The sequence below is a fragment of the Dipodomys spectabilis genome, unplaced genomic scaffold, assembly GCF_019054845.1.
Source record: "Dipodomys spectabilis isolate Male_0828 unplaced genomic scaffold, ASM1905484v1 ptg000234l, whole genome shotgun sequence".
NCBI classification, from domain to species: Eukaryota; Metazoa; Chordata; class Mammalia; order Rodentia; family Heteromyidae; genus Dipodomys; species Dipodomys spectabilis.
This window is the reverse complement of record NW_024870911.1, coordinates 13,281,165-13,569,522: the sequence shown is the minus strand read 5'-3', so window position 1 is coordinate 13,569,522 and position 288,358 is coordinate 13,281,165. Positions and strand designations below refer to the sequence as shown.

The 288,358-nt window shown below is 37.2% G+C and overlaps 2 protein-coding genes across 7 annotated transcripts; both read left to right on the top strand.

Annotated features, from left to right (window-relative positions):
• Positions 1-51,563: 51,563 nt before the first annotated feature.
• Usp15 (ubiquitin specific peptidase 15) lies at positions 51,564-154,250 on the top strand. Of its 5 annotated transcripts, XM_042698609.1 has the most exons (22): positions 51,564-51,729; positions 75,636-75,763; positions 81,353-81,483; positions 85,246-85,372; positions 87,948-88,093; positions 93,310-93,371; positions 105,080-105,166; positions 112,040-112,184; positions 134,250-134,423; positions 137,629-137,787; positions 137,868-138,092; positions 141,415-141,498; positions 141,589-141,683; positions 141,764-141,955; positions 143,613-143,728; positions 143,843-144,115; positions 145,152-145,222; positions 145,587-145,702; positions 146,306-146,455; positions 148,814-148,917; positions 149,803-149,891; positions 153,803-154,250. In XM_042698609.1, exons 1-22 carry the CDS (start codon positions 51,641-51,643, stop codon positions 153,983-153,985), a joined length of 2,946 nt encoding a protein of 981 aa, XP_042554543.1. In that variant the 5' UTR covers positions 51,564-51,640; the 3' UTR covers positions 153,986-154,250. The 5 variants fall into 5 exon arrangements, 4 of the variants coding, with proteins under 4 accessions (XP_042554543.1, XP_042554544.1, XP_042554546.1 ...); XM_042698610.1 differs by lacking the exon at positions 105,080-105,166 and having other exon boundaries at positions 51,589-51,729; XM_042698611.1 differs by lacking the exons at positions 51,564-51,729; positions 75,636-75,763; positions 81,353-81,483; ... (3 more) ...; positions 105,080-105,166; positions 112,040-112,184 and adding an exon at positions 125,809-125,909.
• A 14,099-nt stretch (positions 154,251-168,349) lies between these two features.
• On the top strand, positions 168,350-260,779 carry Mon2 (MON2 homolog, regulator of endosome-to-Golgi trafficking). Of its 2 annotated transcripts, XM_042698663.1 has the most exons (35): positions 168,350-168,851; positions 181,277-181,340; positions 193,717-193,844; positions 194,727-194,858; positions 197,480-197,609; positions 198,459-198,556; positions 200,175-200,300; positions 202,855-203,049; positions 204,584-204,708; positions 205,218-205,354; positions 206,251-206,404; positions 209,474-209,706; positions 211,943-212,024; positions 212,672-212,856; positions 214,390-214,502; positions 214,879-214,983; positions 215,292-215,372; positions 215,450-215,523; positions 215,613-215,703; positions 219,307-219,408; positions 220,631-220,741; positions 223,263-223,438; positions 226,909-227,071; positions 229,927-230,220; positions 234,331-234,529; positions 236,906-237,540; positions 240,854-240,997; positions 241,621-241,638; positions 241,925-242,053; positions 243,914-244,104; positions 245,590-245,650; positions 247,655-247,778; positions 250,077-250,284; positions 254,262-254,344; positions 260,140-260,779. In XM_042698663.1, the coding sequence occupies exons 1-35, from the start codon at positions 168,741-168,743 to the stop codon at positions 260,301-260,303; spliced, it is 5,166 nt and encodes a 1,721-aa protein (XP_042554597.1). In that variant the 5' UTR covers positions 168,350-168,740; the 3' UTR covers positions 260,304-260,779. The 2 variants fall into 2 exon arrangements, with proteins under 2 accessions (XP_042554597.1, XP_042554598.1); XM_042698664.1 differs by lacking the exon at positions 241,621-241,638.
• The last annotated feature ends 27,579 nt before the right edge of the window (positions 260,780-288,358 follow it).

Genomic DNA, 288,358 nt, shown 5'->3' with positions numbered 1-288,358 from the left:
CTCTCATTCTCAGTTGTCTCAGAAACCCTAGTGAAGAACTCTGTTGCTGAGAAATTGAGGCTCACCAGAATAGAGTGACTCGCTTGTGGTTCCTTAGCTATTTATTGAGAGCTCCATAAACAGTCTCCAGAGTTCCTGTCCCTACTTCACACTGGTTTTTTTTTTTTTCGTAATAGTCCTTTTCAAAGCTTATATGCTAACCAAACTAGAAAGCTATGAAATTTGACCATTCACTAATGTCATGGGTAAAATATATGCTCAAATAACCAAGTCTAAATTTCAACCCATATATTTTAGATGTATATTTTGTGACACTTTCACTAGCACTCTAAAAGGGTTTGTGCATTGTGTTGATAAACAGATGTGGAATTGAAACCCCTTTGTACAACTATTAAAAGATAATTTTAGAGTATATGAATACACAAGTAAGTAAAATAAAAATGAAATGGGGTTCTAATAATTATAGTTATTTTATCAGGAAATTACTATTGTGTAACATTTCAAGAAATAACACTGGGAAAAAAATGCTGAGGTTAAATGTTTTCCTTGAACTGAAAGCTTCCGCAAACGGTGCCTCTGTTTTATGAAGTATGAGATCTCCATGCCCTATGTCTCTCCTATTGGCTTTGGGATCACTGCTCTGAAATGTAGACCATCTATTTTCTATCTTCTTGTACAACATAAAAGAGAAAATCTAAAGTTAAAGCTATTTCATTCAATTCAACTTCCCAAAGAAAACTACAAACAAAACCACATCTAGATTACTGGTATTATGTCTGCTATACATTTACTATCTTGAATATTCAGATGCATTCTTACTAGGATCTCTAAGAAGGACGTGGTTAAAAGAGAGAGAGAGAGAGAGAATTCAAGTTTCTTAAAAGCTGAATTTGTATATATAGGTAATAATGTCAAATTATAGGTTATCTTTTGCTTCAGAAAGAATGTCTTGTCTCCTCATGGCCCACACCATTCTGATTGGAAACTTAAATTCCAAGTAAAAACCTTTCCAAAACTCTTCTGTCGAGTATCTACTAAGGATATTTTCATAGACTTGTTTATAGAGAGCTACCTAATGCACATAAGAAAGGCAAAGTGTTCTGTATTATTAAGCTCAATAGAAAGCTCCATAGGTAGCTATAGGAGGCCATAGACAATTAACACTGCAAATTGGAAGGTTTAGAGTCTTTGCATGACCTTTAAAGGGCAACACAGTGGCCCATTCACATGTATGCAATTACACAGTGACTAGTTCATAGCAGAAACAAACACAGCTAAATATAAAAATATTTAGTAAAAACAAACCTGGCCTTCATCAAAAGCTACTTTGAACTCTCTGGGCTTCAGGGAGTTAGCTTGATATAGCCTAAGGAGATTGGAGCACAAAGGAGACTTGTTTGGCTTGTTGTGTCCATTTTGTCCAAGTATTAAATCCCACCTGTCATTGTAGTTGCTACAATACAACATTATCACATTATTGAATCTCATTGTAAGAAGTTTCCAAAATCTACTGCACAAAAGAAACAATATAAATATAAATTTAAGTGAATGACTGTTTTTGTGATTGCTAGAGGAAAAGGAAATGTACCTTTGCTAACTGGCCATTCAGGGGAAATCATAAAGCAATTATAGCCACTGTGGAGTAATTTGGGAGACTGGAGGAAGTGAATAACAATGAATTAGCAAATATGTTCTGACTCCCTAGTTATACCCCGAACCACATATGAACCATTGTGAACCAAATGGGATAGTCTTCTTACAGCTCATATATTCATTTTTAATAAGTGTTTTATTGTGAGAATACTGTACAGAAGAGGGGTTACAAATTACATAAGTAAGGTAATGAGTACATTTCTTATCAAGCATTCTTGTCCCCTCCTTTGTTTTTCCCCTACCATCCCTGCCCTCCATAAGAAGTCTTATCATTTCCAATGACAATACAAATCAGTTGTCTAATTAGGCCAAATTTAGAGATTTCAGCCACTAGCCTATCATTACAGCTCCTGAAAAAAATCCAGCATATATACATATGTATGTATGTATATATATATGTGTGTGTGTGTATGTGTATATATATATATATATGTATATATATATATATGTATATATATGCACATTGGAACTAGGTGGGTTTTGGAAACCTAGCATAAACAGAAAATTTTGTAGACAATATTTGCAAACCACAATAGTAAGTTCCAAGGTCATGTGCGGCTTGTGTTTTGATGGTGTAAGGCAATATATAAATATATTCAGTATTTTAAGTGTGCTATAACTCCCACCTGTACTGTCAAGGAACACATCCCAAAATGTCCCTACAGACAGAGCAAAATTCATACGTTCTTTTTTGCATTTGTAGCCTAACCAATGAAAGTATCTCAGAAAGAAAACTGAAGGAAAAAATTGCAATGTCTGAAACAGTGGCTCAAAGAATAAAACTCAATTATAAATGACCTTGTTAAACCGGATGCTGTCATGATGTAGGTCAAATCATATAAAATAGTGCGAAACTTATTCCCTAAAAATATAGTCTTTCTAAAGCTTTACTTGCTATCTTTAAGACAAAATCAGTACTTTACATGGGTCCCATTAAAAACATTTGTGTGGGGCCATAAACAGGTATAGATATAGGGATTATGTAGATATTTCAGAGAAATGTATTTAAATTCTGCTTTCTTCACATTCTAGTGAGTCTAATCATTCTGCTTAAAACTTGTATAAGAAGAAGTTTTATTAGTTTATTGATAGAGGCAAGTGAATCACTACATTGAATGAATAGAATCAGCCCTTTGGAAAAATACCCGAGAAGTCCGTGGCCAATGATAACTAAAACAATGAAATTAACTGGCAAGTTTCAGTTTTTTAGGCCTATCTGTCACCCATTCCAGACTGTGCTCCAAATCTATAGTGAAACTGTTTTCTAAACAGACTCATGGTGAGTCATTGTAAAATGACTCCCTTTCTAATGAAATAGTTAATAGTTCAATATGCTCCAAGCAGCTCACAATCTGATTAACCAAAGAATTTTCAAGTAAGACAGCAATTCATCATATTACATAGCATTACCAAATCAATGACTCCAAAGTAAGTTATATCATATGAAATACTGTGCAAGTGTATGGGTCAGACAGGAGGTTGGTTCAGCTGACTTGGCCTTCATAATTTAGCAGCAGTCCATATTAATGCTTTTCTTCTCTTTGTTTTGATGGAAGTCTGCTAATAACAGATTGATGAATTGTGTTCCAAAATGGCAGGCATAGAGCAAAGGGGACTAATATTGAATGCATATTTTACTTCAGCCTATGAGTTTTCACCAAGAAAACAAAACTGCAGTGCATGGTAAAGTTCCTTTTTTTTTTTTTTTACTTGAAGTTTCCATGAACGAAGCAGCTGCAGAATAATGTGACTTAATGAGGCATCCCTAATAAAATACTGCAGAATTAAAAGCAGGGGCTCTGAACTGTTTGCACTCTGGTGTTTCATCTCCTCAAATACGGTAGAGATGACTACTGACACTTTGGATCATGGGACACGCATTACAGAGCCATCAGTAAATGCCCATCAGTTTTCAGTTAACAGCTGAACTTGGAAACAATCTGATACCCTTTTTTTTTTTTGGAGGCCAAAATAATAAATGCCTGGGAAATACTAGAGAGAGATATGACTTATCCTTCCTGTACAGGGTAACTCATAAAATGTAATCCATGATAAATCAAATAAATCAACCTGTACATTTCAATATAGGAAAATACACTGGGAGATGAGCATCGAAATACTATATTGCAAATACTAGATTCAACACTATGAAATTCTTTTGATAGGACAAAACAATTTCTCTAAAAATTTTTCTATCAACCCTTAAGTTTCATCATTATATAAATTTTTAAAAGGGGAAAATGGCCATGTCTAAAAGCAGATCTCTTTACAGCCATGTCATCATATTTTGTAACTTGGTGGTTAGTAAACATTGTAATGCAATCTCTAAGCAATACATATGCATTTGACACAGATCCATGAGCAGTTCAAGGAATCTTTATTCTCCCATCTGTCATTGTTAAGTAGCTAATACTTTTCCAATTCAAAACCACACATACTCAGAAACCTTAGCTTTCCCCTCTAGCTTAACTTGGAGCCTTAGATAGGTATTTATTCTCATGTTAAGGGATTTGACTCTCTCTTAAGAAGCACGTATCATAGCACTATATATAAATATGAGACCCAGAATCCTAAAAAACTAAATGGTTTTAAAGGCAAGAAATAATCAAATGTTAATCTCTAAAAACATCTGCTTTGAAGAAAAACACTCTAAACAGTTTTTCCCTCTTGAAAAGACTCCTTTTGTCTAAGTGCCCAATGAGCAGTGATATTGTTCTCAAAGTCTTATATCTACAAATACAACAACCCACTTGCTTTCATTGAAAATTAGGAAAATGAAAGTAAAAGAGGCTTCAGTGTGGTTTTGTTGGTCCTTCAAGGGCTACTGATGGCTTTAAAAATTAGGATTCCAATAATGTCAAGATCCAATCAACTGAATCAGGATGAGACCCAAAACAAAATAGAGGAAAGAGACAAACATTTCTTATCTTTCCTTTTAAATATAAGATGCCAATTTTGGAACTGTGAGTGATTCACCAGTATAAGAATACTTGTGCAAACATGGAAAGAGTACTGTAAATACAAATAACCCAAAAGCTGACCATTAAAAGTATTTGTCATCTCCTTTGCAACTAATTTCAGCATATGACTTTATGTAGAATTCTTAATTATTCATTTTTCTTAACTTGTATTACCTAATAGAATAGTGTTAGAGTATTAATTGGTAACAGTCTGAACGTTGATGTCTACAACAATCCAGTAGGGATGACAGGAACCAATCTGTCAATACTCTTTGAAATTCACCCTGTCTCAGGGCAAGACCCTCACAACCCTGAATGTTTTAGGGATACACAGAGTAAAGGAAAGGTTTGGAAGTTGGGTAAGGTTACACACACACACACACACACACACACACACACAGATGGTTTTGTAAAATCCAAGAGCTTTCACACTCACAAAATGAAGGTGTTTCTTTTCTGTCTCATGCCACAAGGCACACTCACCCAGCACAAGGTGAGCCGAGGCCAGCTGCTGCCCTAACTATACATTTGATTGCAAATGCTCCACGGGAAATAGGGAATAGGAAAGCAGCCTCTAGCCAAGGGCTCTTAGAGAGAGCCGGGGTTGTCCTATTCAAGTAGAGACTAGATAGTTCCACCTGCAGTTCTAAGAGAAATAGGGCAATGGCTCTCAAACTTTCCCTGGCTGAAGCAGCTTCTGGCAATCCCATGTTCCTGGCTGATCAGTAAATAACAGAAGCCTTAAGAAAAATCGCTCCTGGTAGACACCCCGCGTTTTAGAAGGGGGAAGGAACCACGAAGCAACGGGGCGGGAACAACCGTGTACTATGGGCAAGATTCTGGAAATACAAATCTAGGAAGAAATGGAAAGGCATTTACTCTGAGCGGAAAGCGGTGCCTTTTTCTGCACACTACTTTAAAAAAAAGTCCTTCGCTGATGCTCTCTCGTCGTAGCCTTTGCAAAAGCTAGCGTTCATTCTGGAATAAAGTATCGCTCGGGGTGGTGTGTGTTTGTTTGTTTTTAAACAAATCTTCAGATAGGCGAGATTCAGGAACTTAGCCGCGTGGTTCTTCCTGACAATCGTTAAAGGTGGAAATCGCCATCGCCTTCCTGAAACGCCCACCCCACCGCAGGCAGACCCCAGAATGAACTAATCAGAAGTGGACGGAAAAGTAGGGGCTGTCAGAAAGGCGAGCTGACACAATCCATTGATCATGAATGCCCTCTTGAGCGCGACCCCCCCCCCCACACACACACACACCCCTCAACTCCAAATTAGGACTCCAAAATGGTTACGGGCCGGGATGAGCGACGGATGGACTGCGATCCCCTATTCCATCCTCAACCCGGCCGGCCGCTCGGCCGCGGGAGGAGAAATGGGGCTGAGAAGAGGAGGGCGCCTACCCCCTCTCCTCGCCACCCTGTGCCCACTCCTTGGCCCTTGCCAGCTGCCTAGGAGAGACCCAGCGGCCAGGCTAGCCCCTGGCCCTCGCCTCTCGCCTCTCGGGGCGAGCCCCCCCCTCCTCCTCCCCTTCTCCCCACGCCCAAGTTGTCCCGGACCCAAGGGAAAGCCGAGGACGGTCCGGGTGCCCAGCGCGGGGGTTCGGGTTGGCACCGGGATCCCCGGAGCGGACCGGGGATGGAGCTGTGGGTCCGGGCGTGGAGGGGGGGGGGGGGATGGCCGGCGGGACTCGCACCTACCTGCAGCCCGGCTCCCCGGTGACGGCAACACCTAGCGATGTCCCTGCAGCTCCCTCGGGCCGGCGCCAGCCTCACCGCTCTCGCATCGCTTCCGAGATGCCAATCCGCCGTCAGCATCCAGGGGCATCGGGAAGCCACGTCTGGTGGGGCGAGCTGGTGGAGGGCGTGCGTGTGCCTTCGGAGCGGGTGTGTGAGTGTGTGTGTGTGCGTGCGTGTGCGCGCGGGGGAGGGGGGCGCGATGGCACGGAGGGTCCCGCAGTCTCCCAACCTGGAAATACCCCGCACCCCGGACAGCGAGTGGCCTGGCGCGAGGCGGGTCTCGCTCGCTCTCTGTCTCTCTCTCTCTCTCTCAGCGTCAAAGTAATCCAAAGGTGTGTTCACAGGGTGAGGAAGCGAGTGTGGCGAGTCCGCGCCCAGCCCCGCAGCCCTCGGCGGCACGCACGCAGCCCGCCCGCCCCGCAGTCGGCCCCGCCGGTCCCCGCCCGAGGCGCTGCGCCCGCGCTCCCAGTGCAGGCCGCCGGCCGCGATCACCGCCCGCCTTCCATCCCCGCGGCCGCAGCGCCGAGCGCCGGCCCCAGACTTGTCCTCTCGCCTGCCCGTCGGCTCTGCCTCGCACACCCGCGCGCGCCCGCACTCCCTCTCCCTCCTCCCTCCGCCCTCCCTCCTCTCTCCCGCCCGCCCTCGGCTCCTGGGGAGGGGGGGGAGCGCGGGGTGGGGGGGGGAGGCAATTGGACCGACTGATTCACCTTCAGGAAGGCAGGCTCGGCCACGCACTTCTGGGGGGTCCCGGGTCCTCGCAGATCGCGGGGCTCCGGAAGACTATATCCTAGTGAGAGTTCAGCCGGGGCTCTCCCCGCCCCACACCCTCCTCCCCCTCCCCTTCCGACCCCAGTCACCCCTTCCCCACGCCGCCCCGGGACCAACCTCCACCCGGGGGTCGCTATCCCCGCGGGGTCCCCTGCGGGTCGCCCCGCTCCGAGGTCCCGCCGCGTCCGCCAACGCCCAGACTTCGCGCCGCCCCGCCGTTACACTCCCCCGGCCACTTAGCAACCCCAACTCGCGGCCAGCCGCGTTCCCTCCATCCCGCCGCCCCGCTAACGCCAGGCGGGCTCGGAAGGAAGGGAGACCCAGACACCCCCCCCCCGGGACCCCCTTCCCACCCGCTCTCCCCTCCGCCGCCCCCCCCCACCCCGTCCCCTGCGCGCTGTCACCAGCGCGAACACGGGCGGGCAAGGTATCGCCGGTGTGCCCCCCCCCCCCCCCACCTTTCACTAAAGGCGGGAGGTGGTGGAGAAAAGCCGGGAGATGGAGGGGCGGGGAGGGAGGGGGGCGAAGAAACGAATCCAGATCGTCAGAGGAAAAAAGAAGGGAGCGAAAGGCCACCAAAGCCAGCCTGGTCTCCCAGCGCCCACCCCCCCGCCCCCCGCGCGCGCGGGCTTGGTTGCACTTTGTCCAAATTCACTCGTGGCAATCTTTTAGAAAGTCACCCTAAAAGGGCCGGGCCCCGGGCTCCACCCTCCCACCCTGCACCCCTGCTCCACGCAGCCTGCCTGCCCACGGCACCGTGCAGAGGCGCGGCCCCGACACCCCAAGTTGACTTAAGCAGTGGGGGGGAATAATAGGTGGTGGCGAGACCAGCCGGCGTGGCCTCCCTCCCTCCGCCCGCCTTCCAGCAACCAGTTCTCCCAGCAGCCGCAGCTGTCAGTGCCCGCCGAGAGGGTCCGGCGGACCGGAGTAGAGGAGATGGAGATCCGTATAACTGATGGGCTGTGTCTCCCTCTAGAGGCAAAACCGGATTACGACGCTTTGCTGATTGTAACTAGGAATCCCAATTTCTCCAGATCAAAAGGGAAGGAGGAGAAGGCGGGAGGGGGAAGGAAGGAAGGAGGAAGGAAGGAAGGAAGGAAGGAAGGAAGGAAGGAAGGAAGGAAGGAAGGAAGGAAGGAAGGAAGGAAGGAAGGAAGGAAGGAAGGAAGGATCTGGTTTTAGACAAATTCCAGCCTCTGAAGGATTTAGTCGGGTTTTCTCTCAGTAAGCATATGCAAAGGAACTTAGTGATGTTTACAGAAATTAAATAGCTCGTTCTTGGAAGGCGAGATCTTTATATGTTTGAACAATTGGGGTGTCAGTTTAAGCAGTGGGTATATGAGCTCCGTGAAAGTTGTAATTAGGCTCAGTTTACCTCAATCGTGTTTGGTAGTGAGTAAAACATTAGCCCAGTGATTAGAATATTATGCCAAATGAGTATATAAGAATAAACTAAGGGAGAGGTCGCACGGAGGGGAATAAACAAAGGAAGACAGGAAGTGCGGGGAGAATGCAATCTAGGAAAACAGGTGAGGAGTTGGGTTGGGAGGGATGATGGAAGGGGTGATACTGATCAAGATGCTTTGTACTTAGAAGCTGATTTGTGCAAATGACAACCCCTTTGTAACTACTTAAAGATAACCTGAGTATAATTTAAATAATAGTAATAATAGATTGGAAAAAGACAAGATAATCTGGAACAAAATAAGAATGCTGACACACGACATATAAGACACAGGATAACTGACTCAAGGATCTGGTTCTGGGACAAATATTCATAACCCCTTGCTACACTAACCCAGTAACTGTCAAAGACAAGTAATTCCTACCAGCTGTAAAGTTTTGTGCTTTTATATCTCTGAATTGTGAAACTATTGCTAAAGTAGATATCATATGCTTCTCTGCCAGCTATAAAAGTAATTTAGTTACCCTATGTACAAAGAATCATGATATAAATATATATATATCACTTAGTGATATTATAGAAACATGTTTTGTAAGTCAACTGTATTTTCTATCTAAATGATGTCAAATAACTAGATTAGGTTGGTTGAATGTTTTCGTAGATGTTCTACTGATTTTATACAGAGGTTTTGCTACTTCAGCTAAGTTCTAGGCTAGGTCCAATGTTACTTTAATACTTACATTTTTATGAATAATTTGAATGGAGAGCTTTGCCTCAAAATGTTTCTGTGTCTTTAAAATTATAGAATATGTCAAAAAGGTTGGAGGAGGGTGGATTGACTCGAGTGGTAGGGATTTTTGCCTACCAAACACCAGGCCTCCAGTTCACACTCCAGCACCACACAAAAATTTAAAAATTATGACTAACTACATGTTTGTTCCTTCAATCTTCAGAGCCATTCTATTTTAACTTGATAATCAAACTTCGCATAGTCTTAATTTATTTGTTAATTTTTTTATTGTTATTATGAATGTGATGTACAGAGGGATTATAATTACGTAAGTCAGGTAAAGAGTACATTCTTTTTGAACAAGATCACCCCTCCTCTCACTTTCCCCCAGTTCTTCCTTCCCATCCCCATCCACGAGTTGTATAGTTAATTTTCAATAGATCTAATGAGTATCACTGCTGCATTTGTTTACCCTTTATACCTCCATTGAAGTTTAGTGTAAAAAATAGCCAGGCACCAGTGGCTCACACTTGTAATCCTAGCTAATCAGGAGGCTAAGATCTGAGTGAGGATCATGGTTCAAAGCCAACTCTGGCAGGAAAGTCCACAAGACCCTTATCTCCAAAAAAGTACTCAGAAAAAGCTGGACGTAGCTTTATGGTTCAAATGGTAGAGTACTAGCCTTGAGCAAAGCTCAGTGACAGCATCCAGGCCCTGAGTTCAAGCTTCAGGATGGTAAAGAAAGAAAGAAAAGGAAGGAAGGGAGGAAGGAAGGAAGGAAAAAAGGAGGGAGAGAGAGAGAGGGAGGAAAGAAGGAGTAATTAAAGGCATTTCAAACAAGCAACAAAAACTAAATCGGTTTACTCTTTTAACAGTGATACTTTCAATTAATAATACGCTAACTGATTTAGGGTGATCTAGCACATAAGTCATTTGTTTCTGTAGCACCCTCAAATGGCCTATTTCAATAGATTCATGTCTGAGCGATTAAAGATCTTTACTTCATTCTACTTGCATAGTAACATATTTCCACAGAAAACAAAGTTTACATTTAAAACACCTGGCATTTTTTCATTGCAAATGTTGCAGTAATTTCATGTCTATTGTCTTATGGAACTAAAAATGGCAGTGAAAACCCAAACTCTACTAGAAGGAAAAGTCGTTTACAACATCACATTAGAACATCGGGCTTCTTTTTCCTATAAGAAACACAGGTTGCCGTGAGCTGGTGGCTCACACCTGTAATCCTAGCTACCCAAAAAGCTGAGATCTTGTGGACTGTGATTCAAAGCCAGAGCAGACAGGATAGTCCATGAGACTCTCATTTCCAATAAATTACTCAGAAAAAACCAGAAGTGGCACTGAGGCTCAAGTGGCAGAGCACTCGCCTTGAGAAGAAGAGCTCAGGGACAGTGCCCAGGCCCAGAGTTCAACCCAGATGACCAACAACAACAACAAAAAAGGTATTATTCTTCTAGTTATTAATTCCTTAGGTTGTTCATGGTTACTAAACCTTTATTCCCAACTGATATATTAAATTGAAACTCCTTTGCCCAACTAAAAAATAATTTTTTAATTTAATTAAAAAACTTTATTCCCAAGGGAGAGTGACAGAGGAAGAGACACCATAAACGTGTGGAAATGTAACAATAAAATCTCCCCATATATAATTAATGCATGAAAATTTTTTAAAAAGCAACTTTGTTTCCAGGATTCAATGGAGGAGGATTTGTCCTTTATCCTTATTGTCCGAACTAAATCCACCATACTTTTACAAACTCGTGAAAAAGTTAGTAAGAAGAATAAATGCGTAATTACAAACACAATAGAAGAGTCTCACAGACTTTTCTGCCTGGGCTGGCTTTGAACCGTGATCCTCAGATCTCCACTTCCTGAGTAGGTAGGGTTACAGGCGTGAACCACCGGCACCTGGCTAGATTTTTTTCCTTTTCAAGTAGATTCTTAAATTTCTCTTTTTTATTTATTTATTTTTTTTAATTTTATTTTATTTTATTTGAGAACATACTGTACAGAGGGGTTACAATTACATGGGCAGGATAATGCATACATTTCTCACCAGGCATTGCAGCCTCCTCCTTTGTTTACCCTTCACCTCCCTTCCCAGCCTCCCTCTTCCCCCCCACCCAATCCTTCCTCCCCTCCCCCCCACACCGACATTGTAAAGCTCGTTTTTGGCATGACATTTTGTACTTCTCATTTTACAAAATTTGGAAAATAGTATCTGCATTTAAATGTTCTTTCTCACCTATTATGGTTAAAATTTTTCCTAAAGTCATTAAATATTATTTAAAACTAAACACACACACACACACACACACACACACACACACACACACACACACACGAACATTTTTGTATCCAAGGTTTTGCCATGTTAAAGTTCTGTAATCCCCTTGCCTTTGTTTCTTTCTGTGAATCTCCACAAAAAATATTTCTAATAATTTTTACATCAAGTTTCTCTTGTCAGAGCTTCCTAGACTTTAAAACAAAATCTTTTTCATTCCCTCCAAAAGGAATGAAATGACAAATTATCCCCTGAGTTTAATGGACACCTTCAGTTGACATTTTTAGCATTTATTTATTTAAACTGCTACCATCTCTAATATAAGCAGTAAAACATAATTTCTTTAAATTTCCTTAAACTTAGGATTGTGACTCCATCATAGCTCTCTATATATTTAGAACCGGCTAACACATCACCATGATGCCCTATGAACTTTTTTTTCTCCTTAAAACTACGTTTTAAGCCACACACTAATGGCTTACACCTGTGATCCTAGCTACTCAGGAGGATGAGATCTGAGGATCGAGATTCAAAGCCAGATTAGGCAGGAAGCCCATGAGATTCTTACCTCTAATTAATTACCAGAAAATCAGAAGTAGCATTGTAGCTCAAAGTGGTAGAGAACTAGCACTGAGCAAAAGAGTTCAGGCCCTGAGTTCAAGCTCCACAACTGAAAGGGAAAAAAAAACTACTTTATTTAAGTACAATTGGCAGGCAATTACCTGAATATCTTTGAAGTCTACAATCTGATAAGTGCTGAAATCTGGGCTTTTCATGAAACTATCAACACAATTGAAAAACATTTCTGTTCCTCACACTATGTTACCAGCTTCTTTCCTCATTCCAACATCGCCTGGTCTAGTTCTATTCCTACAAATTAGTTGGCATTTTCTAGAATTTGTACAAATTGAATTATGTATCATATGCTTTCTTTCCACCATGATAATTGCACTGAGATTTACTCAACGTGCTCTTTCTATTGATAAGTCATTCCTTCTTAAATCTCTAAGTAGTATTTCCCATACCTGTGTATATACCACAAGTGATTTACATCTTGGGTTATTTTTTTCTTATTTAGAGAGATACATATAAAACCATAATGAATGTTGATTTAAAAAAAAAACTTTCAGTAGACATATGTTTATATTGCTCTTAAGTAAATATCTAGGAATTGAATGACTGGATCAAATGGTAGTGTATAATTAAAGAATTAAAATGTTTTTCAGAGAGTTTATACTACCTTCCCTTCCCACAAGTTTGGGAAGGGAGCTTGGGGGAAGGGCATCTCAAGCTTTCTAATAGGAGCTTTAGGAGTTATCTCACTTCCTTCCCTCAAATCCTAACAACATTCCATAAAGTAGATTATATAAAGCTTCCCAGATTCAAGGGGTGCAGCTTCCATATCTTCACAGGAAAAATAGCAAACACCTGGCACAGGTAATGGAAGAAAGCATCACCCATGCCTGTTATCTAGTACAATAGCTATCCAGAGGCTAATATTTTGCACCATAGATTAGATTGGGTATCTTAGGTGCTGATGTGGAGAATACAGAATATTCTCATGGCAGTCAACAGGACACCACAGGACACCTATCCTGGGAAAGAGCAAAACATTTGTCCAGAATATTAACTCTGTGGATTTGCCTCTATTATCAGCTTAAGTAACAGTTGCAACACAGTTTTCACCATACAATGAAACATGACTCCACAATTTGTTGTCTCTCTAGAAAACACAATTTTTGAAGATGTAATATACATTTCAAACTTTATATAGATATATCCAAAAACTTTAATTTAAAATTCAAATTTATCTACTATCTGTCTTGTTAACTAGAAATCAGTTACATCTTTGATATGTAAAAGTGCATGGATCTAATATCTACCTGGATGGGTCAGATTCATATTTATCTCTTCTTGTGAGAGTTATATTAGACAGATATTGTCTCATGACAATAAACCAAAAGCTCACAGATTAAGCAATTTATCCAAGAAATTCAGTTAGAAAGTAGGGCATCCAGAATTATAGTTAGGTTTTGTTTTTTTTAACTCAAGAACATGAATAAGAATTCAAATGTCCTCATTTCCAGGCCAGTGTTCTTTTCAGTAAAGTTATCACTATGATTTTATTTCCAGAAAATGCAAGCACAAAATCTGAAATTTCCCCTTGCAGATTCTCTTTAATCTCCTCTACAAAATTTCCTCCCATTTCTAGTATGATATAAGATCATTCCTGTCAGGCAACATGATCAAAACTTTGCCTGCAAAACCTTGGCGTTCAAATATCTATCCGGGCTGGCCACCCAGCGTCAAAACAGAGCAATTGCAGGCAGAGAATAATGTTTCCACAGGTGGGCGTGATAGCGCACAGTGCTGTTTGATGGCAGAAAAAATAAATTACGTTAGAGGGTGAGCAATGCCAAAATACACTACATCTGTGAATGAAGATAACAAACAGAACTCACTGAATAAATAATAGGGGGTTGTAAGGATGGAGAGGTGTGAGTAAGCAAAAGGGTGTATCTGCTTAAAGTCGTGTAAACACATGTGTGAAATACCATGCTGAAACCCCTTTGAACAATTAAAAGACTTTTTTTAAATGAATGACCAGACATTAAAATGGGTTCTGACTTGGATATTAGTGGTAATAGGAGGCGGGAACAAAGGGTAGAGGTTGCATATGGTTAAACGTGTGAAAATGGGACAATGAAGCTAGTGGAGAACAGTTTGGGATGAGTCTGACCAAGATACATTGTATATGTTTGGAGATATGTCAAGATGAAACCCATCTACAAGTACTAGAAAGAATAACCAAGTGCTGGTGGTTCATGCCTGTAAACCTATCTACTCAGAGGCTGTGATCTGAGGATTAAAGCCAGGCTAAGCAGAAACCTCCATAAGACTCTTACCTGCAATTAAACAGTATAAAGCCAGAGTTGACATTTGGGTCAAGTGGTAGAGCACCAGCCTAGAATGAAAAGCCAATGAGAGTACAAAGCTCTGAATTCAAGCCCCAGTGCCGAACCCAAAATAATAATAATAGGAAGAAAGGGAGGGAGGGGGAGAGAGAAAGAAAGAAAGAAAGAAAGAAAGAAAGAAAGAAAGAAAGAAAGAAAGAAAGAAAGAAAGAAAGAAAGAAAGAAAGAAAGAAAGAAAGAAAGAAAGAAAGAGGTTGGGAAGGTGGCTCAGTGGTAGAGCGCATGCATGAGGCCCTGGGTTCGATTCCTCAGCACCACATAAGCAAAAAGAAAAAAGCCAGAAGTGGCGCTGTGGCTCAAGCGGTAGAGCGCTAGCCTTGAGCTGAAGAGCTGAGGGACAGCACCCAGGCCCAGAGTTCAGGCTCCACGACTGGACCCAAAAAAAAAAAAAGAAAGAAAGAAAGAGAAAAGAAAGGAGGGAGTGAGGGAGGGAGGAAGGAAAGAAGGAAATGTGGTTTATACTTACTAACAACTAATAGAAATAGTTTCAAAATGTATTCAGTATTCACCTTTTTTTTTTTTTTGGATCCGGTCTTGGGCCTGAACTCTGGGCCTGGGCGCTGTCCCTCAGCTCTTTAGCTCAAGGCTAGCACTCTACCACTTGAGCCACAGCGCCACTTCCGGCTTGTTTTTTTTTTAATTTTTTCTGCTTATGTGGTGCTGAGGAATCGAACCCAGGGCCTCATGCATGCAAGGCAAGCGCTCTACCACTGAGCCACCTTCCCAGCCCTCACCTTTTCTTTACTTCCATAAGTTTATCTTCAAACTATCCCACCCAAAACCAAAGCTAAGGGATATGTATTTTATTACATATAATTTTATTATATGTACTTTTATTGTATGTAATTTTAGTATATACAATTTTATTACATATAATTTTATTATTGATTGCATTACATGTATACAAAGTAAAATAAATCATGGCAGAAGTTCTGAAGTCTGAATATATACATTATACATATTGAACATACTATCACAAAAGAAACTATCAAAATGAACTAATGAAAAATTTAATCACAAAAGTGAAGAGGAGGTACCCATTGCAAATTTCTAGGCAAATACAGAAGAGTAAAAAAGAACTAGGGAGTAAAAAATGATATAAAATTTAATAGTTTATGAGGAAGCAGCCAAAACATGAAGGGAGTTATATTTAGTATTTTAATGTGGAGGCTAATTAGATGGTGTAATGAGCCACAAAAAGAATTAGTGGAATTGCCAATATTAATGGTATTCAGAGAAATATCTAGGTAGACAGCTGATGGGAAACCTATAGGAATCAAGTTCTACTAAGTATTGACAAACGCAAGTGAACCACATACAGCAAGACACCCCTTGCACTAATGCCAGGACACTGTCATCTATGTGGATTTACTACACACTTGGCTGTTCATAGATAACATGTTCCCTTTGCGAAACACAAGCTAGTTGAACAAAAAATGACAGAAGCAAAAATGAAGCTATTAACTTCATTTAGCTAGTTATGTGAGTGACAGAGAAGTATATTTTAGAGATGGGTTCAGAGTAGGTGTTTATTTTGAATTGAAAGGTAGAAAGAAAAATAGCTGTAGAACTCTCAATATGATGAAGAAAGGGCCTTTTATTTTTGGTAGTACTGTACAGGATCTCAAGCTTGCTAAGGTTGGTGCTCTACAATTGTACCATTCCTCCAGCCCAGCCTTTTGCAAAAGATTTTGGAGATGCAGTCTAGTGAACTCTTCTGCCAGAGTTGGCCTAGAATCCTGATCCTCTAGATCTCAGCTTCCTAAGTAGCTACCATGATAGGAACAAGCCTGTGGTGCCTGGCTAGGAAAGGATATTTTTTAATAGTCAGGTGCCTTCTTTCCTAATTATTTGGAGTTTGCGCAAGATTCTCTGGGTCAACTTCTGTGATAAAATCTCCCTCTGCATGGACTGGGAAGGTGGCTCAGTGGTAGAGTGCTTGCCTTGTATGCATGAGGCCCTGGGTTCGATTCCCCAGCACCACATAAGCAAGAAGAAAAAAAATCTCTCTCTGCAAAAATCCAGTAAACTAGTGCATACAGGATGTAGGCCAAAACAAGTCATTCAGTTTATTTGTTTTTATATGTGGGATAGATAGCCTTCTCATAAGTGTTCAGTGTCATTCAAAACTCCTAGCTCTTTCCAAGTAAGACCTTTCTCTCCCAATAAGAAAGCACAATTAATGAATTTGTATTAAAGAACTATAGCTGTGCTAAGTTTATACCGCAAAGTAAAAAATTCATAAATTTTAGTACTTTACTGTAAACCTACCTACTCAGGAGGCTGAGATCTGAGGATTGCAATTTGAAGCTAGCCCAAGCAGGAAACTCCATGAGACTCTTGAATTAACGCCCAAAAGTGGAGCTGTGGCTCAAGTGATAGAGTACACTAGCTTTGTACAAAAAAAAAAAAATCCGTACTTTATTAGCCCATAATCACATAATAGTGTTAAGTACTTTATTTTAATTATCCGTTGTAATTCAAGTCATATGATAAGCTATTGAAATTTGGAGTCAGTGGCGCCTGCTATAATTCTAGCTACTCAGAAGACTGAGATCTGACGATTACAGTTCGAAGCCAGCCCCCGCAGGAAAGTCTTTAAGACTCTTATCTCCAATTAACTAGCAAAAGGCTGGAGGTATGGTTCAAGTGGTAGAGTACCAGCTTTGAGCAAAACCACCAAGGAAAGCACAATGCCCAGAGTTCAACCTGAACCAAAAAGAAAATATGGTCTATAATTACCATCAACTAATAGAAATAGCTTCAAAGTATATTCCATTTTCCTTTAGTTCCATAAGTTTGTTTTCAAACTACCCCACCAAAATCTCACTGACCCTTTAAAAATACTTAGCTATGGAAACTCAACAACTTCTCCAAGAAGCCACCTGTAAGGAGGCCATGTGTTGAGATTTTTATCTCATAATCAGGCTACTTGGTCAGATGATGTTCTTTATGGACTTTGAACGACCTATACAGTCTCCTAATTATCATACTTGCTATTCTCCAATTATATCCTTTAGGAATAACTCCTCTCTGTCACCATTCAATACATTGTAAGTTCGCAAATAATTATAGTGTTGCCTTCCAATGGCCTCTGGCATTCTCAAATACCAGTCCTCTGTCATTGTCAAAGAAACTTGTTTTCCTTTAAGTTTGTTAAGGTTGTTGAGATTGCCATATGCTCTACCAAAACATGTGAGTAAAAACAGGATATTTGAAAATACTTTCTTTTTTGTTCAGTTGACATTCAAAATTATCTAAAATTGATAATCCAATTCTTAAGAGAAAAAATAGTGTGTCTATCAATAAAGCAGATTTATTTACTATTACATTATTTTTAACAACAAGAAATATACAACTAATACATGATTCCAAGAAATACAAATTTCAGGGTAGAAATTATTTGCAAAAGATTAGAATAACTAAAACTGCCTGAAAAAAAAAAAAAGAGCCCAAACTATTTCTCTTCCAAGGCTTTTTTCCCCTATATTCTACTCCTAATTTTAAAGCAAAAAAAAAGGAAATTATACAAAATACTGGCTACATAGCCAAGAAATGTGGTTTGTTCTTCTTAGTGGAAGTGATAATATTAAAGAGTATGAACTAACTACATTGGCAGCACTTATAGCAGCAGTTTAGGAAGCTCAGAGGCTACAAATTTTGGTCCATCTTTGAATGACTTCAGATCCAGGATCCTCTACAAAAGCTGGTATTTTCTTCTGGATTCAGACCAGGTAGCTTCTCCTCGAGCCCTCTTACTTATGTGGGGGGCACAGTCAGAAATGTAGTAAGAAGGAATGAAATTTGCTAAAGCCGGTTTAAGAATTCATGCTTTAGAAATCCTTAGCTGTACAAGCTATCCAGTTTTCAGGATGATTATTTGAACCGCTTAAATAAGCTCCATTTGTTTCATAATTACCATAAAATACAAATTGCTATTAGGTATCCCTGCATATATTATTGTGCTAGTAAACATTCATAGTCTTCTAGAAATTATCATCCAAGCTAAGGAATAAAATTGCTTATTAGCTACTGAAATCCACAAAATACTATTCTTTATTCCAACAGTAGTTAGCTTAAGTTTAAGAATGGGATGTCTTTCAAAAGATTTTCTATGCCATTTAGAACTCAAATGTTATCATCCTGTTAAAATAGAGATTAGGATCCTAGACTGATATCATAAAAAGAATCTATACATGAAAATGCTAAATCAAGCTCCCAGTTTATAATTACCAGTATGTAAATATCATTGGGACTTTTCACTAGTTGGGGGGAAATGGAAAAGCTGACGAATGCACATACTTCTAAAATTTCATTTACTGTCCCAAGGAATCCAGAGGTTTCTTAAGCTACCCAGACACACCAAATTCAAATGGGCTGATTTGATGCATTGTTAACAACCAAGGTAAGACACAATCCTGATGATTAAAGACTGAATTGTGCCACCATACCTCCCTCTGAAAATTTCATATGTTGAACTCCTAACCTCAATATCTCAGAGTATAACCACATTTTAAAATATGGTCTTTCCAAAAAGTAGCTAAGTTAAAATGAGGTTTGAGAGTGGATTCTAATTTAATATAACTGGTACTTTTGTAAGAAAAGCAATGTGGGGTTATTGAAGCACTGTTCACAATAGCCAAATGATAAACTCAGATGGGGTACTCAACAACAAATTAATAAAGAAGATGTGATTATATATGGATATAGAGAGCTAGGTATATACTGTAAACTACTACACAGCCATAAATGAAAATAAAATCATATAACCTTCAGGAAAATGGATGCAATTAGAAGATAGCATATTAAACGAGACAAGTTCAAAAACTAAAATATCATGTTTTCACTCATATGTGAGAGCTAGACCTAAAATACATTCATATTCATGGTAATGCATAAATTAACTTACATAATTATATATACAAGTAAACATAGAACATAAATTTAACTGAGGGACTGCCTCAAAGGAGATGGGGGAAGGGAAATGGAAAAAGAGATTGCGTAATTTGGAAATGCATTTTTAAAGAGGATGAATATGGTCTAAATAGATTGTTTGCAACTATAAAAAGCAGAACAAAAAACACAGCTGAACTTGTTCTGGAAATGGAGGAAAGGGAGAGTGATAGAAGGGATGAGATTGCTTGGAGCATATTTAAACATATGTGGAAATGTAAAAATGAAATCTGTGTGTATGTAACTAATGGAGCTAATTTTAAAATGCTAAATAAAAGAAACTTTGACATAGATATATGCATATACAGAAGACCATAGGAAGACATCCATCTACATGCCACAGAAAGGGGCCTTAGAAGAACATCAACCTTGCCCATACCTTGATCTCAGAGTTCCAGGCTCCAGAACTATAAGAAAGTACTGTTTCTGTTGTTCAAATTTGTTATGGCATGCCCCACAAACTAATATATGCCTATCAGCACCATACTCTAATAATAATATAATATGTATCAAAGCAGAGACCAGAAAGACTATTCAAAAAATGCTACCTTAAAAATCTCCATATATGGGGTTGGGAAGGTGACTCAGTGGTAGAGTGCTTGCTTTGCATGCATGAGGCCCTGGATTCAATTCTTCAGCACCACATAAGCAGAAAAAGCCAGAAGTGGCGCTATGGCTCAAGTGGTGGAGCGCTAGCCTTGAGCTGAAGAGCTGAGGAACAGCACCCAGGCCCAGAGTTCAGGCCTCATGACCGACAAAAAAAAATCTCCATTTATGTTGTTGATAATCAACCCTATGCACACCCCTGCATCAGACCCTCTCTCCTGACTCAAAGTGAAAGGAACTATATATAGAAAGAGGGGGGGAGGGAAGTTATGGGATGTTCAGCATGGGGCTACTTTTACTTAAGATGTCTTTGTATATCCAAATCAGGCATCAAAACTTAAGGTTGGATATGTAGTGTCTCCCAAAAGGACTCAAGTATTTATAGACCTGATCTCTCATGCAAGCAGTGTTCAGTGATGGATTTTTTTGGGGGGAGTGATTGGATCCTGTGGCTTTGTCTTCATCAATGGATTAATCAGTGATGGATTCCACATCTGAATTGGAAGCTGGTGGAACTGTAGAAGGTGGGATCTAGCTGGAGGAAGTAGGTGGCTGGGAGTGTATCACTGTGGCTGGGTCTTCTCCCAGTCCCATCTACTCTGCATTCCCACTTCCTGACCACCATGAGGTGAACTCCTCCATGATTTCTACTTTACCACATGGAGAGGGCTAGTGGAGTAGAGATGCTCACCTCATGGGAGCTAGGATGTAGAAAGAGCTGAAGAGAAAGTTTCAAAGATTAAGAATCCTGCTCACAGGCCTCCTTCCTAACACTCAGCCTTCAAATGAGTCTGACCTCCTAACAGTCCATTCAATAGCGGGTTAATCCCACTGATGAGGTGAGCAACTCCTCTTGCTCCAATCACTTGTCAATAACAACCGCAGCTGGGAATCAAGCACTCAACACAAGAATCATTTGGGAGAGCACTTCATAACTAAAGCATGATAATATCTCTAGACCTCCAGCCTTCTGAACTTGAGCATCAAACACTGTTTCTACTTGTTCACATTTGGGTTATCAATATGAGAGAAATGTTTCTACATAAACTATGACTTACATTCAGTTGTACAGTCATCAAAAGCTGCCTTTGAGTCCTATATATAGATGATTTAGGTTTTCCTTTCTCAGTAGTTTCACTAACCATGTGAATAACTTGAAATGGAAAAAGCCCAAATAACAGATGATAAGAACAAGATATTTTCTAGAACATCCCACAAGTCTAGGAAAGCACTGACATTTTCACTTTTTTGCCATTCATCTCTGTCTTTCAGATACAAACAGTTATCTGAACATAACCTTACTCAGGGCAAATTTCTGCAGCTGCAGTCTCTCCAGGATAATATTTAACTTGAGAAGAAACATTGTTTCTCAATACATACATATATGTATATAGATATACATATAAAACTATATATACACAAACATATATATAGCTGCAAATGTAGGTTTTTCAACTTACTTTTTACATAACATAAACTCCTTACCTTGGTTTATGATCTATGGAGGAAGGGTATTTATGTGATAATAGCTATTCTAAATATAAGAGTTATGGTGAGCATCAAACAATATAATATAAGAAGTGTTACTTGTAAAGACCAGTGGGTTTCACCCATTGAAAGGAGGGCCCAACATAGCAAGTTAAATAAGGAAACAATTTCCATCGTTACAAAAATCCTTTCTAAAGCTGTTCTCTGAACCAAGTATCTCAAAGACTTTGAGGCAAGAATACTCAGGACCCTGTGCATCACCATGTTTCCTCTGTTATATGGGCGTGAGATAAACAATGTAACTAGTGCTGGGATCCCTCCCATCCATAACAGTGATCACAACTCATGTCCCTGAATGTATAATTGTAATCAAAATATTTTGCAATTAGCAGAACCCACTACCTATATTTGTTCTTTGGACTGTAATATGAAACTTAATGCAAAAGCTAATTTAAAACCTCTGAAACCACATCTTCCCCAAGATAGTACGTTTTTTTAAAAACAACTATTTTATTCCTGACTGTAATGGTGATAGAGATTAACATCACCCTTAAAGACTTAGAAGATGCACTGTTACTACTTCTCATCACATCTCCTTGTATTTGTCTAGCCTGGACCCTATAACAAAAACGTGTCCTGAAGATAGACTGACAGTAAGGAAAGCACCCTCCATCAGAAAGCTAGTCCCTACTGCAACTACTGTGACAGATGTGGTTTCTTGCTAGAGCAAATCCTCATGGCCTTGGGTAGACAGTATGCTATCATTCTAAACAGTTTATTTTCCATCTCTATGAAAACGGCCAAAAATAGTTTGAATTAACTTTAAGCAGATAACTCCTCAACAGAACTAGGTTAATTTTGACCTCTAATATTATATAGCTCAAAAAAATAAAAAGATCTAGACTGGTTATTTAGCAAAACTACATGAATTCACGTTTTGACAGTAGCATGCTAATTGAACTCTAGGAGCAAGATGTAGCATACACATTACAAGGATTGCTATAGCATATGCTTTCCAGAAGTGGGAGTCAAACCCTATAAATATGTAAGACAATATCATTTAAGTAGCATGTAGTACAGTAGTTGGTGACAAGACACAACATCCTTTCTAAACAAAAGAACAAATTATTCCCTTGTATCTTTCTTGTATACAATCCATAGTATTCTTGTTTAGCTTCTGGAAGCAGCATATTACACATTAGCAAATCATACTCCGAGCTGCTTACCAGAGAGCATGAAAGTCTGTAAGTTTTAAGTGGGCTCTGAAGCAGAGAAGAGCTCTGTAAAGAACCAGGTATCCATATATGGACTTGTGATGGGCAGACCCTTGGTATTAAAGGATTCAGTGGTGGAAAATTTCACCATAGTGGGGACTCCTAGGGGTATATCCCAGTCCTGTGCCATAGATTATCTCACCCTCATACAAAAGGGGGGCAGATTACATCACTAATGAATGGAAACTGTTATGCAGTAAACTCTATAAAATCCACAGAAGTTAGCTAAAAAGAGCCCGGTACCAGATTAAACCCCATTCCTTGGTGCAATCAACCTGTGGTGACTAATCCAAGTATGAGGGGTTAGCCTTTCCTTCAGAGTAGAACAGTTCTATAAGTCCATGCCATTTCCAGGCTCCTCTGGAAATAATGGAGTTATTTTTATAGCTATAAGACAGTTTTACTTCCAGCCACTCTTACTTGCTGTTCCCACAAAGATCTAAGGGTTTGTTTTTTTTTAATGAATTTCTCACAAGCAAATCTGCATCCTGGAGCTTCTTTTCCACACAAACCTACCTAAGATAAATACATACCCAAAACTCTATTAAGCTTAATAAGTGCAATTGGGAGTAAGCAGCTTCAGTTGTGAATTTTTCATAATAAATCCTAATAAAATTGATTTTCAATGTAAAAAAAATGAAAGAAAGGAAGAGAGGGAAGGAAACAAAAACAGGAAACTAGGGACCTCTCTTGTATTGTTCTGTAACTAGCTGGGCTGGCTTTGAAACCTAAGCACAGAGAAACATCATTTCCTACTCAACAAAGATGCTAATCATTTGAACCCAACTCTATTCTTCTTTAATTCCTTTGAAAATTCTACATGTCTTTTAAGATACTGTTTTTTCATACCTAGAAATGCATCTGCATGTTGTAATACAATACCTACTATATGCGTTCTCTTAAATCCATGAATAAAGTATATGTCTCGAATATTCTTGGATATACAGTTCGACATTTATTTTCTTTCTCTTTTACATTTTACTGCTTCCTCATTGCAAGTCACAAAGTCAATAAAGCAATGATAATCAGAGTAGATATCAAAAGGACATTTAAATTGGAATCGCTTTCTATTTACCAAAGATACTCTGAAGGACATTTTTTTCCGGCAGTAACACATTTACATAGGAGATTTAATAATATCATACTTGCAAAATAGCTAGGCATTTTGGCATTTGAGATTTTAGATGATAGGATTAATAAAAATTGTGATATATAGTAAATGAGAAAAGGTTAAGGACAAAATATGCTTTTAATTACCAACAATGAGTATGTCAAGGTGAATATTGGAAAAGGGAAAGCTTTAAGTGGGAAAATTTTTTTGAAAAAATGGACAAATCCATTTAAAGATTCCTCTCATTAATCCTCTACCTTTGCAACCTGAAAATAAAATGGTGTCCCAACTCTAAAAATAAATGCCTAGGTAAACTTGTAATAAGAATTCAGAACTAAATGAAACTAATTTGGTTATTTAAGTAGATGCGAATGCAAAGCTAGCTTGGTTAAATTTATAACTAAAACCAGGGGTCACAATTTATATTTAATAGAAAACTTGAAATGATGAGGCCACTCACCCAAATGCTTTTGGGAATACAAAACATTGGCAGGTACTGGAGAAGGTTAGAGACTATTTACATACAGCAGCCACAAAACTTAAATCTACACACAGTCAAGATCAATATAAGCCTGAATTTCTGCATGTCAAGGACAAAGAATTGTTCTGAAATATTCAAAAGTTAATTTCTATAGCAAAATTACAAGAGCTATTGACCTGAGGCATTGCGATTATATGTTCATTTTGATAGATATTTATTTGCTAAAGGAACTTTGTTCATTTAATGTTATAAGCAAATATTTGAATGTTCCCACTAAAGTATACCTTAACCACTGATTATAACCTAACTGTTCCTATTATAAATGATTTGTCTAACACCCAGAAGTTGTGCCTCCTATTAGTTAGGACTAAAAATGCTCATCCCTGAACAGTTGATTACAATAAACAGATGAGTCTCAAACATTACATTTAACATACAACATGCAATCTTCTTCACAAGGAGTATTTAACAGACTAAGCGATAGACCTGGAATTTTTCATTTAAGCCTAGTAGGCAAACAGATAAGACACAATATGAAGAAAAAATTGAAAGTACTTAGTAAAACTTAGAAAGTAGGAAAATCTAAATTATGGCACATTTTTAATCAACTAAATGGCTGAAATGTCACCAAAAAGAAAACAACTGTTCATTATTTTCGTAAAGGCAAAGCCTTACTATAAGCCGAAAACAACTACCAGAAATTTAAAAAAGAAAACCTGAAGAACTTGAAAATAGAACGAAGTAAAAGTCAAATGTAAAAACTGGAAACAACAAACTTACAAGTAAACACAATTTTTTTTTTCCTGTGCCAGTCCAGGGGCTTGGACGCAGGGCCTGTGTGCTGTCCCTGAGCTTCTTTTACTTGCGGCTAGGACTCTACCACTTGAGCCACAGTGCCACTTTCAGTTTTGTTTTGTTCTGTTCTGTTTTTTGACAGTCCTAGGGCTTGAACTCAGTGCCTGGGCACTGTCCCTGAGCTTCTTTTGCTCAAGGCCAGCACTCTACCACTTGAGCCACAGTGCTATTTCCAGCTTTTTCTGTTTACGTGGTACTAAGGAATCAAACCCAAGGTTTCACGTGTGCTAGGCAAGCACTGTACCATTTAGCCATATTCCCAGCCCATATTATTTTCAGGGTTTTTTTTTTTTGGTCAGTTGTGGGGCTCGAACTAAGGGCCTGGGCACTGTCCCTGCGCCTCTTTGTGCTCAAGGTTAGCGCTCTACCACTTGAGCCAGAATGCCACTTCCCGTTTTCAGCTTTTTCTGAGTAGTTTATTGAAGATAAGAATCTCATGGACTTTCCTGCTGGGAGGCTTTGAACTGTGATCCTCAGAGCTCAGCCTCTTGAGTAGCTAGAATTATAGGCATGAGCCACCAGTGCCCAGCCCAACACAATTTTTAAGAACTAACCTTTGGAAATACATCCACAATCTTAAGCCCACTCACTAAAAAGAAATGACACAAATTAGCAAAATAAAAGAAATGAGCCAATATAAAAGAGTTTTTTCAATCTAATTAAAAAGAATAATGCAATTTCACCATATATACTAGAATGGCCAAACTAAAACTTTTATAACACCATGAGGTTACAAAACACCAGGAACCCTTGCTGGTGATAAGCAAATTGGCACAGCCATTTTGGAAGAAAGTTCTATAATTTCTTACAAAATTAAATAATCTCTTACCAGAGAATTCCACAATTATACTGCTCAGTATTTATTCAAAAAATATTGGAAACTCTTGCCCATGCAAAACCTGTACTCTAATGTTTATAGCATTTTTGCTCAAAACTGCCAAAACTTGTGGGGCAGCCAAGACATCCTTTCAGTAAGTGAACGGGTAAACTGTGGCACATCCAGACAGTAGAATATTATAACAGATAAATAAGCCATTAAGACATGAAAAAAAACATGGAGGAAACAAATGTAAGTTGGGCTGGGAAGGTAGCTCAGTGGTAGAATGCTTGCCTTTTATGCATGAGGCCCTGGGTTCGATTCCTCAGCACCATATAAGCAGAAAAGACAGGAAGTGGTGCTGTGGCTCAAGTGGTAGAGCGCTAGCCTTGAGCTGAAGAGCTCAGGGACAGTGTCCAGGCCCAGAGTTCAGGTCACATGACTGGCAAAAAATAAAAAGTGTACATTAATGAGGGAAAGAAGTCAATCTGAAAAGGCTAGGCACTGTATACTCTAATCACATATTATTCTAGAGAAGACAAAATGATGCAGATGGCGCAAAAACCAAGGATTGCTAAATATTACAGGGAAGAAAGGATGGGCAGGTAAAAATACAAAGAAATTTTCATGCAGTGAACGTATAACAACAGTAACATGTTGTTATAAATGTGTCAGTACCCATAGAATATAGAGCACCAGGAATGAACCCTAATATGAACTCTGTACTTTGAGTGATAATGATATGACAGTTTTAATACATGTACCTCTGCAAGGAGGAGGGTGTGGAAGAAGGAGGCTGTAAATGTGTCAGGTTAGGAGAATATGTGAACTCTCCATTCTTTCCACTCCATTTATACTAAGAGCTGCTCTAGAAGAGAAAGCCTACAGAGGAAGGAGGAAGAGATTATAGAAGGGGAGGGAGAAGGGAAAAGGAAGAGAGAAAGGGAAGGAAGGAGAGATGGAAGGAGGAAGGAAGGAAGGAAGGAAGCAAGGAAGGAAGGAAGGAAGGAAGCAAGGAAGGAAGGAAGGAAGGAAGGAAGAAGGGAAGGAAAAGAAATTAATACATACTCAAATATATCACAGTAACTATCTTTAAATAGCTGGAACATAGGTATTCTGTGTATTAGACTTTATTTTAAAATTTTTTAACTAGGTATCAATGGCTCATGCCTGTAATCCTAGCTACTCAGGAAGCTGAGATCTGAGGATCATGATTCAAAGCCAGACCAGGCAGGAAAGTCTGTTAACTCTTTTTTTTTTATTTTATTTTATTGTAAAGATGCTGTACAGTGGGGTTACAGTTACATGAGTAAGGTAATGAGTACATTTCTTGTCAAACATTGTTACTCCTTCCTATGTTTGGAAAGTCTGTTAACTCTTATCTCCAATTAATCACAGAGAAAGCTGTAAGTGTCACTGTGGCTCAAGTGGTAGAGCACTAAGCCTTGCACAAAAAAAGCCCAGAGTAGCCGGGCGCTGGTGGCTCACGCCTGTAATCCTAGCTACTCAGGAGGCTGAGATCTGAGGATCACGGTTCAAAGCCAGCCCAGGCAGGAGAGACCGTGAGACTCCTATCTCCAATAAACCACCAGAAAACCGGAAGTGGCGCTGTAGCTCAAGTGGTAGAGCGCTCGCCTTGAGCTAAAGAGCTGAAGGACAGCGCCTAGGCCCAGAGTTAAAGCCCCACGACCAACAAAAAAAAAAAAAGCCCAGAGTTTGAGCCCCAGGACCAGCAAAAAAATAAAAGCAAAAACAAAGTCACTTATAATAGTAATAAAACACAAAACAACTGAAAAAGTATGTGACACCTATGTAAAGGCAATTTTTAAATGGTACTAAAAGATACAAAAGAAAAATTGATCAAATGGAGAAACATTATGCTCTTAATTAGAAAGACATTATTAAGATATAAATTCTTTAAAAATTAGTCTATAAATTTCATACATTCTCAATAAAAGAACTAATGGTATTTTTTAATTAGGCAAGCTGGTTTGAAACTTTTTATACAAAAAAATTAAGTAATGAATGTAGTCAAATACTTTCAATAGTGTTTCCAAGACCATTCAATCAGTACAGTCTTTCCAACAAATAATGTTGGGAAAACTGTATATTCACAAGCAAAATAATTAAGTTAGACCCTTATCTTACTCTACATGCAAAAATTAACATAGACTAATACTAAAACACAAGAGCTAAACTACAAAACACTTAGAAGAAAAGAGGGGAACAAAACGTTTGTGATATTGGATTTGACAATGGTTTCTTGGATATGACATTTTTTAAAAAGCCAACACAAGAAATAATAAATTGAGCTTTGTAAAATTAAAAATCTATGTGCATTAAAGGACACAACAACAGAGTAAAAAGGAAATGCAAAAAGGTACATCTGTTGAGAGGATAATATAAAAATGTGAACATACACCTGGTGCATAGTACCTAGCTGAACTTTTACTACTCAAGAGTCAGAGGCAGGCCAGGCGCTAGTGGCTCATGGTGGTAATCCTAGCTACTCAGGAGGCTGAGATCAGAGGATCATGGTTCAAAGCCAGCCCAGGCACAAAAGGCCATATAACAACTATCTCCAATTAATCACAGAAAAAGCTGGAAGTGTGGCTCAAGAGGTAGAGCGTTCACCTTGAGCAAAAGTTTCTCAGGGACAGCACCCAGGCCCAGAGTTCAAACCCCAGGACCAGCAAAAAAAAAAAAAAAAAAAGAGTCAGAGGCAGAATTTTGAGTTTGAGTTTGACACTTGACTCAGTCTCAAAACAAAACAAAAATAGAATTAACATGTGATTCATTATTCACACACACACACACACAAATACACAAAATTATGTAAAAGAAGTTACAGATTTGAACAGACAGCTGTGTCCACAGCAGAATTGTTCACCATTGTCAAAAGATGAAAGCAACCCAAGTGTTCACCAGCAAATGAATGGATAAAACAAAATATGGAATGCCGCATAAAGAAAGGAAATTCTGACAAGCAATGCAACATGGATCCATCTGATGGCATTATGCTAGGTGAAATAAGCCAGTCACCAATAGACAAATGCCACTATGAGAAGTACCTTGGTGTTTTGGTATAACAAAATATCATCAACTGGATGGCTTATAAATAACAAAAAACATATTTCTTACAGTTCTGAAAATCTGATGAATGCCTTGCTTTCTGTTTTTTATAAGACCACCTTTTCCTTATGCACTCATATAACCAATGGGACCAATGATATCCTCTGGGATTACCATAATACAGACTTATGAATATCAGGGCAGAGCCCCAAAGTTCCCACCTCATAATATCACCAGACTAGGCCATAGGACATATATGCCTGTACTTGGCTTAATACTTGAAGCCATAGTAAATTTTCCCCAAACCCCCATTTCTCACGTATGTAAGGATTAGCTAGGCCCTTTAAGTGCCCATAGAATCTTGTGTAGCTTTATGTTTTTTTATGCTTACCTTTTTTTTTTGTCAGTCATGGGGCTTGAACTCTGGGCTTGGGCACTGTCCCTGTGCTATTCAGCTCAAGGCGAGCACTCTACGGCTTAAGCCATAGAACCAGTTCCGGTTTTCTAGTGGCTTATTGGAGATAAGAGTCTCACAGAGGACTTTCCTGCCTGGACTGGCTTTGAACCATGATATTCAGCTCTCAGCCTCCTATATAGGATTACAGGCGTGAGCCACCAGCACTCAGCTTTATGCTTACCATTTATACTGCATTTATATATGACAACCGTTCATTTTGTAACCACTTTCCAGCTTCAGGGGACTGTGCTAAGTATTTTATTTACATTACCTCATTTATCACCCTGTAACTCTCTGAGATGGGAATTATAAATGATAAGGTTGAGGCTTAGAGATATAAGTAACTTTTCCACAGTTAAACATTTTGACTTCACAATCCAAAGCCTTCGGTCCCAGATATTTTAATCAAAATTCCTAATTTATAAATCTGGCTATCCTGCTACATTAGAGAAGGAATTACGGTTTACTTATCCAGCACTTAATGTTACCAGCATCACCAAACAAAACCACTCTAAGAACCTAGTAAGTGCTTGTTGAACTAAAGTTTATCTTGTATAATGGGAGTCCCTGAGTAGAACAATATTTGGATATTTTGGTTATTTTTATACCTATCCTAAATGTGACTGGGTAACCCTTGGCCAATTTGCTCTATTCCTGAAACTTCCTTTAGACAATTAGAAAGTCCCATCTCAGAGGCACTGTTCAAGTTGTAGACTGTTTAAAAAAAAAAACAAAAAACAGAAAAGCAGAAATTCCCTTTGAAGATCTCATGTCTTTCCTTGGGTGTTCACTTTCCACAGCAGCCCGACTCCTCCAATTGCAGCCGTCTCACCCCTAGGGTCCTCCCCTAATCCACAGTGAAGGTGTTTCCACTTACATCCTCACTGTAGCAGATTTTCCAGAGATGGCCATCATAATATGTCCCACCTCACCAGCCTGTCACTTAAGTGCTGTTCTGTTTTTAGGATCTCGTTCTTGGTTCATTGATGCATTCTAAGAAACCCCATTTTTCTCTGGGTGCTAACCACTATCAGTATATTAATGATTCTCATATCTTTGGCACAGATCACAATCCTCAGACGTTAATGCAAATGGAAGTAAAAATGTTACTGCAGAATGATAGTGGCAGTCCTCTTCTGAAATGATAGCTCTTCTCTTTAATTGGAATGTCAGTTATAATTGCTTCAACCAGTGCAATATGAAGACTAGCTCTTGGAAATGTCATGTGCTTCCACTTTGCTCTTTTGGGTAACTCTTGAACCCACCAGCATGCTAGGAGGAAGCCAAGAAGCCATGTGAACAGGACATGTGTAAATGAGCTACCCAGTCAAGGGGCCCAGTTTAGCTCCCAGAAAACAGTGTTAATTACCAGTTGGGTATGTGAGTATGTCTCGAAATGTTTCCAGTTAACCTGCCAGCCCACCTGATGACACATGAAGCAAAAATGACCTGTCCTCATTGACTTCTGCCCAAATTGCAGGGTTGTGAGTAAAGTAAATAATTGCAGTTGGCTTAAACCATTAAATTTGGGTAAGCTGTAAAACAGAAAGGATAACTCAATAGTTATTCAATGTTTCCCTCAACAACACTAAAGCTCTACTCCCCACAGAAGATTTTTTCCAGTGATAGTTATGTTAGACAAACATATTTCTTTTTTTTGGGGGGGGGGGTCCGGTTGTGGGGCCTGAACTCTGGGCTTGGGTGCTGTCCCTCAGCTCTTCAGCTCAAGGCTAGCACTCTACCACTTGAGCCACAGCACCACTTCCGGCTTTTTTTCTTTTTGCTTATGTGGTGCTGAGGAATCGAACCCAGGGCCTCATGCTTGCAAGGCAAGCACTCTACCACTGAGTCACCTTCCCAGCCCCTAGACAAACATTTCATATGTTATAAAGTGATAATGTTAATAAAAATTACATTACTAGCTCAGTACCAATAGTTCCTGCCTCTAATCCTAGTTACTCAGGAGGATCAAGATCTGAGGATCCTAGTTCAAAGCCAGCTGGAAACTCTTAACTGCAATTAACCATTAAAAAGCCGGAAGTGGAGGTGTGGCTCAGTGGTAGAGCACTAGTGTTGAGCATAAAAGCTCAAGGAAATGACCAGGAGTTCAAGCCCCACAACTGGCACCAAAAGAAAAAATTATATTACTAAATGTAAAACAGTATACTTACCCCTTAGTAAATTTAATATTGTTTACTCTGTCATTCACAAAATGCTATAAAATTATTAAAATGAGGAGATAGCTCAGTGCCAGCATACCTTCTCAGCCGTATAAGATCACAGGTCCAATCCTCAGTACTGGAAAAAAAAAAATATATATATATATATATATATATATATATATAATTGCAATACTGTTGGTGGTTATATTTGTATTATGTTATCTTTTTGTTGGTGGTGGTGGTTGGATGCTGCTGTCCCTCAGCTCAAGGCTAGTGCTTTACCATTTGAGCCACAGCACCACTTCCAGTTTTGTGGTGGTTAATTGGAGATAAGAGTCTCATGGACTTTCCTGCCCGGGCTGGCTTTGAACCCCAATCCTCAGATGTCAGCTCCTGAGTAGCTAGGCTTACAGGCGTGAGCCACCGGTGCTCCGTGTTACTTTTTTTTTTTTTTTTGAATTTTTCTTTTTCAGTACTGGTGATCAAACCCAGGAACTTGCTAGGCAAGTGTTTTGTAACTAAGCTACATCCCAGCCCTATATGTTATCTTTAATTCCAAAGGTAAAATATGATAAATTACTGAGCACTAGTGGCTCACTTATCTAATCCTAGCTACTCCCGATCAAGGTACAACGCTATCCTAGGCAGGAAAACCATGAGACTAATTAACCAGAAAAAAGGGTGAAAGTGGAGCTGTAGCTCAAATGATAGATCTCTAACCTGGAGCACAAAAACTAAAGGACAGAATCCAGGCCCTGAGTCAAGACAGACAGACAGACACACACACACACACACACACACAGAGACACACACACATACACCACAGACAAATAGTAAGGGATATGGATAGAGCTTATTTGAACTTTTTTCTTTTTCAAATTTAAACAGTTCAGAAAGAAAAGTACTCATTGCCTGACTTGGTAACTATAACACCTCTGTACACCACTTTTACAATAAAATTTAAATTAAAAATATATAAATATATATAACCTTTGAAGAGAAATAAATGAAATTGATCTAAAAACTTTGGGGGGTATCCTAGAATAGTGGACCACAAAATCAATATCCATTACAAAATTTCCCTATAAATACTTACTCTGTCTGCCTACAAAACACGTTCATAAACTCCAGAAAGAAATATGTCTAATCTGGGTTTTGATCTTTTCTAGAACCAAGCAGTCTACAGTAGAATTGACTCATTTCTAATTGCCTCTCTTCTCTTTTTCCCTGTCTCTCTCTTTCTGTCTCTGTCTGTGTCTCTCTCCATCTCTCTTTCTCTGACTCTCTGTCTCTCTCTCTCTCCCTCACTCCCTACCCCTCTCTTTTTCTGTGAAGCATATGATGATTGGATATTTAAGGCCCAGAACCAATAGTGTTTAAGCAGTAGGAGAACATGCTGGTACTTGTTATTTAGACTGTAATTGTCCCTTTTTTTCTTCTGTATTATGAAACTGATTTTTCTTGGCTGATAATCAAAGAGAAATATGACTCTTATAGCAGCCAAATATTTCTCCAGTGGAGCCAAACATAATTCTCATGTTTAGAAAGTTTTAGCTCAACCCCAATCTAAGTGGACTCACCCTGCAAAGACTGACTAAATTAATGTTTGAATTTATAAGCACTGTTGATTTTATTCAATATATTATAATTTCTTTTATTGTGAAAATTTTTTAGCCAGCAAACTCATTTACTAATTATCAGGTATAGGGAGCTATAATCATTAGAATTGACTCTCATATCAGAATTGTTTTTTAAATTTTTTATTGAGATTAGGTGATTACATAAATTTCACATATTTCACAGTATTGTGGAATAGTGATACTTAATGTCACAAACACATTAAAGTTTGAGAATTCTGTGAGCTTTGATAATAAAACTATTTCTTCCACATCAGGTGGTGTTTACATTTCTTTCCTTTTGCTTAGTGTAAGCTGTTCCTTCTTTCCCTCTCATTCTCTCCCTCCCATAGCCGCCTTTGAATTGCTTAGTTCATTTTCATCTATGTCCAGTGCAGCTGATGGACCCCTCTGTTGTATGTTTTTCCGTTTCCCTCTGATTCTGTGTCCTCCTCCTAGCTTCCCTCAGATGTGCGCATATATATACCATATATGTGGTCAAGAACATGGAGTCATTTAGCAATGATACGACAAAATGAGTGGAAGTCCTTTGTTTCTCGAGTCCTGTTTACTTTGTCATATCTCCTTGCCTTTTGGCTTTAGCATCCACATATCAGGGAGAATATATGCCATTTATCTCTTTGCTCTTGGCTTACCTCACTCAAAATTATTTTCTGTAGTTCCATCCATTTCCCTGCAAATGCCATTATTTTGTCCTTTCTAATGGCTGCATACTATTCCATTGTATAAAGGTACCACAATTTTTTGATCCACTCATCAGAGGTGGAGCATATATCTTGTGTTTCCATATCTTGGCTATTGTGAACAGTGCTGCGATGAACATGGAGGTGCATGTGTCTTTGTATACTGGTTACTGTTGTTCAGGGTAGATGCCTAGGAGTGGTATGGCTGGGTCATAGGAGAGGTCTATATTTAGCTTTCTGAAGACCATCCAGACTGCTTTCCAAAGTGGTTGTATTAGTATACATGCCCACCAGCAATGCAGTAGGGTTCCTCTTTCTCTGCATCCCCTCCAGTAATTGTCGTTAGTTGACTTGAGGATCTGAGCCATTCTGACTGGGGTAAGGTGGTATTTCAGGGTTGTTTTTATTTGTATTTCATTTACAGCCAGGGATGATGAACATTTCCTCACGTGTTTCTTTCCCATTTTTATCTCTTCTTCTGAGAAGTCTCTCTTTAGCTCCCTTGCCCATTTAATGATTGGTTTGTTAGATTTGGAAGGGGTTAATTTCTTGAGTTTCCTGTATATAATGGATATCAGGCCCTTGTCTGATCTATTGATGATAAATATTTCTTCCCAATTAGTTGGCTGTCTTTCTAGTTTGGTTGGTAGTTCTTTAGCTGTGTGGAAACTTTTTATTTTAAGGTAGTCCTATTTATCGAGTCTCTCTCCAATTTGTTGTGACCCTGGGACTCTCATATCAGAGTTGTTTTATAATGTAGAAAATTACAGATTATAGGCATGTGTAAACAATTTAAGAAAGTATGTTATTTATCTTTGGAATATTATAGCTATTATGGGTTTAATGTCTTAAACTAGGCAATCAAATATGGGAAAAAATCAATAATCCTGACTTACCACTGAATGAGCTGGTATCTTCAAATCTTAGACTTCAAATCAGTTTATCAGTCGATAACAACTCATTAAAGGAACTTACTTAAACAACTCATTAAAAGAACTTATTGAATATCCACTTGTAGAAGTATCTTGATAGATGCTAGCTCAGCTGATGCTGTGTCACTTGAGTCACTTCTCCAGCCCAACTTTTTGCTGGAGTCTCACAGACTTTTCTGCCAGGACTAGCTTTAAACATCAATCCACTAGTCTCAACCTACAGGATCAGTCTGAGTAGCTAGAATGACCCACAGGCCCTCAACTTCTTTTTTCCCCCCACTGCTTTTCTCCATTCATCTCCAGAAAGAAGACAGAAAAAAAGCAATGGATCTCTAAGAATGCTAGAAAGGGCAAGTTTCATGATAATAGCAAGTATCAAGGCAAAGAAAAAAAAAAGGTAACCAATTCAAAACAGAAAAATATAGAGACAGGTGTAGTGTTCACATTCCCACAGGAGAAAACAGAACTAAGGTAGAGCGCTTGCCTACAACCGGACCAAAAAAAAAAAAAAAAAAAGAAATTACCTTAAGTTCTTTTTTTTTTTGGGGGGGGGGGGGGGGTAGAGGGTCCAGTCGTGGGGCCTGAACTCTGGGCCTGGGCGCTGTCCCTCAGCTCTTTAGCTCAAGGCTAGCCTTCTACCACTTGAGCCACAGCGCCACTTCCAGCTTTTTTCTTTTTGCTTATGTGGTGCTGAGGAATCGAACCCAGGGCCTCATGCATGCAAGGCAAGCGCTCTAACACTGAGCCACCTTCCCAGCCCGAGAAATTACCTTAAGTTCTAAGCCTAATGAAAATTGCATTGAGATATATTTTATAGAACTTGTAGAGTCACAGAATCATTTCTGCCAATTTTTGAATAAAATCTTAAATGAAAAATTTTAAACAAATGAAAATTTAAAAATAAAATATTATCTTAGAAAGAAAGGAATAATATAGGAAGTAAAATCATGCACACATCATATAACTCATATTTGTGCTACTTGACACATAAAAATAAGCGCCTATCTAGAAAAACTCACATTAATGTCTGTTGCTGTTTGTAGGACCAATATATTCACCAAAATTAAAATGTCCATCAAGAGTAAAATAAATACATTCTGGTGTGTTTAAATGACATACAGCAGATAAAAGGGAATCCACAGTAGTATAGACATCAACATAGGTATAAATAGTGATGCTAGTAAACACCAAAAAAATCACATCATTTGTGCAAAATGAATTCAGCTAAAGTTTAAAACACAATACTGAAATTTATTTAATTTTCAGGAGTTTTTTCCTACTCAACATTGTTCATAATGCAATATGAACATAATGAACATAATGCAATAGAATCTTTCTCCACCAAATGAAGAACCATATGAAGATTTCTGGAAACTTCTGCTTGCCTGATTGCTGCTGAAAAACAGTACCTATCAGTGATGAGTTCCTCGTAAGAGAGGTGGATAAAATAATAGCAAATGAATCGGAAAAGGAACTAAGGCTGTAAACTCACTTACTTTCCAGCAAGTATAAAGTCTGGGTGTTTACTAGGAATGGTTGTGATCTGCATGCGTCAAAGCTTTCCATGAAAAGGAGAGGAAACACCTCTCTTTTCTTCCCTAATTTGGACATGGTTGGATCTGTGTGTGTGTGTGTGTGTGTGTGTGTGTGTGTGTGTGTGTGTGTGTGTGTGTGATCATCACACTGAAATTATAAGCTCAAAGTTGCCTGGAATGTCAACCCAGTGTCCAGGCCTGAAGGAGCCAGTCAGTCCACCCCACCCCCACCCCATAATTGTGCTAGCAGCTGGGTGCTAGCAGCTGGGAACATGTACTTATCAGCATGCAGACTTTAACTTTGGCCAGCAAGCAACAGAGCTGGCAGTACAAGAGGCTATCAGTAATTTCAGGGTTCATCCCTGAAATTCAGCAATGCTGTGAACTTTGTCTGCATGTATATTTAACGGTGTAAAGGGATATAATTTGAGTGGAAGATAGACCACATATTAAATTTAGGGGGAGGGGAAGGAAAAAAAGAGGACTAGGTGGAGAGCACAAAGATGCCAACTCATCTTTAATATTTTATTTCACTGCATGTCAGAAAAATAAAAGAAATATGATCAAAACTTAATCGATGAGGGCTCTTGGGGCTTTTTCATAAGTATGTGTTTTATTACTTGATGTAATTTTATTTTTTAATATATTTTAATCTTTTTCAGATTGTAAAATTTAATAGCACACAGTTTTGTGATCATATGCACAATGTGCTCAAGGATTAAAAGCAAAGCATTGTAGTTTGAGAAAGTCTAGTACTTAGAGTATAATTAACATAAGTTAAAATGTACATTATCGTTAAGAACATAATCCATAAGTAAAAGGAACTAACTCATAAAATTGTCATTTAAAAAAAACATTTAAAAATAAGTACCTATCTAAAAAGGACAGCGAGGGTCCTTTTAAATGAGCCCTTACCTGAGAAGTGGGAAACAATGTCTCACATAATTGTGTTGAAAACCGTAGACAAAATTATTAATATTTTAAGCTCTTTATGATTTCTATATAATGTAAGGTACTAAGAAAATGAAAAATCCTTCAAGTCTGAAACATTTCATAATAACAAAGGCCATATGCTAGCCTGTTTTCTATTATATCTTTTCATATAGAGACCATGCTTGAATACCATGCCTGCCCCACTTAATAGCCTCACTAACATAGGAAAGATGATAGGAGAACATTTTGGTACTTAGGATGCTGAGGCTGCAATGTCACCTTAGCAAAAATGGCCTTAAGAACAGCCTAATTACATATTTATAAATGTGTATCATGTATCTTGTAGTCTGGAATGAAGTCTTATGGCCATTTCAGTTTATCAAGTAAAGGAAGTCATTTTTTAAAATGCAGTCAGTTAAACCAAGCAATAGTATGTACTCATGATTATTTTTGTAAAGGCTACCATTTATGGACTTCTTTTTCTATTTTATTGTATGCTTAAATGCCAGGGACTTGAGCCAGCAGAAACTATACTGTGTGAATCCAAAAGACTAAGAGGATGGCCCTGTAAAAATGTCTTCTTATCATGCAGTATTTAACATTCATTGCACATTGCTAGCATTCTCATTGTTTGATATAACATCCCTGCCTGGTAGATTTACCTAGTTAACCCACAAAAGTAAGACATTAAATATCAGTCAACCATCAGAATATATGCTTTTTATTTCCTTTCCAAATACCTCAACATTCTCATTTTTCCCATTAGGAAGTGTATTACAAGTTCACTAGGAAAACAGTGTGCGTGCACAAGAAAGGGGGGGGGAGGGAAGGAAGGAAGGAAGGAAGGAAGGAAGGCAGGAAGGCAGGAAGGCAGGCAGGCAAACCAAAAAACCTAAAAAGACAAAAAAAAAATGTGTATAGTATACTTAAAGCCAACCACCATTCTTTAGGGATTCCTCATCTTTTTTCTCCTCTTTCTCTTCTACCTCCTCCTCCTCCTCTTTTTCTATTTTCTCCTATGGATAAAGTCATATTGGGGAGATGGGGATAATTAAAAATATAAATAGATATATAATCATGCTGCATATTTCACACACATATAAGGATTTAGACGGGCAGATAGATAGATCGATTTTCTAAAATCTTTTTCTATCCAATTGTTACTAAAGCTAATTCAAAGGCCTGGTTCTAGGGGTCCAACAAGCATGAGCTGGCCATCCCCAAATTCCAGTCAAAGTGACCATAAGGAGAAAGCAGGAAAGGCATTTATTCTCAATGTATCTGCACTGGGAAGATGAGAGCAGAATTGACCTCGATGTAACAGTTTGGGGAGTGTACAGGAAAGGAACAAGGACAAAGGTCATGGGTTTGCATAACTGGCAATCTTGGTCAAGCCTGGTCTGACCGGTCATTACCTCATGATAGGTCATGTGGAGCCTTGTCGTTGATAAGCAAGAAAGCCGTTGCTGCTGGGGGATAGTTTTGACTCCTCTTACACAATGTTTATCGAGCAGATCTGTTCCTCCTACAATCCCAATGATGGCAGGAAAGAATGATTCAGAAAAATAACTGGAGAGGAAAAGTAGAAACAATGTTTGAGCTCATTTTCAAAATGTATCAAGGATTTTCCCATTCATGATATGTTCTTCCTGACATAAGTTTTGGGGAGAGGGGGGTTGTTTTGTTTTTTTTTTGTCGGTTATAGGGCTTGAATTCTAGGTCTGAGCGCTGTCCCTCAGCTCTTCAGCTCAAGGCTAGCGCTCTTAGCACTTGAGCCACAGCACCACTTCCAGCTTTTTCTCTTCATGTGGTGCTGAGGAATCAAACACTGGGCTTCATGCATGCGAGGCAAGCACTTAGCACTGAGCCACATTCTCAGCCCCATGACATAACTTTTTTAATGTGACAATTTGTTGACTGGATATAATTGTTTTGTTAAGTATCGGTTGTGGTGTATTTGGGTTTTTAATTCATTTTTTATAATAAATACTATAAATATATTTGGAGGATATGTTTCCCTGTCCATACTTAAAGATGTTCCACTAAGATACCAAGATGTAAAATTTCTAAGGCATAGGGTATCAATATCTACTAATTATTGGTATTTCTCATCCTCCTTAACACTTGATATTGTCAAACTTTTGACAAGTTTTCCAAACTAATGAACTCCATTGTGCTCTATTTAGTTTTAATGCTGTAATGGTTAATAATTTTGTGTGTGTGTCAGCACTGAGGCTTGAAATAAGGGCCCAGGTGCTATCCCTTAGTTTTTTTCACTCAAGAGTAGCACTCAACCAATTAAGCCACAGCTTCATTTTTGGTGATTAATTGGAGATTAGGGCCCCAAGGATTTTCCTGCTAGGGCTGGCTTTGAACCAAGATCCTCAGATCACAGCTTCCTGAGGAACAAGGATTACACGTATGAGCCACTCAAGCCCAGCAATAATTTTATGTCAAGTGTTTATTATTTCTTGAATCAAAAGAATTTTCAAATGATTTGGCAAGTCAAAACTTTGGAATAACATATAATAGGCAGTGCTAGATATTAAGCTCATACAAATTTATCATTCACTTTGGAACATGCTTGAGTTTATTACTTAGAAATACCAAAATACATTTATCTTTAACATAAATTAAGTGCTGGCACATTTTTATAATACTCAATTAGAAAGACATTATTCTTTATCTTTGCCCTAGGCAAATGAAGTTGAGAAATAATATAAGTAAAATTTGTTGAAGAAAATTACCAGTGTGGTGTATCACATTCTTACTATCAATTTTTGTTCGACAAGATTTAGTTCTCTGTATGGGAAAGTAACCAACAGAGATGTATAGAAGATAATTAGGGTCGTAAGAAACAGAAAATTTTATTTGCTATTCACTATTCTCCATCGCAATAAGCATTACTTCTCTCACATAAACTCAAGTAAACAGGGCTAGATTATTATAATACAAATAAACAACTGCACCATTGCAGTGGTATCTAAGTCTCCCTCTTGCCAGTCTATGCTTGCTGGGCATGACATTGAAGTTCAAGGGCCCTAGCTGCCTGAACTGTTAAATAAAGATAAACACAGTTTGTTCTCCATGCATCAGAAAGCAGACATTTAGTATCTTTTTTTGGGGTGGAGAGGGGTCCTGAACTCTGGTCTGGGTGCTGTCCCTCAGCTCTTCAGCTCAAGACTAGCGCTCTACCACATGAGCCACAGCGCCACTTCCAGCTTTTTTCTTTTTGCTTATGTGGTGCTGAGGAATCAAACCCAGGGCCTCAGGCATCTAGGCAAGCGCTCTACCACTGAGCCACCTTCCCAGCCCAAGTTAGTATCTTTGAACTTATTTTGGGACGAATAAAATACAAGTAGCATGGACTATAAAAGTCACTTCACTACCTGAAACTTTGAGTCACTGGCACCTAGCTCCCTCTTACTTCAAATGTGGGTATTTTACATCTCATAACAAACTTTTCCCTATCCAGAGTTCATAAATATAGTGTTTTAGCTTCTAATATTTTTAAGTTCTGTTTCTCACATCTGGAGTTGAATTGGCTTTTGATGGGAGATCAAAATCTTACTTATTTTCCCAATGGATATCTAGTTGTCCCTTGTAGCACACAATGCAACATTTTTTTCCCCATAATGTAACATCAATCATATATCAAATAGCTATGCATGTGTTTGATTCCCAGATCTCAGTTTTTTTTCCTTGTTTACCTGTGTTAGGTTTTTAAAAAGAGGTAGCCGAGTAAGAACAGCACCAGCACGCACGTGGTATTCAGGTAAGGGGTAGGTATTCAGGTAAGGGGTTTATTCAGTAGACCTGCTGGGACCAGGCAAGGTTGGCATTCCACGTGGCTGGGAAAGGCCTGGGAATGAGAGAGAGCTGGGAAAGAGAGGAAAGAGCTAGAAAAGAGCAGAGAGAGGGGTAAGAACAGTAGCACTCACGTGGTATTCAGGTAAGGGGTAGGTTTATTCAGTAGACTTGCTGGGACCAGGCAAGGTTGGCTGGGAAAGGCCTGGGAATGAGAGAGAGCTGGGAAAGAGAGGAAAGAGTTAGAAAAGAGCAGAGAGAGGGGTGAGAACAGTAGCACTCACGTGGTATTCAGGTAAGGGGTAGGTTTATTCAGTAGACCTGCTGGGACCAGGCAAGGTTGGCACTCCACGTGGCTGGGAAAGAGAGAGGAAAGAGCTAGAGCAGAGAGAGAGCTAGAAAAGAAGAGCAAGAGCAAGAGCTAGAAAAGAAGAGCAAGAGCTAGAAACGAACAGAGAGAGAAAAGAGAGAGTCTGAGCCTGGGCTAGGCCTTATCTAGGGTATGGGTGGGGAAAGGTGTGGCCACATCAAATTCAGATGTGACCTCAGCGGATGCAGATGTGACCTCTTCCAGGTGTCCCAGTTGCCTAGGTAATGCAGGTACTGGGTGGAGACTTTGCTGCAAGGAGGGTGGAGTCTGCTAGCCATCCAGGAGTGGACCTAACAACCTGCATATCTGCAATACCACTATACTTTATTTAGTAGATAATAAGTTTTGATGCAATGTAACACAATCCTCCCCTGCTTTTTTATTCCTTTTTTTCCCCTATTTTTACTTGGCAATTTTTCAACAAATACTCTTTGGTTTGCAGATCATTTCATGAAATTGTATGGAAGACAGTAAAAGAGAATTACACTAAAAATTTTAATTTAATTTGTTGAAATTATAGAGTGCAATCTGTAGTAATTATAGAGTGCTTGGTATACCAATTGTTCTATCCAGAACTGATGACCTAGTTTTGAAGCTACGATACAATGAGGCCGTTGCTGTGTCTGGTATTTCCTCCCACTTCTCTGCCTGCCAATTTCAAATGATGGGATTTACGGTCTGATGTGGTAAGAGGAGGTAGGACCTTTGAGAAGCGGTTAAGTCATGAGGTCTCTTCCCTCACAAATGGAGTTAGAGCCTCCACACAAGAGGCTAAAGGATCTTCTGTGCCTCTTTTGCCATGTAATGGTATAGAAAGAAGGTTCCAGCTCTGAAGCACAGATTGAGTCTTTGTTTGACACTAAATCTTCTGGCAACTTGATTTTCCCTTTTTCACCCTCCAGAAACGTAAGTATATTTCTGCTGTTTATAAATCACAATCTACTTTGTTATAGAAGTCCCTGACAGACTAAGGCATCCTTTATCACTGGGTCTAGGATTATTGTCTCAATCTGGGGATGACACAGTTGAAAAAGTTGACCAATACTTCCCAAACTTCAGAGAGCATAAGACTCACTATGAGTTTTTGAAAATGATATATCTTAAACAGTACATAGGTTGGGCCTAATATTTTGAAATGTACAATGCATATGATATAGATAAAACACAGACTACATTTTTTAGAAAGGTTCATTGGGCTCATTGGTTTCCTTTTTAAGCTACAAGTTATTAACAGTTCTTTGGATAAGTAATATACCTACAGGAGACTAAAAGGAAGAGCAAATTACAAATGCACTTCATCATCTTCATATGAAGTTCTTTAAAAAAAATTACATTCTCAGGGCTGGGAATGTGGCTTAGTGGTAGAGTACTTGCCTGGCATGCATGAAGCCCTGGGTTCAATTCTTCAGTAACATATACAGAAAAAGCTGGAAGTGGCACTATGGCTCAAGTGGTAGAGTGCTAGCCTTGAGCAAAAGAAGCACAGGGACAGTGCCCAGGCCCAGAGTTCAAGCCCAGGACTGGCCAAAAAAAAAGAAAAAGTACATTCTTTGCTAGGATATCTTGCTGTCTGACTTAACAATGCTTTAGGAGAGAGAAGAACTTCAATGTTTAGATTATAGTATATACATGTATTCATAGAGAACAATGTTCCTGTAACTTTTAAAAGAAATACTTAAAGTAACCTGATTATTTTCTCATAAATTTTCTTCCATGCCATCCATACCAAATATATTTTTAATCAATATTGGTAAAGATTTCCTTTCTAGCAAATTGTCAGTTCCCTTGGTGACTCTTTCTACATTTAACAAAAATATATAAATAAATAAAATTTTAAAAAACTTATTTATGAAGTGGACACTGAGATGGGGTCCAAGCTGGTATGATTCCATTTTGAGCTTTGCCTTTGTTTTAGGGATTTTAGACTTGGTGGGCCAAGTTCCTGGAATGAAAAAAAAATACATCTGGTTCCCCTCCCCTTAACAACCTAACTCACCCTTGATTGCTGAGTTAAAGACTGACCCATAAAACAGATAGGTTGTAATCTGGCTCCAACTGGCTTACAATAAACCCTAATTTTTGCACATGCTTACTGTAAACTCCACCTTTGCCCACCAAAAGGTAGATCTCTCCTTACCCACTAAATTTGCGTGCCATTTTAAACCAAGGTGATAAGCTGGTTTAAACAGCCATTACAAACTGTAACCTCATTGGCCACCTGTGTGTGGTCAGGTATGGCTGTACAATGCTTTGTGTGTGTTATGATCCCATCAGTCACCTGCACGTGACCAAGCTCGACCTCATGGATTTTTTCTTTAAAAACCAAAGAATGGGGGTGCTCGGGGTCGCAGTATCGGCTCCCAAGCCTGTGCTGCAGCCCTGACTGGTCAGTGTAGGAAACTTTCTCAATAAACTTGCTTCTTTGTTAACAACTTTGTTGTGATGGGCTCTGTCACTCCAGACAACTAGGTGGGCTTGCCTGCCTGAGCAAGGGTCTTCCTATTACAATTTGTACTAGTAGAGTTTTAATTTTCTTCCAGACTTGAAAAACCTATTCACATATTTACCAGATGATTTTTTTTTCTTTTCTGGATTAGTTTAACAATATAAAAATAGAGTTTGCAAATGCAACTCTTGACAACAGTAGAATAAGCTTTGGAAAACTTTATGTTGAAAGTCTGACTGTTCCAAACTGACTTAATTTTATAGTTCCTTTTCCCCTGAGGAAAAAACTTTCAAATTCATTTTTCTTCTGAAAGAGTTAAAGGAAATTTACTATACTTCACGCCACTTAGACAAGCCATTCAAAAGCAGTTAGAGCCCTGCAGAGTCCAAAGGGCATTACTTAACCACTCCACCCTCGCCTGGTAATAGCATAGGTTTCTTTCCCCCCTCTTACCTCAATCCACTTCCCATTAACCATTCTAAGTAGTCAGTAGACTTGTTTTATTTTCAGTTTTAACTTCCCTGAAAAATCATTTCATTCAGTTACTATCAAGAAACCAAAGCCTGCATTGAAGTTGAACTAAATGCATTTTGAATATAAAAGGAGGGAGAGAAAAGAAGGAAAGGAACTTTTCCTGGATTTATAATCCATTTTTTTCTAACAGTGATGGGGTACTATCCATGTCTCTACATGTTTATGGCTTTTCCTCTCATATGCCACTCTGACCATAATACATGAGTGCAATGGTTGATTTTTTTTTTTTTTTGGTCTTAATTGACTGGATTAATGAATCCATGAATAGCTACTAAAATGTTATTTCTAGGTAAAGATACTTTCAGAGGAAGTTAGCATTTTAATCTATTTACTGAGTAGAGAAGATTCCCCCTCACCAACACAAGTGCACAGCTTCCAATACTTAAAGGGCTCTGTCAAAAGTAAAGTGTAAACTCACTGTCTCTCTTGGTCTCTGTCTCTGTATCTTTCCCTCTCCCTCTCCCTCTCCCTATCTCTTTCTCCCTCTCCCTCCCTCCCTCTCCCTCTCTCATTTCCTTTATCTTGGCCTGAGGTAGAACATCTAGCTCTTTTTTGTCCTCAGACATTAGTACTCTTAGGTTTTGAGTCTTGAGTTTCAGAGTGGGCCTTATTGGCCCCTCTGGTTCTCAGGCATTCAGGTTTGGTTAGAACTACACCACGGTCTTTACTGAAGACAGCAAAGATGGACTTGGTAGCCTCTACAATTATAGCAACCAATCTCCCATACTAAATATCTATATATCTCTATTTACAGTGAGGTCTTAAGTTCAGTGGCTGTTCCTACTTCCCTGCAGCCTCTGTATCAGCAATCTTGATAGTGTTTCTTCTACTTGGTGGGACTATTATTCTTATCCAACTTGTCAAGAAGCAATATAGCTTTCTACTGTCACATATTCTTAGGTTATATCCGGGCCAGGGGAGTGAAATATACATACTTTATAAGCTTCACATCCTCACTGTTGATGGATATTCAATGTAATGTCTTTTGATAGTACTAGAATTTTGAACTCAAGGACCCTGGATTGCTAGGCAGGTAGTGTATCCCTTGAGTCACACCTCCAGCTCATATTCCATATAATTTGATGTTAAGAATTTGGTGACTTTACCAAAAAGGTTTCATTTTTTTAAATCTCATAACCATTGAAGACAGATTTCTCATAGAGCTCTTTGCCAAAAATTTCCATACTTCTGCCAAATAGTAGTTCACAAATATTATCTTATTTCTTATTATTGTTACCCATGAATATTTCTTGCTTTGTCTTAATTTCCTTAAGACAGACTGTTCTAGTTTGCTATTGCTAGGCTGTTCTACTACTTGTCTGTATCAACTATTATACCATATTAAATTACCAGAAACCTATAGTAAGAACTCTGATGTAAAATCTTATTGGGCTGAAATCAAGGGGCTCAGCAAGGCAGCTCCTTGTTGGAGGTTTTAGAAAATTCATTTCCTTGAAATTCAATTCATTGGCTTATGACCTATTATCCCATTTTCAATGCTATTATCCCATACTCATACACCACCTTCTATAGAAAGCCAGGAAAGTTTCTTGTATCGTTAAAGGATTCATGTGATTATACTGGACCCAACAGGAGCATGTCATCTCAAGATCTCTTACCTAAATAACATTGACAGGTTTTGGTATTACAACATGGAGGTCTTTGGAAAGCCATTATTCTGCTTTCCATACTATCAGTATACAGGTAAGACAACTCCAAATGATGTCTTTGACCTGTTATATACTGTGTTCACAGTTACATAAATTTATAAGCATATAAAATGTCTTTCTTCTATCATATTCTTCTAAGTAAGCTTCTAAGTACTTTATTCTATCCCTAAAAACCCTTCTGACAAAAGACTTTGAGAAAAGGTAGGCTTTTAATTTACTAGTAGTACTTGAGTTGGTTTTTGTTGTGGTGGTGGTGGCTGTTGTTTTGAGCTGGAGACCTACTAATTTTTAACTAAACTGATGACTATTGCACAACAACTTGTGATCTTAATATATTTACTTAAAATTTCAAATTTAGTGCTGTCTCAGGCTACAATGTTTTGTTAACAATATTTGTACTTTATGCTGAGCTCCATTATTACTTTCATAGTCATTGTTTGTTTCACTTTTGAGTGAATTTTAAGAAATAAGCCTATTATCCTCTCCATTTTACAGATGAGGAAACTAAAACTTTCGTATCACAGAACTAGTAATTAGGATAATAGGGACATTTATCTTAAGCATGTCAAGATGTGTTATTATTTCCTGCATATCTCAGAAACCCCTCATGTTATAGCACTGGTGTTCAATGTTTACAGAGTAAGCCTCTTGACAGTTTTAGAAATGTGCAATCCACATAATTCAAGAAGTCATAAAATAGGAGCATACTAGCTAACATCAAAGAGCAGTGGTAAATATTTTATTAAATCACTAAACTTGTTTTTCTTCATTGTTACTGTCTCATGACTTGACCTAAACCTAGTAGGTGATCTGCAGTGTCCTGTTGCATAGATACTGGAAGATGATATTATGAAGAATGCCCTATCCAATGTTTTCATCAGCCCTGGAGCATAGATATTCTGTAAGACCTGATATTATATTTTTTCTAAAATCTTTGTAAGCAGTTTAAGTTTTTTTGCTCTTTTAGGCAAAGTGAAGAGCATTGTCCAACTCCCCACCCATAAAAAATCTAAATAATTCAGTCCTTCCTTGGGAGAAATAAATGTTAATCTCTTAGAATTACATAGTTACAGAATCAGTGGATTATTATACAAGTCCCTTATTCATATTGCAGGTACACATGTGTGAGACTCATTGGCATAAAATATGGAAATACAAATAATCAAACGTATAAGGCTGATTAAAATTTTGGTTAATTTGTCTATTTAATAAAAAAGATCAATATTTTTTAAATGACTTCTCTTTCCAAAGCCTAGCAATTATTATGAACTTGGGAAAGGACACAGGGTCCTGCTTAAACATTTCTATTATTTTTTCAAGAAGTAGTTCATCAACCTGAAGTCTGTCAATAAAAGTAAATACCAAAAATATATGAAATAGGTTTTTCCTAATATTACCTTGGTTTGATCTATATCACTCTTGGCTGGATAAGATAAGTCAACTCTCCTTGGTACAGTTTCCTTCCATACACAAATAGTGATTTTAATATATGTAGTATCCATACAATATACTTTCTAAGAAGGTGTATTTTTTTGTTGTTGAGACTTATTAGACTAGGTCTAATTTGTTTATTGATTTAAATCATTTTAGTTCTTAGTGAGAACTGACTGTTCCTGGGATGATGAGTCTCATGCTTCAAGGTATTGTCAATTTTCATCTGTTTGTATGTGTTTTTTTAAAAAGAGAATATAAATAGCATCCCAGATGAATCAATTTGTAGATTTCATTCCCATATATAAATTAAACTTGCCAGATCCTATAGGGCAGGAGAAAAAAAATATTTGTTTCCTTTCATTTAAATACCTTCAGTTTAGTACCACCAATTCAAAGCAGTTCCCTAAATGCTTTAGTATTTGAAAGCAGATTTGCTTCACCCATTTACATAAGTTATATCTAAGCCTTGCAAGCATTTGAGTTTTAGCCCGTGAAGTTTAATCACCTTATTTTTTGAAATGAGAAAATGAATGCTCACAGAGATTAAACAACTTGGCCAAGGTTACCCAGGAAGTTAGTGGCACTGAGCCAAAGTCAAAATCCAAATATACTGGTTCTTTGTAAAAGGTACTGTATTCGTTTCACTACTTTTTCATTCCCTTTATCCGAGCCTCATATTTGTCTGAGGAGACTCTGTACTTTTTAAGCTTTAAACGCTGCATTGAGGCACTTGCAATTTTTATTCACACTCCAAGTTTCAAAATACCATTAACAGATTAAGCATTTTACTACATGCTATTTTGGTGTTTGCATTACTCCTCCGTCTTTCCACTGCCTTTGAGCTGTTCAGAGCTGGTAAAGGGAGAAGGGAATTCTAATATTACATAAGAGGAAAAAAGGGTTTTGAGTGGTGAATAAAAATAGTGGGTGGTGGGGTTACCAGAGGCAACAATTATGGAGGGATGGGGAGAAGGGGAAAAAAAGTGAGACAGTACTGTTTCCTAAAGATCAAAGATAGAGTTGAGAAATAAAGCCAGTCAGAACATCAAACACTGACCTTTTAGGGGCTGTACTCATTCTGTACATGCATGGGATTTGCAAAATTAACTCAATACTTGGGTTCATGAAGTCAGCACCATTTAAATTGTGAAATCATACTTTCTTCCATTCAATTTTATTATGGAACACAATGTCTTTTCTTCTTTCTCTAATTCATATATGCTGAAAACCAGCACTTGCTTGACCTTAGTTTAAGCCTTTCTCTCTCCCAGTATTACATCATGAAGTCATATCTCCTAATTGTTGAATACAGAAACCTCTCCAGGCTAAATAAAGAATTATTCAAACATCAGTGAGCAGGATGGCCAATTATTAGAAGATCAAAGAATCCCTATTAAAGTGTCTGTAACTTCATAATCAAACCTGATTCTGCATGAGGTCCACCTCACTCATATCAAACTTTTCTTCTAAAGTACTCAGTATTCTATATTCCTGTCCCATATTCAAGTCCCTAGGTTCTTTTCATAGATAAGCAAAAAAAAAAAAAAAAGAGGAGCTGAGAATGTAATACTATTCAGATAGTAAAACTGCAACAAGTTAACTTATGGAACCATCAGACTCTTCTTCTAAAATCAGTTTTAACCCCTAGCTTTATATCCAATTATTTGTGTGATTCAAGGTAATGTAGCTTTTCATATAATCTATTTAACTAATAATAGGGATGTGGATCTTCACCACTTTAATATTTATAAATAACTTATTTCTATTTATAATTTAAAGGATCAGTAAAGAAGCAAATGTTACTGAGAAGTGGGTTGCTATTAAAAAAAAAAAGTCCACAAAGGCTGATAGAAAAATAAAAAATTTCCCAACTCTTCTAGATTTTTGGAGCCAGACAGTTTGATTTTAAATTTGAGTTCAGTCATCCTTTTACATCAACTCCTCATCAATTGAAATAAGAATAATGTTGCTATGGGAATGGTTAGTACTTCAAAGAATCAAATGAGGCACTTTACAAATGTTTGTTACATTATAACCTTTCTTTCCTTACTCTATAACTAGTTAGGTCTACAAAATGATCTTTTATATCTCATGCGTAACTTAAATGGCATTGAATTCACTGCCTTCCACATTAATACAAATGAAGAAAAGAGTATTTTCTTGCAGGACTATATTGGGTGAGAGTAATTAATAAGGCTCTTCTTGGTTATGTTTATGAGAGAAAGCATGATTTTGAATTTCAAGTCTCCAACGCTTGAAAAAAAAATTACTGATATAATTTCACATACCGTACAATTTATCCTACTATCAGTCCAAGTGTGTATTGATTGGCTTGTAAGTCTTAGGCAAAAAAAACCATACTGTGTCATTTAATCTTCAGGCAGAAACAAGCAGTTGCCATGATGATATACAAAAAGCATTGACACCAAAATATATAACTTTCACCTGGAAGGGGTAAGCGCTTTACTTTCATTTACTAAATCCACCCTTACGCATTCCTCCTGAGTTTCCATAGGCATTAACATGGAAAGAAGGGAGAAGGATTCTTACCCATCTCTTTGCTTCTTTCGTCATCATATTAAGTTAAAAAGTCAAATCTCTGGGTATCTTCAGTTTTAGAAATGCTAAATAAGTTTTGCCACAATTGTTTTTGAAACTACTTGTGATTTTTTTACATGTCACTCATTGTGCTGTGTAAGACACCAGAAGTTACAGAAATTAAAAATTAAGCAAACAAACAAAAAAACCCAAAAATCAGATCCAGTTGTTGTGGAGTTAACATTTTAGCTCAAGCTTTCTTAAGAATGGTACTTGGGCTCCGGAACCTGGGTTATTCACTTTCATCTCCAACCACTTGCTTTGAGACCTTGTTTGATTTTCGAAGGACTCAATTTTCCCACTTCTCAAATAATCGTTGGTTCCAAATAAGCCTGGTATGATCTCGTTTTATTTCAAATGTACCTACTACCAGATGAGCCCAAGGAAATGTTACTTTAACACAGAGGAAGGAGGTTTCTCACACCTTTTCTTCCCCCCTCCAGTACCTGTCCTTATTTGGTACATATTTTACTCCTGGCTCACTGAGGAACTGGGACATACTTTTCCTTGCAGCTCACTGGCCAGGGTGTGCCTGGAGGGGAGCGTCTCATTAAGCCTGTTAAAAGGTCTCTACCTACTGCAAGAGTAGGAGGGCCCTGGAGGAGCCTGGGAACGACGCTACACACAAACGTTCGGTTTCAGATTGTTCTTTGAGCTGGGGTTCTGCGGCCCGCGAACGAAAAGCCCAAAGTCACGCACCGAGTCCAACCCTTCCATATCTGATACCATCCCCTTACTTCCCCGCCGCACCCCAGCCCTCCAGAGGGACTGAATGCGCAAATAAGGGTTCTCTGCAGGAAAAATAGGCGGGGTAGCAAGTCAGGATGGGCAAAATCAGGATGGACCAGCTGTGGCTTGGCTCAAGCATGAGAGCGAGGAGAGTTAAAACCTGGAGGTCCGAGGAGAGGCCGGGGGAGGGGGCGAGGAGGTCAAACTGAGATGCTGGGACGAGCGCAGGCCGATGCGGGGGGGGGGGGGGGCAGCAGTCCGCAGCCCGGGCACCTGGTCCGCCCAGGAGGCCCTGTTGTGGTCCCAAGCATTTCCTTCTAACCCCCCCCCCCCCCCCCCCCCCGCCCTCATGACTCTTTTGGTTTCGACCAGCCGATTGGGCGGGGCCGAGGAGGAGGAAGCGGGGCGGGGGGGGGGGGGGAGGGTGGGGAGTGGAGAGGAGGACGCCATTTCCCACAATGCTCTGGGGCGTGCCGCCGCCGTCGCCGCCGCCGCCTCCGCTACGGCTAGTGGAAGAAGATGGCGGAAGGCGGAGCGGCGGATCTGGACACTCAGCGTTCTGACATCGCGACGCTGCTCAAGACCTCGCTGCGGAAAGGGGACACTTGGTAGGGAGATGAGGGTCGTGGCGAGGGGGGTGTGTGTGCGCGGGGGGAGGGAGAGCGGTGACCCGACACGGGTGTGGAGGCCGGGGCGGGAACTGCGGGGTGGGTGTCTCGGGCTGGTGACAGGTGCGGGCAGGTCCGGCTGCGGCGGCCGCTCGGCGGGGCTCTGAGGGCCAAGGTTGGGCCGGGAGAGGACGAGGGGCCGGGGCCGCGGGGCGGGCTGGGGGCGTGCGCGGCGCGGCGCGGGGCGCGGGCGGCGGCGGGCCGGCTTCCCGGCTTCCCGCGGTCCTCCTCCCCTCCGGGAGAGCCGCTCCCACCTCGGAGGCCTTTTCTCCCCGCCGGAGGATCTGGGTTACCCGCACCCGGGAGCGCTTGACACTTGGTGCGGACGCGTCCTGCCCGTCCCACCTCCCCACCCCCCCCACCGGCCGCTTCGCTTTGTTTGGACATTATTTTGATTTTTCCCACCCTGGGTCTCCATTCGCTTGCCTCCTCCCCATCATCGCCGGATTCCCTCGGGCATGGTCGAACCTCCCAAGTTCCCGGCTTCCTACCGCTTTGGTGTCACCCCTCCTGGGCTGTCGGATTTATTGTGTGTGTGTGGACCCGTGGGGGGGCGGGCTTGGGCGATGCGGTTCGAACACGGGGCGGGGGGGCCCGTGTCAGGGCTCCACGGAAGGGCAGAGAACCCCACCACGTTCTCCGGTTCCTTGTCGGAAGGAAGGGGGAGAAGTAGTGGAGAATCTTGGGCTGCTGAGAGGTACCACGTGGTCTCGTGCTGTTTAAGGGGAGGCTGGAGGCCAGCCGGGCTGCGCCGCTGCTCCGAAGTGGCCGCCCTGCCCTCCCGCTGGTGGGAGGGCACGGAGGCCTGCAAAAAGTAGATAAGTCCACCGGAGGCCCAGCGAGTGTTGGGAGCAAACTTGTGCGCGCGACCCAAAGGGCGGACGACGCACTCAGAATCCTAAAGGAAGTAGTAGATGGAGGTGTGAATTCGTCGGTCAGCCACGGCAAGCGCTCTCCAAGAGTAACTTAAAACCGGCGAATCTACGACGCCCGGAGGAAGCACTTGTCGGAGGATAAGGTTGATGAGTCTTGAGTGGAATACAACGTGGTGTCTCACCCACCACCGTCATCCTCACAGTGTCGTTCCTCCCCACCCCACGTCCTCCAGTAGGGCTCGGGGAAGGGAGGGTAAGAGTTAACCGCCGAGTTAACCACACAGGTTGATCACTTCCACTTGCAAGGTGGCAAGTCCATTTAAATACTGCACCCCAGTGTCTTCGTAAAACGGTCAGCTGTCTTCTTTTAGAGGTTTCACCTTGATTCAGTTAGCTAATTCTAATGTGTTGGATACTTACACTAGATTTTTATTTATTTAATTAATTTTAGTTTTTACTTTCTGCCAGATACAGTGGTGTGTTGTTGGAATGATTTTTAAGTAAGCTGGTAGGTGGCTTGGACTCGAATTAAGTACTTTGGTCTAAGCTTTGGTACTTTGTTCCCTATTTCATTAGTTGTTTCTGTAAGTCCGTAAATACGTACTTTATTGCATTATAGCAAGCAATAAAACGTTAGAAACTGACTAAATATTCTCATTTCTCCTCAGCTGTTTATTACTGAGGAGAAATTTGAGCATTTCTTAGGACACCTGTGCTTATCATGGCTTGTAAAACTTTTAATATGATTTAATGTCAAATTTAGTATCAAGATTTGCTCTTTATATTTAACTATTTATATATACTTAATCTTTATATGATTTTTTAAAATTTACTCAGCCTAGTACTGCCACATGGAAATATTAATGTGGATATCCATGAAGTAGAACTCTGAATTTCAGTACGAAAATTGTTTCTTTTTAGTGTTGTCATGTTTTGGTATATTGATTAATACTTAGTATAGACCCTGCAGTATGATAGAAATATGTGCATATTAGACATTTTAAATTTTGGTATTTTACAGATTATATTTTTGTTTCTTAGCAAGGTTACTGTAAATCATGCTAAAGAGTAGTATAAAATAGAACAATAAATCCTCTAGAAATTGTACCAGGAAGGGTTTTGGAGGGGAAAACATGATGGGAGAATTGATTGGAATGTGTTGTGTACATGTGTGAAAACATGTTGAAATTCCCCTTGTGTAACTAATGTGTACTAATGAAAAATAAATAGGAAGTGAATGTGCATTACTTCAGTGCTTTCATTTCTAAGAAAAGGAAACTCAGTATCAGATATTTAGGCAACAGTGGGGAATGACACGTTTCTTTGCATTAATTTTCTCTAAAGTAAAAAACTTAAGACACAAAATAGTACTGAGCAGTTGCATAAAAATACTTCAGATGTGCAAACTGGCAGGACTAACCTTTCCTTTCCCCTCCCCCCCACAAATGTTGTAGAACAAGGCTTTGATTCAGAGTTTTAAGGAGAATAAATTAGTAAGTATAGATGTAATAAAGAATTTATGAGTTCAGATTTGGTCGATATATTGATGATGATAATTCAGTTGTCAAACTCCTTTTTGAGACTCAGTTAAAAGTTTTTAGTATTTCAAATATCTGATTTAGCCTTTTGTGGGTACTTGGGAAAATACTGTTATTTTGTAGCTAAAATTGGTCATACCCAAATGAAAAAGTGTCTTGCATATTCTTCATTATTACCATTTCAGAAAGACAAGTTGAGCTACTGAGAAAAAGATGGTAGATTTTCCTTAAGTTCATTATTTTTAATTTATTTTATTTTATATTTTTATGTTATTGTAAAGGTGATGTGCAGAGAGGTTACAATTATTTAAGTTAGATAAAGAGTACATTTCTTTTTGAACAATGTCACCTTTTCCCTCAGTGTCTTCTAGTTTTTCCCTCCCATCTCAACCAAAAGTTGTATGGTTCATTTTTAACCTAGTATCTAGTATCACTTCTGCGTTTATTCATCCTTTGTCCCACCCTTTCTATGCCCTTGCTTACCCTCTCAAACACAGATTAAAAAAAAAAATAAACCAGCAGCAAAACTCTTGTTTCCACTTCCTGGAGTTAATTTTGATAAATATTATTTTATATGATCAGATGCATATAATATGGTAATACATCTTTGTATTCCTTTCCTAAGAATATTCTCCTTTGGTTTCACTGTGTGTGCATACCTAGAGAGTTGTATAATTTATCATGTCGCAATGTTTATTTTTTTTTTAACTATTTAGTGTGTTTACTTGTAGATTATAGAGGCACATTCTAGCTACCACAAATGAGGGGAACCATGCAACTTACTCAGTGAAGTAGAGAAAGCAACCTCAGAATTCATATGGAAAAACCAAAGACCCTGAATAGCAGGAACAATCCTTAGCAGGAAGAACAGTGCTGGAGAAATATCAATATCAAACTTCAAACTCTATTACAAAGCCATAATAATCAAAACAGCTTGGTACTGGCAGAAGAATAGGCCTGAGGACCAATGGAACAAAATAGGAGACCCAGAAATGAACCCACACATCACCTAATATTTGTTAAAGGAGTCTTAAGTTCATTCTTGAAAGCCTAAGTCTTTGAATTTATATAAAATGCATAAGAGTACTTTGTAGACAAGGATTTTCTCATAATATGCCGGTAAATGACTCATACCTAGGCAAGTATAAATTTTACTTGTATTCTAGGTGAATACTGCAATTATCATCTGTACCTAGATTCATAGAATAACCTGAATACTAACATACTATTTGTAAGCAATGACTGATTTTTATCTACAAGGTGATTTTCTAGAGATGAAGATAAGTTACAAAGTCTTAGACAGAACAGAACATACTTTGTACTAGATTTTATAGTGAAAAGTAAATCAAAGTTAATTCAACAGTTATACTTCTTAGAAAGATGAGATAGGAAAGTAACCCTAATCTGCATTAGGAATAAAGAATAGCACTTGTTGATCTGTATTTCCATTCTGACTAAAGACTCAGAACTATAAGTTGTTAGCATTTAGGAAGTATAGAAAAAGAATTAAGAGACTGAAGATATTTACAATTTAAAGACACCTTTTGACACATGATTTTTTCTCCTGATGAGACAAAAAGAAAATTTGCTTGATTTTCATGCTTTATTGCATGTGTTTTAGGACTTTAATGAATGATAGTTAAATGAATGAAAAGAAAGTTGTATGGGTTGTAGATTGTTTACTTTGGAAACTTTTTTTTTATTGTGAAAATACTGTATAGAGGGGTTACAAGTACATGGGCAAGATAATGAGTACATTTCTTATCAAGCATTGTAGCCTCCTTTGTTTCTCCTTCCCATCCTCCCTTTGGAAACTTTTTTTGGGGTACCCATCCTGGGGCTTGAATTCAGGGCATGGGTGCTGTCCCTGAACTGTCCCTGAGCTTTTGTGCTCAAGGCTACTGCCTTACCACTTTAAGTCACAGCTCCATTTCTGGCTATTGTGAATAAATATGTGACTATAAACCATCAAATTAACTATTTTCTCCATTTTTTTTTTTTTTGGTCCAGTCATGGGGCCTGAACTCTGGGCCTGGGTGCTGTCCCTCAGCTCTTCAGCTCAAGGCTAGCGCTCTACCACTTGAGCCACAGTGCCACTTCCGGCTTTTTTCATTTTGCTTATGTGGTGCTGAGGAATCGAACCCAGGGCCTCAGGCATGCAAGGCAAGCGCTCTACCACGAGCCATCTTCCCAGCCCTATTTTCTCCATTTTTATTATTATTCCACTCCCAATCATTTTCCTAATTTTTCTGTGTCATGGTAAGTGATGTGAGCTACCTTTACAGAATAGCTGAATATTGAATGTCAACAACCTTAATAACTCTAGTAGGCTGATGGTAACTTGGAAGTGCAACCTTAATTTATGTTTAGAGATGTTTAAAATGTCAATATCTTCATTTCAGTAAGTTTACAAATGATCATGATTGATTTCAGGTTTTAGATCTTGCTCTTCAGTACTACTGTTTAACTTAGAAATCTGTGAGGCTTTTTTTGACCCCTTACATTTGTGCAACTTTGAGTAACACTAACAAAATAAACATAATCACAAATAGTTAATAATGTGAATTGACTCTATTCACATCATTTTCAAGTCATTTAGTATACATTTTCTGGAAAAAATTACTGAGAATTTTAGTTGTGCCAGGGTAGTGATTACCAAATAAGGTGTGTATTGTACCATTTACAGGAAATGAAACCAAAAGTAAACTCTTAAGACTAGAAATAATAACATTAAAGTGTATGTTTTTGGGTGGAAGTAGGGATGAGGGTGGGACATGTAGTTGAGTGATAGAGTGCCTACCTAGTAGGCTGTAGATTTCAGTATCAATGCGAGAGAACCACTTATTTGTCACCTTTTAGTTGCTTAAAAGTCTACAAAAGCAACTTTTCTTATTTTAAGCCTTTTTGTAAATGTGTTAGTGATTCTAGGATTAATGTACCCTAATTGGCCAAGAAAATCCAGACCTACTCAGTGTCATTTATCTATTTCATAACATTAAGGCTTTAGTTTTTCCAAATTACACCATTTTTGTAGTATACATGAGATTTTAAGTGATTTTTTTTTTTTACAAAATGGTTTTGTGGCTTTTTTTTTTTTTTGGTCGGTTGTGGGGCTTGAACTCTGGGCCTGGGCGCTGTACCTCAGCTCAAGGCTAGTGCTCTCCCACTTGAGCCACAGCAACACTTCCAGCTTTTTCTCTTTATGTGGCACTGAGGCATTGAACCCAGGGCCTCATGAATGTGAGGTAAGCACTCTACCACTGAGCCACTTTCCCAGCCCATTGTGGCAATTCTTAATTCTTGCTTGCATATAAGTATACTTTAAAAATTAGTGTTTCAGACCATTGCCTATAGCATTACATTTTTTTAAATGTGTCAGATATTGTTGTAAGGACATATTAACTTACTTCAGGGACAGGTAGAATTCACATCTGACAGAGTAGGAATTCTAGGCTCAAAGAGGTATTCACACAGTGGTAGGGCTAGAATTTGACCATTAAGCTATCTGGTTCTGTAGTTCATGCCTTTAATTCATTTTACTAAATGACCTCTTATTTTAAAGATTCATTTAAAATAGTTCCACTTGAAAAAGGAAAGGACTTCTTTTCCTCTTTAAATGGAGTCTATTTTATATTTAGCTGCAGATTTTACCATTTTATCCCACACTTGTCTCTTGTGACTGTTCAGTTTAGATATGATGGAATATGAAAAATCTTATTAAAACCTCTGGAAAATAAACCATGGTTAAAGATGGGTAGATGAGTAACTGAATATATAGAATAAATGTCATTTTGATCCAAAATCGCATTCCATATGTGGGATCTCTTTCTTGTGAGCTTTTGAGTTTTAATTGTGCATAGTAATTGTAAAAAAGTTGTTTTTGGTTGTGGGGCCTGAACTCGGCCTGGGCACTGTCCCTCAGCTCTTCAGCTCAAGGCTAGTGCTCTACCACTTGAGCCACAGTGCCACTTCTAGCTTTTTCTGCTTATGTGCTGCTGAGGAATCGAACCTAGGGCCTCATGCATGCAAGGCAAGCACTCTACCACTGAGCCACCTTCCCAGCCCCTGTAAACTTTTATTAAAGACAATATTGCCCATCCTCATATTATGTTAAAGGTAGTAAGATCTTGTGAGGTATATTATTGTAGTATTTTGTTCATATTTGAAAGTATTTGGTTTATTGTATGCCACAGTTACATAAAGCTCTTTTTGGATTATGAAGCCATAGGAAAAGGCCAGCTTAAAACACGCAAAGGCTGGGGCTGGGAAGTTGGCTTAGTGGTAGAGCGCTTGCCTTGCATGCCCGAGGCCCTGGGTTCGATTCCTCAGCACCACATAAGCAAAAAGAAAAAAGCCAGAAGTGGCGCTGTGGCTCAAGTGGTAGAGCGCTAGCCTTGAGCTGAAGAGCTGAGGGACAGCGCCCAGGCCAGAGTTCAGGCCCCATGACCGGACCCAAAAAAAAAAAAAAAACACATGCACAGGCTCACGCCTGTAATCCTAGCTACTCAGGAGGCTGAGATCTGAGGATCGCAGTTCAAAGCCAGGCGGGCAGAAAAGTCCGTGAGACTCTTATCTCCAAACCACTAGAAAACTGGAAGTGATTGTGTGGCTCAAGTGGTAGAGCACTCACCTTGAGCTGAAGAGCATAAAGATAGTGCCCAAGCCTAAAGTTCAAGCCCCACGACCGACCAAACACACACACACACACACACACACAACACACAACACACCTGTTACTATGTTTAAATGTAGTTCATTTAGCTACATATATGATTGAAATAGTGAATATTTACGTTTCCATGTTTATCCAGAGATTTTTTTTCGGAAGTAATACCTTCAATGGTATTTTTTAAGGTCAAAGACAGGAAGGTCAGCCAGGTAGCGTGGTGCATCATACCTAAAATTCTAGCACTCTGGAAACTCGAGCAGGTTTGTGAGTTCAAGGTGAGTCTGGACTAAATAGTGAGACCTTATTAAAAAAAAAAAAAGACAAGAAAACAGTAGAAGGCACAGGTATAATCATTGATGTATCTACCGTCCGCCTAGAAACCTGACATTCCTTATAACATCACTTTGGTAGGACAGTTGTCTTAATTATTGTATCTGCCATTTAATTGTGCCAGTTAAAAGTAATTCTTCTTATCTTCACCATCAGATAATGTTTTATTAAACATCTTTACCTTGAGATAATTTTATTAAGCATTATCATAATTATTGATTTTGAATTTTGAAGCCTGGGTGTTTTGGCAAAGAAATGAGAGGAAGATTGTCAACAACTGAAAAAGGTTCATTAGACACTTCTGATTTGATCCTAAAGATCAAAATATATTACTTATATTTATTTCTTATAGATGAGGAGTCTAAAAGAAATCAGTAGGCTTAACTGTGATGCACACGTGTTTGTATCACTACCAGTGAGCATTTACTGAATGTTACTCTGTATTAGTCACAATGCTAAATGCTTTATCCTTATTTCTGTTGTTTGGGGGTTGTTTTTGTGTGTGTGTGCTGTATTGGGGTTTGAACTGATTTTGTTTGTTTTATGCTGTATTGGGGCTTGAACTAAGAGTTTGATTACTGTCTCTTTGCTTTTTTTGCTCAAAGTTAGCCCTCTACCATTTGAGCTCCACTTCTGGCTTTTTGATGATTAATTGAGGATAACAATCTCATGGACTTTATTGCCCAGGCTGGTTTCAAACCTTAGTTCTCCCATCTGATTCTCCTGAGTATCCAGGATTACAGATGTGAACTACTGGTGCTGGTTTATACTTATGTATTATATAAAGCATATTTCATTTTGTACTTGATCATTTCAGAGCTGGTTTAAATGCCTAGCTATTAATTTTCATATAATAGACAATATATCTCCTTGATATTAAAACGATTTTATGCTCAAATGCAATTCAATACATTTCATTAAAACATGGAGCTGCCTTTGCTTCTTAGTCTCCAGTACTTTTATAGTTAGTAGTTTATTCTTCCTTGAGTAATGTCATTTGAGTTTGTGCTCTTTATTTTCATGTCCTTAGTTACCATTATAACATTCTTCCCCCCCCCTTTTATTGTTGTTATAAAGGTGGTATATAGAGAGGTTACATAAGTCAGGTAATGAGAGTACATTTCTTTTTGGACAACGTCACTTCTTCCCTCCCTCCCAGTTTTTCTTCCCGCCCCACATACAAGTTGTACAGTTCATTTTCAACAGTATCTAATGAGAACCTCTGCTGCATTTGTCCACCTTTTGTTCCTCTGTTTCTGTGGCTACCCTACCCTCCCAAAGACAGATAAAGGAACAACAAGGCAAAAAGAAAAGAAAACAAAAATGTAGCATTCTTTATCTTGTTTGTTCCCCCAAAGTCATTCCTCCCAATCTTTCCCATGTACTTTTTAAATATTTTTCATCCGTTTTAAACGAGTTACTGTTAGAGAAATCTAGAATAATACTGACAGTAGGTGTTCTCAATTTTGACTACAGATTAAAATTACATGTTCAAAAAAAGATGAATGCTTTAAAAAAGGAGGAAAAAAATCAGGTTGTGATATAAGGTGGAAAATCCCCCTAGGGTTTAACCTGTATTTGGTTTTGTGGAGACTGTTTTTACTTAAAAGAAAGGAAAGTACTGCCTACTTTTTTTTTCTCTTGAAGAGTTAAAAAATGCTGTTCTATTTAGTTCTGAGAAGACCCAGATAGTAGTGTGAAAATCCTTTTTTTTTTTTTTTTTTTGGTCGGTTGTGGGGCCTGAACTCTGGGCCTAGGCTCTGTCCCTAAGCTCTTCGGCTCAAGGCTAACGCTTTACCACTTGAGCCATAGCACCATTTCCAGCTTTTTCTGCTTATGTGGTGCTGAGGAATCAAACCCAGGGCCTCATGCATGCAAGGCAAGCACTCTACCACTGAGCCACCTTCCAGCCCTAGTGTAAACATTCTTTACTGTTAGAGAAATTTCTTTCCCAAAAGTAGCCCAGAATGGACCCGATGAGAAAGAAGTCAAAGGAGCTTACAAAAATGAGTGTTCTGAAGCCTTGCCATTCTCAGTTCTATAGAGCCAGTTAAAACCTGAGAGCAGTACAGACAAACTTATTTGCATGGAACGAGCATCAAGTTCATAATGGCCAAAGATAGTTTGATAATTTTGTTTTCTATTATTTAACTGTGTTTTTACAGCTTGATAAAGTAACAGCTTAGTTAAGAGATTTATCCTTGATAAAATGGAAAGATTTATATTTATAGATTTGAATGTGCTTCATGCCAGAGTACTTTTTTATTCTGAGGAGGTATAGATAAGCATATATTACACATTATATATTATATATCATATATATCATACAACTATACTTAAAGTTCACAAACCATGCATTTACTGTATTAGAAAGTATTTTTTTTTTACGTATATGAAATAGGTGACAGTATTCTTAGTTTACAGATACAGAAACAGGTTACAGAGCTAAAGGTAGATGGTAGGAATGCAAAGATTCCAACACAGACATTCTAACCCCTTAAAGTCTGCATTTTATAGTAAATTCTAATTCTATTCTCTGACTGTAGTGATAGAGCCATATGCAGATTATGGAGGCAGTTCTGAGAGATCAATCCTTAAAAGTATTAAAATCATGAAACAGTAGCCATGTCATACCACTTAATCATTGTTTTAATCAATTATCCATATGAAAATGCTATAGAATCTTTTGGCTCCAGTCTTAGCAGTCTTTTGACCTCTGTATCTCTATCTTCATATTGGTGGGATTCTCATGTAACCATCAGTTTTAGTATGTTTTCAAAAAAAGAAACCATGGGCTGGGAAGGTGGCTCAGTGGTAGAGTGCTTGCCTCACATGCATGAGACCTTGGGTTTGATTCCTCAGCACCACATGAACAACAACAACAAAAAAGAAACCACATGTTCATTAGCAGTGACCTCCCATTTCTGCCCAAACTCCCCTGCTCTTGATACCCTGTTGTAGATTTTTTTTGCGGGGGAGAGGGGGTCAGTTGTGGCGCCTGAACTCTGGGCCTGGGCGCTGTCCCTCAGCTCTTCAGCTCAAGGCTAGAGCTCTACCACTTGGGCCATAGTGCCACTTCCAGCTTTTTCTGCTTATGTGGTGCTGAGGAATCGAACCCAGGGCCTCATGCATGTGAGGCAAGCACTCTACCACTGAGCCAACTTCCCAGCCCTAGATATTTTGTATAAATGAAATCATACATGTGATGTCTAGAATCTTTCACTTAGCATAATGTTTTCTAGGTTCATCCCCTTGTGATGTGTGTATATACTTCATTTCTTTGTATTGCTGATCACTAATTATAAAGCTATAACACTATCTATTATGAATAGCTATAAATGTTCATATGTAAGTTTTCATTTCCCTGGGTCTGTATTGAAATGGAATTTCTAGATGTCTTACCTTTTGGAAGAACTACTAAACTATTCTTCAGACTGTTGTACTGTTCTACATTGCCATTGGTAATGCATGAAGGCTCCACTTTTTCCATATCCTTGTTAGCACTTGTTACTGTCTATCCCTTGTATGGTCCTGGTGGATATGAAGTAGTATCTCACGATAGTTTGATTTACATTTGTCTAATTTTTATTCCAGTTGATAAGTGTTTTCACTACCTATTGGCCATTTGTATATCTTCTTCTTTGTGTATCTGACCAGATCCTTTGCCTGTTTTTCAAATTTGGTTATCTATCTTTTCATTAGTGAACTATAAGAATTGTTTATATATTGTGAAATACAAGTCAAATAGGTGATTTGTAAAATTACTTCTTTTCACTTTCTTGCAAGTATTGAAGTATACAAGTTTTTATTTTAATAGAAACCAAGTTTCAATCTGTTTTTTCTTTTGTCACTTTTGCTCTGTTTAGTATAAATAAGAAAGCTTTGCTTAACTCAAGGTCATGAAAATTTACTCCTGTATATTCTTTATAAGTGTTATAATTGTAACTCATATTTAGGCCTGTGATCAACTGATGTAACTTTTGGGGGGGGGGGGTATGGTATAAGGAAGCAGTCCTGCTTCATTCTTTTGCATATGGATATCCATTTGTCCTAGCTTTAGTTATCAAAAACTATTCTTTCATGCAGCATTGTCCTGGCACCATGCTCTAGAACCTATTGTCTGTAAAGCAAAAGTTTATTTCTAGACTTTCAAGTTTCATTAATATGTATGTCTGTCCTTATAAGTGTGTAATTAAACTCTGCAGTCTTAATTACTGAAGTTGTATAGTAAATTTTGAAATCTGATTAGAATTCTTCCAATGTCTTCATGTTTGCTTTCGCTTCCTTTTTATTAATTTATGTTAACATTGAAATGTTATTTTGTATATTCTTCAGTTCTTTTTACATTAGTCCTGTTTATGATACACTCTTCTTTCTAGTAGATTCGTTTAAATCACTTCCCACTTTCCTATTTAGAGGTACTTGCTACAGTAGTATTCACATAGTGAATGTTGTGTCACATTTGACTAAAAGACCTCTTTCCTCCAAAGTACTCCAAACAGTTATGTGTGCTAAAAGCATTGATTAGCAAAAAGACATTAACAGTATTTCTATGGATGGAGGTTGGACAGCAGAAGCTGGAAAATAGATTAACCTCTTTATAAGGGTACTAAACCCACCTTAACTCTTTAATGAAAAAGAAGACATACCATTTCATTTTTTAAGCATGCAAAACAATATTTACTGCAATTGGAAATGCAGTTAGTAAGAAATACATAAAATTCACAAAATACTAAATGATAAGGTGCACAAAAAGGGATTTGTAAGGGGACTATATTTATGTTATTCTCTGTAGTTATGTGGTTTGATTTGCTTGACTGTGCTCTTCTCAAAACTAATACATGCTTTTGTGTGGTTTTTTTTTTTTTTTGGAGTAAGGTTGGACCTCTTAGTTTTGAGCAATTTTTCCTTTCTTCTCACTCCCCTCCTCCTTTTCTTTCTTTTACCAGATCTTCCACTATAGAAAAGTTATATAAACTTAGCCAAGGCATTTGATAACAGTAATAGTCAACATTATTAATTTCTATTTTCTTCTTGATTCATACTTGTATTCCAAATGATTTTAAAACCATCATATTTGACTTCTTTTTTAATACAGTGATACTGTACTTTCCACTTTTTATGCCAGGTGCTCATTCTACTTGAGCCATTCCTTCAGTCCTTTTTGCACTTTTTCTTTTCTTTAGTGGTTTATTTTGTTAGAATAAGCTCCTGCTATCCACCCTAACTGACTTGGACTACCATCTTTTTATTTACACTTTCTGCCATACCTAGGATGATAAGTACACATGCTACTGTCTCCAGCTTTTTCTTTTGAGATGGAATCTCATGAACATTTTTGCATGGGCTGGCCTTGAACCATGATCCTTCCAACCTCATACTTCCAAGTAGGTAGGAATATAGGCATAATCCACTCTATCTTACTTACTTGACCTTCTTGAATTTCTTACCTTTGTTTAGACCTAAAAGAAAGTCATAAAAATTGGTTCTTGTTAACTGATGGAGTTAATGTACAGAGCAGAAAATAGGTTGGCAATGCTTACAATCTGAACATTAAAATAAAGAGAAAGTAAACCAGGCTATAGGTTTATCTGAAACTTTGTAGTTCTCTTCGGTTAATTTTTACTAAATAATAAAATTCTGAATTTTAATGTTACTTTTAAACCTCAGTGAAATATCTGATTTATAATAATATAAAAACTGGATAGTGTCAAATATTTCCTTTATGTGAAAATAGCTTATATTATCACTACTGCAATGTAATTTAGACATTTCAATAAGTTCTTATTAATTAGAAGAATGAATTTGTTTCCAGAATTGTTCATGCTTTTGATTCATCACAAAATAGTTACAGATATTTTCTGATGTTGTATGCTATACTGAATTAGGCTGAGATTTTTAAATATATTTTAAAAAAGTATTGTTTGCCTACTCTACAGAAATATGATTTTTTAAAATACATATTTATATACATGTGTATTTGTATCAGGAAATGTACTATTATATAAATATATACATGTGATTATACATTCAGTGCTTTTCTGATTTCTTAAATTCTGAATTTCCTCATAATTCTCTTTTTTTTTTCTTTATTGTTGTCAGAGGCTTGAACTTAGGGCTTGAGCATTGTCCCTGAGCTCTTTCACTCAAGGCCACCAGTGTACTACTTTGAGCTATAGCTCCACTTCCTGTTTTCAACTACTGTTAGTCACAGTACCACTTCCAGGTTTCTGGGGTTAATTGGAGATAAGAGTCTTACAGACTTTACTGTACCAACTAGCTTTGAATCACGATTCTCAGATTTCAGGCTTCTGAGTAGCTAGGATTTTAAGTGTGAGCCATTAGCTCCTAGCTTCTTCATAATTCTTTTAAACTGTTGTATCTCGGGCTATTTCTAAACCATTTATTGACCATTATATATTATTCTTTAAAGAATTGCTTTTAGTGTGTATAAAAACATGAAATGACTTGAAATTCAGTCTTATCCTCCCTACACACACACACACACACAAAATCTAGCAGTTTTGTTCTTTAGTAGCTTTAATGCAGTTTAAGATGCTCTTTTTCTATTTTTCATTTTCTTTTTCCTTTTATTTATTTATTTATTTTTTGGTATTGCTGTAACTCAAACTCAGGCTTTCAAAGTTGCTCAGAGATTTCTTGATTATGGCTGGCCTTCTACCACTTGAGCCAATGAAGACCACTTCCAGACCTTGAAGACCATGTTAATGTTGACTCTGAAGCCCCCAGCTTATTCAGAGCCATTGAAAATTATTCAATACAGGTCTCAATACAAATTATATATATTTTTTTTTACAAATTGTATTCTTGAGGCTTCTAAAATGTATATAACATCTTAAAATTTAGATTTTTTTAAAGTATTCTTAATAACAATACAAAATTTTGATTTAGCATTTTATATGTTTGATCTTCCTGTTAATCTTGCAGTATGTTTTTAGTAGTCTTCATGAAATTCAAATCAAATCATGTCATTCTATTAAAAATATTGTAGTTCTTTTTATTGTACTTGTGATTAAATCTTCATCCCTGTGTTAAATTTATTTAAAGACTATGTAGTTTGGTTCCATTCTATCTCTTAAGTTTAATGTAGTGTTTTACTTCCCCTTCCTATAAACTCTTAACTTCATTCAGTTCCTCTAACACACAGAATTCCCCTAAATCCTCTGACCTTAGTACATGGTGTATTTCCAGTTTAGATAGTTGCTCTTTTCTTTTTTTCCCTGGAGTAATTTCTGTTCATATGCTAAAATACTAGTTTTTAAAGACATTCCTCTTTATTATAAAGCGCTTTCCCTTATGACATGTTTTCCTAGTCCTTATTTTCCTTCATATCACTTAGCACAATATTTTTCTATGTATCTTGATTATCTCTGTCCCCACCTAGACTGGTTTCCATGAGCAGAGGGAGCAACTATGGCCATTTTGCTACCCATATTATGAACAATAGCACAAACATAGTAGACCTCCAAGTCTTCTTCAGTAAGCAAGTTCACATGTACAGTAGAAGGCCTTTAATTGTTAAGTAACTTTCCTCCTCCTCCTCCTCCTCCTCCTCCTCCTCCTCTTCCTCCTCCTCCTCCCAGTAGTAGTAATAGTAGTAGTGGTAGTGGTAGTAGTGATAGTTGTTGTTGTACTGCAGCTTGAACTCAGGGCCTGTGCAGTCTCTGAGCTTCCTTTCCTTAAGGCTAGCCCTCTGCCACTTGAGCTACAGCACCACCTCCGGCTTTTTCTGTTTATGTAGTACTGAGGAATCAAACCCAGGGCTTCATCTGTGCTAGGCAAGCACTGTACTACTAAGCCATATTCTCAGCCCTGCTAAGTAACTCTTCTACAACTTCATAGTAATTAATGTCAAGATCTATTTAAGTCCTTTTTTTGAGAGATAAAATATATAAACAAAAACCATTGAATGGAGATAGTTTGAAAAGTTTATTCACAATTTAATGTTTATCACATTCTGAAAAACCCTTTGAAAGGAAGATAGTGCTTTTATGTATGTGAACTTACTTGATGTGAAAGCTTGACTCCTACATAGGGATAGAATTGAACTGAGGCTTTTTCTAAGTTCCTAATAGATAAAGATACAATATTTTGCCCTAAAAAAGTTGCCCTACTTTGACAATACAGTACTTTCTTTTGGATAGAATTTATCTTTTAAGTGTTTGTTTTTTAATTTATAGCTTGGCAGCAGTTTCATTTCTTCTACTATCTACTATCTTTTAAAAAAGAACCTGAATTGTTTCATAAAGAGGGAAAATGATATGTGATATTATCCAGTATTTATTATATGTTTAGGTCTTTATTAAATTACTGAGATTTAAAATAGAGCTCAGTGTAGTAGAAAAAAAACTGAACTGTAAAGTCTCAAAACTAATTGCTAGGCGTTCCTTATATACTTAGTGGTGCTGTATGATTTTCTTTTCTTTTTTTTTTTTTTTGTAGGTCATTGGGCTTGAACTCTGGGCCTGAGTGCTGTCCCTCAGCTCTTCAGCTCAAGGCTAGCGCTCTACCACTTGAGCTACAGCGCCACTTCCGGTTTTCTGGTGGTTTATTGGAGATAAGAGTTTCATAGACTTTCCTGCCCGAGCTGGCTTTGAACTGTGATCCTCAGATCTCAGCCTTCTGAGTAGCTAGGATTACAGGTGTGAGCTGCCAGCAAGTTATATAACTTTTCTATAATAATTTTCTCCTCAATTAGATTATAAAAAGCAAGAGGAAAAGTGATTACTCTTAACAATTAAATTGAAACAATAGCCAAACCTTATTTAACAAATAAAGCATTTTAAATGACTTTAAGACTTTAAAATGAGTGATAAGATCCTATTTATGCTTTTTAAATCTTTATAGCCAGCAGAATAGAGAACATATTGGAAGTGAGTGAAACTTGAAGCAAATTGAAAAGTTGAGCAGCTATTTCAGTAATTAATGCCATCAAAAATGATGTGGCTGGGAAGTATACACTAAGATACGTTTCTGAGAATAAAGACAGACTCAGAAATGTGTTGACAGTACTTGGTTCTTGGATGATATGGAGGTGTGGGTTTCTGGCTTAGAAAATTAAGTTACTAATGAAAAGGTTCATTAAAAGAGTACTATATAGTTGAGTACTGATGGCTTGTGCCTGTAATCCTATTTACTTACAAAGCTAAGATCTGAGCATCACGGTTCGCCAGCTCAGCAAGAGAAGTCTGTGTGATTGTTGTCTACAATTAAACAGTAAAAAGTCAGAAATGTAGGTGTGGTAATGTACCCCTCTTAAGCAAAAAAGCCAAGTGAGAGTTCAAAGCCCTAAGTTCAAGCCCAAGTACCAGAACAAAAAAGAAAAAAAGCAATGTTAGAAAATGAGTAAAAATAGAGGTAAAGTATTTGGAGACCAGAGGTTCAATTATCTGTGGAAAACCTAATTGACACAGACAGAGAGAATTGGAAATGTAAATAACTGGATAGCTAGTCCTGTGATCTATTTTGGCATCATGTGTATGAATTATATTATAGATAAGTATGAACAGTGAGAGAAGAAGTCTGCAAGCAGTTCTTTATAATACTACTATTTAAGCCAAGAAGAGGCTTTTGGAAAAAAAAACTATTTCCGTTTTCCCACAAAATAAGTAGAATGACAGAGTTGTTTAAAAAAAAAAAAACAGCATTGACAGTTACATGCAATTATGAGTCCATGGAATTTCCTTAAAGGTGATTCTTGATGATTATAACAGGGTTAATTGAGATAAAGGCCAGGTAGTACTCAGTTGGAAAATAAATGACTTTGGGGGGGAAGCAGAGATCAAAGAAAAGATTGAAAACCAAGAACTGAGAAGTGGAGTAGGAGGAAGGGGAAAAAAAAAAAAAGAGGTGAAGATTTTATATATGCTAATTGGCAAAGGCCAGAAGAGAGAGAAAGAGTAGGAACTATGTGTGAAAGTCTTCCAGGAGGCAGAAGGAAATTGCATGCAGAGCATAGGAGCAAGAACAACTGATCTAGTATTTAAGAAGAGTTAGTCTACTGGCAGATAATGATAGCAGGGAAGATTAAGTTGTAATACAGTGAATTTGGACCATCAAGGCTTCTAACTTCCTCATCCAGAAGGTAATAAAGTACCAAAGTTGTCTATTCAACCTAATGACTTAGAAACTGACAAAGAGCAGAATTAATTACTGGAAATACAGAAAGTCATGCTAAGCACAGCAGAAGGATTTTAGTTAAGTGTAAAATACTTGAGGTTTGAAGACCTTCTTTAATATCCATGAAATTTTCTTTAGTAATTTTGTTTCATACTATTAAACAAATTTCTTATTATTGTTGGTAGTAAAATTGAACTCAAGGACTTGCTCTACAGATGCTCTATACTCTTTACTACTAGAGCCTCCTCAATCCCCCCCCCCCCCCCCCCCCCCCCGGCTTTTTGCTTTGCTGTTTTTGAGATAAGGTCTCAAATTTTTGCCTAGGCCAGACTGGACTGTGATCCTTCTACCTATGTGCAGCCTCTCACATAGCTGAGATGACAAGTGCATTATATCCAGCTTTTTTAAGGTTGAGATTGGAATCTTTCTTAGCTTGGTGGAGATGCTTCTGGTCTCCTCCTTCTGCATAGATGGAATTCCAGGCATGAAGCACAGTGCCTGGCTATGGTAAACAAATTTTTTTTCCAAATTATCTATGAATTATAAACTCAAGAAATCTAAATTAGTCTGTTACTCTATAGTTTGGCCTATTCTAGATGTTTGATTCTTAATATTTGGATTTATTTTAGATACTTGTAAGGAGTATATTGTAATATAATATTTGGCACTAAGGTTTTGATCACCTTAAAGCCATTAACAAATATGTCAACTATGATTTTTTAAAAATTATTTTGTTTCTATAATAAGATATCTAGGGTAGTAATCTATGTTTTTTCATATGAGATGTTATTACATCATTTAAAAAAATTTTTCTGTCTTATTTATTGGCTAATCCAGTTACCAAAAAGAGATACAGTTTATGAAACTAAATAATTATTGTACATCAGAGTCACATTTAGAAATGTAATTTACAAATAATTCTAGTGAGTTATGATTATCAAAAAGATCCTCAAGGTTTATTTTGACTTTTTTGTGATAGTCTAATTTGAACTATTTGGAAAAAATTTAAAAATATATGATCTAATATAAAATTCTTAATTAGGCTATAATGATATCCACTTATGAATTTTGCTATATTTTTATCTTAACTAAAAAGAACTAAATTATATTTATGGTTTTTCATATTTTTCTGCTTTAATTTCATTTAACTGAACTTGTCAGTTTTCCTGGCTTCAAAATATGCATTCTATACGTTTAACTGTAGTTTATTTTATATGTGTAAATATGAAGATGTGTGTCTATCTACTTATATACATGTGTGCTATATATATTTACATTAGTCTTTTACAGTTTACAAAGTTTTACTGAGAATGTGTGCATCTATGTTTATAAAAGAAATTATGGTCTTGTTGGTGTTCTATCTTTGTCCAGTTTTAGGTTGAGTGAAATACTGGCTTCATAGAATGTTTGGTAGTATTCCTTCCATTTTAATCTCATGTTTGACAAAGAAAGGTTTATGGAATTAGTGAATCCTTTGTTTATCACAAAGCAATAACAAGAACAACAAAAACTAATAAAAATGGTAGCATAATTTTTGTGTATCATGCTGCTATTGATTCTTAAACTCAGCCTCTTGCTCTTGCTTGGCTTTTTCTCTCAAGACTGGCACTCTACCACTTTTGCCATACCTCTACTTCTGACCTTTTGCTGTTTAATTTGAGAGAAAAGTCTCTTGGATTTGTCTGCCTGGGCTGAATTTGAGCCGAGATCTTTGCATCTCAGCCTCTTGAGTAGGTAGGATTACAGACATGAGCCATTAGTTCCTGCTTTGTAGTATACTGTTACATTAATGTTAAATGATTGAGAAATACATAAATACCACAGTAAATACTACCTTTTATCCTGAAAAATGAAGTTTGCCTGTGGGAAGAATTTAGAAAGTAGGCCGATAAATGAAAATTTATAGAAATTAATTAGATGCTTTAGTCAGTTCAGCTATTACAAAGAACTAAACTAATAGATGGCTTCAAAAACAACAAAGTTACTTCTCACAGTTCTGGTGGCTGGGGAATCTAAGCTGGCAAGAAGCTGACAGATTTGGGATATGGTAAGGGCTCACTTGGCTGATTCAAAGATGGCATCTTCTACTATGTTCTTCCTGGACAGAAAGGATAAAGGGTCTCTTTGGGACCTCTTTTATAAAGGCAAGAGTCACAGCTTCATTATCTAATCACTTTCCTGATGCCATGAGCTTGAGGGTTAAGACTTTGACTTCTAGATTTTGACTTGCAACTTTGATTTTTGAGGCAATATTAAGAATTTTTGTTTGATCCTAAAGTCAAAAGCTAAGTTGGACTCATCTATACCCAAGTAGTATATTAAGTATTAAAGGTTTTGTTTACTTATTGTAATTTGCCTACTTGTAATTTGTTTATTGATTCAGTTCTGGGTTTTTATCAGTGTATATTGGGGAATATTGGGATTGTGGCAGATTTCATAGATTTAGGAATAGAGTTTATTGTATAATGAGTTTAGGTAAAGATTTTGAAATGAAATCTGTGTAAATGCATTCCTATTCCTATTAATTCTACGTTATTCCTAGAATAGATGCTTATATTATGTCTGTTTCCCTGAGGTTTCATTGCTACAAAGTCCTATGTCTAAGACATATGTGCCTGTAACAGAAATGTGAAATATTTTCAAATAGGAAAGGCTCCTATCTATAAAACTATCATAAGATGTTGATCTAGAAATGTTATAGAAATGTTGGGGCTGGGAAGGTGGCTCAGTGGTAGAGCGCTTGCCTTGCATGCTCGAGGCCCTGGGTTTGATTCCTCAGCACCACACAAGCAAAAAGAAAAAAGCCGGAAGTGGTGCTGTGGCTCAAGTGGTAGAGCGCTAGCCTTGAGCTGAAGAGCTGAGGGACAGCGCCCAGGCCCAGAGTTCAGGCCCCACGACCGGACCCAAAAAAAAAAAAAAAAAGAAATGTTATAGTGGTAAAAGCTCATTTTTAGTTAAATAGGTAAATAAAAGTTTTAGGTAAATAAAAGTTGAATTTTGATACTTTTCTACAAGTAGTTTTATAAATGATATTTTATAAATGCTCATTTTAGTGTTATCTCAAGTTTGTATTTTATTTTAATGGATACAACATTAGCTATTTAAGAAAACTAATTGGAAAATATGTTTCCATTTTAAGGATAAATGCTAGTAACTATTTGAGAAAATAAATTGGAAACCAAAAAATGCACCCTCCCATACAATATCAGAATTAACATCTATTTATATAAGTACTATCAAATCATTAAGGAACAGATAATTCCTGCCTGTAAAACTATATTTTAGGTATTAAACAGGGAAAGTTGTCTTAATTTAATTTGGAAAAGTTAAGGAAAAAATCTTTATTAAGAGCACAAATTTTCATACATTCAGCACTTAAATGTAATAAACTAAATGTTTTAGAGAGAACAAATAATGTTTATCACAAACCTGTAACAGATTGTCTTACTTAATGGTAAAACTTTAGATACTCCTGTTAAAGACAAAGATACCTGTCTCTTAGTAATTAGGTAAGAAAAGTAAGAATGGAATTTAAAAAGAGGTAAAACATGTTATTTTCAACAGTAATATGAACTTTTTATGTAAAAAACTTAAGAGAATCTCCAACAAAAGAGAAATGTTAAGAGTTTAAGAAGTTGATGGATATGAGATTATTCACTTAATAAGTAACTATTTCAGCTGGGTACCAGGGGCTCACACCTGTAATCATCACTACTCAGGAGGCTGAGATCTGAGGATTACAGTTGAAAAGCATCTGCGGCAGGAAAGCCCATGAGAGTCTTTATCTCTAGTTAACCCCCAGAAAACTGGAGTGGCGCTGTAGCTCAAAGTGGTAGTGCTCTAGCCTTGAGCTCAAAAGGCTCAAAAGCTCTGGATAGAGTCCAGGCCCTGAGTTCAGCCCTTCCCTCCTCTCCCTCCCCCCTCCCCCCCACACACAAAAAATAGGTAACTCTTTCCTAGACATAACCTCAGTATTCATCAACTGGTGAATGAATTAAAGAAAATATGGGGGCTGGGAAGGTGGCTCAGTAGTAGAGCGCTTGCCTTGCATGCCTGAGGCCCTGGGTTTGATTCCTCAGTACCACATAAGCAAAAAGAAAAAAGCCGGAAGTGGCACTGTGGCTCAAGTGGTAGAGCGCTAGCCCTGAGCTGAAGAGCTGAGGGACAGCGCCCAGACCCAGAGTTCAGGCCCCACGACCGGACCCCCCCCCCCCCAAAAAAAGAAAGAAAATATGGACATAACATGATGAAATACTCTTATCCATCAAAAAGTGACAAAGTACAACATGGATGGAACCAGAGGTCGTTAAGTGAAATAAGCCGGATACATAAAGACAAATAGAACATGATCTCATTGATGATTTCCAAAAACTAGAAAGGGCTTTGAATATTTCTATTGTAATGAAATGATGCTTGAGGAAGTAAATTTGCCTTGCCTTAAACATTTTACAATTGGATATGTGTCCAAAATGTGTGTGTGTGTTTATGTATCAGTTGAAAAATAAATTTAAAGCCAGGTACCAGTGGCTTACACTGTAACACTGAGTAACTAATCCTATTTACTCAGGATTCTGAGAGCCAAACATTGTAGTTCGAAACCCAGCTTGGGCAGAAAAATCTGTGAGACTCACTGAATCCAATTAACCACCAAAAAAACCAAGGGTGGAGCTATGGTAGTACAGTGCTAGTTGTGAGCAAAAAAAGCTCAGGGACAGTGCCCAATCCCTGAGGTCAAGCCTCAAGACCAAACCCAATCCCTGAGGTCAAGTCTCAAGACCAACACAAAAGAAATTAAAGTTTTATATGTATCACTTATATGCATTTATAAAATGTAGCTGACTGGAAAAGTAAAAATCATATAGAAAAACTGAGATTTCTAAGACTAAAACCAACAAATTAAGTGAGATCATTATGGGAAAATATATCTATTGAAAGACATTAGTAGTACCTGAATAATAGAGAAATATGTTTTTACTGTGGACCAGTAAACTCAGTTTTATAAAGGTGGCAGTTCCCCCAAACTTACCTATAAGTTTAATGTAATCTAAAACCTTTAGATCAATTTGTGGAATACAGTATACTTATTCTAAAATTTATATGAAAAAGCAAATGGCAATAAATAGTAAAGTAATAAATACTAAGTCAACTAGTAAGAACAAGCTGAGGAGCTTGCCCTCAACAATATCAAGATAAAAGTAATTTGTACAATGGTATCGCTATGAGCACAATGATAGCTACCTGGTGAATGAAATAGGGGAAATACCTGTTTGACATTTGTTTGCAAAGAAAGCAAATCAAATGTCTATGTTCTTACTTAAATTAGGAGGAAGGAGTCTAAATTTCTTAGTGATTTTTTTTCAACCAAGTATAATTTTAGCAAATGAGTTTCTTTAAATGTACTGCCTCAGTTCTAGATTTCTTCCATCTTCAATTCCACAATGTGAAGGCTTTCAGTTATATAACTCAAACAGTGGGTTTAAAATACTGCTACATGATAATTCTGAATACCTACTTTTAGAGAATTAAATCACACATGAATATTCTTGAAGAATTGTGAGGGTAATTACATGAGTGCCTTTGCTGTATTTTCAGACACAACTGTGGATTTTTATTTCCCAGTCCTATATGTGGTAAGCCCTGAAAACATTAGACTGGTGGTCTCCTGAGAAATCTATATTATACACACATATCCTTAACCTTTACTTTGGATTTTACTTACAATTCAACTTTGTTTAAATATGCCCCAGTCCATTTTACTACCAGATGAGGAATGATCAGTGACAAATTATTGTTAAGAACTTTTGGTGATATAGGAACAATAATTAAGAATTTTTAAGTCAATTATAATTGTCATAACTGTTGCAAATCTTTAATAACAACCTTTTTAATTCAAAACCAAATTGCACTAAAACATGAAATAAAAAACATACAATGTAAGTTTTTAGTAAAGATACTTTTTATATTGTATTTTCCCATGTTGCAAAACTTAAAACGTTTTGGTTGATTCTTGTAATTATTTGAATTTTTGTTCTATTGACATATTACTATGCTTTGTAAAGCGCTACAAGGTATTATGGTTTTTTTTTTTTTAAATTTATATCAATGCTTGTGCTCAAGTAGTAGACACTATGGGACAATAAAAATAATGCTTTATATTATTTATACTCTTACTTATTCTCAGTAACCTTTTTAGTTAGACATGCTCTTTAGACAAAATGGAATTATCAAAATATCAAAAATTACTGTTTTTGTATTTCCTGCTAATTTTCTTAATCAATTTCTTTTCTTTTTTAGGTATCTGGTAGATAGTCGTTGGTTTAAACAGTGGAAAAAATATGTTGGCTTTGACAGTTGGGACAAATACCAGATGGGAGAGCAAAATGTATATCCTGGACCCATTGATAACTCTGGACTTCTCAAAGGTCATTATTTTCTTACTTTACTAACATTGTAAATTTATTAAATTTCAATGTGTAAATATCAGTGAATGTACGATGGAAAAGGTTAATGTGAATAAATATATAGATCAAAAATTTCTTTAGGTGCCTGGTATGGTGAAACAACTATAATCTCAGCCTATGGGAGGCTGAGACAGGAGAATTGAGAGAGAGAGGAAAGGAGAGAAGAGGGAAAGGGAAAAGGAATGGGAAAGAAAAAGCTAAGTGCCAGTGGCTTTACCTGTAATCCTACCTATTTAGAAGGCTTAACACTAGAGAATTTTCATTTGAACCCAATCCTAGGCAGAGAGGTCACAAAACTGTCTCTAAAATAAACAATAAAATATCAAGCTGGAGCCATGGCTCCAGTGGCAGAACATAACCAGTCAAGTAGGCCTAGAAAATGTGAGGCCCTGAGTCCAAACCCAATAACAGCAAAGCAAACCAAAAACATTTACATGATAGATTTGACCTGATTAATCCAGATTATTCCATTCTGATTATACACTGTTATATATTATGACGAATTTTCTTTTTATTTATGGTGTAATGGATTATTTAAATCTGGAGGTAAAGAATGTAAGTTACAAAGCACTGTATTAATATTTGGAAAAAATGCTGTGTTACCTGTTTTTTTCCCTTATTAGACATATGGTATGGTTAAAAGTTGTGGAATACCAACATATGCTTGTAGTTTTCTATTTTTGCATTATTCTTACAAAACTCTCAGTGCTCGCCAACTTCACTTTACCACTGATTATATCCAAAGAGAATAAAATGTAAATACTTCGTTCTCAATTTCTGGCTAAGATGGAATAAGAAGGATCACGTTTACCCTTGTACCCGAAATAGCTTGAATTCTAACAAAATAGATGAAATAATGGTTATCAAGAGCACTGGATATCAAGCAGCATAAAGCAGTAGTCCCTGAGAGATGAGGAAAAAATGAAGCGAGTTCTAATTGTTTTCAGCTTACTGTAATAGAATTTCCCATATACAACACAGGAAGGAGAAGTCCCTGTAGACTCTGGCAGGGTTGAGGAAACAAACTTTGAAGTCCAGGAAGACCAGGTATCAGTGAATAGCTAAAAGAGACTTTGAGCTCTGCAGAGAAGAGTTTCTCTCAAGTCTTTAAGTCTGTTCTTTCTTTTTTTTCTTTCCTTTTCTTTCCGTGTGTGTGTGTGTGTGTGTGTGTGTGTGTGTGTGTGTGTACACTAGAGATTGAACTCAAGACCTTGTGTTCACTAGGCAAGTGCTCTACTGCTTGAGCTATATATACATTCAGTATCTCCTTGTATTGGATATTTTTGATAGAAAGCTTTACTTTATTCCTAAACCCAGCCTGAGCTGTGGTCTTCCTTCTTGTGCTACCCTTTTTCACTGGCAGTGACAAACATGTGCCACTATACCCAGCCACTGTGCTTTCCTTATAGCTGGAGTAACAGTAGAGCTCCATCATACCCACCCATTGCTTGAGATGCAACCTCATGAACTTTTATGCTGTGACTGGCTTTGAGCTGCAATCCTCCAGTTGGTACCTTTGAAGTAGCTTGACCCAGTTTCTCTTGAATCTTTAACTGATCAGCAAATACATGTGAGGATGCTGCCTAAGAGCTGGGAAAGAACTGCCTACAAAATCTTGATGGATGGACGCTCAAATGACAGAATGCTTGCCTAATATATGCAAGGCCCTGGATATAGTTTTTGTGAGATTCATGTAAGAATGGCAATAATTAATATTCCCAGTAGCCAGATTGGAAAACTTAATAAAGTTAAAAGATTTCAAATTATATATTGTATGTTCTGTTACTATACTACAATAAAACCTACTTTGAAGAAAAAAAAGTCTAGTGAAAAATGTAGGCAAAAGTTTGATCAAACACTATCAGAAAAGAGAATACTTATTTAAAAGCATATAGGGGCTAGGAAGATGGTTTAGTGGTAGAGTGCTTGCTTTGCATGCATGAGGTCCTGGGTTTGATTCCTCAGTACCACATAAACAGAAAAAGCTGGAAGTGCTGCTGTGGCTCAAGTGGTAGAGTGCTAACCTTGAGCTGAAGAGCTGAGGAATGGTGCCCAGGGCCAGAGCTCAAGCCCTATGACCAAAAAAAAAGCACATGTAAAGACAGTCTCACAAGTATTAAAGCTCAGAACTATATGAGAGGTACTGAGGAAGAGCTCAGCAGTAGAGTTCCTGCTTAGCCCCACAGAGCAAATGAACAAAATCACAGTATGTTTGCAAACCATTGTTATTGAAATGATTGACTTAAAAGACATGCCCACCATATGTTGTCAAAGATGCTGAAGAAGTGGAATTCAAGAAACATCATGGTACCCAATCATTCTATATGGAGATACTCAAAAGAAATTAAAGCATCTATCCATATGAAAAGTTGTACATGACTTATACAGGTTTTTTTTAATATTAGAAAAATTATTAGCATCCCAAATGCCCATCAACACCTGAATGAATATAAATATATGATAATATAGTTATATAAGTAAAAGCCAGTTCATCATCTAAAGATAGGTAATTCTAGAAAATGAAATTTGTCTATAATAGTATGGTACCGGTACTATTTTCATGTCAAATTCTAAAAAGTACAAATTATCCTAGAGCTGCAAACATTGACTGTTGGTTTTACTTCTGGGTGTGGTGGATATCCTCATTTTGTTAATGAGGAGTTTATACTTGGTATGTCAAAACTTAATCAAGTTGTATAACTTAAATATGTATAATTTATTATATACTATACATACAGAAATAATGCCAATTCTGTGTCTTGAGTGTGTTCTAAAAAATGAATTGATCATTTTATACCATCTAAACTCAACTAATATAGAAATTAACATGTAAGCCTTTATTTTTAAACTTTCTAAGGGTTGTTTTTGTTCTTTTTAATACTGTGTTACAGAGCAAATGAGTTTTTAAAAAAGTCATGTGGAATTCAAACTCTGCAAGTCTCTGTACATGTGATCTTGGGCAGGTTTCAACATATCTATTTTCTTTGTAGTTTAAATGGAGAGACTGAAGAGACCTACTTCGTAGTATCACTTGGAAAATTAACTGAGATAACGTGGTTTTCTAAAATAAAGCATTTCATAGTTCCAATAATTTTCTATTACCACCTTGGGCAAATTATTCACTACCCCAATACATTCTAATCTACAATGGAAATTCTTTATAGTTTAGGATTTGTGTGTGTGTGTGTGTGTGTGTGTGTGTGTGTGTGTGTGTGTGTGTGTGTGTGTGTGTGTGTGTGTGTGTGTGTGTGTGTGTGTGTGTGTGTGTGTGTATGTGTTTATGTTTATGCTAGTATCAGGGCTTGAAGTTAAGACCTTGTGCTTTCAGTCAACTTTTCCTCATAGCTACTGCTCTACCACTTGAGCTATACCTCTAGTTCAGCATTTTATCATTAATGGATAAGAGTCTCAGGGAATTTTCTGCCTGGGCTAGCTTTGAACTACCATCCTCAGGTCTCAGCCTCATGAGTAGCTAGAATTACAGGCATATAATAACATTTGATTAGAATTCTTTTGAAAATAAACTGTTACAATATAGTTAACTGCTATAGGATATCTCTCATAGTATGGGCTACTTAGTGAAGGATTACTTATGTAATTTTCTTTTATCTTCATGATTTCTGAAAATTATTTCAAATTGTTTGTATCAACTATTTAAAAGTTAAAAACTAATATTTAAAAGATTGAGCTTAGCTAAGTGCTGGTGGTTCATACCTATAATCCTATCTACTCAGGAGGCTGAAATCTGAGGATTGCAGTTCAAAGCCAGCCAGCACAGGAAAGTCCGTAAGACTTTTTTTTTTTAATTTTTTTATTTATTTTTTATTGTGAAAATACTGTACAGAGGGGTTACAATTACATGGGCAAGATAATGAATACATTTCTTATCAAGCATTGTAGCCTCCTCCTTTGTTTCCCCTTCCCATCCCTCCCAGCCTCCCTCCGCCCTCCAGAAGACTCTTATCACCAGTGAATGATCAAAAAGTCAGAAGTGGAGCCTGTATGTAGTTCATATGGTGAAGTGCTAGCTTTGAACACAAAAGCTCAGAAACAGTGCCCAGGCCCTAAGAGCTCCAGGACCATCACGTGCACACACACGTGTGCGCCATGCACACAAGATTGCACTTAAAAGTTATTAGTTTATACTGTTATTGAAATTAGTAATGAATTCAGACTTTTCCCATTTCCTTCTATATAAAAATAGCTTCCTCAGAGTTTAGAAACATTGTGACCACATACTGATTCTAGAATGCATATCAGTCTGTTAATCTCTTCAGTTTTTTTTCTCTTTGATTATAGTTATATCTTATTAAAAATAGTATATTAAAACTATTGAAATGCTGCAAAGAACAGTTTTGCTTCCTGTGTCTATTAATTAGGTTAACTCGGGCCTGTTATCCCATCTGCTCGAGAAGTTTGAGGCCCTCATCAAAAAGTTAGTAAGACCCCATCCTAACAAAACAAGCCAGACATGATGGCATGTGCCTGACAGGAGACTATAAATAGGAGAATCAAAATCTGAGGCCAGCATCAGATCAGGGTCAACAGTAAGACCCTATCTCAAAAGGAGGCTTTGGCTTAAGAGCACCTATTTAGCAAGGTGTAAAAAGTTCTAAGCTCAAACTCTAAGACTTAGAAGAGCTCATCTTGGTGGTGTACCTCTATAATCCCAATACTCAGAAGGTTGAAGGCTAGAGGATTTCAAGTTCAAAGACAGCCTAGGCCACATTGTGATAACCTGTCTTTCAAAAAACAAAGCCTAGAATCAAACCAACAACAAACTCAGAACAAAAAGATATTCTTTAGGTTACACATAACTTAATGAGCTATTTGTTTCCATACTTTAGAAATTCAAATGATTAATTAATAAGTGAGTTCAGATTAAGACTGTGATGTAGCTATTACTCACGTCAGGAAATTACTTCTACTCAGGAAATTACTTCTAGATCTCTGATATGTCCTGTACTAAACTTTTTTTAAAATTTATTATTTTATTTTTTTATTTATTTTATTTTATTTATTTTTTTTTTGGGTCTGGTCGTGGGTCCTGAACTCTGGGCCTGGGTGCTGTCCCTCAGCTCTTCAGCTCAAGGCTAGTGCTCTACCACTTGAGCCACAGCGCCACTTCTGGCTTTTTTCTTCTTGCTTATGTGGTGCTGAGGAATCGAACCCAGGGCCTCATGCATGCAGGCAAGCACTCTACCACTAAGCCACCTTCCCATCCCCAAAAGTTACATTTAAAAAAAAAGACTAATTGTATACTTTTCAAACAAGTTTATTTTGAAATATTTAGATTTGATTTTTGCTAGAGCTTTTTCCTTAGAACTGATTGTTTTCAATACTTCTAAGGCATCTTCATGAACTTAAATAATTTATAGTGTTCTATAACCAACGTATTTAGAGATAATGTGCTACTATTTCATTTTTTTTTTTTTTTTAAATTTTATTTTATTTTATTTGAGAACATACTGTACAGAGGGGTTACAATTACATGGGCAGGATAAGTGCTACTATTTCATTTTATGGATTGAGTTTGTTTTTTCCTTGCAGATGGTGATGCCCAGTCACTTAAAGAGCATCTTATTGATGAATTGGATTACATACTATTGCCAACCGAGGGCTGGAATAAACTTGTCAGCTGGTATACATTGATGGAAGGTCAGGAGCCAATAGCAAGAAAGGTATATCTGAGAATAACTGAATATGAATCTATTTTTCTTGTAGTTCATATTCTATTGTTAATTAAATGAATTGTGAAGCCTACTTACTTTGGGAGAAAGGCCAGCAAAATACTGCTATAGACTGTATCATAATAGCACAGATAGAGGGTTTACAGTCTGCCATACAACTTCTGAAGGGCATTATGCTGTTTCCAGGCTGCACTGCTTTTTATTTAAAATTATTAGAAAACAAGCTAAAAATTAAACTCTTTGCAATCAATTTTTTTTTTTTTTTTTTGTCGGTTGTGGGGGCTAAACTTTGGGCCTGTGCGCTATGCTATCCCTCAGCTCTTCAGCTCAAGGCTAGCACTCTACCACTTGAGCCACAGTGCCACTTTGGGATTTTTCTGCTTATGTAGTGCTGAGGAATTGAACCCATGCATGCAAGGTAAGTACTCTACCACTGAGCCACCTTCCCAGTCCACAACCAGTTTTTTTTTAACTGGAGAAAGAATGAAGACTTTTCATTTCTTTTTTAAGTTTTTAAGGAGTAGAGATATGCTCAAATGCTAAGAGTATCTGTCTAGCAAGGGCAAATCTCTGAGTTAAAAATCCCACTTTACACCCACGAATGAAGTTTTATATAATCTAGAAATGGGTGGGGGGGGGGCGGGGGGGGGGCGGGAGATGGGAAGGGGAAACAATGCTTGATAAGAAATGTACTTATTACCTTGCCCATGTAATTATAACCCCTCTGTACGGTATTTTCACAATAAAAAATTTAAAAAATAATCTAGAAACACTAAAAATGATAGTTTCCTAATCGTTGTGACTGAAGAGTAAGTTATGAAAGTCAGGATGTAGCTCATTTTCCATGTTTGCAATGTCAAATTTTGAAGTAAATCAGCCAGCTTACCATAAATAGTTAATAGTTGATACAAATATAATTTAGTTCTATATCATTCTTGGAGAATTGACCAATGCAAGAGATCTTACTAACATTTCTTGTCTGGTAAGCAAATTAATGGGGAAACGAAATGAGAAGTCTTTTAGGAGACTGTACCATTTTTTCTAATCACGTAAATGGAATTTACCCAACTTATCAAATAGTTTTCAAACTTTATATGCATCAAGCTGCTTGGAATCCTTATTATCTTTCTCCAAAAAAAAAAAAAATAGATTAAGTGAGCAGTTCTTTAAATTTGTGTTTTTACTAGGTAATACATGACCCATGCAGGTAAAATTCACTTTAAGGCTGGGTGTGGTGCTCATACCCATAATCTCAGCTGCTTTGGAGGTATAAACCAAGAAGATTAAGGTTCAGGACTAGCTGAAGCAAAGAGTTAGTGATACCTTCATCAACAAATAGTCCAACAGCAGTCATACACATCTGTACTATTGATAACAGGCTAGCCTAAGTGAAAAATGCTATTCCATAGTTAGCCCAGGTAAAAAATGCTACAAACTACCTGAAAAATAAGTAAAACAAAAATACTGAAAGCCCAGCTTGAGCACTCCAGCAAGTGCCCAGCTCCTTGCTTTTGTCATTATTTGCATTTACCCTAACTCCAGGAACTCTAACATATCTGCACTTATAAAGTGTTTAAAGAAATGAACATAGCTACTTTCTTCAAAATAATGTATATGTCCCATAGGCCTAGTATTAAGTTTCTTTAGGAATTATATTTGTTTCTCTTCATTTTTGGAGTAGGGAAATACTTGGAATGAAGTAAAGTTTCTATAAAGCTTACACATGCACATACAAAGAGTAGACTGAATTAGGTTTATCATGTATATGTAATTGACTTTGTACAAAATTTCTTCTAATCACAAGAAAGAGTAAAGAAAGATATTTTTAAATTGTGCATAAACTTATATTTTCTTCATAGATTGTTGTAGACATTGCTTTCATTGTGATTGAATTAAAGTATTTTTACATATCCATAGATCTTACACTTAAGAAGGCAAATTTCATCTTACGCACTCTTCTTTTTATAGCTATATAATGTTATACTTTTTACCTGTAATTCTGAAATATCATTTTTGAGTATTTGCTTCCGATATTTTCTGAAATGTACATTTTCTGAAAGGCACATAGAACTTTGTACTTTATTTTTTATGTTTTTTTTTCTGCTACATAGTCTTCAAAACATCTCCAATGGTTATTTTCAGTGAAAATATTTTTACTGAAGGAGAAGAACTGTATGTAAACAAATAATAAGTACACATGACCACAACAGATTCATGAATATACTCATTTTTTTTTGCCATGACTTTAGTTTTCCACATTTAGTAAGATCTTTTAAATAGAAATAGCTTGAGAATAAACTCAAAGAAAGGGACAGTTATTAATATGTTGCTTTTGGAAGTAGGAAGATATAGTAATAGTATTTTAAGTGTTGATGAGGTTTTTAACAACAATGTAAAATATGGTAAGAGAAAAGGAAAAATTTTTTTGAGTCCTAATGTGGATTTTTTAAGTGAACTTGTTTGTATAGAGGCCATACTGAATTTTGAGATTTCAATTTCCAGTTTTTTCCAGGAAAATATTAATATTTGGAAAGTTGAATTTCATTTTAAAAGACTACTTATTTAGACAATATGTAGCTTCATAAGTCACAGTGAGAGGTTTTCTTATTTTATTCTGTTCCTTTTCTTGGTTATTATTTGCCTTTTCCCCATATAAATGAGACCTGCAGTCTATCTCAGTTTTAGCAACCTACCAATAATTACTCAGTACCTTAATGTAATGTTATTTTAGGATATTAATTATTGAGATCCAAAGTTGAAATTTCTGTCTTAACCTGAGCAAAACTCAGCATAAGAGATCTAAAAACAATTTTGTTGGAGTCATTATTTATTAGTCTTACAAAGTAAGTTAATTTTATTAAACAGGAGAGAATACAGACTACTACCTTTTTTAGAAACTTGCTAAAACATAATTAAGAATATATATTGACAGCGTATAAAAATTCATGTTGGCTTATTCAGTAGATAACAGATAAACTGTATTTTAAAATGCTGAAATAATTTTTCCTGCAAGTGAAAGACCAGCTTATAAGTGCCATATTAAATTGTTGTAAACCTGTGAGTACATCTGAGCTGTCTGGAGCTTCCCTTTCACCATATTTGTCTGGGGTATCATATATCAGACCAGTTGCTATTTTCAGAAACAGTATTCATGACTGAAATCCTACAGTTAACCTTTAGAAGATCAAAAGGAAATATATGCATTTAAAAGGTGACCCTAATATATAAATGTTTTCTTCTTATACTTTTTTGCTTGCATGTTTTAACAGCTTTTTCTGTCATTTGTTACATAGAATTGCCAAGTATGCCTCTAAAGGTCAAGCAAAGTCATTTAAAATGAAACTAACCTATTCGCTTCAGGGACATAGGCAAATATTTTGGCAGCAGTAATTTGAAGTTGTCATAAAATATTTTTAACACAAAGTTATCTTAATATTGTAAAATTATATAAAACTTTTTAAAGGTTTTTTTTTTAAAATTTGGGATCACAACTAAGAATTGGACGAATGTATCTTTAATTGTACTTAGTAATTATGTATTGTATACAGAAAAAAACTATTTGAGTGACTTCATAGTTATAAAATGTATTTATTATTTGTATTGTTTCACAGTATCTTTATAGATCAATAGAATGCCTTTCCAGATTGACATTTAATGTTTTAAATCTGATTTTTTTCCCTAGAACTTCTTTAAGGAAATATGCTAAGAATCAAAAATATTGTTATAGCTGACACTAATTTCTTTCATTTTTAGGTGGTTGAACAGGGTATGTTTGTGAAACATTGCAAAGTAGAAGTATACCTCACAGAATTGAAGCTGTGTGAAAATGGAAATATGAACAATGTTGTAACTCGAAGATTTAGCAAAGCTGACACCATAGGTAATGCAAGATCCAGTTTTTGAACCATTTTATAGTTCACCTTGATAAATACTACCCCGCTAGGAGGATAACCATTCTAAAGGTTTATTAATAAACAGTATAGATTCTTAACTTCGATGCCATGTATTAGCTTAGAGATTAATTACTTGTTTATCACTGTTTTGCATTTAGTAAAATGAATTTAACATTTGTGCCATTTTATGTTAGAAAGCAAATACTGTTTTAATTTAGCATTTGAAAAATGTATGTCGTATACTAACAGCATAGATTAAACTGTGGCATTAAATAAAAACTGGCTTAAATAAAACTGTCAGATATTGTGTAAAATACCAGGTGATTATTTCCTTTTGGATCAAATACTATTAAAATAGCTAAGGCATTAGATACAGCATTATGATTGCAGTATTAGTTTTTTTTGTTGTTAATGAGTAACTTACAAAATTGTTTTCTAAAAATCAAAGTCTTATAGTCTTAAGTATCAGATCTTATTTTTATTTTTAAATACATATTTATTAAAGCTATTTTAATTTAAAATAAAGAATATATGTTTAAAATAAATTATTTTGGATAAATATTACAGTATTTTTATAAAACATTGTTCAAGAAACTAAAAGTACTATTTTCAAATGAGATTTTTATAAAACAAGAATAATGATAATAACATTGATCTTATTGGAAAATACCAGTGGTTAGTAGAAAATGAGACATGGGGCTAGGAAGGTGGCTCAGTGGTAGAGTGCTTGCCTCCCATGCATAAGGCCCGGGATTCAATTCCTTAGCACCACATAAACAGAAAAGGCTGGAAGTGGCTCAAGTGGTAGAGCACTAGCATGGAGCTGAAGAGCTGAGGCGCAGAGTTCAAGCCCCGGGACTTACAAAAAAAAAATGAGACATGACCTGTAGAATTTTAACTTGGAAAAAAAATTCTCCAATTTATGAATACCCTTGAGACTTCATCTCAGTGAAAGAGGTGGTACAAAAACCAAGACACTAGCTCAGTAAAATAAATCGCATAGCAAAATGGGCTGGAGATGTAGCTCAACCTGCAGAGTGCTTACCTAGTGTGGCAGTACTACTCAACCCCCCAGAAAATGATGAAGAGAAAATTTCCATATATGTTTGCTTTTAGTATATACATAAATATTTTTTGTTACTAGAAAAAATGTCTAGAAGAAATATCAAAATGTTAACAGATTATCTCTTGGTAGATAGTTTATACTGTCTATTTTTTCTGTATCTCTGCCTTGACCAAAACACATTTCTGCAACTGGGAAAATTATAGTCACTTTTACAGATAGTCCTACCTTCCTGCTCTGCCCCTTTTTTTTTTTTTTGTTGGTTGTGGGGCTTGAACTCTGGGCTGGAGTGCTGTCCCTCAGCTCTTCAGCTCAAGGCAAGCACTCTACCAATTGAGCTACAGCGCCACTTCCCTCTGCCATCTCGTTAAGGTAGATCTGTTTCTTGCTATGAATGCTATTTACATGAGTATGTCCACTTTGGAAACATCACAGTATACTGCTGATTAATCTTCTTTTTTTCTTTGATAAAATGAGAAAATACAACCTTGCCAAGATAGAAACTAATGCTATTTTATGTAATTATTTACATACTCTGGTTAATTCAGTTTGTTTTGATATACATTGAGATTTAATATTCATTTAATGTGCAATTTAAAATTAATTGATTACAAGACTTACAGAACTTCTGCTAAGTAGAATATAAACATTGGGCTAGATTCATAGAGAGTGAGTATACCTTTTAAAATTTCTTCAGAGAACATATTATTTAGTATCTTATTAATATTTTTCTGCAATTAGTCGACGCTAAAGTGTTTTATATTTCTTCACTTGTCATAAAATATTTAATTAGTTTAATTGTATCTGTAAGAAAAGTTGACTAGAATTAGATATTATAGCATTATCTAATACATCTTAATATTCATTTGGCAATAACTACTGAAACAATTACATCTGTATTCTCAAATATATAGACAGTCTTATATTAATATGTAGCTGTATTTTGAATATAATAAATTTTATACAAGCAGCCCATCAGATAAGTCATTTTCCTTTTCACTGTATTCATACAGTGTACTTAACTATTCATACTAAACTTTTATTTGCAGTTTACTTACTATTCATGCTGTAAATTTTATATATATAGATATATATACACACACATATAGTCTAATACAAATTTTTAAACTGGTAATGTCCTAAATAAAGTTTTCTATCCATATTCTCATACTATAATTTCAAAATCCTACATATCTTCAATATATTATCTTACGTGTCAAAAATGAAAGTCTATCCTGTATAACCAATATTAGTGTTGTAATTAAACACTTAACTTTTGAGGTCTTATTTCCTTAAATTACTTATTTCATCTTCCAAAGTTGTCATTCTGTCTAAAAACATACCTGGCTTAAAACTTTTATACAGAGTTTTATACAGAGTCTTAGGTTATTTCTTAATCTATTCTTGATATTTCTAGTTTAAATTTAGGATTTTTACTCAATACATACTTCGTGATATTTTAAATTTTTATTTACATACCTTTCCTCCCTCAATCTCAGATACAATTGAAAAGGAAATAAGAAAAATCTTCAATATTCCAGATGAAAAGGAGACTAGATTGTGGAACAAATACATGAGTAATACATTTGAACCACTGAATAAACCAGACAGCACCATTCAAGATGCTGGCCTATACCAAGGACAGGTATTGTTTAGCAATAATGTTTATTTTTCGCATAGTATACTTGAAGCTTGTTGAATTCACAAACTTTAATGAGCTCTCTGCAATATAAAATAAGTTCTGTTGTAATTGCTTCCTCTCTCTAACTCATCTCTTCGTTTTTCCTGCTGGTCAATACTGTAACTTCTGATTCTGTGCTTGAGCTTAGTAATAATCTACTTAAGTAGATTAAGAAGAAACTAGTTTAAGGAAAACATAGTAATTTTTTAAGATAACTTACTAGAATTCCTAAGAAGGATCAAATAGAAAAAATTTTTGTCTAGAAGCCATAAAGTCACTCTTGCAGCTATAACTTGCATTGAACTAGTGTGGAAGCAGCCATAGAGCAGATACATATTAGTGGTATGACTGTGTTATAATCAAAGCATTCTTAGCAGGGAAGCACCACAAGTAGACAATGGTTTGCCAGCTCCTATTAGCAGGTATTAGCCCATAATTTAATCATTATGTTAGAATCAAAAAAAAAAATTTCAACATACTGAAAGAGCTGTTTAGTTACAATGACAGACTGATTCTGCCTTCTAGTTGTCCCATGAGGTAATCTATTGTGTTCCCAGCCCTTGTCTTTGTATCCTCTTAACAAATCCTGCTACCTCCCAATTTATTAGATGCCTATTCAGTCTTATTTGTACCATAATATTTCTTCTAAAATTAAAACCTGAGTATTCTCCTTTTATAATAACCCTTTCCTAGCTCCTCAGTAACCAATGATAGTCATGTTTAGCCTCTATCTGCCAGCATCTGTAAATTACCCTTGTGTTATGGTTTACTCTTTAGCACTACCAAACTGAATAGTATATAGTTTTCTGAACACCAGCCTATTCCATACTTTCGCATTGTTCATCTATCTGCCTGGTATAACCTTCTTCCTTCTGCAATCATCTAGCAAAAAAATTCCTTTTATCCACTCAGATATTCAAACTGTTCATCCCATCTTATCATATCATTAGGCATAACAGATCTGATCATTCTTCAGATTCCAATCCAAATATCACATCATCTTTTCAGCATTCACATTTCTCAGTATCCATTGATTTTTTTTTTTAGAGAATAATTTCTCCCTTAATTTCCATAATTATTTATGAATTTATCTTTTGTATGTTATACTTAGATAATGAGTTTTTTTATTTAGATAGAGTTTGGGTTTGTTATATTTTATTTTTTTAATTTTTAGTACCTAGCACAGCAACTGATGATTCAGTATATTGATGTATTTTAGTCTAGTTTATTTTAAAAATTTGCTCAACGCTAATAATGTAATACTAAGATGTAAAAAAACTGAGAAAAACTCATAGTAAATGCCTACTATAAGTTGGATAATATATTAGGCTATTAAGAAACACTGATGGGGCTGGCAAGTTGGCTTAGTGGTAGAATGCTTGCCCTCGCTTGCATGAGGCCCTGGGTTCTATTCCTCAGCATCACATAAGCAGAAAAAGCCAGAAGTGGTGCTGTGGTGCAAGTGGTAGAACCACTAGCCTTTAGCTAAAGAACTGAGGGACAGTGCCCAGGCCGAGTTCAGGCCCCACGACCGACAAAAAAAAAAAAAAAAAGAAAAGAAAAACACTGATGTTTGAACATTATTTTAACTATTATATACTTAGGTGAAATCTTACCAAGTCCCATATACTGTACATTGCAATTTAAAGGAAAGTTACACCCTAGCTACAATGGTTTATCCCTGTAATCCTAGCTATTCAGAAGGCTGAGATCTAGAGGATCAGGTTTCCAGCCCAGGAAGAAAAGTCTTCAAGACTCCATCTAAAAGTAAACAGCAAATGCTGAAGTGGTGGAACACCAGCTGTGAGCAAGATAGTCAAGTGACAGCTCAAGACCCTGTGTACAAGCACTGGACTGGCACCAAAAGAAAAAAGAAAGCTACCTAGATATTTCTTTAAATGTTTTGAGTGCTCCTCTGAAATGGTTCACAATTTAATATCTGTTGTTTATATTAGAAATATTCTAAAAGACATTTATCTTTTAGAATAGGAATGTTTCCAGGAATATGCTTTCAAATTTCCAGATTATAGAGTAGTTCTTATATTATTTTTTGGTGTCAGTACTGGGGCTTGAACAGGGCCTGTGTGCTATCCTTTATCTTTTTTGCTGCTCAAGGCTGGTGCTTTACCACTTTAGCCACCTTTCTACTTCTGGTATTCTGGTGGTTAATTGGAGATAAGAGTCTCGCAGACTGTTTCTGCCCCATGCTGGTTCTGAACCATAATCCGCAGAATTCATACTCCTGAGTAGCTGAGATTACACACACAGACACACACAGGCTTCTGGCTAGAATAGTTATTTTTTGACTATAATAAATTACTGTAGCTTTTTTTTCTCATAATGAAATTAATGGTATCTTCATTAGAAAGTAAGGTCATGATAAATTACTAAAAAGTATCAATCCTAAATTGAAGTTTTAAATGTAAATTTTTATTCTGAAAATGAAATGTTTGAATAAAGGAGTGAATTTTATCATTCTTGTTAAAAACAATACACTTAAAAACAAAATAGGAATTTTAAGGACAGATGTTATTAGAAATTAAGGTGGTGTGGCCAAACTACATGAAATGACTGAATGAAAATTTCTGTTTCTAAAATCTCTTATCTTACAGTTGATAAAATGCCCTAAAATGACCATCATGTTATGTGTATCAGTAGTGAATTTATATATTACTGTACCTACATGTTGCAGAAAAAAAAAACCTTCAGAAGTTATGTTACTAAGTAAATTCTATTTTTTTAATCTTAAAGATGCCTTGGAATGGTAACTAAAAATTGAGACAGTGGCTAATGATATCTGGTAAATGAGAAGGCACCACATCATATAAGTTTTCTGTTGTATGAAATGCTACATTTTTGGTTTTTTTTAAAGCAAATTTTAACATTTTTAATTTCCACAATTTTCAACAAGCTTCCGTGAACTTTTTGGGTCGATATTTCATTATTCATTCATGTATTCTGAAACAAGCCCACATTTTATGTAGCTAGAATTGAAATACCAATTATATATGGCCTGGATACACAGTTCACAAAAGCCTAGTGCCTAGAAAAGGTAGAACAGATTACACACAATTACAAGTGTAAAAGAAAGAGTTAATGAAACTGAACATATAGAATCTATGTGGATTTGTATCGCAATGTAGTTTTTTCAGGTTGCATTGTTTATATATTTTTCTGATGGAAAACTAGATATTGATATCACTAATTTCCTTTACTGACTTAATCATTTTAGAACTACAGATATAAGGAAGCTTTAAGGATGGCTTTGCTTTGGTCTATACTTTTCACTTACTATAAGCAATTTTTTTTTGGGGGGGGGGGTGGTCGTGAGGCTTGAACTCTGGACCTGGGTGCTGTCCCTCAGCTGTTCAGCTCAAGATTTGTGCTCTACCATTGAGCCACAGTGCCACTTCCGGTTTTCTAGTGGTTAATTGGAGATAAGAGTCTCATGGACTTTCCTGCCTGGGCTGGCTTTGAACCGTGATCCTCAGATCTCAGCCTACTGAGTAGTTAGGACTACAGCTGTGAGCCACCAGCGCCTGGCTAACTTTTTCATATTTTTAATTAGCATCAATGCATACAGTGTACCTTGATTAGACCTCACTTCCTCTGTCATCCCTTTTACCTACTATCTCCCTTATCCCTTCTACCTACTTCCCAAGCCAATCTCAACAATCTTCACTGTTCCATTTTCACATATGTACAGAAGCATTTTGGCCATATTCACTCTTCCTTTGCTTTTACCAGTCTCCCTCTGCCTCTCACTAGTATCCCTACCCTAGTCAGGATATGTTTTACCTTCCTGTCTATCACTTGTTGTAAAGAGTGCATTAATGGTTCATCAGAGTGACCCCTTGCTTACTCTCAGTTTCCCTATCCTACCCTATTATTCACTAGCTTCCAGTGAGTTTTATTTTGCTATTTTCATCCACAAATGCAATCTGTTCTTACATTGTTTCCCTTCTCTACTAAAGGCAATCTCTTCCTCTCCCTCCCCTTCTCCCCCTCTTCCCTCTCTGTCTCTTCCCTTCCCCCTCTCTCTCTACCCCTACCTTCTCTCTTTCCCTCTCCCTCTCCCCTTCCCTCTTCTCTAGTGCCTTATTGCCACTTGCTTGCTAGGCAGGAGCAGTAGCATTGCCTCTTGCTTGCTAGGCAGGAGCAGTAGCATTGCCTCTTGCTTGCTAGGCAGGAGCAGTACCATTTAAGCTATACCTCCAGTCCCTAGAGGAATTTTTTTTTTTGTCTATCTCAAATATGTTGTACCAAAGAACAGCCTAATTCTCATAAATGTGACTCTTACCAATTACATATAAGATTGTATAGTTTACATGGTGACAAGGTAAATGAGTACTAATTTCAAAGCCCCACCTACATTGTGTAAATTTTAAATGTGGAATTAGCTGTGCCAGTGTTACTCAGTTACATTTGCAAAATGATAACTGATAACTAAGTATGTCTGGTTGGCATCTGTTAATTTGTACAGTCTTTGACATTAAGCTGCCAGTACACATGTAAAGCATATATATATAGAGAGAGAGAGAGAGAGAGTGTGTGTGTGTGTGTATGTGTATGCTGGTTCTAGGGCTTGAACTCAAGAGCCTGGACACTGTCTCTGAACTTTTTTCTCAAGGCTAGTGCTCTACCACTTAAGCCACAGCTTCACTTCCAGCTTCCAGACTTGCCTCCAACCCTGATCCTTAGATCTTAGCCTCCTGAGTAACTAGTATTTACTACAGGCATGAGCCACTGACACCTGGTAGAAAGTGTATTCTTTAAGCTCTAGGAATTTTTATTCTGTTTACTTAGTTTAAACTTTTTAAAATTACAGAATGTATTAGTTTTATCTTTTTTCCTTTTAAAATGCAGTTTTTGAGATGGGGGTCTTACTAAGGTGACCCACACTGGCCTTGAATTTATACTCCTACTCAGTCTCCAGATTGATAGGATTATAGGTACATGCACCACATACCTATCTTCTTTCCTTTTCACTATTGCTAACTCTTATTTGAAGTCTTCTTGTTTCCCTTGCACAGCTTTGGAACTAAAATGCAAAAACTTCTTTATTTTGTCTATTGTATCCTTTAATCTTTTTGTTTATTAGTGTATTCAGCTTATCTTCTAAAGCTATTTTACAACTTCATAGTTAAGGGAAAACACCCTTTATTGTGTCATATTTGCAGGTGTTAGTGATAGAACAAAAAAATGAAGATGGAACGTGGCCAAGGGGTCCTTCTACTCCTAAGTAAGTGCTCTGCTTCTTATGGCTTGATGCATGATTTTGAAGCCTTTAATTGCAGATAATGAAATTCAGAATGATAGAAAACCTAGTGCATGTTGGTAACAATGCATTCTGGATATTGTGCAGTTTATTCTTGGAGAAGTTATCCAATGTAAGTTATCACTTACATTAGTATGTTACAATTTTTTAAACTTGTTTTGTGCTGGTCCTGGGGCTTGAATTAAGGGCCTGGGCACTGTCTCCCCAAGATTTTTAGCTCAAGGCTAGCACTCTTCCACTTGAGCCACACCTCTACTTTCTGCTTGGTACTGGTTAGTTGGAGATAAGAGTCTCTTGGATTTTCTTGTCTGGGCTGGCTTCAAACAAGATCCTCAGATTTCAGCCTCCTGAGTAGCTAGGGTTACAGATATAAGCCACCAGTACCTATCCAGGTTTTTTTTTAAAATTTTTTTATTCAAATCTATTAGTATTAAGAACTGTATAAATGTTACAAATGTGAAAGTTGAATTAATCTATTCAATGAAATCACTGAGCACTTTATTTACTTTTACTGGCATTTAAAAAAGTATCCTAACAAAATGCTTGTGAAAATGAAATCTGAAAATAAAGGTAATGTTTTTACTTATTTGAATAAATGTTTTAGAATATAAAAGCACAAGTGGAGTTAGTGTCTTGAATGTTACAAGTTGCTTTTGTTCATTAATGTGAGAGAAAGTAAATCTCTTTGTTAAATTACCAGATCCATACTGCATTGTCTAAAACAAATCCAACAGTTGTATATCAGTATTTGTACTTTTCAGGAGCATGAGAAGTAATAAGGTAAATGTACCTATCTGCTTTGGAACCTTAAACCAATATTAGAGTCAAGCATGTTAACTTTCCTTCAATTAATATTCATGACAAGTGAGATTGACAAATAACTTCATGTCAGTTAAGACTAGGATGCAACTAAATGAATTGTGAAAACAACTTTAAATTTTCAGAGCTTTAGAATTTATGTGAGGAAGAATTATGAATCTATGAAATCCTTCAAATAATTAATTTTGATTAAATAATTTAGTAGATAACAGCAAATTAAAACCTTGATTTTTTTACTTAATTTCCTTCAAAACTGAAATGTATCTTCAGTAAGTGACTATCTTTTATATTTTATGTAAAGTTTTTTTTGGTAGTTTTAATTTGTTGTTAGAAAACACCTCAATATGATAATTATATGGGTGTGATTTTTTTTATTTTATCTTACTTAGCTGGACATGATAGGAAGGCAGAACTGAGTATTGCTAAAAGCATATGGGCTGAACCATGGAAATTTGGAAATTGTAAATAGATTTTTTTGTGAATGCTCACTTTTTATCTTTACACCAGAAACACTGGGATTTTTTACCTTATATATGTTTAGGTTGCTGTATACTTCCTGTGTCTTTAAATAATTCTTGAAATTATAAAGTTGATTGGATTAATATGAAACTACCATGCGTTCTAAAGATTGGAGATCTTTTCTATCTATAATTGCTGGTGTACAATTATAGATAATTATAGGCGCTGATGGCTCACGCCTGTAGTCCTAGCTACTCAGAAGGCTGAGATCTGGGGATCATAGTTTAAAGCCAGCCCAGGCAGGAAAGTCCTCAGTGAGACTCTTATCTCCAATAAACCACTCAGAAAACCGGAAGTGGTACTGTGGCTCAAGTATGGTAGAGCAGTAGCCTTGAACTGAAGAGCTAAGGGACAGCACCTAGGCCTAGAGTTCAAGCCCCATGACCAATCCCCCCATCCCCCCACCCCTCCAAAAAAGGTCTTCTCTGAGTCTGCCAGTATAAATAAGGATCCTAAATACTGAAGCATGAAAAGTTAATTCTCCAGTATAAAATGTGACAAATACTATACAACAGTGTGACTTATATTGCCAAATGTTAGTGTACCAGTTTACAAAAAGTGATTTAACTATTTGCACTTATGGATGAAAAAGACATAAAAACTAAAAATGAAAACAAAGAATAGCTAGGTGCCAGTGGCTCACACCTTTAATCCTAGGGGATTGAAATCTGAGGATTGTGATTTGAAACCAGCTTGCGCAATTGTAGTCTGTGAGACACTTACCTACAAGTAATCACCAAAAATCTCAGAGTAGAACTGTGTCTCAAGTAAAGCTTTGAGCAAAAAAAATTTAGGACAGTGTTCAGGCTCTGAGTTCAAGCCACAGGCCTTGCACAAAATAAATAAATATAAAAGCAGCCTCAGATATTATGTTATGTAAGATTTTAATAAACAGGCAAAAAGCTTGAATTTGGCTTGTGAACTATTTCTAATCCTAGCTGTATACTAGTAGTAAATCATGAAAATAGTATAAAAAATTTAATTATGAATGCACAAAATCTTATGGGGGAAAATGCAAACTGTATTAAAAGGCAAGACATGAATCATGTAACATGTGGCTTAAATTACACTGCTTGTTTTCACTCATACAGAATTCTATTCTCTTTTACATTTTTAATTTTTTTTGAAAAATAGTTTTTTTCAAATTAGTAAAGAACAATTCAAGTCCAATTCCTACTAGAGTATCAAGGAAAGTTACCTTCAAGTTTATTAAAAAGTTTCCTGGGCTCCCTCCCCAATTTCTGAGTTAGTGAATATGGGTATGCTCGTGTTCTAGTGAGCCAACAAGGTGTTGCTGATACTATATTGGTGTGAGAACTACACATGAAAAGTTGTGTAGGTAATATCTTGTGATACATACTGAATCTTTATGTTGAGCCTAGGAATTTGAATTTTAGAGGCTTCTTATGACAGGAAATGTAAGAATACTGTTATAGACACATGTGAAAAACAGGTTAGTATCTTACTTGTATCTGACTCTTCTAATGCCATTGTAAACAGAAGTACTAGTAGTACTGAAGGCACTAAAATTGTGTTAGGCCCATTTGCTTCAAAAGTGAAGCTGTGTCTGTGTTACGATGTATTTAAAGGATGAGATAGTGTGTGTATGTATATGTATTTTAATTGTCATGTGAAACAACACAAAATTTATATTATGAACCCATATGAGCACCACTGAGAAGCTTTCATCCTGGCTTTTTCTGCTAATTATGAACACATGATATGTATTAAAAATAGTGCTCATTTGTTTCTTCAGAACTTGCATTTCTAATCTAGTTTTTAAGAATTGCTACTACTCTAAAACATAGTCTTTTCTGATATTTTATAAAAGACTTTCCCACTGCTTTTATTCTGTTAAAGTTGACCATTTTCCAAGGACATTAGCATTGGATGAGTTGTCTCTTCTGTAGATGTGTAGCTAGATAAAGTGGAGTAACTGTAGAAGCCTGGGGGTTTCTGAAGAGAGGAGAAACCTGTATCAGGTAAAGTTACTTTACCAGAAACTTTTAAGATTAACACCTTATTTCCTAGCTGTCAATTCTAAGGTATAAATTCACTGATTTTTAATAATATTGTATTATTAACTTTTTTTCTGTTTTGTTTCATGTAGTTATCATTACATCAGTAAATGCTGAAGTAATGAACACTATATAAAGAAATTAACATTCTACAAAGAAAAAGTTATAAACTTTGATTTTTCTGAATTAAGTAAAATTTTCTCTTATGAGGATAGCATTAAATTTCATTACTTCATTTGCATTAATTTCTCAAAAAATTACAAAAACATAAAATTAGGTATATAGGAAAATAAATTAGTTAATGAAGATTCTGCAGAGTCCATTTTCATGGACAAGAAAAGGTTGAGAGATTTACCATCCAGATATGACAGGAGTGGCTAAATAAAATCAAATGAAACCCATACATTGTCTGCCATTGTGGTAACAAAATATCAAATTGATGGCTGCAATTCTAAGTATAAATTTAATCTATTTCCATACTGCTATACCATCTGTATCCAATATTTCAGTGTTTTGGAGAGTAAGCTCATAACTTGTATATATAATTACCTTGTACAATTTGTTACCTATATAACTGTAAAGCTAAATGGATTTGTAAATAGTATGTAAGCTTATTTGGTTAAAAAAAAGTATTAGGAAACATCACAAAGAGTTGATCTGCTGAGACTTTCACACTAAAAATCTTGTTCTTGTTGTCTAGGAAAGAGATATGAAATGGCTTTTTCTCAGATTTAAAAGTATGAGATAGTGAGAAAAACAAAAGTACTTAGGATACAATTAAAGAATTAGGTTTGAAGAGTAATGAGAACTACAGGCATGGTTTCATATTTTTAGAAGTGACAAATAATTAAAACTATAGAGAGCAATATGCTAAACCTTAAAGCATCTGCATCCCTGAGTAGTAATATAAACAAAATAGAAGTCGGGCACTAGTGCCCTAGATACTCAGCAGGCTGAGACCTGGGGAATCATGGTTCTAAGCCATCCCTGCAAAAAAATTCCTTGAGACTAGCAATAATTAACCAGCAAAATGCTGGACTGAAGGCATGACTCTCAAGTATTAGAGCACTAGCCTTGGCCTCATCCTCCCCTCCTTTTCACTCTTCTCCTCCGCCGCCCCCCCCCCCCCAAAAAAGGGGCTAAGCAGTAGCATGAAGCCCTAAGTTCATGCTCAGTTCACAAGAGAGCAGGAAAGAAAGATGAGATTTTGGAAAACTTGGATCCTAATTTGTGATAAAAGCCAAGGAAAAAGGACTTCTTAAAGCTACGTGTTACAGAAATGAGGGGATAGAGAGCAGAGAGGATTGATATACTTGCCAGAAGAGATCTTTGTTTAAATTACCATGTACTATTCCAACAGCATATTGAGAATGGAAAATAGATAACAGGGAAAGGCTGTATAAAGACTTATCAGAAAATGAAAGCTAACCTAAGGTGGGACTTGATTGGAGAGGAATGATTAGTATTTTGTCACCTAAAAACAAAAGTGCCATAAATTATTATGACAAAAGTGTCATCATATTAGAATGAACGGTTATTTACCACTTACTTACTTTTCTGTTATTTCATTTTACTTACTTCAAATCCTTTGTGGATATTCTTTGGGGTGTATAAAAACACTACTTAGAAGTTACTTGATTTAATATTTTTTAGGATTTTAAATATGTATTTAAGTTTTCATCTAGAATGCTTAATATGTATATAGATTGAACAGATCTTTTCTATATCTAAAATGTCTTTCTTTCTGTACTCTACTGACTTTCTATTGTATAAAGATAATGTATAATGTAGTACTAGTTCTCCTAGTTTTATCAAACCACATATTGTCACAAAGTTAGAAATTGTAGTATTTGCATATGTAGATGAATGTACTTTAAAATATAATTTTCATATAGATGCTTGATGTTTATTACCCACAAACAATTACAAGTTGAGTATTCCTTATCTGAAATATTTGGGACCCGAAGTCCTAAACTTTACATGTTCACACTTTGAATAAGGCATTTGGATTTCAAATTGTGAAATATTGGAAGATTGGGCATCACTAGTTCAGAATTCTGAAAAACTCTGAAGTTCAAAACTTTTCAAATATTATATCAGTACTCAAATGCTTTGTTTTTTAGAGTACTTCAGATTTTGAATTTTCAGATTAAGAATGCTCGACTTGGATATTTTCTCTTAGTTCTTCAAAAGAATTGAGCAAGTTTTAATAACACATACATATTAGAATTAACTGTTATTAGATCAGGAATCAGGACAAATAGAAAATGAATTTAGTTGCAGTATAAGATGAAAGTAAACAATAGAGACTAGCTGGTGGAAACTTGTACAGATATTAAAATTGATGTGCAAATATATGAGTTTGTTTTGAATCTGGTTCCAAACTAACCAACTAGACAATAAAAGTTACATTTGAGATAGTTGAGTGAAAAATTGAACATAAATTACATATTAGATCAATTTTCATAACTGATTAAAACAGAAAAGATCCCTTACCTGTTAGAAGATGCATGCTGTATTCACTGTAGGTAAAATTTTGAATATTTGGAACTTATTTAAACTAACTCAGCAGAAAACTAGAGGAGGTAAGGGAATAGACTGAGGGGATTATAAATAAAGCATGAAGGGTAGAATATTGATTGGTGAAGCTCAGATATTGATGATATGTGAGAGTTTGCATATCCTCTTTTTTGTAATAAAAAAGAGGTTAAAAGTTTGGTGCTGGATTCATAATAACTGAGAAAAGGAGTGCAATATGAGATGTTATGTTATATATGTTATGTTATAAATATACTTACATAAAGTTAAGCAGTTTACATATAAAGCAAGCATTACAATGCATGCCTTTAATCCCAGCACTCACATAGCAGAAACGGGAAGACCATAAGGGTGAATAGCCAAATAGCCATTTGGACTATGTAGAATCTCAGTGTAAATTTGATTTGTACCTCTCTTAAATCTAAGATACTAAATTTTATCATATACCTATTATAATTATTAATATTTATATACTTCATTATTTTGTACTTTTTAGTTCATTTGCACTCATAGTTTTATAGAATGAACTTGGAAGTGTTGCTTACCCTTGTATTTTGTGAAATAGTTTGAGAAACACGGGTGTAGTTCTTTAAAGGTCAGGTAGCATTCAGCAGTGAATCCATCTGGTCCTGGCTTTGCATTGTTAAGAGGATTGTTATTTGTCTGTTTATCATCTTCTTGGGTCAGTTTATTAGATTTGTCTAAAAATTTATTCATTCTTTGGGATTTCCAAATTTACTCAGGTATTCATTTTCAAATTATGACCTAATGAACCTCTGAATTTCATTGGTACCTATTATAATGTCACTTTTTAAAATCTGTAATTTGAATCTCTAATTTGGTCAGTTTGGTTAAGGGTTTGTGTATTCTCTCAAAGAGGGCAATCTCTGCCTCTCTCTGTCTCTGTCTCTCTCTCTTATCTCTCTTCTCTCTCTTTTTCTGGTCGTGGGGCTTGAACTCTGGGCCTGGGCGCTGTCCCTCAGATCTTCAGCCCAAGGCTAGCGCTCTACTACTTGAGCCACAGCACCATTTCTGGTTTTCTGGTGGTTTATTGGAGATAAGAGTCTCATGGACTTTCCTGCCCAGGATGGCTTTGAACGGGGATCCTCATATCTCAGCTGAGTAACTAGAATTACGGCGTGAGCCACCAACACCCATCAAGGCAACCTCTTTTTTTTTTTTTTTTTTGGTCTTGGGACTTGGAACTGGGCCTGGGCACTGTCCCTCAGCTCTTTAGCTCAAGGTCAGTGCTCTACTGCATGAACCACAGCTCCACTTCCAGTTTTCTAGTGGTTTATCGGAGATAAGAGTCTCATGGCCTTTCCTGCTCTGGCTGGCTTTGAACCTTGATCCTCAGATCTCAGCTTCCTGAGTAGCTGGGATTACAGGTGTGAGCCACCAGTGCCCAGCACAATCTCTTTACTTCATTGATCCTTTGTAATTTCTTTTACATTCTATCTTGTTAATTTGAGCTCTGATCTTTATTTTGTTTTACTGATTTTAGAATTGGCTTGATATTTTTCTAAGATTTTTATTTTATTTTATTTTGTCTTTCAGTGCTGGGGGGTTTGAACTCAGGGGCTCACACTAGCTAGGCTGGCCAAGTACTCCTGAGCCATGTCTCCAGCTTTGTTTTTTCTTAGTCGTTTTTAGGATAGAGTCTTTATTTTCATATAGCTTCCTGCCTGAGCTGTAGCCCACCTACTTTATGTTTCCTGTCATTGCTGGGAACAGACACATGCCACCACATTCAGTTTTCCTTCATGGTGATAGAATCTCATGTGCATTTCTGCCTTGGCTGGCCTAGAACTACAGTCCTCCCCTTCTCAGCCTCTCCTGTAGCTTGATATGACAGATTGGCCACTGAGTCCTCTTATGAATTGAAAAAAGGGACTGGTTAGCCATTCTTTTATCATCAGTTTTGTCTGACTTACCTAGTAATTATGATTTTTGATTTTTTTTACCTCATGGGGCATCTTGGCTGAACTATTTCTTTCTTTTATCTGTGATATCTTCCTATTTTTCCATGCTTTTTATTGTCCTGTTAGCACTTGTGTGGTTTCCGATGTTTCCTGTCTTTCTTTCTTTCTTTGGAATATAATACCTCCTTTTTTACCCTGACTCATTTTAGTCAAAATCACAGAGGAATCTTCTAAACTAATGTTGGAAATTTGTGTTAGATATTTTAAATAACTATCAATTTTACATGCATATAATTTTCCTAAGAGCAAAATATTAAAAAAATTGTACTACACAGTATTATTTTACATTTTTGCAAATTATACTGGCTAAATAGAAGACATCCAAATTCTCACAGTTTTGCCTATGACTTACAGTGATAAATTGTTTGAACTACATGAAGGAAATTCAGCTTTATATAATGACAAAAGGGATGAGTATTTTCAGGTAATAGCTACTATATCAGAATTTGACATACAGTGGTATAAATTTGTGTTTGTGTGTGTGTGTATCTGTGTCCGTCTCCCAGTACTGGGGCACTGGATGCTGTCCTGAGCTCAAGATCAGTACTCAACCACTTGAGCTACAGCTTGACTTCCATGGCCAAGCTGGCTTTGAACCATGCTCCTTAGATCTCAGCTTCCTGAGTAGTGAAGATTAGAGGTGTGAGCCACTAGTGCCTGCACAGGTGGTCTAAAGTTTAAAAGTTCAATGCACTATGGCATCTGAAACCATGTCAGTGAACTGTTTATATTTTTATATTAAAATCTTCCACATGAAACCATGCATTTCAGTCATTTAAAAACTATTCAGTGAGTTATACAGACCTTTCAGATTTTGATGTATTTTATTATGTAATCTTTTATCACAGTTTTATGAGTAAAATCTTTGGAAAATGTATCAACTTCGTGGTGGGAGAGTCAAAGTTGTACTGTTTGATAGCTCATTTTGTCGTTGGCAATACATACTCTGTTTTCTTTGACTTGGTACACTTCTTTAATTGATTCTTTGAGAAAATGCCTACTAGGTACCTATAGTCAATAACAACAAGAAGTTGTTTGTGGAAGAGTGTGAAAAGCAGGGCTGTGAAAAGAATGAATTTCACTAGTAATTCATGCCATGTTATTTCAGTATGCAGCATATGTGCTTTATGCAAACTTCCCAATTTATCAGACAATATACTAAAATGATTGTAATTAGGGGTGAAATTTTAATATACAAAAAACAAATAATATTTATTTTCAACATGAGCTTCTTAAGTGAAATGTTTTTTTCCTTTGGAGTGATAAAGAATGCAGTGGCACTGCCACTCAGATGATTCAAGCTAGTGTGCCAGAAGTCTTATCTACCATTCTAATTCCACTGTCTGTACACATAAGAGAAGCTTTCAGATAACACTTAAATGACATGTTCTTGTTACTATAAAGTAATTTTAACCTCACAGGCACCATAAAATAGTCCCAGAGACTCCCAGGATTCATATCTATACTTTGAGAACTGCTTCCTGTCAAACAAAGGTTGCTTTTGCCATTTCCCTTTTAAAAGTTAGCTTTTAGTCTCACTGATTTTATCTTTATAATCACCTAACTGATCTCATGATCTTGTCTTTTTCTCTTTGAAAGTTACTTACCAGAATGTAAGTCTGATTTTGTTGGTATTCTATTAAGTCTTTTAGAATGTCCCAGCACATTTGTGTAAAGTCTGAATTCCTTCATGGAAAAATAAAGACATTTTATTACAATGCCTACTTTACTAACTTCTGTGCTTATCACTATACTAATACCGTTTTGTCAAAATGGGCTTCCTGGTAGTTCCCATTTAAACACATCAGACTTTCTACAGTTCCAGATAATTGCATAAGCTATTATTTTTACTTAGAATTGTCCCAGTTCCCACTGTTTTCTCTAGCTATATATCATTTTTAAATCAACCCCATTACTATTACCAGTTTTTATATTAAAATTTGTTATAATACATTGTTTTATGTGTCATTTTTCTTTTTGATATTGTGAGCTACTTGAATCAGGAACTGTGTATTTTTCTATTACTAGTACTTAAATGTGAGCAAAGAGTATAGTAATCATTTAATGAATATTTGAGTGTTAGAATGAATTTCATTAATTATTATCAAATGCAAATTAACTCGCTGATATATCGTTGTGTTTCCTTTCTAATACAGTCCCTAGTTAGATTTGTTATTGAAAACCCACAGCTGGGCAGAAAAAAGAATGAATAAATAAATAACTATATTACACACATAAGTTAGAGTGGAAATTTTACTTTATGTGTTCTGAGAAGTTATATTCAATCACATTTGGAAAGTTAAAGTCCTTAATTCGTTATAATTATATCTATTCATTTAAATTTTAATACTCATAAATTCATAGCAAGGTGCTGGGGGCTTAGGCCTATTATCCTAATTACTCAGGAGGCTGAGATCCAAGGATTGCTGTTTGAAGCCATCCCAGGCAAGAAAAGTCCATGAAACTCTTATCTCCAATTGACCACCAAAAATCTAGAAGTGGATCTGTGGCTCAAATGCTAGAGGCCAACCTGGAGTGAAACAGCTAAAGGACAGTGCTCAGATTCTGAATTCAAGCCCCAGTACTAGCACCAAAAGAAAAAAAACTAATGTGCAAATCAAAATGCTATGATATTCCTCATATATGAAAACCATTGTCCAAAAATATTAAGATTGTTAAAACAATTCATAAAATAGTCTACATACTTTTCTGTTAAACCTTGAATGATTATAGTTTTCTATTTTAGTTTAGTATAGTAAATCAATAGCTTGTTAAGAGTACTTCAGTCAGAAAGGCACCTAAATAGAAGTCTCACCCAAGTACCTTTATCAGCTCAAAATGGAAAAAGAATACCAATATTTTATAATATATACAACCTCAAAATTTTGAATTTTTCTTATGCAATTTTTTAGCCTCTACTTGTTCTGTGTTGTGTACTATTATATAATGCTGATAATATATTGCTAAATCTAAGTTACCTAAAAATAAGTTCTTCCTTTAAAGTATAATGATTGTTTCAAAAACAATAGTAGCCAGGTGCCAGTGGCTCGTGGCTATTATCCTAGGTAATCAAGAGGCTGAGTTGAGGATCGTGGTTCAAAGCCAGCAGAAAAGTCCTCGTGGAGACTCTTATCTCCAAATAACCACTCAAAACCAGAAGTAGTGCTGTGGCTTAAGTGGTAGAGTGCTGGCCTTGAGCACAAAGAGGCTCAAGGACATTGCTCAGGCTCTGAGTTCAGACCTACAACAGAAAAGAAGAAAAGAAAAAAACAGTAATAGAGATTTTTTCTAAAAGACAGATTCTGAATTAATGAGGCATATATTATATTTGCAGATTTATATAGTCAGTTTTTCCTGAGATAGTTTCAACCAAATATTACTTCTTCAAATCATACTCAGAAATCTTTTTTGCTCTTCTGTCCCCATTACCTACATTTTTATGAATTGTTAACTTAATTTCTCTGAATTGTATGTGGATATTATATATAATTAAAATGTGGCAGTGTATCTTACTGAGAAAGAATCTTTTCATTTCTCTGATTTGTATATTTAATGTATATTTAATTCACTAACTTGTGTATTTAATTAGAAAAATATTATTTCAAACTACTTCCCTTTGTACTGTTTTAAAAGGAAAAAATACAGTGGAAATTTAAAAACCAAAGGATAGTGATTTTTCTCATGAATCTGTTTTCCAGCATTCATTTACTACAACATTGTCATCTGTTCTTTTCTTTATTTCATAATTCAAAATTCTTCATTTTTTATCTAATTTAACATTTTCATATTTTTAAAGGTCCCCAGGTGCATCCAATTTTTCAACTTTACCAAAGATCTCTCCTTCATCTCTATCAAATAATTATAACAACATCAACAACAGAAAGTAAGCACTGAATCTTAAAAACTTTGTTTAATTGGTCGCCCTATTATGTGTGCAAGAGAAAAAATCTTGTATCTAAAATTTAGGTTAATAATCATAATGCATTAAAATTGGTTTTCTTTTAAATTACTGGTTAGTTTTTCATGAGTTAACTTCATAAGAAAGAAGGCACAATTTACATAACACCTCTTGATTTAATATAAAACGAATAAGTTTCTGGAGGAAATAAAGTACTTCCAGAATTTTTATTCTAAACACTATTGAAATATATCTATATAGGAAATTGTTAGGATTCCAGTTTGTAGGACAAATATAAACCTCAGATGTCATTTTGGAACTAGGTATGTTGTTTACCCATGTATTAGAGATTCTCAGCTTGAAAGCAATACATATTTTTATGTTTGTAAAAAGACAATTTTTTGAGGGTTGGGAAAAAAACTTCCTGTCCCCAGAATAATTAAACATTAGGATTATGTGTATGTTATTGTAAGAAAAAAAAGTTTGGAGGTAACTTGGGCTTCACTATAACTTCTATGGGTATATTACCTTGAAATTTTGGATTTTTATTTTTACTAGAAAAGATAAATACAGGGCTGGGAAGGTGGCTCAGTGGTAAGAGTGCTTGCCTTGCATGTATGAGGCCCTGAGTTCAATTACTCAGCACCACATAAGCAAAAAGAAAAAAAAGCCAGAAGTGGCGCTGTGGCTCAAGTGGTACAGCGCTAGCCTTGAGCTGAAGAGCTGAGGGACAGCACCCAGGCCCAGAGTTCAGGCCCCATGACCAGACCCCCCCAAAACAAACAAACAAAAAGATAAATACAAAGCCTTATTATGTGTAATGAAGCCAGCCAGCTTATGAGAAGAACTTTGATTGAGAGATGATTAACATCCTTTTTTTTCCCCACCCTCCCCGTTTTGGATTTTTCTTTTACTAGAGAAGATAAATACAAAGCCTTATTATATGTAATGAACCCAGCCAGCTTATGAGAAGAACTTCGATTCAGAGATGATTAACATCCTTTTTTTTCCCCCCACCCTCCCCTTGGGTATTTACATTGTTATATGTTAGATTAACAATTTAGGTAGCTCACTCTTTGTACTATTTTTTTTGCAGTTCATAAATGGCATCTGATTATTCCAATTTGTAAATTTAAAAAGCTAAAAACTGTGAAATCTGTTTAAATAATACTGGTAATTAAAATTTTAATTTCCCTAAAACTTGGCAAAATACTTGGTAAAACACGCATCTGAATTACAAATAACAATAGCTAACAATTTTAGAAGAAAAATGAGAAAAGACTAGTTCTGATAAATTTATATAACATAGTATAAAGATATAAAGATTTAAGCAGCATAATGTTGTCTAAAGCTACACTTTCAAGTCAGTAGAATCAGACAACTCTGAAGCAGATATTTGTGTATAAAATAATTCAGTGTGGCCAGGCACTCATGGCTCACACCTAATATTAGCTACTCAGGAGTATGAGATCTACTTAGGAGTATGAGATTTGAGGATCATGGTTTAAAGCTAACCTGGGCAGGAAAGTCCATGAGACTCTTACCTCCAGTTAAAAACGCCAAAAAGCTGTGGCTCAAGTGGTAGAGAACTAGGCTTGAGAACAAAAGCTCAGGAACAAGTGCCCAGCTTCCCCCCTCTCCCAAAGAAAGAATTTAATGTGATAAGAAAATATTCTATATTAATGAAGAATGGTAAGATTATCTGGAAAATATCATTTAAAAACTTGGGTTGCTGTGACTAGTTTATAACTTTCAATTCAAGATAATTATTAGGGCATATACACACACATATATATATAGACATATGTGCATATATATAGCAAATAAATGAAAAACAGTACTTAACTACAATTTTTTAATGGATAAATATCAAGCACATCAAGTTATTAAGAAACTTTCTAAAACAATAGCAAAATAAGTTATAAAAATAAAGGATATATAAAAGTTATAAAAAATAAAGATTAACATTTTACGTGTTCAAATGCACTACTAATAACAATTTTATAAATTAAAACCATAAGAAACTGCCCATTTTCCCCTACCTCAAGCATACTGGGGAAAAAAAATTAAACATCATTTTCCATTGTTACAAGAATTTATTAGTACAATTATTTCAGAAGTTTGCTTAGTACTAAAGTAGATTTAAAACATTCACTCCTCTACTTCAGCAATTCATAAAGAATGTGTACTCTATTAACATTACCATTGCATTGCTATCATGTAATAGTAAAATATTGAAGACATCATGAAAAATACACAGTACTTTTCTATTTTAAAATGCTATATTCAGAAGCAAAAAGATAGAAAAGGCACATCATCCTGTAACTCAGGTTGTATTTTGTATGTTATCTTTTAAATTCATCAGAAATAATTTTTGTGGGGACACTGGTTTCCTGCACCTGTAACCATAGCTACTTAGGAATTTGAGATATGAAGATCATGATTCGAAGCCAGCCGGGGCAGGAAAGTTGGTGAGGCTCTTATCTTCAATAAATTATTTTTTTAAAAAGCCAGAAGTGGAGCAACAGATCAAGAGGTAGAGTGCTAGCCTCAAGCAAAAGCAGCTCAGGGACAGCATCCAGACCCAAATTCAAATCCCAGGACCAGCACAGTAATAATAATAATAATTTTTGTAGTTTACAAAACATTACTGTGTTCCTGTCAACTGCAGCTGGCTCTCACATTTACCATTAACTTCATTTATAGGTATAATATGTATTTATAAATCATTTTTTGGAGAGCTTGTAAGCATTGTATATAAGCAATATTAAATATAGACTGTACTTTGACAAGTCACTACATTAGTATAATTGGTCTGGTGTTTTTTTTGTCTTATTTTCTTTCCCATAATAAAAAATTTGATAGTGCAATCTAATCTCCAAACTTCTTACCAAAGAAACTACTGAAAGGAATTGCAGGGTTTTTTTTGTTACTATGTTTTATAGCAGATTTTAATTATTCAACTTCTATATCTTTATTATGTATCTGTCTAATTTACATATGAAAATCCTTTTGTATTAAGGAATTTTAATAGGTAACTGTTGGGTTACTATGCTATAATCTTTTGGAGCTTAAAATTTTTATGTATGAATTACTTTTCTTAGTAAGAGCAGACTTTCATTATTCAGAGAGTGGAAGGAATTTTTTTCATTTTACCTTAAAAATTTGTATGAATATATTTAAATAAGTATTTTATATAAAACTTGTTTCTTGACCTTTCATTGTACTTATTGGAAATAAGTAATGGCTTAAGACTTCAAGTAGAAATAGCATAGCTTTATTTAAAATATATAAGTATTAGATTAAAAAGGGGCTTCTTTAAAATTGTGGTACTGGGGATTCGACTCAGGCATTCAAGTTTGCTTGGCAGGCATTCTACTTCTAGAGCCACTCCTCAGCCCTAAGACTAAGTGTATTTTTGAAACTTCAGGCATGTGGAAATATTCTACAAATATAAAGTATATATTAAAATCAATAGTTTTAATACAAGCTCATATGAAACATATTTACAAATCCAAGGCTTGAACCATTCTGCTATGACCCATTTACTAAGATTTAAAGTTTTCTTTCCAGAAATAACAGTATTGTTTTAAAGTAACAGAGCATACTTAAAATTATTTCATTTAAGTTTAATAAAGATTTTACTAAAAACTAGTTTTGTAAAAAATCTGTTGCTATAGTTTGGTTTCCCTGTGTAGTCTATGGAATAATTGGTGATTTCAGTTATTTATGTATGTTTTTAATATCTGTAAAATTCATTGTATGGGTCAGTTTTATTAACAGTATTTTTCTGCCCAGCTACAATAGGAACACTGCCACTAAAAAAAGAAAATACTTTTAATTTACTTATTTCCTGGACTTTGGCAGTCCACATCAGAGCACATTTTATTTAAATCTCTTTTGCTTGAAATGGAAATGATTCTCACTATGGAATTAAGCAGGAACTGTGGATTCTACGACTACCAGAGCTAGCCATCTGGCTCTTCATAAGTTACTTAGCTGAAAACATTTAACTACAAAATGAACATGATGATAGCCATGATGATTAAATTATATTTTAATGCCACATATCAATACTGAAAAGTATATTTGAGATTTTTGTGAACAGGTAAAATGTGCTATTTTAAAATAACCTTGCATTTTTTAATATAACTTTTTTCAAGAGAAGGTATTTCTAATACAGAATTGATCTAGTGTTGTATTAAAATTACTATTAGTAATTCACTTCACAGAGTGGCATAAGCATCTTAAAAGCTGAAATATAGCTTAAGATCTTTAGGGAAAATTTAGCAGTCATGAAAGATAGTAAGAGCTTTTTTTTTTTAAGGCTTACTTTGGTTTAGAGCTTTGAGTTAACATTTCCCATGATTTTAACATATGATATGAAGTACTTATAATTTGGATTATAAATTACTTCTCACTAGAATAATAAGTATTTGGAGGCCAGGTATGGTGGTTCAAAACTATAATCCAACTACATGGGAGGCAAAGGTAGGAGGACTGAATATCCAAGGTGGCCTGGCCCAAAGCTTCCAGCATCTATTTGTTACCTGTGAACAAAGACATACAAGTAAATATCTCTATGTTTGGAATGACCATGTAAATGTGCTTTTAGTCTTCGTGTGTGTGTTGTGTGCATGCGTGCGTGCGTGCGTGCGTGCGTGCGTGTGTGTGTATGTGTGTGTGTCTCTAGGCACCAGCAAGTAATAGGGCATCCTTTATATCTGGTTACTTAAATTTTATTCTAATTTTACAGCCAGAATATATACTTTTTTCTTCTCCGAGACGTGAAGTAACACAAACTTTATTTTTTTTTTAATGTTTAGATCTCATTTTTAGCATTACCTAATAGTTAAAAAAAAATACCTTTTTTCATGTTTTAGCCTTTTTTCTCATATACTCAAAGTTAGATTTCATAATCTAATCATAGATGAACATACTAAGTGCTTTGTACTTGATTCATTACTGGAACTGTAAAGTGAGATATGACTAGCAAGATTAGTATTCTGCAAAGAAAAAAATCCTTTAGTACTGTTTTTACTGCTTTTAACTTTTTTTTTTTTTTTTTTGTCGTGGGGGCTGAACTGGGGCTGGGCGTTGTCCCTCAGCCACACCACCACTTCTGTCTTTTTTCTGTTTATGTGGTGCTGAGGAATCAAACCCAGGGCTTCATGCATGTGAGGCAAGCACTCTACCTCTGAGCCAACTTCCCAGCTCTGCGTTTAACTTTTAAGTTTAAAACAAGTAGCTACAAGTCTAGCAGCTTTGAATTTGAATTGATCAAGACTGCCTTTTTTGCTTCCCAATACAGATATTTTTTATTTTTGTTGTTGTTTTGTCTTTTGTGAGGAGGAGAGTTGATCTGGGGCTTGAACTCTGGGCCTGGGTCCTGTCCCTGAGCTCTTTTCGTTCAAAACGCTGTACCCCTTAAGCTACAGTGCCACTCCCAGTTTTTTCTGTGATTTACTGGAGATCAAGAGTCTCTCAGACTTTACTGCCTGAGCTTGCTTTGAAGTGCAATCCTCAGAGTTCAGCCTCCTGACTAGCAAGGATTACAGGCCTGAGCCATCAGTGTCTCGCATGTTTTGTCTTTTGAGATGAGTTTTCCCTTTTTGGTTGTTGTGTAAGGAAAAGGAAATATTTATACCGAGGTTAAAAAAAATGTTAAAGGACTAGTTTTGTATGTAATTGTGGGTTGATTTGATTTTACCTATGCAGTTTGGTGTGTGTATAGTAATACAGTTCATTTAAACTGTTATACTGAAGTGAGAGTATAAAATGTATAATGATAGCATGAAGAATTTGAAATTATAATAAGTATTTTAAGTAATTCTAGGAATAAAATATGGCCACTTAAAATTATTGGATTTATTGATTTTCATGTTTATATTTGTAAAATTGTATTTTATTTGTTTTACCATTTGCTTTTATCATATGCCCTTGATTTACATTCAAGTTTTTTCTAATCTTTTAAGTGAATGAAAACATGTTTTTGTTTTAAATTATATCCAAAGCATCTATCATGAGTATTTTATAAAAGTTAGGCTATTAAAAATTAAGGAAAAGCTTATCCTTTTCCCCAAAATTATTTTATTATATATAAAAAGGATCATATAACTTACTGATTTCTTAATTCCTTCTAAAGTTATTCCAGTTTTCTATATTTTAGATTATGGCTTTTTAAGGTTAATATTCATTACACTGACAGTAAAAATTATCTTGAGGTTTTCTAGCTAAATAAGTATGTCATTTTAGTAAACCAGAAGAAACAAAAAGCAAGTTGTACTAGACATACTTATTTTAGGTCATTTTTGTATTTTTGGCTCCCGCAGGCTTTTTTCTGCATGTGAATACCAGATATTGCTGGTCTAGCATAGAAACTACAAATAGAATCTGCAGTGCGTTAGACCAGTGATGTCACAGTGGCCTTGTGGCTCTCTGCTCTCACCTGTAACTAAAGTCCAACTCTGCCTGTTTCTACGGTAGCAGGATGCAAAAGGGACATAAATGAGATGATTTATCGCTGCCGGTGGTGTTTAAAATCTGAATGCTTTAAGTTTGATGCCACAATAAAAAACAGCAGGTTGTGATGCTGCTCCAGTTACTCAAGGGTAGAAAGATATAATAACGTTTGTATTGGTTGGTGTGATGTATGAGGTAGTAATTTTGTGAGTGGTAAAAGAATACCTTCATTAAAGGGGTTACTTTGTTTAAGGATAATGTTTTAAAAAAACTTAAGTTTTTTATTAAAAAACTTCATAAACCCCCTGTCTTATAACTAAGCTTACAGTACTCTGTTCTTTGTAACAATGCTATTGTATAATTGGCCACATTTTGATAAACACGTTTCTCTTCCAGTGTGAAAAACTCAAATTATTGTCTCCCATCATATACTGCTTATAAGAATTATGATTATTCAGAACCTGGAAGAAACAATGAACAGCCAGGCCTTTGTGGCCTAAGTAACTTGGGAAATACATGTTTCATGAATTCAGCTATTCAGGTAGGTCTTTCTAAATAAGGTAAAATTCCTGTTTTGTGGAGACATTTAATGGAAGAAGACTGAAGCTGGGTTATTCATGTCAATACACAAGTATTGTATGTGCATTGAGAGGTTATATTTTATGATTAATAATCGTACACATTTGGCCTGATACTAGTACGTCAGTAATATAAAGAATATTCTCATGTGCCTCAATTAGATAAAATGATTATTTATCGTACTATAGACTAGACTACTATTTAACTCAAAATTGTTGATTCTAAGCAAGAAACTTAGCTAAACTAGGGGGGGGAAATCATGATATATCTCTTTTCTTGGTTAGAATCTTTTTGAGCTCTTTTCCTGTAATGAGAAATTAAGATTTAAAATTCATGTTTTAATCACTTTCCCTTCAAGATCTTTTAATGTGAGACCTCATTGCTCCTTGTTTCTCTCATGAAGCTTTCCTTATCTTTCTGATTTGGTTTATAAACGCTTTCAACATTAAACATTTATGTCTTTGATTCTGAGTCATGGAAGAGACACGTATTTTAGTATCACTGTCACTATATAGGAAGATTAGACCTGTTGATTTTGTTTCCCTTTTACAGATAAAATGTTATGTTTAAAAAGAACCCCAAGTACTGCTAATACTCATTTTTAACCATCATATTATTGGTTTAACTTAATTGTACTAAAAGGTTTCATTTTGATACATGTATGCATATAATCTACTTTGGTCAAAATCTGTATTTATTTCTTAGCTTTCCTTCCTCCCCACCCTCAGTGTTAGACTATTCTTGATATTTGAACTTTGACTCCTTTGGGAAGTATTTTGTGAATTTCTGAATTGTTTAAAATCTTACTTTTTTATTCTCTAAGCAAGTTTTAATATTGAATCCCTTGTTCACAGAAGGCAACCTCCAAATATATAGATTAATTGCAGACTATGAATTGGTGAGAACATGTTTTTAACTATCTGAGAAAAGAATGACTCTTACCATGCAGTGTTTGCAGACTATGAATTGGTGAGAACATGTTTTTAACTATCTGAGAAAAGAATGACTCTTACCATGCAGTGTTCCAAGTAGATATTTTCTACACTATCATTAATCCATCTACCTCCTAGATTAATCCTTATTTTGCTAGCATTCTTGGCCAAAGAAAATTTACTTATCCTAATTTCTAGGTTAAGAGTTGGCATCCCTTATGAAACTTGGATAGCAGTACATAGTCAGTTTCTGATTTCGTTTAAAATCGAAACTTTCACTAAATAGCCTTATCTGTTCAAATAGATGCTGTATTGATTTAATAAGTTCATATTAATCTTTTAGTGAGTAGTACTTATTCATGTAATTATTACTATGTTCAAAATTATTTTTCTAGGATTCTGGAATTAAGATAATGCAACTTTATACTTTGTTTTTCTGAAAGGAGAAGAGAGTATCATCTGAGAGCAAGTTAAAATGTATTATTATTTGGATAGTTCTTCAGATAAAGTAATGGGTGCTGAGGTTTTAGAGATACAGATGAGATAGGAAATTGTGTTTTAATATGATGGATGGCTATTGGGCTGTCGTTTTTGGTCACTAAAAGATCTCTAGTAAATGGTTGTTTACTAGTACCAAAAACCCTGCCTTTAATCACCATATTGTATAATTTTTATGCAACATTTTATACTTGTACTGCCAAAGCTATTTGGTTCCAGAGCTTGTTATTAGTCCTTTTTTTTTTTTGCTTCATTTTAATATCCTAAAATAGAAAATCAGTCTTGGTGCTTTTTTTTATAAAGATGAAGGAAATATTTTAATAAGATAGGCATTACAAATCTGTCAGATGATGACAAGAGTTAGTGTTTAAGCTAATTATTCATTGGAAGTCTAGCCCGCATTTGGACCAGATTTCTTCTAATGTAATGCTACATTCTGGTTTCTTATACATTTGATAATTCTGTGTAAAAATTTCCCTGAATGAATGACTAATTTCTCAGAAATGGGTATTAAAGTTAAATCTTTGAACTAGCTGGGCTGAGCTAGACTTTGCATTTGTTTAGCATTCTTATATGACATTTAACATGTTAAAAAAAACCAACTTCATTCGATTGTACTCCTATTCCAAGCCATTATATTATAGTACATTGGGTGTCACTGACCCTATTCTTTGTTCCAATTGAATTGAGACATATCTGTGAGAGTAATTCGTCTGTGATTTTATGCGAGTAATGATTTTTAAATTTTTTAAATAAAATTTTCATCAATGAATTTTTTAAGCAGTGAATATTATTTCATGTCTGAACCAAACAAAAGTCTTAGCCCAGTGCCGATAGCTCACACCCATAATCTTAGCTACTCAAGAGGCTAAGATCTGAGGCTACCTGAGCAGAAAAGTTTGAGAGATTCCTATCTTTAACCAGAAAAGGCCAAACTTGAATTATGGATCAAGTGGTAGAGTATAAGCCATGAGCAAGAAAGCTCAGGGAGAGCAAGAGGTCCTGAGTTCAGTCCCCATAATAACCCTAAAGAGAGAGAGAGAGAGAGAGAGAGAGAGAGAGAGAGAGAGTGTGTGTGTGTGTGTGTGTGTGTGTGTGTGTGTGTGTGTGTGTGTGTACACAAGACAGAGAAGGTTCTAAGTCCATAGATAACAAAGCTAGGACTTTAGTTTCATTTTTTTAAAATTTTTGTGATTTCTAGTTGATTCAAAGGTCACTTCTCAAGATGGGAATTCAGAATACTGACAGTAGCCTCTTTCTCTTATGAATATTCATGAAATTTATTCATCCACAGATGAAAATATCAATATATAATTTTTTTGTCAGATACTGTGTCTCTAGTCTTCCTTGTAACTTCTTTAAAATCAAAGGCATTTTATCAGCTTCCAAAAATACATTTAGATAATGAATTTTAATGTAACTTCTTAATTCAGTGATCTTAAAAACTGTGTGATCATCTTAGTTTAACATAACTTAATTCAGTGATCTTAAAAACTGTGTGATCATCTTAGTTTAACATAACTTAATTCAGTGATCTTAAAAGCTGTGTGATCATCTTAGTTTAACATAATTATTGAAATATCTACATAAAATATACGTGTGAAAAGCATACCAATGCTTTTCATGAGAATGGGTTATGTTTAGTGTAACATTGAGATAGTGAAATCTTTGATCAACCAGTATTGAGAACTAAGTGGCTCAGTCACGCTTAGTGACTCAGACTGTAATACCAATTACTTGGGAGGCAGATATTAGGAAGATCAGTGTTCAAGCCAGCCCAAACAAAAAGTTTACAAGAACCCATCTCAAAACATAAAGCTCACTGTGGTGGCATGCACTGTCACTCCAGTTACTCGGGAAGTGTAATAAGAAGATAGTTGTCCAAGTCAGTCCAGGCATAAATGTGGAATAACAGTGAAAAGCAAAATAAATAAATAAATAAATAAAAAACTAAGTAGCCTTCATTTAAATAATTAAATGTCAAATTACTGGTAGTATTATCTTCATTTTTAAGTTAATATGTATTTAATGATAGACATTTGTAAGATATTTCTATTTTGACCTTTATGACTACTGTGGTTTAGATATTTAAACCTTTAATTATTATAATTTAGTGTTATTAAAGTGCCCTGCTCTTTTAAGATCCTTACAGGCTCAGAAATATTTTTTCTTATGGAATCCCAGGAGGAACAATTTGAATACCAAAGTATGGCTTAAAAACACAAACCCACATAAATCTAAAATTAATATATAGGTTAAAAGTATAACCTATGGAGTTAAATTACCAGGACTGGGGACATAGCTCTGCTGCCTATCTACTTTTTTCCCAGAAAAGTTATTTCCCTAATTCTCATTTATTGAGAAAAGAGATAGTGGCCAGCAAACATTTCATGAATACTACATATATATTAGGTTGATGTTATTTTGTCTTTTCTTACTCAAAAAATTAAACAGAATGACTCTGGAAAGACTACTCTTCCATTCCTCTTTTCTCTTCTTTCCTACTAGTTTTATTTTTCTTTGACTGGTCCTAGTATGTGAAGAGAATTTGAATATACTTTCCTTTTTCATTTAGTATTATTGCAACCATGGTATTTATTATCTGCTCCAACTTGAACTGTGCTGGTATAGTTTTTCCTAGGTAAACTTGTGGATGAGAGAGATACTAAATTATAAATGCTTATGTATATTAAATTTGCAGAGTACTTTGAAACACAAGTATTTTGGTTATCCTAGGCCTCAACCTCATGAGTAGTTAGATTACAGGCTTACCTTACCATGTCCTGATAGTACAAATAGTTTGATAGAATAGTTTCCTACTACTACTAATCTATTAATCCATTTATAGAACGTCCAGTTTTAAAATTGCTTTATTGGAGGTAGTTAGGGTTAGTTCAGTAGTTTCAGGAGCACTCCAACCCTTGTCTTTTTCATTGTCAAGGCCTACCTAGGAGGCTCATGATTGGCTTCCTGGAAGAAGCAACTCTTCAGATGGATTTGAAGGAGGGCAGTGATATGGTCTTGTCCACTGGAAAGCAGCACAGCGTAAGATGGTTGTTTCAAACTCTTTACTTGATTATTATAGGGCTCCAGAAAATCACTGGAAAATGAATACTTCTAATCAAATCTTACTTGATAGTCTTATGGAATATAAAACAGGTTGAAATTCCAAGCATTTTTTCCCGTCAACTTCTTTTCTATGATCTGTTGAATTAGGAAAAAGTTACTAAATTTAGAAGAACGTTAAGGAGAAAGTTGAAAGATTTTTTTTTTAAAGATGTAATTGAAGAGAATAAGGTGTACTACACAGAAGTGACATTGTTTCAAGAAACTAAATCTTCATTATATTGTAAGCAACATAAAAGTCATTACGGAAGCTGTTATTTCTGTTCTGTTATTTACTTCATAGCTTTAAATACAGTTAAATATAACAATGCTATAATGCCTTCCTTTTTTTTTTTTTTTTTTCCTTTTCTGATCATGGGACTTGAACTTGAGGCCTGGGTGCTGTCCCTGAGCTCTTTTTGCCCAAGGCTAGTGCTCAACTACTTTGAGCCATAGCTCCACTTTCAGTTTTCTTGTGGCTAATTGGAGATAAGAGTCTCACAGACTTTCATGCTGTGGCTGGTTCTGAACCATGAACCTCAGATTTTTGCCTCGAGTAGCTAGTATTACAGGCTAGTGTACCAGCACCCAATTAATAGGTTCTTTTTGTATATATTGAAACCCAAATTCTCAGAATCACATTTTAACATGAAGCTTTCGAATTTTACTCAGATTTCCAGCCTCATAGTTCAGTAAATACAGTTTTCATTTAAAAAAAAAAGTCATCCCTAAGAATAAGACATAGTTAAGATAGCTTAAAACATAATACAAGCTAAGCTTGTTCTGATAAACTGAGAGTATAGCTAAAATTTCAATCTATTTTTTAGGGCAGGTATTTAACTCAGAATGTTAATCTCAATTATTTGAGTTCCTTACACCTTGTGAACCAAAATTTATATAGCAAACCAAACTATCACTAAAAATTTATTTAAACCTCTTTCCATTTCAATAACTGCTGTCCCCCAAAGAAGAAAATAACCTTACTTGAAGTAGAGCCATGTTACCCTCTTAACTTGGATACTGTTATTTTATATTTCCTTCTGCTTAGACTAGGGTGAGGTGCAAATATTCCTCCCTTTTAGAAAGACATGGACTGAGGAATGAGAGCCCCTATTCTCAACTGGTTTAGGAAAAAGTACAGTAAATATTTAGTGTTTACAACTGGAAAGACAAATTATATTCCTGCAAAAATGCCCAGAAATTGTATAACTTCCTTTTCTTTTTGTTTCTTTCCTATGCTTTTCTTTTACCATTACCAAGCTTTGAACTCAGAGCCTCATTACTTGCTAGGCTTTCTTGTTCACCTGGCACACATTTGAGCTATGCCTCCAGCCCAACTTCTCCTAGAGTCTGAGACTCTAGGCTCACTATGAACCACCATCTCAGCCCTCTCAGTTGCTAGAATACCAGATGTGAGACACTGATTTCCAGCATAGTCAATAAAAAATATAGTAGATTGGACTGATAGATATTTTAAAGAATAAAAGCCATTTCAGGGTTTTAATTTGATGTCTGCTATTTCTTTTAAATATATACATTTAAGTTCCAATCAGTTAAAACTATTGTACTGAAAGATCCTTACCTGTTAGATTTTATCTTTTAATATGTCTGCTTGCAAAACCATATTTGTTTTTTAGTTAAAATAAAAATAGTTTTGTGTTGCTTTTTACATATAACTGTCATTACTTGACAGTAGTCCAGTGTTCTTTTAGTATACATGGAAACCAATTACAAAAACATTATCAACCACTTCTCTACACTGAGTTATACCATTTGTGGCAGGAAGAGTAGTGTGTTGGTTGCTAAAACCATTGTTCAGTGAATAGTATATATCCAAAATAAATTGCTAGTCCTCAACCCCACATTAAAACATTAACAGCCCAATAGTGAACTTTCAGCCTCCAATAACACTTTCCTCTATACATAGTACAGGTTGTATTTCATGTTGTTTTTCTGCCTTCTCATTTCTTTACAGAGAACAGTGAATTAAGGTCTAGATAGCCCATTTCACTAATGAGAAGACTAAGACTAGGAAAGTATTAAGTCACTTCCCAATTACTACAATAAAAGTAAATAAGCTAAATCGTTATATTGAAAATATTCTGATAATGAATCTTTTAATTATACTAATCAACCATTTAAGTAGTTTTTATAGTAAAATATACCTAACAAAATTTATAATTTAACCATAAGGTGTAATGTTCAGAAGCATTAATTGTAATCATCCTGTTTTGTAGTCACTAATGGTCATTTATTTTTTAAGTGTCTAAAAATTACTTTTAAATAAATAGTCCCCATATAATTCATGAAATTACTACAAGGTCGTATTGTTGTTATAGTATTCAGAGCAGTTTTTCTAGAGGTTATAGCTATTCATTTGAAGTAAGTGTTCACATTAAGTCAAGCATTCTTCGTGGAAGTTCTTTATTCTTCCGATATCACTTAAAGTTTTTCCACCTTTAATGATAAATTTTCAGAACAAGAAGTTATTCAGAGCATTATCTTCAGAATGGATATTCAAATACGTGGTGACTTATAAAACATTTGTTGAGAGCCTATTAAATGTCTTTCATTCAGATAAGCACTAATATAAACAACACAAATTTTGTGTCTGTGGAGTTTACACCAAAGAATAGGTAGGCCACTATGTGTTGACATTAAATAGAGCAAAGACATGCACAAAGTTCCTAAAACACACAAGTTTGAGAAACCAGAAGAGTAAATTGAGGAATAATAAATGAAGTAGTGTGGGAGGACAAGATGAATTTGAAGAAGTAAGCAAAAGCCAGATCATTCAAGAAGAGTTCATTTTATTGTGTTACAGATATTGAAAACTTCAAGCCAACATATCACCTAAATTTTTGCACTTCTTTCTTAGCGATTTTGTTGTCATTAAATGCCTTTTATTTCTCTCAAAAGAAATCAAAGACCTTAAAACAGCATAAGATCCTATATAATCTAGCCTTAGATAGCCTATTTCCTATTAATGTCCATCAAGATAACTTTACTTCATCCTTGTTCCATTCACATGCCAAAAATATTTCTGCATCTAAGTCTCTGAAGTTAGACTTTTTTTCCCCTGCGATTGTCTTGCTCCAAATGTTACATCTTTGCCTCTTTGTTGGAATCGGGTCCTTCCCCAATTATCCTCTATAAACAGCAGCTGCCCTCCCCATATTTCATTCAGCACTCATGACCAACTGGTGTGCTATTTATATTTGGCTTGTTACCTCCTATCCTTACATGAAAACCATGTAGCTGTATCACTCCTATGCATATAAAGTATACAAATAAGAGATCCATGAGTACAGGACTTTTAGTAACTTTTATAGTGCCATTACCTAGAATAGCATCTAGCATATAGAAGGCACTTAATTTAATAGAATATGAAGGAAGTCATGTGTCTATAGATTCTATTTTATGTATCATAATGATTGATATAACTAATGAGATCAGAGGGAAAAAGGGACACAGTAAGGGGGTACAAAATTTAGTTTGGGAGAAGGGTATGAATTTTAATCATGTTTGTTTTATGACACTTGTTCCATCTCAATATAAGTAGTTCAGAGGCCTACACTAGAAAACAAAATGTAGGTGTGGAAGATGGTATTTAAAATCATGGGAATCATTGCATCTAAATGAAGGCATCTATAAAAATGAAGTCCCAAAACTAAACTCTATAGTAAACATATGTAGGAGAGACATTTATTATTGGAATAAGATAAAAGCATTATAGATGAAGATAATTACCAGCTTACATGATGACTTCCAGTATTTCCAAAACACAATGCCCTATCATTAGCTAAAAGAGTGTAGGACTGAACAAAAGTACTGAGATCTCATTTGTATTTACCCCTCTTAATCTTAGCATGGTACAGATTGGTTCACTTGAGATTTTCCCCATTAATATTGGTTACATGATTATAGTCACATGATCAACAGCATGTCATGGACAAAAAGGGATGAGAGAACCATTTGGGAAGTAAGTGAAGCTGCATCAAGAAGATGACATTTGAGTTGGGTTTCAGTTCTGTTCATTACAATTTATAGTTTGTTCATCTGGTTATAAAATAGCAGACAAGTACCAGAAATAAACTGTAACGTTATATCTTAAGTAAATTCCTACATTATTTTTTTACAACACAAGTCCTTATCACAAATGTATTTTACCAGAGCAAAACTAACACTATCCATACACTCATTACATAAATTTTGGAATTTTCACTGTTTACTGTCTTTTCTCATGTGTGCAAGCTCTAAAAGGAAGAGTGCCTAAAATACTTTAACCAGTCTACAGTGATTATTTATGGTGTCTCAGTTGAATACCAGATTTGGTATGTGCCAGTTTCATATGTAATAGAAGCATTAATAATAATTCCTAAGACTTTTCTAAGTATTATGTAGGCATCTTTCTGTGTTTTTACAATAATACATTACTAGTTGTTTATAAGAAATCCATGATAGTAAGATGAATAACACTTTCAGACTACACTTGCATTAGTGTCATTGAATGCCATCCCCAGAATATATATTTTGTCTTTGTTATACCACCTTTCTGGAACTTCCATTACTTTCTCTGGCAATTACTCTGTTTTTGTGTGTCTTAACTCCATCTTTCTTCACTGTTCATTATATATTTATACACACATGTGTGCACATGCACACACACAGAGTTTATAGAAGAGTCAGATGAGAGGGACCAATGATTTAAAAAAGAACAGTTGTACTTTTTCCTTTCTTCTTTTTAGTAGTCTTAATCTCACTACATCCTTTCAGTAATGTAGCATGATAGCTAAAAAGCATGGATTTTACAAACAGTAACTCTGCTGACCTTAACCAGTAACTCTGTGACCTTAAATAAGAAGTGAAATGGTGATAAAGTTTTTAAGTAGTGCTTAGCAAATAGTAGGCAGTATATAACTGTAGGCAGTATATATCAACTGATGTTATAATTATCATTGATAATCATACTACATAGAATTTGCTTTTTTATCTTGTTACTTTTAGCCTCAAACTCAACATGTCTACTAAGATCCTTTTTTTTTTTTTTTGGGTCCGGTTGTGGGGCCTGAACTCTGGACCTGGGCACTGTCCTCAGCTCTTCAGCTCAAGGCTAGCGCTCTACCACTTGAGCCACAGCACCACTTCTGGCTTTTTTTTTGTGCTTATGGGGTGCTGAGGAATTGAACCCAGGGCCTCATGCATGCAAGGCAAGCACTCTACCACTGAGACACCTTCCCAGCCCCAAGATCCTTTTATTTCTTATACTTCCTTTTGGATACAACCACCTACCTGAATAACACACATCAAAAACCTGAGACCCTCACCTTCTGTCACTCTTATGTATCATTTATCAATTTCCATCAGCACATTATTTCAATACTCAGCATCTTTTTTATATCATTTATCCTCTCCTACTGCACTTAATCTCTGTATGATAATGATATATGCTTTAAATTTAATTTCTGGGTATACTGTTACCTCTTTCCTGGTTGCCTTTCTCATTCTGCCTACTCACCCTCCTTGTTCTTATTTTTCATCTGGAAAGATTCTCTGTACACAGTAAGAATCATGAAAAAAATAGAGGCTGGTTTTCTTTTGTAGCATCAATATTTGGTATAATGCATGACAATAAGTACTTCTGGAATAATGTTTTTTGTAATTTGTCCATGGCTGTCTCTGTGTTGGTCAACAATGAAACAGGAGGAGTTGGAAGTCATAGCAATTTGATTGGGAATATGTATGTCTTTTAACACCAATAAATAAAAATAAGGTTTGGTTTTTTTGCATTTTTTAAAAATTTTACCTTTAGTGATTTTTTTTTTTTCAGAGAGTGCCTGTCCTGGGGCTTGAACTTGGGGCCTAGGCACTGCCCATGAGCTTTTTTTGGTCAAGGCTAGTACTCTACTGCTGAGTAGCGAGGATTACAAGCATGAGCCATCAATGCTCAGCTGTAGTGATTTATTTTTATATCTTACAAAAGGGCCAGTCTGTAATGGCTTAGGTTTGTTTTTTTTTAACAAGCTGATTGTTTCATACAGATGATTTGAGAACCACTGTATTAGAAAAATCATTTACCACAAAAACCAAGCATAGTAGTAGGTGGAGACTCTAGAGGATCGTGGTTTGAGGCCAATCCTAGTAAGAGTTTCAGAGAGTCCATCTGAAAAACAAAAAACTAAAGTAAAATAACTTGGGACTATGGTTTGGGTGGTGGCACAAGACCCTGTTTCAACCCCTACCACTATTTTGTTTGCACCCTAAGTCACACATATAGTTTCCCACAAGAGTTTAGAATTTGATCTGTACTAGTAATAATTCTAAAGATGTCTGAACTACACAAAACTTTTAAAAGAATTATAGCGCATAATATCTACTTCTTGCAACTGAAAAATGAAAGAACTATGAACATTTATAAAATCCAAGAAATGACCTAGCTTATGCTCCACAAATGTAACCAGTCTGATAGTATGTGGAGTGCACTGTTGGAAGTGGCACTGTGGCTCAAGTAACACTAGCCTTGAGCACAAAGAGGCTCAGGAATAGTGCCCAGGCCCTGAATTCAAACCCTACAACTGACCAATAAAAAAATAGTAAATTATGAATTATGAATTGTACTGCCATGTCAGTTATAGCTTGGAAGATCATGCTTGCGCTACAATTGAAATAGTTCCTTAAAGGCTTTTACAGTGAGGGATATGAAAAAATATTTTAGGACATTATTTGGTATACTTTATGGACTCTTGAAATAGTGATCTTTCCATAATATTTGTTAAGTGATTATTTAGATAAACACGTTTTGTGATTATGAAAATAGTTAAAAACCTTCATAGTTCATGTTATTATATGATGTTTACATTTCTATTTCAAGTTGGCTTAAATATTTGTCAGTTGTGGGCCTGGTATAATGAAGTAGTATAGAGAAGGATGTGACTTGTTTGTTTCTCTTAAAGAAAATATTAATTGCTGGGCGTCGGTGGCTCTTGCCTGTAATCCTAGCTACATAGGAGGCTGAGATCTGAAGACCATGGTTCAAAGCCAGTCTGGGCAGGAAAGTCTGCAAGACTTTTATCTCCAATAAACCACTCAGAAAATGGAAAGTGGAGCTGTGGCTCAAGTGGTAGAGCTGAAGGATAGCACCCATGCCCAGAGTTCAAGCCCTAAGATCAACACCCCCCCCCCAAAAAAAAGATTTTAATTAAATTAAATTCTTTGACTATCTTGTTTTCCAAAAGTTAAAATTGACATTCATTTCCTTGTAAATCAGTTTGGAATTTTTAATAGATTAGATGTTATTTAACATTAAAATTTTATTCATAAGCTACATATATATCTTACACTGTTAAGTGTTTTTAGAACATTTAGCATTCTGTCCATAGAGTGAATATCAAAACATTTTTTAAATCACTCAGAAATATTCTCATGTTAAAATAAAAAAAATTAAATTAGACCATTTCTGTCATAGTCTAGTAGTTTTTAAACCTCCTTTAATTACACATCTGAACTTTATAACCTTGGTAATATAATAACCATTATTATCACTGAGACTTTCAAAATTATTTGTATCACACAGGGAATCTTTCAATATGAAAATCAGTGGTCAACATAATCATGACTGCTAAGTGGTGAAATCTGGTCTTACATTAATACAGCATTCATTTTTTGACATGCAGTTACCTTTCAAAAAACAAAATAAGATGACATTTCTTTGTTAGCAAACAACTTATATCCTATCAGTTCTCAGACTTTCTAGAGGTTTTTTTTGTGTTTTGGTTTTTGTTACTTTTTGTTGGTTGTGGGCTAGAATTTGGAGCCTTGGTGCACTATCCCTAAGCTCTTTGGCTCAATCAAATGCTCTACCACTTGCCGTAGTGCCACTTCCGTTTTCTGGTGATTAATTGGAGATAAAGAATGTCACAGACTTTCTGCCCAGGCTGGCTTTGAATGGTGATCCTCAGATCTCAGCCTCCTGAGTAGCTAGGATTACAAGTATGAGCCACCAGTTAGTTGCCCAATCTTTCTAGAGTTGTAGTAATAATATTTTATTGATATTAAGTAAGTGTATAAAGAAGCAACACAATGAAATTTGAAGGAAGGTACAACAGTGCCACTTTTCAGTGAAATTTAATTTTGTCCATGTCATCAGACTAGGAACCACAGGTTATAATAATAAAGTATCAGAACATCATGCTTCTCCAACTCAAAAGTCTTGCCTTTAGGAACATGTTTACATCATGAAAATTTCAGTATTTTAAATAAATACTCTGCTAACTAATATGGTGGGGGAAGTACTAAAATTTTTTAAATAGGAAGAAAATTAATAGCTATTTTACATCTTTAAATTTACTTTTTTAGTCTTGAAGAAAAATGTAAAACTAAATGGCCAGTACTTGTATTTACTCTTACAAAATATGGGGAGATCCTCGGAGTTGATCTCTCAAAAATCTAATCAGATTTGACATTCCTAGAAGAAATTTAACAAAAAAAATAAGAATATCAATTAATTTTAAGCAAAACGTTTTTTAATCTATTTGACAAAAAGATATACTTCTGCTTATGACTCCGCATTGTAAAAGTTTACATCATACTTTCCAGTTTCATCCTGTTTCATTACAGAACTAGAGCCTACATCCTGGAATTAACAGAATGTTTTGGAATTAAACAGTACCTTTTCATAATACTGTGGTCATGACAAATTGGAAAACAATTTACATTTAAATCTGAAAATTCTATATCTTTAAAATCCAGAAAAAAACATTGGAGGGTATTTTAAAAGTGCTTTAAACATGGATTACTTCATTTTATTTTTTTTAATCATTAAGAAAATAAGAACAAATCCCTTAGTTTAGATTTTATTTTTATTTTTAGTATTGATCAGTTTGAAGGTGTAGTTGTTTTATAAAAGGGTGTCTAGTGGCATTACATTTTGCTCAGTTATAAAATGAATTACACAACTCAGAAGCTTTAGGTAATCAAAAATTAAGTTTGTTTTCTTTCCTGTTCTAGTTACCGGTTTACTAAAATAGTGAGCATACATGATCACTTGAGAATTGGGCTTCTGGAGCACCTGAACAGAAAGGGAGTGGTTCATATTCAGCATTACAAAAGACAACTTTCTCTTTTTGAAGGGGATTACTTTGGCTATTTTCCAGGTACTGGGGAAATTCCAGTTTTATTACAAGTTATGGGATGGCTATTATTTATTTCCTAAAATGTTGATTACAGACTTGAGATTTGGTTATATGGTAGGACTTTATTTGACTATTTCTATATAGTAGAAGTTTATAGTGAAATACAAATTGAAACTTCTACATGTGTCACTTTTTTCAGAAAATTCTAGAAAATTTAGTGTTACTAATCAGAATATAATTAGCAAAATATTTTTACTTTCAAATAATGTAAAAACAAATAATGTATAAACAATAGGTTTTATGCATATATCTATTTATACACTCCATCTTTCTAGTAAATAATGAAAGAAAACCAAATTTTATATACTACTCTAGTTGTAGTATATTGGTTAAAGGAAGGAAGTTTATAATGAGTAAGTTTTTTATAGATAATACTTTTTCAATATTTGGATATTTAATACAGCTCTTCATAGACAGTGTATAAAGGTCTGTGTATATTCAACATGTAGCAGAATATCCTTTGGATGAGAAATGTATTTGGAAGGTTTTTATTTAGAAGTTTTGTATCTGATTTCAGGGAAAACATTCATAAAAATGTATTTGCTTCACATGTCTTAAACTTCTATAGATATACCTTGATACTTATTGGGGTAATTTCCTTAAGAAAACTTACTTCAGGCATTATGTATTTGTTGATGTTATTTTGGATAGGTTAGAGTATAACAGAATGTAGTTTAGATATTCTTTTCAGTTTACTTTCCCATTGTTGTGAGTCTCTTTAAGGACGACTTCCAGTCTTTTTTATGATACAAGTTTTGTTCGCTTATTTTTGAATTATGTAGTAGGCATTGCTTTAAATCCTCTAAGGTACAAAGAGGAATAAGAGATTTATCTGTACTATAAATTAGTTAAAGGTATATAGCCTAGAGGAAGGAAGACTTAAGTCTTTCCTTGAGGTGCTGGAGAAGATATAACATTAAGCAGATGCTATAGAATGTTAAAGAATAACTAGGGATTACTTATAGGAGAAGAAGATTCTAAGGAGAAGAGTATATTTCAAAGGCTCAATTCAATATATTAAGTTAAGGATATCTTCAGGATACTAATTCAAATTTAAGAATAATCTTATTTTTTTCAGTTTCCAATAAAAGATGTATATGCTATAACATCTAAGTGCCACAAAAGTATTTTGAGGAACAGATATTTATTAATCCTATCTCATTAAACAATTGGCTTATTCATATACCAAACACTCTTCCCATTCTACCTGAATCAACACATTCTCATTGTAGTTTATTTCTTCAAATTTCATTTTAAATCCTTAAACTTCAAGGTTGTTGCCAATTTTATACACTATTAACTTGAATAAAGATCTTTTAAAAATTAAATATAAGCCGGGAGTCGGTAGCTCATGCCTGTAATCCTAGCTACTCAGGAGGCTGAGATCTGAGGATTACGGTTCAAAGCCAGCCCGGGCAGGAAAGGCGGTGAGACTCTTACCTCCAATAAATCACTAGAAAACCGGAAGTGGCGCTGTGGCTCAAGCGGTAGAGTGTTCACCTTGAGCTGAAGAGTACAGGGACAGTGCCCAAGCCCAGAGTTCAAGCCCCACGACCAAACCAAAATAAATAAATAAATATAAACATTTAATATTTAAAAAGTGCATTTATTACCTCTTTATTAGAAGTTTCCATAGTTTTTCTGTGCATTGAGTGGGAGTTAAGTACAGAATCTTTTTCTTCTGGTTATTTAGCATAATAGTGAAGACATTTTACTTAATTTTAGGAGCAACTCTCAAGCACAGTTATGATAGAAACAAAATGTGGCCTAAGATATATATATATATATGTGTGTAATTCTCAGTATTTAGAAAGTGGAGGCAGAAGGATCATGAGTTTTAGGCCAGCATAGACTACAGAGTGAAAGGCTGTCTGGAAAAAAAATGAATACTTTCTGATTGCTACATATTTGGGCCTTGTGCTGAAGATGAGTGTAAGATCTAATTCTCCTGACACTTGTCAGTGGTAGGTAGTTGAACTTCAATAAATTAGCAAGTGCATAATAGATCCAAATAACATGAGACTAGTCAAGATGTCACAAAACACAACAGTGTCTTAGTCTCAGTTTTTTGCTGAAATATCATAAACCATTGAGTCTTGCTGGGCGCTGGTGGCTCACGCATGTTATCCTAGCTACTCAGGAGGCTGAGATCTGAGGGTCGAGGTTCCAAGCCAGCCCAGGTGGGAAAATCCGTGAGACTCTTATCTGGAACCAGAAACCTGGAAGTGGTGCTGTGGCTCAAGCGGCAGAGTGCTTGCTTTGAACTGAAGAGCTGAGGAACAGCGCCCAGGCCCAGAGTTCAAGCCCCATGACCAACACCCCTCTGCCTCCCCCCAAAAAAATTGAGTCTTGTTCCATTTTACTTTCCCAGAAGCCAGTGAAAGTAAGAAGTATGTATGCACAAAAGTACAATCCATGTTGTATGACTTAGTCCAGAGCAGATTATTCAGACTTCCAGGTTGAAAGGGGAATTTCATGTTTTTAATATTATATCTTTAAAAAAGGAATCGTTTGCCAGGCACCAGTGGCTCACACTTGCAATCCTGGCTACTGGGAAGGCTGAGATCTGAGGATTGGGGTTGGTTCAAAGACAGATAGGGTAGGAAAGTACATGAGACTCATCTCCAATTAACCACTAGAAAACTGGAAGTGGCACTGTGACTCAAGTGGTAGAGCGCTTGCCTTGAGCTGACAAGCTGAGGGACAGTGCCCAGGCCCAGAGTTCAAGCCCCACAACCGACAGAAAAAAAAAAAAAAGGAATTGAGTTAGGATAGTTCAGTAGGAAAATGATACTTTCATATCAGAAGAATCTTGAACATAAATACTTAAAAACTCCGATCAAATAATGAAAGTCTTTAAAACATGTACATTAATGGCAACCAGTACAAGTGTCCAGTTTCTTCACAAGTGTCAACGATACCTCTTTCTCTAAGATAGTTTCATATGAAAAGGTTGAAGGAAGCCGGGCGCCATATAATGTTTCAAAACTAGTTAACTCCTATCCTTTTTTTTTTTTTTTTTTTCCTGTCAGTCTTGGGGCTTGAGCTCTGGGCCTGGGCACTGTCCCTGTGCTCTTCAGCTCAACTCAAGGCTAGCACTCTCCCAATTTAGCCACAGTGCCACTGACTCCTATCCTATTTTTAAGATTAGGAAGAAAAGTGTAGCATCCATTTTTAACTATTAACAATTATACTGGACTGAATTTCTGTGTTTTTATGTGTCTGTACAAATTATTTAAAGAAATGTAGCTTGAGAGTTTGTTTCTTAATAGGACTTAGTAGGACTTTTGTCTTTCTTAGGACCAGATACCTTTCACTTAAGTACCTTCAGAGATGATAGTCATATCAAAACTATTGATTAGTTAGTTGATACTGAATTATAATCTGTTTCAAATTAGCATTTGTCAGGATAGATATAAGTGCTCGGAGCCAGACATGTTGGTATACTATTGTAATCGTAGGTAGACAAGAGGCAAAGAGGGCAGAATTATGGTTGGAGGCCAGCCTAGGAAAAGAAGTTTGAAGAAAAGCCAGCAAAACCCAGTCACAAAAAAGTAAGCCACCTGCTGGGCACTGATGGCTCATGCCTGTAATCCTAACTACTCTTAAATCTGAGGATAGAGGTTCAGGTTCAAAGCCATACCAGACAGGAAAGAGGGAGATTCTTATTTCCAATTAACAACCAAGAAAAGAAAGCCAGAAGTGGAGCTGTGACTCAGTGGTAAAACCCCAGCCTTGAGCTAAAAAGCTGAGGGATCCAGGACCTGGGTTCAAGGCCCAGGACCAGTACACATACAAAAAAGCTGGTATAGAGATAATAATCCTAACTACTCAGGAGACTGAGATCTGAGAATTGAGGTTTGAAGTTGGAAGCCAGCCTAGGTAGACCAATCTGAGAGACTCTTATCTCCAATTAACCAACAAAAAGCTGGAAGTGGAAATGTGTCTCAAGTAGTAAAGTGCCAGCCTTGGGCAAAAAAAGCCAAGAAAGAGCACAAGGCCCTGAGCTCAAGTCTCTCTCATTACCAGCACATGCATGCACGCACCCACGCACATGCACTCACCCGCGCGCGTGTGTACACACACACACAGAGCTAGGTATCATAATACATGCCTGTCATCTCTGCTGTGCCAGAGGCAGAGGTAAATGGATCAAATACAACATCTGTCTGTCTGAAATAAATAGGTGTAATGGTGTGTTTTATGCAGTAGAGTGCAAGTCCCTTAGTACAAATGCCAATTCCTTTAAAAAAAAAAGAAAAAGAAAAAAGAAAAAAAGAAAAAGGATGCTAAGAGTGGTCTAGGCTAGGCACTGGTGGTTCATGCCTATAATCCTAGCTACTCAGGAGGCTGAGATATGAGGATCGAGATCCAAAGCCAGCCTGGGCAGGAAAGTCCATGATACTCTTTGTTTTGTTGTTCATGGGGCTTGAACTCTGGGCCTGGGCACTGTCCCTCAGCTCTTAAGCTCAAGAGTAGTGCTCTACCACTTGAGCCACAGGGCCACTTCCGGTTTTCTGGTGGCTAATTAGAGATAAGAGACTCTGATCTCCAATAAAACCATCAGAAAACCGGAAGTGGCTCTGAGACTCAAGTGATAGAATGCTCACCTGGAGGTGAAGAACTCAGGGACAGTGCTCAGACCCAGAGTTCAAGCCCCACAACCAACCAAAAAGAAAAAAAAAAAGAGTTGGTCTAAAACATCAACTCAGAGGCTCTACAAAGCCAGATAAGTAGATAAATGAAAACCAAAGAAAGAAAATGGAAAAGTTTCTAACATATACTACCCTTGTGATTTTTTATTTTCACTACTTGAAGGTACTTCTGAAAGTATTCATTTCAAGCAAATGTATTTTGCCTCATTTAGTAATACTTCATTTGACAAAATTACTACTCTATTAAGCATTTAAAGAAAAGAGTAAAACACTGGGAGAATAAATGCATTAATAAATACAGGCAAAAGCAGTTTTTATTGTACACGTACTAAGTGCCCAATGATATGGTAATATATAGAAATATGATATGGAAATATAAAAAGATATGAGACCTCATTGAGGTCTGTTTCACAAGACAAACTATCTAGATGTTGCAGTATGTTATAAAATTGATGGTGTGATAAAAGTGAACAGTAAGCATAGTAGAAATATAGAACTGGAAACATTAAGAGATTCTAGGGAAAAGTAAGGTAACAAAGATAAATTTTGAGGGGCTGGGAAGGTGGCTCAGTGGTAGAGCGCTTGCCTTGCATGCATGAGGCCCTGGGTTTGATTCCTCAGCACCATATAAGCAAAAAGAAAAAAGCCGGAAGTGGCGCTGTGACTCAAGTGGTAGAGCGCTAGCCTTGAGCTGAAGAGCTGAGGGACAGCGCCCAGGCTCAGAGTTCAGGCCCCATGACTGGACTCCCCCCCCCCCCCCCCCAAAAAAAAAAAAAAAAGATAAATTTTGAGTAGAAAGTTGCAACTTACAGAATGTGAGAATGCATGGAAAGTAAAAAGAACAAAGGATGAGATATAAACAAAATCAGATCCATGTAAGGATTTGGCATTCTAATCTGGTAACAAGGGAAGTATTAAAGGGTTGACAAGTATGGGGGGAACATTTCCCATGTCAGCTGGATGCTGCTGTCTGCCTGTGTTGATAGTTTTGGTATAGCCTATAAATATGTTATAAATATCCAAATACCCCTGCTGTAAAAGGTTCTCACCCCTGGTACAACAAGGAAGTAACATGATCAGATGTACATTTTGAAAGATCTCTGGTTGCTGTTGGAAAACTAACATTTTTTCCATTTGTACTTGGAAGCACTTTGCAAGATAAGGATGTATTTGAATATTTAAGTGTGGCAGGGCACTAGTGGCTCACGCCTGTAATCTTAGCTACTCAGGAGGCTGAGATCTGAGGATCACGGTTCAGAGGTTCAGAGCCAGCCAGAGCAGGAAAGTTTGTGAGACTCTTATCTCCAATTAACCACCAGAGAACCGGAACTGGCACTGTGGCTCAAGTGGTAGAGTGCCCACCTTGAGCTAAAGAGCTCCAGGTCAGTGTCAACACCCAGGTCCAGAGTTCAAACCCCACAGCTGAACAAAAAAAAAAAAGTAAATAAGTGTGAATGAAGCTCAAAACTTATTCATAATTGCACAGCTTGATTCTTTGAGATATTTTGGTAGAGCTATAAATTAGTCTTTGTGTAACTATGTTAATAGACTGTAGTAGAATGTTATATTTTTAGTTAGAACTCTGAGCTGATCAGACATAAAGATTTGAGGACTAATGGATAGAAATTGTTTCCTGACTTTCTGCTTAATCAATACTATTCACGCTAAGTCAGATGACACTGGTGATGGTGTTTCTACTCTGTGTAACCAACGTATATTTTAACTGCATTTCCTATCCTCAAGTGCTGGGTTTATAATTAAAATGACATATATTTTTTTAAAAAAGCAAGAAAAAATGAGATTCAAAAGGAATGTAAAGCTGGGTGCCAGTGGTTTTTGCCTATAATCCTAGCTAATCAAGAGGCTGAGATCTGAAGGTTGCTGTTCAAAGCCAGCCCAGGCAGGAATGTCCATGAAACTCTATCTCCAATAAACCACTGAAAACACTGGAAGTGACACTCTGGCTCAAATGGTAGAGCACTAGCCTTGAGCTGAAGAGCTAAGGGATAGCGCCCAAGCCCAGAAGTCCTACAACCAACAACAACAACAACAAAAAAGAAATTTAAAAACAAAAAGGAATGTAAGATTATAAGATGAATGTAAGAGTATAAAATGAAAAAGAAAGGTAAAGAACAATCTTTCCCCTCTTTTGCTTTTCCCCTCTTTTGCTTCACATAGGTTGTTTTTATATTGGGAACCATATATTAAAAGACTCAAGGCTTGTATGGATAACCCTAAACATTTTAAACTTTATAAGAATTGCTTAGTAACAAATTTCATGATACAGGGAAAACACTGTATCATCTTCAGAGTAGCAGCCAGACTACCAGTTTAGAAAGCATTATAGAAAAACTGCTAAGTAGATATTATAATTGATTAATAAACCTAAGTTGATTTGTAATTGAAACCACAAAATAAAGCATCATAATTTAGTTGAAAAATTAAGAAATATGCTTGTTCTGGAATTTTATCTAAATGACATGACTTATAGACAAATTTTATATCTAAGATAACCCATGTTTTTGTTTTTGTTTTGGTCACTAAGGGCTGAACTTTTTATCACTATAAATCTGTTTAAGCAGTGGAAAGCAAGCTTCAACATAGCTTTACTTTCCAAGATCGCATAAGAGTGGGTTTTTAATATGTTAAATGCAAGCAGCTTGCTTCTCATTCTATTACTTTGTCACTTGACTCCAAGGCAGGTATCTTCTGCATAGTAAGAGTGGTTACCCATATGACTTTTTGTCAGACATTATATATTCTAGGCTTTTTATTAATAAAATAGTATTGGTACATATCAAAATAAAATTATATAGTATCATTGACTTAAAATATTCCATCCTGAAATAAAATATTATGGATACACTATACTACCATGTATTTTATTTTAAATATTAAATTACTGATTCAGAATGGAAAAGATCTTTCTTGGAGTACTGATATATTTGTTGTTTTTATTTTTCCCATAAGTTAAGAGCTGGAAAAAGTAAAAGACAACACAGTTCATGTTACTAAAGTTTTCTCGGGCTCAGCTAGTCTGTACTATCTCATTCTAAAGCTGGATTACCAAAAGGAAGGTTATTATAAGGAATTGACGCTGGAAGCAGTAATACTGTCATCTTTGTGTATCCGTGTATTTTAACATTCCATGAAGAGAAAAAGCTAAAGCATTTGTTACTATTTTAATAATAATTTTTACCTTTAAGAATATATATCAATGCAGACAACAGTTTTTTTCCAAATATTTTTCTATCTGCAGTTGAGTCCATGCATAGCAAAAGCTAATTGCATCTATTTCAAGTTAAGTTGTTGCACTGTATTTCAGTTTTTACCTACTCAGGTTAATTTACAGATGCCTGCATACAGATAATCCATAATTTCTAGCAGTCAGCTAAAAAGAGAAAATAAATTTCTCTCACAGTTAACAGACAGTTTGTATGCATATTCGTATTTTTTAGTACAAATAGCAGCTTTTTACTTCTTGTAAGTAACATTGCAAATATAGGACGTGATTAGCTAATTGCATCAATTGAGTGTTTGACTAGATACTTATTATAATAGACCATTTATATATTTTTATATATTATGACTGATCAACTTGTTTCTCTCATAACATGTTTTAAGGAATATATTTTATTTTTTGCAGTGTTTGAGCAACACACCTCCACTTACTGAATATTTCCTCAATGATAAGTATCAAGAAGAACTGAATTTTGACAATCCCTTAGGAATGAGAGGTGAAATAGCTAAATCATATGCTGAACTGATCAAGCAAATGTGGTCTGGAAAGTTTAGCTACGTCACTCCAAGAGCATTTAAGGTTAGTGTGGTTAATGAATTCTCAATGAGGGAGATATCATTCTCAAAGGATGAAAGTTCATTCTTAGATAGAAGGGATGAAAGCTAGTTTTATATGGTTTGTGGTCCTCCAAAAGAATATATTACATAAAAATATAGCACATTCTGTGGTATTAAAAATTCAGGGCAGGGGATTAACATAGGTGATCAAGTTACAAAAATGTTGTATAGGATATGGGGCAAAGGGAAGCAAATGGGAAAAGACAAAACTGCCTCATCTCTGCCTGTATGTTTTATACAAATGTAAAAAATCTAAACTTGGGCATACCATAGAAGTCTAAGAACAAAATATATTTTGGTAGTCCTTGCAACTTTTAAAATTTATTGAAATGAAGCGTTTGCAAAACAACTACTGAATAATAATTAAATGTATTGTCAATATAATTCTTAAGCTTGTAAGTTTATCCATATTTGTGAATTAGTTGCTTCATAGAACAAAACCCAAAATAATTTAATCATTCAAATTAAGAATTAAGTATAGCTTTATAATGTTAGAGTTTTCCTTATGGTATCATTGACTAATTTGAAAATTTTAAACTTAAATAAGGAATTGGCTTTCATTTAGTCCATCTACTATGCAACATTTTGTTATCAGTATACTAGTTCTTGCAAAATAAAAAGCAACCGATAAATCAAAGTACCTCTGCATTTGCTTTCTTTTTCATTCTTAACTTACCCATCTCTCAACCCTGATCTCTAATTATTTTTGCTAGATTTTTATCCCTTTAAATTTTGCATAAATATGCAGCACTTCACTGTGATTTATATAATTGCACTTCAATATTATTTAAAAAATACTTGGTGAGACAATGACTAGAGCGAACATATATGAATATGTTATCTCTGAGATTTATCCTGTTTGTATACACAATGGGAGTTTGGTGGTTTGTTTCTAGTGATCCAGAGCAAAGTGTACCTGAATTTTAAGTCTCAAGTGTACAATATTTTCACAATATTCTCTTCATTTATCAAGTCAACATTTTTACATCTTATTTCATAATGCTTTTAGATATGTAATTATGTATATGTGTGTGATAATATAATATATATAGTAATATAGTAAAAGAGAACCTGTCTTTATTTTCTACTTGCTGGACTTTTTCAAGAGGAGACAATAGGAAGACATAGAGCTAAGAATAAAGAAGGTTGGAGGCCAGTTACAGTGGTTCATACATGTAATCCCAGCTACTTGGAAGGCAGAGATAGTTATAGGCCAGCCTGGACAAAAAGCAAGTCCCCATCTCACTCATTAAGCTACTGCACATAACTGTCATCCCAGCTATGTGATGTGCTATAAATAGGGAGGATAATGGTCCAGGTCAATCTCTGGAGAAAAACAAAACAAAAAACATGAGACCCTACCTTAAATTAACTAAAACACCTGTAATCCTAGCTACTCATGAGGCTGAGATTTGAGGATCACGGTTTCAAAGCCAGCCCAGCCAGGATCATCCATGAGACTCTTATCTCCAATAAACCACCAGAAAACCGGAGTGGCACTGTGGCTCAAGCGGTAGAAGGCTTGCCTTGAGCTGAAGAGTGCAGGGACAGGGCCCAGGCCCAGAGTTCAAGCCCTACAACTGACAAAAAAAAATAATAACTAAAACAAAAAGGGTTGGGTATGTGGCTCAGTTGGTAGTGTGCCTGGCTAGTAAGTACAAAGCTGAGTTCAAACTCTGTTTATCACATGCAAAAAAAAAGAAAGTAAGTTGAAAAACAAGGAAGCAGCAAATAATGAGAAGGAAATATACTAAACCCAAGTATTGATTAACACATTTTATTTATAGATAATAAATATCTATCAGTGTAGTTGTGTTTGAGAGGGATCTTGTTTTGTTACACAGTCTGGTCTCAAACTCTTAGGTCCAAGCAATTCCTGCCCTTCTAGCATCCCAAATGCTAGAACTATAGTCGTGTGCCACTGCACCAGCTGTAGTTTAAGAATTCTGTGTGTTGATCTATTTTGTCCCAGTTATGATCCACTGAATGCTTATTGGGCATACAAAACAAAAGAAAACATCTGTTTATATTTTGTATATAATTAGTGTCTTTTGTGGGGTTTGTTAATATTTTTGTCAGTCATAGGGCTTAGACTCAGGGCCTAGGCACTGTCCCTGGGATATTTTGCTAAAAGCTAGTGCTCTACCACTTTAAACCACAGCACTACTTCAGTTTTTTCTGGTGGTTAATTGGAAATAAGAGTGTCATGGACTTTCCTGTCCTGGCTGGTTTTGAATGGTGATCCTCAGATCTCAGCTTTCTGAATAGCTAGGGTTACAGGTGTGAGCCATCAGTACATGGCTTATATAGTCAGTTTTTATTGTTCACAATAGTTTTATTCCTTAAAATTTTTAAAATACTGAACAGTTGCACCTAAGGAAAATACAAGGTTTGATCCTACCAAGCCTTTGGTCACATTTTCATCATCTAGCCAATGTATAACTTCATGTGTTTTTCTGTTCAGAGATCCTTTACTTCATATGTATTTTACATTCATTAACACTGAATTCACAGCTAGCAGCATTGTGACTCGTGCTTGATCTAACTTTCCCATGTGAAGTATATTTAAAGTAGTCACTTGAACACTATGTGGGGGGGGGCTATTTTGAATACCGAAATAATCAACCTAAAACAGAAAAAAAATGTGTGGAGGAAAAAAAAAAGAATAGTACTAAATAAATCATAAAAGCCACTTGTTGGGCTGGGAAGTTGGCCTGTGGTAGAATGCTTGCCTCACGTGCATGAGGCCCTGGGTTCAATTCCTCAGCACCGCATAAGCAGAAAGAAGCCAGAAGTGACGCCGTGGCTCAAGTGGTATGGCACTATAGCCTTGAGCTGAAGAGCTGAGGCACAGTGCCCAGGCCGAGTTCAGCCCCCAAGACCGACCAAAAAAAAAAAAAAAGCCATTTGTTTTTTGTAGTTTAACAGCTGAAACAGCAGTGTCGCCTTGTTACTCAGATGGGAATATGCACATCAGATGACTCAATTTTTTGCCACTCAGAATATCTACAAATGACTGTAAAAATATCAAAATTTCATTTGAAGCTTACAAATAGACCTTAGTAAGGAGGCAAATTCTCAAATGTACAGTCCAGGACAATGAAGGATCAAGTATATACTACTTAAGACACCGTGTCTCTGATTTTATAGTTTTGCTTTTCTTACAGACGCAAGTAGGACGTTTTGCACCTCAGTTCTCTGGATATCAGCAGCAAGACTGTCAAGAACTATTAGCTTTCCTATTGGACGGACTACATGAAGATTTAAATAGAATTAGGAAAAAACCATATATCCAGTTAAAAGATGCTGATGGAAGGCCAGATAAGGTATATTTCATGATACTATTGTTACCATTGTTAAAATTCTCTAATACTTCTTTGTAATTGTTGTCTTATTTTCCTTATAGGTGGTTGCTGAAGAAGCCTGGGAAAACCATTTAAAAAGAAATGATTCTATCATTGTGGACATATTTCATGGCCTTTTTAAGTCAACTTTAGTTTGTCCAGAATGTGCGAAGATTTCAGTAACATTTGATCCTTTTTGTTATTTGACGCTTCCATTGCCCATGAAAAAAGAACGGACCTTGGAAGTGTATTTAGTTAGAATGGACCCCCTTACTAAACCTATGCAGGTCAGTAATACTATTTTCTTTGCATTTTTTATTCTTATTTAAAACAAATGAATATTTGTCTTTGTTATAAATGATTAGTTGTCAAGAGCTGGAGATAGGGCTCATGGTAGAGCACATATCTATCAAGTTCTAGGCCCTGAAATCACCTCAATACCACAAAAATAAGAACGTGTTTCTACTCCTTATTCTCAAGAAGTTTGTTGTTGTGATAAAAGTACCATGGTAGGGTACTACAATACACAGGCAGAGTAATCTACTAAACTGGCATTAATGCCTGCTATGATTCCTGATTATAATCAGGTGAAAGCTGGAAATGAAAGCATCATAAGCCAAGAAAATGCCATCTATAAAGTTCATTCCCTCTTGCCCCCCCCAACTTCCAGGTAATAGGTCTTGAGCTCAGTGCCTTGTGTAGCTTGCTTGCTCTTGACTGATGCTCTACGAACTGATACATACCTCCAGTCCAGCTTTTAAGGCTGGTTAATTGGAAGTGGGGCCTTTTCTGCCCAAACTGGCTTTGAATTGCAGTGCTCCAGGTTTTAGCCTCCTGAATAGCTAAGCATGAGCTACCAATACCTGGCAGACATGGCCTACTTCTGAAATCTACAAATTGTTAATAGGATAAGCAAGAGCTAGAATCATATAGATCCTTGATACAGTGATAGGAAGTTCAGACTTCATTGAGGTTAAGAAGAATCACTAAAGGTTGTTAAAAGTATAGAGATTATTTAGCTAGATTTGTATATGAAAAAGAAGATTCTGCCTAGAACACAAATAAAAATGGTTTAAATCCAAAGTAATTAGACCATCTAAGAAACTTTTGCAATGTTAAGATGACAAACAGCAGGAGCAGGTACACAGAAGTACTTTTAGGAGCGGTAGGTATTTTAGTGGTAGAGCATTTGGCCTAGTATGCATGAAGCCCTGGGTCCAATCCCCATCTAACATGGAGGGGAGGGGTAATGATTAGAGTCAGGTTGGCAGTTTGATGAAGAACTCATTGAAAATGTGGAAGTATATTCAAAGATGATGTCAGATATACTAGACTGAAAAATTGAAGAGATAATATGCTGTTTCTTTTAATGGTTTTCCCTAAGAACAGATGTGAAAAGAAGTTTGTTTCAGTATTGAGAATGATAGCTTAGCATGATCTAGTCTTGTGTTTAATTTTATATATGTTGACTTTGAAATACAGAATTTAGGTGAAGATAATCCAATATTCAGTGAGTTTATATATTTAGACTGAAGGGCAGATTGTGTTTGAGATTTAAATTGAGCAGTGAGCTCTATGAAGATGATAGGTTTTAGAAAGATGAGATCATATGAGGTGACTCTTAAGATTTAGCATCTAAGCTCATGCCTGTGATCCTAGCTACTCAGGAGGCTGAGATCTGAGGATCTCGGTTCAAAGCCAGCCCAGGCAGGAAAGTCTGTGAGATTTTTACCACCAATTAACCACCAGAAAACCAGAAGTAGTGCTGTGGCTTAAAGTGACAGAACACTAGCCTTGAGCTGAAGAGCTCAGGAACAGTGCTCAGGTCCAGTGTTCAAGCCCCATGACCGACCAAAAAAACAAAAAAAAAGATTTAGCATTTAAACTAGAACTCTCTTGAAAACAAAAGGGGCCATTATTAATAATTCTACCTAGAGCATCAGTCTAAGACTGGCCAAAAGCAAGTCAAGTTACACTATCACCCAGTATAAGAAGTGAGTGTAGAATTAATAAACACTAGAGAAGAGCTTGAAGCAGAAAGTATTGTCACAGCAGGAGAAAAAGAAGTAGTAGTGTTCTAGGAAGTTTTAAAGGATGGAATGAGTAATGAGAATCATGGTACAGAAAGATAGGTAAAATAAGGACGGTATAATATTTTGGGAAACCTAGAAGATAGGTGAAGAAAAAAGCCAGACATGGACTGAGAAGGGAATGGTAGGTAAGAAAGTTATGGTAATTGATTTAAATATTGTAGACAAAGTTATTTATAAAGCAGAGAAGATAGGAAAATGATTGAAGAGGAAATTATTACATGGAAAACCGTGAGGTATTAGTTTTAGTTTAGATTTGCTTTTTGATAAAAATATATCATAATGTTTACACAATAGAAGCAACATAGCCAGGTACCTATAATCCTAGCTACTTGGGAGGCTGAGACTAGGCTAGGAAGAAAAGTCAAGACTGGAAGCTGGGCTGGAGACATAGCTCAAGTGGTAGAGTATCAGCTGTGAAAGCTAAGCAGAGACCCGAGTTCAAACTCTGGTAACCACAAAGGGAAAGAGAGAGACAGGGGGAAAGTCAAAACAGAAAAAAAAGGGATGATGGCTGGTTTAGGTCTCAGAAAAGCAAAGTTAGATAAGATTCAGGAAATAGATGCAGAGTTAGCTTAAAAGGGGAATAAAATACCTGTCTTTCCATGTGTTGCAAGAGACAAGGCAAAAAGAGAGAAACCTATATATACATAATATAATGTATTATATATTATATGTAAGTATATATTTATATATTTTTATTCAAATAAGTTTGTAAGAGGACAGAAAGTAGGAGATTTCCCCCCCCCCCCCCCCCCCAATTTGCAGCTTCTGTGTCCTTGGCAAAAAATAGGTGCTTTGTTAGTGAAAGAAATGGTGACATAAGAAACTTAATGAATGTTAGATTTTTTTTTTAAGTTATTGAGAAAATAAGCAAATAAATGATAACAGAATTATTTGGGGGCAGTGGTAGAGAATCACTTGAGATTGGGAGTTATGGATTTATAGCACACTGGCCTTTTAATGATGAGAGATTTTTTTCCAGTACGTCTGAACAGCTCTAAGAAACTCAGCAACAGTAGGACAGAGTAACAGAGAATAAAGCTTTTCCAGTGGAATAGCTGAAGTGATGAAGAACATGCAGTCTGGAGGGAAAGACATGAGACCCTAAGGGAGAAAACGGAAAGTCATTAGGACTAGACATCTTTATGCAAATTCAGAACAGATAAGAAGAAGTCTCTAGAAAAAGTAAAAAAAATAAATTGGTCACTTTGTAATCTGTTAGAGATTAAGGTATCAGAACTGAAGCTGTTTCTGGTGATGACAGCTCCAGGAAGTTGATTACACTTGGATGCCAGGTGTAGGCGTTTGACTTGAAGAGCTAAGGAGCAATAGTCTAGGACATATCCATATGAACATTTTTACCCAGGATGATGGCAAGATGGGGTTAAAAACACTGAGCCAAATGCCAAATGAAGCTGCCGTGAGGTAGTCTCATCTGTTTTTTCCAAGGTACTAACTTAATTATATTTTGTTTGTTGGTTTGTTTGGTTTTTTGTTTTTGTTTTGTTTTTTTTAGTACAAAGTGGTTGTCCCTAAAATTGGAAATATACTAGATCTTTGTACGGCATTATCTGTTTTGTCAGGAGTACCATCAGATAAGGTAAGATGTTTCTAAGGTTAAATTATGTAAGTTGATATTTTGTTTTTCAGTGTTGTAAAACCAACTTAATAGAAATTTATTTCCTTTTAGATGATAGTTACTGATATATACAATCATAGATTTCACAGGATATTTGCGATGGATGAAAATCTTAGTAGTATCATGGAACGGGATGATATTTATGTGTAAGTATAAAATTGGTTTGCAAAATATTCTTAAAAAAATGAAAAGAAAAAAGAATTAATGGCCAGTATTGTTTTTCTAGCTTTGAAATTAACATCAATAGGACAGAAGATACTGAACATGTGGTTATTCCTGTTTGCCTAAGAGAAAAATTCAGACACTCAAGTTATACCCATCATACTGGTTCTTCACTTTTTGGCCAACCTTTTCTTATGGCTGTACCACGAAACAATACTGAAGATAAACTTTATAATCTCCTGCTTTTGAGAATGTGGTAAGTGCTAGACAATTCCACAGAGGAAAAAAAAGAATAAAAAATGTTTAAAAAGAATAAAATATAAAGTAGATAGATAAATGTGATGTCTATATTATTTCTACTTTGTTTAGAGAGGTAATAATGTTAAAAATCAGATTACATCTCATTTACTTTCTTGATGATATAAAACAAAGCTTCAAACCCAGGAAGCATAAAGTCTTAACCCAGTACCAAAAATTTATATTTGAAATAAGAATTTATAACTCTAATATATATCCTGAAATCATAAGATGTCAGATTTTATCTTTAATAGTCTTATTTAACTATTGAACGTACACAATTTGATAGTAAGATGCCCATTTTTTTTTTTAATGGCCTTCCTAAAAGCCTTGATTTGAATTATAAAGTGATTGCAAATGCATTTTGGTCACTCTTTTTTTAATCCTTGGTACTTGACATATTTAGTATTTTTTTTTTCTCGTACTTAGCTATTATAGTTTCCTGATCCCTGCATAAAGATCACATTATTGGGCCAGGCATAGTAACTCACACCTATAATACCTAACAGAGATCTTCAGGAACACTGTCAAGATCAGTCCAGACAAAAAGCAAGATCCTATCTCAAAAAAAAAGGCTGAATATGGTGATGTGCACCTATCATCCAACTATGAGGAGATATAAGTAGGAGGGCAATCTAGCCTAGCCCAAAGAACTTGACATCCTACCTAAAAATAACTAAAAAGTATTAAGGGCTATAGGCATGGTGCAAGTAAGTAGAGCACCTGCCTAACTACTCGAGGCCCTGAGGTCAAACTCCAGTAATCACACACACACACACCACATTATGTCAACAGTGTTATTAACAATATCATCTAAATGATGATCTTTTAAAGTTGAAACTTATTTGGTACACATTTCTAACCTTATAAAAGAATAAAACCTTAGAAGTAACTAATTCTGGCTGGGCACCAGTGCCTCATGCATAATCCTAACTACCTAGCATTTTGAGATCTAAGGATTGAGATTCTAAGCCAGCCTAGACAGAAAAGTCCCCGTGAGACTCTTAGCACCAGTTAACTGCTCAAACACTGGAAATGGAGCTCTGGTTCAAGTTGGTAAAGCACTAGCTTTGAGCAAAAGAGCTCAGGACAGTGCCCAGGCCCTGAGTTCAAGCCCCATGGCCAACAACAACAAAAAGAAATAACTGATTAAAAAGACAAAATACAGGAAGTGGCACTGTGGCTCAAGTGGTAGAGCACTTGTCTTGAGCAAAAGAATGCAGGGATAGCGCCCAAGCCCCCTCCTCCCCCCCCCCCCCCAAAAAAAAAAGGAAAAAAAAAAAAAAGACAAAAACAAAGGGGCTGGGAAGGTAGCTCAGTGGTAGAGTGCTTACTTTGCATGCATTAGGCCCTGGGTTCAATTCCTCAGCACCACATAAGCAAAAAAAGCCAGAAGTGGCTCTGTGGCTCAAGTGGTAGAGCACTAGCCTTGAGCTGAAGAGCTGAGGGACAGCGCCCAGAACCAGAATTCACACCCCATGACCCACCAAAAAATAAATAGTAAATTGTAATTATGATCTTTTGTAAAATGTAATTATGATCTTTTGAATCCACTAAAGAACACGTGTTAATTTTAGGCTTTGTATAACTGAACTTGTTTTCTATTTTTATATAAGCCGGTATGTCAAAATATCTACTGAAACTGAAGAAACTGAAGGATCCCTGCATTGCTGTAAGGACCAAAATATTAATGGAAATGGCCCAAATGGCATACATGAAGAAGGCTCACCAAGTAAGATTTTCCTGAAATTTTCTCACTTCAATATTAAAGATATGTTGGGTCTTGAGAAACTATATGTATATACCTCACTGAGTTTATTCAGAGATGTCTAATATCTAAAATTAGGTGAAATGGAAACAGATGAACCAGATGATGAATCCAGCCAAGATCAAGAACTTCCCTCAGAGAATGAAAACAGTCAGTCTGAAGACTCAGTAGGAGGAGATAATGATTCTGAAAATGGATTGTGTACTGAAGATACTTGCAAAGGTCAATTCACGGGACACAAAAAGCGATTGTTTACATTCCAGTTCAACAACTTAGGCAATACTGATATCAGTTACATCAAGGATGATACCAGGCATATAAGATTTGATGATAGGCAGCTTAGGCTAGATGGTAAGTATTTGTGAAAAATTGTCTGACTAATTACAGCACTGTGAAGTGTTGTCTTGTTTATTGGGTAAAATTAATGAAATTCAGCCCTATTGTGAAAAATGCCATTTATTTATCTGAGAGTTTAAATGAAAGGCCTTAATGCCTAAGTGTCAATGTTTAATAAAGTAAGGCTGAATTTATCACTAAGCTTTCATATTCCTGTAGCTTGTACTTAGGGTCTTGAGCTCTTAGCTTTTTTTTTTTTTTTTTTTCAAAGTGATGGAGCACATTTTTTCCACCCAGGGCAGCCCACATCCAGAGCCCACTGTCCCCACAATTACATGCCAGCCCAGGCACAGGCCCACACCAACTTGTGTCCGATGAAAAGGTCTGGTGAGGACCACCCTATGCTCACCTCTTGAGGGCCGTGCAAGCTGCCTTCAGATTTTCTGAATTAGATGTGCTGAGATGCCCCCAAACCCCACCTGGCGAGGGAGGGCTCAGGCTCCTGGATCATGTCTGCAGTCCCGTAGTCCACAAAGGACAGGGAGTTCACGAACGCCAGCAGGGCCTCAGTTTCCAGGGTATTCGAAGACAGCAGCGGCACCCATGCTGGTCCCGATGCACATGGACACCACACTGTAGGCCCTGTTTCCACGGCATTTCAGCTTGCAGCGGGACCACCTGGCGTACCCACGTGCAGCCCAGGGGGCGGCCTAGGGCCACGGTGCCCCCAAGGGGTTCACCTCAGTGGGGATCCCCAGCTTCTCCACCATAGTACAGGGCCTGGCTGTCAAAGGCCTCATTAGCTCTTAGATTTTTACGCTTCTGGCTGGCACACTACCAGTGGAGCTGAGCATCCTGTCCTAAGATTCTTTGTATCTTTTTGTTGTGGTGGTGAATTCTTGAATTATTTCATTGGCCCAAATCACCTAGTGCAAATAAATATAGCTACTTTTACTGCTATATTTGCTGACACATAAATATATTGATTGTAAATAAATGTATACCCTAAAATGTATACATTTTAAAAGAAAAAAATGCATTTCTACCTTAGAAAGATCTTTTCTTGCCTTGGATTGGGATCCTGATTTGAAAAAAAGATACTTTGATGAAAATGCTGCTGAGGTAAGTTATCATTCACTACTTTTTTTACCTCCTCCTGATTTACTTTCTTTTGATTATTAGAATTAATCATACTCTTTTATCATACTCCTTTGTTTCCATCAAATTTATTTATTTTTCCAGTTTAAAAAAGTAAGTCATGAATCTTTCTGGGTTTTAAGGTAGAGAGTTAGGTTTGAATATGGTTTCCTACTTACCTGTTTTAATCGTCACATAGTTTTATTCAGGAAATATTAAGAAGTATGATATAAAGCTCAGCAGAAATAAACTTTGTGATTCTTTTTTAAAAATTTAGGAGTTTTCATTATTATTCATAGTAAGCATTTGTTTCATTTGTTCTCTTAACTCAAGAAATACTTCTCTTTAGGATTTTGAAAAACATGAAAGTGTGGAATATAAACCTCCTAAAAAGCCTTTTGTGAAGTTAAAAGATTGCATTGAGCTTTTTACAACAAAAGAAAAGCTAGGTGCTGAAGATCCCTGGTAAGTGACAAAGTTAAATATTTCTCATTTTTTTTAAACATTCTGGGCTATATCACGTTGAAAAGGTGGCTAATAAATTCTCTTAAGCATTTTAAGTAATAAGCATTTCCTTTTGTTATAAAGTCTATAGTAGGGATGGGAATATATGCAAAAGTATTATTACAGTGGTAAGCTTTCATCTCAATAATTAATAATTTCTTATCAAGTAATTCTTAGCCATGACACTATTTTGTGATAAATTTTTTAGGAAGATTAGTAATGCATTTTGTTGTATAATTGTATTAGAACTAGAAGTTTTGAGATTTTCTAATGCCTCTATCTCAGCACACATTTGATATATCCATGTCTTTTTTTATTGTACTAAACCATTAATAATCTTTTTCCATTTCTTTGATTTTTTTATATGTTAAATTATAATGGTTAAAAAAAGTTTTGAAGATAAAATTAATCGGAATTTTTTTGCTGGCATAATATTAGGTATATAATACTCAGTGAAAAAAATTGTAGAACTTCTCACACATATTTTGATTTGTTGTTTCACTAATGGAAATTGTTATTTGTTTGTACCTCAATCAATCATTAAATATTTATTCTTGTCTTTAGGTATTGTCCAAATTGTAAAGAACATCAGCAAGCCACAAAAAAATTGGATTTATGGTCACTGCCTCCAGTACTTGTGGTACATCTCAAGCGATTTTCTTATAGTCGATACATGAGAGACAAATTAGATACTTTAGTTGATTTTCCTGTCAAGTAAGTTTAAATTATACTGAATAAGCTTTTCTCAAAGCTATTTGATGCTTTCTGTTACTATACTTACTAAATAAGCATCATGTATTATTGGATCTAATTTCAATTGATGATTTTATTTTTGAGGAGTTACAGTTCTGAGGTTTGGAATTTTGTAATTTTTATTCTTAGGTTTTCCAAAAAGAAAATATACTTTAAAAAAAAGTTAAATATAACTCATTATGTTGTATTACTTTATAGGTTCATTGATATAAGACACTATTTGGACTTAGAGATTATTTTTTCTATGAATTTTTTTTTTGGGGGGGGGATCCAGTTGTGGGGCCTGAACTCTGGGCCTGGGTGCTGTCCCTCAGCTCTTCAGCTCAAGGCTAGCGCTCTACCACTTGAGCCACAGCACCACTTCTGGCTTTTTTTCTTTTTGCTCATGTGGTGCTGGGGAATCGAACCCAGGGCCTCATGCATGCAAGGCAAGCGCTCTACCACTGAGCCACCTTCCCAGCCCTCTATGAGTTATTTCATCATTACTTATCAAATGTTCCTAAATACCTTTCCAAAACCTAAAATGATATGCAAGAATAGTGAAATTGCTTAGAAGGATGATATTAAATGTTAGCTCTATTTGCTATATCATACAATATGTGTAGTATCATACCAAAAGAACCTAATATTGCATTTTATAAAAGGGAACATATGACTCATATTTCAATACTTATGATCCAGTATTTACTTGAAACTATAAGTGGGAAAAGTACTTAAAGCAAGTATGTCTAAAGAGCTACAGATAAATGAAATTATATAGATGGTGAAATATAAATACAGATTTTGTAAAGGTGAAAATATTCATTGGATTGCCCATTTGAGTTGGAATTTATAAATGTAAAATTGAAAAGATTTTGCCATTATTCACCTGAAAACAAAAGGTCATAGCCAGGTGTGGTAGAACATGCATAGAATCCCAACACTTGGTAGATGAGACAATAGAATCACAGCGTAGGAGCCACATTGGGCTAAAGGGGCAGAGATGGACATTGTGGAGGTCATTTTCTCTTCAACAGAAGTATAAGCCAAATTTTTCTGAAATACAGAATTTTGACAATGTCAAAGATGTATGCTTGAAATTATCATTGTTGCTTTTCAATGATGCAAGTATAAGAACAGTAATCAGAAATGATAAACTACTTACAAGATGGTCGTGTTCCAGGTTCATGCACAACATATTATAAACAAGTAGTTCTATTCAAAGGATGCTGCCTATTTCCTGTATGTAGGTCATCAAAATCATGAAAATGTAAAACAAAAAGGGATTAGTATGTTTTTATTTTTAAAAAGTTGTCTTATAACTTTTGGGGAAGGTGGCTCAGTGGTAGAGTGCTTGCCTTGCATGCATGAGGCCCTGGGTTCGATTCCTCAGTGCCACATAAGCAGAAAAGGCCATTAAATAAAAATAAGAAAGTTATTTTTTACTATTATTTTACTTAGCATAAATCATTCCTAAAAATGACTTGAAAATGAAAAATGGCCATTGTAGCTGATTGATAAGTTTTTCTTGGTACACTGAGAAATATGTCCTCATGAAAATATGAATCTGAATAGCATCATTCAATGGGACATTTTTAAATTCTCAACTCTTTTTTTTTTTTTTTTTGGTGGGACTTGAACTTGACCTGGGCAATGTCCTTGAGCTCTTCAGCTCAAGGCTAACACTCTACCACTTGAGCCACAGCGCCACTTCCAGTTTTCTGGTGGTTAATTTAGAGATAAGAGTCCTGCCAGGGCTGGCTTTGAATGGCAGTCCTCAGATCTCAGACTCCTGAGTAGCTAGGATTACAGGTGTGAGCCACTGGTGCCCAGCTAAATTCTCAACTCTTCAGAAAATTTTTCCCAAAATGTTCTAATGTCTTGAAGATATGTATAATTTGTTTGGGTTTTTTTTTTGGGGGGGGGGGTTGTTTTGTTTTGTTTTGTCAGTTGTGGGGCTTGAACTCTGGGCCTCGGTGCTGTCCTTGAGCTCTTCAGCTAAAAGCTAGCACTCTACCACTTGAGCCATAGCGCCACTTCGGGCTTTTTCTACTTATGTGGTGCTGAGAAATTGAATCCAGCACCTCATGCATGCAAAGTAAGCACTCTACCATTGAGACACCTTTATAGCCCTGTATAATTGGTTTTATAAGCCTTTGATAATTTTTTTGTAACTATCAAGAGATATATAGGTAGGGGTGTGTGTGTGTGTGTGTGTGTGTGTGTGTGTGTGTGTGTGTGTGTGTGAGTCAAAAACACTGGCAGAATGAAGTAGACTTTATAAAAGAAGTTATTGTATTTAGGGAAACATAAAAGTAACTTGATTTCTCTTTCTAACAGTGATTTGGATATGTCAGAATTCCTCATTAATCCAAATGCAGGTCCCTGCCGCTATAATTTGATTGCTGTTTCTAACCACTATGGAGGGATGGGAGGAGGCCATTGTAAGTTTGCATTTAACTCAAATCATAATGTTTAAATACTCAAATCATAATGTTTAACCCTTGACTTTTTCATTAAGATATTTACTGCTTCTTAAAGATAACATTTTAGGTGTATGTTTAAAATAATAGTTGTTCAGTGTTGATTAATGAATGAGTTGGCTTTTAACCTTATTTTATCAGATATAGAGAGGATGGAGTTAGTCCTACCCCTTAGCTGAAGAAATAGGAAGAAGCATTTTTGGTTTGGTTGGGGTACCTCTTCATTCTTCCTCTTTCTTACATATGCTCATTTAAACATATATATCTGTTTACATACATAACCAACAGTACTATAGATTTCATTAATGCTATAGGTTTCTCTTGATGCTTCAGACTTGTCCATGATTCATTTGTCTGAGTCCATTGCTTCTCACCATTCATGGTTTTACACATACTGTGTTGTTTCTCCCTACTTATCTAGTAAGATACCCAAATTGCTTTTGTCCTATCACCATAAGACCGATAAATGTGATTGTTTGTGATCTATATTGTAAGATTTTGAACTCTGTACCTAGAAGTATGATGTCTTGATTCATATGAGTAAGTGCAGTCAGATTACTATCCAGCTTGACTTAATGGTCTAAACTCTCTACTTGATAGATTTTTTCATTCCTAGGATCTGTTCTATTTATGTTTATGTCATGATTATTGGTCTACTGAGCTTTCTTTTTTCTTTTGTGTATATTTTGACTTTTTCTTATTATGTACCCATGCACAATAATTAATCCTCATTAATTGTTGTCATGTAATTTTAATAGATATTCCTTATGCAAATAATTGTAGGTTTGAGGAGTCTCTCAAAAACAGTGGATGTTTTAGTGACAGAGTGATTGTCATTTTCCCTAGATACTGCTTTTGCAAAAAATAAAGATGATGGAAAATGGTACTATTTTGATGACAGTAGTGTCTCCACTGCATCTGTAGACCAAATTGTGGTAAGTGTGTCTTATAGTTTTTGAAAAATCATGAGATTAATAGTTTTAAAGCATGAATATAAGTATAGCAAAAGGGAAGCGATGAGTTCAATCCCTAGCACCAAAAAATTTAATAAGTGGGACCTCTGGAATACAGTAGTCCACATTTTGACAATTCTAATAGCTAAGAAACACTGATTTGCTTTAAAGAAATAGAGATTTTTCTCTAGTGTGCATTTATTTTCAGAATTTTTACAGTTTGTAATTTTTTCTAGCAGTTTTTCATATAGTTTATAATGAAATTAGTTTTCCTCTAGGAAGTAGTTTTAAAGTGTAGATCTTTAACAAAAAACTAGCCTTGTATTTTCTGCTTAGTAAATGAGGAAATTACATCTATTCACATTGGTTCTAGTTTACAATCAACATTTGTTACATTTTGCATCACAGTAAAGTTTTGACTTCAGATATTGACTGATACAGGATGATGATATAATATATCCTAAGAAGAAAGCCAAAAATTACTTGAAGATTCATTTTTCCATAATTTTGCAAGTATAAATTTTTTTGCAAGTATAAATTTTATTAGAATGGTAGAACAAGTGAGAAATACTAGAGATACTAACTTATTTGTTCTGTTCCACAAATTAAATTATATATTACTTAAAGGCACAGACTATAAATATATCTGTAGATATATAGATATATTGTTTGTGATATTTCAAAGTCTACCTTATTAAAGCAAATAAACTCTGAGCCCAGTTATTGGCATCACTTTAGTCTTGTTTCATGAATAGATAAGAAATAATATGTTTCTCTCTCCCTTTTTTTTTTTTTTAATCCTGGGGTTTGAACTCAGGGCCTGGACACTGTCCCTGAGCGTCTTTTTACTCAAGGCTAGCACTCTACCACTTGAGCCACACTGTCACTGCCACACTGTCACTGGCTTTTTCTGTTTATGTGGTACTAAGTAATTGAACCCATGACTTCTTGCATACTAGGCATGCACTCTACCACTAAGCCACATTCCCAGTCCATAAGTTTCTCTTTCTCCTTTTTTTATTCTGCCTCTGCCAAGAGGTAGGTATGTGTGTGTGTGTCCATCCCTTAACAAGAGGGGTACATTCTGTAAAATGCTTTAAGTATTTGGATCATTGTACAAACATCATAAAATGTACTTGTATAAACCTAGATGATAAAGGCTACTACATACCTCATTTATATTTTAATCTTTTGGTGCGACTATTGCATATGCCATTTATGAAAAAGCCATTATATGGAACATGAATACATATGCACATATGCATGTATGTGTATCTATGTATACACACATTTTTGTTACTTATCTCCATATAAACAACCAGATAAGCAAATACTTGAATACTGTATTTTTTCTATGCCTCTTAACATTTCCAGTGTATTTTAAATTCATCATTTTCTTTTGTGTCTCACTGTTTGTTTTGTTTAAACATCCTAAAATTGTTCTCCCTCTTTGAAAGTCCTTTTTTTTTTAATTGTGAAAATACTGTACAGAGGGTTGACAATTACATGGGCAAGATAATGAGTACATTTCTTATCAAGCATCGTAGCCTCCTCCTTTGTTTCCCCTTCCCATCCCTTCCCATCCCCCTCCCGCCCCCCTTGAAAGTCTTTTTGACAATACTGCCCACTGTCCTAATAATTGGTCTTATAAACATGAATTTGATATTACTATGTGTTTTAATAATAATTTTATTTAGCCAAATGTATTTGACTACCTTATATAAAGGTAGTCTAAATAAGAGTAAAGAATAATTTTTATATTTGATTCAAGAGCCTTACAATCTAAAGACAACAAATTAATAATTATAATATGTTAAAAACCAACCAGGCATGATCGCTCAAACCTGTAATCCTAATCACTTAAGAAATAGAGTTCAGGGGCTGGGAAGGTGGCTCAGTGGTAGAGTGTTTGCCTTGCATGCCTGAGACCCTGGGTTCGATTCCTCAGCACCACATAAGAAAAAAGCCGGAAGTGGCGCTGTGGCTCAAGTGGTAGAGCGCTAGCCTTGAGCTGAAGAGCTGAGGGACAGCGCCCAGGCCCAGAGTTCAGGCCCCACGACCGGACCCAAAAAAAAAAAAGAAATAGAGTTCAGGGGTTTCTGGGGGATTCCAGTTCAGGCTAGTCCAGGCATAATGTTCTCATGACTCTCTCATCAACTAATGACTGGGTTAGTGGCCCAGTACCCAGTGGTATTCCGGGTATGGAGATACACAGTGGGCAGACATAGTGATGCATGCCTGTCATCCCTAGTGACAGAGGGAAAGACAAGTAGGAAGATCACAGTCCAGGCAAGTCAGGGTATAAAGCAAGACTCTAACTCAAAAATAACTAATGCAGAAAGGGACTGGAGGAATGGCTCAAGTTGTAGAATACCTACATAGCAAGTTTGAAGCCCTGAGAGCAAACTTTAGCACTATCAAAAAACAATTAAATTAAAATACTGTGAAAGATTACATAGAATGAATACTGCTTTCTTCAAATTTCTACTTGGATGAAACAAGCAGTGAAAGGAAGTCCTTGTCTGAAGGTGCTGTTTGACCTGAGTCTGTTAATACTGATAAGAGTAAATTAAATTTAAAAAAAAATAAGAGAATGCTACACAAAGAAAACAGTACTTTAGAAAGGAAGAAAAGCATAACAGTGTAGAGGACATTTTAAGGGGACAAAATAATTTTGTATGGCTGAAAGACAAGATTATGTAGGCATACAGGGAAGAAATTAGGCAAGAGCTAAATTTAGTACTCAGATCAAGAAAACTGAAATCCTAGTTTTCTAGATGTTTTCTGAAAGACTGTGATAAGTCATTTGATAATTGTTAAATAGTAAAATGACTTTAAAATTGTATCTTAACATCTGAGAGTAAAGAAATATATTTGAAAGGACTGAGTAAAAATAGCAGAAAGAAATTCCAGAAGCTGCCAAAGCAATTTAAGTAATTAAATTAGTAATAGTAGGAACAAGGGAGAATGAACTTATGGAATAGAATTATATATAGATAGAATTAGTGGATAGAATTAGTAAAAACTTAAAGTTACATATATAAAGATAAAGATGCAGAGAGAGAAATTGAAGATGACTCTTCACTGTTCATCAAGATTGGGAATAATTGCTGTTGAAATTTAAGGTTTCTGTGTGATTACATTGTTTCATTAATATAACTATAGTTTAGAGGTGAGAACTGACTTTATAAATTTGAGTTGTCAGTTTTAGATAATAAATGAAGCCATAGGTTTGAATAAGTCACCTGAAAGGTATAAATTGAGAGATCAGTGGACTGAGGGCAGAGCATAGTGTTGGTTTTTCTTTGTCTTTTGTTCTTTTTCAATACCAAGTTTTGGACTCCAGGTCTCAAGCTTGCTTGGCTTGTTTGCTTAGCTGGCACTGTACCACTTGAGCTATGCCTCCAGTCTAGCTTTTTGCTGGTTATTTTGGAGATGGAGTCTCAAGAACTTTTCTGTTTGGGCTGACCTTGGGCAACAGTCATCTAAGATTATACACATGAGTGAGCAGAAAATTACTCTGACTACAATAAGAAAGTTGGACCTAAAACAAACCTGGATTGAAGTACCTGGTTATAAGACAGAAAAATGTTCACCTTTTCTGAAGAATCAAAAGGAAAAAAATGTCAAATTTTATTTCAAAATAAGTAGGTTAATCTTTGTTTTATTTTGTATTTATTTCTTAGTCCAAATAATATAGAAAGCCAAAATTTTTGTTATCAGAGACCATTTTTCCCTTACATATAGATATCACCTTATATTTAGACAATTTCAGTGTGATTTTTCTATCTAATTTTTCCTTGTAACCAAAAGTGGTCACCAGCTCAGAATTTATGTATTCAGTTTGACCTTTGAGAGGCATGATCATTAACCTCCTTTCTTTGTTTCAACAGTCCAAAGCAGCATACGTTCTCTTCTACCAGAGACAAGACACTTTCAGTGGAACTGGCTTTTTTCCTCTTGACCGAGAACCTAAAGGTGCTTCAGCTGCCACAGGCATCCCCTTAGAAAGTGATGAAGATAGCAATGATAATGACAATGATATAGAAAATGAAAACTGTATGCACACTAATTAATGAGAGCCCTAGAAGCCATAAAAGAGAGACTTTCCTGCTGGTGGTATCTATGGAAAACAAGTTACCCACCACATTAAAACAAAAGTCTGAGATGGGGAGTTTCAGATAACTGAATGTAAATCCTTTATCAGATTTTAACTTGTGCAGTACTTGAAGTGAAACACAATGAAAACTTTAACAGAAATTGTCTCTTAATACATTTACAGTCTTGTATTTACAAGCTAAATATATATAGGAAATCACAAATAAATCCCTTTTAAGTTTGCTGCTGTTTTGATGAATTATGATTTCTTTAATTCTTTGGATGTGAGTTAATTGATGACAGATGTTAAATTTGTGGATGTTGGTCATTTATTTTGCTCTAATAATACTGCAAGATAACTATGGCTGAACTTAGTTTTTGGGTAAACTAGTTGATGTGCATTAGGCTGCCGTATATACTATTATATTTAGCTGCAGTATTAATATGGCATTAATACTGCAGTAATATCCTTAGAAAACCAAATTTTCAAATGTATCCTTGGTAATCATAAGACTACTGGAAAAATAACAAACATGGGAATCAATCTTGAAAAAGTAACTTCTTTTGTTGTATCATTAAAAATCCAGAATATTATCTTCATCTACTGCCACTTTGGAAACAGGTTCTAGATTTCAACACTCCCATCTAAACTCATTTTTCAGTTACATGTAAGTATATTTTAGTGCTGTTAGGATCTCTTCTTTAGACCTTGAATTTTTTTTATTTTAAACTGCCTATCTTTAATCTGGTGTCCAGAATTAAATTTCTTGCTGTCTATTGTTCTCTACCCCATTTTTTTGTTGTTATTTTTGGCAACTTTTAGCTCTCCTAATTATTGTAATATAAGAACAGACTTAATAGTATTCTGTATCCATAGTAATAATTGCATCAGGCTTAGGTGAGAGTTTTTTGTGGGTTTTTTTGTTGTGTGTGTTTTTTTTTTATGTACTAGCTTTTAAATCATTAATGAACAATTGGCTATAAAGGTAGGTCTGTTAACTTTCTTTGTATGTTCCTGATGGAATTCACCATAGCCTTACAGCTTTCTCAGAAGGTAACTTGTTATAAGAGAAATGGCATTTGCATGTTCCAGAATCAGAACCTGTACAGTATATAAAGCATACAAACCTTGAATTTGATTTTAATTCACCACATTCAAGGATCCAGGATGCCAAATATATGTGTGAACATTTGAAACATTTTTATTTGCTGCTTTCTTTCCCTTTGATCTAGTTGAAAGAATGTATTGTTGATTGGCATACAATACTGCCTTTAATAGAAAACTAAATGCTGGGGCACATTTCACATATCGACTACCTGAGAAATTGCTTTGTGTCCCACTGTTATTAAAGCAAAAAGTATAATGTTCTTCACTTGAACTAATCAAATACAATAGATTATAAAATTGTGTATTGTAAATAAAAGTTCACTCTGTGAGTGCACATTTTGGTAAATTATTTATTTATGTTAGCATTTAAAAGTTTAAAAAATGCATTTGACCAGGATAAATGAGGTATGTTTGATCATGGCTATGCTTTATTCCTTGATATTAAAGCTGGTTTTTTTCATCCTGGTATTTTAAAAGCTGCTTTGTTTTTTGTTTTCTTTTTTCTTTTTTTCTCTTTTTTCATTTTTTTTAAATGTAAACTAACCTCCTGCATGACAGAGGTTAAAATTTTGTCTGCACTTGGGTTCACTTGAGTTTACATTTGAATTGTGCATGTTTATTTATACAGATTTCAATAAAGCTATTCAAGGCCTTATTTAGTCTTTTATTTCTTACTCTGAATCTGCTGATAAAAAAACTCTATATGCTAGAATTTTCAGTTTAAACTTAGTTAATACTGAAAAAGAAAGCAAATGCTACTAGGAATTTTAATTATTTTAATTTAAACATTAATTAAACATGTTTGTGTGACTACCAGCCACTGTTTTACATTCTGGAGATAGTATAGCAGGAAACAAATATTTCTACCCTCACAGAACTTAAATTCTTTTGCTCTTTAACAAGTTAACAGGCTATATTCAGATTAATGTCTGTTCAAGTTAATTTTCCCTAGATTTCAGTCTGCATCCTAATTCTTCATGGAGAGCACTTTCTGTTCATTCTTTCTTTTCTTTCTTTTCTTTTTCTTTTTTTTTTTTTGTTTTTTTTGTTGGTTGTTGGGCCTGAACTCTGGGCCTGGGCGCTGTCCCTCAGCTCTTCAGCTCAAGGCTAGTACTCTACCACTTGAGCCACAGCGCCACTTCCGGCTTTTTCTCCTTATGTGGTGCTAAGGAATCAAACCCAGTGCCTCATGCATGCAAGGTAAGCGCTCTATCACTGAGCCACCTTCCCAGCCCTTCTTTTTTTGTTTGAGATGAACTCTTACTATGTAGCTTGAGATAGCTTTGACATCACTGCTCACCTGCCTCAAGCCTCTCAGTTACAGGCATGTACCACTACACCTGATTACTTTCTATTTTCTTTTCAATGCTTGACATTCATTTCTAGTCCCACTAAAAGACCCTAAAGTAGGAAATTATGTTAATGCCACTGAATTTGTCAAACTGAAATGTCATTTTCAACCTAAAAGAAAAACCTTAATAGCTCAAAAGGATAATACATAGTCAAGTAAAAGCAGATATTTATCAGTAAATACCTGATTAATGGGAATATATCTAGAATTTAACTTGTAGATTTGCCCCTTAGTAATCATATGACATTGAACTTTCCAGCTGTTTCTTCACCTATAACAACATGGTACTTGATGTTTATTGAACACTTACTATATTGTTTATATGTATTATCTCATTTAACCCCACAACTATGTGGTAGGGATAGTCATCAAATTCACTTTTTATAAAAGATCAAGATAAAATTTCTTTTTTTAAATTTTTCTTTACAACTTACTTGAAATAATACCTAAGTTTACACAACTGCTATATGGTGAAGCCAGTATTCCATCCTCAGTATATACCCCCTCTTACAATATTACGTAGTGTCTGCTCATAGGATTACGAGAGCACATAATATGTCCTTTTGTGGGAATCAGATTTGTGGCCTGTGCGGTGTCTTCATCTCCATCTTTGAGTACTTAATAAGAATAATACCAGCTGCAAAATCGATTGATCTTTCCTATTTTAAAAAAAAAAAAAACTATCGCCAGTTACCTGTGGTTCATGCCTATAATCCTAACTACTTAGGAGGATTATAGTTCGAAGCCTGTTCAGGTAGGAAAGTCCATGAGATTCTTACCTCCCCAATTAAACACCAAAAAGTCAGAAATGAAGCTGTGGCTCAAATGGTAGTGCACTAGCCTGCAACAAATATGTTCAGACACAGTGCCCAGGCCCTGAATTCAAGCCACAGGACCAGTGCGTGTGCACATTCACACACACACGACTTTATCAACTTATTTGTACTTGTTCATCCAACCTGCACATGTCCTTTCTATCTCCCCAAATGCAACCCTGAATGTCAGGTCTTTTTATTTATTTTTAATGTCCATACACAGTCTGTTACTTTATTTAAACATCTTGCTTTTGACTGGGCGTGGTGACACAGGCCTGTAATCCTAGCTACTCAGGAGGCTGATATCTGAAGATCAGTGTTCAAAGCCAGCCCAGGTAGGAAGGCCCGTGAGACCAAAGCCCAGGCCCAGAGTTCAAGCCCCATGATTGACCAAAAAAAAAAAAAATCTTTTGTTTTTGTCTTCATTAAATAGTATTTATCTTTTCTTTCCAACAGCTGGATATAAACCACACAAAGTGTTGACTTTATATCAGTTAGAAAATCAGCAAGTACTAAAATAGTGTAAGGGCAAAACTTCTTGGGGGGCTAATTTTGGTAAGGTGAAAATATTTTAAAGAAATAGGCCAGGAGATGATAAGAAAATGAGGAAGACTTCTTCAGTGACATGCCAACTCAATAAAGGAACAGGAGGAAGTCTCCTGAGAGAAAGAACATTCTATCACCAACATTGTTGAACACTGCTACACGGGGAAGGATTAAACTGGTCATTGTTTCTATTTTTAAATTATCTACCTGAAACCCTTACTATTTCATATCTTTGTTCTATGCTGTGTAATGGTACATTCTCACCCACTCTTTTGCAATGTCTCATGGAAAGGAACCAGGAGTCATCTAAAATCTGAGAAGTTGTAAGAAAAGGAAAATAAATTTCATTTCTGGAGTCAAAGAATAAGAGTAGAAATCTGAGCTGGGCACTGGTAGCTCATGCCTATAATCCTAGCTACTCAAAAGGCTGAGATCTGAGGATCATGGTTCAAAGCAAATCTTTAATTAACTACCAAAAAGCTGGAAGTGAAGCTGTGGCTCAAGTGGTAGAATAACAACCTTGAGCAAAAAGCTAAGGGTCATTGCCCAGGCTCTGAATTCAAGCTCCAGCATAAAAAAATAAAATAACGTGGAAATCTTCATATTTTTTGATTTACAGTGGTTGTTTTAGTCTTTGAATGATTTAACTTGAATTTTTGATATACTGATAAAAGCTAAATTTAGTTCAAGTCCCACTTGACCAGACAATAGAGAAAGTAAAGGAAAAGGTGAGTGCATTTATGTATTTATTACCTTATAGTTAAAGATGGATACTGTAATTGTATCATCAGTAGGTGATACTGAGAAATTTGTATAATTTTTCTTGTATGCATTCCAGTTTGGAGACATTCCAAATTCAATATACATGTGCTTTACGTGTTTAATTCATATCAATTGTATTAAATGAAAAACGACAAGTAGATAATATCGTCATGTAAAACTTTACAAGTTTTTATAAGCTATATAGGAAGAGGTAGCCCATAATCATCACCATTTATCTGCATTCTCTCTGTCGTACACACACACACACACACACACACACACACACACACACACACACACACACACACACACACACACACACACACACACACACACACACACACACACACACACACACACACACACACACACACACACTGCTTTCCCTTTGTCTTCATCTTACTAAACATTTACTAGAGATCTATGTACCACTCAGTATCTTTAGCTGATGGTTATAAACTAGGAAAATGCTGAGTTTTGACATATAAGAAAACAAATATATGAGTGATCTATTGTAAAATAAGAGAGGAAGGGAAGGCAGAAATCCAAGGTATTTCTGTCTCTATGTGTGTCTCTTCATAGTTTATTTTGAATACTATAAACTAAAGCTGACATTTTTTTTTTTTTACTAGTTTTAAGCACAGAAAAAGAACTGGCTGTTTATTAGTAAAAATTAAAAGACAGATTTTGTGTTACTATAGTTAACTTGAACCAGCCTGTTTATGGTTAACTACATCCAGCAGGGGTCAGGACTGTCTAGCTTAAACCATTGTGGTTACCTTGTGCTACCTATGACTAAAGAAAAGTGATACATAAGAGTTTCGAATTCTTGTTTTTCTATTTTTGTTTTGCAGTACAGGAGTTTTGAACTCAGCCTCTCACCTGCTAGACAGGTTCTTTTCAACTTGAGCCACAACTTCCAGTCTTGACCCCTCTGTCCCACTCCTCCCTTTTTACTTTTGGTGCTAGTTAATTTTGAGATAATCTTCCTTTTTGCCAGCTATGTACCTGGATTGAAATATGCCTATTTTATGCTCCCCATTGTAGTTAGAATGACAGGCACAGAGCACTGACCTAACCGCAAGGATGGATTGAGAAGTCTTCAAATTTTTTTCTGCCCCTGCTGGACTCAAACTGTGATTCTCCTCCATATCTCAGACTCTCAAAAAGCAAGGACTAAAGACATGAGCCATAGCACCTGGCTAGAATCTTCATTGTACAGTTGGTACATAAGAAAAAATGATTATTGAAATAAAATAGAATAAGTCTACTGATTGTGAATGGAAGTTTGCCTTTATGTTCTGCAGAAATTCTCAACTGAGGATAGGGAATTCTGACTTGTTATTAACCACCTTGTGTTTTTACATACGAAGTTTGAAAAAAAAAAACAAAAAAACAGGCTGGAGTGGCAATGTGGACTGCCCAGGGAGCCACACCTTTTGAGAGTGGACATTATAAGGATATGTTCAGGGGGACAATGAGACTGTTAAAACAGGTCATGAGTTCCCAGAACTAAGACCCAACTTAAAACTTTTGTGGGGCTGGGAAGGTGGCTCAGTGGTAGAGCACTTGCCTTGCATGCATGAGGCCCTGGGTTCCATTCCTCAGCACCACATAAGCAAAAAGAAAAAAAAAAGCCGCAAGTGGTGCTGTGGCTCAAGTGGTAGAGCGCTAGCCTTGAGCTGAAGAGCTGAGGGACTGTGCCCAGGCCCAGAGTTCAGGCCCCATGACCGGACCCAAAAAAAAAACTTTTGTAAGAAATTATGTGTCTTCCATGTTTCTAGATAACTCACCTTTTCTCATTTGGTATTTCTTTTATAAGAGATGCATTGATTTTTCTACATGTATGAATTATTACCTAGTACTTATCAGTGCTCTCTATGGTTTTCATTTCTGTGTTAAGCTTAGACATGGTACACAGAAGAATAATCCTCAATTTCCTTTGTTTTTTTTCTCCTTAGTCCTAATTATATTTTAATGTTTATATATTTAAACATTAATGTTGAAACATTTTAAACATTTTTAATTCACCTGGTTATCCAATGTCTGCAAGTCAGCTATTTTTTTTTTTTAATGGAAACATACAGGCTGTTTCAGAGACTGAGAGAACAACACTTCCAGTGTTTGTTGTTTTCTTCCTAAGTAATACGATTACAGACTTTTAGTCCAGCACATGATCTAAATGTTAGGTTTTTAAAAAGAGGTAGCTGAGTAAGAACTGCAGCACGCACGTGGTATTCAGGTAAGGGGTAGGTTTATTCAGTAGACCTGCTGGGACCAGGCAAGGTTGGCACTCCACGTGGCTGGGAAAGGCCTGGGAATGAGAGAGAGCTGGGAAAGAGAGGAAAGAGCTAGAAAAGAGCAGAGAGAGGGGTGAGAACAGTAGCACGCACGTGGTATTCAGGTAAGGGGTAGGTTTATTCAGTGGACCTGCTGGGACCAGGCAAGGTTGGCACTCCACGTGGCTGGGAAAGAGAGAGGAAAGAGCTAGAGCAGAGAGAGAGCAGAGAGAGCTAGAAAAGAAGAGCAAGAGCAAGAGCTAGAAACAAACAGAGAGAAAAAGAGCGAGTCTGGGCCAGGGCTTGCCCTTATCTAGGGTATGGGCGGGGAAAGGTGTGGCCACATCAAATTCAGATGTGACCTCAGCGGATGCAGATGTGACCTCTTCCAGGTGTCCCAGTTGCCTAGGTAACGCAGGTACTGGGTGGAGACTTTGCTGCCAGGAGGGTGGAGTCTGCTTGCCATCCAGGAGAGGACCTTACACTAAAGTTGTAGCCTGGTGTAGCCACATGACTTAATTCTAGACAATGAGGTGTAAGTACAAGTGTTAATGTGCAGCATCTAGCTATTTTCCTTAACCAGGGGCATTCCCTTCCCTTCTTCCCCCTCCTTTCCACTTATGTTGCAATGTGATGACAAAGGAGGAACTGTATCACAGAAGGACTTTGTGTCCTTAATTACCCTAGAATGACCGTCCTAGGTTGGACTTTTATGTTAATGGGGCAGGAAAAAGAAAGGGAAAACTGTGTTCAGATTTTAACTGATAGCCAGACTTTGTTCTAATAATCTGAGTAAAATCTGCATCTGTTTTATCAAATGTCCTGTCTCTTGTCTGTGTATAATAATGTGCCATCATGCTATATCAACATTACAGTGAGCCTATTTTGTAAATATCTGTGGGGGTGTTTGATGGGAGAATATGCTACTGTTTTATAGTTTAAGCTTTCTGTTTCCTGGTTTATTGCATGTGGTTCTGAGAAAGTATAGTCAAAAAAAACACCCATGTACTCTATACACAGCTCAGTTGATGGAGAGAAGCTTTCAGTCAGCCCCTTGTTATTGTCAGTTATGTTTAAACTCTGTATCCTGAACATTTGCAGTTTTTCCTTGTTTGCAATCTTCTTGGAACCATGTAATAATGAATAGCAAGGGCTTTATGTGTACCCCAGTCCCTTATCTTACATTTAGTCTTTAAACTCTTAATGTGGCTGAGCTGGGAATGTGGTTTAGTGGTAGAGTACTTGCCTAGCATGCATGAAGCCCTGAGTTTGATTCCTCAGGACTACATAAATAGAAAAAGCCATAAGTGGCACTGTGATTCAAGTGGTAGAGTACTAGCCTTGAGCAAAAACTCAGGGGCAGTGTTCCAGGACCTGAGTTCAAGCCCCAGGACTGGCAATAAATAAGTAAATAAACTCTTACCTTGGAACTTTCTCAATATTATTATTCCTCTATGACTGAGGACAAGAATCCACATCAAGTCAAATGGTATTGAAGCCTGGTGTGTGTGTGTGTGTGTGCGTATGTGTGCATATACATACATATCTCACTTTTACTTGCATGGGTTGAGGAGCACATTGGCTGTTTAGGAATATCTGTTAAAAGATGATTTTTTTTCTCTAACTAACATCTTTATTGAGATAAAATGCATACCCTGTAAAGTTCACTCTCCTGGCATAAACAGTTCAGTGGGCTTTTAGTTCATCAGGCTATGATTCCACTGTGAATTCCATTACCCACAAAAGAAGTCCCGCACCCACAAGGAGCCACTGCCAGTTCCCACATCCCTCTTACCTAGTTTTCCCTCTGACAATGCTCCCTGTGTCCCGTCTCTGGATTGGCCTCTTTCTGTCAGCACAAACGTGTGGCCTCGCCTGTGTCTGCTTCCTTATTTAAGTTTTTGGCAGTACTGAGGTTTGAACTCAAGGCCTCATGCTTGCTAGGCAAGGGCTCTACAGCTTGAGCCACACCTTCAGCCTGTTTAACTTAAGCTATTTTTTTTATTTTCTATCAGTTAAGCTATTTTTTGTAATGAAGGTGTTATACAATGAGGTGAACATGTCATAGTCAGGTTATGAGTACATTTCAATATTTTTTGATAATATCACCCTTTTCTTTCCTCCAGTTTCTCCCCCCTGGCCTTGTTCACAAGCCATTTTCCATATAATATATACTGAATAGCATGAGTGCATTTGTTCACCTTCCCTCCCTTTCTACACCCAACCTTTGCTACCCTAAAAAAAAGAAAAGCAAAAACAAACACTGCCAAATATATTTCCATTTCCTGGAAGTTGTTTTGATAATTTTTTAAATGTTCAGAGAAGTTACACCTTTGGGGGCCCTCCCTAAATCCCTCCTCCTTTAGTCTAGTTGTGTATGCATGCCTAGAGTCCTGTATAGGTTATTGTAGATCTAATTTCCACACATGAGAGAAAAATGCACTGTTTGCCTCTCTGAGCTTGGCTTACCCCACTTAGCATGATTTGTTCTAAATCCACTTATTTGCAAATAACATCATTTTATTCTTTTTAATGGATGGGTAAGATTCCATTGTGTGTAGGTGCCACATTTTGTTCATCTACTTATCTGTTGTAGGACATCTGGTCTATTTCCATAACTTGCTATATGAACATTGCATCAATGAATATGGATGTGTGTGTGTCTTTACTGTATCCTGCCCTATATCTGGTAGTATGCCCAAGAGTGATATGGCTGGGTCATAGGGAAGATCTATGTTTAAGTTTTTTGAGAAGCCTCCAGACTGCTCCAGAGTGATTGTACTACTTTACATTTATACCAACAGTGCAATAGGGTTCCTTCTTGCCTACGTCCCCACCAGCATTATAAGATTACAAGATTGAGTCTTTGGCAATAAGGTTTATAAGAATAAGGTTTATAAAAACTGTGTGTGTGTACTCACACATGCGTGCGCATCATGGGCACAATGCTATATTTACTACATGGACATGTATATGAACACACTACATGCACACAAACTCCAGTTTTTTTTTGCTACTAGCTAGAGCATCCTTAGCACTTAGCAAGTGAATTATCTCTTTTAGCCCCAGTTTTCACATATTCTTAATTCACAGAGCTTTTAATTCTCTTAATTATTAATTTCACGGGGGGGGGGTATCATAGGGCTTTAGTAAAGACTAAATTAAAAGATAATGAGTGACCTAGTCTAAAAGCAAAACTGTTATCACTTCAATTTAGAGAAAGGATTTGGGGCAAAATCTAGTCTCGATGCTGTTTTGCTTGTATTGTCCCGCTCCTAGTTTTCCAGTGAGGAGATATTGAGCTTAGCCAATGTGATTTCTGATCTCAAGGACTGGTTCTGTGGCAACTGTCATAATTCTAAACCGTATGTGTCTACTCAAGCAACTGAACATGACAGCTCTAACTAGGAATGATGGGAATATGAAATTGTGTGTGCCATTTGGTGAAAGAATAGTAGGCTGAGAAGTGGGAAGACAAGGACAAAGGGATGCAGAGTAAAGTGAAGCCATTAGAAGTCTAGACAGGAAGGGGACAATATCCAAGAACAGATTAACAAGTGTCAAATTCAAAGTAGATAAATGAACTTCATACAGTTCTAGCCAGGGAGCTCCTTATTCAGCGATGTGGCCAACAAAGCTGCTAGATGCATTGGACCTAGATGTAGGCAATATTCTGAGTCAGGTATAGCATGGGGCTGAGGATCACTAGCAAACTCTCAGGTTGGTGAAAGGTCTGAGGATTTATTATCCCAGAGAATCAGAATGCCAGGCAGATGACAAACAAGGGTTTCAAACATAAAACAAGTCAGAACAAAGGGTTTCTCAATACTGGCACAATACTTGGATTGAATGATTCTTTGCAGGGAAGGCTGTACAGTACATTGTAATATGTTTAGCTTTAGCCCTATCCACTAGATACATTGATATGGACTCTTCAAGTTGTGGCAATCACAGGTGTCTCCAGACATTGTCAAATGCCCTAATGCAGGAGAGTGGACAAACTACCCTCAGTTGACTACCCTCAGTGTGTTTATCACTGCTCCAATGGTTGAAACCAGGGTAAGCAAGTCCCAGTGATGAGTTAGTATAGAAGAGGCCAATGACTGGACATCATCCGTGACTGAAGTTTGGTCCAGTAAGACCAGTGTAGTGAGCATTCTTTGTAGATCCCTTTCCCTGTGTCATTTCTGTGAATGCTACTTTAGCCTTCTTGGCTGTGTGTGTGTGTGTGTGTGTGTGTGTGTGTGTGTGTACTTTTTCTACAACAATATTCCCTAAGGATTCTCCTAATTTCTTTGCCCCATGTATCCAGAATACCAGGATGCCTGAAGAGCCATTAGTCAATGATTATATGAGATAACGCTACCTAGAGAGTTCCTTAAACTTCCCCTGCTGCTCCTTTGCTAGGTTGGTTCCTTCCTCTTCCTTCACTCTTTTACTAGAGTATTCCAAGAATTTATCCTTACCAAATCACATGGACACAATGTTTCCATAATGTTTGCTTCTAGGAAACCCCTTAACTGAGGCAGGAAGGACAAAGTCCAAGTGTGAGAAGTAAGTTCAGAGAGCAGTTCAGAAGGCTAAGCATGAATGAGTCTGGCTTGAGGTCCCATTAATGTCTTTGCCCTGAGAGCTTGCAACTAAAGAGGTCTCAAAGCAGCTGAGGATGTTGAGACAAGTGTGGTTTCCACCACTGGACAAGGCTGAAAGCAAGCTTAAGAAAATAAAATACAAGGTCTTTAGATGGTATAAAAATAAAGGAACTGTTAAGGAAACAGATCTTTCAACAAATATAATTTGTTAATACAAATATCACTGCATAAGCCATCACAACTACAGGAGTCAAAAGTCCTCTGGGCTCTGCAGATGCTGTTACAGAGAACTGTATTTTCAGCTTGATTTCTATAACAGAAAAGATCCTTGCAAATGTATGTACTGACTGAGACCTTAGAGTGAAAGGTATCAGGAATGTGTGTGGCTTGATTTTCTATGATAAATCTATATATACATCATATGTACTCCAGAGCAATACCATGATTTCAGGAAGGACCAGATGTAAGAAATTTTGTATTAAAGATGGCTATGAAAAACCTAGTCCTCCATTTTTCACCGTGATACTATTCCTCTTAACAAGGATCAAACTTTGATGAGAAATTACTGTGTTTTTAAAGTTGTTATGATAAAAAAACAAATGTTTGAAAGAGTTTGACAAGTAATCATAAGAAACATAAAGGCAAATTAGTCTATGTAGGAAAGTAGTGTTTCAAAGAATAAATTATATGTCCTCTATTCAAAATGTATCATTTGCATTCATTTCCTTATTCTCTAAAGAAATCTACATTCTCACAGTAGCATGTTTAGACCAATTACAAGTAACAAGATTAAATTCTGAAACAGTAAAGCCTTTACAGAATACGTAGAAAGCATAAACTGATAGTCTTCAATTGAAGACTATTCTTAGACTAAGTGAAGTTCTCTAAAAGAACTGTAGGGATGAATTAATTTCAGTAAGAGTAACCCAGGAAATGGGGAATTAATGATGACAAAATCAAACACAGTAGATGTAACTCCACATACTGTAAGTGAATAACAGCAATTGTGTGCTTAACAATCTGAATCACAAACAAAACTTTGAATTATGAATAATACCTGAAAGGTGATTATTGCCATGAAGTGAGAAAGAAACAGTTTTCACATTTCTCAAGTGAGATTTCTTACGAATTTTTACAACATCTCTAAAGCATTTTCTTCATCATAGGAGCCCATGTTCTACACTATGAAAATGTATCAACTTGACCACATTAAAGTCGGTACCTGGATGGAAGGTGATTGAGCATAAATATGCTCTGGTCCTAGGACATAGATGACTGACATTCTTTTAGTGCTTTTTGGAGTGGTATAAAAAAAAAGCAAAATTGAAATAGTCCATGTGATACTGTGAACTTCTGTGAGTCTTTTTAGAGATTTGAATGTGATACATAAAGAGAAAGCACATTGGTAGGGTAGAGGCAGAAGCTGAAAACAGAAAGAGCAGCAGAGGCCATGAAGGAGCAACAGATGTGAGTATCCTGATGAGAATGAAGAAAAGTGGATGAGCTAGAAATTATGAAAGATGGTGAAACAATAGGACTTGATTCATCTCAGATGGAGAAGATAAAGGAATGGAGAGACTCAAGTTTATTAGTTTCCTGATTTATGCAACTGGATGGTGATATATTTCTTTGAGAAAGACAATGCAGAAACAGGATTGATTCCTTTGTGGAAGGAATATGAAATGTTAGTGAAATTTTTCAAGTGAAGATGTCCATAGGCAGTTTGGTGTATGTAGATCTAAGATGAGCATTTGGGAGTTCTGTTTGTGTCTAGGGCTTGATATTGATGACTTTTAGAAACAGATAGGTAAACTTTGTTTTGGTTTGTTCCCATAGAGCTAAATTTGGGAATATAATCAAGTGAGGCTTTTTTTAATCTAGGAAAGTTCAGCATAAATAATTTGTTCTTGTCTACATGTCCTCTAGACTGTAGCCACCATACTGTTATACAAGTGAGACTTGATGAGCTATCACAAATGATTTTAACTTTGCCTCACTTTTACTTGGCATGTCAGATCTAATGAAAGGTTTTAATTGGTTCCTTGAGCCTCAACACTGATATTAGTAGGACATTTATTCGTCCATTCAACAAATGTTTCTTGGTTACTTAACATATTCCACGTACTGTTTTTAGACCATGTAGTTTCACCTGGAAATGAAACACAAACCAAGCAAATAAATAAAAAGCCTTAACTTCCCTGTAAGTTTTCTTTTAGTTGGGGAGAGACTTTTAGGCCAGGCAGACAGGAGGAATTTTGTTTGACTTTGAGTGGGACTGGGCCAGCCAGCAGAGATTTTGGAAATGAGGCAAGTTTTCATTGTCACTTCATAGGTTAGTTTAAAAAAAAAAAAATAATGAATCTGCAGTAAGGACCCCAGTGTCGCTTTGCAAACCGCCATAGAAAGCTTTTCATTCTGGAATGTGTGGGAGGATTAACAGGACGTAGGCGCTGATTTGGCGTCCAGAAGCCAGAGATTCCAGAGAGCAGAAGTGATCAGAATGCGATTAAGTTAATGCAGAAGGAAGCAAAGTGTATACACAAAAATAGAATGCAAATACGCAAGAGATGCGCCAGTGAGCATCCCAGGGCTGTGCTCAGGGAATTTACCAGGGAAAAGGAAGCAAACCGCAGGCCCAACCCCGGCCTTTGACCTATTTGGATACCTAGGATGCAGTCCGGAAGAGCTCCGCCAGAGTGGAATCAGGATAGGCGGCGTGCGGCCCCACTCCTCTCACACTGACCCCGCCTTTGCCACGCCCCTTTCCGCCCCGCCACGCCCCCTCAGCTGCTCGTTGCCTGGTTGGCCGCAGCGGAGGCGGGGTTCTCCTCGCCCGGAAGTGCGACTGACGTGGCCCGACCGCGCTCGGAATTGTGGGTGACTCCGCTAATGGCGTCGGCGAGTCTGGGGATCCTGAGGAGCCAGCGCTGAAGCTTCTAGTCTGCTTGTCTGGTGACGCCCGGTGTGGCCAGGCCGGGTGGCAGCTTCAGGAAAGACCTGCCCACCTAAAGTGGGCTCGTCCGCCAGCGCTGGCGGTGCCCGGCGGGGCGGGGCGATCGCGGGGCCGCCTCGGACCGGACCGGGGGTGTAGCGCGGAGGCCGCGCGGGGCGAGCCGGCGCGCTTCGGGCTCGCTGCCCAGGCCCCCCCAGGCCCGGCGGAGCCCGGGCGGAACCCGAGAGGCGAGCTGTGGGAAGGGCTGGGGGAGCTCGGTCGCCGCCGGGTCCCTGGAGGAGCTGACAGTGCCAAGGCTTGTGAGTCCGACTCAGACCTTGGAGGATCATGTCCGGCACCAACAGCCCCGAAGCCGTGAAGAAGCTTCTAGAGAACATGCAGAGTGACTTGCGGGCCTTGTCACTGGAGTGCAAGAAGAAATTCCCGCCGGTCAAGGAGGTAAGCTGCGGGCGACTTAACGAGAGAAGGCGCCGGTGCGTCTGCCGCGGTCCTGGTAGAGCCCGTCCTTCGCCGCCGCGAGCCTCCAGTGCCGTCGCAGGTGCCCATTGGCAGGTTCTGAGTCTGTAGGTGGTTGCACAATCGCTGTTTGTGGTTGGCCTTCGAGTCTGGTTTCGTCCACTCTCCTTTCCTCTCTCGATTTAGTTGAAGTTGGCAGAGAGAACCGAGGCAATGAATTCAACCGACGAGTATTATAACACGCTCACCTTTTCAAGCCCTTTTTCAGACTTGAAACTGGCCAAGCCAGAATTGAAAAGCACACACACAAAAAAGTATGTCTGTTTCTTGCTCTTAAAAGTTACCTGTTGCCGTGAAATCTGTGCTTCTCACTCACTTGGAAACATTGCCGCCTTGGTCTGAGTTAACTCAGATTAAGAGCTGTATAGAGATATCAGTCTCAAGAGGGATGAATACAGTTAACCCGTATTACACTTTGTTGTTACGTAGTGGAAATCTGGAAGTTGGAATCAGAGCAAAAACCACTTGAATGTAAGTTCCGGCAATGCATCTTAGCTTCTTGGAGCTCCGGTGTTTGAAAGCTGTTAAATAGGATTGAAGTGTGGTTTTGTAAGGTTATGTGAAAGTTGTCAGAGCAGAAGGTTATTATTAGAGATACTCGAGTTAATAGATACAAATAAAAACTCTAAATACTTCCCTGAGTGATTTTTTTTTAACATTTAATTTCTGAGTCTTTCTCTCCCCCACCCCCTCTTTTTGCCAGCCCCAGGGCTTGAACTCGGCCTGGGCAAGATCCCTGAGCTTTCTTTTGCTTAAGGCTAGCACTCTACCACTTGAGCCACAGCACCACTTCTGGCTTTTTCTGTTTCTGTGGTACTGAAGAATCTAACCCAGGGCTTCCTGCATGCTAGGCAAGCATTCCACCACTAAGCCACCTTCCCAACCCTCTGGATCGTTCTTTTGAGATGCTGTTTTGATTCTAAATTTTATTTTATTTGCAGTTTCCTTTCTCATTTTTTAGAATAAGTTATTTCAGTGATATTACTGTAGAAGAATTTTATTTTTATCTTTACTCTGTTTTAATATGGATAGTTTAGTAATCTCATTTCATTTGCCCTGAAAATTTCACCAAGGAATTTCATAGATTTATACTTAAATACCCTTGTTATTATAATGATTCTATAATTGGAACTTAACTGATAAGGTTTGTATTTTAGGCTTCTAAGGAATCTTAACTTTTCTGTGAGTGCCTTGGTTCAGTCCTCAACAAACACTATCTTGTATTTCCTTTTTTGAGTGTGTGCTGGTTCTGGGACTTGAACTTAGGGTCTGGGCAATATCTCTGAGCTTCTTTTGCTCAAAGCTAGCGCTGTACCACTTGAGCCACAGCTCTACTGGCATTTTCTGTGATTAATAGGAGATAAGAGTCTTATGGATTCTTTTGCCCAGACTGTCTTCTAACCTGGATCCTCAGATCTCAGCCTCCTGAATAGTTACAATTACAAGCGTGAGCCACTGGCACCTGGCTTGTATTTCTTTTTTTTTTTTGTCAGTCGTGGGGCTTGAACTCTGGGCCTGGGCGCTGTCCCTCAGCTCTTCAGCTCAAGGTGAGCGCTCTACCACTTGAGCTACAGCGCCACTTCCGGTTTTCTGGTGGTTTTATTGGAGATAGGAGTCTCACGGTCTTTCCTGCCCAGGCTGGCTTTGAACCGCGATCCTCAGATCTCAGCCTCCTGAGTAGCTAGGATTACAGGCGTGAGCCACCAGCGCCCGGCTGTATTTCTTTAATAAAGTAATCAAATAGTGTCTGATGATGGAAACCAAATGTGCTATTTGGGGGAAAATAGCTAATGTGTATCATTTCAGTTAGTAGTTTGCTTAGAAACTGATTGTCATTTTATCTCTATATTATCTGTTGGTTGAAAGGTATAACAATTTTTAAGAATTCTACTGTTTCAAAGAATCTTTGAGAATTAGGTTATTTTAGATGTAAGAGGAAAATATCAAATTTTATAATTTTAACTATATATTACATACTGTTTCCAATTCTAATAATCCATATTAAAAACCACAGTTCCTCTGTTACAGGCCTTTGTGGGCTAACCTGGGAACTTACTTGCTATTTCTTATTTCTATTGAACAAATTCGTTCAGGGTTCTAAACAAGGCAATTTACAACATTGTAGAGTTCAATCCATTCATAATCCAGAGCTTTTATTAAAGCATATTAGTTTTTACTTGAATACTGGCTAGATAGATATGTTGTAATTGTATCTACTCTTTGCAGTAGTGGAAAAATAATTCTGTGATTGTCACTGATACGTAATTTTGTATGTGGCACATGCTCTGTAAAGATTTGCTGAATTGAGTCTGGAGCTTGTAGCTCACACTTGTAATCCTAGCAACTCAGGAGGCAGAAAGCAGAAGGATTGAGGTTTGAAGCCAACCTAGGTAGAATAGTCTGCAAGACTCCATCTCCAGTTAACCAGTAAAAAAAGATGTGTTCAAACTTGAGTTTTCTTTGGTGTCTTTACTGTGGCTTGAACTCAGGTCCTCACATGTTTAGATCTTAGCTTCCTGAATAGATAGGAATATAGTCATGAGCTACCAGCACTGACCTCTCCAGTAAATTTTAAAAGTAATGCCAATTTTTATATTTATTTTTCTATTTCAGGAACTGATAAGGTTGTGAGTTTCTTTTTGGGTGGTAGGTAGACCTTACTAAGTGTAAAATAACTTTTCTACGTGTAGATAAAGGATATCTTTGCTGGTTTTTTTCCTTTTTTTTTTTTTTGTCGGTCATGGGGCTTGAACTTTGGGCCTGGGCGCTGTCTCTGCACTCTTCAACTCAAGGCGAGCGCTCTACCTCTTGAGCCACAGTGCCACTTCTGGTTTTCTAGTGGTTTATTGGAGATCAGAATCTCATGGACTTTTCTGCCCTGGCTGGCTTTGAATCATGATCCTCAGATCTCAGCCTCCTGAGTAGCTAGGATTACAGGTGTGAGCTACCAGTGCCCACCTAAAGGGTATCTTTACTGTCAACTTTTCTAATATTACCTGAAAAAAGTTAAGTCTGAGCTAGGTATCATGGTGCATGCCTATAATCACCACATTCAGTATAGGAATAGTGAAGTTTGAGGCCAATATGGAGTCCTTAGTGAGACCTTTTCCAGTAAACAAACATAAGCAAGCAACCTCATTTTGGACTACTCATGACCTTAATAATCTAAAAGAGCTCTAATTGTATATCTACTTTGGAAGGCTCGCCTCCTTCCCTGGTACTTTTATTTGTTATTTTATTATTTTTATTTTTAAATATATTTTATTGTTGTTGTAGAGATGTCCCCGGTACTTTTAAAACGAGCTAGAATTAAGTAAAACTTGAAATTTAGTCCTTATTTTAAGTTATAAGTAATTTTTCCTTGTCTTGTAATATGACAGAGAAAAAGAATATTGATAAAAGATAGTGTCTCAACCCTGGGACAACAGATGAATGCTTAACTCATGTGTATGACTACTTAATGATAAAAAAGGAAATAAAAGAATAGGAAAAAAGTGCTTAAGGTCTGAGCACTGGTTCATGCCTATAGTCCTAGCTACTTAGTAAATGGAGATTGGAAGGATCAGGATTCAAGTCCAGCCTAGGCAAAAGTGAAACCCATCAATAAGCAGGGTGTGATGGTGTGAACCTGTCATCCCAACAGTATGGGTGATGTCAAGAGAGATTTGGTAGGTAAAATTATCTGTGCAGGGGAATCTTTCATGTAATGGAGAGAAAAATCTGTTCTGTCTCCTAGGTTTCTGGCTTTGAAAGTAGATGGATCACCAAGAGAAGAAATATAGGAAAAGGCAATAACTGTGGGAGGAATGTCTAGTCTTGAATATATCAAGATTTATGGGTGACATCCAAATGGAACTGACTAGTAAGGTGTTTGAAAAAGTAGTGTATTGCTTAAGAGGGAGCTCTGGAATTTCAGATTCAGATGTAAGGTTTGTATATGATATTAGGAATTATAGGAGTAAGATTATTAGAGTGAGAATATCAGGCTAAAAAAAGGCACTATTAGTACTGGGAAATAGTATTCAAGAGAAATGCTCGGATAGGCAGACTAAAGTTAAAGATAAAGGAGTGAAGGTAAGTACTTACTCGAGCAAGATCTCTGCAAAATCTGGAGTTTTGTATGAACTGGATTTCAATTTGAGGAGGGAAACATCTTCTGATGCTGAAAGGAAAAGGAAAAACGAGTTTGAATGTGAGAAATTTTAAAGAGAGATATGAGAGACTGAAGTTCTGGGCAGTTTGGTCTGTGGCTTTTATTTTCTTTTAGGAAAAAAAGCTTGCTTTTAGAAGTAATTAGTGGTAAAAGAAATGGTGAGTGGAAAGTTAGAGGAGATCAGTGGATCACTTTGGAAAAATACAAGTAAACTAACTTGAAACATGAGTTTTTTTTTTTTTGTTATTGTTTTCTGTTGTTGTTGTTTTGTAGGAAAAGTGATTCAAATGCCAGTGGATTGGTATATTCCCAACCAAGAAATACACTCAATAGTTTCGATTAATCAGAAGATATGGAAAGTATTTAGAGACTACTCAGCAGTGTCTTGTTTACTACAGAGCCATGGGTTTGGAGAATAAAAGATCTACAGAATAGATGTTAGGACAGTAGTAGAGACACTGAATTTCAGATTGTGATGTACAAGAAGATAGTGAAGTCCAGGAAATGGGTAATAAAACAGGGAAGCAGATGAAGGGCATTTGAATGGAGGTGGCAGGTTTAGGTTTTGAATGGATTTCCTTTCTTTTTTAATATCACAGAATGAGTTATGGTATAAATATTTTTTTTAATTCAAACTTCCCGAGCTATGCACTTTGAGTTTTGTGCTGCTTGTTCAAGCCTGATAGAAATGGGTTGGCAGAAGTTTTGCTGAGTTCCTCTGGTGTAGTTCCCCATATTCACTGTGAGGTTTGTTTTTTGTTTTGTTTTGTTTTTTTTTGGATGTTGTTTTGTTTTGTTGTTTTCTGTTAATGCTGGTGCAAGAGACATCTTCTGTTTACCATGATAGTGTGTTCAATCTGATATTTGAGAATTGGGGCTCAAGTCATTGGTTCTCTGGGGGAGGGATAAAACCCTATTTTCAGAACTTTTTCACAGTGAAGATTGAGGACTGGAACATCTTTATATGCCTTTTTGTGAGCTGGTTTAGTTTAGTATTTTATAATGTATTATAGTTATTTTTTCTTTACATTGTATTCTTTCTCCCATAAGCATAGTTGAATAAATCCCTGTTCAGTATTTACAAACGGAAATAGATTAATAGTTTTTGTCCTGGTACTGGGGTTTGAACTCAAGAGCTGGCACTTGCTAGGCTAGCACTTTACCACGAGCCACAGGCTCCAACCCTGCTTTTTGCTTGCTATTTTGAGATAATCTACTGAGCTTTTGTGCCTAAGCTGGCCTTTGAACCTAGATCTTCCAGGTCTCAGCCTCTTGAGTATCTTACAGTCATGTGCCCCAATGCCAGGCAAAAAATGTTGTTTTGATTACTTACTGGCATTATGCTTTGGTGACGTAGAAATAAGAGACCTTGTCTCTGACTTACAAATCAAAAGGGAAGAAGACTTAGAAACTTGAATTCTTTGCCTTTCTTTTCTATGAGATAGTTTGTTTTCAACTATGTAGAAAATACTTGGTTTTGCTATTGTGTTATAAAGAAATTTAGTAAGTTTCTTGAGTATAAAAATGGCTGGATATACAAAAATAAAATTTACTCAAGGTTGAGTAAAATTTAGCTGGGAGCTTTGCATCTTTTGATTGTAGTGCAGTATTCAGCTTGCATATTGTATACAGCCACATGTGGTGACTTACATCTGCAATTCCATGCTCAGAAGGCTAAGGGAAGAAGATTGAGAGTTCAAAGTCAGTGTAGGTTACATTCATAGATGAGCCCTGGTCACAAAATAAAACCCTGTCACAAAATGTTAAAGGTACACAGTGAGTAAGTAAATACTTCATTTTATAGAGAGGTTTAGAGAGATTCAGTCATTTGCACAAGATAGTATGGCTAGAACATGGAGGAACTGGGATGTGAATACATATGTCTTTTTCACATTGTATGGTGCTGGAATTGCCTTTAAAACATGCTTAGCTTTTATCTGCTTCCTGATTTGTTACTATTGCTTTCTTTTCCCCTTTCTTTCCCCTTTGGAACTTATAGTTTGACCTTTATAATAGTCTATGTTCTGTTTCTCCTCTTTCAGTATTCTCTAATTCTGTCTTCAAACATTATTTTTCTCTATGCTGCTCTGCTTATAACATTATCTGCTTTCATAGTTTTTTTTTTCTGGCCTTGAGATGATGCTGAATACATGTATGTGTATGTGTGTATATATGTAAGTCAATGTGTGTTTTGCAGTTCTAGGGATTGAACCAAAGGGTATCACATGATAGATAAGAACTCTACCTAGCCTTTTTGTCTTGTATTTTATATTTGAGCTAAAGTCTCTGTAACTTTATTAGAAAGTATATTTTTTTCTTTTCTAAATAAGTCCTTAAGAACTAATATAGTACATTGTTTATCCTTCTGTCCAATGTAGTGAAAACATTTGTATATTAAGGAGGTGTTAATTAGATACTTGTTGAAGATATTTATTTATTTATTTTGCCAGTTCTGGGCCTTAAACTCAGGTCCTGGGTACTGTTCCTGAGCTTCTTTTGCTCAAGGCCAGCATTCTAGTGAACCTAGCACCACTTCCTGCTTTTTCTGTTTATGTGGTACTGAGGAATTGAACCCAGGGCTTCATGCATGCTGGGTAAGCAGTCTACCACTAAGCCATATTCCCATCCCTTAATATTAAATTTTTAAGAAAAAAGGGGAAGTGTTAGGTAATTCTCATATAATCTTATATATAATGCTCATATAATCTTACTCATCTACATATAATCTACATTCCAGTTTTTCATTTCATATGTTAAAGAAAATTAATTTTTCTTCTTTCCTAGAAGCCAGAGGTTTTTTAATGGTATACCGGTATACATATGATTGTAGAGTATTAGAACATTAGGGGGGAAAATCTTACTAATTTCAATGCAGTAATTGTTTTATGAGTATATTGTCCTCTAGGGAGTATTCTATATCTATTAAGTACTCCCAAGTGTGGACTTGACTTCTGATTTTACCTGGCATCTAAAAGTCTTCAGGCAGCCCCATACCTCCCTTGTGTCTAATGAGTACTTTTATTATCTGAGTTTAAATTAGTTTAGATTTTACTTTTTGTCTTAGCTCTTTTTAAAGCTCTCCATTCCTTTTGCTTTCTTCATCAGTATTTTACACTTCATTGTTTTCACCCCTTTAGATTTGGATAAGTTTGTATTACTGCTATTTCCAAGGTACTTTGGTGAGTTTGATCTAGTATAGGTTCTCCCCTCCCACCTCAATTCCTGCCCGAGCCACATAATGCCAATGAGCATGCCTAGGAAAGAAAAGCTTCCCCTTCATCCTCAGAATCTACTGAAAGAAGCTCTTTCTCTCCTGTAGAGAGTGATCCGTGAAATTGTGAAATTTTGTTGCCAAGGTGGAAGTAGCTTGAGGATGCCTCATCCTGGAATAGAGCAGAACTCAGAGAGCCAGAGGACTGTGCCCATGGCCTGATGGCAGATACCTTGATCAGATATCTTGAGTTTTTTCTTTTTTTTTTCATTTTGGAAGGCAGTACAATCCCTCCTCCCTTTTATTTTATTTTATTTTATTTTATTTATTTTTGTCAGTCGTGGGGCTTTAATTCTGGACTTGGGCACTGTCTTTGGGCTCTTCAGCTCAAGACAAGTGCTCTACCGCTTGAGCCACAGTGCCACGTCTAGTTTTCTAGTGGTTTAATGGAGATAAGAGTCTCACGGACGTTCCTGCCCGGACTGGCTTTGAACTGCGATCCTCAGATCTCAGACTCCTGAGTAGCTAGGATTACAGGCGTGAGCCACCAGCACCCGGCCTCCCTCTCAATTTAAGTGGGTAAATTTTGATACTATTTAGAACATTTCATTTATTCTTTTAGATATACTTATGTAGCTACTACTTGAAAGTTAGTAATGATATAGTTTATAGCTAAGCTAGAGAAACATAATGAAATGATTGGGTTAAAGTGTGACATGTATAATGAAGTAGTTCTCATAGGAAGAAGTGATGGAATAAAGGTTGAGTATAAGAGTTGCTTTTTATTCTTTTGGGGTTTAGGTTTTGCTCTTGCAAGCTGAGAAGTGAACCTATGTTCTGAGGATGGGAGTCACTCACTGTACCACTAAACTACACCTTCAGTTCAAAAAGTTTTATTTAAGTTTGTCAGTGATTAGGTATATCTAAGTTTTTGTTTGTTTGTTTTTTGTTGGTCAAGGGGCTTAAACTCAGGACTTGGGTGCTGTCCTAAGCTTTTTCTCTCAAGGCTAGAGCTCTACCACTTTTTTTTTTCTCTCTGTTGGTCATGGGGCTTGAACTCTGGGCCTGGGTGCTGTCCCTGAGCTCTTCAGCTCTACCACTTGAGCCACAGTGCCACTTCTGGCTTTTTCTGTTTATGTGGTGCTGAGGAATCGAACCCAGGACCTCATGCATGCAAGGCAAGTAGAGTTACCACTGAGCTACTTTCCCAGCCCTGCACTACCATTTTTGAGCCACATCACCACTTACAGTTTTCTGGGGGGTTAAATAGAGATGAGTCTCATGGACTTTCCTGCCTGGACTGGCTTTGAACTGTGATCGTCAGATCTTTCAGTCTTCTGAGTAGCTAGGATAACAGGTATAAGCCACTTGTGCCTGGCCTGCCCTCCCTCCCTCCTTTCCTCCCTCCCTTCCTGCTGGGCACCAGTGGCTCCTGAATATATTCCTAGCTATTCAGGCACCTAAGGTCTAAGGACCTTGGTTCAAAGCCAGTCTAGGCAGACTAAGAGACTATTACTTACAATTAACCAGCAAACAGCCAGAAGTGGAGGTTTGGCTCAAGAGGTAAATCGCCAGTCTTTTGGAGAAAGGAAAGCAAGAATAAGAGGCTATGAGCCAGATACTGGTTGCTCATGCCTGTAATCCTACCTACTCAGGACAAAGGTTTGAAGCCAGCAGATAAATCCTAGACTTTTATCTCTAATTAATCAGCAAAAAGCCAGAAGTGGAGAGGTGGCTCGTATATAGAAAGCTAAGTAGGAGTGAAAAGCTAAGTAGGAGCACAAGACCCTGAGTTCAAGTCCCAGTACTGACGTGTGCACACGCCTGTGCGCGTGCACCCACACACACGCACACGCACGCACACACACACACACACACACACACACACACGATAAAGATTTGTTCAAATTACTAAACTTTGGGATTTGTTTATTTTATTTATTATGCTGGGGATTGAACTCAGTACTTGTGCTGGACAAATGTTCTACCCCTGAACTAAACCCTGACCCAGTAATTTTGAGAAGTAGTAGTAGAGATGGAAGGATATGAAGGAACCAACAGAGTGGAGACACTGACTGGATAGAGGATAAGATTATAAGTAGAGACCCCTTAGATTGAAAATGAGCTTTACTGGAAGTGTGCAAGTAGGCTTTGAGAGAAAAAGACAACATGATATATTACTAAATAGACATTCTGTGTTGAAGAAAAAAACTTAATGGGGAGGGATAATTCTACTGTACAGTAAGCCTTATAGTTTAGGAATGCTGATGCAGTTTAGGAGTCTTATGTATTTAGAAATTGAGGGGAGGGAAATGAGGAAGGGGCAAAAAACAAAAAAGAAAGTAATTGTGGAAGTACTACTGCTGGCATGTATCACCATACCAGCAAAACACTTGTTTTGTTTTAGATTAGTTTGGTCTTCACTATGACCTTTTGAATTGCATCACACTTCCAACTCAAGTAGATACGTGTGTGTGTGTGTGTGTGTGTGTGTGTGTGTGTGTGAGTTTTAGTCCTGAGACTTGAACTCAGAGCCTTAACTCTGTCTCTGAGCTTCTTTTGCTCAAGACTAGTGCTCTACCACTGGAGCTACAGCTCCACTTCTGGCTTTTTAATGGGTAATTGGAGATAAGAGTCTATGGACTTTCCTGCTCAGGCTGGCTTCAAACCTAAATCATCAGGTCTCAGCCTTGTGAGTAAGTAGGATTATAGGCATGAGTGAAAGGCACCCAGCTTTCAAGGAGATTTTAAAGCAAGACCCATTCTACCTCTCATTGTTTGTAAATGGATAGAAATCTGACTCTGAAGACCTGTGTTGTCACAGCTGTTTTTTTTAAAGATGAAGGCTAAGATTACCATACTTTGGTAGGAAGTAAGACTACAGTATTTAAGGTGACCTTGTTATATATGTATTGTCAGTAACTACTATAAAGCTTTCTAACAACTTAGGATACCTATGAAAATAAGACATTATAATTTCAAAGTGTTTCAGTAATAGAAATTTGAATGTAAAAATTCACTATGATATAAGTTTAATTATATCAAGACAACAAATAGTCCCTTTGGTGATTTACTGAATTTAGGAATGAAAATACTGTTTATATGTCTTTTCAAATACTTCTTAGAAGAACTTAAAATACTCTATTTGTTCTCCTTTTTGTGTGCATTAAAAATATTTGTTTAATATATGTACACATCCATATGTCAACTCATGTTTAACTCAGGAACTCAGAAAACTTGCAAACTTGAAATCCTTTATTTACATCTAGCATTAGTGAGGTCACAGAACAGATTTGAGGAGCTGGTAAGAAAGTTACTGATTAGAATTTAGGATGTCTAGCCAAATAACATTGGTATTTATGATGATTCAGTTAGATCAGTCTGTTGACACTGATGCAAAATGAGGTAATGAATTTGGATACATATATAGTGCCACAGTAAGAAGAAAGTTAAGCTTTTGAAGATGACAGTGGAACAAATCCCAATACTATAGAATAGTTTCATCTGTAAGAAATTAACCATTAAGAAATTTACTCAGGGGCTAGGAAGGTAGCTCAGTGGTAGAGTGCTTGCCTTGCATGCATGAGGCCCTGGGTTTGATTCCTCAGCACCACATAAGCAAAAAGAAAAAAGCCGGAAATGGCGCTGTGGCTCAAGTGGTAGAGCGCTAGCCGTGAGCTAGCTGAAGAGCTGAGGGACAGCGCCCAGGCCCAGAGTTCAGGCCCCATGACCGGACCCCCCCCCCCAAAAAAAAAGTGCCAATATATGGTTTCCACCAGTAGTCATCCTGATTCTCTGATTCTCGTTTCTTCCTTTCTCACTCTTGGCGGTAATAGGGTTTGAAATCAGGGCATCATGCTTGCTAGGTAGATGCTAGCCAGCCCTGTTTGCTTTAGTTATTTTTCAAATAGGATTTGTATTTTTGCTCTGCCCTGCCTGGACAACCATCATCCTTTCTACACATGTGTAGCTAGGATGACAGAAGCATGCCACCATACCCAGCTTTACTGCACTGCTTAAAAACACACCACACATTTTCTGGGCACCAATGGCTCATGTGTGTAATCCTAGCCACTCACAAGGCTGAGATCTGAGGATTTTTTCCAAGCCAGCCTGGACAGGAAAGTCCATGAGATTCTTAATCTTTAGTTAACCAGCAAAAGGTGGAGGTATGGCTCAAGTAGAGTGCCAGCCTTAATTTAACTTGGGACATTACTGTTACTTTAAAGTTTCAGAAGTAAGTCCTAGTGTAAGCAACAAAGACTGACTCTGGTTGGTTGGCTTAAGTAGAATAAAGCTTACTGGTTGAATATTGAGTGGTTTACAGAATCATTTAACAGGCCTTAGAAAAGGTACATGAGCATGGAGAGAGTACAGCCAGGGAGACCATTACTGTTGTCTGTACTGAACAGTGACTGGGTCATATGGATTGTATTGGTCATTCCAGATCACCACTGGTTTTGTTGTTCTCTGAATTCATATGTTGTCTTTACTATTTTCTCTGCTTTTCTGTCCTACTAGCTTCCAAATTCTAAATCTTTGATGAGTGTTTTCATAATATAATCATATTTTATTATGTCTTATGCATAAGTTACTATTAGGATTAATATTTCATGTTTTGGAAATTAAGGATCATAGCAATTATTTGTGCCTATAAGTTTTATTAATCTATATAACTTGTATATCCTAGAATACTCATGTTGATTTGTAAATTTTATTTTCTAATTTTTTGTTATTGTTTTTGTTTTGTTTACCTGTCTTTGGGAGGGTAAGGGGGAGCACAAAAATGGAGGGACAAAGGGTAAGCAAATGCAGCAGTGGTATTCACTAGACATGATGTTGAAAATGAACAATACTTGTGGGTGGGGCCTGGAGGGGAAAAACTGTGACATTGTCCAAAAAGAAGTGTACTCATTACCTGACATATGTAATTGTAACCATTCTGTACATCACCTTTATTCTAATTATTTTTTATTCTTACAGGCTGCTGAATCAGGAATAATAAAAGTTAAAACAATAGCTGCAAGAAACTCCGAAATTTTGGCAGGTAATTTTTTGCATTAAATTAAATTTTTTGCATTAATTCAGTAATTAATGAGAAATTGACTAATAGTAGACTACATTAGTTTTCTGGAGCATCTTTCTTCTGTTATTTTTTTTTGGGGGGGGGGGTCCAGTTGTGGGGTCTGAACTCTGGGCCTGGATGCTGTCCCTCAGCTCTTCAGCTCAAGGCTAGCACTCTACCACTTGAGCCACAGTGCCACTTCTGGCTTTTTTTCTTTTTGCTTATGTAGTGCTGGAGAATCAAACCCAGGGCCTCATGCATTCAAGGCAAGCGCTCTCCCACTGAGCCACCTTCCCAGACCCTCTTCTGTTATTTTTATGCTATAGAATATATGAATGACTCCAATTTGTGAACTGATTACTCAGATGAGGGCTATTACTACCCTGAAATAAGAAACTTTAAAACTACTAATTCCTGAAAGGCAAGAATATTATTCTACTGTCATCTTTGTTGTTTCCTCCACCTCCTGTCATTTAACAAGGACAGATCCCTATATCCTAAAGCATTCAATTAGTATTTGTTCCACTGAATTGAATGAAGCACTGATTCTTACTCTTTTTTTCAAGGTCTATTTTATCTTTAATATAATACCAGGAGTCCATAATGTATTTTAGATTTAGTAGTACCGTATGAATTTTAAGTCCTGGGCGTAAGACTGTGGAAAATGAACTATGCATGTTCGGGAACAGGAGGGGGGAAGTGAAGAAAGGGGTAACATTGTCCAAAAAGAAAAGTACTCATTACCTAACTTATGAAACAGTAAACCTTCCATACAATACCTGAATAATAATAATAAAATTTTATTTTAAAAGAATTTTGTTTTTTTTAGCCAGTCGCCGGTGGCTCATGTCTATAATCCTAGCCACTCAGGAGGCTGAGATCTGAGGATCACAGTTCAAAGCCAGCCCAGGCAGGAAAGTCCTCCGTGAGACTCTTATCTCTAATAAACCACTTAAAATGGAAAGTGGTGCTGTGGCTCAAGTGGTAGAGCACTAACCTTGAGCTGAAGAGCTCAAGGACAGTGCCCAGGCCCAGAGTTCAGTCCTATGACTGACAAAAAAAAAAAGAATTTTGTTTTGATTAATTTTTCTCCCCAGTCCTAGGGCTTGGACTCTGGACTTGGGTGCTATCTCTGAGATCCTTTTGCTCAAGACAAGCACTCTACCACTTGAGCCACAGCATCACTTCCACCTTTTTCTGTAATTATTTGGAGATAAGAGTCTCACAAACTTTCCTTCCAGGATTGGCTTTGAACCATGATGTCAGATCTCTACCTCCTGAGAAGCTAGGATTACAGGCATGAGCCACTAGTACCCAGCACTAAAGTTGATTTTCAAGGAAGAATTTTCATGAATTTCTTGGCATCTTTTTTCCACTCAGTTCTACTGTCTCTGGTGCCTTCAGTTCTTGACATCATAATGAACATAGTAAAGAGGGAAAGGGCATTTTTTGGTGAGAGAAAAGGAGAATCTGTTATATGTTAAGAGTCTCGAGGGGAAATGTTTTATACCAAGTAGAGATGCAAAGAGGTTAAGTTACTTGCTTGAGGTCACTTACATAGTAGAACCAGAAACAAATACAAGAGGTGAAAACCTGTATTCTTCCTAAAAGTATGCTGCCATGGTGTTTGGAGATTTCCATACTAGCTACTCTCCCAAGTGTTTGTACCTTTGCTTACTATACCTATCCTTTAGTCTGCATGAATTTCCAGTTCCAGTAGTACGTTTGATTTCAACTGGCAAGGGAGAAAAGCTGTCTTACTAATTTATACAAAATCTAAACAGTGAACAATCAACTTAATACTCAAAAACTTTGTATTTAGGGCTGGGAAGGTAGCTCAGTGGTAGAGTGCTTGCCTTGCATTCATGAGGTCCTGGGTTCGATTCCTCAGCACCACATAAGCAGAAAAAGCCAGAAGTGGCACTATGGATCAAGTGGTAGAATGCTAGCCTTGAGCTTAATAGCTGAGAGACAGCATCCAGGCCTAGAGTTCAAGCCCCAAGACCAACAAAAAACAAACAACTTTGCATTTCAAGAAAAATAGGCTATCAGTAGACCCCCTAAGTTGTGAGATTTAAAAGTGTTGCAAAATGCAGTAATAATGATTTTTAGGGATAGTTCAACTGAAGGGATAAGAATGTCTACTCAGCTTTGAATTTGGGGATACTTCTTTTTCTCAATGACATGTTTCTCACAGCATCTTCTTGGTTTTCAAGTCTATCAAAAACATCAAATCCTTTGCTAACATTTTTTTCACAGCAGTAAATAATACTGTGTCCATATTGAAGAGTGAGTAAATGTGGGTAAAGGCACGAGGTGTATTGAGGTTGGGAGGGTGGAAAGTAGGTTTGGGAGGTGCATGTTGGGCAGGTGAGCTAATAAGAGAAAATAGATGGTTAAAGATAATTTGAAAAGCAGGGCACCAGTGGCTCACACCTGTAATCCTAGCTACTCAGGAGGCTGAGATCTGAGGATCTTGGTTCAAAGCCAGCCTGGGCAGGAAGAGGCTGTGAGACTCTTATCTCCAATTAAAAAAAAAAACAACAAAAAACAAAAGCCAGAAATGGCACTGTGGCTCAAGTGATAGAGTGCTAGCCTTGAGCTGAAGAACTGAGGGACAGCGCCCAGGCCCAGAGTTCAAGGCCCACAACTGCGGGGGGGGGGGGGGGGGGGGGGGAGGGGGGGGAAGGGGGAGAAGATAATTTGAGACTTTTATGTGCTGATCAGATTAGATATCAATGTAATCAATGATAATAGCAACTTATTCTCCAATAAGAGGAGGTTTTTTTTTTTATTGATTCTATAGTTGACGGAGGGTAAAAGATTAATTTCTTCAAAGGGTCATCATTTGTTCTAGTGTTCTATATTAAGTAAGAGGTCCAATTAGTTTATCTTAAGGAAGAACAACACATTTTTGCCTAGTCTCTGAGTTTTTAATATATTGATGAACTATTCATTTTATTTTAATCCAGTTAGCTCTTCAGTTCAACTTGGAACAGATTTTTATGCACATACAGTGTTCAGTAATTAATGCTTTAATGTTCATAGTTTTGAAATGTATACTTTATCCTTTTTCCCCCCTTTTTTCCAGTGCTGGAGTTTCAACTCAGGGCCTCACACTTTCAAAGAAAGCTATTACTTGAGCCATACACTAGCCAATGTGAAGTGAAGCAAATGCTTCACTTATCTTGTACTTTTTGGCTGGGCTGGCCTAGACTGCAATCCTACCTATAATCCCAGATAGCTGGGATTTAACCATGTACCACCATGCCCAATTCGTTTGTTAAGATGATACTTTTGCCTGACTTTTTACCTGACCTGGCCCTGAAGTATGATCTTCCCAATCTCTCCTCCAGAGTATCTGAATTATAGGTACTCAGGCATGAGCCACCATGCTTGGTCCTATCCTAGAAGTTTCTGGCAAGTATTTAGAGCAGTTGATTTCTTAAAAAAAAAAAAAAAAAATACAAATTTGTACTGCATCTTGAAAATTAAAGACTCTTAAGAATAAATTCAGTTGGCTAGCATGTAGTCCTAAATTGCAGTAAATACTGAGAAAAAAAAATGGTTAATTCCTATTTCCTGAAAAATATTTTTTTAAGTGCTGGTACTGAAACTCAGGACTTTGTGCTTTCACTCAGCTTACTCAGTCATGGCTTACTCTCTACCACTTGAGCCATGCCTCCTAGTCTGGCTTTTCTGCTGGTTTATTAGAAATGAAGTCTCATAATTTTTCTTACCAAACTGTCTTCAAACTGCAATTCTCAGATCTCCGCCTCTTGAGTAGCCGGGGTTATAGACATGAGCACTGGTACCTACGAACTGTTTATTTACTTCTTTACAGTTGTCTCTCTCCCCCTCCCCTGAGAAGTTTAGACTCAGAACTTTGTGCTTACTAGGCAAGTATTGTATTTTTGAGCCTTGTTGTTAGTCCTTTTGTTGGTTTTCTTTTTTGTTTTTTTGTCATTGTGGGGCTTAAACTCAGGGCTTGGGGCTCTGTCCCTGAGCTTTTTTGCTCCAGGCTAACACTCTACCACTTAGAGATACAGCTCCACTTGAGTTTTCTGGTGGTTAATTGGAGATGAGTGTCTCCCATACTTTCCTGCTCTGGCTGGCTCTGAATCGCAGTCCTCAGATCTCAGCTTCCTGAGTAGCTAGGCTTGTAGATGTGAGCTTACTACTACCTACTGGCTACTGATTATTTTTGAGATAGTGTCTTGCTTTTTGTCCAGGCTCATTTCTGGACTATGACCCTCCTGTTTTATGCTTCTGCCATAACTAAGATGACAGACAAATTCTACCACACCCATCTTCTTCCATTGAGATGGAGTTTCATAAATATTTTTGCCCAAACAGTCTGGAACCCATGATTCTTTCTCAGTCTCACACATAGCTAGCTGGGATGACAGCCACATACCAAAACTCCCAGCTCTTGATTGAAAGAGACCTCACACAGGTTTTGCCAGACTGGCCTTGAACTTGCAGCCTCCAGAGTAGCTAGGAGTAGAGGCGTGAGCCACGCACATGACTACTTCAAAGTCCTTGAGATAATGAGAAACTACTTCTGTACTGGATGTAAAAGATGCAATGGATATCAAAGATACTAAATAATTGAAGGCTCTCAGTGGAGACAGGATGTTGAATTCTCCTGTGTCCCTATTTATTCAGAAAATTATAGTTATTGTAAAAATCATTCTTAGTATGAATTAGTCTAATTGATAGGATACTCAGTATAGATTTCTAGCCAATTTTAGTTTTCTTAGAATTATTTTCCAAGGAAGACCATTTACTCTGCAGAATAAATTTTTGTTTTACATTTCTTCTTTAAGCGTCTTACTTTAATGTTTACTTTCTTCGTTTTCAGTGCTATCATGAATGCTGACATAAGTGGAATGGTAAGCCAGATAATGTCAGCATCCACTCAGATACCCAGACCATTATCTCAGAATTTCCTTTCTTTTTAGAGACACAACCACTAATGAGCAGTAACAGCATAAAGATTTTCAATCACAATGCTAGGATGCTTTACTTTACATTTGACTGCTATAATAAGTCATTTATTATTCTACTCTACAATATGCTAGAAGTTATATAACCTAGTTTTTGAGTGGATATTTGTAACAAGGGCATTGATAAAGTTGTAATACTTTTTAAAAAATGTGTATTTAATCTTTACTCCAATCTTAACAATACTATCTGCTCATAGCTGCTTTTAAGTAATCACAGCTGTTTTTTTGTTTTTGTTTTTGTTTTTTTGGGGGATCCAGTCATGGGGCCTGAACTCTTGGCCTGGGCACTGTCCCTCAGCTCTTCAGCTCCAGGCTAGCTCTCTATCACTTGAGCCACAGCGCCACTTCCGGATTTTTTCCTTTTTGCTTATGTGGTGTTGAGGAATCGAACCCAGGGCCTCATGCATGCAAGGCAAGCGCTCTACCATTGAGCCACCTTCCCAGCCCAATCACAGCTGTTTTGAGTAATCACTTTGTATAATTTTTGTTCTTTTTTCATGTGATTTTTCCCTCATCTTTTTCATACGTCATGGTATTATCACTAAAGATCTCTAAGTAGTAATAAGTAAATATATATATATAGTTCTTTTGCTGATGTACAAGATTATTTATGTACTTATTTAATTATATTCTCTCTTATTAATGCATGTATTGGTGATATTTCACAAACATCCGTGGAGTATTTTCATGAAAACATTTTTATTTTGCTGTTATTGGGAGCTCAGAGCCTTGAGCTTTCACTCAGATTTCTTGGTTGTCTGGTTCTCTGCTACTTGAGCCATGCTTTCCAGTTTGCAATTAAGATAGAGTCTGCAGGACTTTCATGCCTGGAACTGGCTTTGAACTTTAGTCTTCCATATCTCAGTCTCTTGAGTAGCTAGATTTACTGGCATGAAAACTTGGCCATGCAAAAAAACATATTCTTTTTTTTTTTTTTTTTTTTTTTTTGTCAGTCATGAGGCTTGAACTTTGGGCCTGAGCGCTGTTCCTGAGCTCTTCAGCTCAAGGCTAGCGCTCTACCACTTGAGCCACAACACCACTTCCGCAACATATTCTTTATAAGTAATTTGTAAGAACAATAGGGAAAGCAGAAAGATGGGTAATATAAATCACTGAAATCTGTTTTGCCATTTTTTTCTTACATTGCCAGTATTTATTGTATCACATCACATGGGAAATAATAAGCACCTCCTTAACTATAGAGTTTAATCACTGAATTACATTACAGTGCCAATCACTTTTAGTCAAGTTTTTCTACCCATAATACTTTTGTTTGATGCCAAGTCTTAAAATCTGCAGAGTAGTTAACCAGGCAAATAATGTGGACTGCTTAAACAAATACAGAAGGAATAAACCAGCTTGAGTGTTGCCTGACCCTGAAGTATGAATAATGAGAATTGTAGATCAAATTTATATTTTTAAGTAAGTCACTGTGACAGTGTGGAGGAGATAATGAAGTACGCCACCATGGAGGAGGTTATTTTGGTTAGGCAGGCAAGAAGACACAGGCTTAATGTTCACACATTGATCTGTGAGGTCAAAGAGATTACAACTTGTATACAGAATAATATTCATTTGTTTTTTATAGTGCATTTTTTTCTTTTAGAGTTTTTCATTTTTAAATTTTAATTTGCATCTTTTATTACATTATAAGTATTTGATGACATGTCTAGGTGTTTTTAGTAGCTATACATTATTTCAGCAAGAAGATTGTAATTCCTAGGGGCTAGGAAGGTGGCTCAGTGGTAGAGCGCTTGCCTTGCATGTATGAGGCCCTGGGTTCGATTCCCCATCACCACATAAGCAAAAAGAAAAAAAGCCAGAAGTGGCACTGAGGCTCAAGTGGTAGAGCGCTAGCCTTGAGCTGAAGAGCTGAGGGACAGTGCCTAGGCCCAGAGTTCAGGCCGCACGGCCGGACCCAAAAAAAAAAAAAAAAAAAGAAGAATATTGTAATTCCTTTATCTTAGATATATTTTAGCATTTCAGATTATTTCTTCATAATAAATATATAGAAATAAAATTATAAAGCTATGAATGTGTTTAAAGTTCTTAGACTATATTACCAGATTTTATTTGCAGAAATTGTAAAAATGTGTATCATTACCAACAGTAAGTTTTTGTACATCATTGCCAAGATTTTTAATTAAAAGAAAACTGTTAATCAAACAGGAAAACTTATCTGTTTATTTGAAAAAAAAAATTTTTTTTTTGGTCGGTCATGGAGCCTGAACTCTGGGCCTGGGTCCTGTCCCTCAGCATTTCAGCTCAAGGCTAGCACTCTACCACTTGAGCTTTAGTGCCACTTCTGGCTTTTTCTGCTTATGTGGTGCTGAGGAATCGAACCCAGGGTCTTATGCATACAAGGCAAGCACTCTACCACTGAGTCACCAATTGACAATTCTTTTTGATTCTGAACAAACTTCTCTTTATGCATTTATTTTCTTTTTGTATTTTACATTTATTTCTTCATATTTGTATATTTCCCTTCTCAAATTGTTTGGGCTATTTATAAAGAGAAATGAATTAATTTCCAATCATGTTTGTATTGTTTTTACCAAGTCATCTATCTTAAAAAATTTTTTTAATCCAGATGTATTTTTATATAACCCAAGTAATTTCTATGAATGCTTTTGTTGCCTTATGTTTAGGATGTAGCTGTTCTCTCTGAAGACAGTCTAGTCATTTTGTCTAGTTTTCCTATAGCTTGATATTTTTCTTTTTTGATAATATATGGATTGAGGTGAAGACTTAGATTTTTTTTCTGCAAAATTACTAATTGAACCATTGTCATTTGTTGAATTGTTCTACCCTTTCCTGTATTGTGTATTTAATACAAAACCATATACATTTTGTCATCTTGCTCTTGAATCACTTAAATATCTTTTCTGTCCTTTTAAACACATTAAAAAATTCTTTAATGGTATTAGAAACATCAGTGTTCCCAGAGCTAGAGATTTTAAGCATTTTGAAGGTAGAAATAATGTCTAAGTCACATTTCATTTCTTTAACAAGAATTAAAATTTGTATTTAATGACTGCTAAAATTTATCACTATACAACTTTTATTAGCTCCTGTTAATACAATCTCTAGTGGGGTATCCTAGTTTAATTCTTTTTTTCCAGGATAAAAACTGCAATTATGCAGTGAAACTGCTCAGAGCAAGGAAACCCCTAGGATATGGGGACATGCTGGACCTCTTTCAGGTGTGTGAAAGTGCATCATTCGACCTCACAGTTATATAATTTAGAAATACAATATATAGCAATCACACAGTGTTACTCTATTAAATACTTGTTAAAGATGCCAGGCATCAGTGGTGGCTCACGCCTGTAATCCTAAGTACACCGGATACTGATATCTGAAAATTGCAATTTGAAGCCAGCCAGGGCAAGAAAGTCCATGAGATCTTATCTCTAATTAATCAACAACAACCAGAAGTGGAGCTGTTGCTCAGTGATAAGAGTACTAGCTTTGAGCCAAAAAGCTCAGGGACAGTGCCAGGCCTGAGTTCAAGCCCCAAGACTGGCACACACATGCACACGCATACACACAAGTGCCCACCTGCACACACACACACACACACACACAGTTATATTTAGTAAGGCACTTAAGTAGGAGATAAACAGTTTTTCTTTCCAAGACCTATTTTATATTTTAATGGAAATACAAGTTTTAATTAGAAAGTTTTAATGAGAAACGCTCAATCCTTTTCTCTTTTTGTTCTGGAATGATACATAAAATAGTTAAGGTCCAATGTCTTTAGATTGCTGCACAGCATTTGACTTCACAATCTCTACCACAGGAAGTATTTACATTAAGTAGTGTATCACAATTATGGTAGACAGAGAGTGCTCATCTCTGTATATAATAAAAACGTCAGATTTATTTCCACTTCCTAGGACAATTGTTCCTATTTTTTAAAAAAATCAGTAACATTTTCTTTCTTATGGTTTTTTTTTCAGTGACTGAGCTGTGATCAAGAGACAATACATATAATTTTTTAATTGCTTGGAAAGATGTAGAATAAGTAAATTATTGTATTGATAATTATGGATTTTATATAAAACTTCCTTTTGATCATTATATTCTCATGTAAATTGGAGGAGAAAAGTGGGAAGAGATGATGTGTTTGATGTTAAAGATTTAAAAGATTATTTTAATTGCTATCTTAAATTTATTTCAGCTTGATTGACTTGACTGTAATAGGAAGGTACAAAGCATTTCACTATGACTCATTTCACAGATTTTAAAGTGTACAGTTGTATTTTTTTTAACCTGTAACATCCCTTCATTTGGTTTACATCTTAAAATTGATGACTTGAAGGCAGTCACTGTAGACCCAGATGCTAGTCTGGTTTTCTTTTTGCTGTGTGTGAATTTGTTCATAGTTGTTCATGTTACTATCACATCAGTTAAGTTGGATGAGTTGTTGACATCAAGTAAGTTAAATTTAATTACTAATGAAAATCTCACCTAGGCAGGATACGTCATTATCTTAGAAGAAATCTCAAAGACAAAGTAGTCTTCATTGAAATGGCATATCCCAAATGGGCTTATGGTCTAGAGGATGAAAGTTGGAGGAAAATGTTAGGTGATGACAGATCCTTGAGTCATTGCTTAGTTGGCATTTATCTCTTTTTTTTTTTTTTATATTTCAGAGATATCTTAAAATCACTGACATCTTTGGCTTAAGAAAATAAATATACTATTTTTCCTTTTATAACCTTTCCATAATTCCTTGAAAACTTTGAACAGACAACTTTATAGGTTGTAGATTTTTTTTTTTTTGTCAGTTGTGGGCCTTGAACTCTGGGCCTGGGCGCTGTCCCTGCACTCTTTAGCTCAAGGTGAGCACTCTACCACATGAGCCACAGAGCCACTTCCGGTTTTCTGGTGGTTTCTTGGAGATAACAGTCTCACAGCCTCTTCCTGCCCAGGCTGGCTTTGAACCAAGATCCTCAGATCTCAGCCTCCTGAGTAGCTAGGATTACAGGTGTGAGCCACCAGCACCTGGCTTAAATTGTAGATTTTTGAGTCCTCTTTTAGCTTCCTTATCATCAGGATTTTTTTGGCGGGGGAGGGGGTCCGGTCGAGGGGCCTGAACTCTGGGTCTGGGCGCTGTCCCTCAGCTCTTCAGCTCAAGGCTAGCGCTCTACCACTTGAGCCACAGCGCCACTTCCGGCTTTTTTCTTTTTGCTTATGTGGTGCTGAGGAATCAAACCCAGGGCCTCGAGCATACAAGGCAAGCACTCTACCACTGAGCCACCTTCCCAGCCCCTCATCAGGATATTTCTAAAAGAGTGACATCACAGTGTTTGTTATAGGAAGAATAGTAAACCAAGAACTTGAAGACATGGTTTCAAATTCTGGCTTTACCATCTGCTCACAGCTACAAATTGCACCTTATATGAAATGAGATTATTGTGATGCTCAAATGAGAGTATATATTGATATCATATGAATGATAAATGCATCTTGTTACTAAGAAGAACTTTTAATTTTCTTTAATGTTTAATAATTAGGAATGCTCATCAGAGATAGGGGTACCCTCCAACTTCATTGATTCTGGCAGAAATGAAGATGATAGGATAATTTATTGCCTTATTAAATTATTTTTATGGTCACATCAGTATTTTGAGACATTGTTATAGTAATTTGTGTTTCTAGATTTAAATAAAAATGTTTGCACAGCTGGGCACTGGTGGCTTATGCCTGTAATCCTATCTACTCAGGAGGCTGAGATCTGAGGACTGCAGTTTGAAGCCAAACCGGGCAGGAAAGTCTGTAAGATTCTCATCTCCAATTAATCACAGAAAAAGCCAGAAGTGGCACTGTGCCTCAAATGGTACAGTGCTAGCCTTGAGCAAATAGGAGCTCAAGGACAGCACCCAAGTCCAGAATTTGAGCCCCAGGACTGCCTCCCCCTTAAAAAAAATATTCACCCAGAAGAAAGCAAAGCAGGGGAACCTGTTTTCCAGACACATTTGCCATATATTAACTTTGCTAAAGTAGTCATTTATGCTGGTATAATGAGGGACTTTGTAGAGAATACTGTAGGAAGTTATAAACTTACTTTACCATACTATAAAGAATACATTGGGCCAGAGGCTGATGGCTCACACCTGAAATACTACTAGCTACTCAGGAGTCTGAGATCTGAGGATCATGATTCGAAGCCAGCCTGAGCAGAAAAGTCCATGAGATTCTTATCACCAATGAACTACTCAAAAAAAGCTGGAAGTGATGCTATAGCTCAAGTGGTAGAGTCCTAGCCTTGAGCACAAAGAGGCTCAGGGACAGTGCCTAGGCCCTGAGTTTAAGCCCTGGGACCAGCCCTCCCCACCACCCCTCCAAAAAAAGAATACATTAGGAAAAGAAAAGTGGGATTTAAATAGTAAAATTAATGTTAACATTGGCTTTACACTTTTAATGGTGATTCTGGATGCGTTTCTGTCAATTTCTCTTGAAAAATTCTCCAAGACGTGGAGTTACATGCATATCTTGCCTTAAAACACAATTGATGAATTTTGTAGCCTTGAAAACCAATATCTAGTTCTTAAGTTTAGTATTCTCTTAGAAGTTCTTGTTATATTTTCAAATTCTCTGAAGATGACAAATATGTCTTACTCATCTTTGTATATCTTTTCAGTAAGTATATATTGATTTAATTTTATTTTATAAATTTAATGTGTGTGATTTAGTTTGTACATTTTTTTAACCTGTTACATTTTTGTTGCCACTTCAAAACTTGTGACTTGGTAGAAAAAGTTCAATTAAGGTTTGAAATGACAAATGTATATCCAGTAATTTAAAAATATTCTTTTAGTAATAGGAAGAATGCTATTGTTTATTATAAAATACATTTCTTGAAGAAGAAATTAGAGACACACAAATTTAAGACAGAATAAAATTGTAAGGCATTTCTGAATACTTTCTCACAAGTGTGGTGGGAATGATGTGTATTCTGTTTTTAATTACTTTTCTTGCTCCAGAGTATGAATTCGTGTTTCCTGTCTTCTTAAACAACATAAAGGAATAGTGTTCTCTGAACTTGGGAGAATCTTTGGCTTTAAAAAGTTTGTAGCAAAAGATGGAGAAGAGCCAAAAGACAGAATGTTGGGTGGAAGGCATGGGAAAGGTGTAAATGGGTAGAGTAAATAGGTAGAGTCTATATTCTCTACCTGAAGTATTTTAATTCTTACTTGATTTTTATTTTGGTATTATTTTGCATAAATTGATTTTATTTAGATTATCATTGGTTATAATTGTCATTGGTTATAATTGTATTAAATATATTCATATGTATGAGTTAAATATATTCAGTTATTTTCTATGTGTTCTGAATAAAGCATTGAAAGAGAACAGCTCAGAAGTTGTACAGCCTTTCCTAATGGGTTGTGGAACCAAAGAACCGAAGATCACTCAGCTGTGTTTGGCCGCCATTCAGAGACTTATGTCACATGAAGTGGTGTCTGAGGTAATATAGAGTTTATCTGAGTTGAATGTCTTTAGGCAAATCGGTAGGTTTCACCTGGAAGAAAGAAACATCTGATCTTTAATATAAGACATTTTATGAGCAGTAACGTGCTTGAAGACAACAGCTTAAAGTATTGTCAGTGTATCTTCACTAAACACAAATAATGAATAAAAGATAAGTACACTTTGTCAAGTCTCTTGTAATCTAAGAAGTCAGTTTAGTAATAAGAGTAGGTAATTTTAGAATCAAGCAAATTTTCAATATCACTCAATAGTTAATATAAATCATAAGTATTTATGAAAGGAGGGTTAAGAATGACTTCTAGATTTTTCTGAAGTGACATGTTGATGATTAAGTTAAATGTGTTGTTCGTATCTAAACTGATGATAGTCAACAAAGAATATATGACCATGAGCATACATTTTGCTTTTTATGGTTTTACCTTAATTTCATACTCCATGGAATATTATAGTAGAAGTGGTTTTCTTACCCTTGGTCTAGCATGGTAAGGAATGGGTTACTAACCTCGGTTACATTTTGTTAACATTTTGTGTTGCTGATGAAGTACTAAGAAATAGTAAACTCATAGTTAGAGTGTGCCACTGTTCTTATCTAGATGTAAAAGCTCAATGTTCCTAAAGAAAAGAGCTTTGATTTTGAGTGGGTGGTTAAGGCCCACATATTACTATTTGATATAAAGAAATTTCCCCTCTATTAGAGGGGAAAATTAGTCTCAAATTTGTTCAGAGATATGCTTCAATGATAAATTTAAAAATATATGTTTTGTTACTAAGATCACAAAATTCTTGGTGAGGTAAGATTTTTATACCTTTTATAAGACCTAAACACCTATATTTAATTTTGACAATAATTATTTTGCAGACTGCCGCTGGAAATATAATTAATATGCTTTGGCAGCTAATGGAAAATAGTCTTGAAGAACTGAAGCTACTTCAAACAGTTCTTGTTCTTTTAACAACCAATACAGTAGTTCATGATGAGGCACTTTCTAAGGTAGGAAACATGTTTGCTTTGAGACAGCATTTGGAAAAAGCTGGCTGAAAGAGACTAGCGTTGTACGTACAATTGGAACCACAAGCAACTTCCCTATAGATATTGTGATCAGCAGTGTACTAAAATAACCATCTGTTCCTTATTTTCTGCAGATTAGAGCTGAAGTCTTGTTAGGGTGTTTAAGCAGGACTCAGTGACTGTTGCTGCTGAAGTAGAAAAGTAGGAATAGAGGAAGAGGAAGTAAGAGGAAAAAATATGTTGTGTGGTATTGCCTTGGGTATGTTGAATTCCCTATGATAATTCTCCCTTCTCCTATTTAGGGAGAAATAAAAACTGATTAAGGTTTTATTTCAATATGTTAGCTAAATAAAAATGAGATATTTAGGAATTATAATCAAGTATAAAGAAATAATATAAAACTGTAAGCTGTATAACCAATATGTCTTTTTGTTGAGATTTAAGAGTAACAATGGTACCCTTAAAATTTTAATGTACGTTCAACCAGGTTTGGTGTCTCAAGCCTGTAATCTTAGTTTCTTAGGAGGCAGAGCTCAGGAGATTGCAGTTGGTTCCAAGTTAACCTGGACATAATGAGTTCAGGAGACTCCCATCTTGGTCAGTGACTGGGCACAGTAGTTTCCACTTATTACCCTAGTGACATAGGGAAGTACAAGGATCCCAGAACAAGCTGGCCTGGGCATAAATCAAGACCCTACCTTGATAATATCCAAATGCAAAAGGAGATTGCAAAAAAGCAGTAGAGATTCTGCCTAGCAAGCATAAGAACCTGGGTTACCTCCAGTACCACTGTGGGGAAAAATAACTGATTTTCAAACTGTGAAAGTTTAGAACTGCTCATAGGAGAAGATCTACATGATTTTGAGATAGACAAAGATTTAATAGGGTACAAAAATCCATGAACCATAAAAGAAGTCACATAATGGATAAAAATGTAAATGTACACCTGACAAAGGACATGTATGGAAACCCATAGACAATTTTAGCAAAGGAAGATATTCAGATGGCAAACAGCTGAAAAGCGTGTCAGAATCATAACATTAATACAGTGAAGTAAAAATCACAAGAAATTATCATTACATATCCACTGCAGTAGTTTAAATTTAAAGACTGACCATATCAAGTACTGTTAAGAGTGGAATAGTTCTGAACTTACAGATAGTCTTGGCAGTATTACAAAATTGTAACTCCAGTTTGGAAACAGGCAGTTTCCTAAAGAGTTGAACCTATATTACCTGTGGCTCAGCTGTTTCACTCCTAACTATTTACCCAGTGTGAATAGAAACATGACATCAAAGAAACTTACATGTGAATGTTCATAGCATCTTTAGTCACATTAGTCCTGAACTGAAAATGACTCAAATGTCCACCAATAGTTAAATAGTTAAGCAAAGTGTGGTATCCTCAAACCATGACATTTCCTCAGTAATAAAAGGGAACAAATTACGGGTATACTGCACAACATGTGAATTTTACAAAGTACAAGAGGCTGGACCCCAGAAGTCTTACTCTGGATTAATCTGTGCTTATAACATTGTAGATGATGCTGGGTTATCTATAGTGAAAAACACAGGGCTGGGAAGGTGGCTCAGTGGTAGAGTAGTTGCCTCACATGCATGAGGCCCTGGGTTCGATTCCTCAGCACCACTTAAACAGAAAAAGCTGGAAGTGGCCCTCTGGCTCAAGTGGTAGAGCGCTAGCCTTGAGCTTAATAGCTGAGGGACAGCATCCAGGCCCAGAATTCAAGCCCCACAACTGACAAAAAAAAAAAAAACCCACATAGTTACTGTGGCCTAGATTGGGAAGAAATGAACCACATAGGTGGGGAAACTTTGGGAGCGATGAAATGTTCTGAATCTTAATTGTGAGCAGTTTCATGGGCTGATATATATATAAATCAGAATTCACCAGATTATACATTTGTAAGGGATACAATTTATTGATTGAAAATATATCTTAATAAAGTTAATTTAAAGAGAAAAAGGAATGATTCCCTTTTAAAACATCATATTCTGATTTATTTATATTCTTAGCAACTTTTTTTTTTTTGGGGGGGGGCGGTCCAGTCGTGGGGCCTGAACTCTGGTCCTGGGTGCTGTCCCTCAGCTCAAGGCTAGCGCTCTACCACTTGAGCCACAGCGCCACTTCCGGCTTTTTTCTTTTTGCTTATGTGGTGCTGAGGAATCAAACCCAGGGCCTCATGAGTGCAAGGCAAGCGCTCTACCACTGAGCCACCTTCCCAGCTCATTCGTAGCAACTTTTACAGTATTTCTCCAAATAATTTGATAATACAACAGACTTACTTGCAAAGCAAGTCATTCTGGGCAAGTGTAAAGTATGACATATTATTATGTGCACATTCAAAGATCTAGATTTTAAAAGTATATATTTCAAATTACTTTAGCTCATTTTATGTGTAGCTAGCTATGTATTAAGAGTTGGAATTACCTTAAAATTTGAGTATACTTGTAGTTTTGTGAAAAGTATGAAGTTTTCGTATCAGGGTAAAACAACCTAGCACAAATTATTAGAGATCACACAAGATGAAGTTAGTAGCCACATTCTTCAGTCTCACTTCACACTAATCAGACTTGTTTTTCCAGGCAATTGTTCTTTGTTTTCGACTACACTTCACAAAAGATAATATTACAAATAACACAGCTGCTGCTACAGTTCGACAGGTTGTCACTGTTGTCTTTGAGAGAATGGTTGCTGAAGATGAACGGCATCGAGGTAAAGCAGTGAAGTTGATTCCTTTGGATTTTGCTTGGCATTTTCACATGCACCATTTCATTTTAATTCATATCACCCTAAGAAGTAAATTATTGGCTGGAGGCTGGTGGTTCAAGTCTTACCAGTCATAGCTATATAGAAGACTAAGATTGGGACCATCACAGTGCTAAGCCAGCCTGGGCAGTAAAATCCACTAGACTCTGTCTCTGTGAAAGGGAAGCTGGATGCAGTTTTGAACTCCTGTGATCCCAGTAGTGATAGAAAGATTAAAAGTATGCAGATCTCAGGCCAAGTGTGTCCCCAGGCCTGAAGCAAGACTTTATGCTAAATACCAGTGAAAAATAGGGCTAGAAGCATGGCTCAGTGGTATCACATGTAAAGCCCTGAGCTCAAACCACTAGTACTACCAAAAATAATACTTACTTTTTAGATATGTTTCTGAGTGTGCAAAATTTCATATAGAAATGATAACACCACATTTATAAAGCTAATACTGTATTTTGTCTCGAGCCAAGCATTGTATTAAGAGGTTTTTATGTTATTTATCTACATAGTTTAGGTTTTAATAGTTGGTTTTTATGGCTGTTTTGTAATTTCAAAGATTAGTTTCCTATTGGACATTAACATATAAGACTTTGGATTCTCATTCAAAGATACTAGGCTTGTTAAAGTGCATGTAAGCAAATAAGTGACTTTTATCACATTTTGTATAAAATTTACTGTTTCCTTTGGGGCTGATGTTCTGAAATTATAATTAGCATTTATAAACATTTCAGCAAGTATATGTTTTAAATAACTTGTGTGTGTGGAAGCCACTATGAACTCAAACGTGTTCTATCCTGATTGCAGATATCATAGAGCAACCAGTGCTGGTCCAAGGGAATAGTAACAGGAGGTCGGTCAGCACCCTGAAACCTTGTGCTAAAGATGCATACATGCTCTTCCAGGTATTTCAGTGGATAAAAGTACTTTCTATCATGGAGTACATTTTTGTGTAGATTTTTTATTTTAGAATTTTATGTCTAATTTAAGTTTTTAGTACAGAAAGCTTTAAAATAGTTCTGTATAACTAATGTGCTAAAGTGTTATGACTCATTTTAAGAAAATGAAATGAAATTAAATAAACCCAGAATTAGAATTTAGATCTGGGGGCTAAGAGTTTAGCTCAGCGGAACAGTGCCTGCCTGGTTAGTGCAAGGCCCTTAGTTCGGTCCTCAGCTCTGGTAGAGAAAAAAAACAAAAAACAAAAAAACAACTATAGATCTGTTAGGGATGCCTAGTTACTGGGGGGAAAATATATTTTTTTAAATGATCTTGGAGCTTGAACTCAGGGCCTAGGTGCTGTCCCTGAGATATTTTGCCTAAGGCTCTACCACTTTGAACCATAGTGCCATTTCCAGTTTTCTGGCGGTTAATTGGACATAAGAATCTCATGAGACTTTCCTGACTGGGCTGGCTTTGAATTACAGTCCTCAGATTTCAGCCTCCTGAGTAGCTAGGATTACAGACATGAGCTACCAGTGCCCAGCTAAAATAGCACTCCTTCCTTCCTTCCTTCCAAATAGCACTCACTCCTTCCTTCCTTCCTTCCTTCCTTCCTTCCTTCCTTCCTTCCTTCCTTCCTTCCTTCCTTCCTTCCTTCCTTCCTTCCTTCCTTCCTCCCTCCCTCCCTCCCTCCCTCCATCTCCTTCTCCCTCCCCCTCTCCCTCTCTTCTCTCTCCCTTTCCTCCTCCCCCTCCCCCTTAACCCCACCTCTCTGTTGTGGGCCTTGAACTCTAGGCCTGGGTGCTGCTTGAGCCGCAGTGCCACTTCTGACCTTTTCTGTTTATGGGGTCCTGAGGGATTGAACCCAGGGCCTCATGCATGCAAGGCAAGCACTACCGCTGAGCCACCTTCCCAGCCTCAGCACATTTCTTTAACAAGGAAAATTTAACCAATAAACCTGTGCCTACTTAATTTGATACACAAATACCTGCTTTTTTATGTTTTGGCATGAATAAATAATTTTAAGTGATTTTTTTTTTCCTATTTAAAATTTTTATTTGTGTATGCTGGTCCTGGGGCTTAAATTTAGTGCCTGGGTTCTGTCCCTGAGCTTTTTTGCTCAAGGCTAGTGTCCAGTCATTTAAGCCACAGCTCTACTTCCAGCTTGTTGGTGGTTAATTGGACATAAGAGTCTCACAACTTTCCTACCTGGGCTGACTTTGAACCATGATCCTCAAATTTCAGCCTCCTGAGTATCTAAGATTACAGACATGAGCCACTGACACCCAGCAGTGATTATTTACTTATATAATTAATCTGTACCAAACTTTTATTAATTTGGATTAAAAGGTTTTTTATTGAAAGACCATTAATCATTTACTTCTCTACTGCATATTGTCTATAGTTCTGTAATTCTTAGAAGTCTGTTTATATAATTTATCAAATGTATAACTTGTCAAAACTTGAATTATTAATCCTTTGTTTCTAAGGAATTGCGATTGTCTTTTAAATTGATGAATTGTGAGTTTTAAAAGTACATTTCCTCTCAGCATATGAAGCTGTTCAATTTTATTTTCCTAGGACCTCTGTCAGTTGGTTAATGCCGATGCCCCTTACTGGCTGGTGGGCATGACAGAAATGACTCGGACATTTGGCCTGGAGTTGCTTGAATCAGTCCTTAATGATTTTCCCCAAGTCTTTTTACAAGTAAGCCAATTGATACTATCTCGTAACAAAATTAACCTTCAAACTCCTGCAAGTATTTTTCAAGAAAGCAGCATGAATTTTTGTTCAGACTTTAGACCTACGATAATTTATTAGGGTATCTTGTGTTTTCCTAGTGCCCCAATTTTGAAACTTTTAACATTAGAATAAAACACTAAAGACTTACTTATTCAGTCTTATTTATTTACTCTATGGGTCATACCATATTTATGAAGGAAATATAGTATCTGAGCTATTTTCATACTATAAAAGCCTAAAAAAGTATGATTTTAGTGTTGACATATAAGTATATGTTTTTAGATTACTTAAATGGCAATTAGTAGCCAATGATAATAAATTTAGTCTGCAATACAAAATACCCTCAAAATAGTACTGCCAAAAAATTAGATGATTAAAATAACAAGATAAAATATTTGAAGTTAATCATTAAAATAAAAGGTAGGACTTACATTATCAGTGAAGTGAGACTACTTTTAGCTAATAAAGATAGGAATAGTTTAATGAGTCTTTCTGACTAATATACATTGATTACAAATATAGTTTCTGTATCCTTTCTAAAATTACTTGTAAAATAATGTTTGTTTCTCATTGCATCTTTTATCAGCGCATTGTGTTCTGTTCAAGCAATCCAAGTTGAACAACAGAACTTTTAGTTAATTATCAAACTTGTGTGAGTAGAATTATTTCCAAAATAAAATCAGTGAGTTAGGTATCTTATTATACTTTATTAAGTTTCTACTTCTAAACTGGCTGTCTGAAAAGTATTTTGTTTGATTGTATTTGTTTAATCTGTTTTTCTTCTTTGTTTTAATTTTTGTTTTGTTTGTTTGTTGTTGATTATGGTTATGTGAACTCAGGGTGTGGGTACTGTCTCTGAGTTCACATTTTGCTGAAGGCTAGCACTCTACCACTTTGAGCCACAGCTCCACTTCTGGTTTTTGAGTGGTTAATTAGAGGTAAGAATCTCAAGGGGACTTTTCTGCCTGAGATGGCTTCAAACAATGATCCTCAGATCTCAGCTTCCTGAGTGGCTAGGATTATAGGCATGAGCCACCAGTGCCCAGCTGTTCTTTGTTTTTAATTACAAATATCCCACTAAAAGTTACTAGTAACATACCAATTATGCGATTCTAAAATCACTAGTAAATCTCTTTTATTGTTGTTTTATTTATAGTTATGTTATTTGTTTTTGTTGTTGTTGTTGTTGTTTGGTACTGGGGATCGAACCCAGGATAGCACTTTGCCACTGAGCTAACATCCCAGTGCAAGTCTTTTTTTTTTAAACTAATTTTTTATTATGATTAAGTGATTACATAAATTTTACAAATTTCACAGTATTGTGAGATAGTGATACTTAAAGTCACAAACACATTCTAACCTTCATGAGGCAAATTGTCATTATCGTGGTCTATAAAGTTTGTGAATTCTATGAGCTTTGACAATACAGCTATTTCTTCCACATCTGGTGATATGTACATTTCTTTCCTTTTGGTTAGTGTAAGCTGTTCCCTCTTTCCCTCTCATTCCCTCCCTCCCATCACTGCCCTTGAATCGCTTAGTTCGTTTTCATCAATGTCTATTGCAGCTGATGGGAACCTCTGTTGTATGTTTTCCTGTTTCGCTCTATTTCTGTGTCCTCCTCCCAGCTTCTTAGAGTTGTGTGCATATATATATATACACACATCATATATATGGTGTCATTTAGTAATGATGCAACAAAATGAGTGGTGGTCCTTTGTTTCTCGAGTCCTGTTTACTTTATTATATCTCCTTGCATTTTGGATTTAACATCCACATATCAGGGAGACCATGTGCCATTTTGTCTCTTTGCTATTGGCTTACCTTGCTCAATTTTTTTCTAGTTTATCCATTTCCCTGCGAATGCCATTATTTTGTCCTTTCTAATGGCTGTATAATATTCCATTGTATATAGGCACCACAATTTTTTGATCCACTCATCAGAGGTGGGGCATCTGTGTTGCTTCCATATCTTCGCTATTGAGAACAGTCCAACCCAAGTCTTTTTAAAATGTATGTTATTTTTAATACTTTTAAGCTGGGTACAGGTGACTCACACTTGTAATCCTAGCTAGTAAAGAGACAGATATGATGATTATACTTCAAAGAAAAACATATCCAAGAGACTCTTATTTCCAAAAACCAGCAAAAAGCTAGGATGGAGGAATGGCTCAAGTGATATAGCACCAGCCTTGAACTAAAAAAGCAAAAAGAGAGTGCAAGGCTCTGAGTTCAAGCCCCAATACTGGTATGTGCACACACACACACACACACACACACACACACACACACACACACACACACACAAATTTCTAGTATTACTGATTATAATTTTGTTTTTAGATCATCTAAGCCATGCAGATTTCAAAATTGTGTGTAAATTGTAAAAAATGAAAAATAAAAACTTATCAAGTTATGCTATTGATATTTATTATGGGAAGCTATTTGCTAGTGAAACTGCTTTTGAAGTATTAAATACAAACTTAATAGAAATTGCTTTTTTTTCCTTTGCAAATAGCACCAGGAATTTAGTTTCCTCCTCAAGGAAAGGGTGTGTCCTCTTGTGATAAAGCTCTTTTCTCCAAATATAAAGTTCAGACAAGGTTCCAGCACTTCATCTTCTCCAGCACCAGTTGAAAAGCCGTATTTTCCTATCTGCATGCGTTTGTTACGGGTAGTATCGGTTCTGATCAAGCAGTTTTACAGTCTTTTGGTGAGTGCTAATTTCCATATGTAATTGTTACAGTATGTGTTAGTTTCTTCTCACGTGTTAGTTTCTACCTAACATGAATAAGTGAGAAAAGATTATTTTGGTGCAGTTTTGGAAATTTTATTCCATGGTTGGTTTGTTCCATTGTTCTGGGAAACAGCATGCAGCCAAGGTTGCTTACCTGCTAAGAGGTGAGGAAGCAGAGTGTCAGAATTCCTATTCGATGATACCACACTATTGGATGGTGCCACCCACATTCAGGGCAGGTCCCACTCCTCTTAGTTAACAAAGACCATAACTAGACTCTTAATCTCTTAGAGGGTATGTTTTACTGTCTTGTAAGTTCTACTTAACCCAATCAAGTTGACAGCTGGGATTGTCTATTGTGTAATACTTTTTAATCTATAACAAAATTTATTGACCTATGAATTTTTTTGGACATCAAATAAGTCTTGTTACTGTTGCATGAATTTTTATTGTACAGATACTCTAAATGTTAATTTATATAATACTAAAAGTCAACCTTGTTAGTATTGCCACACATGTATCAGAAGAGATTTGGGCTATTGAGAAACTGTCAGACTTCTAATGACAGATACAACTTTTCTAAAATTTTAACTTTGGTCTGAAAGTTTAGTTATTAATTGGCAACAAATACTGTCAATTGTTCCCGTAAGTGACTGGTTTATGCTATTGCTACTCAGGACCTGAACACCATCCCTTAGCTTTTTCCACTCAACACTGGCCCTCTACTACTTAAGCCATAGTTATACTTCTGGCCTTTTGGTGGTTAATTGGAAATAAGTCTTACTGACTTTCCAGCCCAGGGTGGCTCCAAACTCTGATCCTCAGATCTCAGCCTCCTGAGTAGCTAAGATTCCAGGTATGACCCACCATCACTGGTGACAATATTCTTGAGAAATTGTCTACAGTATACTCATAAAGAGTGTAAAGAGTCAAGGTCTACCATTTTCTTTTCCACTTCACGTGGTGTTCTGTATGAGGAAAAGACAGCAAATTAGTTTACAGCTTTGCTTTTCTTCTAGCAAAAAAAGTTTGATACATAGAAAAAGTGCTTCATATGTTTACCACTTTTGTCACCAAAATAATTAAAAGATATGTACTTAAGGCCAGGGGAATGGGTTGTATCTATAATCTCAGCTACTTGGGAATTGGAGATTGAGGGCAGTCCAAGTGAAACATTGGTGAGACTCCCTCACCTCAACAAAACAAGCTAAGGATGGTGATGTGTGTTCATGTACTCCACTGCTGGGAGGCATATGATCTGAGGCTAGCCTTGTGCAAAAATGTGAGACCTTATCTGAAACATAACTAAAGCAAAAAAGGGGCTGTGGATATGATTTAAGTGGTAGAGCACTTCCCACCAAGTGGGAGGTGTGAGTCACTGAATTCAAATCCCAGAACTTAAAAAATTACTGGTTTGTTTGTGGCACCAACAGCAAGAATAAAATAATAATAACAAGTTATAATTGATTTCTTTGATTGAAAAAATATAACAAAGTCCTGTACTTTGTAGGTAACTGAGTGTGAGATATTTCTGTCACTTCTGGTGAAATTCCTGGATGCTGATAAGCCACAGTGGCTGCGAGCTGTTGCAGTGGAATCGATACATAGACTCTGTGTGCAGCCTCAGCTACTAAGGTAACCTTCAGTGGTGGTTTATAAAGTAGTTAGGCCAGGAAAGTAGCAGAGGGGAGTAAGCTGGTAGCAAGGGTTTGTTTGTACATTCCCAAATTTTAGTGTTTCATTTTATTAAAGAAAAATTGTATATTGTATGTACATGAAGAGGCAAGGTGGAGGTATGAAAAAGAACTGGGAGGTAAACTATGTGTTTAGTGATGGCCATTAATCTGAATTTACTGAGTTAACAGAGTGTGTGTGTGTGTGTGTGTGTGTGTGTGTGTGTGTGTGTGTGTGTGTGTGTGTGTGTGTGTGTGTGTGTGTGTGTGTGTGTGTGTGTGTGTGTGTGTGTGTGTGTGTGTGTGTGTGGTGTATTGAAATCTTTACTTCAACATTAACCTTTGTCTAAATTAGCAAAACTATTTAGGTGTGAAGAAGAATCTTTGATGATGTCATTGAAACTATTATAGAAACATTCCTTGCTATGAAACAGAGTGTTTTTCCTAGAAACATTTATATTTATTTTATAGGTCATTTTGTCAGTCATATGATATGAAACAGCATTCTACCAAGGTTTTTCGTGATATCGTGAATGCACTGGGCTCTTTCATCCAGTCCCTGTTTCTTGTCCCTCCTACTGGAAATCCTGCTACAACGAACCAAGCTGGTAAAAGGGCTTATTCCTAATCTGTTTTATATTCCATTGTCATTTATAACAGTCACTATTCTGAGAGGATATTTTCTAGAAATCTTGTGATCAGAGAAATTAGGATTATTTTAATACAATGATAGTAAATATTTATACTTAAAGAATAATTTGAGTTGGATATTTGGTGGCTCGCTCCTGTAATCCTGGTTGCTCAGCAGGCTGACATTTGAGGATCAAGATTCAAAGCTAAAATAGGTAGACAAATCCAAGAGACTTCTATCTCCTATCTCTAATCAACCAAAAGAGCTAGAAGTTGAAATATAGCTCATGATAGAGTGCCAGTCTTGAGTGAAAAAGTAGAGAAAGAGTTGAGAGATCCTGAGTTCAAGCCCCAGTTCCAGAAAAAAAAAAAAAAATTATCTCATTGTGGCAACTATTTCCTTCTCTGGTGTATCCAGTCAGATAAGGACAAAAGTTAAGATAGTAGTCTTCATTATAGAAAAATCATTTGATTCCTTTGTAGAGTCTAACGGGTTACTACCTTAAGAGGTCTGCTAGGCCCTCAACTAAAGATGGTTGGTTGACATTGATTCAGTTTGGAATGAGTGTTTAGTTTTCTTTTCTCTTTGTTCTCTGTCACTATGTATAGTTTCACTGATGGCCTTTATATTTTTTATTCCCCAACTTTAAAGTTAAAAAAAATCTAAATGAAAGTATAATAAAAATTGGTATTTTTACCTACTGTAATAGCACTTATATATAACAAAAAATGGTGTTTAGGAAGATAGATCCTGTGGTAGTCAAAAGATGATTAACAAATTTCATTTATAGATGTAACCTGTAACTGGCTGTCTGAATATTATTCATTTGTAATCAAATATAAATTGATGTCTGCTTTTCTCCCTATCTAACAGGAAACAACAACTCAGGCGGCCCAGCCTCTGTGCCAGCCAACTCAGGAATGGTGGGGATTGGCGGAGGGGTTACTTTGCTACCTGCATTTGAGTACAGGGGAACGTGGATACCTATTCTGACCATTACAGTTCAAGGCAGTGCTAAAGCCACATAGTAAGTAGTAGTGACCTTATTTATAATGAATGAAATCCGTAAAATTTTAGAGCTCATTTTTATTTGTGATATTTTGAGAATTTTATTTAGGACTAGGTTAGCTTTTTTTTTGTTATTTGTATACTATTAGTATTATGAAACAAAATGGGATTTCTTTACCTGCAAACAGATTTATCTATCATATATAGCTTTTTGATTAAGTATATGCCTTGACTTCAGATAACTTATGGACTCAGATCTAACAGCTGAGGTACCTTCAGTGAATTAATATTTATTTTACTCATTTTTCTCACCTATAAAATAGAAGTAATATCTAACCTTCAGGCCTCTGTGAGAAAACTTATTTCAAATATTCAGTCATACTATTGGAGGCTTTAGCTTTTTACTATAAAAGTGTTTAATGAGTTCATAAATGTTTGTTTTGAATTGTCGTTAGTCATTTCACCTTAACATACACATATTCAGCAACTATTGCTGAATTTTCTGAAGTCTTGGTATAATAAGTACATTTTAACAGGAAGCATAAAGCAGTAGTTTCACCTTGCTATAGTTTCTGAGGCAGTTTCTAGAATGTTTTGAGTAATTGGTGTATTTAATTGAAACACTAATACGATGACCATAAAATGACACCAATCTCCACCTAGTATAAATCATTTTTTTCTGGTATTATTTATTTAATTTTTCTGCATTATATGACCATGGTGGTGTTTTACTATGTAATTTTATTTTTACCTAAGATTGTGCATAGACAGAATCATATATATACATGATATATATACATGTCATGATATATATGATATATATACATGATATGTCATGATATATGTCATATATATCATGTATATATATATGATTCTGTCTATACATAGGTTTTTTTGTTTTGTTTTATTTTGTTTTTTTTACCAATCTTGGGTTTGAACTCAATGCCTGGATGCTGTCTCTGAACTTGTTTTGTTCAAGGCTAGCTCTCTATCACTTGAGCCACAGCTCCACTTCCAGCTTTTTTGATAGTTTATCGATAATATGAGAGTCTGACTAACTTTCCTGCCTGGTCTAGCTTCAAACTGCAATCCTCAGATCTCAGCTACCTGAATAGTAGGATTATAGGCATGAACCACTGACACGTGGCTGAGGACTAAAATCTTTTAAATAAAATTCATTTTTATTCATTTTTACTCTCACTTACCTTGGTAAAAAAGCTAATGGCTTGAGTATACTAGAGTGTACTAGAGAATCAAATTATAAAGAAATTAGATTTCTAATGCTAAAGGAAACACTCATAATCTCCTTTATCACCTCCACTCACTTTATAAATTGGAAAAACAAACCAAAACCAACCCAGAATAACATTTCTACATTTTAATTAGTGAGATAGGAAGTGTAGACATGTATTCATGTTTTGAAGAAAAAGTAACTGATCTAATAGAATTATATGCTTCCATTAGAAAGTGACATTGCCCCATTGGAAATGGATAGACCTGGAAAAAATTATATTAAGCAAAGCAAGTCAGGCCCAAAGAAAATTAAATTGCTTGGTTTCCCTCATTTGTAATAACTGGAATATGTCTATGATATTCTTAACAGGGATCACTAATTGTTCAGTGCATAGGACCATATATAATGAAGCATATCAAAATTAACTCCAAGAATTGGAAACTAGAGGTTTTTACTGTATCCTGTATGTAGTTATTTCTATTTTTTTTCTGTTTTAGTTTTCTGTACCCTTTGTCTTGTATCTAAGTTTATCATATCCATGGAAGGAAAAGGGAATCACAAACAGCAGGACAAAGGATGAACTAATACAACAATGATACTCGCTAGACACTATGTTGGAAATGAACTATACAACTTGTAGGGAGGAGAGTAGGGAAGGGTAAATAGAAGAAAATGAGGGAGGGGGGTAACAATGTTTAGGAAGAAATGTACTCATTACGTTATTTATGAAACTGTAACTTACCCACCCCCCTTGTTCATCACCTTTACAATAAAGATAAAAAAAAGAAGAAATAACTGATTGACAGGGACAGAGATTGAACAGGAGATGTGGACAGAAAGGGTCTCTGAGGAGGTAACACCAAACAGTCACATAATTAAGACATTCAGATTAATAATAACAAATAGGGATATAATTGAGTTTGCTTCATTTGGAGAAGTATCCCTTCATAATATTCTAAGAAACTGGTTAGAAAAAATTAAGTCCCGACCATTGCTGTACCTAATTGTTTTCCTGATATACTTCTTTTTACAATTGTGACGATATTTACATTGATTGTTGACATGAGAAATAATAAAAACTTACCTATAAGAATTATAAGACTTACAAGTGGCGCTGTGGCTCAGGCGGTGAGTGCTTACCTTGAGCTGAAGAGTGCAGGGACAGTGCCCAAGTCCAGAGTTCAAGCCCCACGACCAACAAAAAAAAAAAAAAAAAAAAAAAAAAATTATAAGACATATACAGAGCCTCTCAAACTCAGACTTAAGTAGTTTTTATTTTTTGGTAACACTGGTGTTTCATCTCAGGACCTCACCTTTCTCAGGCATTAGTAGCTCTTATCACTGGAGCCTCTCCCCCAGTCCTTTTTGCTTTCATTAGTTTTCAGGGGTCATGTACTTTTGCCCAGGGATAGCATTGGACCATATTTTTTCTGTCTATGCCTTCCACACAGCTGGGATTATAGACATTAACCATTATACCCAGCATTTTTGTTTGTTTTTTGTGCCAGTAATGGGGCTTGAACTCTGGGCCTGGACATTGTTCTTGAGCTCTTTTGCTTAAAACTAACACTACCACTTGAGTCACAGCTCCATTTCCAGCATTTTGTAGATAATTGGAGATGAGTCTCAGGGATTTTTTCTGCCTGGTCTGGCTTCAAATACAATCATCAGATCTCAGCCTCCTGAGTAGCTAGGATTATAGGCATGAACCACTGGCACCTAGCAACACAAGCTTTCTGTTGAGATGGGATTTAATTAAATGTAATTTCTATAGTCTACAAACTGTGGGCACAGGTTTCCCTGTTCTCACAATGATGGCTTCTCATTATTGTTCTAATATTTTTGTTATTTCAGTCTAGAGATGCTGGACAAAGTTGAGCCCCCAACTATACCAGAAGGTTATGCCATGTCTGTGGCATTCCACTGTTTGTTAGACCTTGTCCGTGGAATCACCAGTATGATTGAAGGAGAGCTAGGAGAGGTTGAGACAGAAGGTCAGACTATCAATGAAGGAGCTTCTTTGCCGACACAGTCATCAGAGCAGCAGGATTTGCAGTCGGCATCAGACCACATGGATAAAGAAATAGGTATAATTTGATTCTGTAGTTTTTATTATTATTTTTAAATAATTAAAATTTACGGAGAAATAAAAATATTCCCATATACATTCATTCACCTTTACCAGTTAACACCTTACCATATTTATATTATTCTATTAGAGAATATGGTAAATATTTACCATATTTGTATTACTATTCTATTTAATTACATGTCGCTGTCGTTTTTAAGGAACTACTTGAGAATATGCTGGAGACTTGATGCTTTGACCCTTTATTACTTGGTTGTGTAAGGACAGTCTCCTTCTTATCATTAGAAACTGGGATCAGGCCACTATTACTACCTAATCCTACATGTCATTTCAATTTTCTCACTTGCTCCAGTATTGTCCTTGGGGCTCTACTTACTGTCTACCACTTGGACCACCCCTAAACTTTTGCGTGGTTAATCAGAGATAAGAGTTTCATGGACTTTACTATCTGAATTGGCTTCAAGTCACAATTTTGACCATATTCAATCTGCCTTACCCTCTTTGTTCACCTTCTCGTTCTCCCTTCCTACTAGTACCCATATTACAGATAGGATCTGTTTTACATTCCTATCCTTTTTTTTCTGTATATGCTAATAGTCCAAAGGGGTTTCACTGTGCTGTTTTGCACATGTATTTATACTGTATCCTAATTGTTCTTTTCTCACCCCCTTGTTTACTCTTTACCTTTTCATTCCCCATCCCCTATTATTCAACAGCTTACATTAAGGGTTATTTTGCTATCTTTATTCACAGACAGCAGCATTTTTTTTCACTTTAGTTATCATGTGTCAATAATTTAATGTAAATTTACTTCAGTGTAGAACTTGGTTCCTTAGTTTTTGCTTGTTTTCTATTTCAGACTTTTGAAGAGCATGGGCCAATTTGAATTTGTCTTATGTTCCTTCATAATTAGGTTTAATTTATTTTTTTTTTTACAGGATTAGCACAGAAATACTACTGTGTTAACTTAATATATCAACACTTTAGGAAGTAAAATATATTAATGTGATTCATTATTGGGAATGTTCACTTTTACCATTTAGTTAGTTATTTTAGCCTGATTTCTCCAGTGTAAAGTTAAATATTAGCTTTTTGTGATGAAATATAATAAGACTTCTACTCAGTGATTTCCTTATTTATTGTTGTTGTTACATATTTGTACTAATGTAAATTCAATATTATAATGTGGGATTGTCATTATGTAGTTTCCTGCTCAGGTTGACCTTTTACAGATGTCCCCTCTGTTCATTTGATAAGTCCCATGGCCTTTTGATATTCTCTGAGCAATTCCTTACTACTTGGTAGAACATGGTGTTCCAAACTGATCTGGATGTTTCTTGTCTAGCCCAGGTGTCAGTCAATTTTCCAAGGAGCCCTGGAGAATAGTATTGAAACTAACACATGGGCACTAGGTACGCTTCTTGCTACTTGGATAGGCTACACAACACACTCAGACATGTATACACATACATCTATTTCTGTATTAAAAATGTCTATCTCCCTATATTAAATACCATGATGTCAAACCAGATTCTTCATTTCTGGTTTTGTACCACAAGGCTATGTTTTGAGGAGATGGGGGTGGGGGAGAGAACGTGCCAGTCTTAGGACTTGAACTCAAGGCCTGGGTACTGTATCTGAGCTTTTTTGCTCAAGATTAGTGCTCTACCACTTGAACTACCCCTCAACTTTTGGGTGGTTAATCAAAGATAAAGAGTTTCACAGACTTTACTACCTGAATTGGCTTCAAATCACAATCATCAGATCTCAGCCTCCTGAGTAGCTAGGATTATAGGCATGAGCCACCAGTGTGCCTGGCGACACAAGGCTATTTTTAACTTGCATAATCTTACTCCCGTCTCCAACAGTGTGTGTAACTAGTATCCTAAATATCCCTGTTTGTTATACTGCAGCCCACTCTCCTTGCAGCTCACACAGGCAGAAAATTGGCCTATTATAGGGAATTGGAACTAATATGTATCTTTTATGTTTAAAGCTATCAGTTAACTCATATATAGAAAGATTTCAGAATAGATTTCAGAATGCTTTGTAACTTCTTGGATAATTAATCTGTAATATAGCTTTTAAATATTTGAGTGAATTTTACATATTAGAGGGTTAGTATCTAATAATCAAGTTATTCATATGACCAGGAAGATTTTAGGATTTACTATATTGATAAATACTATGTCATCTGTGGTTATCACTAAGTGCTATGTTTTCTCTCTGTCAAGTTAGTAGAGCTGTTTGGGAAGAAATGGTGAATGCTTGCTGGTGTGGTCTTCTAGCTGCACTCTCCCTTCTTCTTGATGCCAGGTATTAAGTCTCTAAATTTTATATCACATCATGGAAGTTAAAAGCAACATAAAAGTGGCTTACTTAACTTTGTCCCAAGAATGTATTTCCTAATACTAGTTTTTTTTTATGTGTACATTTTTACTTGTTTGTAATTGCATCTCTAATGGAATCTGGTGTGATATTTTAATACAGCCATACAATATTTAATGACAAATCAGGAACATTATTTCTCTAGGAATATTATTCTTTTTTTTGCAATCCTTTGATTGCCCCACACACATACCAGAATTGTCTCCTTGATTTATGGAACATATAACTGTCAACATCTTTACAATTTCAAGGCTTACTGTTGTTTTCACAATGTTGGTGAAATGTTGGTGATTATGTTTTCCTTCAGAATTACAGAATTTATTGATTGTAAATGCTTGCTATTTTAACGTGCCGTTAAGTTCTTCATCATTTATTTCAGTAATATACATGCATTGTACATAGTCTTTACCTAGCTCAAAATTTCAGGTCTTATGTCAACTGGTTAAAATTCCTTCTTAAGTATAATAATTTTGACCATAATTTTGAAGATTTTCCTAACGCATATCTAACCTCACAACTTGTTTTATAATATAATTTAAAATAGTCATATTAAATCAAATACCTTATCTTTTCAGCACAGATGAGGCTGCCACTGAAAATATTTTAAAAGCTGAATTGACTATGGCTGCTCTTTGTGGAAGACTGGGTCTTGTAACTTCAAGAGATGCTTTTATAACAGCAATATGCAAAGGCTCTTTGCCTCCACACTACACACTCACTGTATTGAATGCAACCACTGCAGCTACACTTGCCAATAAATGTAAGATTTAAGCTTACACTAGCCTCTTGTCTCAGAGAAAAAATATACAAAGAAAAGAATGTAGTAATTTTGATCCTAGGCCTCTGCTGTTCCATTCATTGACCATTGGTTCTGAATTTCATGACCCTGAATTTCACTTTTATTGTCTTTGTTTTTAAAACATTTGCTTTCAGCTGAGTACCAGTGGTTCATACCTGTGGTCCTTGCCACATCTTGAGATCTAAGGATTTCATTTCAAAGACAGCCTAGGTAGAAAACATTGAGACTTTACCTCCAAAATAACCAGGAAAAAAATCAGGGTTGAGGCAGGCACTGGTGGCTCATCCAGCTACTCGGGAGTATCCTGGTTTTAAAGCCACGCCCAGGCAGGAAAGTCCTGAGTCTCTTATCTCTAATTAACCACCAGAAAACCAGGAGTGGAGCTGTGTCTCAAAGTGATAGAGTGCAAGCCTTGAGCAAAACAGCTCAGAGACAGTGCCCTGACCCTGAATTCAATCCCCACAACTGACAGGGGGGGAAAAAATAGGGATGGAGATAGGTAGTGCACCAGCTGAGTAAACTTGAAGCCCTGAGTTCAAGGTCAAGTTCTAGAAAAGAAAAACAAATAGCTTTCACCTCTTTAAAAGGGGAGAAAGATAATGAAATCAATTTAACATTAATTATGCAAATAAAGCAATACAAATCTGGAAGTCTTTTGTAAGCCATTCTGTTAAAAATTTAGTGGGTTTTTTCTATTTATTCATTTTTAGTGGTAATGAGGTTTGAACTCAGGAACTCACAGTTGGTAGTCAATAGTTCCCTAGAACTGCAGCCCCTCAGCATTATATATTTTATTTTTTTGTGCTGGTACTGGGGCTTGAACCCAGGGCCTAGGCATTGCTCTTGAGCTTCTTTGTTCATAGCTGGCATGTTACCACCTGAGCCACAGCTCCATTTCCAACTTTTTGGTGGTTAATTGAAGATGAGAATCTCAAGGACTTTTCTGCCTGGTCTGGCTTCAAACCACGATCCTCAGATCTCAGCCTCTTTAATAGCTAGTTTTGCAGCTGTGAGCCACTAGCACCGAGCCCCCAACATTATTTTTCAAGCTGAAATTCAGAAATTTATTTCCTTGGTGAATAATTTGGAAACAGTAAGGTTTATTACATGTAATATAAATTTTATCCAATATAATACTGAATTTTCAAGATGAAAATGTATTGGTTTTTAACTTTAACTAGAAAAGTATTCTGAGAATTTGTATCTAAAATATTTCATGAAAAAATATTTAATGTTTCCTAATTATTGCTTTTGAACAAAGTGATTAGGGTTTTATCATTTTCTGCAGTTTATATAGAAAACTACTATTTGATTGTTTTGATTTTTGTACTTGTGAGTTTTCAGAATATTTGCATATATATAAAAGGTATTATTATTACTATTTAAGTGCTGTGGTTGAAATTGATTTAATCAAATTACTGTTTTTAAATAAAGCATCACTTTGAATGAAATGTAAACAGTATATTTGCTTATTTAGGTTTTTTTGTATTCTAGCATATTCTATCCAAGGCCAAAACGTTATGATGATAAGTCCATCAAGTGAGTCTCACCAGCAAGTTGTGGCAGTGGGTCAGCCTCTAGCAGTGCAGCCTCAAGGAACAGTAATGGTAATGTATTTGTTCTTTCCACCCGTTATGTATCAAGGAAAACTTGATATACCCTTTTTTGTGTTTATTTATTTTATTTTGCCTGAAGTGCATTTTTAAGAATGACTAATTATGCTTTTGCTGTTATTAATAACTAATAACAAAATTTTGTCTTTTTTCTTTTCCTCCCCCCCAGTACTGGGTTCACACTTGGTCGCATGCTTGCTAGACAGGTGCTCCACCACTTCAGCCATGCCTCTAGCCCATCAATATAACTTTAATATACTCATTTGTTTTCTAATTTTAAAAAATCTTAGAATGTATTAAAGCTATTTTATATGCTTTTAGTTTTTAAAAATGCATAGCAATTATTTAAAATATCTCCTTTTTAATATAGCTAACTTCCAAAAATATCCAGTGTATGAGGACTCTACTTAACTTGGCTCATTGCCATGGGGCTGTTCTTGGAACATCATGGCAACTTGTCTTGGCAACTCTTCAGGTATGTTAGCCCAGATCAAATGCTAGATTTATAATTACTTACAACTAAACTAGCAATGCCTGATGGTGTTTCAGACACAGCTAGAAATAATAGTAAGTATGCAAAAAGAGAAGTTGGGAAGGAATCATAGTGTAGGAAGGGATGGAGTGAGTCTCTTGATGGCCTAAATTCTTCTTCTCATTCTTGGTAGAATTGTTTCATAGCATTATTATTTACTGATCTTAATTTTTATTGCTGCAAATTATCACTGAATTTACTTTAGTTACTAGAATTTTATAATTTTCTAAATTCCTTGTTTTAATTTTCAGCATCTTGTCTGGATTCTTGGATTAAAGCCTAGTAGTGGTGGTGCCTTGAAACCTGGAAGAGCTGTGGAAGGACCCAGTACAGTAAGTTCCAGTCTTTCTTACCCAGTTAAAGCTTCTGGAAATACCATGTTTCACATTTAATTTTATTCTTTTCTTAGGTTCTGACAACAGCAGTAATGACAGACTTACCAGTGATTTCCAACATACTTTCAAGATTGTTTGAAAGCTCACAGTAAGAGTCAGTTCTTTAAATTAATAGCAACATTATTAACCGTTATGCATTTGAGATGAAAATATCTTATTTCTTTATTTTCATTTTAGGTATCTTGACGATGTATCTTTGCATCATTTAATAAATGCACTTTGTTCCTTATCTCTAGAAGCAATGGATATGGCATATGGAAATAATAAGGTCTGATATTCAACCTTTCTATTTTAATTAGTCATAGAAGGTGAATCCATTATGATCTGAGCATTTTGGAGCTAAACCTCAGTTTAGTTGGTATCAGTAGTCTTGTTATATGTTTACCATTGATGTTTTTTTCAGAAGGGGATGTACAGAGGACATGATTTGACAAGTGTGTGATTTGATTTAAAATTATATCCGTTTTTTTGAGTACTGAAAATTCTTAAAAATATTTTAAAAATAAAGACTATACAGCACAGTATCTATAAGTAGGTTGCATAAAATGTCTTAATATTTGCAATTAAAATTTATGATGGGATAATACAAGATTTAAATTAAGGAATATGTGTCTCAGTTTCTCTTGCCTTCATTGGAATGGAAAATAAGGAGCTAATCATTTCTTTCTGAAGGTAATGATTCTCCTTACATTGAAATTAAACTTTTTCTTTGTTCATTGATTAAATGAATAGAATGGTACTTTTGAGTATTGACATTCAGGAACATTTCTTTCTATACTCAAATATTTTGTATTATGCTTGTAAAAGTATATGATGATTTGGACATATGTATATGTTAGCCAACACTAAAATAAATCCTGAGAGCATATCTCAGTGGTATTTTTCTAGCATGCACTATAAAAACAAAGATAAATACAAATAAATGAACTCCTTCTAAACTGGAGATGTAACTCATTTGTTAAATACTTGTCTAATATTTAAGAGGTCAAAGTTTGGTCCCTGGTCTTGCAGAGAGATAAAATAAAATGCTTTCTATATTTTAAAATAAATATGGCCATTTATAAAAATACAAAGACAGCTTAGGACGGTTAAAAAGCTATAATTTGTTTAATATTTTAATTGTACATATAAAAAATACATTTCTATCTAGTCTTTAATTATAATTGTGTCATTCTCGTTAATGTGACTCATAAGTTACGCTGTTATTTAAGCATATTTTTCATATATTTTCATATGTTGGCTAGATAGTTGTGTAAACATTTAGGAGTTTGGAAATATTTATTATACTTCAAATTTAGACAAGAATGACAAAATTCAGTGAAGTACTCCATTTACCAATATCTTGAATAATCCTACATCTTTGAGATTAATTTTTGACACAAAACTGTGACACTTTTAACAGAGTTGCTCAACAAAATATAAGCATATTTTTATGATAATGTTTTGAGAATGTGTGTATCCATTCAACAAGCACAATATACTTCCTGTGTGCATGACACTGCTAGGAGATAAAAAGAAATAGGAGTTTTCTGCTGGCAAAGAGCTTATAAACTAGTTGGCTGTAGGTAAGTGGCAGTTAATTTAGAGTGAAAGTCTAAATAAAACACATATTATTTGATTTAAGATACTCTGAATCCTTACTTCTTTTTTATGTATGTTTTTAGTATCCATTTCTTTTTTTCTTTTTCTTTTTCTTTTTTTTTTTTTTGTGGTTGGAGACTGAACTCTGGGCCTGGGTACTGTCCCTCAGCTCTTCAGCTCCAGGTTAGCACTCTACCACTTGAGCCACAGTGTCACTTCTGGCTTTTTCTGCTTATGTGGTGCTGAGAAATTGAACCCAAGGCCTCATGCATGCAAGGCAAGCAGTCTACCACTACCTTCTCAGCCCTCTATTAAAATATTTTTATTAAGATGAACTTGTGTGATTGAAACTTAATAATGAAGGAATAAAAGATAGGTAAGAAAACAAGTTCATGGAAATCAAAAGAAAAAAGTGTTCTAAGACATGATCAATGAGAAAAAAATGGATCTTCGGTATTAGTATATAATTTCAAAAATAGGAGCAGATATGATTTTTTTTTTAATATTTAAGTAGTTGTACAAAGGAATGGCCGTTCGGCAAGGCAGTTCATGAATACTGCTCACCTTGATCACTATTACCCCTTTCAACATTCTCACATACCCCTCCCAACCTACTCCTTCTCTTATTTATCTTAATTTTAGTTTATATATTTAATATTTTGGCCTTTTAACAAAGCAGTTTTTGTGTACAATGCATCTTGATCTGTGTAATCACTTCAAAATCTTCAGATGTGATTTTGAAGGGAAGCTTAGAGGAAACAAATGTTTGGAAAGTGAATATACTGAATGGAATAGAGATGGTTTCTTTGGGAGTGGATGTCCACTTTAGGATTTAATTTTATATAATGAAATGGTAAGTATTGAGTGGAAATTGAAATATTCAAGGTAGGCACAAAGTCCTATCCCCACCACAAAAAATAAAAGTATTGTGAAAATATTCAATATAGACTTTTTAAAAATGTTTCTAGGGATGGAAGAGTGGTTCAAATGGTAGAGTGCCTGCCTAGCAAGCATAAATCCTGGAGTTCAATTCCCAGTAATTAACAAAAGAAAAGATATGTAGATACATATGCATACATTCATAGATACATATCTCTCTTATACTATCTGCATATATATGTTATATATATGTATATAATAAGTTCTTTTAAGTGTTATATGTAATTCCTGGGTACACTCTAGTTAAAATGGGTAGGAAAGAAAGAAAGAAGTAATTCTAGACATCATTTGAAATAGATTTCCTGTATGCTGTACATTTCCTGACATAAAATTGTTTCTATACCATTATGTCCATATTATATGTAAAAACATAAATTCAGTAGAGGGCTTATGTAGAGGCTCACTGCTCTAATATTAGCTAATTGAGAGACACATTGGAAGACTGAGATTCCAGGATGTCTAGACAGAAAGTTAGAACACTTTCTCTCTTAAAAATAATCCAGGCGTTATGGTACATACCTGTAATCCCAGCTACTCCAGAGGCAACGATAGGAAATTGCAATCTGAGACTGATTTGGACAAGAGTGTGTGAATCTATTTGAAAAACAAACTAAAGCTAAAGGCCAAGAAGCATGGATTAAGTGGCATTATGCATCAAGTATGAGGCCCTGAGTCCAAAACCTAAATACTAACAATAAAAATAAAAAATTCAATAATAATAGACATTTTCCCAAAGTTACATAACTATTAAGTACTAGGATCAAAATGCATCCCATATAACTAAGATTTCACAGACATCAGTCTTAACAACTATACTAGGTCTGTAGAATCATGAATTTCTCTGCCACCAAAAGTTTTAGGGCACTTACACATTAGCACTTTCAAGAAGGATCAACCTAACCACAATTGTTTAAAACTCGAGTGCACTTAGTCACTGATTTCTACTAGGAAAGATACCAAACATTTCCATATTGGATTTTTATCAGTACTCTTAAAAAAGTTATTTTAAAAGACTTAGATTTAGGCTGGGAGTGTGGCTTAGTGATAGAGCGCTTGCCTAGCATGCATGAAGCCCTGGGTTCAATTCCTCGTACCATATGCACAGAAAAAGCTGGAAGTGGCGCTGTGGCTCAAGTGGTAGAGCACTAGCCTTGAGCAAAAGCTCAGGGACAGTGTACCAGCCCTGAGTTCAAGCACCAGGACTGGCAAAAAAAAAAAAAAAATACTGCTTGTTTTCTGGATATTAACTAATTATATTTTAATTGCAGTAATGTCTTCAAACTGTCTCAGTTTTATTTACAGAGCACTCAGACTTCTTGTAATATCAAAGTACCATATGTTTTCTCCTTAGGAACCATCTCTTTTTGCTGTTGCCAAATTGTTAGAAACTGGTCTGGTTAATATGCACCGAATAGAAATTTTATGGAGACCTCTAACTGGCCATCTACTTGAGGTAAAGGTGTTTCATTAAGTGTTATATTTAATTGTTTTTAGTGATAAAGACATGCACATTGATCTAATGATTTTTAGATAATCAAATTATTAACTATTCCTCCCCTCCCCACTTTGCTGGCCCTGTACTCATATCTTACACTAAAGCTGTATAGCAAATTGTTTTGGTGAGGAATGGGTTGATTTTTATTGGCTGAAAAAGCATGAAGTTTTTTTTTTTTAATGGTACTGGGGTTTGAACTGCTTGCTAGGCAGTTGGTCTACCACCTAAGCCCTCGTTGAAAGTTTTAATGGTTTTTTTTTGTTTTTTTTTGGGGGGGGGGTCCGGTCATGGGGCCTGAACTCTGGGCCTGGGCCTGGGCACTGTCCCTCAGCTCTTCAGCTCAAGGCTAGCGCTCTACCACTTGAGCCACAGCCCCACTTCCAGCTTTTTTCTTTTTGCTTATGTGGTGCTGAGGAATCCAACCCAGGGCCTCAGGCATGCAAAGCAAGCACTCTACTACTGAGCCACCTTCCCAGCCCTGTTTTAATGTTTAATAAGGGGAATAACCTGTTTTTTATCACTAACTGTAAATGGTGACAGGGAATTCCATCTTGATTTGTATTATCTTTTGTTCACTTGGGGTGACTTACTTAGCTTCTACTTAATATCCAGCTTCTGTTTATATATACTTTAGGGTTAGGTTATCACGGTTATGTTATTTTAGAGACCTGAGAAAGATGCTATTCTTAGTAAGGAAAACAGATATGCACAAGTTTTTTCTCCCTATTTACTAGAGTTATATTTATGAGCACTTAGAATAGATATCTTCATTATTAGAATATGGTTTCAGATGACAATGCCCTGATTTTAATCCCTAGTACTGGAACATAAACAATTTTTTAAACACAGGAAAAACAAAACATAATCTTAGTATCACTTTGCTTCTTTTATCTACTCAGATGACATCCTGTACTATTATGAAATCCTTTCTTTTCTGTGACATGTTCAATTTTCTTTTTTTTCTTTTGTCTTCCCTCTATTGCTTTCTCTTGTCTTACCAGAAGGTAAGCTTGATAACATTTTGTATATAGTTTTTCTGTCATATTTTACTCACCTTTTGATAACATTTTTTAATTGTGAAAACAAAAGTGTGGATGCTATATAATTTTTCTTTCTCAAATTAGCATGTGTTTCCTACCCAAGTAAATACTTGCTTTTTATTTAACGTATGCACCTTCAGGTATGCCAGCATCCTAATTCTCGGATGAGAGAATGGGGAGCAGAAGCTCTAACTTCGCTTATTAAAGCAGGACTGACATTCAGCCATGAGCCTCCACTTTCACAGAACCAGGTAAAAACAATTCTTTATAGAAAATCCTCCTCTTCATTTATGAATAGAGGATTTTTCAACCTAATATTCTATTTTATAGGTATGCTATAGCTCCTTCTTCATGGCCTTCATAAGGAAAAATAAACAGTGTGTGACTGATGCTAACTTAAGTTGTTGTGATTGGTCTTCCAGTCTGCATTTTTCTTTATGAAGTACTAGCACTTTATTTTAGGGCATCTTGGACTTTGGTCCTTACCTCTCTGACTTTTTCTTCATACTACCTTACATTGGGAGAAAAACAAGTGATAGAAGAAGCAAGCACAATAAAAATAGATTGTTATTTTAAGATTTTTTTTTCACATTTTCAAAGGTTGCTTTTATCATGAATTCTTTGTATTCACTGTCAGTCACATGTATCTTACGCAGTTTTTTTTTACATTTCTTTTTTTATTTTAATTTTTATTGTGAAAATACTGTACAGAGGGGTTACAATTACATGGGCAAGATAATGAGTACATTTCTTTTTTTTTTTTTTTTTTTTTTGTCGGTCATGGGACTTGAACTCTGGGCCTGGGCGCTGTCCCTCAGCTCTTCAGCTCAAGGCGAGCGCTCTACCACTTGAGCTACAGCGCCACTTCCGGTTTTTTTTCTGGTGGTTTATTGGAGATAGGAGTCTCACAGTCTCTCTTGCCCGGGCTGGCTTTGAACCGTGATCCTCAGATCTCAGCCTCCTGAGTAGCTAGGATTACAGGCGTGAGCCACCAGCGCCCGGCCAATGAGTACATTTCTTATCAAGCGTTGTAGCCTCCTCCTTTGTTTCCCTCTCCCACCCCCTCTTATCCTCCCCCTTCCCCCCTATCTTATGTAGTCTTATGTAGTTCTTAGTCACTAATTTATTGTCTCAGGAATAAGAATGAGGCATTTACTACACATCTTCATTGTCTTTGTCACCTTACTTGTATTATATTCAAGTTCTACAAACTTACTCAACTCATAGTCATTAATTACACTACTAGGACAGTTATAAACATAACAGAAAAGATCTACAAGGGCTTACATTTTAGTGATTTCCTATATTTGTTTTTTTTCTACTGCAATTTGAGGTTTTATTTACCCATAAAACCTCTTTGGTTGATTTAATCATCTCTACAATCTGCCTTAATAGCAAGGACAAAGTGAGAGCTGAATATTTATTTAGTAAGTAAGCAAAAAAAAAAAAAACCTCAAACCTTGGAGGGAATAAAACTGAAATGCTTTTCAGATAGCAAAAGGAAACAGCCAAGTGATGTGTTTACTCTCTCAACTATTTTTGTGGTTTTGTTGACATCTTTGGTAATGCCTATCATTCTTTTTTTTTTTTTTTTCTAGTCATGGGGCCTGAACTCTGGGCCTGGACACTGTCCCTCAGCTCTTCAGCTCAAGGCTAGCGCTCTACCACTTGAGCCTCAGTCCCACTTCCGGCTTTTTCTGCTTATGTGGTGCTGAGGAATTGAACCCAGGGCCTCATGCATGCAAGACAAGCACTCTACCTCTGAGCCACCTTCCCTCAAACCATGCCTGTCATTCTTTAAGCATATAATAATTTTATTTTATCATACTTGAGAGTGTTAACTTTAAATGCATGCAATCTATTTTAGTAAAATAAATGAGAGGTAATTCTAGAAATTAGAAATTGTTCTCTCTCCAATATAGCTACTTACTTTAGTGAGATTCATTTCTGTAGGGGTTAATGTGTAGTAAAGTAACTACACTTTATCCTGAAATTTAATCTCAAAGATTGTTTTTTTTCTGCTCTTAATTTAAAAATTAAATTTACTCTTAATTAAAAATAGCCAGGCACCCTGACTCATGCCTGTAATCCTAGCTACTAAGGAGATTGAGATCTGAGGATGGTGGTTCGAAGCCAGCCCAGGCAGGAATATCTGTTAGACTATTATTTCCAATAAACTACTCAGAAAAAGCCATAAGTGTCACTGTGGCTTACACTTAAGCCACAGAATGCTAGTCATAAGCCAAAGACAGCACCCAGGTCCAGAGGTCAACCTTCAGGACCAGCAAAAAAAACTACATAGATGACAAACCACTAATGATGATGGTTAAAGATCAACTTCTGATGGTTATTGATAGAGGAATCATATTCAATGTTTATTTTAGTCAAAATTGTATTTCTCCTAGTAATATGATGGAGGTAAATTTAAGCAACAAGTACCCAGTGGCAGTGATGAACTCCTAGTTCTTGGGAAGCTAAGGCATATGGGTCAATTTACTGGAGACCAGCCTGAGCACCACAGGGAGACTCTTATCTCAAAAAAAAAAAAAAAAGCTGGGCGCCGGTGGCTCATGCCTATAATCCTAGCTACTCAGGAGACTAAGATCTGAGGATCACAGTTCCAGGACAGGAAAGTCTGTGAGACTCTTATCTCCAATTAACCACCAGAAAATTGGCTGTGTCCAACAAAAATAATAATAATAATAAAAGTAAGAAAGTAAAGAAAACCAACCTTCCTGTCTTTGTTTACTTCTTTTTCTTATCCTCTTTCAGAGGCTGCAGTTGCTTCTATTGAATCCATTAAAAGAGATGTCCAATATTAACCATCCAGATATAAGACTCAAGCAATTAGAATGTGTGTTGCAGATCCTACAAAGCCAGGGAGACAGTCTTGGACCTGGATGGCCATTAGTTCTTGGAGTCATGGGAGCAATCAGAAATGATCAAGGGTAAGTGTTGGAGATTAATATCAAAAAAGTAATAGAAAGCCAGGTACCAGTAACTAATGCCTACAATTGTAGCTACTTGTAAGGATTGTGGGTTGAGGCATCCTAAGCCAAAAAATCTATGAAACCTGTAGTAGAAGAAATGACAGAAAGTTTAAAATAGGCAGATTACCACACAAGTGCACTTCTAGGAGAAAGTGAAACCCTAATAATCAGTACAAGAAAGGTTGGAGGCATGGCTAAGAAAGAGTGCTTTCCAAGCAAGGAAAGGCCTTGAGTTCAAACCCCAGTAATGCCAAATCAAACAGAAAAAGTAATAGTGATAGAAGGGAAATCCATCCTAAAATGTTGCAATAGTGGTTTATTTTGTTTGGTTTTTTCTTTCCGATGTGGGCTTGAACTCTGGGCCTGGGTGCTGCCCCTAAGCTCCTTTTGTTCAAGGCTAGCACATCTACCACTTGAACCACAGGACCACTCTTGTTTTTTTCTGTGATTAATTGACTTTCCTGCCAGGGCAGGCTTCAAACCTCCATCCTCAGATCTCAGCCTCCTGTGTAAGTAAGATTACAAGACATGAGCCACCAGCACCCAGCTAATAGGCTGATAATTTTTTTTTTTTTTTTGTCGGTCATGAGGCTTGAACTTTGGGTCCGAGCACTATCCCATAGCTCTTCAGCTCAAGGCTAGCGCTCTACCACTTGAGCTACAGCGCCACTTCCGTTTTTCTGGTGGTTTATTAAATATAAGAGTTTCATGGACTTTCCTGCCCGGGCTGGCTTTGAACCGCAATCCTCAGATTCAGCCTCCTGAGGAGCTAGGATTACAGGCATGAGCCACCAGTGCCGGCAAGGCTAAATTTTTATGTATATTCTTCCTTTTCAAGTCCAAGATAGGTAGGTAGGAGGTAGGTAGGTAGGTAGGTAGGTAGGTATATATATATATATATATATATATATATATATATATAATTTTTCTTAACTTTCTACCTAATAAATGATTGCAAGGAATTTTTGGTATTAACTTTGCCTTAAAAGGCCAGAGACATTGCTTCTTACTTGACATTTATATTAGAATACAGGGTTCTTACTTATAATAAAAAAATAAACTAAGCTAAGAAATTTATAATGCATTCAAAAACTGGATTTTTATTTTGTTTTAATATTGTTAAAACAAATATTTGGTAAGATATCAAGTAGCATATAGGCCCATAATTCCATATATAGCTTAAAATGACTTTTCATTTTCATTTACTTGTTGAATAAAATTTACTCTGTGCTTAGTATATTCCAAATGTTATGATTACTAGTTATTCTCAGCACACAGATAAATGGCTCCCGCCAAGCAAGGACATTGTTTTTTGGATTTTTTTGTTGTTGTTGGTTGTGGGGCCTGAACTCTGGGCCTAGGCGCTGCCCCTCAGCTCTTTATCTGAAGGCTAGAGTTCTACCACTTGAGCTCCAATGCCACTTGCAGCTTTTTCTGCTTATGTGATGCTGAGCAATCGAACCCAAGGCTTCATACATGCAAGGCAAGCGCTCTACCACTGAGCCACCTTCCCAGCCCCAAAGACATGGTTATATGACACAAAATAAGGCTACAATGGGAAGAAGTGGAACCAAAATAATAAAGGAGCTTATGTAAGCTATTTGGATTTGTCTTGAATACATTTGGGAAGCATTTTCTTATTTTAAGCAGAGGAATGATGTGATCTACTGTGTATTTGACAGCGGCATAAAGGGGAGGGTGGGAATAGAGAAAGCACTCTCTAGAAATAAGAGAGTTGACACTCTGACCAAAAAGACAAATGGCAATTAAAAATAACCCCAATTTCTGACTTGGGCAATTTTGTAGATGGTAGTATCAGTCATTAAAATAGAGAAGACAGAAGGAAAAGCAAATTTGGAGTAAAAGTGTGATCTTGGATTTAATTTAAAAAAAAGATGTAGTAGGCATTGGAAATACATATCTATAATTTTGCAGTAGGAATCACAGTCTTGATATCAACTGTGTGGATTTTAGATGATTGATATGCTTGAGACTATTAAGAACAGTTTTTCCTTAAATCTTTGTAGGAACAAATTTCCTTAAATAGTAAAAATATTAATATGATGAAAGTCAAAAGAAACCAACTTTACACCAACTTGAAATTGCTTGTATATAAAGTAGGATTAAATGAGTTTATATGCGTAAAATACTTAATATATGTCATGCTAAGCATGAAGTAAATGGTGGTTATTATAAAGATCTTTTGTTATTTACAACCAGAATTGTTTTTCAAGACTAAATATTTTCTGTTCTTTTTAAAGTTCAATTTACTTTTACTCAACTATGTTAGAATTTGATACTCCTTTGAAGATAAGGGAAAAATACATATACAGAAGAATGAGGAATTTGCTTTTATGTACTGAGTAATTTGTATATATTAACATGTGCTAAAGTATGATGTCATTTATTAGAGATAGAGTGGAGAGTGCATCCAGTTTTCCTTCTTCATTGTCTTTTCTTTGGTCAGTTGGTGCAAAATACAAATGAAAATCATGCAGTGCTAACACTTACTTTTCCTTTTAAAAATCTATTTTTAGGTACATTCTAGTTACCACAAATGAAAGAAACCATGTTTCTTTAGGTTTGGCTTACTTTGCTTAATATAATTTTTCCAGGTCTTTCCATTTCCTTATGAATGTGCAATATCATTCTTTCTTTTGAAATCTACAAGTAAACACACTGGATGGTAAAAGACAAAAAATAAAAAATACACTGGACATAATAAATAATACAGGTCTCTAGACATTCACACTGTGAGACCAAAGGAAGATATTCTTAGGAGAGTATCAAAAAGGCCCAATAGCTATGTGCATATGGTCATATAAAATAATATTTATTTAAATAACTCCAAGAAATGGAATCAAGAGGTGTTGGGGTTTTTTTTCTATGTTGCTGTTTTTGTTTTCTGTACCTTTTGTCATATTTGTAAATTTATCTTTTGGAATGGGTAAGGGAGAGCACAGGGTGGGACAAAGAGTGAACAAATGAAGCATTGAGACTCACTTCTCACTAGACACTATGTTGAAAATGAACTCTGTAACTTGTGTGTGGGGACAGAAGGGAAAAACTGGAGAAGAGCAAGGGAAGGGGTGACACTGTTCAAAAAGAAATGCACTCATTACCTTACATGTAACTGTAACTCCTCTCTCATCACCTTTACAATAACAATAAAAAAATTTTAAATAGAAAATATAATGTTATATTGAATAAGAAAAAAATCTGTTTTTATTTCTTATTATTTTTGTTTGTTTGAATAGCATCTTTTTTACATTTAAATGATTGTTGAAGTATTAATAGTAGCTGTATTGGGAAGACTGTCCTTGTTAGAATTCTAAAATAAAACTTTGTTCAGTTTAAATTATTTTAAGTTATATATTTTTATGCTTTTTGTTTAAATGTTTCAGTGTGCATTTCTGTTATTTTTTCAGGGAATCTTTGATTCGAACTGCATTTCAGTGTCTTCAGTTGGTTGTAACAGATTTTCTGCCAACAATGCCTTGCACTTGCCTGCAGATAGTTGTAGATGTTGCAGGTAGCTTTGGACTTCATAATCAAGAACTGAATATTAGTTTAACTTCAATAGGTTTATTGGTAAGTATCATTGCTCTTCTTATGAAATTATATTTTAGAAATTACTAATTTAGTGAACTTATAAAGAAATTATTAGTTGACATTAGTGTGAAGATTAACTGGTTTTAAATATTATTTTAATAACATTTTCACAGATTACTTTTTTAGCAGTAAAGCTTGATAAGAGGTATTAAAAGATAGCATATTGTAGTGGAAGAACCTAGACTCGGAAAACAAGTTTTTTTGTTTTGTTTTGTTTTGTTTTTTGTCTTTTTTGGTTCTGGGGATCATACCCATTATGTTGCACTTGCTAGGCAAGGACTATGCCACATAGCTACATCCCATCCCAAAACTTAGGAGCTTGAATTCAGGGCCTAGATGCTGTCCCTGAGTTCTTTCACCAAGGCTAGTGCTTTATCACTTTGAGCCCATAGCGCCACTATGGATATGTTTTGATAATGCTAACTCTAGTTGTTTAATTATTGAACTCTCTTGTGTCTTAGTTTGCATATGTTGAATATAGAGATAACAAAATCTTAGGGTATTGTTAAGAGTATATGAAATAAACATAGAAATATCTATAATGAGTTATATGTATATACATTAAAAGAAAGTTGTTTAGTGCTGGGCACTGGTGGCTCACGCCTGTAATAGTAGCTACTCAGGAGGCTGAGGTCTGAGGATCACGGTTCAAAGCCAGCCCTGGTAGGAAAGTCTGTGAGACGCTTATCTCCAATAAACAACCAGAAAACCAGAAGTGGTGCTGCTCAGGTGGTAGAACATACTTCTTGAGCTGAAGAGCTGAGAGACAGCGCCCAGGCCAGAGTTCAAGCCCCAGGACTGACCCCCCCCCCCCCCCAAAAAAAAAAAAAAAAAGTCGTTTAGAATCTTTTACTCTATGCTCTAACTCAGAAATTTTACAATTTAATTTAATTATTCTCAGAAGCTAGGTAAATTAATATTTTCCTATTAAAAATTAATCATGGTCCAGCTACCAGTGGCTCATGCCTGTAATCTTAGCTACTGAGGAGGCTGAGATCTGAGGATTGTGGGTTGAAGCCATCTCAGGTAGGAAAGTCAGTGAGATTGTTTCCTTCAGTTAACCAACCAAAAACTAGAAGTGGAACCATAGCCAAGTGATAGTGTTAATTTGAGCACAAGACCCAGAACTGGCACAAACAATTTTTTTTTTTTAATTAATCATGGGAGCTGGGAATGTGGCTTAGTGGTAGAGTGCTTGCCTCACATGCATGAAACCCTGGGTTCAATTCCTCAGTACCACATAAACAGAAAAAGCCAAAAGTGGCACTGTGACTTAAGTGGTAGAGTGCTAGCCCTGAGCAAAAGAAACTTAGGGACAGTGCCCAGGCCCCTAGTTCAAACCCTAGGACTGGCAAAAAAAAAATTAATCATGGGAAATGAAACATAAGTACATTCTGTAAAAAATTACCCTCTAAAAATGGTGGTTGGCTAGTTTAATTTTAATTAAATTACTGCTGGATATCAACTCTTTGGTCTTAAATTTATATTGAATCCTCTATATTTTATATTGGCATAATTGTCATTAATTCACACATCACTTAATTGGTTGAGAGTGGTCATAGGTGTATGGTTGAAGATTTTTTTTCTTTTTCTTTTTTTTTTTTGGGGTCCAGTCGTAGGGCCTGAACTCTGGGCCTGGGTGCTGTCCCTCAGCTCTTCAGCTCAAGGCTAGCACTCTACCACTTGAGCCACAGCACCATTTCCAGCTTTTTTCTTTTTGCTTATGTGGTGCTGAGGAATCGAATCCAGGGCCTCAGGCATGCAAGGCAAGCGTTCTACCACTGAGCCACCTTCCCAGCCCCATAAGTTTTTTATTATAAAAATTCTGTACAGAGGGGTTACAGTTACATGAGCAAGGTAATGAGTGCATTTCCTATCAAGCATTGTTGCCTCTTCCTTTGTTTTTCCCCTTCCATCCTTTCCCTCCCACCTCCACAACTACACTTCCTCCCCCCCGCCTAAATTGCAAAGTTCGTTTTCAACATAGTGTCTTGTACATTTCATTGTTACAATGGGTAAACCTGTATCCCTATTTAAACATCCCCTCCCCAAATTAGACCTACATCAAATACAGTGAAAACAGGGGTTATACCATGGGGGAAGAACATACAAAGCAACAACAAAAAAATCACATAGTACCTTATAAATATATTAGAAACAATAGCAAGAAAGAAAAAAAACACTTGTGTCCCTGTCTTGGGGTTCATTTCACTTAACATCATCTTATCTGGTCATATAAACATTATTATTTTTACATGAAATCATAATCTTTGTTAAATGATGTTAAAGAATTACTAATTTTGTTTTGGTGATAATGGTACTGTAGCTATGTGTTCTGTAGTTAACACTTATTGCATCCAGGTAATGTGCATTGAAGTTCATATACTATTCTCCATCTTCTGTGTATGCTTGAGATGTGTTTATATAAAAAATATAAAAGAGAATAAAAGCAGATGATCACAGTTGACTCAATCTGTAATCCTAGCTGCTTAGGAGTCTGAGATCTAAGGATTGTGATTCAAAGCCATCCCAGGCAGACAAAACCTTGAGACTCCTTATCTTGAGATGTGGCTCAAGTGTTAGAGCACCAGCCTTGAGCAAAAAAAGCTAAAGGATAGCTCCCAACCCCCGAATTTAAAGCCCCATTACTGCTACCAATAAAAACACAAGAGTGTTCCTCATATTCAGAGATAATTTCATTGAATCCATTCTAGTAGGAATGCAGTTTCTGTATTAATTTTTTAAAGTTTTACAATGAAAGAGCCATATGTTATTTATTATTATTTAAAACAAAATTTGTAAGATGAAGTGATATATTTCTATTTTTCTTTTAGTGGAATATTTCAGATTATTTTTTCCAAAGAGGGGAAACTATTGAAAAAGAGCTAAATAAAGAAGAAGCAGCACAGCAGAAACAGGCAGAAGAGAAAGGAATGGTTTTAAATCGGCCTTTCCACCCAGCACCACCATTTGATTGTTTGTGGTTATGTCTTTATGCAAAATTGGGTGAACTGTGCGTGGATCCCCGCCCTGCTGTCAGAAAGAGTGCAGGGCAAACTCTGTTTTCTACAATTGGTGCGCATGGAACCTTATTACAACATTCAACTTGGCACACTGTTATTTGGAAGGTATTGTAAAATTGCTTGGCTTTAAGTTGCTTTTATACTTCTAAAAAGAGTTGCCATTTATTTATTTGGGAAAACAAAAATGTTTACTTTATCATGTTTTGAATCATACCCAATTACAGGACTTTTGTGGGTTTTTTTGTCTATGTGGGCTTGAACTTAGGGCCTGGGCACTGTACCTTAGCTTTTTTGCTCCACTAGTGCTCTATCATTTTGAGACATAGTTCCACTTCCAGTTTTCTGGTGATTAATTGGAGATTAGAGTTTTACAGACTTTCCGGACCAGGCTGGCTTTGAATCTCATCCTCAGATTTCAGCCTCCTGAGTAGCTAAGATTACAGCCATGAACCACCAGAACCAGACTAAACAAATTAATTTTCAAGGCCTCATCTCTGTCTTCATCTCTTATTTCTGTCTCAATTTCTGCCAATCCCTCCCCCCATCCCCCAGGAGTTGCCAAACCACTGCTGATAATCAAATCCCTCACAAAAATGTGAAAAGTCTTCTTAATTTATTTTAAGATCTATTTATATATGGGGTATTATAAGCATGTAATTCAAATATAGTCCAATTTAGGATCTATGAAAGACTATGAACTACATTGAAATATCCAATTAGTAAATTAATATGTTCATTCATCAATATAGTCACTTTTTTCTGTTTTTTTCTACAATACTAGGATTTGAACTCATGTCCTCATATTTGCTAGGCAAGCATTCTACCACATAAGCCATAGCTCTAGTGATTCTCTTAAAAATGCTACTTAAAAATCAATAATTTGATGCTGCACTGGTGGCTCACGCTGTAATCCTAGCTACTCTGAAAGCTGAGATCTGAGGATAATGATTCAAAATCAGCCTGGGCTGAAGACTCTTATCTTCAGTAAACTAATCAGAAAAAGCTGGAGGTGGTGCTGTGGCTCAAGTGGTAGAGTTCTAGCCTTGAGCACAAAGAGGCTCTGGGACAGCATGCAGGCCCAGATTTTAAGACCCAAGACTGCCCCCCCCCCAAAAAAAAAAAAAAATCAACAGTTGAAAGAGATACTGTGGCTCATGCCTATAATCCTAGCTACTCAAGAGGTTGAGATTGGAATGATTACAGTTCAGCTAGCTTGGGCAAAAAGTTGGTGAGACCCTACTCCATCTAATGAACAAGCTGGGCACAGTGGTACACACTTGTCATCCCTGCTATTCAGGAGGTATAGTTGGAGAAGCATGGTTTGCAGGCCTGGGGAAAAACTCAGCCTATTACAAAAATAACTAAAGCCAAAATAGCCAGGAGCATGGCGTAAGTAGTAGGGAACCTTTTTAGTAAGCGGGAAGCCCTGAGTTCAAACTCCATTGGAAAAATCCCTATGAGACTCCTGTCTCCAATTAACTTCTCAAAAACCAGAACTGGAGCTGTGACTCAACATGATAGAGTGCTAGTCTTGAGCAAAAGAGCTCAGGGACAGCAGCCAGACCAACATTAAAAAAAAAGTATGGTTACCATTGGATGGGGTTGCGTGAGAGTAAATATATAACTTTTCCCTCTTTGCTTTTAAAAAAAAAAGGGAAAAGAAAAAAAGAAATTTTCTTTTTCTATCTGTTTCATCTTTATAAAATTCTACTTAAAATCCGTTCACTTGTTTTGTAAATATTGTTTAGATCAATAGATTTTCCTTTCAAGGCTGGTGCTTTTCCACCTGAGTCATACTTCCAGGCCAGGGTTCCCCTAAATTGAACAACTGGCAATATAATAAATCTTAACTGTATGTAACAATGAATGTTTCCAACTTAAATCCTAAAATGTTCCCTAATGAAAAATAAGTCCTGTTTCCTTCATTTTATTTTTTTATTTTAAGTAAAAATTAAATCTGTGCATATTTGTAAGTATATACATGTATGTCTACATGTGCTTTTTTTCCTTAATGGTAAAAACCATATTTCTTTTTGTCTTCTATTTTACCTCCCTCTCCTGGCTCCTCTTCAGATCGAAAACATGTTTGTCTCCCTTAGTTTTTTTTTTTTTTTTTTCTTTTTTTTGGGTCCGGTCGTGGGCCTTGAACTCTGGGCCTGGGCACTATCCCTCAGCTCTTCAGCTCAAGGCTAGTGCTCTACCGCTTGAGCCACAGCACCACTCCCGACTTTTTCCTTTTTGCTTATGTGGTGCTGAGGAATCGAACCCAGGGCCTCATGCATGCAAGGCAAGCACTCTACCACTGAGCCACCTTCCCAGCCCCTCCCTTAGTTTTTTTTTAAACTTAGTATTTCCTTTGATTTCCTGCTTCTTTTCAATAGCCTCACTTTCAGTATTCCTGTTGTCTAATTCTCAATGATTTTCTTTTTTGTTCCTCATCTCCCCCACATTTTCTTATCTTTGGAATTTGCAAGATTATTCTATTTCAGGGTCTCTTTTTTTTTGGGTCCAGACGTGGGCCCTGAACTCTGGGCTTGGGCGCAGTCCCTCAACTCTTCAGCTCAAGGCTAGCGCTCTACCACTTGAGCCACAGTGCCACCTCCGGCTTTTTTCTTTTTTGCTTATGTGGTACTGAGGAATCGAACCCAGAGCCTCATGCATGCAAAGCAAGCACTCTACCACTGAGCCACCTTCCCAGCCCCTTTAGAGTCTCTTAAACATCAGAGTGTAAAAGAATGACCTGAAGGACTTGTTAAGGCACAGATTACTGACCGACTACTGTCATTTCTACCTCTACCCACCCTGCTGTCCTGAATTTCTTCTGATTTAGAGTCTAAAATGGAGCTTGAGAATTTGCATTTCTGTCATGTTTCTGGGTGATACTGGTGCTGCTAATTCAGAGAACTCACTTTGAGAGCCACAGAGGGTATTCATAAGTTATAGGTGATCTCCTGATCACAAAATCTTTTAACCTCTGCCCAATTTCATCCTGCACAATTTTTGATAGCAATTTAGCACTGTTAATTCATTTGTCTTAGGAATTTCACTTTTCTTGGCTTTTGTTTCACCAGTATGTCTCTATTTCTCTATTTAGTTTTTTTCTTAGTTATTCCTGAAAGTGTAAACATTTCAATCAATTCTTGCTTGATTTTTTTGGTGGTAGTGGTGATGGTGGTGGTCGTGGGTCTTGAACTCTGGGCTTAGGGACAGTCCCTTCACTCTTCAGATCAAGGCTTGCACTCTACCACTTGAACCACAGCACCACTCACTTCTAGTTTTCTGATGGTTAATTGGAGATAAGAGTGTCATGAACTTTCCTGCCTGTGCCGGCTTTGAACTATGATCCTCAGATCTCGGCCTCCTGAATAGCTAGGATTACAAGTATAAGCCACCAGCGGCTGGCTTTGTTTTTTTTTTCCCAACTGAAAGTTCAATTGTAGCCTCAATTTCGATATTTACCATAATTATATTTTTTGCCTGGACCCTCCCTCTCCTTTGTTTTTGATGATCCATTAATGACTTAGTAAATATTAAATATGTTGTATCCGCTTTATTTACTTGCTCATATTCCCTGACCTAAAGGATAAGCTTAATAATATGTGGTTAGCCTGGCCAATGGTGCTTCATGCCTATAATCCTAGCTACTCAGGAGGATGAGATCTGAGGATTATAGTTCAAAGCTACCTCAGGCAGAAAAATCCCCATGAGACTCTTATCTCCATTTAACTTCTCAAAAACCAGAACTGGAGCTGTGGCTCAAAGTGGTAGAGTGCTTGCTTTGAGCTAAAGAGTTCAGGGATAGCACCCAGGACCTAAGCCCCACGATGACAGAATAAAAAGTATGGTTACCTTTGTTGGCCAAGTTTTTTATATATGTATATATGCACTTTTTTTTTTTTTTTTTTACCAGTCCTGGCGCTTGAACTCAAGGCCTGGGTATTGTCCTGAGCTTCTTTTGCTCAAGGCTAGTACTCTACTGCTTGAGCCACAGTGCCAATTCTGGCTTTTTCTGTATATGAGGTACTGAGTAGTCAAACTCAAGGTTTTATGCATGCTAGGCAAGCACTCTACCACTAAGCCACATTCCCAGCCTGTCAAGTATATATTTTTTCAAAACAACTTCTACTATTTTTTTCATAGCAACTTCTAGTTTGTTATGCTATTAAGCTATTTATCAATACTCTATATATATATGACAATTCTATAAATATTTAGGTACTCTTTCATTTACTGGATCGAGTTCGAGAGTCTTCTACCACTGCAGACAAAGAAAAGATTGAGTCTGGTGGTGGCAATATTCTCATTCATCATTCAAGGGATACAGCAGAGAAGCAATGGGCTGAGACGTGGGTATTAACATTGGCCGGAGTAGCAAGAATCTTCAACACTAGGAGATATTTACTGCAACCTTTAGGTAGGTGTGTATGTATATGCGTGTTTTCCTTTTTGGTTACAGAAACTATTTGTGTTAAAGGAAATTTAGAACATGCAGAAGATTCTTTTTACAATTCACACACAGTGCCACTACCCAAGAACATCAATCTTAACTTACAGACTTTGCATTTATGCATGATGTGTGCAAAAGTATACTAATTTCCATACATTTCACTGAGATAATATTTAATGTATTGTGAACTAGCCTTTAGAGGATACAGTGATGAGCAAAATTCACACTCTCCTTGCAGTGTCCTGACATGAGGGTTGAACTATAATTATATCAATAAATACAAAATTGCTATAATGCTTAATGCTATAGAGCAGTTGGCTCAACTTAAACTTAGAAACTAGAAGTTGTCATGAAAAACATATACTTGACAGACTTCAAGACTTAAGGTAGGTAGGTGCTCATCAAGTAAAGGTAAGATGAAGAGACACCCTTAAACACTGAGATAGAAGACAATGAGAGAATAAGGGTGAGGGACCAGCATGTTTGGAGATCTGGAATGAAGAGACCAGAGAGAAGATACATGCAACTGGGCAGAGGTTATGGTTTTCTCCAAAATTAGTAGAATGTGCCTTATTTTCATACCAGACCCACTTTCAGCATTAACCAAATGCTTTTGTAGTCATTTGGATTTAATCTCTTCTTTAAAAAGAAAAAAAATATCTGGTTATTTTAGCCTTTGGAAAAAGAAAAATCTTTAGATCACTTATTTTACATATCACATATTATACAACCTATTGGTATACTGCTTTAGAATGGCTGTTTTTAGTTATACTTAGGTTATTCTACTGCAAGTGCTGTTAAACTCACTGGGCCTTGAGTGCTATAGGGGGAAAATGTTTTCTCTCTTTTTCTTTTTTTGTTTGCCATTCCTAGGGCTTGAACTCAGGGCCTGGACTCTGTTCCTGAGTTTCTTTTGCTCAAGGCTAGCCCTTTACCACTTGAACCATAGTGCCACATCTGGCTTTTTCTGCGTAGTTTATTGGAGATAACAGTCTCATAGACTTTCCTGCTTGGGCTGGCTTTGAGCTGTGATCCTGAGATCTCACCCTTCTGAGTAATTCTAGCTGTGAGCTACTGGTGCAGAGCTAACAGTTTCTTCTTTTTTTAGTCTAATGGAAATTACACCAAGTCATAGATAGCTTCTTTGTAAGTATTTAGACTGTCAGAGGTGTTAGGCCAGAGACTGACCTGATGAGTAAAGGGAAGCAACTAAACATTCAGCCCATGCTCTGCCCATGGTTCGTTGAGATTCAGATTCACAGGAGAACAGGTACATTGTCCTTTTTTTTTTTTTTTCATTATTGAGATGAGGATCTCAAAAAATGTTTTTGCCCTGACTGGCCTTGCAACCACCATCCACCCAGTCTTAGCCTCCCACTGAGATGATAAGCATGTTCCACTGTATTCAGCTACTGGTTGAAGTAGAGTCCTTGTACCACAATCCTGCCAATTTCTCCCTACTTAGAAGTTAAGATTACAGGTGTGACTAGTTATTCTTTATGGTATATTTGGTCCCTGCTTACTCATTAACTGTTAGGACAAAAATGCTCAAGGAAATTCTGCAACTATTAAATTATTTTAGTAGGAAAAACAAAGTATAAAGTTAGAATTTTATGAAGTATAACATATAATTTCTTTGAAATATTTAGGCACAACTTAACTTTTCTAGTGAGTAGGAACAAGGACACCTAGGGCTGGAGATTGTAGCTCAGTGGTAGAGTACTTACCTAGCATTACCTATCTTTGAGTTCATTTCCCAGTACCACAAAAGGGAGGTTGGGAAGGGAGGGGCCAAGAGAGGTGGGAGGAAGGGAGAGAAAGAACATCTTAATCATTAATAAAGGTATGAATAGACAGAAGTTATTACTGAAAAGCTTTTATTTTGCTAATAGGATTTTTTTTGTTCTCCTTAGGCAGAAGTACTATGAAATAAAAGTATATATAATAAGACAAACATTTATAGAACTTTGTTTTCAGGACAATACATTTATGTATCCATTGTTCTCTTCTTATTGCACTTTCTTGTGACTAAAAATTAAAAAAAAATTATATCTGGCTTGTAATTATTATAGTTCACATTATTAGTACTTCAGTATCTGATAGTATTTTTTTTTTTTTTTGTCAGTTGTGGAGCTTGAATTCATGGCCTAGTTACTGTCCCTGAAACTTTGTGCTCAAGACTAGTGTGCTACCACTTTGAGCCATAGCACCACTTTCTTGTTTTTTTACTCATTTAAAAATCTATGACAATTTAAGTAGAAAATAAAGATTAGAGTTGGTTAAATATTAAGACAGAATTTGGCACTTTAATGCTAATTGATGTTTTTCCTTTTCTTCTTATAGGAGATTTTTCAAGAGCTTGGGATGTTCTTCTTGACCATATACAGTCAGCAGCACTCAGCAAAAACAATGAAGTTTCTCTGGCTGCTCTGAAAAGCTTCCAGGAAATCTTACAGATTGTGTCCCCCGTCAGAGACTCAGATAAGCCTGAGACACCACCTGTAGTTAATGTACCTGTACCTGTTCCTGTCCTTATAGGGTCCTTATCAGGACCTAGCTTGAACAGGCCATTTGTAAGAACAGATTCCATTGGAGAAAGACTTGGAAGATATAGTAGCTCTGAGCCACCTATAGTCACTGATGAGCTGGAAGACCTGAATCTCTGGTGGGCTGCATGGAATACCTGGTACAGAATTGGATCTGAAAGCACAAAGCCTCCTGTTACTTTTGATAAACTGACTTTTATTCCCAGCCAGCCTTTTCTTACAGCTTTAATTCAGATTTTTCCAGCTCTCTACCAGCACATAAAAACTGGCTTCAACATGGATGACTTGCAAAAGTTGGGAGTCATATTGCACAGTGCAGTTTCAGTCCCAATAAGTTCAGATGCTTCTCCTTTCATTCTTCCATCTTACACCGAAGCAGTTCTGACAAGTTTACAGGAAGCTGTGCTTACAGCTTTAGATGTTCTCCAAAAGGTAATGAAATTTTAGTGGCTTCTGAACAATAATGAATAATGTCTTCTGGGTTTTTGGTTTTGTTTTTGTTTTTACTTTGCTATATTTTGGGGGATAGATAAATACTGGATCATCAAGTTTGTTGCTTAGGTATATTTGGGGATCAATTCAGAATTGTGGAGATAGTTACCTTAAAAGCTTGTGATTTTGTAGTATTTCCAAAAAGATAATACAGGTTTATTTTGAGTTTAAGAAGGTGACTGAATCTTCTTATAGTTAACCAACATTTTTGTTTTGTCCACATAGCTATACACAAGAGAATATAATATTTATGATCATAACTTTAGCAAAGCCCTTTGTGACTAGAAAATAAATATTGTATTGTTTCAGTAGTTTTCATATATACTTAAATTTAGTTCTGAAATTTTTGCACGTTTCATCAAACCTGTATCTGCAGAGAAAAAGGGATAAATATGAAAGTATTTTTCTCACAAACGTTTTGAAAGAGATGTGTTTTTAGGTGTGTATGTTTATTATAGCAAAAATAGAAATCATTAAAGCAGTCATTAAAGCAAACAAATGTCGGGATTAAGGAATATAGCTCAGTAGTAGAGTACTTGCCTGGAAGTTATGAGACTGGATTTACTCACCCCAGTACTGCCCAAAACAAAAGAAAACAAAGCCAAAAAAAAAAAAAAAGTAAATGCAGATTAGGAAGCAAGGTGATATCAAAGTAACTTTTTGTAGACTATCAAAGATACTGATTTATAACCATTTAAATACAACAAAAAAGGCAACTGAATAGCCAACCATTGAAACAAAGTACCTATAACAATCTGATAAAATTAGAACTAGAGGGGCTGGGAAGGTGGCTCAGTGGTAGAGTGCTTGCCTTGCATGCCTGAGACCCTGGGTTCAATTCCTCAGTACCACATAAGGAAAAAGCCGGAAGTGGCGCTGTGGCACAAGTGGTAGAGTGCTAGCCTTGAGCTGAAGAGCTGAGGGACAGCGCCCAGGCCCAGAGTTCAGGCCCCACGACTGGACCCAAAAAAAAAAAAATTAGAACTAGATTCGGATCACATATTAAATATAGTAATTTGAGGAATGCAAATCGTGATTTCTAATTAGCTGATTGCTTCATATGCAAGTGGAATGATGAAAATACCCCCAGTAGGAATTATGATATTTCTCTAATCATCATGGTGCTTTTTAATTGCCTCTGGAGATCATCTAGCTAAGGAGTGATTGAACAAATTGCCTTTTATTATTTTTTAAGTCTGTTTTACGGAGCAGAAAACAAATTATAGAGAATCTGGGATGTAGATTTCCACAACTGAAATCAAAGTAACTCTATTTTCAATGGGAAAACAAATACACTCTATCAATATTTGTGCTTCTTCACTTCACCCAATTAGGCTTATAAATAATCATTTATAGACTTCCCTAGAGGAAATGAGAAGGTTTTTTTTGTTTTTTGTTTTGTTTATTATTATTAAGTATAGGCCTTCTTGGGCCTATAACTGTGAGTCTTCCCACAATTGAGAGCCATCATTCACAAGGCGTACACATGTGCACACACATATACATATGAAAAAGACCAATATCCACCTTTATTTTTTTAAGTATAAATTTTGCTTTTAGACAATTCTTCTTTGCTAACAAAAGAATAAGTGGAATTACAGCAGCTACAAGGAACTTATTCTAAGCTTTTTTGTTTTGGGTTCTTGGGTTTGAAATTGAGACCTTAGACTTGCTAAGAATGCAGTCTACCACTTGAGTGACTTCACCAGCCCTTTCTTGCATTGACTATTTTTTATTTATTTTTGGGGGGGGGGGTCCGCTCGTGGGGCCTGAACTCTGGGCCTGGGTATTGTCCCTCAGCTCTTCAGCTCAAGGCTAGCACTCTACCACTTGAGCCACAGCACCACCTCTGGCTTTTTTCTTTTTGCTTATGTGGTGCTGAGGAATCAAACCAAGGGCCTCAGGCATGCAAGGCAAGCGCTCTACCACTGAGCCACCTTTCCATCCCCTTGACTATTTTTTAGATATGGTATGGCTCTTCAGATTTTAAATAGTATGTGTGAATATGTTAAGTATACAGAGCTTCTCTGAAAATTGTTACATACTCTCTTTTAGAAACAGATTAACAGATTTTCATAGATGTTTTGTTTCTCCACTTGTAATGCACATGAGTGTTTGTTCTTGTCAATGGACCAGGCATGGCACAAAGTCAGTTGTCACCAGTGAATGGCACACTTCTTTTTTTTTTGGGGGGGGGGTCTGGTCGTGGGGCCAGGGCGCTGAACTCTGGGCCTGGGCGCTGTCCCTCAGCTCTTCAGCGCAAGGCTAGCGCTCTACCACTTGAGCCACAGCGCCACTTCCGGCTTTTTTCTTTTTGCTTATGTGGTGCTGAGGAATCGAACCCAGGGCCTCAGGCATGCAAGGCAAGCGCTCTACCACTGAGCCACCTTCCCAGCCCCAATGGCACACTTCTTAAGTAGAAGTCAGTGTCGTGTGGGTCATTGACATATTCTTAGTACATAACAGCTTTACTTCTGACGAAGTATTCAGATTGTAGAGCCTCCGGATTGCTGACAACTTCTCTTTAGATTGTTGCTCTTTGCCACTGTGTTAAGGAATAAATCATTTTATTAAAAGGCAGTTTTAGAGCCGGGCACCAGTGGCTCACTCCTGTAATCCTAGCTACTTAGGAGGCTGAGATCTGAAGATCACGGTTCAAAGCCAGCCCAGACAGGAAAGTCCATGAGACTCTCATCTCTTATAAACCACAAGAAAAAAAACCAGAAGTGGTGCTGTGGCTCAAGTGGTAGAGCTTGCCTTGAGCTTTAAGAGTGCAGGGACAGTGCCTAGGCCCAGAGTTCAAGCCCCATGACCAACAATAACAACAACAACAACAACAAAAAAAAGCAGGGCTGGGAAGGTGGCTTAGTGGTAGAGTGCTTGCCTTGCATCCATGAGGCCCTGAGTTTGATTCCTCTGTACCACATAAGCAGAAAAAGCCATAAGGGGCACTGTGGCTCAAGTGATAGAGCGCTAGCCTTGAGCTGAAGAGTTCAGGGACAGCACCCAGGCCCAGAGTTCAGGCCTCACGACCGACCAAAAACAAAAAAAAGCAGTTTTAGTCTATACTTTATTCAGTAATGGTCTACTGTAGTTGGAATGTTTGACATAGAAAAGATGGTGTAATACATGAATTGAGAAACTTAAACATGAACAAAGATCTAAAGATTAGTTGATTAAACAAATGCATATACAGTTAAGAACTGACAGCAGTTCAGCTTGTGCATTCTGATGTTCATATTTTGTTTTGTAGGCCATCTGTGTAGGACCAGAAAACATGCAGATAATGTATCCAGCCATATTTGACCAGTTGCTGGCATTTGTAGAATTTTCCTGTAAACCTCCACAGTATGGACAACTGGAAACAAAGCACATTGCAAATGCAAAATACAACCAGGTACTTGACTATAAACTATATTAATTCTGTAAGACATAATGGCTTGTAAATATAATCAGTTCAACTTACAATTGACATCTCAGAGAAAGATTTTCATTCACAATAAAACATATGGCTGTTGACAATTTAAGCCAAACAAATATTTGATGAATCATTTTTGTGATCCTTTTCTTGCTGCTTATGACTTCTTTTTCTCAAGTAGTCTTCAAAAAATTTGGCTTTTCATGTTACTCTACAGGACGTGTTTCTTGAAAAATAAGTTTCAGTGTACCTCTTCCTTGGCTGTCCCAACACATTGCAAAATGGCTTCGAAATCTCTAATCCCTATCTTACCCAACATAGTTATTTACAGTGCAAGGTTAAGAAATCTGTGTATGCTAAATAACTTGTCCACTACTGGTGTGAAATTTAGTTGGATTCTACATAAAACTTTTTCTAGCCACAGTTGGCAAATTTTTAACTTTATTTTGGTATAGGGGAAAAGTAAATTTCTGTATGCATGTACATGCTTATTTTGTTCACTGAACATAAAAATTATAAATTTATATAGTCCGAAAGGTAGTTTTACTATGTATTAACTTTTCTCATTCTATTTGTCTTGCAACACAATGGAATCACAATAGATCCAACTATTTGCACCGGTGAGTTAAATTTCCTAAAATTGTCCTAACCTATTGGCAACAAATGAGCTACATCTTTCCCAGTTCTTGGTAGACTGTTCTATGTGCATTTTCCCAGTAGTGTTAAATTTTGCCTGGCTGAATTTTTTTTCCATGAAATACATATCTTTTTGAAAACTTTGCATGTAATATAATCTGCCAAAAACCAAGACCTGCATTTGAGACAACGAAGCTTTCCCTTCAGAAACAATATGAATTCCTTTAATCTTATTTATTTTTAACCTCATGTGAAAATATTACTTTCTAGGCGGAATGGGTAGCCTTGAATTATGTACCGTTTGCTGAAAGGTCTTTAGAAGTAGTTGTGGATTTATACCAAAAAACAGCCTGTCATAAAGCCGTGGTGAATGAGAAAGTTCTCCAGAATATTATTAAGGTATCTCTTTCTTTATTGCTATGCTTTTAATTGTGAACATGACAAAATTCTTTAAATTACTGTTTAAGTAATAGCATTATATGAGGATAAGTGAAAAAATATATTATTTATAGTTTTTCTTCAACTTAAGTGAATTGTATTTAACAAGCCCCATTTTAAAATTTTTATTTATTTATTTATTTATTGCTGGTCGTGGGCCTGAACTCTAGGCCTGGGCGCTATCCCTCAACTCTTCAGCTCAAGGCTAGCACTCTACCACTTGAGCCACAGCACCACTTCTGGCTTTTCTTGCGTATGTGGTGCTGAGGAATCGAACCCAGGGCCTCATGCATGCAAGGCAAACACTCTACCACTGATCCACCTTCCCAACCCCCAGGCCCCATTTTTTTTGAATCAGTTTTTTTTTATGAAAAATATTTAGAAATAAATGTGCAGTAGGTTTGAAATTTCGCCATGTAATGACAATCCCGTTTCTTCAGACAGTATTAATCAAAGCAAGGGTTAATTAGCATTCAAAAAGAAGTTCACAATGCAGCCTACCAGTTAAAGCATTACCCTCTAGTACCCTCAGTGATCAAAGATAAAATAAGTCATACTCTCAGATGATCAATTTTATTGCAATATTTGGAGAAAAACTAACTTCATTCAAATATTAAAGTGGAATATAAAATTCAAAGAACTTCAGATATAAAACTTCCAAGTAATGATATTTGAGATTGTGTTTATTCTACCTTAACCTATTACTGGAAAAAGTACAAGTAGTGTTGACCTTTTTGGGACAGAAGAACCTCTTCAACAAAATTACTCTGCAGGGTTTCCTAAATCCTTATTACCAAGTTGAAACACTTGGGGCTGGGAAGATGGCTCAGCGGTACAGTGCTTGCCTTGCATGCATGAGGCCCTGGGTTCGATTCCTTAGTACCACATAAGCAGAAAAAGCTGGAAGTGCCACTGTGGCTCAAGTGGTAGAGCACTAGCCTTGAGCTGAATTGCTCAGGGACAGCGTCCAGCCCCATGACCAATTAAAAAAAAAAAAAAAACAGGACAACAACCAAGTTGAAACACTCAAAATTGTGTTTACTATTCTTCCTGTTGACTTCTCAGATGATGTCCCTTCTTTTTATAATGAAAAACATTAAAAAAAAAAACTTTTAGAAGCTAGAGACAATTTATAAGTTATTATAGTGACATTTCCCTATTTCCTTTCAAGCTAGCTATTACATAGAAACCAGACTGAAACCACACACACACACACACACACACAGTAATAAAAACAATGACAACAATCTTTGAGTCTGAGATGGTAGTCTCCTACGATAGATAGATAGATAGATGGATGGATGGATGGATGGATGGATGGATGGATGGATGTAGAGAGATAGATAGATGTAGAGAGAGAGATAGTCTGAGATGTTAGTCAGTCTCCTACATTAGATAGATAGACAGACAGACGGATGGACTAAGAAATAGGATTTGAGAACCATGTCTGAAAATAGAAAGTAACATCCTTTTCTTTTCTTTTCTTTCTGTTTTTTCCCCGGTCGTGGGGCTTGAACTCTGGGCTTGGGTGCTGTCCCTCAGCTCTTCAGCTGAAGGCGAGCACTCTACCTCTTGAGCCACAGTGTCGCTTCAGGTTTACTAGTAGTTTATTGGAGATAAGAGTCTCATGGCCTTTCCTGCCCCGGCTGGCTTTGAAACGTGATCCTCAGATCTCAGCCTCTTGAGTAGCTAGGATTACAGGCGTGAGCCACTGGTGCCTGGCTATCTTTTTCTTTTTTAATGAAAAAAGAATGCCATTACTTTTGTTTTTAAGTGAAGTTTTATGTATATAATTAATTCTTGCATTGCCTTTATTTTCAGACTCTTAGAGTTCCTCTCAGTTTGAAGTATTCCTGCCCTTCTGAAAGCACATGGAAACTTGCAGTGTCTTCACTCCTCAAAGTTCTTTCTATTGGGCTGCCTGTTGCCCGGCAGCATGCTTCTTCTGGAAAATTTGACAGTATGTGGCCAGAACTTGCCAACACTTTTGAAGACTTTCTGTTTACTAAAAGGTAAGCTCATTCAAGAAGTAACACATCTACAATTTCTCTAAAATCAGTTTTGATCTAGATTTATTAACCAAATAGGCCACTAAATTGTATACAGAACACCCCTAGATGAAGCCTTTAGCTACTGGGGAGATTATTCATGAGCAATGGAGTTTTTTGTTAGTTGCAGTGTTTTTGGCAGTAAGGCAGGAGTCTCAAAGGTTAAGACCATATAAATATATCATAATGAAGAATCTGTGATATAAAATGTAATGAAATTGACAATTCATTTTTTAAAATGTAAGTTCCATGTGACCTTAGAAGAGGAAAATAGTTTTTACAAAATTCTCAACTTAGAAGTGGCACTGTGGCTCAAGTGGTAGAGCAGTAGCCTTGAACTGAAGAGCTCAGGGACAGTGCCTAGGACCAGAGTTCAAGTCCCATGATCAACTGAAAAAAAAAACAAAAAATTCTCAACTTTCATATACATTCTTTAATCCTTTATTTACCCTAATTTATATTTACATAGTCATACAAAAATTCATGGCAGCATTACTCTTAATGGCCAGAAGGTGAAAACAATCTAAATGTTCATCAGCTGATGGGTAAATTAAAATATGCCATCTCCATACAGTAAAAGAATGAAGTATTTATACATGCTATAGCAGATGAACCTTCAAAATGTGATGAGTGGAAGAAACTGGACAAAAAGGCCATGTATTGTATGATCTCATTTATATGATATATTCATAGAAACTGAAAGTAGATGATTTATTCCCAGATTCAGAGAAGGGGGAATGGGACTGGCTTCTAATGGACCCACGGTTTCTTTTGGGGTAATAAAAATGTCAAGTATTTCACTGATTTATTGGAGATACAGATTTGTGAAATTTTCTGCTCCAGCTACCTTCTAACTAATTCTCTAGCTCTCAACCTCTTGAGAAACTAGGATTACAGACTTGAGCCAAAAGCACCCAGCTTTCTTCTGTTCTCGATGGAATGACTTTTTTGCTTAGTTGATTTGAATCAGGCCTTGTCACAGATGTTCTCTATCTTTATCATAAAGAATTTTTATGAATTGTATTTATTACAAATTGATGGTAGGGTTGGCTGCCTCTGAATGAATAATTTAGTGTCTTGTCTGAGACTAAGTTACTGCCAACGTGAGCAAATACAGATATCTCACAGTGGTAATTTTTACTGCAGTTGCAGATAATACACTATCTAACCTTTCACTGTTTTCTATTCATAATACTAAAAGAAGTTGAGTTTATAGGTTGTGTAGTTCAGGATTGGACCAAGAGTTTTCACAGTTGGAGTTTTGTGCTTGTCATTTAGATATTTATACTAAGAACTTTAATTAAAAATAGTCTTCTTTTAAGTAAATGACAACATCCCGACTGGGCATAAAAATAGAATTTGTTTTATCACTTAAATATTCTTGATCTGTTTTCTGTTTATATTTTGAGAATGCTTTACCTTCAAAAATAATGTGTTTTATTTTTTTAGTGTACCTCCAGATAATCTCTCTATTCAAGAGTTTCAAAAAAATGAAAGTATTGATGTTGAGGTAAGATGATTATTTAAAAGACTTAACTGGAGCAGACCTGGTGATGCACACCTATATTCTCGGCTACTTGAAAGGCAGGAATGGAAGGATGGCAATTCAAGGCCAACCCAGGAAACAAAAGTTAGGGAGACAACAAATAAGCCAAGTATGGTATGGTATACCTGTAATTTCAGCTATGTTGGAGACAGGTAGAAGGATTGTAATCTGAGACAGATCCTGGGCCAAACACATGAGACTCTTGCTTGAAAAACAAGCTAAGGCCAAAGGGGCTGGGGCATCCATTACTTGGTAAAGAGCTTGCCTAGGAAGTACAAGGTTCTAAGTTCAATCCCCAGAGCCACTAAAAGAAAAAAAGCCAAGCACTGGTGGCTCACACCTATAATCATAGCTACTCAGGCTGCTGAGATCTGAGGAGCCTGATTCAAAGCCAGCTTGGGCAAGAAAGTCTGTGAAACTCATTTCCAGTTAACCACTAAAAACACTGGCATGGCTTCAGTGGTAGAACACTAGCCTTGAGCAGAAAAGGCTCAGGTACAATTTTTAAGCCCTGAGTTCAAGCCCCAGTACTAACACAGAAGAAAGACCAAAAAATGAAAATCAAATTATAGAAATGCTGAAACTACAAAATTGCTAGGAGAATAAGGTGAAGTTGTGTCTAATAGCTGAGAGCATAGCTGAAGTGATTGAGTGTTTGCCTCAAGAGCAGGAGGCCCTGGGTTCAGTCATAGTACCCAAGAAAAGAACAAAACAAAACAAACAGAAAAACAAAGATTCAACCTATAAGCATTAAAACTATACTGTTTAAGGATGACTTCCTCAGGCTTACAGTTTGTTGTGTACGTGTTGGATAGATAGTTTGGGTTTATTTAATAAGTTTGTTTAGTTAATTGCTTTATTTCTAGAAACTAGGTCTCATTGTTTAGCCTAGGCTTGCCTTCAGGCTAAGATCCCTAGCCTTTCCAGAGCTAGGATTATAGGTGTGCACCACCCCACCCAATTGTATAAATTTTAAAAGCAAGTAGATTATTAAATCTGTCAATCAGTGAGCATGCATCTGAGAGTATTTGTTCAAACCAATTACACAGTTTCCTGGAATTCTTCATTTTTAACAAAACAGAACAAACAGCCCACAGAAGTCTTTAGGCAAATGGTGTTTTGAAAATAATGCAGGGGCTAGGAAGTTGGCTCAGTGGTAGAGTGCTTACCTTGCATGAATGAGGCCCTGGGTTCGATTCCTCAGCATTATATAAGCAGAAAAAGCTAGAAGTGGCGCTGTGGCTCAAGTGGTAGGGTACTAGTCTTGAGCTGAAGAGCTGAGGGACAGCACCCAGGCCCAGAGTTCAAGCCCCACGGCCAACGGAAAAAAAAAAAAAGAAAGAAAAAGAAAAGAATGCATTTTGAGGATTATAAATGAAAATGGAAGAAGCAGTTGTTTTTAACTATGAATTTGGGTTGGAGCTTGAAGATCTGTTGTCTTAAGAGGGGTAGGAGAACTTTAAATCAATCAAATTATTTCAGAGTAAGTATGGGCATTATTGCAGAGATACAAAATATTACCATTTGTGATATTACAGTTTTAAAGCTTATGTCAGCTTAATCACTTTCTTTAGAGGGAAAAATAAACTATATATTAAAAATAAGCTGTTTGGAAATATGAATGTAACTTTCTCTTGTAGCTCATAGTTTCTGTTACAAAGGTGATTTAAATCTTAATTTTATTCTAATATGGGTAAGAATCCTTTGCTGGCTTAGGAACAGAGACTTATCTACTAAATGAGTCAAAGTGAACACCTGTTAGTGTTTTATAGTAAGACCAGGGAAATTCTGTAGATTAGTCATGATTTTGTATAGTAACAGTAAAATGCCCCTGTACTCCTGTCAAGGAAGTTTCTTTAGCTCGTTTACTTTTCAAATAAAATTGAAATTTTACTCTAAAGTGATCACTTGAATCTGTCTGTCTTTATAAGGAAAAGAAGTGTGCTTGAATTTGCCCTTTTATTTTAGGTAGTGCAGCTCATCAGCACAGAGATACTGCCTTATGCCAATTTCATCCCCAAGGAATTTGTTGGTCAGATAATGACTATGCTTAACAAGGGCTCCATACATTCTCAGTCATCTTCATTTACAGGTATGTTATTGCCTTCATCATCTTTTAAGGTATTAAAAATTAGTGAAAGCTGGGTGCCAGTGGCTCACAGATACAATCCTAGCTATTTAAAAGTCTGAGATCTGAGGAGCATGGTTCAAAGCCAGCCCAGATGAGAAAGTCTGTAGGACTCCTATCTCTAGTTAACCAGCAAAATGCTGGAAGTGGAGCTGTGGTAGAGCCTTAAGAGAAGAAGCTAAGGGATGGTGCCAAGGCCCTGATTTCAAGCCCCAGTACTGGTACAAAAACAAAAACAAGTGAAAAAGAAATTAGTGAAGCACTTTTGAAGATGGTAACGTAGAATGTTTAATCCTGCATATAAAGAGACGAGTGAGGTAATTTTTTAAAGAATACAACCATTGTTTTGTATATTTGTATATGTATATTCTGTGGGTATAATCATATTAGCAAACTCTGATTAATAAGATTGAATAGTGCTTAGGAAATCTGCTGACCAAGTTACCAGATTTGTGAAGTGGCTCATCCCTGGAAGGCAATGCAGTAGACTCTGGCTACCTGTATCCTGGTATTGAGTGGTCTCCAAAGAGACCACTAGGAGGAAAAACCACAGGTGCTTAGGATGCACAGTTCATTACTGTACTGTTGGTTCTTAGTTCATTTTTCCTCTAATACCCCAACTTCTGCTAACAGATCTGCCTTTGAGCAGATTCCACATTTTCACCTTAGCACATAAATTAAGCTCATTAACTTTAGCCTGCCTTTTGGGCCACCATTTGTTCTTTGTGAGGGGGCAAGGAACAGTTAGCAAATGACACAATTTAAACATAACTGGCAAGAATGCAGGACTGTCAGACAGCTTCTCTGCGTCACTGAGCTGAGGTTTGAGCATGTGGAAATATAAATTTTTGTTTTTGAAATTTCTTCCCATTTTTTATTTATAACTAAAGGTATATTCTTCTACTTACTATTTTGTTTAACTATTCTTGAATCTGTTTTATAATCTTTAAAATTAAGATATTAATACAAGTGTCTCACAATTATGTTTCAGTTTAGTCCAGTGGTATGAAAATAAGATGTTTTAACATTTGTTAAGTGAACAAGTATTTATTAAACAAAACTGCTGTGTACAAAATATTATGTAACTTCATCCCCAGAATACATCTAATGAGGGTAGATAGCCCCATATTACAGAAAGAAAATATGTTTGGTATAGTGGGAAAAATTGTCTCCAGTCTTGAGGCTAGAGGCAAATTCACACCAAAAGCACTACATGAAATCATGCTAGTTGGGAGGTGATCACTAAGTTATGTTTTATTCTTATTTCTTTTATCTAAATCTTGCTCGAGCCTGAAATGTAATTTGATATTGTAACATGATTTTTTCTGAGATTCTTTTGAAATTACAGATCTATGCAGTGCATATGCTTAATTCTCAGAATTGACTGGAGCCATGACATTTTGTCCTGAGTACTGTAAAGAACATTTACTTGCACAATTTAACCACTAGATGTCTCCCATGCTGCTTATTTTACCTTGCTAGTCTTTTGCCCAGCTCAATTTAAAAAAAAAAAAAAACCACCAAAGAACTGGCCTTTAGAATTAACCAACATGAGAATCTCAGAAAAAAATAGATTTCAGTTTACTTACGTGCAACCTGCTTTGTATTACTACAAACATGCACTCCAGATGTGGTAGCACATGCCTGTAGTGCCAGTACTTGGGTGGCTGAGGCAGGAAGTTCATGACTTAATGACCAGCCTGAGTTATACAGAGATACCCTGTCACCAAAATCTGAATATATTAAAATTTTTGATTGGGTATCATGGCTCACCCCTGTAATCCTAGCTCCACAGAAGGCTAAGATGTGAAGATTGTCAATTGTTTGAAACCAGCCTGGACAGAAAAATTCCATGAGACTCTTATCTCCAATTGACCAGCAAAAAGCCAGAAATGGAGTTGTGGCTAAACTGGTAGAATTACCAGCCTTGAGTGAAAGAGCATGAGGCCTTGAGTTTAAGCTCCAGTGGGGAGGGGGGGGGGGGGGAGAGGGGACGGGCACAGGGAGGAGGAAATATAGGCTAGGGCATGTCAAGTGATAGAGCCCTAGCAAGGGCAAGGCCTTCCCTGAGTTCATATTCCAGCCTTGCCTTGATTTTGGTCTTTCAAGGAAGAAAATTGTTAATTATTTGTATGTTACTAGTTATAATCTATCCATAGATGCCTTTCACCTGATTGAGAATTTCCTTCAATTCCTGGATTGCTAAATGTATTAAGGCTCTTTAATGAGTTAATACATCATCAATAATGATTAACCTTACAGAAGCAGAGATTGATATTCGTCTGAGAGAAGAATTTTCTAAAATGTGTTTTGAGACACTACTCCAGTTTTCCTTCAGTAATAAAGTCACAACACCTCAAGAAGGCTACATGTCACGAATGGCGCTCTCAGTGCTTTTAAAGAGGTCTCAGGACGTACTCCATCGGTACATAGAAGATGAAAGACTAAGTGGTAAATGCCCTCTTCCAAGGTATATATTTTATTTCACCAAAGAAGATAATACATAATATTGTAGTTATTACCAGAGAAAATTCTGAAAACTAAAGTGTTTTCATTAATGATCTAGACCAACCTGAGACTGTTATAATTTTATTACCTTATACAGTAAAATATTCATAGGTTTTGCTGCAGATATGTGGTGCCATTTCAGATTTTTCTCAGAAGTTAAGAAATACATGATATGGTCTGGGAAGATGGCTCAGTGGTAGAGCGCTTGCCTTGCATGCCTGAGGCCCTGGGTTCGATTCCTCAGCACCACATAAGCAGGAAAAAAAAAAGCCGGAAGTGGCTCTGTAGCTCAAGTGGTAGAGTGCTAGCCTTGAGCCAAAGAGCTGAGGGACAGCGCCCAGGCCCAGAGTTCAGGCCCCACGACCGACCAAAAAAAAAAAAAAAAGAAATACATGATATAGGTACCAAATTGCCTTTGTGAATCTGAAAACAATTTAAAGTCAAAATATATCTTTTACTAAAGACTTCTGGATAAGGGTATATGAATCTATATGAGCATATAATTGATTTCTCCTAGGGATCTTGCTATGTCTGCTAATGCTTAATGAAGCCCTTGGGCCTAACTGATTCCTTCGTATCAGTCCAGACTGTATGGTAGGAGCTCCAGGACTTTCTACTTAGCCAAGCCTAATCACAGTTGAGGTGTAGGGCTAGAATTCATCAAAGGATACAGTCATATAGTTGAGTTGACACTTACTTTTAATGTAGAAACTAGAGATTAACTCAAAGTAACTGAAACAAAGTTATCAAAAGCAGAGTAATCTTGATGATTTCCATTTTATAATTTAAACTGGAGGGGCAAATCACTTGCTATATGTCATTGTGTGCATTCTCACTTAATTACTGTGAATTGCTGGAGTTGAACTTGACCTGTCCAAGGATACAGACATTTAAAAACTTTGATATATATTACCAGATTGCCTCCCAAAGATTTCTACCAATTTGTATTTCCCTGGGAACATATGAATACTCTTTCCTCAGTTTTTAGTATTTTTAAAAGTTTGTCATTTATTATCTTTTTCTAATTGGATGAATGGTAAGTCAGACTACTCACTTTTTAAAAAATTGCCAGTAGGACCAGGCACTGGTGGCTCACACCTGTAATCCTAGCACTCAGGAAGCTGAGATCTGAGAATCCCGGTTCAAAGCCAGCTTGGGCAGAAAAGTCCATGAGATTCTGATCTCCAATAAACCACTAGAAACCGGAAGTGGCTCTGTGGCTCAAGAGGTAGAACGTTAGCCTTGAGCTGAAGAGCTGAGGGACAGCGCCCAGGCCCAGAGTTCAAGCCCCACAACCAAAAAAAAAAAAAAAAGCCAGTGGTTATTAGCCATTCGTAATTCTTTCATTAGGATTCAATATATTCTGAATTTCTAAAACAAATTACAGCTCTCCACTTTAAATTTATATGCAAATGCATTCTATAGATGGTGTTGGTAATTTAGTTATAAGCATAATTAAAAGTGAATAAAAGTTAGCTGGGTACCAGTGGCTCAGGAGACTGAGATTTGAAGATCAGGGCTGAAAGCCAGCTGGGCCCGGAAAGTCCATGAGACTCTAATCTCCAATTAACCACCAGAACACCAAAAATGGCACTCTGGCTCAAAGTGGTTGAGTACTAGCCTTAAGCAAAAAAAGCTCAGGGACCTAGGGAAATATCATCATCATCATCATCATCATCATCATCAAAGTTGATTTCTAAAGTGTTCTTGAAAACACAGTAATAAAGTTGCTTTGCATGGATATTTTCAATTAGATTATGACATTTTATTTCAGAAAGTTACTTTTCTGTTTTTTGAGTTCTGATAATTACTGCCTTTAGATTTAGTCCCATTTATAGCTGCCCTGTGAATTTATATTATCCTGAATTCATTGCAGTGTCATTTGTTTTCTTGCTCTCTTTTCTTTTCTTTTCTCTTTTCTTTTCTTTCCTTTCCTTTCTTTGGCAGGTCTAGTACTGGAGTTTTTTGTTTTGTTTTGTTTTTGGGTCTGGTCGTGGGGCCTGAACTCTGGGCCTGGGCGCTGTCCCTCTGCTCTTCAGCTCAAGGCTAGTGCGCTACCACTTGAACCACAGCGCCACTTCTGGCTTTTTTCTTTTTGCTTATGTGGTGCTGAGGAATCGAACCCAGGGCCTCATGCATGCAAGGCAAGCACTCTACCACTGAGCCACCTTCCCAGCCCTAATATTGGAGTTTTAAACTCAGGATTTTATGCTTACTAGGCAAGAACTCTACTACTTGAGCAACACCCCAGTCATGTAATGTTTCAACTGCTTCTTAAATCAATAAAATATGTGCTTACAAAGAAGAGTTGAAGTAATGTTCTATCATACAGACTTTAGAAAAGTCTGATCTAAAACCCAATCCTCCCACACATACATAAAAACAAGTTTTGTCAACAAAATGAAAATAGGGCAAAGGGAATCCTATAGCAGATGAGCTTTTATGTCTGTGAGGAGAAAGAAGAGAATCAAGCTAGTCTTCTGACTCCCCCCCGCCAAGATTATTTCTCTTTTAAATTGTAAAGGTCATGTGCATGGAGGTTATTGTTATGTAATTCAGGAAAAGAATACATTTCTTTTTGAACAATGTCACCTCTTCCCTTGTTTCCAAGATTATTTCTTATTGCTAGCATCTTCAAATAGTGCCATTCTAGAATTGGTCTCTAGCATGTTCATGTTTCTTGTTTGTTGTCTTACAAAATTAAATAATGTATCATTGCAATTTTGGATATACTTTTTTAATGTTTTTTATTGTAAAAATACTGTACAGAGGGGTTACAGTTACATGAGCAAGGTAATGAGTACATTTCCTATGTGTATACTTTTAACAACATAATAAACTGTATGCTGAGTGGTAATATATAGTAATGCTTTCATTTAAATCTTTGGCAAATTCTTTTATTACCAATAAGCAAATAACCCATTGTAGAGTTTTTAAAGGCATATTTTACAAAATGTTTAATTTTAAATAGTTTGTCGAGTATCTTAAAAAATAAATTTATGTTTGGGCTGGGAAGATGGCTCAGTGGTAGAATGCTTGCCTTGCATGCATGAGTCCCTGGGTTCAGTTCCTCAGCATCACTGAAGCAGAAAAAGCTGGAAGTGGTACTGTAGCTCAATGTGGTAGAGAGCTAGCCTTGAGTTGAAGAACTGAGGGACAACACCCAGGCCCAGAATTCAGGCCCCACGACCTACCAAACAAATAAAAAATAAAAATTTTATGTTTGTATGAGTAAATTGTCCCCCTCCTTTAATTAACTTATGGTAAGAATTACAAATAAGATTGTACACTGAAGTACATATACCTTTGCATGTTCTTACAATTGATCTATATTAAATAATTTTTCCTTTTATAAGAATTTTTAAAGTGACAACTTTGCATTGTGCTCAGTATTATTCCAAAATACATCTACTTATACAGACATTGTAAAAATAAGACGTCATGGGGCTGGGAAGTTGGTTCAGTGGCAGAGCACTTGCCTTGCATGCCTGAGGCCCTGGGTTCGATTCCTCAGCACCACATAAGCAAAAAGAAAAAAACAGGAAGTGGTACTGTGGCTCAAGTGGTAGAGCGCTAGCCTTGAGCTGAAGAGCTGAGGGACAGTGCCCAGGCCCAGAGTTCAGACCCCACGACCAGACCCAAAACAACAACAACAACAACAACAAAAAAAAAATAAGATGTCATATTTTATAGGGTTGGGAAGGTGGCTCAGTGGTAGAGCGCTTGCCTTGCATGCATGAGGCCCTGGGTTCGATTCCTCAGCACCACATAAACAGAAAAAGCCGCAAGTGGTGCTGTGGCTCAAGTGGTAGAGCACTAGCCTTGAGCTGAAGAGCTGAGGGACAGTGCCCAGGCCCAGAGTTCAGGCCCCACAACTGACCAAAAAAAAAAAAAAAAGTCATATTTTAAAAATCTCTATTATTTTCCCTTCATTTTTAGGCAGCAAGTAACGGAGATCATATTTGTTTTAAAAGCAGTCAGTACTCTTATTGATTCACTTAAGAAAACACAGCCTGAGAATGGTAAGTGTTTGGAAACTCAGTGATCCTAAAATTCAGAACATTTATGTTCTATTTGTGATGTGCTTTTGTGTTATTATTGACTGAATTTAGGAACATAACAACAAGTAGGCTTTCTTTTCTCCTATTTCTTGACATCAAAACATCAGTCTATTAGTATGACAAGTAAAATTAATTTATAATGTTTATATTTTTATTTTGAACAGTACTTTAGCTGATCTTTTTTTGTTTTTGCCAGTCCTGAGACTTTGAACTCTGACCTTGGGTGTTATCCCTGAGCTTTTGTGCTCAAAATCAATGCTCTACTACTTGAGCCACAGCTCCACTTCTGTTAGTATGGACTAACAAATTGGAGATAAGAGTTTCATAGACTTGGCTGCCCAGGGGAGTGTGACTTTGAATGGTGTTCCTTAGATTTCAGCCTCTTGAGTAGCTAGGATTACAGATTTGAGCCACGAGCTCCTGTCTAGCTATTTTTTTCAAAATCAGTTGAACTGAATTTAGCATGTTGCATGAACAATTTGTATTTAATATATTTTTAATGTAGATCATTCATTTGGAGTGATGAGTGAGGGGAAGGCTTGTAAATATAAGTTGTATTTATAACTTACAGTGTTACAGTTCTTTCTTATTTGTTTTCCCTTTCAGTTTACTCATTCCTGTCTAATCTGTTGTTAACATTTTATTTTTAACAATCTCTATTCCAAGCCACATGTGATGGTGAAAGGAACCTTCACATCCATCCCAGGGGACCACGACTGAGGCAGGCAGGCACAAGAGAAAGATTATTACAAGGTTTATTAGAGGAGCCATATTTCCCCCAGAGAGGGAGCACATGGCACCCTCCACTATCTAGGTAGCAGCAGGGTCTGGGGGTAAGAGTGAGGTATGTGGAAGCTCAAGTGGGTCTGGGCAGAGAGAGGGAGTGGCCAGCTGTGTGGTGGGAATTCTAGGGCTGGGAGAAGCTCAGGTCTGGGTCTAATACTAACATATGGTACATGCCTGTCATCCTAGCACTCAGGAGGCAGAGGCAGGAGGATCATGAGTTTGAGGCCAGCCTAGGCTTTACTGCAAGACCCTGCCTCAAAATAAAATAAATTCAAAAATTAAAAGGTTTTTTTCCCCAAAGTATATCTTCTATTGTTTTCTTCCCCTCAAAAACAGAATAAAAAAATCTTTTTTTTACCATGACCTACCAAATTGCTGAGAGCTGCAGTATTTTATATAATTATATATATGTATATAAAATATATAACTATATATATTTATATATGTACTGCAGTCTAAATATATATGTAGTTTATGTATATATAATATATATAATATTGAAACTATATTATATAAGCTATATATTATATTTTTAACTATATATATAACTATATATGTAGTTTATATATGTGCTACAGTCTAAATATACATATATATGTAGTTTATGTATATATAGTTTAAATAGGTTCTTATTATGTACCCCAGTTTGGGGATCCTCCTGCCTCAGCCTCCCAGATGCTGGAGTTATACATGTGCACCACTCCACCTAACCTAATTGTGTTCTACTCATGGGTTATTTCCTACCAATTTCACTTCCTTGCTTTCCCATTAAACTAAAATTCTCAGTCTTCAAGTTTTCTCAGCTGTGGCCTATGTCTACCTAGTTAAATAGCACTCAGTTTTAAGCCTCGCTTTTGTTTTCTTCAAAGTCTCAAATCATTGAACTCGGGCACTTTTATATATACCTTCATCTTGAAGTACTACTTGTGTGTTCTTAAATATGCACATGACTCATCTCCCCTTACCTTGTATGCTTCCTCAGAGGCTTCTTGGGATGATGCTTTGTTCTGCACTACACTTGTGTTTTTTTCAACCCAAAGACTGAAGGGTGAGAGGTGGAATTGCTAATAAAAAAGGAGGTGCCTGAAGCAGTGCTCTGAATTCATCTATCAGAATTCAGATTTGGATTTTCTTTACAAAATGTTTTGCTTAATGTTTCAGAGAAGGAAAACCATGTTTTGCCTCTCTAGAGACCAGAAAAATCTTTATTAGATTGTAGTATAGGTTTGATTCTTACAAAGGTATTATACTTGCTGGGCCCTGGTGGTTCATGCCTGTAGTACTAGCTCATCTGGAGGCTGAGATCTGAGGACTGCAGTTCAAAGCCAGCCCAAGCAGGAAAGTCCATGATGCTCTGGAAATGGAGCTGTGGCTCAAGTGGTAGAGTGCTTGCTAGCTTTCAGCAAAAGAAGCTCAGCGAGAGTGCCCAGGCCCTGAGTTCAAGCCCCAAGACCAGCACAATATGTGTGTGTACATATGTGTGTACACACATATACATGCATGTATCCATATGTATATATAGTATACATATATATTGTTATATACTATAATATGGTATAGTTACTATATATTATAGTATTATATATTATACTTAAATTGTTCTTCCTATTGTTGAGACATACTACTAAATGTACCTGTATGTTTAAATGTGTAATATTCACAGCTCTGTGTATTCTTTAGACAGCTGTCAGGAACTTACGAGAATATATATAAAAGGAACAACTGGGAAGGAGAACTCAGAACTTTTCTTATAAAGTCAGTGGGTCATGGATAGGGCACTATAGTAATGAGAGATGATCTGACTAAATTGATCTTTCAATTATTTGAGCAAGAACTATGCCTCTGGGCAATTTTAGAAAGGTATGATAAGCTTCACTAAAAAACAAAAAAGACAAGTTAAGAATGTCAGGTCTTCCCAGCAATCCAATATGTTGGATTGCACAAAACCAGTCCAAGCCTAATTCAGAAGACAGGCAATAAGGTCTAGATCAGTATGCCACAAACCTATTCAGAACTTTTAAGTTTTTGTTTGTTTATTGGTTGGTTTGCGGGTCGTGGTGCCTGAACTCTGGGCTTGGGCGCTGTCCCTCAGCTTTTCAGCTCAAGGCCAGTGCTCTACCACTTGAGCTACAGTGCCACCTCTGGCTTTTTCTGCTTATGTGGTGCTGAGGAATCGAACCCAGGACCTCCTGCATGCAAGGCAAGCACCCTACCACTGAGCCACCTTCCCAGCCCCTTGTTTTTGCTTTTGTACTAGGTAAAAAGACTTTAAGAGACTTAGTTTTTATTGAATGAATTTCATTGTTAGAATTTTGCTTGATTTTTAAAGTTTTGAAAATGCAGCTTAAAACACATTAACTGAAAAATACTTTAAAATGTGCATGAAAAAAATTAGTATGATCTTTACTTTTTCTCTATCTGCTTAGTACTTACCTCACAAGAAGCAGCAATTTTATTAGCTGTAACTTCATCTAGAAGTTTATTACATAAACATAAAATTCAGTAAACCTTAGTACTATATACAAGTAAATATGCATAGTTGTCCCCAACTATATTATTGTTTTTCTTTTCACTTAGTAAAATTCATGGATGTTATTCCAAGTCAATATATTCAACTCTTATTCTTTTTGGTAGTTAAATTTAAAGCCCCCACAGAGATTTACAGTCAGGTTTGTTTGTTCTTGTTGTTTATGCTTGTCCTGGAGCTTGGCACTGTCCCTGAGCTATTTTGTTCATAGCTAGTACTTTACTGCTTGAGCCACAGCTCCACTTCTGGCTTTTTGGTAGTTAATTGGAGATAAGAATCTCAAGGACTTTCCTGCTTGTGCTGGCTTTGAACCATACACTTCCTAGCCCCTTTTTTTTTTTTTTTTTGGTTGCGGGGAGGACCAGTACTGGACTAGAACTTGGGCTGGGCGCTATTCTTGACCTTTTGTGCTCAAGGTTAGTGCTCTACCACTTGAGCCACAGCTCCACTTCTGGTTCTTTGGTGGGTAATTGGAGCTTAGAGTCTCAAAGACTTTGCTACCCAGGCTGGCTTCCAACCACAATCCTCAGATCTCAAACTCCTGAGTTGCTAGGATTACAGGCATTAGTCACCAGTGCCTGGCCCACTTTAAGCCTTTTTTCTAGATAAATAGAGATAAGATTCACTCAAATCTGGCTTTGAACCACAATCCTGAGATTGGGCCTCCTGAAAAGCTAGAGATGAGCAACTGGTGCCTAACTATGGTGAAGTTTTTTTTTTTTTTTTTTGGGTCCGGTCGTGGGGCCTGAACTCTGGGCCCTGGGCACTGTCCCTCAGCTCTTCAGCTCAAGGCTAGCGCTCTACCACTTGAGCCACAGCGCCACTTCTGGCTTTTTTCATTTTGCTTATGTGGTGCTGAGGAATTGAACCCAGGGCCTCAGGCATGCAAGGCCAGCACTCTACCACTGAGCCATCTTCCCAGCCCCTATGGTGAAGTTTTGTTGTTGTTGTTGTTGTTTGGTTTTTCAGGGTTTTTTAAAAATAATGTAAGGAATTTGAGTAGCTTTCCTTGAGTTTTATTTCATGTGTCATCTTAATATATTTCTGTGTTCTCCTATAATGAATAAATTGATCAGTTTCCACCTGGGCAATCTAGATAGGGTTTGCTCTATAGATTTTGTGTGAATTAGTGGAAACTTTCACAAAAGACGGCCAGAACAAACTTCTTAACTTTGTAAACCAGTGGTGCTCAGATTTTTTTTTCTTATTGTTATTTTTTGGAAGATTCTTTTGTGATAAGCAGCAATTTTTTTAACAAATCAAATATAATATGGATTCCTAACATATTAAATAGATAAAAGCAGGACAACTCCAGCCTGACATGCCCTGTTCTTACCAAATATTCCCCTTTTCTTCTTCCTGTCACTACCCTAAGGAAGCCCCTCCTGGGAAAAGAAGTTTAATGAAAACATTAGAATTTTCTAAGATAAACTGGGTACTAGTGGCTCATGTTTATATTCCTAGCTACTTAGGACGCTGAGATTTAAGAATTGAGGTTCTGGGCTGGGAAGGTGGCTCAGTGGTAGAGTGCTTGCATTGCATGCATGAGGCCCTAGGTTCAATTCCTCACACATAAGCAGAAAAAGCCATAAGTGGCACTGTGGCTCAAGTGGTAAAGCACTCCCCTTGAGCTAAAGAGCTGAGGGACAGTGCCCAGACCCAGAGTTCAACCCCCATGACCAACAACAACAAAAAAAAAAGAATTGAAGTTCAGAGAGAATCTTAACTCCATTGAACCAGAAGGAAAGCTAGAAGTGGAGATATGGTTCAAATGGTAGGTCTCCAGCCTTGAGCAAAGAAGCCAGACACCTGCACCTGCACCAAAAAAAGAAAAAAAAAGTATTTTCCAAGATCTATGCTAAGAAAAGAATAATAATGAGTAAACTGCATTGAAAAAATTCATAATCATCTCAGTTTTAGAAACCTTGGTTTGAATAAATTTAAATTTTTTTGGTTTTCGTTTTTTTTACTACAAGCCCTTAAGAAATTCATAGGAATTCTTAGTCTCCAAAGGACAAGTATGTGCAACAGCTTCCAGACTTATTAATGAGGAACCTTATCTTTAAGAAATGAGTGACACTGGTTTGGGATGCTCATTCCTTTATATTAGAAGAAATTAAGAAGAAGAAAACAAATATTGACTTACTTAAGGAAAAATTGAGGCACTTGTCACTTAAGTTAGAATGAAAAGTAAGCTTTTACAAATGGAAGGTCATTTAAAACTTATTCTTATCACATTTGTTGGTATTGGTGATTCTGCTCATTGATTATATCTTTGTCCCATACCTTATTAAATATACAGGAAATCTTCCAAAGATTTTTCAAAGATACTAGTTTGTATAATCTTAAATTTTTTCTTTCTGTTGGATTTATGATGGAACTGGATAATCTCTACTGTTTAAATACATCCTGTTTCAAAATTTTGTACTTCTTAACATTACAGTTGATGGAAATACCTGGGCACAAGTAATTGCCTTATACCCCACTTTAGTAGAATGCATCACCTGCTCATCTTCTGAGGTCTGCTCTGCACTTAAAGAGGCCCTAGTTCCCTTTAAGGATTTCATGCAACCACCAGTATCAAAAGTTCAAAATGGAGAATCTTGACCAGCTACAATAGATTTGAAGGAAGAAGAATATCCTATCTGTTCCTGAGTCATCTGTAAGAAGGACACTTCTTACTCCAAACTGATGAAAGGGATGGTTCATACTACAGCATACCTGCTACCCTATCTTCAATTGGTGATTTTAAAGTGAGCTTATGTACAGTTTGTGGTGTATGTGTTAATGATGTACTTTTTAAAAAAAGAAAGATATTTCCATTCAGTCAGATTTATTAGGCTGGTGTTTTTGCACCCTTTTTCAAGTACAAACTTGTACTAAAATTTTATGCAAGATGGTACTGTAACATTCCATATTATCTACAACCAGCCTTTGTAAACAAAGGGAACTGAAATACTTGTGTGTATAATAAATGGTACAGTTCTGTATAAAATAGTTGCATTTATTTAAAATTTTAAAATATTGATGATGTTACATGCTTGAAGCTGTATTTATTATTAATACAAAATTGTTTGCTTACATTGTCACTTATAATTTGCCTTCTTATGCGGCAGAGCCTACCATATCATCATCCAGTTAGCTCCGTGCTTGCTTTGAATGTGTGATTGATTGGTGACCATTAAGCAACTGACCATAAGATTATGGAGCACAGCAACCAGAAGTTTTGCTGGTTGAATATATTACCACCATCTATTATAGCACTACAATGCCATCATACCTCATTTCTTTAAATTTTCTCCAAACTCTCACTGAAGTCTGTCTCTTTTATATTTGCTCTCTAAATTTTAGAGATGTTTCATATTTTATATTTCTACTGATTTCTTCCTGTGACTAACAACATTTGTCTCTCTCTTTGGATTATGACCCAGGCAAGATGATTTTCTGAAATTTTGCCTGTGACATTTTGTTCATTTCAGTGCTTCATTTTGTAATGTCTTCTCAAGAAGAAGAATAACTACTAACTCACAAGAACACACACACACACACACACACACACACACACACACACACACACACACACACACACACACACACACACACAGAGGTAAGGGGGAGAGAGAGAGAGGTAAAGAACAAGGACGTGTATTTTTGGAGACAGCATTTGGAAATGCATTAAATGTATTGTCATGGTGTTTTTGGTTACATTAGCTGATTTATTTCTTCAAAAATTGAATTGACCGTAGATTACTATATTTTTTATGTAATAGATTATGCTGTTATTCCTCTGAGTTAAATTTTCATAATCACCTATTAAAGACAAAGATGTTTAAAACTTTGGTTATAATTATAAATGATCTGGGTGTTATGTTAATGTACTGGAAGGCTTGATTTTAGTAGAACTTACAAAATTCAACCTCTTGAATAATCATAAAACTATAAGAAGATATCAATAATGAATGAGATTTTTGAGGCTATTTTAATTGTGTAATCATTTAATTTGCAGTATTATTTGTTAATGTGTATGTACTAAGGCCTTTTTTGAAGAAATATTTTTATTTACATGAATCAATGAATTTCTATGTTATTATTTCACCTAAGACTAAGGTAATATATGGCATTTCATAATTCTGCTTTCAGCATTTTCCTTAAAGTTTAAAAGAAAAACCACTCAAGCTGTGTATTTAGTTTTTTTCTATGTCAAACTGGAAACTAGAAGCTATAAGTTTCACTGATAAAGTAATGAAGTAAAACAAAGGTAGTATAACATTTCAATAACATGCCCCAAATTTACATGAAATAAAAATATGCTAATCAAAATTATTTCCCTCCAGGAAAAGTTCAATATAGAACATACATTTATATAAACTCAATAGTTTGAGCTAACACTATTAGCTTTCTATTCCAAGATGCCATAGGGTTCAAAAGATACAAATGTGATGACAGTAATAATACAGTAATAAATGTAAAGCATGGTATCTGGCAAATAGACCATCCCCTTGGTAGAGTGTCTGACAAGTTTTTCTTAATGTGTCTCCCACAACCTTCTAGGAGTCACTACTTACAATTCATTCTCTGTGTCAAGAATTCCTATAACCAGCCAGTTGCCAGTGGCTCATGCCTGTAATACTAGCTACTAGGAAGGCCAAGATCTGAGGATAGTGATTCAAAGCCAACCCGGGCCAGAAGAGTTCCAGTTTGAAAAAAGCCAGAAGTAGAAGTGTGGCTCAAGTGGTAATATTCCAGCCTTGAGAGAAAAACACAAGCAACAGCATGAAGCCCTGAGTTCAAGTCCCAGTACACACACACACACACACACACTTCCTTTGCCCTTCAGTTTAGAAAATATGCTGATCCCAGAATACACACAGATACACACACAAACACATACACAGAGAACTCCTGTACCATTCATTTTCTAAAAATATGCTGATTCCAGAGAGATACATTGTTCTTGTTAGTACAAACTGGGCTCTTCAGTAACTAGAAATAGACTTTCTGAAATTACTAGATGAAAGGAGATAGAAGGGAAGCTACCAAAGCTAGGTGCATTCTGTTACAGAATTTAACTAGCTCTTGAACAGTCAGAATAATATTCTCTGAGACATCCTGAATGTACAGTTAGTTTTAAACCTCTTATGATCACTTTTTGTCCCCAGCAGTTCCTGTGTTATATAGATTCCTGTTCGTTTTACCAAGTACATATGTGAGTAACATTATTAAGAGCCTGTGCCAAAGGGAAAAAATAATACTGTATGTCTGGCTTAGAGAGAACTACTTTAAACCTGTTTTTATTTTTACTACATTAAATAGCTAAGGACTGGGTTGTTTCTCAGCTGTCTTACCTGCCCTGTGGCTGTTGAGTGCGTTGTTAAAATATATGCAGCAGGAGAAGCAAGAGATCAACAGTTTAGGAGTACATTTTATCCAAGACAATAACATGCACTTTAAGTAGCAGGCCAGTAGTGAGGTTATTGGTCCTCTCTCATATAATCTTAAATGTATTTTGGTCAGCGTCACATTTTGGTACCACTATTTCATGTAATCATTGAGCCAAAAGTTTCTTAAGAGATTGAGGATAAATCAGCATAAATTATTGAACAATGCTAGAAAACAACTCAAAAGTATATCTCCTATTCATGTAGTGGTTGTTATTACACTCATTACAGTGTGGCAGTGTAATTATTATATAATGACCAGTATAGGCAAATGTAAAATAATTCAGGTGGGCAACCAAGTCCTTAAAGCATTCCTATGTAAAGTCTAGTTAAGGCAAAAGACTTTCAGGAACCAACCTACCTGGGATTGCCATAGAAACTAACAAAATTTGGAAGCTTCAAAATGGATCAATTAGTTTTAGACAATTGTGGATTATAGGGGGAGGTTGTTTCATAGAAAATGACCACAGATGTTGACAAAAATGCTCTTTGAGCAGATCTCTGGTGGCTCACAGAAGCTATTCAGTAGCTACTCAGAAGGCTGAGATCTGAGGACAGAGGTTCAAAGCTAGCTAGAGTAAGAAAAGTCCTTAAGACTCTTATCTCTAGCCACCAAAAAGCCAGAAGTGGTGCATGATAGCTTTGAGAAAAAAAAGCTCAGGGGAAGCACCCAGGCCCTGAGTCCAAACCCCCAACTGAGAAAAAAAAAAAACATGCCAGAGCTGGTGGCTCAAACCTGTAATCCTAGCTATTCAGGAGGCTGTGATCTGTGGATTAAGGTTTGAAGCCAGCCTGGGCAGGAAAGTCTGTGAGACTCATCTCCAGTAAGCCATCTGGAACCCAGAAATGACACTGGCTCAGTGGTAGAGCCTTGAGTAAAAAAGTTTAAGGACAGCATCCAGGCCCTGAGTTCAAGCCCCATGACCAATAACAATAATAGTAAAAATAAAAATAAAGATCTCTTGAAGCATTGCCAGCAGACTAGCATCTTCCTCAGATTCCCTCTTATTGGCTTGTTAGCAGATATATGAATCTATGTAGAATCCTACATTTTACATGCTTAGTGTTTCTGGGCTATGTTTACATTATTGGAGTGAAGTTTTACCTTTTATTCCTTCCCTCATATTTATAAGAACAAAAGTTTATACTAACATGTCTGGTAGTTTTCAATACTTTCCAAGTATCTGAATGAAAATTTTTGTTTCTTTGGAAAGTTGGATGGTGCATTCATTTTGAAGGAAAAGTTTATAGGTCAGAAAGCTAATGTCATTATATCTTGGTTTAATCAAATTTATTATAAATCTAGTAATTTTTTTTCTTTTTTTTTTTTTTTTGTCACTCATGGGGTTTTAACTCTGGGCCTGGGCACTGTCCCTCAGCTCTTCTGCTCAAGGCTAGCGCTCTACCACTTAAGCCACAGCGCCACTTTCAGTTTTCTGGGTGGTTTATTGGAGATAAGAGTCTCACAGACTTTCGTGCCCAGGCTGGCTTTGGACCGGATTCCTCAGATCTCAGCCTCCTGAGTAGGATTGCAGGTGTGAGCCATCAGTGCCTGGTAAATCTAGTAATTTTTAATACAGTAATGCTATTAGCTGTTTAACAGCATGTGGTAACTCTTTATGAATATGAATAATCTTAGTAATCAAGACTAGTTGTAAGCAGTGATAAACTGAGATTCTGCCTCGTATTTAAACATACTAACCTTTCAAAACATATTCCTTCATTTCTGAAACAGACAAGTTACTACTTCTTAAAAGAAATGCACTATTTGATAGCCAGGAGTCATTGGATCACGCCTGTAATCCTAGGTACTCAGGAGGCTGAGATCTGAGGATCACAGTTCAAAGCCAGCATGCACAGGAAACTCTGTGACTTTTATTTCCAATTAACCACCAGAAAACCGGATGTGGCACAAGTGGTAGAACACTCACCTTGAGCAAAAGAAGCTCAAGATAAGAGATAAGAGTCTCACGGACTTTGCTGCCTAGGGTTGGCTTTGAACCATGATTCCTCAGATCTCAGCCTCCTGAGTAGCTAGGATTACAGGCATGAGCCACTGCTCCTGGCTGAGAGGGGTTTTTTTTGTTGTTGTTGTTTTTGTTTTGTTTTGTTTTTTTACTATTTTTCTTCCTTATTCATGGATATCATGAGCCAGTGGCTCACTCCTGTAAACCTAGCTGCTCAGATGGTTCTGATACAGCTGCTCCTGATAGCTGAGGATCACAATTCCAAGCCAGCTCAGGCAAGAAAAGCCTGTTAGACTCTGTCTCCAATTAACTATCACAAAAGCCAGAAGAAGCTCTGTGGCTCAAGTGGTAGACTGTTAGCCTTAAGCATAAAAGGCTCAGGGGCAGTGTCCAGGCCCTGAGTTCAAGCCCTAGGAGTGGCACCAAAAAACAAACAACCTACTTTACTCTCCTGATTTTTATCTTTTCATTCTTATTGTCTGCCTATTTCTGGTCAAATGTTTCTCTGATTGCACTATTTCTTGACGATGACAGAACTGTTAGTGACAGTGTAAATCATCCCAGAAGCCACATCTTAAAATATAGAATATTGGAGTCTTTATTATACAGTTAACAGGCTGCAGGCTGCCAGTTGTTACAAAGGCTTGCCACATGCAAATACACATAACACAGCTAGGAAACACTAAAGCAGAAAGAAATAACAAGAACAATATCAACACGCCAATTCAGCTCCAATGGAGAGCTGTATTGGGACTCTGTGCTGACTGGAGACGAGCCAGGACACAGGACACGATAACGGAAACACAGGAGGCATAGAGTCCTGGCGACTAGGCTGGTCGGGGCCTAAATAGGTGGGTGCAGGGGGCAGATCCTCAGAAAATTCCCAGTCCCAGGCACTAGACTGACACATTCAGTAACCTATAAGCCAAGTGCCTGCCCCATGGGTCCAGGCACACCCATTACCTGGGAGGCAGGTGATTGGGGGCTGCGGTGGGGGGGGAGGGGTCCTTCCCCCAGCATGAAGACAAGATGCCAGACCCTACCAGGCTCCAGCCATACCTAGCCTCCTTACTTCAGTAGTAACCCTGCTGGCTGCCTTCCTTTTAAATAACATTTCAAAAATACCTTGCATTCTGACCACTGTTACCCCTTGGCAAAGGTAAAATTCCACTGCCACTTCAAAATAGTAAAAGAAAGTAACTTGTGACTCTAGCTCATTCTATTTTTCTGAATTCACGTAATTCAGCAGCTAAGACACAAGTTTGGATTGCTATAAATAAGATAGATTGAGCAGCTAAACTTGAAACAATCATGTCTTTGCTATGATGTGTATAGACAGTCTGCCACTTTTCTCAAAGAGGAATACTTAAAATCAGTTTACATGAGAGTTTTTGTAGTTTTGAGGGGGTTCTTTTAGGGATGGTCCCTTATTTTTTGGAGGCAAGTGCTTTGAACTACTTTAGATTTATGTTACCTAAACATTACTTACAGATGAATATTTGCACAGCCACTTTCAAGATTTGAAGCAGCTTATTGCTCCTATATTTCATCTGTTTCTATTTTTCTATTGCAAAGAAGTAAGATGGAAGTCCTAAGCTTTCTTATGGTGACATGGAAATCAACTGAAGTACTCCTAATTATACCATGAAGTTGATTCTAGTCCCTCAGGGAAGAAAAAGGAAATCACTGAATTTTTAGACCATTTTCAGTTGTTGTAAATGTAGTTACATTGTTTTATTTTAAACTAAAATTCAATAAGTAGTTCAGCTAGGGAAGGTCTCCTAAACCATGCCATTATTTGGAAAACCATTGCAATATAATGTTTTTCTATGAAAGAAGAATTAGATGAAAGAAAAATTTCAAAGCTATGAAATTGCAGTTTTATTCTTTAGAAAATAAAATCTAGAAAATAAAATATTAAGCTTTAGGCCCAACTGTGCCAGTTTCATTTTCCTTCCAGCTTTTACTACCTCTGTGTCATAATTTTAACACATAACATATAACTCCTGTCTTTTAAGGCAGTTACCATATGGTGTTTATGTCAGACTGGATATATTTATCTAATTTTGTGTGATTCTTTTTTAGCTCCCAACACAATTCTCGAAAGTAGTACCACTGTTGTTATACTTTCTCTGTACAATTTTATGTTGAGATGTATCCATTATATCTTGTAATCATGAAAGTCTGTTGGCCCCAAACTTAAATTTACTTTGTAGTTAGAGTACCCCCCCCCATAAAAAGCTGCATGGTTATAACTGCAATTGTATAGATCCTTTAATCTGCTTTATAGGAATCACACACCATGACTCTAATTATGTCCCAGCAGTACTAGTTTTCTCATTACAACTTAAATCATAACCTCTTTGATACTTCACCTTTATATCTGATCAGTAACTTAGTTTTTCTTCATATACTCTCAGCTTGCTTTGTCATTCTAACTAGTTTCTTTTTTTTTTAATTTTATTTTATTTTTTTTGTGAACATACTGTACAGAGGGGTTACAATTACATGGGCAGGATAATGCGTACATTTCTTATCAAGCATTGGAGCCTCCTCCTTTGTTTACTCTTCACATCCCTTCCCTACCTACCCCCCCCCCACCCAATCCTCCCCCCTTCCCCCCCTCATCCCCCCCCCCCCCCCCCGCACCAATGTTGTAAAGCTCGTTTTCGATATGACCTTGTACTTCTCATTGTTGCAACAGGTCCACCTGTATCCTTAAACGACTTGTTCTAACTAGTTTCAAAACACTATTGACACTATCACTTGGCTCTGTTCAAAGCCTATATAAGTATAATTGAAATATGTTTAGGATGGCTTACACATAGGGCCCATTGGGAAAGAAAATGTCATAGAGCAAAATAAAAGGAAATTTTTGAGAGCCTTGTTAAAACTATTAATATGTAAAATAAAAATATACAAGCTGGGTGCTGGTAGCTCATACCTATAACCCAAGCTACTCAGGAGGCTAAGATCTAAGGATTGTGATTCAAAGCTATCCAAAGGAGACAAAACCTTAAGACACTTATCTCCAATTTACTACCAAAAAGTTGGAAGTGGAGCTTTGGCTCGTTAGAACACCAGCCCTGAGTAAAAGAGCTAATACAGGACAGCTAGCACACACACACACACACATCACACATATGTGTATATAGTATACATGTATGTATGTATCTAGAGATACCTATCTATATGCCGTTAGACATAAACTCAGTATTTTACATGGAAAGCAGGTTTGGAACTTTGAGTAAAAATTCTAGGTTAAGTATAAAACATCCACGTGTACCTTAGATGGTTTGCAGGAAGGGTGCTGAACATTGAATCGAGGCCTGTTGGAGGCATCGACTCGCAAGACCCCATCTGAGTTCCTGTGTGCCATGAGGGTGTGTGCTGGCATGCATTCCTCTGGGGGGAAAGGGGGCCGTCCCTCCATGCAGGGCAAAGGTCCTGTGCCCTGTGCCAGCCTCAGGAAGTGCCATTCGTGCTTCTCCTAGTTAATCGTGTAGAACTATGCCTCAAGATTCCTTTTCTGTTTTTTAAATGGACCCCCACCTGCACCTTGCTTCTTTTATTACCTTGAATAACTGATCACGGATCAAAGGTTGCTAATCGTCCACATTCCCCAAGAATTGTTTATCTTTAAGGTCATCTTCTTGTCCTGGGGTTGGCCCCTGATTACAGCCTTACCTTCTATGCCCCTCTGGCCCTATATAAGTGTATGATGTTTTAATAAACTTTGTCTATACTTGCATGGTATGGTCCCTTTCTGCCTACCAGAGACCAAGTTCCCGGGTCTTGCTGTGTGAACAGCAACAGAGGCCCTCATGCCTGCTTACTAAATTATACGCATACACACCCATCCTATCATTCACCCCTTTAAACCTCTTTATTTTTATTTTTGCTGGAATCAGGGCTTGAACTAGGGCTTTACTCTAGTTTGGCTTGCACTCCACTACTTGAGTCACACTTCCATACCGGCTTTTTGCTAGTTACAGAGATGGAGTTTCACAGGCTTTTCTGCCTATGATGGTTTGAGCTTTGATTCTCTAGATCTCAGCTTCCTGAGTAGGTAGGAATAAGTTACAGGCATAAGCCACCAGTGCCTTGCTTTAAACTTAACGGCTTGGCTTTAAAATTTTGGTCAAGCTATTTTAAGATTCTTTATTAATGCCAGACCATCCCTTCACAGCCCAAAGAAGTTTAGTTTGACCATTTCTTTTTTAGCAAGGCATACACCTTTATTCCCAGCTACTCCAGAGGCTGACACAGGAGGATCACTTGAGTCTAGGAGTTCAGGACCAGTCTGAGCAACATTCTGAGACTCTTGTCTCAAAGAAGTAAAATAAAAATTTTCTACCTTCTATTTAATCTCTGTTGTTGGAGTACATAGTCTGTGTAAGCCAGGACTATTACCTATTACTTTTTTTTTTTTTTTTTTTTTGGTTGGTCATGGGGCTTGAACTTGGCCTGGGCACTCACTGTCCCTCAGCTCTTCAGTTCAAGGCTAACACTCTGCCACTTGAGCCACATTGCCACTTCTGGTTTCTGGTTGGTTTATGGGAGATAAGGGTCTCACGGCCTTTCCTGCCCAGGCTGGCTTTGACCTGCCCAGGCTGGCTTTGAACTGTGATCCTCAGATCTCAGCCTCCTGAGATCTACCATTTCTTTTCATTCCCATAGCAGTCTTGCTCATTTAACAGAAGAGGAAGTCAGAGTTTAGAGGTCACTCATTAGGGTCACACACTTAGGTGAGCCAGCATGCACTGATGGATTCAACAGCAGTTCTTTCTAGGAATGCTAGTTTGATGATTGGCAAAAGTATAATTCCCACTCCAGGGCTTACTAAAATACATTGGAAATATTTTGAGGCAACTATTTCTATAAATAGGAAATATAGGCACAATACACTTGAATATTACAAAGAACATCATACTAGGAGAAGATTTGTGTAATAACTGCAATCTCTGTAAGAGCTGCACTAGGTCTTTATTAGTCCAACTTTAGGGCATTTTTACATGGGGTGTGGAACTTTTCTTCCTGGTAAAGGTCATTTAGATATTTATAACAGCCTCACAAGCCTCACAAAATTGCCAATCTATACATTGACCTCAGATGCCCAACTAGAAGCATGATGATTTCAAGGCCTTACATGGCCTGCACACTAGATGCCCCTCACCCCTTCCAGAGTTCTAATTTATTTCAGAGGCTATGAAATAGCAGGAGTATAAGTGGTTAAGAATGAGAATCTGGGTCAGTCCTCAAATCTCAGTTCTGTTACTTACCTCTGTTATTAAATGCAAGACCTCTCCAAAGTAAAGTTCTAATATTCTCATCCTTACTGTCTCCTTACAATGTGACAAAAGTCATCTGGAGTTCAGGTACTTGTTATAACTAGATGAAGAAACCACATACCTAAAGTGATACTTAATGTAAGACTGTATGCGTATGTACTGATGCATCAGTGACAACATTTTAGCTCTATTTTATGACAGGCATTTAGTCTCTGCCCTTAGAAAATTTACAGTTTTGAAAATACAGACCTTTAATAAGTACAAGTTGGGTAAAACAGTGCAGATTAATATGGAATCATAAAATAGGGCAACTTAACCTGATCACCTGTGACTCAGGCTAATATTGCTGGGAAAACCAATAAAGAAATGAAAAGACTCAGTGGTGTTTATGTGAGATTTGGAATAGGTCTGAAAGATATTGGAAAGTATGTTAGGCAAAGACCTGAGAAGGCCAATCTGTGAACTGGAAAAACTCTCAGTGCATTTTGGTATTAACAAGGAAAAAGAAGTTTGTGAGAGATCAAGGCCCAATAATAGAAATTCCTTGAAAACCATGTTGAATAATTTAAAGATGGCACAGGTTCAGAGTATTTTTAATAATAAGCTGAAACCATGGAAGATAAACTTAGTCACCAGCAGAACAAAGTATAAGAAATACAGAGGCCGAGAGCTGGTGGCTCATACCTGTGGTGGCTCACACCTAGCTACTCAGGAGGCTGAGATCTGAGGATCACGGTTCAGAGCCAGGAGGAAAGTTTGTGAGACTCTTGTCTCCAATAAACCACTAGAAAACTGGAAGTGGTGCTGTAGCTCAAGCGGTAGAGTGCTTACCTTGAGCTGAAGAGCGCAGGGTCAGTGCCCAAGCCCAGAGTTTATGCCCCATGACCGACAAAAAAAAAAAAAAATACAGAGAAGGAAAAGATAAATAGCTGATGCAATTGTCCTGCTGAGATGATGCCAGGATTAGTTGATGGTGGCTTATTTGGAAGAGATGCTTCCATTCTGTATATTATTGGTGGAGTAAATAAAATGGTGGTGATGAGTAAAAATTCTGATGACAGCACTTACAGGTTAATTGGCAGGTATTGGTGACTCACACCCATTATCCCACCTACTCAGGAGGCTGAGATCTGAGGATCTCAACCCCAGGCAGAAAAGTCAGTGAGACATCTTCAATTAACCAGCAAAATGCAACACGCAGAGGTGTGACTCTAGTGGTGAGTGCTAGCCTTGAGCAGAAAAGCTAAGGGAAAGCACAAGGCCCTGATGAGTACAAGCCCCAATGCTGACACAATAACAAAACAACAACAACAAAAAGTTAATTACGGAAAGAAATATAAATGATAAAGCAAGTGTGCAATGGTTTGGCTTCCTTCAAAAACTACTGCACTAACAAATCTGTATACCTTAAATCAAATGATGGACACTTAAAAAAAATCTATTTCATGACAAAGCAATTTACTTATTGTGCAGTGACTTAAGAGTGGTATCATAGTGGGTGGACTGGCGGCTCACATTCGTAATCCTAGTTACTCAGCAGGCTAGATCTGCAGACCATGGTTCAAAACTAGCCCAAGCAGAACAGTCTATGAGCCATATCTCCAATTAACCACCAGAAAGCCAGAAGTGATGTTGTGGCTCAAAGTGGTAGAGGGCTAGCTTTGAGCAAAATTGCTCAGACCCTGAGTTCAAGCCCTATGACCAAAAAAAAAAAAGAAGGGGGAGGGTACTGTAGCCCATTCATTGCTTATCAAGATGGTATGAATTTTCTAGATTCCATAATCATTCTGTCAGGATGCTGGAGAGTCAAGTTTATGCTTTGTGAAGTAAAGCATTTGATTGCAAGTGCTTTATATATGCACACATACACAAACACATTAATGTTAATTGGAGAGAGTGCAGAATGTATATCCTAGGAAATTTTATTTTTTATTATTTATTTATTTTGGTCAGTTGTGGGGCTTGAACTCGGCCTGGGCACTGTCCCTCAGCTCTTCAGCTCAAGGCTAGCACTCTAGCACTTGAGCCACATCGCCACTTCTGGTTTTCTGGTGGTTAATTGGAGAGAAGAGTCTCACAGATTTTCCTGCCCAGGCTGACTTTGAATTGTGGACTGCAGATCTCAGCCTCCTGAGTAGCTAGGATTACAGGCATTAGCCATTGTGCCTGGCTTATATTTTATTTTTAAATTTTATATAGAATGTAATTTTCAATGAGATGCCCACATTCCCAGTGGCTTATTCTTTGTTGCCAGACTTTGCTCTGAACTTTTAGCAGGCCCTCTGGCTACCTTAAAAGGTTCAAAGTCTGGATAATCTCATTCTCGGTTGTGGATGAACTGCTACTTTCATTGCTCAATTCATTGTTTGTAATGTACAATATGGATTTTTAGAAGCTTCCATATAGTAATGTATATCGTAGGAATTTTAGCAATTGCTTTAAAATGCTTAAGATTACTCTAACTTTGTGAATATTTGGATAGTGACCTATCCCAAAATATTTTTACTTTCTGAATATGCACAGACTAATTTACTATTCAGCTGTTCAAACAGGTTGCTTTTTAGCCTGAGAATCTATCTCTCTATATGTATTTTGGGGGAAGAGGGTCCGGTTGTGTGGCCTGAACTCTTCAGCTCAAGGCTAGCGCTCTACCACTTGAGCCACAGCGCCACTTCTGGCTTTTTTCTTTTTGCTTATGTGGTGCTGAGGAATCGAACCCAGGGCCTCAGGCATGCAAGGCAAGCGCTCTACCACTGAGCCACCTTCCCAACCCGAGAACCTATATTTTAAGAAAATTTTTAGGTCCCATCATCATCCACCTGTACACTACACAACACAGAAACAAAACATGTTATTGTAACCTTTCGACAAGTCTAAAAGAGACACTCTTGATCCCTAACTTCTAGGCCCCTGCACCAGATGTTACCAGAGAGTTTATGGAAGCTAAACAACCTAAGTCCTTGCATCTGGCTGGAGAATTATTCAGGCAAGACACGAACATATGATAGGAAAATGTATTCGATATGGAAGAGAAAAAGAGTATGTGGCATTTAATTTATACCACTTCAGCCAAGCCCTGCCATCTTGGCCTTGGGTTAAACAGAATTAGGATTCTGAATTGGTTTTCTGATTGGTGAGTCGCCAGTTTCCTGTAAGATTGTTAACGCCAAAGATCTACGGTGCCGAAGACTTAGGGTCCAGGCCGCATTTCCTCATTCTTTCGTAGCTCCCGGCCCCCATTTCCTTGTCAGACTGGTTTCGGTTTATCACTTTTCCGGGCCTGACTGTCTACTACCTTATGGCATTTTCTAATTTGCAGTGAGGCCCCTGCTGTTTGTTGGTGCTTGTGTGTTGGGTGAGGGGGAACTGAACACGCTCCGTGTGGCAGGCAGGTCAGGCTCGGAGCTGGAGCGGGCCCTCTGGCTACCTTCAAACACTCGGCGTCTCGGCTGGAGCCCAACTGGTGCCTCCCCCGCGCCATCCACCCCTTATTTCTGCAGTGCCCGGTGTGGATTCTCAGACGTTTCTACACAGGAAGCCTGCCAGGCGGAGGGAGCGAAGAGGAGGGTTTCAGGCCCTGGCTCAGCCCTGGGACGCGGGCCACCGCGTGAGCTAACCGTGGACACGCCGGTGCCCAGGTGAAACTGGGGGGTCACAGGGCACCCTGCACGACTCCAGGCAGGCCCGAGTAAGCCCTACGTTAAAATACCTTCACATCCTGTGTACGTCTGTAAAAGAGAAGGGAACAGGTTTTAAGGGCAGGACCAGGCTCCTCTCCCCCCCCCCCCCCCCCAAACGCGGCTTCAACGGGGACGCCGGGGCAGCGCGCGGCCCGGCGCCTGCGCACAGCGGCGCCCACTTTCCCGCCGTTTTGCGCCGAGCGCCGCGGGGTGGGGCGCCGCGGGCCGCGTCCCGGCCGGATGGGAGGAGGCGCCGGAAACTTTCCACGCCGGCCGGAATACAACGTGTCCAGTCGGTGGCGGCGCCGCCATCTTCCTCTCGGGCGTAGGCCGGGAAGCGCGCGGGTTGCGCTTCGCCCCGCCGAGCGGCGGAGCGGCCTCGGAGGTAGAGGGAGGCCGCCGCGGCCTGCGCCCCCAGGTGACGTAGTCGGGGAGCCCCCGCCGGGGCTGACTCCTGGCGTCGCGGCGTGTCGCGGCCCAGCGGGCGGGGCGCGGGACGCCGCCTCGGTCCCGGATGTAAGATGGAGGCGGGGGGGGGGGGAGGAGGGGGGAGGGCGGTCACGTGGTGCGAGCCGCGCGCCCGCCTCCTTAAGGGATCGCTATGGTTGGTGGGGACGCACTGGGGTGGCGGAGCGCGGGGCGGCGGCGTGTCCGCGGACGCCGGGCCGCCGCCACGCTGCCCCGGCCGCCCGGGGCTGGGCGGGACGCGCGCTCCGCGCTCGGCAGTCGCTTCTGGAAGGAGCCGAGTGTCACCGCCCCGGGATGTCGGGGAGCGGGCGGCCTGGGGACTCGCTAGGCGCCGGGCGGGAGAGCGCGGGGTTCCGGGCGGCCGGCGGAGCCCGTGGGCGGCGGCGGCGCGGGGGACGCGGTTCCTCCTCGGAGCCCGGGGCCGCGGCCGGGCTGGGCGGGGTCTCGGGAGGGCGCGGCGGGCCGGGGCGAGGCGGAGGCGCGGCGAGCCGGCGAGGAGGACGGAGCGCGGCGCGCGGCCCGCGGGGCCCCGACACCCCGGTCCTGGCTGAGGTAGTAGTTTGTGCTGTTGGTCGGGTTGTGACATTGCCCGCTGTGGAGATAACTGCGCAAGCTACTGCCTTGCTAGTGCCGGAGACGCTCAGCGCCGCCGAGGACAATGGCCCGGGGACCCCCCCTCCCCTTTGTGTGGCGGGGCGCGGGGAGGGCCGGCCCGCCCCAGACCCCCGGCCGGGCTCGCCCTCCGCCGGGCGGGACGGGGCGCGGGGCTGCGATCCGTGTGCCAAGCGGGTAAGAGCCGAGTCTCCGGGTCCGACGCCCCCCCCCGTCGAAGGGAGGGGTGCAGTTGTGCCAGACACAACTTTTCACCCGGAGCGATGTGAACGCCGTCCCGCTGGAGCCGGGTGCGGGCTTTGCTTCCTGCCCGGGCGGAGTGGAAACGAGCCGGCCTCTGCTCCGGCCGGAGCCGGGCCGGGGGGCGGACGGGGCGGGAAGACTCCGCAGGGCCTGAGTTTTCTGTCTTCCTGGTTTCGATCTGGTTTGTTCTAAGTCTTCGGGGCGGGGCAGGGCGGGGGGGGGGGGGGGGATCTGTGAGCCGAAAGCCGCCTAGAGCTCCGGGTTTGCACTTGGCGGAGACGGGACTGACACATGACGGCTCGGCTCAGCCTTTCCGATGTACAAGACAAAAATAAAAGCAACTTGTTGTTCCTATGGCTTGTGTGGTATCTGGCCGGCGCGGTGGGTCGGCCCTCCCGTCGGGGGCCCCGGGGCCTCACGCGAACGTGGTGGTGCGTGTCCGAGTTGGAAAGTCAGGTTTCGACACGATCTCGAGCCTCCGTCTATAGACGGGTTTGGTCCGTGAATGAGTTCTCATAGGAAAGGCAGGTTCTGTGGAGCAAAGGTAGTCTGAGTAACGACTTGGTGTTTTGAATCCCCCCCAAGACTGTACTGAAGAAATTTGTCTTAAAAAAAATCTTACCGGGAGAAGCAGATGATGAAAGTTTAGTTCGCTTCGTCAAACCTTGTCTGTGATTTGTGTAGAGCTGTGTAACTGTTACTTTGACGCTTAGGTTTTTTTTTTTTTTTTTAAGTTACTTCTTTGCTAAGGAAAAAGCACAAGAAGAAAAAACTTGGAATACAGCTGCCTCCAGACCCCTTCCATAGTCATTTAGTGCCTTTGTGTTCCTGGGTGAGTTTGTTTTTTTTTTTTTAAAGGTATCTCACTTTGAGAAGGGTAGAACAGACTCTTGCCTTGAATGTTAAATACTTGGTGCTTGCTTTTCTTGGTAACAAAGAGCAAGGAGAATTCAGGACTTAATAATATTAAGTAACTTCTAGAAACAATCTTGTGGATACTGTGCACAGTTCTTCAAGCCTAATGCCTAGCTCCCTAACTTTACAAATTCCCTTGTAACTTACTGCACTTTAAATGGGTCAAAGAAGAAACCCCACTGGCCTACGCTGACGTGCTATTTGTGGTTTGTCATGTGCTTTTAAATTTTGTTTAAAAAGGTATACTGCTCACAGAGTAGCATTCCCATTTGTTGGATATATTGTTAATTTCATGTTACTAAGTGACCAGAGAAAATACTGTGAGCACTTGTTTTTAGTCCCATAGGTAGATTTATTCTCAAGTTATTTGAGAAACAAATCCATCCACACGGTGATGAAAACTACCAACTGAACATTCTCATCCTTGACTGTTTCCTGCAAGATGGACTTACTTTATCAAAAATACAGCTTTGTCATGTGACTGACATTTACTTGGTGCAATTAACTTTTTGTTAAAGGTCTACCATCAAGCATTTAAGTAATTTGTGATGGTAGAAAGCCACTGCAAGGAAGGAGTAAGGCAGCATTTTGAATGTCCTTCTAAATACTGATCCGAAGAAAAGATGGGTTGTGATAATGACATTTTAAAAAGTTCCATCTTCAGTTGGATAGGCAAGTTAGGGTTTAAGGATGTATCTTGTGAAGATTCTTGCGGAACAATTTGCTTCGTTGCCTTAAAGCTAAGAGTTGCCGATGTATATGAAAACTTGACTTAGAAACTTTTCAAATTGACCTTTTGTCAGGCACCAGTGACTCATTCCTGTAATCCTAACTGCTCAGAGACAGATATGAAGACTAGTTTGAAGCCAGCCTCAGCAGGAGAGTCCATGAAACTTAACTCCAGTTAGCCAGCAAAGCCAAGAAAAAACAAGGGGAGCTCTAGCTCAAGTGGTAGAGTACTAGCTTCGAGCAAAAAAGCCAAGGGACAATGCCTAAGCCCCTGAGTTCAAACCCCTGTACTAGCACACACAAAAATGTGTGAAATGAGGGCTGGGAAGGTGGCTCAGTGGTAGAGCGCTTGCCTTGCATGCCTGAGGCCCTGGGTTCGATTCCTCAGCACCACATAAGCAAAAAGAAAAAAGCCGGAAGTGGCGCTGTGGCTCAAGTGGTAGAGCACTAGCCTTGAGCTGAAGAGCTGAGGGACAGCGCCCAGGCCCAGAGTTCAGGCCCCACAACCGGACCCCCCAAAAAAAAAAAAGTGTGAAATGACTTTTTGGTCAGGTAGCCAACACTTTTTGCCTTGTGGAGTAGTCCCCAAAGCATTCTTGCCAAAGGCACCTGATGATAAAGATTAACTCTCACTATGCTCACTGTGCACTGAAACCTGCTCTATCACCCTTTGTCACATCCCTTTAACATAGTAAAGAAGTCTAACACAGGAGGCACTTTCAATCAGTCCCTTCACACTTCTGTAACAAGAGGCATATGAGACAATCGTCTCCAAAAATGACTTAGCACTCAAATGGACAACTGTATTTCATAAAATTGCAAGCAGTTGGTACTGCTTACAAATAGTTAAAATATTAAAGTTACCTGTATAGTTGTCTAATAAAATTCAGTAGTGTTTTTTGTTAGGTTATACTGTTAGACATCATGGAGAAAGCACAGTAATGGTACTCCTCAAGGGTGGAGGATGTTAAGGGAAATGTTTAAGAATCAAAATGTGGGAAAGTGAAAAAAAAAAAAAGCGCTAGTGCCTTTTTTTACTTCAGAAGTTTGGGTGGCACATTAACCAATTTTCACATTATACCCCAGAGTCAGCTAGGCCCCGCCTTCCATGGTGATAAAGCTGAAGATCTCCTCAAGTAACAGCTTATGCTTCCATCAAGCTTCTAGGTGTAACCACCCATTTACAATATGTTTAAGATGCAGGGAGGCTGAGATCTGAAAAATGGTTCAAAGCCAGCTTGAATGGACAAATCCTCAAAACTTACCTCTAACCAGCAAAAAGCTGGAAGTGGAGGTGGGACTCAAGTGGTACAGTGTCATCCATAAGCAAAAAAGTAGAGTGAGAGGCCCTGAATTCAAGCCCCAGTATCAGCAAAAAGTAAATGACCTCATATAAACCTCGCTCCTTTTCTCCCATCTGCTACTACTCTATTCAATCCCACATACACAAGTAGAGATGCAGAGAAACATGTGAAATAACCAGAGTAGGTACACTGGAAAATTCTACAGGACAGATCCGTTTTTAAAAATAAATTGCAAGGAAAAATGGTAAACAGATTAAAGTGAACTTGATGTCCGTTAATTGCAGGTGTATACCATAAGATCCTCATTTGATCAAAGCCACCTGGAAAAGAGCCAGCTAGCGTAATTTAAGTAATTCTGAATATTTGAAGTTTGCCATTTTTGGGATAATGATACTACGGTGGTTGTTTAAAGGCCCACTGAGAAAATTACCAATGAATAATTTAGGATATATGGATTTTGCTTGCTTTCAAAGAAAGCATGGGAGTCTGAGCTTGATGGCTTACTCCTGGAATCCTAGCTACTTGGGATGTGGAGATCAGGAGAATCTTGGGCTAAGTCTATCCCAGGTTAAAAAAAAAAGTTTAAGAGACCACATATTGATTATAGAAAGAAAAAAAAGCACTGTGATGGGTACCTGTCAGAATGATGTCCCTGCCAACCCAAGCATAAATGTGATACCTGGAAAAAAAAAAATGCAGCAGGGGATGTAACTCAAGTGGCAGAGCCGTTGCCTAGCAGGTGTAAATCCCATTACTGCCCAAAAGAAAAAGAATCCATGGGTTAAGGGGATGTGCATAGAAAGGACTATATGTGGAAGAGGCTTGACCGTGTGGTGGTATTTCGGGTTATACTGTTCTGTGTTGGTGGTATGGGATGTTATGTGGAAAAGAAGACCTGAAAATGCAAACCCACACAGAGGTCAATGCCACAGGTGAATGTGTCTTTGCAGACCTCCGAAATAGGAGTTCTGTCACATTGCATTACACTACAGATCACATTCGTGGACTAACTGCAAGTTCACACGTGCCATAGTGGTGCCACTGTTAAATGTCTTATAATTTTATATATAATTATTCTATATCTTTTAGCCATCTTGAGGTTTGAATTCAATCTTGTGCTTGTTACCCTCATGCTCTAACGCTTGAGCTATCTGAGGCATTTTTATTATTATTTGTCTTTAGTTATTTTTTCATACAGGGTGTTCTGTTTTGGCTCATCACTGGCCTCAGATACTGATACTACCAGTCCTGTCTCATAAATAGATATTCCAGTCAGGAGCTACCATGCCTGACAAAATTATGCACTATAATCAAAACTAAATTAGTAAGAAATGCCAGGTGCTGATGGCTCATGCTTGTAATTGTATTACTCAGGAGGCTGAGATCTAAGGATCGTGATTGAAGGCCAACCTGTGCAGGAGTCTGACACTCATCCCCAATTAACAACCAGAAAACCTGGAGTGGAGTTGTGTGGTTCAAAGCTGTGAAGCTCTAGCCTTGAGCAAAAAAAGCTCAGGGACAGCTCAGGCTGAGTTCAGGCCCCACAACTAACAATCAGAACAACAAAAGAATCAGTAAGGAATGCAGATGTGTGGTTGAAGTGGCAGAGTGCCAGCTTGGAGAGGAGCAGCTAAGAGCCTGATACCTTGAGTTCAAGCCCCAGGACCGTGGGAGTGGGGAATTTTTGCTTGGATACCCACAATAGCAATCCTTGGTGTTTCCCCTAAGAAGAAAAGAACATTTCCAGCACTTCTGCAGGCCTCTCAGGTCTGCTTTGGGGAAGGACATTGAAGTTGACAAGGAAGACATGCCATTGCTGGTCTTCTCTAATGGACATGAAGTGGACTTCCAGATAGAATGCAGTCTGGAAGACCATGTGAATCTGGTTCCTTTTTTTTTTTTTTTTTAATTATGAAAATACCATACAGAGGAGTTACAATTACATGGGAAAGATAATGAGTACATTTCTTATCAAGCATTGTTGCTTCCTCCTTTGTTTCTCCTTCCTATCCCTTGCGAATCTGGTTTCTTTTATGGACCATCTGAAAACCCTCAGAGTCTAGGTAAAATGTATTTTTTGTCTGTAATATGTGTACAAGTATCTAGTCTAATTAGATGACTGAAGAACCGAGAAGAAAGAGGACAGTTTTACCTGAGTTGTTCTGTCTTGGGGGAAAAAATAGTTCACTTAATGATATATCAGATACATCAATGGTTTACCAGAAATACACTTTTCTTAAAATCTTGTTGAGTCTCACTATGTTGAATCTCAATGTGCTGGTTACTAAGGGGATAAGAGAAACCTTTATTCTGAAGGATTGATTGGTTTCCTGGGTAGGCCTGGGGAAAGGTTTTCATTTGCCAAACCTCAGTGGGGGCTTTTGTAATATTTGACTCCATCTTACTGCAGTGATTTGCTTGTTGAAAATAACAATTCTCAAGAAAATCTGACTTCCATCAATAATAACATCCTCCCATACACTAAAGGCTTACAAAAATCTTAATAAAAAGAAATTTTAGGAATGAGTTTATTACTGAGTTTAATTCATAAAAAGGAATTTTCCCTAGTATGGATGCTGTTGTTGATTTTTGCAGTGTTTGCTTTTAATTAACATTTAATGGTTTGGTTTGATCAAATATTGAATTTGAGTTCAAACATCCATTTCCTCTGAGGATGAAAACTGAAGAGGCCACGTAAATAACAGAAAATCACAGTTTCCAATTTTCACAGAGCAATGCAGCATGTGTAGTGTTTTTTCAGTATTTTATGCAATTAAGTGACACCCTCTTACTACTTTTCCTCTTCTTTGCTCACTTTGTTTCTTACTGTCATGTGCCCAATTTCTTCATTTCTTGCTAAGTAAGCTATGACAATCTGAGGAGCAGGTGGGACCCTCTAACAGGGTTAGTACCTGTATGGCCTCAGGTGTTATCCCTACATTCCTTGTTTGCCATACCTACAATGAGAGTTTGTTCTGAAGGGAATAATAAACCCAAAGTGCCCAGCCAAGCCCTTACCAAAGGCAAGTGTTTCATAAAAGGTAGCTATTGGAAGTAGTCTAAAGTAATTGTACAAAAGAGTTTGAATTCAACAGTCAATGCATCTTGATCAATGTCACCCTATAAGGTATTTTTCAAATGCTTGTGATTGATATCCAAATAATTCTCTCTCTCTCTCTCTCTCTCTCACACACACACACACACACACACACACACACACACACACACACACACACACACACACACACACACTGCACATTTACCCTACTATAACGGGGTTTTCTGGCCAGGGAAATGGTAATGGCTGTGCTTTAAGTGAATATTCAGCAAACAACTTGGAAAAGGACATATAACACACAAAAGTATTATTTTCTCAAATTATTCATTGCTAATCTTGGCACTCTCCTAATTTTGGTGTCAACTTCGTCCAACACAGCAGCCAGTCTGAGTCATTTCTTGTTAACTAAGGTCCAGGCAAGTTTGGGACCTAAACCCCGTCCTTGCTTGCTAGCCAGCACTGCAGAGGCTGTGTAGCATTGTCTGGATTGACAAGTAAATGGCCAGGAGTTAATTTGCATGATAGCCTTCCAGTGCTACAGAAACTAAGAGACTGACCAAATGGTTGAAGCCCTCTGGGCCTCTGATCAGTATGTTGCTTCTCATCAGAGTGCCAGGCCCTCCTGACTGTCCCGGGTGTAGATGCAGGACTGCTGAGTGGCAGCACTGGAGAGGAGGGGTGGGGCCAGGTGGCATGCTGATGGAGCACATTGGCCACTGTAGGAGGACTCGTGTCTTTGCTGAAGTGTATAGTCTTGTTATTGTGACAAGTGCCTTTTTAGTTGAAAGCAATATGTCATTGCTTGTTTAAATGACAGATGGTTAGGGTTGTTACTGTTTCCAGCAAATCCATAACAGAAAAAAACAAGTAACATTCAGAATTCCTGGTTTTCAAGAATTCTAGGGTTTCAGAAAATGGAAATTCTGTGGTTTCAACAAGGGCTACAGAATAATGAGTTCTCAATGAAGTCTGATCCACAGAATCTAGGACTGTTAGATTACATGACAAAGAGGGAATAATGGTGGCTAATAATGTAGATGGGATTGAGTGGCTAATAAGCTGACCTTAAAATAGCCCAGGTGGGCCCAGTATAACCACAGTGGAAGAGTCAGGATCAGAGAATGCACAGGCCACAGAAGCAAGGACAGAGTGACTTGAAGTGAACACTACACCTACCACAGCTGGCTGTGGCAATGCAGGAAGCGGGCAGACAGCCAAGTGATTCCTTTCAGAAACTGGAAAATGGGAAGGAAACACTCTAGAAAGGGCTTCCAGTCCAATGAGGCCTATTTTGGACCTTTGATGCCCAGAACATTAAGAAAATAAGAGTTTATAGTAACTCATTAAGTTTGCCATACTTGGTTGCAAGAGCAATAGAAAACGAATACAGCATTTAACTGAAAAAAATAAAATCCCAAAATTTGATGAGCCTAAACCAGGTGCAGTGGCTCAAGCCGGAGATCTTAGCTACTCAGGAGGCTGAGATCTGAGGATCACAGTTCAAAGCCAGCCTAGGCAGGAAAGTCCGTGAGACTCTTATCTCCAATGAATCACCAGAAAACCAGAAATGGCGCTGTGGCTCAAGTGGTAGAGCGCTCGCCTTGAGCTGAAGAGCTGAGGGACAGCGCCCAGGCCCAGAGTTCAAGCCCCATGATGGACCCCCCCCCCAAAAAAAAAAAAAATCTTGGGCAGGAAAAAAACATGAGGTTCTTATCTTCATTTTACCAGCACAAACCAGAAAAGGATCTGGGGCTTAAGCGATAGAGTGCCAGCCCTGAGTATGGGGAAAAGAAAAAGAAAAAAGAGCTTACTTAAAAACAAGCCACAGAAACTCAGTTCAAGCTCCAATATCAGCATAAATACATAAATGAATAAATAAAATTAATGGACATAAAATGTATCTCTTTCTAAACAAGATAATATTAGTGACATGACAAGACAAAGGCAAAGGGCATAGCTGGCTGGCTGGGGTACAGAGCACTCTATTCAGTTCCTGTCATTCTTACATCACATGGGCTGCCTTAGACAGGACTCCCCCAGCCCCCAACCTTAGTCTCCATTTGCTTCCATTTCTCTTTTCATTTTTGGTTTGCTTTCTGTGATCTCTGCTTATTTACCTCTTCCATTGTGTTCTCAGATCCAGCTCTTCCCCTTTCAACCTGACCCAAACCAGTAAGAAGAAAATAGTAAGCCAGGCACCAGTCACTTACACCTGTAACCCTAGCCTACTCAGGAGGCTGAGATCTGAGGAGTGCAGTTTGAAGCCAGCCTGGGCAGGAAAATCCATGAGATTAATCTCCAATTAATCGTCAATCACAGAAAAAGCCAGAGTGGTGCTGTGGCTCAAGTGGTTGACTGCTAGCCTTGAGCAAAAGGAACTCAGGGACAGTGCCCAGACCCTGAGTTCAAGCCTCAGGACCAGCAAAGTTAGAAAGAGGGAGGGGTTTTTTAATGGTACTGGGGTTTGAACTCAGGCATTGTGCTTGCTAGGCAGTTGATCTACTACCTAAGCCCTCATTGAAATTTTTAATGTCAAATACCAATGAATTCATCTGCCAGCTCAAGACCCATTTCCTTTATTACACCGTCTCTTAATCTACCTTAGTTTCAGCTAGTTCTGAAACCTCTCAACTGGACTGATAGAAACAGTGTTTCTTCATAGCTTTTGCTACCACTATGTGCTTATAAGGGACTAACCTGTTTTTTGTCACTAACTAATGGTGACAGGGAATTCCATCTTGATTTGTATTAACTTGTGTTCACTTGGGGTGACTTACTTAGCTTCTACTTAATATCCAGCTTCTGTTTATATATAGTTTAGGGTTAGGTTATCATGGTTATGTTATTTTAGAGACCTGAGAAAGATACTATTCTTAGTAAGGAAAACAGATATGCAAAAGGTTTTTCTCCCTATTTTATTAGAGTTATATTTGTGAGCACTTAAGAATAGATATAGATATCTTCATTATTAGAATATCTTATCAGATGACAGTGCCCTGATTTTAATCCCTAGTACTGGAACACAAACAATTTTTTATAAACAGGAAAAACAAAACAATCTTAGAAAGAGGGGGGGGGGGGAGAAGGAAGGAAGGGAAGAAGGAAGGAAGGAGGGAGGGAAGAAGGGAAAGAAGGAGGGAGGAATGAAAGTAGGGAGGGAGGAAGGGAAGGATGAGGGGAAATGGTTAGCTCTATCTGCCTATTCATTCTATCCTTACCACACTCTCATTTCCCTGGAGAAGAGTCAGGCATAGAAGCTGGTGAAGAATACAAAAAGTAGAAGAGGCATCTGAAAACACTAAGGACAAAAACAGCACAGGGAGGGTAATAGGAGATGCCACCTCATCTAGATGATTTAACTGCCACCATTTTCCTTTGAGAAATTATCGAAGAGTTAATTTTCCCTATGCCCTTGGAGTAAAAGGGAAGTCCTCCACTTCTCTAAATAGTTAATGGCACACAGTAAGAGCTCTTGGCAGGGTTTAGAAGGCAGAGTTAAGCACTCGAGTGTACCAGGGCCCATCACCATCTGTTATCTGTTCAAAATGGGATCCACATTTATAAGAGTCAGATATTTACAGAGCCTTCACCAGATACTTGGCAAAGAAACTGACAGAGGTAGTGTGGTACTCGACAAGCACCAAGTCCAGGGGAGTCAGTGTGGATTGAGATGAATCCTCTCCTATCATCACAAGTAGTTGCTGCTTCCCTGGCATGATATATAAGCAGTTTATTGGAACTGGTGTCCCAAGGCACATCTAAAATAAAAATTTCCTCCCTATGATGGTAACTCTGGGTTCCTCCAGAGAGTACAATACCGTCTTCATTGAAATTCAGTAGGTGCCTCCAAGAAACAAGAAAACTGGATGCTGGTGGCTCACACCTGTAATCCTAGCTACTCAGGATGCTGAGATCTGAGGCTTGAGATTTGAAGCCAGCCCAGCAGGAAAGTTTGTAAGACTCTTATCTCTAATAAACTACTCAGAAAAAGCCCGGAAGTTGAGCTGTGGCTCAAGTGGTAGAACCAAAAAAAAAAAAATCATGGATAGAGCCCAGGCACTAAGTTCAAGCCCCAGGATGGGGAAAAAAGGGGGAGAATGCTCCTCTATTCCAGGGTTCTCTATTACCTTTGACGTGATGTCCTCCACATCCAAATAATGCTTTTATACTGTTTCAACATGGGCTGTTAATGTTGTAAGTTTTATCAGATGACATTATATTGGATGGAACTAAATATTTAAAAGGGCCATCTGATAATGCTAACATACACATGTTGGAGTTGTATTTCCATTCAAGAGAAATGGAAGAGGGGATTTAAAGCATCTTAATTCTAATCACAGTATTGCTGTAGCCCTCTCACTTGCCTCCTTGTCTTTCGCCTCTACCATCTTACCCAAAGACTTCGGTAAGAGAACAACAAAGCATCACTGACAATCACCCTTCATCTTGCTTTCTGCTTCCCTGAATTTGATGTTCTCACTCATCCTTCACCTTCCCTTTGTCAGAGTAACTCACTGAAGTGTGATGTCATCTTACTCATCTTCATCTCCCACTCAAGTCTCATGCAGTGGCTGCTCTGTGCCTGTTCTCTGCACATTTGTATGTCATCCCCTCTGCCTTGGTACTAAGTGTGTTAAGAGACCTTGCTACCTAAGTGAAAAAGTTCCTATTCCTTCTTGGCTCTCACCTGTCTCTTGTCTCTTCATACTGTGAACTGTTTCCTCTGCCCATGCTTTAGGAGAACTATTGTTCGAATTCTCTCAGAGTGCTGAGCTGCCATCCATTAGTCCTGACACTCCTTTGGAGAAAGAAGCCATGTGGAGCAGTGTGAGGTAGGTAAAGAAGCCATCCTGAGTGGTCAGCCCAGTTGAGCCTCGAGGTGACTCCACTCCCAGCTGATTGTAACTACATGATGGATTGGCAATCTCCAGCTGTACCACTGCACACAGTCATTCCAGAGAATCTTATGGGGGGTGGGGGGGTGGCGAGAAGCATGCTCAAATAGTAGAGTGCTTACTGCAGAAAGCTTTGAGTTCAAATCCCAAGACAGAAAGAGGAAGATAGGAAGGAAGGATGGAAGGAAGGAAGGTAGGTAGATAGGTTTTAGAGTAAGAGGTATCCTCAATACTGTCAACACCCCAACTAGATGTTTCCATAAAGCCTTACTACTTCAGTTACTGCTGACTTCTTTTTCTAACTCCTAATAAACTCACTGACACCACACATTTTCCATGACATTTCCTGGATCCTGTGACCAAGTGATACAATCTTTGAAATGTCAAACAATGAAAATACATCTTTTGTAATCTCTTCCGCAAGTCCTACATAGTACTGGACAGAAATTTAACTGTTGAACTGAATTAAAAGTATCGTTCTGTGTTTTCGCCTCTACCAACCACTTTAGCTTTGACTCTTCATAGTGTCTTGAGCATTCCTTCAGATTGCAGCTAGGGAAAGGAAGGATTGTTTCACTTAAAGGCAGAATGTAATGCTACAGTGATTCTCAAAATGTGGTCTGGGATCATCTGCTGCCTTGATCTTGAGGAAGTCATGAGGATGACTTAATCATGTCAAAGGTGATCCCACCTCTCAGCACTGTTGCCCTGGGATTAGCTTTCCAACACATCACCTTTGGGAGATGCATTCAAACCATAGCCTCTGGGAATCTGATGGACGGGTTCTTGAACTAGGGATATAGCTCAGTAGAGCACTTGGCCTGGCATGCCTGAGATCCTAGGCTAACACTGAGCACTGGAAAAAAAAATTCTTGGGTATACTCCATAGCTACCAATGAGAGGTTCTGGTGGGTGGGCCTAGCACCTATTTTAGCATGCCTTCTGGTGCCTATTAAAGCATGAGAAATGTTCTTGTGATACAGAGTCCCATGTATTTGGCCCAAAGACTTGGGAATTTTTAGTTCTGATACTAGTTGTATATTTACAAGAAAGGTACTTTCTTTCCTTTTTAAAGAATCTGTAATATGATAATCCCATCACCCTTCTAGAAATAGGAAAAGCAAGTTACCGAGTCATTACATATCAGTGATGGAAGTCACAGTTAAGTGGGAGGACGGAGCGATGAAGATAATATAATATTCCAGCCATCTCTAAATGGCTACACAGAGGTTCTCAGCAACCAAGTACTCCAGAATTCAAGGAAGGCATCTACACTGTGGATGACCAAGCCCCAAAATGACAGATCCACAGTGAACCTGGAACCCAAAGAGAAACAAGCTCTGCTGTCTAGGAGTCCCACCAGAAATCTGAAACAATTGCTCAGCACTGCCTGCACTCATCAAGCATGCGCTATGGGGCAGACCACTATCCTGCACCAGGCTACATTGTTCTGTCTCCTTACTCCAATGGGTTGGTTCATGGACTGAATTCTTTCAAATTTCTGAGCCTCTGTGTGCTCGTTTTGTAAAGTTTTTGTTTTTCATGTCTAAGATAATAAGGATGGGAGTCTGGAAGTGGATTAGAAGGGCCCCATTAAAAGCAGCTGTCTTTGCTGACAGGAGGCCTCCTAGATGATGTGTCTGGGCGCACCAGGGGTGGACATTGCTGTATATTTGACATTACAAGCCAGTGATTGCCTCATATCGTGGTGCAGGCTGATCAGACTGAATGTTCCTCGTAATGAACCAGGAACTGAGCTCAAGAAAAATGAAATTGGTGAGAAAGATGAGTCATCTTGCAGTTTCTAAGGAAGAATATTGGCAAACAGGCTCTGGGTCTCTCCCGAGTCCACAGCCATCTTACTCTTGTGACTGGTAGCAGGTCTCAGATTGCGCCAGCCTGGTGGTCCATTCCTCTTCACAGGGGTCTCTCCACAGAGTGAATGAGCAAATGAGATTATCCTAATTTTTTAACACACGTGGATCAAAGGGCATTATCCATGAATTTAAATAAGCTTTACTTACCCTTTTATTAAAATGAGCTTGCATTAGAATTCATTCGA

What these genes read in the sequence shown, in the direction of transcription:
- Mon2 (XM_042698663.1), top strand. Translation starts at nt 168,741, where the DNA reads ATGTCCGGCACCAACAGCCCCGAAGCCGTGAAGAAGCTTCTAGAGAAC. An exon ending in ATGCATACATGCTCTTCCAG is followed by an intron (nt 198,557 to 200,174) that starts GTATTTCAGTGG and finishes TTATTTTCCTAG; the next exon opens with GACCTCTGTCAGTTGGTTAA. An exon ending in TCCCTTCTTCTTGATGCCAG is followed by an intron (nt 212,025 to 212,671) that starts GTATTAAGTCTC and finishes TTATCTTTTCAG; the next exon opens with CACAGATGAGGCTGCCACTG.
- Usp15 (XM_042698609.1), top strand. Translation starts at nt 51,641, where the DNA reads ATGGCGGAAGGCGGAGCGGCGGATCTGGACACTCAGCGTTCTGACATC. An exon ending in CTGCGGAAAGGGGACACTTG is followed by an intron (nt 51,730 to 75,635) that starts GTAGGGAGATGA and finishes TTTCTTTTTTAG; the next exon opens with GTATCTGGTAGATAGTCGTT. An exon ending in AACAACATCAACAACAGAAA is followed by an intron (nt 105,167 to 112,039) that starts GTAAGCACTGAA and finishes TTTCTCTTCCAG; the next exon opens with TGTGAAAAACTCAAATTATT.